Source organism: Melospiza melodia, chromosome 5 (genome assembly GCF_035770615.1).
Source record: "Melospiza melodia melodia isolate bMelMel2 chromosome 5, bMelMel2.pri, whole genome shotgun sequence".
In the NCBI taxonomy this organism is placed as follows: Eukaryota; Metazoa; Chordata; class Aves; order Passeriformes; family Passerellidae; genus Melospiza; species Melospiza melodia.
The window spans coordinates 61,976,380-62,262,117 of record NC_086198.1 but is presented as its reverse complement, the minus strand read 5'-3'; positions in this window follow the sequence as shown (position 1 = coordinate 62,262,117).

Sequence of the window (285,738 nt, the reverse complement as noted above, 5' to 3'; positions counted from 1 at the left end):
CCTTCCTCCATCTGGCTTGAAAGTATATTTGATAAAATATGCAACAAAGCACATGATTTATAAGGGAGAGTCAAATGGATGATTTGGGAATCGATCTCTTGTTGATAGTAAACTTCATATCCACTCGGTGTGACCTTTTTAAAACAAAATGTGGAGCTGAGGCATGAATCTGCCACAACAATTGTAAAGCAAACATACACACTCCCCTTCATATGCCCCCCCCTCCACACACACCTAGGCACACACAGAGATCAGCATAGCAGATCATGAACACCTTGGAAAAGACTGAAATGCTAAATGCCTCTCTTGATGGGCAAAAGAGCTGGTGCAGTAATTCAAATGCCTGGTACAAAAATTCTGTTTAATATTTAGCTCCTATTTAAAACACAGCTTTTCATTTCATTCTATTTACAGAATATTTTCATTTCATTTGTTTCTTTAAAATTACTTAGTTCTCACCTGTTGTATGTCTAGGAATATTTTCTTCCAAAAATAGAAAAAAATAGATGATATCTTTTCAGCAGAAAACATTGGTTGATACAATTTTAAACCATCATGATATGGAAGAATTCTTCTGTCCCTCTCGAAGGTGGAAGAAGCATTTGGATCACAGATCATCTACAATGAAATACTTGACATGTTTAAGATGCTTTCAATCAATTTTGATCGTCAATTGCTTATTTGTTGTAAACAGTAATTTTTCAGTGAAGGGAAAGCGTGTGTGGTATATCTACATGATATGTTCAAAGGCAGTTCCTACTAATGGCCAGGCTGAATTCCAGTAAATAATGTCCCGAATGATATTTTGCCGCCTTCTTTGGCACTTCATGAAATCTTACCCCGATGAAGTGCTGAAACAAAGAGATTTTCTCTTAGAGAGTGTCTCATGTTGTAACCTATCCCATGGATTTTATGCTGTAATTCTTATCTCTTTTAAAATTTACTATCTTCTGTACAGTTTTCATGAAACTTTCTGTTACAGTAGTGAATAGCACAGATAAATGTCATTTTGTACAACTTTGAATTTACCCCAAGAGCTGAGAGAAAACTTGATCCTATACTTCAATCCGAGTTTCTTCTATAGTCCAACTTTGTTTCTCTACCATCAAGCTTCTCCTTTGTTGCTGCTCCAAGCCCCGTCCAAGGTGACCTTGAATACTTTCAGGGATGGGACACCCACAACTTCTCTGGGCAACCTGTTCCAGTGTTCCAGCACTCCCACAGTAAAAAAGGCCTTCCTTTCATCTAATATGTGTAGGAAATCATAAATCTAGGCATAGAAGCTTGGAGTGCAAATTTGAAATTCTTTGGATTTGAAGCACATTTTATATGAATACTGACTTACAGATGACTAAAAGATGTTGATGGGCATTTGAGCTGACAAGTTTTGAAAAAGTGCACGGAAATTAAAATTGAAACCACTAAAATTAAAAACTCCTTGCCATTTTCTTTTTCCTCTCCTATTCAAAATTGCATATGTCAGATATCAGTGCTTCATGCAAACCTCTCAGATGCTCTCAGAGAAAAAGCTTTTCTTTCAGACTAAGTTGCGGTTGACGTAGAACACTAGCAGGAGTGAAAGATTTTCTGGGCATCGGGGCAGCCCGTTCTCCTTGGATTTGTGTGCAGAATGCATTTTATCCAAACTGGAAAATAGATCCCAGCTCTGTTCTATTCATCATTCTTACTTCATCAGGCCAGAAGATTCTGTGAAAAGTAGCCTGTGGACCTTGAAGACAGCGCATGTGAACCAGATGAGAGGTGATAGAGAAGTTGAGGGAGAGAAGAAAGAGCATGAGGCTGAAACCAGAAAGTATTTCTCCACGTGATCATGGAAGATTGCAGGAGCCACTTGGTACTATCAAACCAGCCCAACTTGGCACTGGTGCCACCTTGGGTCTGGGAGCCATGTTGCATATCGTGCATTTTAAGGAGCCAGCTGGCCACACCCAGCCATATGCCCCCAAACACAAACCAAGGCCCTTTTCTCTGGCAAACAAAACTCAGCTGCCCTGCTTCTGGATGGCAGATTGCAGGAACCACTTGGTACTATCAAACCAGCCCAACTTGGCACTGGTGCCACCATGGGTCTGGTCACCATCCTGCCTATTGTAGCTTTTCAGGAGCCAGCCGGTCACTCTCAGCCATAGGCCCCCAAACACAAACCTCGGCCCGTTTCCCTGGCAAACAAAAGTAAGCTGCCCCGCTTCTGGATGGCAGATTGCAGGAGCTACTTAGTACTATCAAATCAGCCCGACTTGGCACAGGTGCCACCTTGGATCTGGGAACCATCCTGTGTATCGTGGATTTTCAGGGGCCAGCCAGCCACTCTCAGCCATATGCCCCCAAACACAAACCACGGACCTTTTCTCTGGCAAACAAAACTCAACTGCCCCTCTTCTGGATGGCAAATTTTAGGACGCACTTTGTACTACGAAAACCGCCCGACGTGGCACTGGTGCCACCTTGTGTCAGGGAACCATCCTGCATATCGAGCTTTTTAAGGAGCCAGCCGGCCACGCCCAGCCATATACCCCCAAAAACAAACCACGGACCATTTCTCATGGAAACAAAAATCCGCTGCCCCGCGTCTGGATGGCAGATTGCAGGAGCCACTTTGCACCATCAAACCAGCCCGACTTGGCACTGGTGCCACCTTGGGTCTGGGAACAATCCTGCGTATCGTACATATTCAGGAACCAGCCGAACACTCCCAGCCACAGGCCCCCAAACACAAACAACGGCCCATTTCCCTGGCAAACAAAAGTCAGCTGCCCCGCTTCTGGATGGCAGATTGCAGGAGCCACTTGGTGTAATCAAACCAGCCCGACTTGGCACTGGTGCCACCTTGGGTCTGGGAACCATCCTGCGTATCGTGGATTCTAAGGAGCCAGCCGGCCACTCCCAGCCACAGGCCCCCAAACAAAATCAACGGCGCTGTTCCCTGGAAAACAAAACACGCCTGCCAACTTTTTGATGGAGTTTGCAGGAGCCACTTGGTACTATCAAACCAGCCCGACTTGGCACTGGTGCCACCTTGGGTCTGGGAAACATCCTGCGTATCGTGGATTCTTAGGAGCCAGCCGGCCACTCCTAGCCACAGGCCCCCAAACAAAAACCTAGGCCTATTTCTCTGGCAAACAAAAGTAAGCTGCCCCGCTTCTGGATGGCAGATTGCAGGAGACACTTGGTACTATCAAACCAGCCCAACTTGGCACTGGTGCCACCTTGGATCTGGGAACCATGCTGTGTATCGTGGATATTCAGGGGCCAGCCGGCCACTCTCAGCCATATGTCCCCAAACAGAAACCTCGGCCCGTTTCTCTGGCAAACAAAACTCAACTGCCCCTCTTCTGGATGGCAAATTGCAGGATGAACTTGATACTAAAACCGCAGGCCGACTTGGTAGTGGTGACACCTTGGACCTGGGAACCATCATGCGTATCGAGCATTTTAAGGAGCCAGCCGGCCACTCCCAGCAATATGCCCCCAAAAACAATCCACGGAATTTTTCTCTGGCAAACAAAAATCAGCTGTCCCGCTTCTGGATGGCAGATTGCAGGAGCCACTTTGCACCATCAAACCAGCCCGACTTGGCACTGGTGCCACCTTGCATCTGGGAACCATGCTGCCTAGCGTGGATTTTCAGGAGCCAGCCGGCCACTCTCAGCCATAGGCCCCCAAACAAAACCCACGGCCCGTTTCCCTGGCAAACAAAATTAAGCTGCCCCGCTTCTGGATGGCAGATTGCAGGACGCACTTGGTAGTATCAAACCAGCCCGACTTGGCACTGGTGCCACCTTGGGTCTGGGAACCATCCTGCGTATCGTGGGTTCAAAGGAGCCAGCTGGCCACTCCCAGCCACAGGCCCCCAAATACAAACAACGGCGCTTTTCCCTGGAAAACAAAACTCGCCTGCCAACTTTTTGATGGCAGATTGCAGGAGCCACTTGGTACTATCAAACCAGCCCAACTTGGCACTGGTGCCACCATGGGTCTGGTCACCATCCTGCCTATTGTAGCTTTCCAGGAGCCAGCCGGTCACTCCCAGCCATAGGTCCCCAGTCACAAACCTCGGCCCGTTTCCCTGGCAAACAAAAGTAAGCTGCCCCGCTTCTGGATGGCAGATTGCAGGAGCCACTTGGTACTATCAAACCAGCCCAACTTGGAACTGGTGCCACCTCTGGTCTGGGAACCATGCTGCGTAACACAGATTCTAAGGCGCCAGTCGGCCACTCCCAGCCACAAGCCCCCAAACACAAACAACGGCGCTATTCTCTGGCAAACAAAACTCCACTGCCCCTCTTCTGGATGGCAAATTGCAGGACGCACTTGGTACTATAAAAACAGCCCGACTTGGCACTGGTGCCACCTTGGGTCTGGGAACCATCCTGCGTATCGATCTTTTTAATGAGACAGCCGGCCACTCCCAGCCATATGCCCCCAAACACAACCCACGGCCCTTTTCTCTGGCAAACAAAACTCAACTGCACCGCTTCTGGATGGCAGATTGCAGGAGCCACTTGGTACTATCAAACCAGCCCGACTTGGCACTGGTGCCACCTTGGGTCTGGGAACCATCCAGCCTATCGTGGATTTTAAGGAGCCAGCCGGCTACTCCCAGCCACAGGCCCCCAACAAAAACCACGGCCCTTTTTTCTGGCAAACAAAACTTAGCTGCCTCACTTCTGGATGGCAGATTGCAGGAGCCACTTGGTGTAATCAAACCAGCCCGACTTGGCACTGGTGCCACCTTGGGTCTGGGAACCATCCTGCGTATCGTGGATTCTAAGGAGCCAGCCGGCCACTCCCAGCCACAGGTCCCCAAACAAAATCAACGGCGCTGTTCCCTGGAAAATAAAACACGTCTGCCAACATTTTGATGGAGTTTGCAGGAGCCACTTGGTACTATCAAACCAGCCCGACTTGGCACTGGTGCCACCTTGGGTCTGGGAAACATCCTGCGTATCGTGGATTCTTAGGAGCCAGCCGGCCACTCCTAGCCACAGGCCCCCAGACAAAAACCTAGGCCTATTTCTCTGGCAAACAAAAGTAAGCTGCCCCGCTTCTGGATGGCAGATTGCAGGAGACACTTGGTACTATCAAACCAGCCCAACTTGGCACTGGTGCCACCTTGGATCTGGGAACCATGCTGTGTATCGTGGATATTCAGGGGCCACCCGGCCACTCTCAGCCATATGTCCCCAAACAGAAACCTCGGCCCGTTTCTCTGGCAAACAAAACTCAACTGCCCCTCTTCTGGATGGCAAATTGCAGGATGAACTTGATACTAAAACCGCAGGCCGACTTGGTAGTGGTGACACCTTGGACCTGGGAACCATCATGCGTATCGAGCATTTTAAGGAGCCAGCCGGCCACTCCCAGCAATATGCCCCCAAAAACAATCCACGGAATTTTTCTCTGGCAAACAAAAATCAGCTGCCCCGCTTCTGGATGGCAGATTGCAGGAGCCACTTTGCACCATCAAACCAGCCCGACTTGGCACTGGTGCCACCTTGCATCTGGGAACCATGCTGCCTAGCGTGGATTTTCAGGAGCCAGCCGGCCACTCTCAGCTATAGGCCCCCATACAAAACCCACGGCCCGTTTCCCTGGCAAACAAAATTAAGCTGCCCCGCTTCTGGATGGCAGATTGCAGGACGCACTTGGTAGTATCAAACCAGCCCGACTTGGCACTGGTGCCACCTTGGGTCTGGGAACCATCCTGCGTATCGTGGGTTCAAAGGAGCCAGCCGGCCACTCCCAGCCACAGGCCCCCAAACACAAACCACAGCCTTTTTCTCTGGCAAACAAAATTCAGCTGCCCCGCTTCTGGATGGCAGATTGCAGGAGCCACTTGGGACTATCACACCAGCACAACATGGCACTGTTGCCACCTTGGATGTGGGAACCATCCTTCCTATCGTGGATTTTCAGGGGCCAGCCGGTCACTCTCAGCCATAGGCCCCAAACACAAACCACGGCCCTTTTCTCTGGAAAACAAAACTCAACTGCCCCTCTTCTGGATGGCAGATTGCAGGAGCCACTGGGTACTATGAAACCAGCCCTACTTGGCACTGGTGCCACCTTGGGTCTGGGAACCATGCTGCGTATCATGGATTTTCAGGAGCCAGCCGGCCACTGCCAGCCACAGGCCCCGAAACACAAACAACAGCCTTTTTCTCTGGCAAACAAAATTCAGCTGCCCCGCTTCTGGATGGCAGATTGCAGGAACCACTTGGTACTAACAAACCAGCCTGACTTGGCACTGGTGCCACCTTGGGTCTGGGAACCATCCTGCGTATCGTGGATACTAAGGAGCCAGCTGGCCACTCCCAGCCACAGGCCCCAAAACACACACAACGGTGCTTTTCCCTGGAAAACAAAACTCGCCTTCCAAACATTTGATGGCAGATTGCAGGAGCCACTTGGTTTTATCAAATCAGCCCAACTTGGCACTGGTGCCACCATGGGTCTGGTCACCATCCTGCCTATCGTAGCTTTTCAGGTGCCAGCCAGCCACCCCCAGCCAGAGGCCCCTAGACAAATATTTCGGCCCGTTTCCCTGGCAAACAAAAGTAAGCTACGCCGCTTCTGGATGGCAGATTGCAGGAGCCACTTTGCACCATCAAACCAGCCCAACTTGGCACTGGTGCCACCTCTGGTCTGGTAACCATCCTGCGTATCGTGGGTTCTAAGGAGCCAGCTGGCCACTCCCAGACACAGGCCCCCAAACACAAACAACGGCGCTTTTCCCTGGAAAACAAAACTCGCCTGCCAACTTTTTGATGGCAGATTGCCGGAGCCACTTGGTACTATCAAACCAGCCCAACTTGGCACTGGTGCCACCATGGGTCTGGTCACCATCCTGCCTATCGTAGCTTTTCAGGAGCCAGCCGCTCACTCCCAGCCATAGGCCCCCAGACACAAACCTCGGCCCGTTTCCCTGGCAAACAAAAGTAAGCTGCCCCGCTTCTGCATGGCAGATTGCAGGAGCTATTTAGTACTATCAAACCAGCCCGACTTGGCACTGGTCCCACCTCTGGTCTGGGAACCATCCCGCCTATCGTGGATTTTTAGGGGCCAGCCGGCCACTATCAGCCATATGCCCCCAAAAACAAACCACGGACCTTTTCTCTGGCAAACAAAACTCAACTGCCCCTCTTCTGGATGGCAAATTTTAGGACGCACTTTTTACTACGAAAACCGCCTGACGTGGCACTGGTGCCACCTTGTGTCAGGGAACCATCCTGTATATCGAGCTTTTTAAGGAGCCAGCCGGCCACGCCCAGCCATATACCACCAAAAACAAACCACGGACCATTTCTCATGGAAACAAAAATCCGCTGCCCCGCGTCTGGATGGCAGATTGCAGGAGCCACTTTGCACCATCAAACCAGCCTGACTTGGCACTGGTGCCACCTTGGGTCTGGGAACAATCCTGCATATCGTGGATTCTAAGGAGCCAGCCGGCCACTCCCAGCCACAGGCCCCCAAACACAAACAACGGCGCTTTACCCTGGAAAACAAAACTCGCCTGCCAGCTTTTTGATGGCAGATTGCAGGAGCCACTTGGTACTATCAAATCATCCCAACTTGGCACTGGTGCCACTATGGGTCTGGGAACCATCCTGCCTATTGTAGCATTTCAGGAGCCAGCCGGTCACTCCCAGCCATAGGCCCCCAGACACAAACCTCGGACCGTTTCCCTGGCAAACAAAATTAAGCTGCCCCGCTTCTGGATGGCAGATTGCAGGAGCCACTTGGTAGTGTCAAACCAGCCCGACTTGGCACTGGTGCCACCTTGGGTCTGGGAACCATCCGGCGTATCGTGGATTCTAAGCAGCCACCCGGCCACTCTGAGCCACAGGCCCCCAAACACAAACAATGGCGCTTTTCCCTGGAAAACAAAAATCGCCTGCCAACATTTTGATGGCAGATTGCAGGAGCCACTTGGTGCTATCAAACCAGCCCAACTTGGCACTGGTGCCACCATGGGTCTGGTCACCATCCTGCCTATCGTAGCTTTTCAGGCGCCAGCCGGTCACTCCCAGCCATAGGCGCCCAGACACAAACCTCGGCCCGTTTCCCTGGAAAACAAAAGTAAGCTGCCCCGATTCTGGATGGCAGATTGCAGGAGCCACTTGGTACTATCAAATCAGCCCAACTTGGCACTGGTGCCACCATGGGTCTGGTAAACATCCTGCCTATCGTAGCATTTCAGGAGCCAGACGGTCACTCCCTGCCATAGGCCCCCAGCCACAAACCTCGGCCCGTTTCCCTGGCAAACAAAAGTAAATTGCCCCGCTTTTGGATGGCAGATTGCAGGATGCATTTGGTACTATCAAACCTGCCCGACTTGGCCCTGGTGCCACCTTGGCTCTGGGAACCATGCTGCCTAACGTAGATTCTACGAGGACAGGCGGCCACTCCCAGCCACAGGCCTCTAAACAAAAACAACGGCGCTTTTCCCTGGAAAACAAAACTCGCCTGCCAAATTTTTGATGGCAGATTGCAGGAGCCACTTGGTACTATCAAACCAGCCCAACTTGGTACTGGTTCCACTTTGGGTCTGGTCACCATCCTGCCTATCGTAGCTTTTCAGGAGCCAGCCGCTCACTCCCAGCCATAGGCCCCCAGACAAATATCTCGGCCCGTTTCCCTGGCAAACAAAAGTAAGCTGCCCCGCTTCTGGATGGCAGATTGCAGGAGCCACATGGTACTATCAAACCAGGCCAACATGGCACTGGTGCCACCTTGGCTCTGGGAACCATCCTGCCTATCGTGGATTTTCAGGGGCCAGTCGGCCACTCTCAGCCATATGCCCCCAAACACATACCACGGCCCTTTGCTCTGGCAAACAAAAGTAAGCTGCCCCTCTTCTGGATGGCAAATTGCAGGACGCACTTGGTACTACGAAAACAGCCCGACTTGGCACTGATGCCACCTTGGGTCAGGGAACAATCCTGCATATCGATCTTTTTAAGGAGCCAGCCGGCCACGTCCAGCCATATAACCCCAAAAAAAAACCACGGAACTTTTCTCCAGCAAACAAAAATCCGCTGCCCCGCGTCTGAATGGCAGATTTCAGGAGCTATTTAGTATTATCAAACCAGCCCGACTTGGCACTGGTGCCACCATGAGTCTGGTAACCATCCTGCCTATCGTAGCTTTTCAGTAGCCAGCCGGTCACTCCCAGCCATAGGCCCCCAGAAAAATACCTCGGCCCGTTTCCCTGGGAAACAAAAGTAAGCTGTCCCGCTTCTGGATGGCAGATTGCAGGAGCCACTTGGTACTATCAAACCAGCAAAACTTGGCACTGGTGCCACCTTGGCTCTGGGAACCATCCTGCGTATCCTGGGTTCAAAGGAGGCAGCCGGCCACTCCCAGCCACAGGCCTCTAAACAAGAACAACGGCGCTTTTCCCTGGAAAACAAAACTCGCCTGACAACTTTTTGATGGCAGATTGCAGGAGCCACTTGGTACTATCAATCCAGCCCAACTTGGCACTGGTGCCACCATGGGTCTGGTCACCATCCTGCCTATCGTAGCTTTTCAGGAGCCAGCCGCTCACTCCCAGCCATAGGCCCCCAGACAAATATCTCGGCCCGTTTCCCTGGCAAACAAAAGTAAGCAGCCCCGCTTCTGGATGGCAGATTGCAGGAGCCACATGGTACTATCAAACCAGGCAAACATGGCACTGGTGCCACCTTGGTTCTGGGAACCATCCTGCCTATCGTGGATTTTCAGGGGCCAGCCGGCCACTCTCAACCATATGCCCCCAAACATATACCACGGCCCTTTTCTCTGGCAAACAAAACTCAACTGCCCCTCTTCTGGATGGCAAATTGCAGGACGCACTTGGTACTACGAAAACAGCCCGACTTGGCACTGATGCCACCTTGGGTCAGGGAACAATCCTGCGTATCGAGCTTTTTAAGGAGCCAGCCGGCCACGTCCAGCCATATACCCCCAAAAAAAAACCACGGAACTTTTCTCCAGCAAACAATAATCCGCTGCCGCGCGTCTGAATGGCAGATTGCAGGAGCTATTTAGTATTATCAAACCAGCCCGACTTGGCACTGGTGCCACCATGAGTCTGGTAACCATCCTGCCTATCGTAGCTTTTCAGTAGCCAGCCAGTCACTCCCAGCCATAGGCCCCCAGACAAATACCTCGGCCCGTTTCCCTGGGAAACAAAAGTAAGCTGTCCCGCTTCTGGATGGCAGTTTGCAGGAGCCACTTGGTACTATCAAACCAGCCCAACTTGGCACTGACGCCACCTTGGCTCTGGGAACCATCCTGCGTATCCTGGGTTCAAAGGAGGCAGCCGGCCACTCCCAGCCACAGGCCTCCAAACACAAACAACGGCGCTTTTCCCTGGAAAACAAAACTGGCCTGCCAACTTTTTGATGGCAGATTGCAGGAGCCACTTGGTACTATCAAACCAGCCCAACTTGGCGCTGGTGCCACCATGGGTCTGGTCACCATCCTGCCTATCGTAGCTTTTCAGGCGCCAGCTGGTCACTCCCAGCCATAGGCCCCCAGTCACAAACCTCGGCCCGTTTCCCTGGCAAACAAAAGTAAGCTACCCCGCTTCTGGATGGCAGATTGCAGGAGCCACTTTGTACCATCAAACCAGCCCGACTTGGCACTGGTGCCACCTCTGGTCTGGGAACCATCCTGCGTATCGTGGATTCTAAGGAGCCAGCTGGCCACTCCCAGCCACAGGCCCCCAAACAAAAACAACGGCGCTTTTCCCTGGAAAACAAAACTCACCTGCCAACTTTTTGATGGCAGATTGCAGGAGCCACTTGGTACTATCAAACCAGCCCAACTTGGCACTGGTGCCACCATGGGTCTGGTCACCATCCTGCCTATCGTAGCTTTTCAGGAGCCAGCCGGTCACTCCCAGCCATAGGCCCCCAGACACAAAGCTCTGCCCGTTTCCCTGGCAAACAAAAGTAAGCTGCCCCGCTTCTGGATGGCAGATTGCAGGAGCCACTTGGTACTATCAAACCAGCCCAACTTGGCACTGGTGCCACCATGGGTCTGGTCACCATCCTGCCTATCGTAGCTTTTCAGGAGCCAGCCGGTCACTCCCAGCCATAGGCCCCCAGACACAAAGCTCTGCCCGTTTCCCTGGCAAACAAAAGTAAGCTGCCCCGCTTCTGGATGGCAGATTGCAGGAGTCACTTTGCACCATCAAACCAGCCCGACTTGGCACTGGTGCCACCTCTGGTCTGGGACCCATCCTGCGTATCGTGGATTCTAAGGAGACAGCTGGCCACTCCCAGCCACAGGCCCCCAAACAAAAACAACGGCGCTTTTCCCTGGAAAACAAAACTCGCTTGCAAACTTTTTGATGGCAGATTGCAGGAGCCACTTGGTACTATCAAACCACCCCAACCTGGCAACAAGTGGTTCCTGCAATCTGACATCCAGAAGCGGGGCAGCTTACTTTTGTTTGCCAGGGAAACGGACCGTTGTTTGTGTTTGGAGGCGTATGGCTGGGAGTGGCCGACTGGCTCCTTAAAATCCACGATACGCAGCATGGTTCCCAGACCAGAGGTGGCACCAGTGCCAAGTCGGGCTGGTTTGATAGTACCAAGTGGCTCCTGCAATCTGCCATCCAGAAGCGGGGCAGCTTACTTTTGTTTGCCTGGGAAACGGGCCGAGGTTTGTGACTGGGGACCTATGGCTGGGAGTGACCGGCTGGCTCCTGAAAAGTTACGATAGGCAGGATGGTGACCAGACCCATGGTGGCACCAGTGCCAAGTTGGGCTGGTTTGATAGTACCAAGTGGCTCCTGTAATCTGCCATCAAATAGTTGGTAGGCGAGTTTTGTTTTCCAGGGAAAAGCGCCGTTGTTTGTGTTAAGGGGCCTGTGGTAGGGAGTGGCCGGCTGGCTAATTAGAATCCATGATACGCAGGATGGTTCCCAGACCAGAGGTGGGACCAGTGCCAAGACGGGCCAGTTTGATGGTGCAAAGTGGCTCCTGCAATCTGCCATCCAGAAGCGGGGTAGCTTACTTTTGTTTGCCAGGGAAACGGGCCGAGCTTTTTGTCTGGGGGCGTATGGCTGGGAGTGACCGGCTGGCTCCTGAAAAGTTACGATAGGCAGGATGGTGACCAGACCCATGGTGGCACCAGTGCCAAGTTGGGCTGATTTGATAAAACCAAGTGGCTCCTGCAATCTGCCATCAAAAAGTTGGCAGGAGAGTTTTGTTTTCCAGGGAAAAGCGCCGTTGTTTGTGTTTGGGGGCCTGTGGCTGGGAGTGGCCGGCTGGCTCCTTAGAATCCACGATACGCAGGATGGTTCCCAGACCCAAGGTGGCACCAGTGCCAAGTTGTCTGGTTTGATAGTACCAAGTCGTTCCTGCAATCTGCCATGCAGAAGCGGGGCAGCTTACTTTTGTTTGCCAGGGATACGGGCCGAGCTTTGTGTCTGGGGGCCTATGGCTGCGAGTGACCGGCTGGCTCCTGAAAAACTACGATAGGCAGGATGGTGACCAGACCCATGGTGGCACCAGTGCCAAGTTGGGCTGGATTGATAGTACCAAGTGGCTCCTGCAATCTGCCATCAAAAATTTGGCAGGCGAGTTTTGATTTCCAGGGAAAAGCGCCGTTGTTTGTGTTTGGGGGCCTGTGGCTGGGAGTGGCCGGCTTGCTAATTGGAATCCACGATACGCAGGATGGTTCCCAGACCTGACGTGGCACCAGTGCCAAGTCGGGCTGGTTTGATGCTGCAAAGTGGCTCCTGCAATCTGCCATGCAGAAGCGGGGTAGCTTACTTTTGTTTGCCAGGGAAAATGGCCGAGGTTTTTGTCTGGGGCCTATGGCTGGGAGTGACCGGCTGGCTCCTGAAAAGCTACGATAGGCAGGATGGTGACCAGACCCATGGTGGCACCAGTGCCAAGTTGGGCTGATTTGATAGTAGCAAGTGGCTCCTGCAATCTGCCATCAAAAAGTTGGCAGGCGAGTTTTGTTTTCCAGGGAAAAGCGCCGTTGTTTGTGTTTGGGGGCCTGTAGCTGGGAGTGACCGGCTGGCTCCTTAGAATCCACGATACGCAGGATGGTTCCCAGACCAGAGGTGGCACCAGTGCCAAGTCGGGCTGGTTTGATAGTACCAAGTGGCTCCTGCAATCTGCAATCCAGAAGCGGGGTAGCTTACTTTTGTATGCCAGGGAAAGGGGCCGAGGTTTTTGTCTGGGGGCCTATAGCTGGGAGTGACCGGCTGGCTCCTGAAAAGCTACGATAGGCAGGATGGTGACCAGACCCATGGTGGCACCACTGCCAAGTTGGGCTGATTTGATAGTACCAAGTGGCTCCTGCAATCTGCCATCAAAATGTTGGCAGGTGAGTTTTGTTTTCCAGGGAAAAGCGCCGTTGATTTTGTTTGGGGGCCTGTGGCTGGGAGTGACCGGCTGGCTCCTTAGAATCCACGATACGCAGGATGGTTCCCAGACCCAAGGTGGCACCAGTGCCAAGTTGGGCTGGTTTGATAGTACCAAGTGGCTCCTGCAATCTGCCATCAAAAAGTTGGCAGGCGAGTTTCGTTTTCCAGGGAAAAGCGCCGTTGTTTGTGTTTGGGGGCCTGTGGGTGGGAGTGGCCGGCTGGCTCCTTAGAATCCACGATACGCAGGATGGTTCCCAGACCAGAGGTGGCACCAGTGCCAAGTCGGGCTGGTTTGATAGTACCAAGTGCGTCCTGCAATCTGCCATGCAGAAGCGGGGCAGCTTACTTTTGTTTGCCAGGGAAACGGGCCGTTGTTTGTGTTGGGGGGCCTGTGGCTGGGAGTTGCCGACTGGCTCCTTAGAATCCACGATACGCGGGATGGTTCCCAGACCAGAGGTGGCACCAGTGCCTAGTCGGGCTGGTTTGATAGTACCAAGTGGCTCCTGCAATCTGCCATCCAGAAGCGGGGCAGCTTACTTTTGTTTTCCAGGGAAAAGCGCCGTTGTTTGTGTTTGGGGGCCTGTGGGTGGGAGTGGCCGGCTGGCTCCTGAAAAGTTACGATAGGCAGGATGGTGACCAGACCCATGGTGGCACCAGTGCCAAGTCGGGCTGGTTTGATAGTACCAAGTGGCTCCTGCAATCTGCCATCAAAAAGTTGGCAGGCGTGTTTTGTTTTCCAGGGAATAGCGCCGTTGTTTGTGTTTGGGGGCCTGTGGCTGGGAGTGGCCGGCTGGCTCCTTAGAATCCACGATACGCAGCATGGTATCCAGACCCAAGGTGGCACCAGTGCCAAGTTGGGCTGGTTTGATAATACCAAGTGGTTCCTGCAAACTCCATCAAAAAGTTGGCAGGCGTGTTTTGTTTTCCAGGGAACAGCGCCGTTGATTTTGTTTGGGGGCCTGTGGCTGGGAGTGGCCGGCTGGCTCCTTAGAATCCACGATATGCAGGATGGTTCCCAGACCCAAGGTGGCACCAGTGCCAAGTCGGGCTGGTTTGATTACACCAAGTGGCTCCTGCAATCTGCCATCCAGAAGTGAGGCAGCTAAGTTTTGTTTGCAAGAAAAAAGGGCCGTGGTTTTTGTTGGGGGCCTGTGGCTGGGAGTAGCCGGCTGGCTCCTTAAAATCCACGATAGTCAGGATGGTTCCCAGACCCAAGGTGGCACCAGTGCCAAGTCGGGCTGGTTTGATAGTACCAAGTGGCTCCTGCAAGCTGCCATCCAGAAGCGGGGAAGCTGAGTTTTGTTTGCCAGAGAAAAAGGCTGTGGTTTTTGTTTGGGGGCCTGTGGCTGGCAGTGGCCGTCTGGCTCCTGAAAATCCACGATACGCAGCATGGTTCCCAGACCCAAGGTGGCACCAGTACAAAGTGGGGCTCGTTTGACAGTGTCAAGTGCCTCCTGCAATCTCCCATCCAGAAGCGGGGCAGCTGAGTTTTTTTTGCCAGGGAAACGGACCTTTGTTTTTGATTGGGGTCTGTGGCCGAGAGTGGTCGGCTGTCTCCTGACAATCCACAATACGCAGGATGGTTCCCAGACCAAAGGTGGCACCAGTGCCAAGTCGGGCTGGTTTGATAGTACCAAGTGCCTCCTGCAATCTGCCATCTCCAGAAGCGGGGCAGCTGAGTTTTGTTTGCCAGAGAAAAGGGCCGTGGGTTGTGTTTGGGGGCATATGGCTGGGAGTGGCCACCTGCTCCTTAAAATGCACGATACGCCGCATGGTAACCAGACGCAAGGTGGCACCAGTGCCCAGTCGGGCTGTTTTTGTAGTACCCAGTGGCTCCTGCAATTTGCCATCCAGAAGCGGGGCAGCTAAATTTTGTTTGCTAGAGAAAAGGGCTGTGGTTTGTGTTTGGGGCCTATGGCCGAGAGTGGTAGGCTGGCCCCTGAAAATCAACGATAGGCAGGATGGTTCCCAGATCCAAGGTGGCACCAGTGCCAAGTAAGGCTGGTTGTATGGTTCAAAGTGACTCCTGCAATCTGCCATCCAGAAGCGGGACAGCTGAGTTTTTTTTTGCCAGAGAAAAGGTCCGTGGTTTCTTTTTGGGGCATACGGCTGGGAATTGCCGGCTGGCTCCTTAAAATGCTCGATACGCAGGATGGTTCCCAGAGCCAAGGTGGCACCACTGCCAAGTCGGGCTCTTTTTGTAGTACCAAGTGCGTCCTGCAATTTGCCATCCAGAAGAGGGGCAGTTGAGTTTTGTTTGCCAGAGAAAAGGGCCGAGGTTTGTGTTTGGAGCATATGGCTGGGAATGACCGGCTGGCCCCTGAAAATCCACGATACGCCGGATGGTTCCCAGATCCAAGGTGGTACCATTACCAAGTCGGGCTGGTTTGATAGTCCCAAGTGGCTCCTGCAATCTGCCATCCAGAAGCGGGGCAGCTGAGTTTTGTTTGCCAGGGAAATGGGCCGTTGTTTGTGTTTGGGGGCCTGTGGCTGGGAGTGTTCGGCTGGTTCCTGAATATGTACGATACGCAGGATTGTTCCCAGATCCAAGGTGGCAGCAGTGCCATGTTGTGCTGGTGTGATAGTCCCAAGTGGCTCCTGCAATCTGCCATCCAGAAGTGGGGCAGCTGAGTTTTGTTTGCCAGAGAAAAGGTCCGTGGTTTGTGTTTGGGGGCATATGGCTGAGAGTGGCCGGCTGGCCCCTGAAAATCCACGATACACAGGATGGTTCCCAGATCCAAGGTGGCACCTGTGCCAAGTCGGGCTGATTTGATAGTACTAAGTAGCTCCTGCAATCTGCCATCCAGAAGCGGGGCAGCTTACTTTTGTTTGCCAGGGAAACGGGCCGAGGTTTCTGTTTGGGGGCCTATGGCTGGGAGTGACCGGCTGGCTCCTGAAAAGCTACAATAGGCAGGATGGTTCCCAGAGCCAAGGTGGCACCAGTGCCAAGTTGGGCTGGTTTGATAGTACCAAGTGGCTCCTGCAATCTGCCATCCAGAAGCAGGGCAGCTGAGTTTTGTTTGCCAGAGAAAAGGGCTTGGTTTGTGTTTGGGGGCATATGGCTGGGTGTGGCCAGCTGGCTCCTTAAAATGCACGATATGCAACATGGCTCCCAGACCCATAGTGGCACCAGTGCCAAGTCGGGCTGGTTTGATAGTACCAAGTGGCTCCTGCAATCTTCATGATCACGTGAGAAATACTTTCTGGTTTCAGCCATATGCTCTTTCTTCTCTCCCTCAACTTCTCTATCACCTCTCATCTGGTTCACATGCGCTGTCTTCAAGGTCCGCAGGCTACTTTTCACAGAATCTTCTGGCCTGATGAAGTAAGAATGATGAATAGAACAGAGCTGGGATCTATTTTCCAGTTTGGATAAAATGCATTCTGCACACAAATCCAAGGAGAACGTGCTGCCCCAATGCCCAGAAAATCTTTCACTCCTGCTAGTGTTCTACGTCAACCGCAACTTAGTCTGAAAGAAAAGCTTTTTCTCTGAGAGCATCTGAGAGGTTTGCATGAAGCCCTGATATCTGACATATGCAATTTTGAATAGGAGAGGAAAAAGAAAATGGCAAGGAGTTTTTAATTTTAGTGGTTTCAATTTTAATTTCCGTGCACTTTTTCAAAACTTGTCAGCTCAAATGCCCATCAACATCTTTTAGTCATCTGTAAGTCAGTATTCATATAAAATGTGCTTCAAATCCAAAGAATTTCAAATTTGCACTCCAAGCTTCTATGCCTAGATTTATGATTTCCTACACATATTAGATGAAAGGAAGGCCTTTTTTACTGTGGGAGTGCTGGAACACTGGAACAGGTTGCCCAGAGAAGTTGTGGGTGTCCCATCCCTGAAAGTATTCAAGGTCACCTTGGACGGGGCTTGGAGCAGCAACAAAGGAGAAGCTTGATGGTAGAGAAACAAAGTTGGACTATAGAAGAAACTCGGATTGAAGTATAGGATCAAGTTTTCTCTCAGCTCTTGGGGTAAATTCAAAGTTGTACAAAATGACATTTATCTGTGCTATTCACTACTGTAACAGAAAGTTTCATGAAAACTGTACAGAAGATAGTAAATTTTAAAAGAGATAAGAATTACAGCATAAAATCCATGGGATAGGTTACAACATGAGACACTCTCTAAGAGAAAATCTCTGTGTTTCAGCACTTCATCGGGGTAAGATTTCATGAAGTGCCAAAGAAGGCGGCAAAATATCATTCGGGACATTATTTACTGGAATTCAGCCTGGCCATTAGTAGGAACTGCCTTTGAACATATCATGTAGATATACCACACACGCTTTCCCTTCACTGAAAAATTACTGTTTACAACAAATAAGCAATTGACGATCAAAATTGATTGAAAGCATCTTAAACATGTCAAGTATTTCATTGTAGATGATCTGTGATCCAAATGCTTCTTCCACCTTCGAGAGGGACAGAAGAATTCTTCCATATCATGATGGTTTAAAATTGTATCAACCAATGTTTTCTGCTGAAAAAGATATCATCTATTTTTTTCTATTTTGGAAGAAAATATTCCTAGACATACAACAGGTGAGAACTAAGTAATTTTAAGAAACAAATGAAATGAAAATATTCTGTAAATAGAATGAAATGAAAAGCTGTGTTTTAAATAGGAGCTAAATATTAAACAGAATTTTTGTACCAGGCATTTGAATTACTGCACCAGCTCTTTTGCCCATCAAGAGAGGCATTTAGCATTTCAGTCTTTTCCAAGGTGTTCATGATCTGCTATGCTGATCTCTGTGTGTGCCTAGGTGTGTGTGGAGGGGGGGGCATATGAAGGGGAGTGTGTCATGTTTGCTTTACAATTGTTGTGGCAGATTCATGCCTCAGCTCCACATTTTGTTTTAAAAAGGTCACACCGAGTGGATATGAAGTTTACTATCAACAAGAGATCGATTCCCAAATCATCCATTTGACTCTCCCTTATAAATCATGTGCTTTGTTGCATATTTTATCAAATATACTTTCAAGCCAGATGGAGGAAGGAGGATGTGGGAATCCCTCCACCATCTTGCAACTTTTATGTAAGTAGGTTTTCAAGAAAATCATCATTTCTCTTTTAAATATGTCTGGAACAGGCATGATGGTAGTGTCAACCTGTTGGAGTTTTTGTTGCTGGAAGAAGTTGTACAAAAGGATTGGTTTTTACATTGACCAGTTACTGAATCAAGCGCAGGAATACATTGGAAATTTAGCTGGGGGTTCCTTTTCCCAGCAGACTACTTCTAGAACGAGCTTGTACACTGAAGCTGACTCTTTTGCTCTCTTTTTGTTTCTTTCCTATTTTCTTGGCTTCTTTGCCACTATCTAGACAATTTTGGAACTTTGTTCCCAACTAAAATGGTTTCAATAGTCTGATTGTGATCATACATTTTTACAAGGAATTTTTAAAATCTTTCCTCGAGTCCAGAAAGTCAAGGACTTAGATCTTTTTCTTCCCTTATCAATATTGCCATGAAATTGATAAATAAAGACCAACTCTTTATTTTTGTTTTTAACCCACGTAGATAATTCCCATCCATTAATCCATTTTGTGGACCAATAGCTGCCATTCTGATGGAAGCTGTCACTTCTTAACAATAGGCATTCTGTGACTATGTTGACTGCACTTTGGGTGAAGATCCTAACTGGTCTTAGATATACATAGGGAGAAATTTGCTCAGCCAGTGTCAGTCTTAAGCATGCGTATCAGAAGATCTTTCTAGAGCTGGGAATTTTCCCATGAAAGGGATTCAGTTAGGGAAGAGACACTTGTGCCAGAGTTTTACATTCTTCTTGAACACTGCTTAAGGAACTTAGATGCCATGTCCATTTGGATCTCTGTCTGCACAGAACTTTGTCATGCCAGCGCTTTGAAATGCATCTTGAAGAGAATTCACTAGCACAGAATGAAAGAGAGTGGAAGGGGTTGGTGGGGCTAACCAGGCCCAACCCCCCTGCCTAAACCAGGATACCTAGAGCCTCTTGCCCAGGATTCTATCTGGGTGTACTTTTAATGTCTTCAAAGATCCAGGCTCCACAATCTTTCTGGGCAGTCTGTGCCGTGGTTCAGTCACCCTGACAGTAAAGAAACATTTACTGATGTTCAAAGGCAATCTCCTGTATTTCAGTGTGTGCCCACTGCCTCTTGTCTTTTCCCTCAGCATCACTGAAAAGACACTGATTCCCTCCCCTTTGCACTATTGCTTCCATATGTATGTGTGATGCCATGTAGAGGTATGTCAAAAACCTCCCTGAAGCCCAGGCAGATAATATTCCCTTCATCTACCAGTCAAGTTGATTCATCAGAGGAGTTTAAAGTGATGTTCAGCATGAAATTCCCCTGAAAAATATTGCTAACTACATTATTTGGTCATCTGTCATGTGCCTGGCAAGGATTTCCAGGAAGAGCTGCTTCATCAACTTCCTGGGATAAAAAAGAGGCTGGCTGGTTTGTACTATGGCGAGTCCTCTTAATTGCCTTTTTTGAAGATGGGTGTCATTTGCTAACATCCACTCTTTAGCCTCTCTTGTCGTCTACATCTTAGCAAAACGCTTTTCCACTATGTCTGGCTAGGAAAAACTGTGCCAGCACAGAAAACATCTCCCATCGTGTTCTAGAAGTTGCACGGATGTCTGCCAAGTGTTGGCAGGAAGAAAAGAAAAGTTGTCCAAAACAGTTTCCAATCGAATGTTCATGTGATTGGAAAAGTCAGGAGAGTGCAAAGGTACTGTTTTCTATCAGTTGGCAAGGTGCGCACACAATCCCAGTGTTGTACGGCTTGCTTCTTCACCTTCCCGAAGCTGCCGCTCTCGCCGGCTGCCGGAGCCCAAGAAGCGGCTTCTTCGCGCAAAGACGATTGTGCCGCTCACAGTGCTCTCCTTAGCGCGGCTTCTGCCGAAAGACGCCCGGCAGCGGCTCTTACCTCCGGAGAGCATCCTACCTTCGTCTTTAGCTCCTCTTCTCATCTACACCTCGGCAAAAAGCTTTTCCACTATGTCTGGCTAGGAAAAACTGTGCCAGCACAGAAAACATCTCCCATCGTGTTCTAGAAGTTGCACGGATGTCTGCCAAGTGTTTGGCAGGAAGAAAAGAAAAGTTGTCCAAAACAGCTTCCAATCGAATGTTCCTGTGATTGGAAAAGTCAGGAGAGTGCAAAGGTACTGTTTTCTATCAGTTGGCAAGGTGCGCACACAATCCCAGTGTTGTACAGCTTGCTTCTTCACCTTCCCGAAGCTGCCGCTCTCGCCGGCTGCCGGAGCCCAAGAAGCGGCTTCTTCGCGCAAAGACGATTGTGCCGCTCACAGGGCTCTCCTTAGCGCGGCTTCTGCCGAAAGACGCCCGGCAGCGGCTCTTACCTCCGGAGAGCATCCTACCTTCGTCTTTAGCTCCTCTTCTCATCTACACCTCGGCAAAACGCTTTTCCACTATGTCTGGCTAGGAAAAACTGTGCCAGCACAGAAAACATCTCCCATCGTGTTCTAGAAGTTGCACGGATGTCTGCCAAGTGTTTGGCAGGAAGAAAAGAAAAGTTGTCCAAAACAGCTTCCAATCGAATGTTCCTGTGATTGGAAAAGTCAGGAGAGTGCAAAGGTACTGTTTTCTATCAGTTGGCAAGGTGCGCACACAATCCCAGTGTTGTACAGCTTGCTTCTTCACCTTCCCGAAGCTGCCGCTCTCGCCGGCTGCCGGAGCCCAAGAAGCGGCTTCTTCGCGCAAAGACGATTGTGCCGCTCACAGGGCTCTCCTTAGCGCGGCTTCTGCCGAAAGACGCCCGGCAGCGGCTCTTACCTCCGGAGAGCATCCTACCTTCGTCTTTCGCGTCTTTTGTAGTCTACATCTTAGCAAAACGCTTTTCCACTATGTCTGGCTAGGAAAAACTGTGCCAGCACAGAAAACATCTCCCATCGTGTTCTAGAAGTTGCACGGATGTCTGCCAAGTGTTTGGCAGGAAGAAAAGAAAAGTTGTCCAAAACAGCTTCCAATCGAATGTTCCTGTGATTGGAAAAGTCAGGAGAGTGCAAAGGTACTGTTTTCTATCAGTTGGCAAGGTGCGCACACAATCCCAGTGTTGTACAGCTTGCTTCTTCACCTTCCCGAAGCTGCCGCTCTCGCCGGCTGCCGGAGCCCAAGAAGCGGCTTCTTCGCGCAAAGACGATTGTGCCGCTCACAGTGCTCTCCTTAGCGCGGCTTCTGCCGAAAGACGCCCGGCAGCGGCTCTTACCTCCGGAGAGCATCCTACCTTCGTCTTTCGCGTCTTTTGTAGTCTACATCTTAGCAAAACGCTTTTCCACTATGTCTGGCTAGGAAAAACTGTGCCAGCACAGAAAACATCTCCCATCGTGTTCTAGAAGTTGCACGGATGTCTGCCAAGTGTTGGCAGGAAGAAAAGAAAAGTTGTCCAAAACAGCTTCCAATCGACTGTTCCTGCGATTGGAAAAGTCAGGAGAGTGCAAAGGTACTGTTTTCTATCAGTTGGCAAGGTGCGCACACAATCCCAGTGTTGTACAGCTTGCTTCTTCACCTTCCCGAAGCTGCCGCTCTCGCCGGCTGCCGGAGCCCAAGAAGCGGCTTCTTCGCGCAAAGACGATTGTGCCGCTCACAGTGCTCTCCTTAGCGCGGCTTCTGCCGAAAGACGCCCGGCAGCGGCTCTTACCTCCGGAGAGCATCCTACCTTCGTCTTTCGCGTCTTTTGTAGTCTACATCTTAGCAAAACGCTTTTCCACTATGTCTGGCTAGGAAAAACTGTGCCAGCACAGAAAACATCTCCCATCGTGTTCTAGAAGTTGCACGGATGTCTGCCAAGTGTTTGGCAGGAAGAAAAGAAAAGTTGTCCAAAACAGCTTCCAATCGAATGTTCCTGTGATTGGAAAAGTCAGGAGAGTGCAAAGGTACTGTTTTCTATCAGTTGGCAAGGTGCGCACACAATCCCAGTGTTGTACAGCTTGCTTCTTCACCTTCCCGAAGCTGCCGCTCTCGCCGGCTGCCGGAGCCCAAGAAGCGGCTTCTTCGCGCAAAGACGATTGTGCCGCTCACAGTGCTCTCCTTAGCGCGGCTTCTGCCGAAAGACGCCCGGCAGCGGCTCTTACCTCCGGAGAGCATCCTACCTTCGTCTTTCGCGTCTTTTGTAGTCTACACCTCGGCAAAACGCTTTTCCACTATGTCTGGCTAGGAAAAACTGTGCCAGCACAGAAAACATCTCCCATCGTGTTCTAGAAGTTGCACGGATGTCTGCCAAGTGTTTGGCAGGAAGAAAAGAAAAGTTGTCCAAAACAGCTTCCAATCGAATGTTCCTGTGATTGGAAAAGTCAGGAGAGTGCAAAGGTACTGTTTTCTATCAGTTGGCAAGGTGCGCACAACAATCCCAGTGTTGTACAGCTTGCTTCTTCACCTTCCCGAAGCTGCCGCTCTCGCCGGCTGCCGGAGCCCAAGAAGCGGCTTCTTCGCGCAAAGACGATTGTGCCGCTCACAGTGCTCTCCTTAGCGCGGCTTCTGCCGAAAGACGCCCGGCAGCGGCTCTTACCTCCGGAGAGCATCCTACCTTCGTCTTTAGCTCCTCTTCTCATCTACACCTCGGCAAAACGCTTTTCCACTATGTCTGGCTAGGAAAAACTGTGCCAGCACAGAAAACATCTCCCATCGTGTTCTAGAAGTTGCACGGATGTCTGCCAAGTGTTTGGCAGGAAGAAAAGAAAAGTTGTCCAAAACAGCTTCCAATCGAATGTTCCTGTGATTGGAAAAGTCAGGAGAGTGCAAAGGTACTGTTTTCTATCAGTTGGCAAGGTGCGCACACAATCCCAGTGTTGTACAGCTTGCTTCTTCACCTTCCCGAAGCTGCCACTCTCAGGAGGTAAGAGCCGCTGCCGGGCGTCTTTCGGCAGAAGCCGCGCTAAGGGGAGTACTGTGAGCGGCACAATCGTCTTTGCGCGAAGAAGCCGCTTCTTGGGCTCCGGCAGCCGGCGAGAGCGGCAGCTTCGGGAAGGTGAAGAAGCAAGCTGTACAACACTGGGATTGTGTGCGCACCTTGCCAACTGATAGAAAACAGTACCTTTGCACTCTCCTGACTTTTCCAATCACAGGAACATTCGATTGGAAGCTGTTTTGGACAACTTTTCTTTTCTTCCTGCCAAACACTTGGCAGACATCCGTGCAACTTCTAGAACACGATGGGAGATGTTTTCTGTGCTGGCACAGTTTTTCCTAGCCAGACATAGTGGAAAAGCTTTTTGCCGAGGTGTAGACTACATAAGACGCGAAAGAAGAAGGTAGGATGCTCTCCGGAGGTAAGAGCCGCTGCCGGGCGTCTTTCGGCAGAAGCCGCGCTAAGGAGAGCCCTGTGAGCGGCACAATCGTCTTTGCGCGAAGAAGCCGCTTCTTGGGCTCCGGCAGCCGGCGAGAGCGGCAGCTTCGGGAAGGTGAAGAAGCAAGCTGTACAACACTGGGATTGTGTGCGCACCTTGCCAACTGATAGAAAACAGTACCTTTGCACTCTCCTGACTTTTCCAATCACAGGAACATTCGATTGGAAGCTGTTTTGGACAACTTTTCTTTTCTTCCTGCCAAACACTTGGCAGACATCCGTGCAACTTCTAGAACACGATGGGAGATGTTTTCTGTGCTGGCACAGTTTTTCCTAGCCAGACATAGTGGAAAAGCTTTTTGCCGAGGTGTAGACTACAAAAGACGCGAAAGACGAAGGTAGGATGCTCTCCGTAGGTAAGAGCCGCTGCCGGGCGTCTTTCGGCAGAAGCCGCGCTAAGGAGAGCACTGTGAGCGGCACAATCGTCTTTGCGCGAAGAAGCCGCTTCTTGGGCTCCGGGAGCCGGCGAGAGCGGCAGCTTCGGGAAGGTGAAGAAGCAAGCTGTACAACATGGGATTGTGTGCGCACCTTGCCAACTGATAGAAAACAGTACCTTTGCACTCTCCTGACTTTTCCAATCACAGGAACATTCGATTGGAAGCTGTTTTGGACAACTTTTCTTTTCTTCCTGCCAAACACTTGGCAGACATCCGTGCAACTTCTAGAACACGATGGGAGATGTTTTCTGTGCTGGCACAGTTTTTCCTAGCCAGACATAGTGGAAAAGCTTTTTGCCGAGGTGTAGACTACAAAAGACGCGAAAGACGAAGGTAGGATGCTCTCCGGAGGTAAGAGCCGCTGCCGGGCGTCTTTCGGCAGAAGCCGCGCTAAGGAGAGCACTGTGAGCGGCACAATCGTCTTTGCGCGAAGAAGCCGCTTCTTGGGCTCCGGCAGCCGGCGAGAGCGGCAGCTTCGGGAAGGTGAAGAAGCAAGCTGTACAACACTGGGATTGTGTGCGCACCTTGCCAACTGATAGAAAACAGTACCTTTGCACTCTCCTGACTTTTCCAATCACAGGAACATTCGATTGGAAGCTGTTTTGGACAACTTTTCTTTTCTTCCTGCCAAACACTTGGCAGACATCCGTGCAACTTCTAGAACACGATGGGAGATGTTTTCTGTGCTGGCACAGTTTTTCCTAGCCAGACATAGTGGAAAAGCTTTTTGCCGAGGTGTAGACTACATAAGACGCGAAAGACGAAGGTAGGATGCTCTCCGGAGGTAAGAGCCGCTGCCGGGCGTCTTTCGGCAGAAGCCGCGCTAAGGAGAGCCCTGTGAGCGGCACAATCGTCTTTGCGCGAAGAAGCCGCTTCTTGGGCTCCGGCAGCCGGCGAGAGCGGCAGCTTCGGGAAGGTGAAGAAGCAAGCTGTACAACACTGGGATTGTGTGCGCACCTTGCCAACTGATAGAAAACAGTACCTTTGCACTCTCCTGACTTTTTCAATCACAGGAACATTCGATTGGAAGCTGTTTTGGACAACTTTTCTTTTCTTCCTGCCAAACACTTGGCAGACATCCGTGCAACTTCTAGAACACGATGGGAGATGTTTTCTGTGCTGGCACAGTTTTTCCTAGCCAGACATAGTGGAAAAGCGTTTTGCCGAGGTGTAGACTACAAAAGACGCGAAAGACGAAGGTAGGATGCTCTCCGGAGGTAAGAGCCGCTGCCGGGCGTCTTTCGGCAGAAGCCGCGCTAAGGAGAGCACTGTGAGCGGCACAATCGTCTTTGCGCGAAGAAGCCGCTTCTTGGGCTCCGGCAGCCGGCGAGAGCGGCAGCTTCGGGAAGGTGAAGAAGCAAGCTGTACAACACTGGGATTGTGTGCGCACCTTGCCAACTGATAGAAAACAGTACCTTTGCACTCTCCTGACTTTTCCAATCACAGGAACATTCGATTGGAAGCTGTTTTGGACAACTTTTCTTTTCTTCCTGCCAAACACTTGGCAGACATCCGTGCAACTTCTAGAACACGATGGGAGATGTTTTCTGTGCTGGCACAGTTTTTCCTAGCCAGACATAGTGGAAAAGCTTTTTGCCGAGGTGTAGACTACATAAGACGCGAAAGACGAAGGTAGGATGCTCTCCGGAGGTAAGAGCCGCTGCCGGGCGTCTTTCGGCAGAAGCCGCGCTAAGGAGAGCACTGTGAGCGGCACAATCGTCTTTGCGCGAAGAAGCCGCTTCTTGGGCTCCGGCAGCCGGCGAGAGCGGCAGCTTCGGGAAGGTGAAGAAGCAAGCTGTACAACACTGGGATTGTGTGCGCACCTTGCCAACTGATAGAAAACAGTACCTTTGCACTCTCCTGACTTTTCCAATCACAGGAACATTCGATTGGAAGCTGTTTTGGACAACTTTTCTTTTCTTCCTGCCAAACACTTGGCAGACATCCGTGCAACTTCTAGAACACGATGGGAGATGTTTTCTGTGCTGGCACAGTTTTTCCTAGCCAGACATAGTGGAAAAGCGTTTTGCTAAGATGTAGACTACAAAAGACGCGAAAGACGAAGGTAGGATGCTCTCCGGAGGTAAGAGCCGCTGCCGGGCGTCTTTCGGCAGAAGCCGCGCTAAGGAGAGCACTGTGAGCGGCACAATCGTCTTTGCGCGAAGAAGCCGCTTCTTGGGCTCCGGCAGCCGGCGAGAGCGGCAGCTTCGGGAAGGTGAAGAAGCAAGCTGTACAACACTGGGATTGTGTGCGCACCTTGCCAACTGATAGAAAACAGTACCTTTGCACTCTCCTGACTTTTCCAATCACATGAACATTCGATTGGAAGCTGTTTTGGACAACTTTTCTTTTCTTCCTGCCAAACACTTGGCAGACATCCGTGCAACTTCTAGAACACGATGGGAGATGTTTTCTGTGCTGGCACAGTTTTTCCTAGCCAGACATAGTGGAAAAGCGTTTTGCCGAGGTGTAGATGAGAAGAGGAGCTAAAGACGAAGGTAGGATGCTCTCCGGAGGTAAGAGCCGCTGCCGGGCGTCTTTCGGCAGAAGCCGCGCTAAGGAGAGCACTGTGAGCGGCACAATCGTCTTTGCGCGAAGAAGCCGCTTCTTGGGCTCCGGCAGCCGGCGAGAGCGGCAGCTTCGGGAAGGTGAAGAAGCAAGCCGTACAACACTGGGATTGTGTGCGCACCTTGCCAACTGATAGAAAACAGTACCTTTGCACTCTCCTGACTTTTCCAATCACATGAACATTCGATTGGAAACTGTTTTGGACAACTTTTCTTTTCTTCCTGCCAAACACTTGGCAGACATCCGTGCAACTTCTAGAACACGATGGGAGATGTTTTCTGTGCTGGCACAGTTTTTCCTAGCCAGACATAGTGGAAAAGCTTTTTGCCGAGGTGTAGATGAGAAGAGGAGCTAAAGAGTGGATGTTAGCAAATGACACCCATCTTCAAAAAAGGCAATTAAGAGGACTCGCCATAGTACAAACCAGCCAGCCTCTTTTTTATCCCCAGGAAGTTGATGAAGCAGCTCTTCCTGGAAATCCTTGCCAGGCACATGACAGATGACCAAATAATGTAGTTAGCATGATTTTTCAGGGGAATTTCATGCTGAACATCACTTTAAACTCCTCTGATGAATCAACTTGACTGGTAGATGAAGGGAATATTATCTGCCTGGGCTTCAGGGAGGTTTTTGACATACCTCTACATGGCATCACACATACATATGGAAGCAATAGTGCAAAGGGGAGGGAATCAGTGTCTTTTCAGTGATGCTGAGGGAAAAGACAAGAGGCAGTGGGCACACACTGAAATACAGGAGATTGCCTTTGAACATCAGTAAATGTTTCTTTACTGTCAGGGTGACTGAACCACGGCACAGACTGCCCAGAAAGATTGTGGAGCCTGGATCTTTGAAGACATTAAAAGTACACCCAGATAGAATCCTGGGCAAGAGGCTCTAGGTATCCTGGTTTAGGCAGGGGGGTTGGGCCTGGTTAGCCCCACCAACCCCTTCCACTCTCTTTCATTCTGTGCTAGTGAATTCTCTTCAAGATGCATTTCAAAGCGCTGGCATGACAAAGTTCTGTGCAGACAGAGATCCAAATGGACATGGCATCTAAGTTCCTTAAGCAGTGTTCAAGAAGAATGTAAAACTCTGGCACAAGTGTCTCTTCCCTAACTGAATCCCTTTCATGGGAAAATTCCCAGCTCTAGAAAGATCTTCTGATACGCATGCTTAAGACTGACACTGGCTGAGCAAATTTCTCCCTATGTATATCTAAGACCAGTTAGGATCTTCACCCAAAGTGCAGTCAACATAGTCACAGAATGCCTATTGTTAAGAAGTGACAGCTTCCATCAGAATGGCAGCTATTGGTCCACAAAATGGATTAATGGATGGGAATTATCTACGTGGGTTAAAAACAAAAATAAAGAGTTGGTCTTTATTTATCAATTTCATGGCAATATTGATAAGGGAAGAAAAAGATCTAAGTCCTTGACTTTCTGGACTCGAGGAAAGATTTTAAAAATTCCTTGTAAAAATGTATGATCACAATCAGACTATTGAAACCATTTTAGTTGGGAACAAAGTTCCAAAATTGTCTAGATAGTGGCAAAGAAGCCAAGAAAATAGGAAAGAAACAAAAAGAGAGCAAAAGAGTCAGCTTCAGTGTACAAGCTCGTTCTAGAAGTAGTCTGCTGGGAAAAGGAACCCCCAGCTAAATTTCCAATGTATTCCTGCGCTTGATTCAGTAACTGGTCAATGTAAAAACCAATCCTTTTGTACAACTTCTTCCAGCAACAACAACTCCAACAGGTTGACACTACCATCATGCCTGTTCCAGACATATTTAAAAGAGAAATGATGATTTTCTTGAAAACCTACTTACATAAAAGTTGCAAGATGGTGGAGGGATTCCCACATCCTCCTTCCTCCATCTGGCTTGAAAGTATATTTGATAAATATGCAACAAAGCACATGATTTATAAGGGAGAGTCAAATGGATGATTTGGGAATCGATCTCTTGTTGATAGTAAACTTCATATCCACTCGGTGTGACCTTTTTAAAACAAAATGTGGAGCTGAGGCATGAATCTGCCACAACAATTGTAAAGCAAACATACACACTCCCCTTCATATGCCCCCCCCTCCACACACACCTAGGCACACACAGAGATCAGCATAGCAGATCATGAACACCTTGGAAAAGACTGAAATGCTAAATGCCTCTCTTGATGGGCAAAAGAGCTGGTGCAGTAATTCAAATGCCTGGTACAAAAATTCTGTTTAATATTTAGCTCCTATTTAAAACACAGCTTTTCATTTCATTCTATTTACAGAATATTTTCATTTCATTTGTTTCTTTAAAATTACTTAGTTCTCACCTGTTGTATGTCTAGGAATATTTTCTTCCAAAAATAGAAAAAAATAGATGATATCTTTTCAGCAGAAAACATTGGTTGATACAATTTTAAACCATCATGATATGGAAGAATTCTTCTGTCCCTCTCGAAGGTGGAAGAAGCATTTGGATCACAGATCATCTACAATGAAATACTTGACATGTTTAAGATGCTTTCAATCAATTTTGATCGTCAATTGCTTATTTGTTGTAAACAGTAATTTTTCAGTGAAGGGAAAGTGTGTGTGGTATATCTACATGATATGTTCAAAGGCAGTTCCTACTAATGGCCAGGCTGAATTCCAGTAAATAATGTCCCGAATGATATTTTGCCGCCTTCTTTGGCACTTCATGAAATCTTACCCCGATGAAGTGCTGAAACAAAGAGATTTTCTCTTAGAGAGTGTCTCATGTTGTAACCTATCCCATGGATTTTATGCTGTAATTCTTATCTCTTTTAAAATTTACTATCTTCTGTACAGTTTTCATGAAACTTTCTGTTACAGTAGTGAATAGCACAGATAAATGTCATTTTGTACAACTTTGAATTTACCCCAAGAGCTGAGAGAAAACTTGAACCTATACTTCAATCCGAGTTTCTTCTATAGTCCAACTTTGTTTCTCTACCATCAAGCTTCTCCTTTGTTGCTGCTCCAAGCCCCGTCCAAGGCGACCTTGAATACTTTCAGGGATGGGACACCCACAACTTCTCTGGGCAACCTGTTCCAGTGTTCCAGCACTCCCACAGTAAAAAAGGCCTTCCTTTCATCTAATATGTGTAGGAAATCATAAATCTAGGCATAGAAGCTTGGAGTGCAAATTTGAAATTCTTTGGATTTGAAGCACATTTTATATGAATACTGACTTACAGATGACTAAAAGATGTTGATGGGCATTTGAGCTGACAAGTTTTGAAAAAGTGCACGGAAATTAAAATTGAAACCACTAAAATTAAAAACTCCTTGCCATTTTCTTTTTCCTCTCCTATTCAAAATTGCATATGTCAGATATCAGTGCTTCATGCAAACCTCTCAGATGCTCTCAGAGAAAAAGCTTTTCTTTCAGACTAAGTTGCGGTTGACGTAGAACACTAGCAGGAGTGAAAGATTTTCTGGGCATTGGGGCAGCCCGTTCTCCTTGGATTTGTGTGCAGAATGCATTTTATCCAAACTGGAAAATAGATCCCAGCTCTGTTCTATTCATCATTCTTACTTCATCAGGCCAGAAGATTCTGTGAAAAGTAGCCTGTGGACCTTGAAGACAGCGCATGTGAACCAGATGAGAGGTGATAGAGAAGTTGAGGGAGAGAAGAAAGAGCATGAGGCTGAAACCAGAAAGTATTTCTCCACGTGATCATGGAAGATTGCAGGAGCCACTTGGTACTATCAAACCAGCCCAACTTGGCACTGGTGCCACCTTGGGTCTGGGAGCCATGTTGCATATCGTGCATTTTAAGGAGCCAGCTGGCCACACCCAGCCATATGCCCCCAAACACAAACCAAGGCCCTTTTCTCTGGCAAACAAAACTCAGCTGCCCTGCTTCTGGATGGCAGATTGCAGGAACCACTTGGTACTATCAAACCAGCCCAACTTGGCACTGGTGCCACCATGGGTCTGGTCACCATCCTGCCTATCGTAGCTTTTCAGGAGCCAGCCGGTCACTCTCAGCCATAGGCCCCCAAACACAAACCTCGGCCCGTTTCCCTGGCAAACAAAAGTAAGCTGCCCCGCTTCTGGATGGCAGATTGCAGGAGCTACTTAGTACTATCAAATCAGCCCGACTTGGCACAGGTGCCACCTTGGATCTGGGAACCATCCTGTGTATCGTGGATTTTCAGGGGCCAGCCAGCCACTCTCAGCCATATGCCCCCAAAAACAAACCACGGCCCTTTTCTCTGGCAAACAAAACTCAACTGCCCCTCTTCTGGATGGCAAATTTTAGGACGCACTTTGTACTACGAAAACCGCCCGACGTGGCACTGGTGCCACCTTGTGTCAGGGAACCATCCTGCATATCGAGCTTTTTAAGGAGCCAGCCGGCCAGGCCCAGCCATATACCCCCAAAAACAAACCACGGACCATTTCTCATGGAAACAAAAATCCGCTGCCCCGCGTCTGGATGGCAGATTGCAGGAGCCACTTGGGACTATCAAACCAGCCCGACTTGGCACTGGTGCCACCTTGGGTCTGGGAACCATCCTGCGTATGGTGGATTCTAAGGAGCCAGCCGGCCACTCCCAGCCACAGGCCCCCAACAAAAACCACGGCCCTTTTTTCTGGCAAACAAAACTTAGCTGCCTCACTTCTGGATGGCAGATTGCAGGAGCCACTTGGTGTAATCAAACCAGCCCGACTTGGCACTGGTGCCACCTTGGGTCTGGGAACCATCCTGCGTATCGTGGATTCTAAGGAGCCAGCCGGCCACTCCCAGCCACAGGCCCCCAAACAAAATCAACGGCGCTGTTCCCTGGAAAACAAAACACGCCTGCCAACTTTTTGATGGAGTTTGCAGGAGCCACTTGGTACTATCAAACCAGCCCGACTTGGCACTGGTGCCACCTTGGGTCTGGGAAACATCCTGCGTATCGTGGATTCTTAGGAGCCAGCCGGCCACTCCTAGCCACAGGCCCCCAAACAAAAACCTAGGCTTATTTCTCTGGCAAACAAAAGTAAGCTGCCCCGCTTCTGGATGGCAGATTGCAGGAGCCACTTGGTAGTATCAAACCAGCCCAACTTGGCACTGGTGCCACCTTGGGTCTGGGAACCATCCAGCCTATCGTGGATTTTAAGGAGCCAGCCGGCTACTCCCAGCCACAGGCCCCCAACAAAAACCACGGCCCTTTTTTCTGGCAAACAAAACTTAGCTGCCTCACTTCTGGATGGCAGATTGTAGGAGCCACTTGGTGTAATCAAACCAGCCCGACTTGGCACTGGTGCCACCTTGGGTCTGGGAACCATCCTGCGTATCGTGGATTCTAAGGAGCCAGCCGGCCACTCCCAGCCACAGGTCCCCAAACAAAATCAACGGCGCTGTTCCCTGGAAAACAAAACACGTCTGCCAACATTTTGATGGAGTTTGCAGGAGCCACTTGGTACTATCAAACCAGCCCGACTTGGCACTGGTGCCACCTTGGGTCTGGGAAACATCCTGCGTATCGTGGATTCTTAGGAGCCAGCCGGCCACTCCTAGCCATAGGCCCCCAGACAAAAACCTAGGCCTATTTCTCTGGCAAACAAAAGTAAGCTGCCCCGCTTCTGGATGGCAGATTGCAGGAGACACTTGGGACTATCAAACCAGCCCAACTTGGCACTGGTGCCACCTCTGATCTGGGAACCATGCTGTGTATCGTGGATATTCAGGGGCCACCCGGCCACTCTCAGCCATATGTCCCCAAACAGAAACCTCGGCCCGTTTCTCTGGCAAACAAAACTCAACTGCCCCTCTTCTGGATGGCAAAATGCAGGATGAACTTGATACTAAAACCGCAGGCCGACTTGGTAGTGGTGACACCTTGGGCCTGGGAACCATCATGCGTATCGAGCATTTTAAGGAGCCAGCCGGCCACTCCAAGCAATATGCCCCCAAAAACAATCCACGGAATTTTTCTCTGGCAAACAAAAATCAGCTGCCCCGCTTCTGGATGGCAGATTGCAGGAGCCACTTTGCACCATCAAACCAGCCCGACTTGGCACTGGTGCCACCTTGCATCTGGGAACCATGCTGCCTAGCGTGGATTTTCAGGAGCCAGCCGGCCACTCTCAGCCATAGGCCCCCATACAAAACCCACGGCCCGTTTCCCTGGCAAACAAAATTAAGCTGCCCCGCTTCTGGATGGCAGATTGCAGGACGCACTTGGTAGTATCAAACCAGCCCAACTTGGCACTGGTGCCACCTTGGGTCTGGGAACCATCCTGCGTATCGTGGGTTCAAAGGAGCGAGCCGGCCACTCCCAGCCACAAGCCCCCAAATACAAACAACGGCGCTTTTCCCTGGAAAACAAAACTCGCCTGCCAACTTTTTGATGGCATATTGCAGGAGCTACTTGGTACTATCAAACCAGCCCAACTTGGCACTGGTGCCACCATGGGTCTGGTCACCATCCTGCCTATTGTAGCTTTCCAGGAGCCAGCCGGTCACTCCCAGCCTTAGGTCCCAAGTCACAAACCTCGGCCCGTTTCCCTGGCAAACAAAAGTAAGCTGCCCCGCTTCTGGATGGCAGATTGCAGGAGCCACTTGGTACTATCAAACCAGCCCAACTTGGCACTGGTGCCACCTCTGGTCTGGGAACCATGCTGCGTAACACAGATTCTAAGGCGCCAGTCGGCCACTCCCAGCCACAAGCCCCCAAACACAAACATCTGCGCTATTCTCTGGCAAACAAAACTCCACTGCCCCTCTCCTGGATGGCAAATTGCAGGACGCACTTGGTACTATAAAAACAGCCCGACTTGGCACTGGTGCCACCTTGGGTCTGGGAACCATCGTGCGTATCGATCTTTTTAATGAGACAGCCGGCCACTCCCAGCCATATGCCCCCAAACACAACCCACGGCCCTTTTCTCTGGCAAACAAAACTCAACTGCACCGCTTCTGGATGGCAGATTGCAGGAGCCACTTGGTACTATCAAACCAGCCCGACTTGGCACTGGTGCCACCTTGGGTCTGGGAACCATCCTGCGTATTGTGGGTTGTCAGGAGCCAGCTGAACACTCTCGGCCACAGACCCCAATCAAAAACAACGGCCCGTTTCACAGGCAAACAAAACTCAGCTGCCCCGCTTCTGGATGGGAGATTGCAGGAGGCACTTGACACTGTGAAACCAGCCCCACTTGGCACTGGTGCCACCTTGGGTCTGGGAACCATGCTGCGTATCATGGATGTTCAAGAGCCAGCCGGCCACTCCCAGCCACAGGCCCCCAAACACAAACCACAGCCTTTTTCTCTGGCAAACAAAATTCAGCTGCCCCGCTTCTGGATGGCAGATTGCAGGAGCCACTTGGGACTATCACACCAGCACAACATGGCACTGCTGCCACCTTGGATCTGGGAACCATCCTTCCTATCGTGGATTTTCAGGGGCCAGCTGGTCACTCTCAGCCATAGGCCCCAAACACAAACCACGGCCCTTTTCTCTGGAAAACAAAACTCAACTGCCCCTCTTCTGGATGGCAGATTGCAGGAGACACTGGGTACTATGAAACCAGCCCTACTTGGCACTGGTGCCACCTTGGGTCTGGGAACCATGCTGCGTATCATGGATTTTCAGGAGCCAGCCGGCCACTCCCAGCCACAGGCCCCGAAACACAAACAACAGCCTTTTTCTCTGGCAAACAAAATTCAGCTGCCCCGCTTCTGGATGGCAGATTGCAGGAACCACTTGGTACTAACAAACCAGCCCGACTTGGCACTGGTGCCACCTTGGGTCTGGGAACCATCCTGCGTATCGTGGATTCTAAGGAGCCAGCTGGCCACTCCCAGCCACAGGCCCCAAAACACACACAACGGCGCTTTTCCCTGGAAAACAAAACTCGCCTGCCAAACATTTGATGGCAGATTGCAGGAGCCACTTGGTACTATCAAACCAGCGCAACTTGGCACTGGTGCCACCATGGGTCTGGTCACCATCCTGCCTATCGTAGCTTTTCAGGTGCCAGCCAGCCACCCCCAGCCAGAGGCCCCTAGACAAATATTTCGGCCCGTTTCCCTGGCAAACAAAAGTAAGCTTCCCCGCTTCTGGATGGCAGATTGCAGGAGCCACTTTGCACCATCAAACCAGCCCAACTTGGCACTGGTGCCACCTCTGGTCTGGGAACCATCCTGCGTATCGTGGGTTCTAAGGAGCCAGCTGGCCACTGCCAGCCACAGGCCCCCAAACACAAACAACGGCGCTTTTCCCTGGAAAACAAAACTCGCCTGCCAACTTTTTGATGGCAGATTGCAGGAGCCATTTGGTACTATCAAAGCAGCCCAACTTGGCACTGGTGCCACCATGGGTCTGGTCACCATCCTGCCTATCGTAGCTTTTCAGGAGCCAGCCGGTCACTCGCAGCCATAGGCCCCCAAACACAAACCTCGGCCCTTTTCCCTGGCAAACAAAAGTAAGCTGCCCCGCTTCTGCATGGCAGATTGCAGGAGCTATTTAGTACTATCAAACCAGCCCGACTTGGCACTGGTGCCACCTCTGGTCTGGGAACCATCCTGCCTATCGTGGATTTTCAGGGCCAGCCGGCCACTCTCAGCCATATGCCCCCAAAACAAACCACGGCCCTTTTCTCTGGCAAACAAAACTCAACTGCCCCTCTTCTGGATGGCAAATTTTAGGACGCACTTTGTACTACGAAAACCGCCCGACGTGGCACTGGTGCCACCTTGTGTCAGGGAAGCATCCTGCATATCGAGCTTTTTAAGGAGCCAGCCGGCCACGCCCAGCCATATACCCCCAAAAACAAACCACGGATCATTTCTCATGGAAACAAAAATCCGCTGCCCCGCGTCTGGATGGCAGATTGCAGGAGCCACTTTGCACCATCAAACCAGCCCGACTTGGCACTGGTGCCACCTTGGGTCTGGGAACAATCCTGCATATCGTGGATTCTAAGGAGCCAGCCGGCCACTCCCAGCCACAGGCCCCCAAACACAAACAACGGCGCTTTTCCCTGGAAAACAAAACTCGCCTGCCAGCTTTTTGATGGCAGATTGCAGGAGCCACTTGGTACTATCAAATCATCCCAACTTGGCACTGGTGCCACTATGGGTCTGGGAACCATCCTGCCTATTGTAGCATTTCAGGAGCCAGCCGGTCACTCTCAGCCATAGGCCCCCAGACAAAAACCTCGGACCGTTTCCCTGGCAAACAAAATTAAGCTGCCCCGATTCTGGATGGCAGATTGCAGGAGCCACTTGGTAGTGTCAAACCAGCCCGACTTGGCACTGGTGCCACCTTGGTTCTGGGAACCATCCTGCGTATCGTGGATTCTAAGCAGCCACCCGGCCACTGTGAGCCACAGGCGCCCAAACACAAACAACGGCGCTGTTCCCTGGAAAACAAAACTCGCCTGCCAACATTTTGATGGCAGATTGCAGGAGCCACTTGGTGCTATCAAACCAGCCCAACTTGGCACTGGTGCCACCATGGGTCTGGTCACCATCCTGCCTATCGTAGCTTTTCAGGAGCCAGCCGGTCACTCCCAGCCATAGACCCCCAGACACAAACCTCGGCCCGTTTCCCTGGAAAACAAAAGTAAGCTGCCCCGATTCTGGATGGCAGATTGCAGGAGCCACTTGGTACTATCAAATCAGCCCAACTTGGCACTGGTGCCACCATGGGTCTGGTAAACATCCTGCCTATCGTAGCTTTTCAGGAGCCAGACGGTCACTCCCTGCCATAGGCCCCCAGACACAAACCTCGGCCCGTTTCCCTGGCAAACAAAAGTAAACTGCCCCGCTTTTGGATGGCAGATTGCAGGATGCATTTGGTACTATCAAACCTGCCCGACTTGGCCCTCGTGCCACCTTGGCTCTGGGAACCATGCTGCGTAACGTAGATTCTACGAGGACAGGCGGCCACTCCCAGCCACAGGCCTCTAAACAAAAACAACGGCGCTTTTCCCTGGAAAACAAAACTCGCCTGCCAACTTTTTGATGGCAGATTGCAGGAGCCACTTGGTACTATCAAACCAGCCCAACTTGGTACTGGTTCCACTTTGGGTCTGGTCACCATCCTGCCTATCGTAGCTTTTCAGGAGCCAGCCGGTCACTCCCAGCCATAGGCCCCCAGACACAAACCTCGGCCCGTTTCCCTGGCAAACAAAAGTAAGCTGCCCCGCTTCTGGATGGCAGATTGCAGGAGCCACATGGTACTATCAAACCAGGCCAACATGGCACTGGTGCCACCTTGGCTCTGGGAACCATCCTGCCTATCGTGGATTTTCAGGGGCCAGCCGGCCACTCTCAGCCATATGCCCCCAAACACATACCACGGCCCTTTGCTCTGGCAAACAAAACTCAACTGCCCCTCTTCTGGATGGCAAATTGCAGGACGCACTTGGTACTACGAAAACAGCCCGACTTGGCAGTGATGCCACCTTGGGTCAGGGAACAATCCTGCGTATCGTTCTTTTTAAGGAGCCAGCCAGCCACGTCCAGCCATATACCCCCAAAAAAAAACCACGGAAGTTTTCTCCAGCAAACAAAAATCCGCTGCCGCGCGTCTGAATGGCAGATTTCAGGAGCTATTTAGTATTATCAAACCAGCCCGACTTGGCACTGGTGCCACCATGAGTCTGGTAACCATCCTGCCTATCGTAGCTTTTCAGTAGCCAGCCGGTCACTCCCAGCCATAGGCCCCCAGACAAATACCTCGGCCCGTTTCCCTGGGAAACAAAAGTAAGCTGTCCCGCTTCTGGATGGCAGATTGCAGGAGCCACTTGGTATTATCAAACCAGCCCAACTTGGCACTGGTGCCACTTTGGCTCTGGGAACCATCCTGCGTATCCTGGGTTCAAAGGAGGCAGCCGGCCACTCCCAGCCACAGGCCTCTAAACAAGAACAACGGCGCTTTTCCCTGGAAAACAAAACTCGCCTGCCAACTTTTTGATGGCAGATTGCAGGAGCCACTTGGTACTATCAAACCAGCCCAACTTGGCACTGGTGCCACCATGGGTCTGGTCACCATCCTGCCTATCGTAGCTTTTCAGGAGCCAGCCGCTCACTCCCAGCCATAGGCCCCCAGACAAATATCTCGGCCCGTTTCCCTGGCAAACAAAAGTAAGCAGCCCCGCTTCAGGATGGCAGATTGCAGGAGCCACATGGTACTATCAAACCAGGCCAACATGGCACTGGTGCCACCTTGGTTCTGGGAACCATCCTGCCTATCGTGGATTTTCAGGGGCCAGCCGGCCACTCTCAACCATATGCCCCCAAAAATACACCACGGCCCTTTTCTCTGGCAAACAAAACTCAACTGCCCCTCTTCTGGATGGCAAATTGCAGGACGCACTTGGTACTACGAAAACAGCCCGACTTGGCACTGATGCCACCTTGGGTCAGGGAACAATCCTGCGTATCGAGCTTTTTAAGGAGCCAGCCGGCCACGTCCAGCCATATACCCCCAAAAAAAAACCACGGAACTTTTCTCCAGCAAACAAAAATCCGCTGCCCCGCGTCTGGATGGCAGATTGCAGGAGCTATTTAGTATTATCAAACCAGCCCGACTTGGCACTGGTGCCACCATGAGTCTGGTAGCCATCCTGCCTATCGTAGCTTTTCAGTAGCCAGCCAGTCACTCCCAGCCATAGGCCCCCAGACAAATACCTCGGCCCGTTTCCCTGGGAAACAAAATTAAGCTGTCCCGCTTCTGGATGGCAGATTGCAGGAGCCACTTGGTACTATCAAACCAGCCCAACTTGGCACTGACGCCACCTTGGCTCTGGGAACCATCCTGCGTATCCTGGGTTCAAAGGAGGCAGCCGGCCACTCCCAGCCACAGGCCTCCAAACACAAACAACGGCGCTTTTCCCTGGAAAACAAAACTGGCCTGCCAACTTTTTGATGGCAGATTGCAGGAGCCACTTGGTACTATCAAACCAGCCCAACTTGGCACTGGTGCCACCATGGGTCTGGTCACCATCCTGCCTATCGTAGCTTTTCAGGCGCCAGCCGGTGCTCCCAGCCATTGGCCCCCAGTCACAAACCTCGGCCCGTTTCCCTGGCAAACAAAAGTAAGTTACCCCGCTTCTGGATGGCAGATTGCAGGAGCCACTTTGCACCATCAAACCAGCCCAACTTGGCACTGGTGCCACCTCTGGTCTGGGAACCATCCTGCGTATCGTGGATTCTAAGGAGCCAGCTGGCCACTCCCAGCCACAGGCCCCCAAACAAAAACAACGGCGCTTTTCCCTGGAAAACAAAACTCACCTGCCAACTTTTTGATGGCAGATTGCAGGAGCCACTTGGTACTATCAAACCAGCCCAACTTGGCACTGGTGCCACCATGGGTCTGGTCACCATCCTGCCTATCGTAGCTTTTCAGGAGCCAGCTGGTCACTCCCAGCCATAGGCCCCCAGACACAAAGCTCTGCCCGTTTCCCTGGCAAACAAAAGTAAGCTACCCCGCTTCTGGATGGCAGATTGCAGGAGTCACTTTGCACCATCAAACCAGCCCGACTTGGCACTGGTGCCACCTCTGGTCTGGGACCCATCCTGCGTATCGTGGATTCTAAGGAGACAGCTGGCCACTCCCAGCCACAGGCCCCCAAACACAAACAACGGCGATTTTCCCTGGAGTACAAAACTCGCTTGCCAACTTTTTGATGGCAGATTGCAGGAGCCACTTGGTACTATCAAACCAGCCCAACTTGGCACTGGTGCCACCATGGGTCTGGTCACCATCCTGCCTATCGTAGCTTTTCAGGAGCCAGCCGCTCACTCCCAGCCATAGGCCCCCAGACACAAACCTCGGCCCGTTTCCCTGGCAAACAAAAGTAAGCTGCCCCGCTTCTGGATGGCAGATTGCAGGAGCCACATGGTACTATCAAACCAGGCCAACATGGCACTGGTGCCACCTTGGCTCTGGGAACCATCCTGCCTATCGTGGATTTTCAGGGGCCAGCCGGCCACTCTCAGCCATATGCCCCCAAACACATACCACGGCCCTTTGCTCTGGCAAACAAAAGTCAACTGCCCCTCTTCTGGATGGCAAATTGCAGGACGCACTTGGTACTACGAAAACAGCCCGACTTGGCAGTGATGCCACCTTGGGTCAGGGAACAATCCTGCGTATCGTTCTTTTTAAGGAGCCAGCCGGCCACGTCCAGCCATATACCCCCAAAAAAAAACCACGGAACTTTTCTCCAGCAAACAAAAATCCGCTGCCGCGCGTCTGAATGGCAGATTTCAGGAGCTATTTAGTATTATCAAACCAGCCCGACTTGGCACTGGTGCCACCATGAGTCTGGTAACCATCCTGCCTATCGTAGCTTTTCAGTAGCCAGCCGGTCACTCCCAGCCATAGGCCCCCAGACAAATACCTCGGCCCGTTTCCCTGGGAAACAAAAGTAAGCTGTCCCGCTTCTGGATGGCAGATTGCAGGAGCCACTTGGTATTATCAAACCAGCCCAACTTGGCACTGGTGCCACTTTGGCTCTGGGAACCATCCTGCGTATCCTGGGTTCAAAGGAGGCAGCCGGCCACTCCCAGCCACAGGCCTCTAAACAAGAACAACGGCGCTTTTCCCTGGAAAACAAAACTCGCCTGCCAACTTTTTGATGGCAGATTGCAGGAGCCACTTGGTACTATCAAACCAGCCCAACTTGGCACTGGTGCCACCATGGGTCTGGTCACCATCCTGCCTATCGTAGCTTTTCAGGAGCCAGCCGCTCACTCCCAGCCATAGGCCCCCAGACAAATATCTCGGCCCGTTTCCCTGGCAAACAAAAGTAAGCAGCCCCGCTTCAGGATGGCAGATTGCAGGAGCCACATGGTACTATCAAACCAGGCCAACATGGCACTGGTGCCACCTTGGTTCTGGGAACCATCCTGCCTATCGTGGATTTTCAGGGGCCAGCCGGCCACTCTCAACCATATGCCCCCAAAAATACACCACGGCCCTTTTCTCTGGCAAACAAAACTCAACTGCCCCTCTTCTGGATGGCAAATTGCAGGACGCACTTGGTACTACGAAAACAGCCCGACTTGGCAGTGATGCCACCTTGGGTCAGGGAACAATCCTGCGTATCGAGCTTTTTAAGGAGCCAGCCGGCCACGTCCAGCCATATACCCCCAAAAAAAAACCACGGAACTTTTCTCCAGCAAACAAAAATCCGCTGCCCCGCTTCTGGATGGCAGATTGCAGGAGCTATTTAGTATTATCAAACCAGCCCGACTTGGCACTGGTGCCACCATGAGTCTGGTAGCCATCCTGCCTATCGTAGCTTTTCAGTAGCCAGCCAGTCACTCCCAGCCATAGGCCCCCAGACAAATACCTCGGCCCGTTTCCCTGGGAAGCAAAAGTAAGCTGTCCCGCTTCTGGATGGCAGATTGCAGGAGCCACTTGGTACTATCAAACCAGCCCAACTTGGCACTGACGCCACCTTGGCTCTGGGAACCATCCTGCGTATCCTGGGTTCAAAGGAGGCAGCCGGCCACTCCCAGCCACAGGCCTCCAAACACAAACAACGGCGCTTTTCCCTGGAAAACAAAACTGGCCTGCCAACTTTTTGATGGCAGATTGCAGGAGCCACTTGGTACTATCAAACCAGCCCAACTTGGCACTGGTGCCACCATGGGTCTGGTCACCATCCTGCCTATCGTAGCTTTTCAGGCGCCAGCCGGTGCTCCCAGCCATTGGCCCCCAGTCACAAACCTCGGCCCGTTTCCCTGGCAAACAAAAGTAAGCTACCCCGCTTCTGGATGGCAGATTGCAGGAGCCACTTTGCACCATCAAACCAGCCCAACTTGGCACTGGTGCCACCTCTGGTCTGGGAACCATCCTGCGTATCGTGGATTCTAAGGAGCCAGCTGGCCACTCCCAGCCACAGGCCCCCAAACAAAAACAACGGCGCTTTTCCCTGGAAAACAAAACTCACCTGCCAACTTTTTGATGGCAGATTGCAGGAGCCACTTGGTACTATCAAACCAGCCCAACTTGGCACTGGTGCCACCATGGGTCTGGTCACCATCCTGCCTATCGTAGCTTTTCAGGAGCCAGCTGGTCACTCCCAGCCATAGGCCCCCAGACACAAAGCTCTGCCCGTTTCCCTGGCAAACAAAAGTAAGCAGCCCCGCTTCTGGATGGCAGATTGCAGGAGTCACTTTGCACCATCAAACCACCACAACTTGGCAACAAGTGGTTCCTGCAATCTGCCATCCAGAAGCGGGGCAGCTTACTTTTCTTTGCCAGGGAAACGGACCGTTGTTTGTGTTTGGAGGCGTATGGCTGGCAGTGGCCGACTGGCTCCTTAAAATCCACGATACGCAGGATGGTTCCCAGACCAGAGGTGGCACCAGTGCCTAGTCGGGCTGGTTTGATAGTACCAAGTGGCTCCTGCAATCTGCCATCCAGAAGCGGGGCAGCTTACTTTTGTTTGCCAGGGAAACGGGCCGAGCTTTGTGTCTCGGGGCCTATGGCAGGGAGCGACCGGCTTGCTCCTGAAAAGCTACGATAGGCAGGATGGTGACCACACCCATGGTGGCACCAGTGCCAAGTTGGGCTGGTTTGATAGTACCAAGTGGCTCCTGCAATCTGCCATCAAAAAGTTGGCAGGCGAGTTTTGTTTTCCAGGGAAAAGCGCCATTGTTTGTGTTTGGGGGCCTGTGGTTGGGAGTGCCCGGCTGGCTCCTTAGAAACCACGATACGCAGCATGGTTACCAGACAGGAGGTGCCACCAGTGCCAAGTTGTGCTGGTTTGATACTACCAAGTGGTTCCTGCAATCTGCCATCCAGAAGCGGGGCAGCTTACTTTTGTTTGCCACGGAAACGGGCCGTTGTTTGTGTTTGGGGGCCTGTGGCTGGGAGTGGCCGACTGGCTCCTTAGAATCCACGATACGCAGGATGGGTCCCAGACCAGAGGTGGCACGAGTGCCAAGTCGGGCTGGTTTGATAGTACCAAGTGGCTCCTGCAATCTGCCATCTAGAAGCGGGGCAGCTTACTTTTGTTTGCCAGGGAAACGGGCCGAGTATTGTGTCTGGGGGCCTATGGCTGCGAGTGACCGGCTGGCTCCTGAAAACTACGATAGGCAGGATGGTGACCAGACCCATGGTGGTACCAGTGCCAAGTTGGGCTGGTTTGATAGTACCAAGTGGCTCCTGTAATCTGCCATCAAATAGTTGGTAGGCGAGTTTTGTTTTCCAGGGAAATGCGCCGTTGTTTTTGTTTGGGGGCCTGTGGTAGGGAGTGGCCGGCTGGCTAATTAGAATCCACGATACGCAGGATGGTTCCCAGACCAGAGGTGGCACCAGTGCCAAGACGGGCTAGTTTGATGGTGCAAAATGGCTCCTGCAATCTGCCATCCAGAAGCGGGGTAGCTTACTTTTGTTTGCCAGGGAAACGGGCCGAGCTTTTTGTCTGGGGGCCTATGGCTGGGAGTGACCGGCTGGCTCCTGAAAAGCTACGATAGGCAGGATGGTGACCAGACCCATGGTGGCACCAGTGCCAAGTTGGGCTGATTTGATAAAACCAAGTGGCTCCTGCAATCTGCCATCAAAAAGTTGGCAGGAGAGTTTTGTTTTCCAGGGAAAAGCGCCATTGTTTGTGTTTGGTGGCCTGTGGCTGGGAGTGGCCGGCTGGCTCCTTAGAATCCACGATACGCAGCATGGTATCCAGACCCAAGGTGGCACCAGTGCCAAGTATTGCTGGTTTGATAGTACCAAGTGGTTCCTGCAATCTGCCATCCAGAAACAGGGCAGCTTACTTTTGTTTGCCAGGGAAACGGGCCGAGCTTTTTGTCGGGGGGCCTCTGGCTGGGAGTGAGCGGTTGGCTCCTGAAAAGCTACGATAGGCAGGATGGTGAGCAGACCCATGGTGGCACAAGTGCCAAGTTGGGCTGGTTTGATAGTACCAAGTGGCTCCTGCAATCTGCCATCAAAATGTTGGCAGGCGCGTTTTGTTTTCCAGGGAAAAGCGCCGTTGTTTGTGTTTGGGTGCCTATGGCTGGGAGTGGCCGGCTGGCTCCTTAGAATCCACGATACGCAGGATGGTTCCCAGACCAGAGGTGGCACCAGTGCCAAGTTGGGCTGGTTTGATAGTACCAAGTGCTTCCTACAATCTGCCATCCAGAAGCGGGGCAGCTTACTTTTGTTTGCCAGGGAAACGGGCCGAGCTTTGTGTCTGGGGGCCTATGGCTGGGAGTGACCGGCTAGGTCCTGAAAATCTAAGATAGGCAGGATGGTGACCAGACCCATGGTGGCACAAGTGCCAAGTTGGGCTGGTTTGATAGTACCAAGTGGCTCCTGCAATCTGCCATCAAAAAGTTGGCAGGCGAGTTTTGTTTTCCAGGGAAAAGCGCCGTTGTTTGTGTTTGGGGGCCAGTGGCTGGGAGTGGCCAGCTGGCTCCTTAGAATCCACGATACGCAGCATGGTTCCCAGACCAGAGATGGCACCAGTTCCAAGTCGGGCTATTTGATGGTGAAAAGTGGTTCCTGCAATCTGCCATCCAGAAGCGGGGCAGCTTACTTTGGTTTGCCAGGGAAAAGGGCAGGGCTTTGTGTCTGGGCGCCTATGGCTGGGAGTGACCGGCTGGCTCCTGAAAAGCTACGATAGGCAGGATGGTGACCAGACCCATGGTGGCACCAGTGCCAAGTTTGGCTGATTTGATTGTACCAAGTGGCTCCTGCAATCTGCCATCAAAAATTTGGCCGGCGAATTTTGTTTTCCAGGGAAAAGCGCTGTGGTTTGTGTTTGGGGGCCTGTGGCAGGGAGTGGCCGGCTGGCTGCTTAGAATCCACGATACGCAGGATGGTTCCCAGACCCAAGGTGGCACCAGTGCCAAGTTGGGCTGGTTTGATAGTACCAAGTGGCTCTGGCAATCTGCCATCAAAAAGTTGGCAGACGAGTTTTGTTTTCCAGGGAAAAGCGCCGTTGTTTTTGTTTGGGGGCCTGTGGCTGGGAGTGGACGGATGGCTAATTAGAATCCACGATACGCAGGATGGTTCCCAGACCAGAGGTGGCACCAGTGCCAAGTCGGGCTGGTTTGATAGTACCAAGTGGTTCCTGCAATCTGCCATCCAGAAGCGGGATAACTTACTTTTGTTTGTCAGGGAAACGGGCCGAGCTTTGTGTCTGGGGGCCTATGGCTGGGAGTGACCGGCTGGCTCCTGAAAAGCTACGATAGGCAGGATGGTGACCAGACCCATGGTGGCACCAGTGCCAAGTTGGTCTGATTTGATAAAACCAAGTGGCTCCTGCAATCTCCCATCAAAAAGTTGGCAGGAGAGTTTTGTTTTCCAGGGAAAAGCGCCGTTGTTTGTGTTTGGGGACCTGTGGCTGGGAGTGGCCGGCTGGCTCCTTAGAATCCACGATACGCAGCATGGTATCCAGACCCAAGGTGGCACCAGTGCCAAGTTTTGCTGGTTTGATAGTACCAAGTGGTTCCTGCAATCTGCCATCCAGAAGCAGGACAGCTTACTTTTGTTTGCCAGGGAAACGGGCCGAGGTTTTTGTCTGGGGGCCTATGGCTGGGAGTGACTGGCTGCCTCCTGAAAAGCTACGATAGGCAGGATGGTGACCAGACCCATGGTGGCACCAGTCCCAAGTTGGGCTGATTTGATAATACCAAGTGGCTCCTGCAATCTGCCGTCAAAATTTGGCAGGCGAGTTTTGTTTTCCAGGGAAAAGCGCCGTTGTTTGTGTTTGGGGGCCTGTGGCTGGGAGTGGCCGGCTGGCTCCTTAGAATCCACGATACGCAGGATGGTTCCCAGACCTGAGGTGGCACCAGGGCCGAGTCGGGCTAGTTTGATGGTGCAAAGTGTCTCCTGCAATATGCCATCCAGAAGCGGGGCAGCTTGGTTTTGTTTCCCAGGGAAACGGGCTGAGCTTTGTGTCTGGGGGCCTATGGCTGGGAGTGACCGGCTAGGTCCTGAAAAGCTACGATAGGCAGGATGGTGACCAGACCCATGGTGGCACCAGTGCCAAGTTGGGCTGATTTGATAGTACCAAGTGGCTCCTGCAATCTGCCATCAAAATTTGGCAGGCGAGTTTTGTTTTCCAGGGAAAAGCGCCGTTGTTTGTGTTTGGGGGCCTGTGGCTGGAGTGGCCGGCTGGCTCCTTAGAATCCACGATACGCAGGATGGTTCCCAGACCTGAGGTGGCACCATTGCCAAGTCGGGCTAGTTTGATGGTGTAAAGTGGCTCCAGCAATCTGCCATCCAGAAGCGGGGTAGGTTACTTTTTTTTGCCAGGGAAACTTGCCGAGGATTTCTCTGGGGCCCTATGGCAGAGAGGGACCGGCTGGCTCCTGAAAAGCTATGATAGGCAGGATGGTGACCAGACCCATGGTGGCACCAGTGCCGAGTTGGGCTGATTTGATAGTACCAAGTGGCTCCTGCAATCTGCCATCAAAATGTTGGCAGGCGGGTTTTGTATTCCAGGGAAAAGCGCCGTTGTTTGTGTTTGGGGGCCTGTGGCTGGGAGTGACCGGCTGGCTCCTTAGAATCCACGATACGCAGGATGGTTCCCAGAGCCAAGGTGGCACCAGTGCCAAGTTGGACTGGTTTGATAGTACCAAGTGGCTCCTGCAATCTGCCATCCAGAAGCGGGGCAGCTTACTTTTGTTTGCCAGGGAAACGGGTCGAGCTTTGTGTCTGGGGGCCTATGGCTGGGAGTGACCAGCTGGCTCCTGAAAAGCTAAGATAGGCAGGATGGTGACCAGACCCATGGTGGCAGCAGTGCCATGTTGGGCTGGTTTGATAGTACCAAGTGGCTCCTGCAATCTGCCATCAAAATTTTGCAGGCGAGTTTTGTTTTCCAGGGAAAAGCGCCGTTGTTTGTGTTTGGGGGCCTGTGGCTTGGAGTGGCCGGCTGGCTCCTTAGAATCCACGATACGCAGCATGGTTCCCAGACCAGAGGTGGCACAAGTGCCAAGTCTGGCTCGTTTGATGGTGCAAAGTGGCTCCTGCAATCTGCCATCCAGAAGCGGGGCAGCTTACTTTTTTTTGCCAGGGAAACGGGCCGAGGTTTTTGTCTGGGGGCCTATGGCTTGGAGTGACCGGCTGGCTCCTGAAAAGCTACGATAGGCAGGATGGTGAGCAGACCCATGGTGGCACCAGTGCCAAGTTGGGCTGGTTTGATAGTACCAAGTGGCTCCTGCAATCTGCCATCAAAATGTTGGCAGGCGAGTTTTGTTTTCCAGGGAAAAGCGCCGTTGTTTGTGTTTGGGGGCCTGTGGCTGGGAGTGGCCGCCTGGCTGCTTAGAATCCACGATACGCAGGATGGTTCCCAGACCAGAGGTGGCACCAGTGCCAAGTCGGGCTGGTTTGATAATACCTAGTGGATCCTGCAATCTGCCATCCAGAAGCGGGACAGCTTACATTTGTTTGCCAGGGAAACGGGCCGAGCTTTGTGTCTGGGCGCCTATGGCTTGGAGTGACCGGCTAGGTCCTGAAAAGCTACGATAGGCAGGATGGTGACCAGACCCATGGTGGCACCAGTGCCAAGTTGGGCTGATTTGATAGTACCAAGTGGCTCCTGCAATCTGCCATCAAAAAGTTGGCAGGCGAGTTTTGTTTTCCAGGGAAAAGCGCAGTTGTTTCTGTTTGGGGGCCTATGGCTGGGAGTGGCCGGCTGGCTCCTTAGAATCCACGATACGCGGCATGGTTCCCAGACCAGAGGTGGCACCAGTGCCAAGTTGGGCTGGTTTGATGGTGCAAAGTGGCTCCTGCAATCTGCCATCCAGAAGCGGGGCAGCTTACTTTTGTTTCCCAGGGAAACGGGCCGAGCTTTGTGTCTGGGCGCCTATGGCTGGGAGTGACCTGCTAGGTCCTGAAAAGCTACGATAGGCAGGATGGTGACCAGACCCATGGTGGCACCAGTGCCAAGTTGGGCTGGTTTGATAGTACCAAGTGGCTCCTGCCATCCGCTATCAAAAAGCTGGCAGGCGAGTTTTGTTTTCCAGGGAAAAGCGCCGTTGTTTGTGTTTGGGTGCCTGTGGCAGGGAGTGGCCGGCTGGCTGCTTAGAATCCACGATACGCAGGATGGTTCCCAGACCCAAGGTGGCACCAGTGCCAAGTTGGGCTGGTTTGATAGTACCAAGTGGTTCCTGCAATCTGCCATCCAGAAGCGGGGTAGCTTACTTTTGTTTGCCAGGGAAACGGGCCGAGTATTGTGTCTGGGGGCCTATGGCTGCGAGTGACCGGCTGGCTCCTGAAAACTACGATAGGCAGGATGGTGACCAGACCCATGGTGGCACCAGTGCCAAGTTGGGCTGATTTGATAGTACCAAGTGGCTCCTGCAATCTGCCATCAAAAATTTGGCAGGCGAGTTTTGTTTTCCAGGGAAAAGCGCCGTTGATTGTGTCTGGGGGCCTGTGGCTGGAGTGGCCGGCTGGCTCCTTACAATGAACGATACGCAGGATGGTTCCCAGACCTGAGGTGGCACCAGTGCCAAGTCGGGCTAGTTTGATGGTGCAAAGTGGCTCCTGCAATCTGCCATCCAGAAGCGGGGTAGCTTACTTTTGTTTGCCAGGGAAACGGGCCGAGGTTTGTGTCTGGGCGCCTATGGCTTGGAGTGACCGGCTAGGTCCTGAAAAGCTACGATAGGCAGGATGGTGACCAGACCCATGGTGGCACCAGTGACAAGTTGGGCTGATTTGATAGTACCAAGTGGCTCCTGCAATCTGCCATCAAAAAGTTGGCAGGCGAGTTTTGTTTTCCAGGGAAAAGCGCCGTTGTTTGTGTTTGGGGGCCTGTGGCTGGGAGTGGCCGGCTGGCTCCTTAGAATCCACGATACGCGGCATGGTTCCCAGACCAGAGGTGGCACCAGTGCCAAGTTGGGCTGGTTTGATAGTACCAAGTGCGTCCTGCAATCTGCCATCCAGAAGCGGGGCAGCTTACTCTTGTTTGCCAGGGAAACGGGCCGAGGTTTGTGTCTCAGGGCCTATGGCTGGGAGTGACCGGCTGGCTCCTGAAAAGCTACGATAGGCAGGATGGTGACCAGACCCATGGTGGCACCAGTGCCAAGTTGGGCTGGTTTGATAGTACCAAGTGGCTCCTGCAATCTGCCATCAAAATGTTGGCAGGCGAGTTTGTTATCCAGGGAAAGCGCCGTTGTTTGTGTTTGGGGGCCTGTGGCTGGGAGTGGCCGGCTGGCTCCTTAGAATCCACGATACGCAGGATGGTTCCCAGACCAGAGGTGGCACCAGTGCCAAGTCGGGCTGGTTTGATGGTGAAAAGTGGCTCCTGCAATCTGCCATCCAGAAGCGGGATAACTTACTTTTGTTTGCCAGGGAAACGGGCCGAGGTTTTTGTCTGGGGGCCTATGGCTGGGAGTGTTTGGCTGGCTCCTGAAAAGCTACGATAGGCAGGATGGTGACCAGACCCATGGTGGCACCAGTGCCAAGTTGGGCTGGTTTGATAGTACCAAGTGGCTCCTGCACTCTGCCATCAAAAAGTTGGCAGGCGAGTTTTGTTTTCCAGGGAAAAGCGCCGTTGTTTGTGTTTGGGGGCCTGTGGGTGGGAGTGGCCGGCTGTCTCCTTAGAATCCACGATACTCAGGATGGTTCCCAGACCAGAGGTGGCACCAGTGCCAAGTCGGGCTGGTTTGATGGTGCAAAGTGGTTCCTGCAATCTGCCATCCAGAAGCGGGGTAGCTTACTTTTGTTTGCCAGGGAAACGGGCCGAGGTTTGTGACTGGGGGCCTACGGCTGGGAGTGACCGGCTGGCTCCTGAAAAGCTACGATAGGCAGGATGGTTACCAGACTCATGGTGGCACCAGTGCCAAGTCGGGCTGGTTTGATGATACTAAATAGCTCCTGCAATCTGCCATCCAGACGCGGGGCAGCGGATTTTTGTTTGCTGGAGAAAAGTTCCGTGGTTTTTTTTTGGGGGTATATGGCTGGACGTGGCCGGCTGGCTCCTTAAAAAGCTCGATACGCAGGATTGTTCCCTGACCCAAGGTGGCATCAGTGCCAAGTCGGGCTGTTTTCGTAGTACCAAGTGCGTCCTGCAATTTGCCATCCAGAAGAGGGGCAGTTGAGTTCTGTTTGCCAGAGAAAAGGGCCGTGGTATATGTTTGGGGGCATATGGTTGAGAGTGGCCGGCTGGCCCCTGAAAATCCACGATAGGCAGGATGGTTCACAGAACCAAGGTGGCACAAGTGCCATGTTGGGCTGGTTTGATAGTACCAAGTGGCTCCTGCAATCTGCCATCAAAAAGTTGTCAGGCGAGTTTTGTTTTCCAGGGAAAAGCGCCGTTGTTTTTGTTTAGAGGCCTGTGGCTGGGAGTGGCCGGCTGCCTCCTTTGAACCCAGGATACGTAGGATGGTTCCCAGAGCCAAGGTGGCACCAGTGCAAAATTGGGCTGGTTTGATAGTACCAAGTGGCTCCTGCAATCTGCCATCGAAAAGTTGTCAGGCGAGTTTTGTTTTCCAGGGAAAAGCGCCGTTGCTTTTGTTTAGAGGCCTGTGGCAGGGAGTGGCCGCCTGTCCTCGTAGAATCTACGTTACGCAGCATGGTTCCCAGAGCCAAGGTGGCACCAGGGCCAAGTCGGGCTGGTTTGATAGTACCAAGTGCATCCTGCAATCAGCCATCCAAAAGCGGGACAGCTTACTTTTGTTTGCCAGGGAAACGGGCCGAGGTTTGTGTCTGGGGGCCTATGGCTGGGAGTGACCGGCTGGCTCCTGAAAAGCTACGATAGGCAGGATGTTTACCAGACCCATGGTGGCACCAGTGCCAAGTTTGGCTGATTTCATAGTACCAAGTGGCTCCTGCAATCTGCCATCCAGAATCGGGGCAGCTTACTTTTGTTTTCCAGGGAAACGGGCCGAGGTTTGTGTCTGGGGGCCTATGGCTGGGAGTGACCGGCTGGCTCCTGAAAAGCTACGATAGGCAGGATGGTGACCAGACCCATGGTGGCACCAGTGCCAAGTTGGGCTGGTTTGATAGTACCAAGTGGCTCCTGCAATCTGCCATCAAAATGTTGGCAGGCGAGTTTTGTTTTCCAGGGAAAAGCGCCGTTGTTTGTGTTTGGGGGCCTGTGGCTCAGAGTGGCCGGGTGGCTGCTTAGAATCCACGATACGCAGGATGGTTCCCAGACCCAAGGTGGCACCAGTGCCAAGTCGCGCTGGTTTGACACTACCAAGTGCGTCCTGCACTCTGCCATCCAGAATCGGGGCAGCTTAATTTTGTTTGCCAGGGAAACGGTCCGAGGTTTGTGTCTGGGGGCCTATGGCTGGGAGTGACCGGCTGGCTCCTGAAAAGCTACGATAGGCAGGATGGTTCCCAGATCCAAGATGGCACCAGTGCCAAGTCGGGGTGGTTTGATGGTGCAAAGTGGCTCCTGCAATCTGCCATCCTGACACGGGGCAGCTTACTTTTGTTTGCCAGGGAAACGGGCCGAGGTTTGTGTCTGGGGGCCTATGGCTGGGAGTGACAGCCTGGTTCCTGAAAAGCTACGATAGGCAGAATGGTGACCAGACCCATGGTGGCACCAGTGCCAAGTTGGGCTGGTTTGATAGTACCAAGTGGCTCCTGCAATCTGCCATCAAAAAGTTGTCAGGCGAGTTTTGTTTTCCAGGGAAAAGCGCCGTTGTTTGTGTTTGGGTGTCTGTGGGTGGGAGTGGCCGGCTGGCTCCTTAGAACACACGATACGCAGGATGGTTCCCAGACCAGAGGTGGCACCAGTGCCACGTCGGGCTGGTTTGATGGTGAAAAGTGGCTCCTGCAATCTGCCATCCTGAAGCGGGGTAGCTTACATTTGTGTACCAGGGAAACGGGCCGAGGTTTATGACTAGGGGCCTAGGGCTAGGAGTGACCGGCTGGCTCCTGAAAAGCAACAATAGGCAGGATGGTTCCCAGACCCAAGGTGGCACCAGTGCCAAGTTGGGCTGGTTTGATGGTACCAACTGGCTCCTGCAATCTGCCATCTAAAAGATGTCAGGCGAGTTTTGTTTTCCAGGGAAAAGCGCCGTTGATTTTGTTTGGAGGCCGGTGGCTGGCAGTGGCTGCCTGTCGTCTTAGAATCCGGGTTACGCAGCATGGTTCCCAGAGCCAAGGTGGCACCAGTGTCAAGTTGGGCTGGTTTGATAGTACCAAGTGGCTCCTGCAATCTGCCATCCAGAAGCGGGGCAGCTTACTTTTGTTTGCCAGGGAAACGGGCCGAGGTATTTGTCTGGGGACCTATGGCTGGGAGTGACCGGCTGGCTCCTGAAAAGCTACGATAGGCAGGATGGTGACCAGACCCATGGTGGCACCAGTGCCAAGTTGGGCTGGTTTGATAGTACCAAGTGGCTCCTGCAATCTGCCATCAAAAAGTTGGCAGGCCAGTTTTGTTTTCCAGGGAAAAGCGCCATTGTTTGTGTTTGGGGGACTGTGGCTGGGAGTGGCCGGCTGGCTCCTTAGAACACACGATACGCAGGATGGTTCCCAGACCCAAGGTGGCACCAGTGCCAAGTCGGGCTGGTTTGATAACACCAAGTGGCTCCTGCAATCTGCCATCCAGAAGCAGGGCAGCTTACTTTTGTTTTCCAGGGAAACGGACCGAGGTTTTTTTCTGGGGGCCTATGGCTGGGAGTGAAGGGCTGGCTCCTGAAAAGCTACGATAAGCAGGATGGTGACCAGACCCATGGTGGCACCAGTGCCAAGTTGGGCTGGTTTGATAGTACCAAGTGGCTCCTGCACTCTGCCATCAAAATGTTGGCAGGCGAGTTTTGTTTTCCAGGGAAAAGCGCCGTTGTTTGTGTTTGGAGGCCTGTGGCTGGGAGTGGCCGGCTGGCTCCTTAGAATCCACGATACGCGGCATGGTTCCCAGACCAGAGGTGGCACCAGTGCCAAGTCGGGCTGGTTTGATGGTGCAAAGTGGCTCCTGCAATCTGCCATCCAGAAGTGCGGTAGCTTACTTTTGTGTGCCAGGGAAACAGGCCGAGGTTTGTGTCTGGGGGCCTATGGCTGGGAGTGACCGGCTGGCTCCTGAAAAGCTACGATAGGCAGGATGGTGACCAGACCCATGGTGGCACCAGTGCCAAGTTGGGCTGGTTTGATAGTACCAAGTGGCTCCTGCAATCTGCCATCAAAAAGTTGGCAGGCGAGTTTTGTTTTCCAGGGAAAAGCGCCGTTGTGTGTGTTTTGGGGCCTGTGGCTGGGAGTGGCCAGCTGGCTCCTTAGAATCCACGATACGCAGGATGGTTCCCAGACCCAAGGTGGCACCAGTGCCAAGTCGGGCTGGTTTGTTAGTACCAAGTGGTTCCTGCAATCTGCCATCCAGAAGCGGGGCAGCTGAATTTTGTTTGCCAGAGAAAAAGGCTGTTGTTTGTGTTTCGGGGCCTGTGGCTGGCAGTGGACGGCTGGCTCCTGAAAATCCATGATACGCAGCATGGTTCCCAGACCCAAGGTGGCACCAGTGCCAAGTAGGGCTGGTTTCATAGTACCCAGTGTCTCCTGCAATCTGCCATCCAGAAGAGGGGCAGTTGAGTTTTGTTTTCCAGAGAAAAGGGCCGTGGTTTGTGTTTGGGGCCTATGGCTGAGAGTGACCGGCTGACCCCTGAAAATCCACTCTACGCCGGATGGTTCCCAGATCCAAGGTGGCACCAGTGCCATGTTGTGCTGGTGTGATAGTCCCAAGTGGCTCCTGCAATCTGCCATCCAGAAGTGGGGCAGCTGAATTTTGTTTGCCAGAGAAAAAGGCTGTGGTTTTTGTTTGGGGGCCTATGGCTGGGAGTGGCCGGCTGGCTCCTGAAAATCCATGATACGCAGCATGGTTCCCAGACCCAAGGTGGCACCAGTGCCAAGTGGGGCTGGTTTCACAGTGTCAAGTGCCTCCTGCAATCTCCCATCCAGAAGCGGGGCAGCTGAGTTTTGTTTGCCTGTGAAACGGGCCATTGTTTTTGATTGGGGTCTGTGGCCGAGAGTGTTCAGCTGGCTCCTGACAATCCACAATACGCAGGATGGTTCCCAGACCCAAGGTGGCACCAGTGCCAAGTCGTGCTGGTTTGATAGTACCAAGTGGCTCCTGCAATCTGCCATCCAGAAGCGGTGCAGCTGAGTTTTGATTGCCAGAGGACAGGGCCGTGGGTTGTGTTCGGGGGCATATGGCTGGGAGTGGCCGGCTGTCTCATTAAAAAGATCGATACGCACGATGGTTCCCAGACCCAAGGTGGCACCAGTGCCAAGTCGGGCTGTTTTTATAGTACCAAGTGCGTCCTGCAATTTGCCATCCAGAAGAGGGGCAGTTGAGTTTTGTTTGCCAGAGAAAAGCGCCGTTGTTTGTGTTTGGGGGCTTGTGGCTGGGAGTGGCCGACTGGCGCCTTAGAATCTGCGATACGCAGCATGGTTCCCAGACCCAAGGTGGCACCAGTTCCAAGTTGGGCTGGTTTGATAGTACCAAGTGGCTCCTGCAATCTGCCATCCAGAAGCGGGGTAGCTTACTTTTGTTTGCCAGGGAAACGGGCCGAGGTTTGTGACTGGGGGCCTATGGCTGGGAGTGACCGGCTGGCTCCTGAAAAGCTACGATAGGCAGGATGGTGACCAGACCCATGGTGGCACCAGTGCCAAGTTGGGCTGGTTTGATAGTACCAAGTGGCTCCTGCAATCTGCCATCAAAAAGTTGGCAGGCGAGTTTTGTTTTCCAGGGAAAAGCGCCGTTGTTTGTGTCTGGGGGCCTGCGGCTGGAGTGACCGGCTGGCTCCTTAGAATCCACGATACGCAGGATGGTTCCCAGACCAGAGGTGGCACCAGTGCCAAGTTGGGCTGGTTTTATAGTACCAAGTGGTTCCTGCAATCTGCCATCCAGAAGCGGGGCAGCTTACTTTTGTGTGCCAGGGAAACGGGCCGAGCTTTGTGTCTGGGCGCCTATGGCTGGGAGTGACCGGCTGGCTCCTGAAAAGCTACGATAGGCAGGATGGTGACCACATCCATTGTGGCACCAGTGACAAGTTGGGCTGCTTTGATAGTACCAAGTGGCTCCTGCAATCCGCCATCAAAAAGTTGGCAGGCGAGTTTTGTTTTCCAGGGAAAAGCGCCGTTGTTTGTGTTTGGGCGCCTGTGGCTGGGAGTGGCCGGCTGGCTCCTTAGAATCCACGATACGCGGCATGGTTCCCAGACCAGAGGTGGCACCAGTGACAAGTCGGGCTGGTTTGATAGTACCAAGGGCGTCCTGCAATCTGCCATCCAGAAGCGGGGCAGCTTACTTTTGTTTGCCAGGGAAACGGGCCGAGGTTTGTGTCTGGGGGCCTATGGCTGGGAGTGACCGGCTGGCTCCTGAAAAGCTACGATAGGCAGGATGGTGAGCAGACCCATGGTGGCACCAGTGCCAAGTTGGGCTGGTTTGATAGTACCAAGTGGCTCCTGCAATCTGCCCTCAAAAATTTGGCAGGCGAGTTATGTTTTCCAGGGAAAAGCGCCGTTGTTTGTGTTTGGGGGCCTGTGGGTGGGAGTGGCCGGCTGGCTCCTTAGAATCCACGATACGCAGGATGGTTCCCAGACCTGACGTGGCACCAGTGCCAAGTCGGGCTGGTTTTATAGTACCAAGTGGTTCCTGCAATCTGCCATCCAGAAGCGGGGCAGCTTACTTTTTTTTGCCAGGGTAACGGGCCGAGGTTTTTGTCTGGGCGCCTATGGCTGGGAGTGACCTGCTAGGTCCTGAAAAGCTACGATAGGCAGGATGGTGACCATATCCATGGTGGCACCAGTGCCAAGTTGGGCTGGTTTGATAGTACCAAGTGGCTCCTGCAATCCGCCATCAAAAAGTTGGCAGGCGAGTTTTGTTTTCCAGGGAAAAGCGCCGTTGTTTGTGTTTGGGTGCCTGTGGCAGGGAGTGGCCGGCGGGCTCCTCAGAATCCACGATACGCAGGATGGTTCCCAGACCCAAGGTGGCACCAGTGCCAAGTTGGGCTGGTTTGATACTACCAAGTGCGTCCTGCAATCTGCCATCCAGAAGCGGGGTAGCTTACTTTTTTTTGCCCGGGAAACGGGCCGAGGTTTTTTTCTCGGGGCCTATGGCTGGGGGTGACCTGCTGGCTCCTGAAAAGCTACGATAGGCAGGATGGTGACCAGACCCATGGTGGCACCAGTGCCAAGTTGGGCTGGTTTGATAGTACCAAGTGGCTCCTGCAATCTGCCATCAAAATGTTGGCAGGCGAGTTTTGTTTTCCAGGGAAAAGCGCCGTTGTTTGTGTTTGGGGGCCTGTGGCTGGGAGTGGCCGGCTGGCTAATTAGAATCCACGATACGCAGGATGGTTCCCAGACCCAAGGTGGCACCAGTGCCAAGTCGGGCTGGTTTGATACTACCAAGTGCGTCCTGCAATCTGCCATCCAGAAGCGGGACAGCTTACTTTTGTTTGCCAGGGAAACGGGCCGAGGTTTGTGTCTGGGGGCCTATGGCTGGGAGTGACCGGCTGGCTCCTGAAAAGCTACGATAGGCAGGATGGTGACCAGACCCATGGTGGCACCAGTGCCAAGTTGCGCTGGTTTGATAGTACCAAGTGGCTCCTGCAATCTGCCATCAAAAAGTTGGCAGGCGAGTTTGTTATCTAGGGAAAAGCGCCGTTGTTTGTGTTTGGGGGCCTGTGGCTGGGAGTGGCCGGCTGGCTCCTTAGAATCCACGATACGCAGGATGGTTCCCAGACCCATGGTGGCACCAGTGCCAAGTTGGGCTGGTTCGATAGTACCAAGTGGCTCCTGCAATCTGCCATGAAAAAGTTGGCAGGCGAGTTTTGTTTTCCAGGGAAAAGCGCCATTGTTTGTGTTTGGGGGCCTGTGGGTGGGAGTGGCCGGCTGGCTCCTTAGAATCCACGATACGCAGGATGGTTCCCAGACCTGAGGTGGCACCAGTGCCAAGTCGGGCTAGTTTGATGCTGCAAAGTGGCTCCTGCAATCTGCCATCCAGAAGCGGGGTAGCTTACTTTTGTTTGCCAGGGAAACGGGCCGAGCTTTGTGTCTGGGGGCCTATGGCTGGGAGTGACCGGCTGGCTCCTGAAAAGCTACGATAGGCAGGATGGTGACCAGACCCATGGTGGCACCAGTGCCAAGTTAGGCTGGTTTGATGGTGAAAAGTGGCTCCTGCAATCTGCCATCCTGAAGCGGGGTAGCTTACATTTGTGTACCAGGGAAACGGGCCGAGGTTTATGACTGGGGGCCTAGGGCTAGGAGTGACCGGCTGGCTCCTGAAAAGCAACAATAGGCAGGATGGTTCCCAGACCCAAGGTGGCACCAGTGCCAAGTTGGGCTGGTTTGATGGTACCAACTGGCTCCTGCAATCTGCCATCTAAAAGATGTCAGGCGAGTTTTTTTTTCCAGGGAAAAGCGCCGTTGATTTTGTTTGGAGGCCGGTGGCTGGCAGTGGCTGCCTGTCGTCTTAGAATCCGGGTTACGCAGCATGGTTCCCAGAGCCAAGGTGGCACCAGTGTCAAGTTGGGCTGGTTTGATAGTACCAAGTGGCTCCTGCAATCTGCCATCCAGAAGCGGGGCAGCTTACTTTTGTTTGCCAGGGAAACGGGCCGAGGTATTTGTCTGGGGACCTATGGCTGGGAGTGACCGGCTGGCTCCTGAAAAGCTACGATAGGCAGGATGGTGACCAGACCCATGGTGGCACCAGTGCCAAGTTGGGCTGGTTTGATAGTACCAAGTGGCTCCTGCAATCTGCCATCAAAAAGTTGGCAGGCCAGTTTTGTTTTCCAGGGAAAAGCGCCATTGTTTGTGTTTGGGGGACTGTGGCTGGGAGTGGCCGGCTGGCTCCTTAGAACACACGATACGCAGGATGGTTCCCAGACCCAAGGTGGCACCAGTGCCAAGTCGGGCTGGTTTGATAACACCAAGTGGCTCCTGCAATCTGCCATCCAGAAGCAGGGCAGCTTACTTTTGTTTTCCAGGGAAACGGACCGAGGTTTTTTTCTGGGGGCCTATGGCTGGGAGTGAAGGGCTGGCTCCTGAAAAGCTACGATAGGCAGGATGGTGACCAGACCCATGGTGGCACCAGTGCCAAGTTGGGCTGGTTTGATAGTACCAAGTGGCTCCTGCACTCTGCCATCAAAATGTTGGCAGGCGAGTTTTGTTTTCCAGGGAAAAGCGCCGTTGTTTGTGTTTGGAGGCCTGTGGCTGGGAGTGGCCGGCTGGCTCCTTAGAATCCACGATACGCGGCATGGTTCCCAGACCAGAGGTGGCACCAGTGCCAAGTCGGGCTGGTTTGATGGTGCAAAGTGGCTCCTGCAATCTGCCATCCAGAAGTGCGGTAGCTTACTTTTGTGTGCCAGGGAAACAGGCCGAGGTTTGTGTCTGGGGGCCTATGGCTGGGAGTGACCGGCTGGCTCCTGAAAAGCTACGATAGGCAGGATGGTGACCAGACCCATGGTGGCACCAGTGCCAAGTTGGGCTGGTTTGATAGTACCAAGTGGCTCCTGCAATCTGCCATCAAAAATTTGGCAGGCGAGTTTTGTTTTCCAGGGAAAAGCGCCGTTGTGTGTGTTTTGGGGCCTGTGGCTGGGAGTGGCCAGCTGGCTCCTTAGAATCCACGATACGCAGGATGGTTCCCAGACCCAAGGTGGCACCAGTGCCAAGTCGGGCTGGTTTGTTAGTACCAAGTGGTTCCTGCAATCTGCCATCCAGAAGCGGGGCAGCTGAATTTTGTTTGCCAGAGAAAAAGGCTGTTGTTTGTGTTTCGGGGCCTGTGGCTGGCAGTGGCCGGCTGGCTCCTGAAAATCCATGATACGCAGCATGGATCCCAGACCCAAGGTGGCACCAGTGTCAAGTAGGGCTGGTTTCATAGTACCCAGTGTCTCCTGCAATCTGCCATCCAGAAGAGGGGCAGTTGAGTTTTGTTTTCCAGAGAAAAGGGCCGTGGTTTGTGTTTGGGGCCTATGGCTGAGAGTGACCGGCTGACCCCTGAAAATCCACTATACGCCGGATGGTTCCCAGATCCAAGGTGGCACCAGTGCCATGTTGTGCTGGTGTGATAGTCCCAAGTGGCTCCTGCAATCTGCCATCCAGAAGTGGGGCAGCTGAATTTTGTTTGCCAGAGAAAAAGGCTGTGGTTTTTGTTTGGGGGCCTATGGCTGGGAGTGGCCGGCTGGCTCCTGAAAATCCATGATACGCAGCATGGTTCCCAGACCCAAGGTGGCACCAGTGCCAAGTGGGGCTGGTTTCACAGTGTCAAGTGCCTCCTGCAATCTCCCATCCAGAAGCGGGGCAGCTGAGTTTTGTTTGCCTGTGAAACGGGCCGTTGTTTTTGATTGGGGTCTGTGGCCGAGAGTGTTCAGCTGGCTCCTGACAATCCACAATACGCAGGATGGTTCCCAGACCCAAGGTGGCACCAGTGCCAAGTCGTGCTGGTTTGATAGTACCAAGTGGCTCCTGCAATCTGCCATCCAGAAGCGGTGCAGCTGAGTTTTGATTGCCAGAGGACAGGGCCGTGGGTTGTGTTCGGGGGCATATGGCTGGGAGTGGCCGGCTGTCTCATTAAAAAGATCGATACGCACGATGGTTCCCAGACCCAAGGTGGCACCAGTGCCAAGTCGGGCTGTTTTTATAGTACCAAGTGCGTCCTGCAATTTGCCATCCAGAAGAGGGGCAGTTGAGTTTTGTTTGCCAGAGAAAAGCGCCGTTGTTTGTGTTTGGGGGCTTGTGGCTGGGAGTGGCCGACTGGCGCCTTAGAATCTGCGATACGCAGCATGGTTCCCAGACCCAAGGTGGCACCAGTTCCAAGTTGGGCTGGTTTGATAGTACCAAGTGGCTCCTGCAATCTGCCATCCAGAAGCGGGGTAGCTTACTTTTGTTTGCCAGGGAAACGGGCCGAGGTTTGTGACTGGGGGCCTATGGCTGGGAGTGACCGGCTGGCTCCTGAAAAGCTACGATAGGCAGGATGGTGACCACACCCATGGTGGCACCAGTGCCAAGTTGGGCTGGTTTGATAGTACCAAGTGGCTCCTGCAATCTGCCATCAAAAAGTTGGCAGGCGAGTTTTGTTTTCCAGGGAAAAGCGCCGTTGTTTGTGTCTGGGGGCCTGCGGCTGGAGTGACCGGCTGGCTCCTTAGAATCCACGATACGCAGGATGGTTCCCAGACCAGAGGTGGCACCAGTGCCAAGTCGGGCTGGTTTTATAGTACCAAGTGGTTCCTGCAATCTGCCATCCAGAAGCGGGGCAGCTTACTTTTGTTTCCCAGGGAAACGGGCCGAGCTTTGTGTCTGGGCGCCTATGGCTGGGAGTGACCGGCGAGGTCCTGAAAAGCTACGATAGGCAGGATGGTGACGACATCCATTGTGGCACCAGTGACAAGTTGGGCTGCTTTGATAGTACCAAGTGGCTCCTGCAATCCGCCATCAAAAAGTTGGCAGGCGAGTTTTGTTTTCCAGGGAAAAGCGCCGTTGTTTGTGTTTGGGCGCCTGTGGCTGGGAGTGGCCGGCTGGCTCCTTAGAATCCACGATACGCGGCATGGTTCCCAGACCAGAGGTGGCACCAGTGACAAGTCGGGCTGGTTTGATAGTACCAAGGGCGTCCTGCAATCTGCCATCCAGAAGCGGGGCAGCTTACTTTTGTTTGCCAGGGAAACGGGCCGAGCTTTGTGTCTGGGGGCCTATGGCTGGGAGTGACCGGCTGGCTCCTGAAAAGCTACGATAGGCAGGATGGTGACCAGACCCATGGTGGCACCAGTGCCAAGTTGGGCTGGTTTGATAGTACCAAGTGGCTCCTGCAATCTGCCCTCAAAAATTTGGCAGGCGAGTTTTGTTTTCCAGGGAAAAGCGCCGTTGTTTGTGTTTGGGGGCCTGTGGGTGGGAGTGGCCGGCTGGCTCCTTAGAATCCACGATACGCAGGATGGTTCCCAGACCTGACGTGGCACCAGTGCCAAGTCGGGCTGGTTTTATAGTACCAAGTGGTTCCTGCAATCTGCCATCCAGAAGCGGGGCAGCTTACTTTTGTTTGCCAGGGTAACGGGCCGAGGTTTTTGTCTGGGCGCCTATGGCTGGGAGTGACCTGCTAGGTCCTGAAAAGCTACGATAGGCAGGATGGTGACCATATCCATGGTGGCACCAGTGCCAAGTTGGGCTGGTTTGATAGTACCAAGTGGCTCCTGCAATCCGCCATCAAAAAGTTGGCAGGCGAGTTTTGTTTTCCAGGGAAAAGCGCCGTTGTTTGTGTTTGGGTGCCTGTGGCAGGGAGTGGCCGGTGGGCTCCTCAGAATCCACGATACGCAGGATGGTTCCCAGACCCAAGGTGGCACCAGTGCCAAGTTGGGCTGGTTTGATAGTACCAAGTGCGTCCTGCAATCTGCCATCCAGAAGCGGGGTAGCTTACTTTTTTTTGCCAGGGAAACGGGCCGAGGTTTTTTTCTCGGGGCCTATGGCTGGGGGTGACCTGCTGGCTCCTGAAAAACTACGATAGGCAGGATGGTGACCAGACCCATGGTGGCACCAGTGCCAAGTTGGGCTGGTTTGATAGTACCAAGTGGCTCCTGCAATCTGCCATCAAAATGTTGGCAGGCGAGTTTTGTTTTCCAGGGAAAAGCGCCGTTGTTTGTGTTTGGGGGCCTGTGGCTGGGAGTGGCCGGCTGGCTAATTAGAATCCACGATACGCAGGATGGTTCCCAGACCAGAGGTGGCACCAGTGCCAAGTCGGGCTGGTTTGATACTACCAAGTGCGTCCTGCAATCTGCCATCCAGAAGCGGGACAGCTTACTTTTGTTTGCCAGGGAAACGGGCCGAGGTTTGTGTCTGGGGGCCTATGGCTGGGAGTGACCGGCTGGCTCCTGAAAAGCTACGATAGGCAGGATGGTGACCAGACCCATGGTGGCACCAGTGCCAAGTTGCGCTGGTTTGATAGTACCAAGTGGCTCCTGCAATCTGCCATCAAAATGTTGGCAGGCGAGTTTGTTATCTAGGGAAAAGCGCCGTTGTTTGTGTTTGGGGGCCTGTGGCTGGGAGTGGCCGGCTGGCTCCTTAGAATCCACGATACGCAGGATGGTTCCCAGACCCATGGTGGCACCAGTGCCTAGTTGGGCTGGTTCGATAGTACCAAGTGGCTCCTGCAATCTGCCATGAAAAAGTTGGCAGGCGAGTTTCGTTTTCCAGGGAAAAGCGCCATTGTTTGTGTTTGGGGGCCTGTGGGTGGGGGTGGCCGGCTGGCTCCTTAGAATCCACGATACGCAGGATGGTTCCCAGACCTGAGGTGGCACCAGTGCCAAGTCGGGCTAGTTTGATGATGCAAAGTGGCTCCTGCAATCTGCCATCCAGAAGCGGGGTAGCTTACTTTTGTTTGCCAGGGAAACGGGCCGAGCTTTGTGTCTGGGGGCCTATGGCTGGGAGTGACCGGCTGGCTCCTGAAAAGCTACGATAGGCAGGATGGTGACCAGACCCATGGTGGCACCAGTGCCAAGTTGGGCTGGTTTGATGGTGAAAAGTGGCTCCTGCAATCTGCCATCCTGAAGCGGGGTAGCTTACATTTGTGTACCAGGGAAACGGGCTGAGGTTTATGACTGGGGGCCTAGGGCTAGGAGTGACCGGCTGGCTCCTGAAAAGCAACAATAGGCAGGATGGTTCCCAGACCCAAGGTGGCACCAGTGCCAAGTTGGGCTGGTTTGATGGTACCAACTGGCTCCTGCAATCTGCCATCTAAAAGATGTCAGGCGAGTTTTGTTTTCCAGGGAAAAGCGCCGTTGATTTTGTTTGGAGGCCGGTGGCTGGCAGTGGCTGCCTGTCGTCTTAGAATCCGGGTTACGCAGCATGGTTCCCAGAGCCAAGGTGGCACCAGTGTCAAGTTGGGCTGGTTTGATAGTACCAAGTGGCTCCTGCAATCTGCCATCCAGAAGCGGGGCAGCTTACTTTTGTTTGCCAGGGAAACGGGCCGAGGTATTTGTCTGGGGACCTATGGCTGGGAGTGACCGGCTGGCTCCTGAAAAGCTACGATAGGCAGGATGGTGACCAGACCCATGGTGGCACCAGTGCCAAGTTGGGCTGGTTTGATAGTACCAAGTGGCTCCTGCAATCTGCCATCAAAAAGTTGGCAGGCCAGTTTTGTTTTCCAGGGAAAAGCGCCATTGTTTGTGTTTGGGGGACTGTGGCTGGGAGTGGCCGGCTGGCTCCTTAGAACACACGATACGCAGGATGGTTCCCAGACCCAAGGTGGCACCAGTGCCAAGTCGGGCTGGTTTGATAACACCAAGTGGCTCCTGCAATCTGCCATCCAGAAGCAGGGCAGCTTACTTTTGTTTTCCAGGGAAACGGACCGAGGTTTTTTTCTGGGGGCCTATGGCTGGGAGTGAGCGGCTGGCTCCTGAAAAGCTACGATAGGCAGGATGGTGACCAGACCCATGGTGGCACCAGTGCCAAGTTGGGCTGGTTTGATAGTACCAAGTGGCTCCTGCACTCTGCCATCAAAATGTTGGCAGTCGAGTTTTGTTTTCCAGGGAAAAGCGCCGTTGTTTGTGTTTGGAGGCCTGTGGCTGGGAGTGGCCAGCTGGCTCCTTAGAATCCACGATACGCGGCATGGTTCCCAGACCAGAGGTGGCACCAGTGCCAAGTCGGGCTGGTTTGATGGTGCAAAGTGGCTCCTGCAATCTGCCATCCAGAAGTGCGGTAGCTTACTTTTGTGTGCCAGGGAAACAGGCCGAGGTTTGTGTCTGGGGGCCTATGGCTGGGAGTGACCGGCTGGCTCCTGAAAAGCTACGATAGGCAGGATGGTGACCAGACCCAAGGTGGCACCAGTGCCAAGTCGGGCTGGTTTGACACTACCAAGTGGCTCCTGCAATCTGCCATCCAGAATCGGGGCAGCTTAATTTTGTTTGCCAGGGAAACCGTCCGAGGTTTTTGTCTGGGGGCCTATGGCTGAGAGTGACCGGCTGGCTCCTGAAATGCTACAATAGGCAGGATGGTTCCCAGACCCATAGTGGCACCAGTGCCAAGTTGGGATGATTTGATAGTACCAAGTGGCTCCTGCAATCTGCCATCAAAAAGCTGGCAGGCGAGTTTTGTTTTCCAGGGAAAAGCGCCGTTGTTTGTGTTTGGGGGCCTGTGGCTGGGAGTGGCCGGCTGGCTCCTTAGAATCCACGATATGCAGGATTGTTCCCAGACCCAAGGTGGCACCAGTGCCAAGTCGGGCTGGTTTGATGGTGCAAAGTGGCTCCTGCAATCTGCCATCCAGACGCGGGGCAGCGGATTTTTGTTTCCATGAGAAATGATCCGTGGTTTGTTTTTGGGGGTATATGGCTGGGCGTGGCCGGCTGGCTCCTTAAAAAGCTCGATATGCAGGATGCTTCCCTGACACAAGGTGGCACCAGTGCCACGTCGGGCGGTTTTCGTAGTACAAAGTGCGTCCTAAAATTTGCCATCCAGAAGAGGGGCAGTTGAGTTTTGTTTGCCAGAGAAAAGGGCCGTGGTTTGTTTTTGGGGGCATATGGCTGAGAGTGGCCGGCTGGCCCCTGAAAATCCACGATAGGCAGGATGGTTCCCAGACCAGAGGTGTCACCAGTGCCAAGTCGGGCTGGTTTGATAGTACTAAATAGCTCCTGCAATCTGCCATGCAGAAGCGGGGCAGCTTACTTTTGTTTGCCAGGGAAAACGGCCGAGGTTTGTGTTTGGGGGCCTATGGCTGCGAGTGACCGGCTGGCTCCTGAAAAGCTACGATAGGCAGGATGGTGACCAGACCCATGGTGGCACCAGTGCCAAGTTGGGCTGCTTTGATAGTACCAAGTGGCTCCGGCAATCTGCCATCAAAAAGTTGGCAGGCGAGTTTTGTTTTCCAGGGAAAAGCGCCGTTGTTTGTGTTTGGGGGCCTGTGGCTGGGAGTGGCCGGCTGGCTCCTTAGAACCCACGATACGCAGGATGGTTCCCAGACCAGAGGTGGCACCAGTGCCAAGTTGGGCTGGTTTGATGGTGCAAAGTGGCTCCTGCAATCTGCCATCCAGAAGCGGGGAAGCTTACTTTTGTTTCCCAGGGAAACGGGCCGAAATATTTGTCTAGGGGCCTCTGGCTGGGGGTGGCTGGCTGGCACCTGAAAAGCTACGATAGGCAGGATGGTGACCAGACCCATTGTGGCACCAGTGCCAAGTTGCGCTGGTTTGATAGTACCAAGTGGCTCCTGCAATCTGCCATCAAATGTTTGGCAGGCGAGTTTTGTTTTCCAGGGAAAAGCGCCGTTGTGTGTGTTTTGGGGCCTGTGGCTGGGAGTGGCCAGCTGGCTCCTTAGAATCCACGATACGCAGGATGGTTCCCAGACCCAAGGTGGCACCAGTGCCAAGTCGGGCTGGTTTGTTAGTACCAAGTGGTTCCTGCAATCTGCCATCCAGAAGCGGGGCAGCTGAATTTTGTTTGCCAGAGAAAAAGGCTGTTGTTTGTGTTTCGGGGCCTGTGGCTGGGAGTGGCCGGCTGGCTCCTGAAAATCCATGATACGCAGCATGGTTCCCAGACCCAAGGTGGCACCAGTGCCAAGTAGGGCTGGTTTCATAGTACCCAGTGTCTCCTGCAATCTGCCATCCAGAAGAGGGGCAGTTGAGTTTTGTTTTCCAGAGAAAAGGGCCGTGGTTTGTGTTTGGGGCCTATGGCTGAGAGTGACCAGCTGGCCCCTGAAAATCCACGATAGGAAGGATGGTTCCCAGATCCAAGGTGGCAGCAGTGCCATGTTGTGCTGGTGTGATAGTCCCAAGTGGCTCCTGCAATCTGCCATCCAGAAGCGGGGCAGCTGAATTTTGTTTGCCAGAGAAAAAGGCTGTGGTTTGTGTTTGGGGGCCTGTGGCTGGGAGTGGCCGGCTGGCTCTTGAACATCCATGATACGCAGCATGGTTCCCAGACCCAAGGTGGCACCAGTGCCAAGTGGGGCTGGTTTCACAGTGTCAAGTGCCTCCTGCAATCTCCCATCCAGAAGCGGGGCAGCTGAGTTTTGTTTGCCTGTGAAACGGGCCGTTGTTTTTGATTGGGGTCTGTGGCCGAGAGTGTTCGGCTGGCTCCTGACAACCCACAATACGCAGGATGGTTCCCAGACCCAAGGTGGCACCAGTGCCAAGTCGGGCTGGTTTGATAGTACCAAGTGGCTCCTGCAATCTGCCATCCAGAAGCGGTGCAGTTGAGTTTTGTTTGCCAGAGAAAAGGGCCGTGGGTTGTGTTTGGGGGCATATGGCTGGGAGTGGCCGGCTGTCTCATTAAAAAGATCGATACGCACGATGGTTCCCAGACCCAAGGTGGCACCAGTGCCAAGTCGGGCTGTTTTTATAGTACCAAGTGCGTCCTGCAATTTGCCATCCAGGAGAGGGGCAGTGGAGTTTTGTTTGCCAGAGAATAGCGCAGATGTTTGTGTTTGGGGGCTTGTGGCTGGGAGTGGCCGACTGGCGCCTTAGAATCTGTGTTACGCAGCATGGTTCCCAGACCAGAGGTGGCACCAGTGCCAAGTTGGGCTGGTTTGATAGTACCAAGTGGCTCCTGCAATCTGCCATCCAGAAGCGGGGCAGCTTACTTTTGTTTGCCAGGGAAACGGGCCGAGGTTTGTGACTTGGGACCTAAGGCTGGGAGTGACCGGCTGGCTCCTGGAAAGCTACAATAGGCAGGATGGTGACCAGACCCATGGTGGCACCAGTGCCAAGTTGGGCTGGTTTGATAGTACCAAGTAGCTCCTGCAATATGCCATCAAAAAGTTGGCAGGCGAGTTTTGTTTTCCAGGGAAAAGCGCCGTTGTTTGTATTTGGGGGCTTGTGGCTGGGAGTGGCCGGCTCGCTCCTTTGAACCCACGATACGCAGGATGGTTCCCAGACCCAAGGTGGCACCAGTGCCAAGTTGGGCTGGTTTGATACTACCAAGTGCGTCCTGCAATCTGCCATCCAGAAGCGGGGCAGCTTAATTTTGTTTGCCAGGGAAACGGGCCGTGGGTTTTGTATGGGGGCCTATGGCTGAGAGTGGCCGGCTGGCTCCTGAAAATCCACGCTAGGCAGCATGGTTCCCAGATGCAAGGTGGCACCAGTGCCAAGTCGGGCTGGTTTGATGGTGCAAAGTGGCTCCTGCAATCTGCCATCCAGAAGCGGGGCAGCTGATTTTTGTTTGCCAGAGAAAAATTCCGTGGATTGTTTTTGGGGGCATATTGCTTGGAGTGGCCGGCTGGCTCCTTAAAATGCTCGATACGCATGATGGTTCCCAGGCCCAAGGTGTCACCACTACCAAGTCGGCCTGCGGTTTTAGTATCAAGTTCATCCTGCAATTTGCCATCCAGAAGAGGGGCAGTTGAGTTTTGTTTGCCAGAGAAACGGGCCGAGGTTTCTGTTTGGGGACATATGGCTGAGAGTGGCCGGGTGGCCCCTGAATATCCACGATACACAGCATGGTTCCCAGATCAGAGGTGGCACCAGTGCCAAGTCGGGCTGGTTTGATAGTCCCAAGTGTCTCCTGCAATCTGCCATCCAGAAGCGGGGCAGCTTACTTTTGTTTGCCAGAGAAATAGGCCTAGGTTTTTGTCTGGGGGCCTATGGCTAGGAGTGGCCGGCTGGCTCCTAAGAATCCACGATACGCAGGATGTTTCCCAGACCCAAGGTGGCACCAGTGCCAAGTCGGGCTGGTTTGATAGTACCAAGTGCCTCCTGCAAACTCCATCAAAATGTTGGCAGACGTGTTTTGTTTTCCAGGGAACAGCGCCGTTGATTTTGTTTGGGGACCTGTGGCTGGGAGTGGCCGGCTGGCTCCTTAGAATCCACGATACGCAGGATGGTTCCCAGACCCAAGGTGGCACCAGTGCCAAGTCGGGCTGGTTTGATTTCACCAAGTGGCTCCTACAATCTGCCATCCAGAAGTGAGGCAGCTAAGTTTTGTTTGCCAGAAAAAAGGGCCGTGGTTTTTGTTGGGGGCCTGTGGCTGGGAGTAGCCGGCTGGCTCCTTAAAATCCACGATAGGCTGGATGGTTCCCAGACCCAAGGTGGCACCAGTGCCAAGTTGGTCTGGTTTGATAGTACCAAGTGGCTCCTGCAATCTGCCATCCAGAAGCGGGGCAGCTTACTTTTGTTTGCCAGAGAAATAAGCCTAGGTTTTTGTTTGGGGGCCTGTGGCTAGGAGTGGCCGGCTGGCTCCTAAGAATCCACGATACGCAGGATGTTTCCCAGACCCAAGGTGGCACCAGTGCCAAGTCGGGCTGGTTTGATAGTACCAAGTGGCTCCTGCAAACTCCATCAAAAAGTTGGCAGGCGTGTTTTGTTTTCCAGGGAACAGCGCCGTTGATTTTGTTTGGGGGCCTGTGGCTGGGAGTGGCCGGCTGGCTCCTTAGAATCCACGATACGCAGGATGGTTCCCAGACCCAAGGTGGCACCAGTGCCAAGTCGGGCTGGTTTGATTACACCAAGTGGCTCCTGCAATCTGCCATCCAGAAGTGAGGCAGCTAAGTTTTGTTTGCCAGAAAAAAGGGCCGTGGTTTTTGTTGGGGGCCTGTGGCTGGGAGTGGCCGGCTGGCTCCTTAGAATCCACCATACGCAGGATGGTTCCCAGACCCAAGGTGGCACCAGTGCCAAGTCGGGCTGGTTTGATAGTCCCAAGTGGCTCCTGCAATCTGCCATCCAGACGCGGGGCAGCGGATTTTTGTTTCCATGAGAAATGGTCCGTGGTTTGTTTTTGGGGGTATATGGCTGGGCCTGGCCGGCTGGCTCCTTAAAAAGCTCGATATGCAGGATGGTTCCCTGACACAAGGTGGCACCAGTGCCACGTCGGGCGGTTTTGGTAGTACAAAGTGCGTCCTAAAATTTGCCATCCAGAAGAGGGGCAGTTGAGTTTTGTTTGCCAGAGAAAAGGTCCGTGGTTTGTTTTTGGGGGCATATGGCTGAGAGTGGCTGGCTGGCCCCTGAAAATCCACGATACACAGGATGGTTCCCAGATCCAAGGTGGCACCTGTGCCAAGTCGGGCTGATTTGATAGTACTAAGTAGCTCCTGCAATCTGCCATCCAGAAGCGGGGCAGCTTACTTTTGTTTGCCAGGGAAACGGGCCGAGGTTTGTGTTTGGGGGCCTATGGCTGAGAGTGACCGGCTGGCTCCTGAAAAGCTACGATAGGCAGGATGGTGACCAGACCCATGGTGGCACCAGTGCCAAGTTGGGCTGGTTTGATAGTACCAAGTGGCTCCTGCAATCTGCCATCCAGAAGCAGGGCAGCTGAGTTTTGTTTGCCAGAGAAAAGGGCCTTGGTTTGTGTTTGGGGGCATATGGCTGGGTGTGGCCAGCTGGCTCCTTAAAATGCACGATATGCAACATGGCTCCCAGACCCAAGGTGGCACCAGTGCCAAGTTGGGCTGGTTTGATAGTACCAAGTGGCTCCTGCAATCTTCCATGATCACGTGGAGAAATACTTTCTGGTTTCAGCCTCATGCTCTTTCTTCTCTCCCTCAACTTCTCTATCACCTCTCATCTGGTTCACATGCGCTGTCTTCAAGGTCCACAGGCTACTTTTCACAGAATCTTCTGGCCTGATGAAGTAAGAATGATGAATAGAACAGAGCTGGGATCTATTTTCCAGTTTGGATAAAATGCATTCTGCACACAAATCCAAGGAGAACGGGCTGCCCCGATGCCCAGAAAATCTTTCACTCCTGCTAGTGTTCTACGTCAACCGCAACTTAGTCTGAAAGAAAAGCTTTTTCTCTGAGAGCATCTGAGAGGTTTGCATGAAGCACTGATATCTGACATATGCAATTTTGAATAGGAGAGGAAAAAGAAAATGGCAAGGAGTTTTTAATTTTAGTGGTTTCAATTTTAATTTCCGTGCACTTTTTCAAAACTTGTCAGCTCAAATGCCCATCAACATCTTTTAGTCATCTGTAAGTCAGTATTCATATAAAATGTGCTTCAAATCCAAAGAATTTCAAATTTGCACTCCAAGCTTCTATGCCTAGATTTATGATTTCCTACACATATTAGATGAAAGGAAGGCCTTTTTTACTGTGGGAGTGCTGGAACACTGGAACAGGTTGCCCAGAGAAGTTGTGGGTGTCCCATCCCTGAAAGTATTCAAGGTCGCCTTGGACGGGGCTTGGAGCAGCAACAAAGGAGAAGCTTGATGGTAGAGAAACAAAGTTGGACTATAGAAGAAACTCGGATTGAAGTATAGGATCAAGTTTTCTCTCAGCTCTTGGGGTAAATTCAAAGTTGTACAAAATGACATTTATCTGTGCTATTCACTACTGTAACAGAAAGTTTCATGAAAACTGTACAGAAGATAGTAAATTTTAAAAGAGATAAGAATTACAGCATAAAATCCATGGGATAGGTTACAACATGAGACACTCTCTAAGAGAAAATCTCTTTGTTTCAGCACTTCATCGGGGTAAGATTTCATGAAGTGCCAAAGAAGGCGGCAAAATATCATTCGGGACATTATTTACTGGAATTCAGCCTGGCCATTAGTAGGAACTGCCTTTGAACATATCATGTAGATATACCACACACGCTTTCCCTTCACTGAAAAATTACTGTTTACAACAAATAAGCAATTGACGATCAAAATTGATTGAAAGCATCTTAAACATGTCAAGTATTTCATTGTAGATGATCTGTGATCCAAATGCTTCTTCCACCTTCGAGAGGGACAGAAGAATTCTTCCATATCATGATGGTTTAAAATTGTATCAACCAATGTTTTCTGCTGAAAAGATATCATCTATTTTTTTCTATTTTTGGAAGAAAATATTCCTAGACATACAACAGGTGAGAACTAAGTAATTTTAAAGAAACAAATGAAATGAAAATATTCTGTAAATAGAATGAAATGAAAAGCTGTGTTTTAAATAGGAGCTAAATATTAAACAGAATTTTTGTACCAGGCATTTGAATTACTGCACCAGCTCTTTTGCCCATCAAGAGAGGCATTTAGCATTTCAGTCTTTTCCAAGGTGTTCATGATCTGCTATGCTGATCTCTGTGTGTGCCTAGGTGTGTGTGGAGGGGGGGGCATATGAAGGGGAGTGTGTATGTTTGCTTTACAATTGTTGTGGCAGATTCATGCCTCAGCTCCACATTTTGTTTTAAAAAGGTCACACCGAGTGGATATGAAGTTTACTATCAACAAGAGATCGATTCCCAAATCATCCATTTGACTCTCCCTTATAAATCATGTGCTTTGTTGCATATTTTATCAAATATACTTTCAAGCCAGATGGAGGAAGGAGGATGTGGGAATCCCTCCACCATCTTGCAACTTTTATGTAAGTAGGTTTTCAAGAAAATCATCATTTCTCTTTTAAATATGTCTGGAACAGGCATGATGGTAGTGTCAACCTGTTGGAGTTTTTGTTGCTGGAAGAAGTTGTACAAAAGGATTGGTTTTTACATTGACCAGTTACTGAATCAAGCGCAGGAATACATTGGAAATTTAGCTGGGGGTTCCTTTTCCCAGCAGACTACTTCTAGAACGAGCTTGTACACTGAAGCTGACTCTTTTGCTCTCTTTTTGTTTCTTTCCTATTTTCTTGGCTTCTTTGCCACTATCTAGACAATTTTGGAACTTTGTTCCCAACTAAAATGGTTTCAATAGTCTGATTGTGATCATACATTTTTACAAGGAATTTTTAAAATCTTTCCTCGAGTCCAGAAAGTCAAGGACTTAGATCTTTTTCTTCCCTTATCAATATTGCCATGAAATTGATAAATAAAGACCAACTCTTTATTTTTGTTTTTAACCCACGTAGATAATTCCCATCCATTAATCCATTTTGTGGACCAATAGCTGCCATTCTGATGGAAGCTGTCACTTCTTAACAATAGGCATTCTGTGACTATGTTGACTGCACTTTGGGTGAAGATCCTAACTGGTCTTAGATATACATAGGGAGAAATTTGCTCAGCCAGTGTCAGTCTTAAGCATGCGTATCAGAAGATCTTTCTAGAGCTGGGAATTTTCCCATGAAAGGGATTCAGTTAGGGAAGAGACACTTGTGCCAGAGTTTTACATTCTTCTTGAACACTGCTTAAGGAACTTAGATGCCATGTCCATTTGGATCTCTGTCTGCACAGAACTTTGTCATGCCAGCGCTTTGAAATGCATCTTGAAGAGAATTCACTAGCACAGAATGAAAGAGAGTGGAAGGGGTTGGTGGGGCTAACCAGGCCCAACCCCCCTGCCTAAACCAGGATACCTAGAGCCTCTTGCCCAGGATTCTATCTGGGTGTACTTTTAATGTCTTCAAAGATCCAGGCTCCACAATCTTTCTGGGCAGTCTGTGCCGTGGTTCAGTCACCCTGACAGTAAAGAAACATTTACTGATGTTCAAAGGCAATCTCCTGTATTTCAGTGTGTGCCCACTGCCTCTTGTCTTTTCCCTCAGCATCACTGAAAAGACACTGATTCCCTCCCCTTTGCACTATTGCTTCCATATGTATGTGTGATGCCATGTAGAGGTATGTCAAAAACCTCCCTGAAGCCCAGGCAGATAATATTCCCTTCATCTACCAGTCAAGTTGATTCATCAGAGGAGTTTAAAGTGATGTTCAGCATGAAATTCCCCTGAAAAATATTGCTAACTACATTATTTGGTCATCTGTCATGTGCCTGGCAAGGATTTCCAGGAAGAGCTGCTTCATCAACTTCCTGGGGATAAAAAAGAGGCTGGCTGGTTTGTACTATGGCGAGTCCTCTTAATTGCCTTTTTTGAAGATGGGTGTCATTTGCTAACATCCACTCTTTAGCTCCTCTTCTCATCTACACCTCGGCAAAAAGCTTTTCCACTATGTCTGGCTAGGAAAAACTGTGCCAGCACAGAAAACATCTCCCATCGTGTTCTAGAAGTTGCACGGATGTCTGCCAAGTGTTTGGCAGGAAGAAAAGAAAAGTTGTCCAAAACAGCTTCCAATCGAATGTTCCTGTGATTGAAAAAGTCAGGAGAGTGCAAAGGTACTGTTTTCTATCAGTTGGCAAGGTGCGCACACAATCCCAGTGTTGTACAGCTTGCTTCTTCACCTTCCCGAAGCTGCCGCTCTCGCCGGCTGCTGGAGCCAAAGAAGCGGCTTCTTCGCGCAAAGACGATTGTGCCGCTCACAGTGCTCTCCTTAGCGCGGCTTCTGCCGAAAGACGCCCGGCAGCGGCTCTTACCTCCGGAGAGCATCCTACCTTCGTCTTTAGCTCCTCTTCTCATCTACACCTCGGCAAAACGCTTTTCCACTATGTCTGGCTAGGAAAAACTGTGCCAGCACAGAAAACATCTCCCATCGTGTTCTAGAAGTTGCACGGATGTCTGCCAAGTGTTTGGCAGGAAGAAAAGAAAAGTTGTCCAAAACAGCTTCCAATCGAATGTTCATGTGATTGGAAAAGTCAGGAGAGTGCAAAGGTACTGTTTTCTATCAGTTGGCAAGGTGCGCACACAATCCCAGGGTTGTACAGCTTGCTTCTTCACCTTCCCGAAGCTGCCGCTCTCGCCGGCTGCCGGAGCCCAAGAAGCGGCTTCTTCGCGCAAAGACGATTGTGCCGCTCACAGTACTCCCCTTAGCGCGGCTTCTGCCGAAAGACGCCCGGCAGCGGCTCTTACCTCCTGAGAGTGGCAGCTTCGGGAAGGTGAAGAAGCAAGCTGTACAACACTGGGATTGTGTGCGCACCTTGCCAACTGATAGAAAACAGTACCTTTGCACTCTCCTGACTTTTCCAATCACAGGAACATTCGATTGGAAGCTGTTTTGGACAACTTTTCTTTTCTTCCTGCCAAACACTTGGCAGACATCCGTGCAACTTCTAGAACACGATGGGAGATGTTTTCTGTGCTGGCACAGTTTTTCCTAGCCAGACATAGTGGAAAAGCGTTTTGCTAAGATGTAGACTACAAAAGACGCGAAAGACGAAGGTAGGATGCTCTCCGGAGGTAAGAGCCGCTGCCGGGCGTCTTTCGGCAGAAGCCGCGCTAAGGAGAGCACTGTGAGCGGCACAATCGTCTTTGCGCGAAGAAGCCGCTTCTTGGGCTCCGGCAGCCGGCGAGAGCGGCAGCTTCGGGAAGGTGAAGAAGCAAGCTGTACAACACTGGGATTGTGTGCGCACCTTGCCAACTGATAGAAAACAGTACCTTTGCACTCTCCTGACTTTTCCAATCACAGGAACATTCGATTGGAAGCTGTTTTGGACAACTTTTCTTTTCTTCCTGCCAAACACTTGGCAGACATCCGTGCAACTTCTAGAACACGATGGGAGATGTTTTCTGTGCTGGCACAGTTTTTCCTAGCCAGACATAGTGGAAAAGCGTTTTGCTAAGATGTAGACTACAAAAGACGCGAAAGACCAAGGTAGGATGCTCTCCGGAGGTAAGAGCCGCTGCCGGGCGTCTTTCGGCAGAAGCCGCGCTAAGGAGAGCACTGTGAGCGGCACAATCGTCTTTGCGCGAAGAAGCCGCTTCTTGGGCTCCGGCAGCCGGCGAGAGCGGCAGCTTCGGGAAGGTGAAGAAGCAAGCTGTACAACACTGGGATTGTGTGCGCACCTTGCCAACTGATAGAAAACAGTACCTTTGCACTCTCCTGACTTTTCCAATCACAGGAACATTCGATTGGAAGCTGTTTTGGACAACTTTTCTTTTCTTCCTGCCAAACACTTGGCAGACATCCGTGCAACTTCTAGAACACGATGGGAGATGTTTTCTGTGCTGGCACAGTTTTTCCTAGCCAGACATAGTGGAAAAGCTTTTTGCCGAGGTGTAGATGAGAAGAGGAGCTAAAGACGAAGGTAGGATGCTCTCCGGAGGTAAGAGCCGCTGCCGGGCGTCTTTCGGCAGAAGCCGCGCTAAGGAGAGCCCTGTGAGCGGCACAATCGTCTTTGCGCGAAGAAGCCGCTTCTTGGGCTCCGGCAGCCGGCGAGAGCGGCAGCTTCGGGAAGGTGAAGAAGCAAGCTGTACAACACTGGGATTGTGTGCGCACCTTGCCAACTGATAGAAAACAGTACCTTTGCACTCTCCTGACTTTTCCAATCACAGGAACATTCGATTGGAAGCTGTTTTGGACAACTTTTCTTTTCTTCCTGCCAAACACTTGGCAGACATCCGTGCAACTTCTAGAACACGATGGGAGATGTTTTCTGTGCTGGCACAGTTTTTCCTAGCCAGACATAGTGGAAAAGCGTTTTGCCGAGGTGTAGATGAGAAGAGGAGCTAAAGACGAAGGTAGGATGCTCTCCGGAGGTAAGAGCCGCTGCCGGGCGTCTTTCGGCAGAAGCCGCGCTAAGGAGAGCACTGTGAGCGGCACAATCGTCTTTGCGCGAAGAAGCCGCTTCTTGGGCTCCGGCAGCCGGCGAGAGCGGCAGCTTCGGGAAGGTGAAGAAGCAAGCTGTACAACACTGGGATTGTGTGCGCACCTTGCCAACTGATAGAAAACAGTACCTTTGCACTCTCCTGACTTTTCCAATCACAGGAACATTCGATTGGAAGCTGTTTTGGACAACTTTTCTTTTCTTCCTGCCAAACACTTGGCAGACATCCGTGCAACTTCTAGAACACGATGGGAGATGTTTTCTGTGCTGGCACAGTTTTTCCTAGCCAGACATAGTGGAAAAGCGTTTTGCTAAGATGTAGACTACATAAGACGCGAAAGACGAAGGTAGGATGCTCTCCGGAGGTAAGAGCCGCTGCCGGGCGTCTTTCGGCAGAAGCCGCGCTAAGGAGAGCACTGTGAGCGGCACAATCGTCTTTGCGCGAAGAAGCCGCTTCTTGGGCTCCGGCAGCCGGCGAGAGCGGCAGCTTCGGGAAGGTGAAGAAGCAAGCTGTACAACACTGGGATTGTGTGCGCACCTTGCCAACTGATAGAAAACAGTACCTTTGCACTCTCCTGACTTTTCCAATCGCAGGAACAGTCGATTGGAAGCTGTTTTGGACAACTTTTCTTTTCTTCCTGCCAAACACTTGGCAGACATCCGTGCAACTTCTAGAACACGATGGGAGATGTTTTCTGTGCTGGCACAGTTTTTCCTAGCCAGACATAGTGGAAAAGCGTTTTGCTAAGATGTAGACTACAAAAGACGCGAAAGACGAAGGTAGGATGCTCTCCGGAGGTAAGAGCCGCTGCCGGGCGTCTTTCGGCAGAAGCCGCGCTAAGGAGAGCACTGTGAGCGGCACAACCGTCTTTGCGCGAAGAAGCCGCTTCTTGGGCTCCGGCAGCCGGCGAGAGCGGCAGCTTCGGGAAGGTGAAGAAGCAAGCTGTACAACACTGGGATTGTGTGCGCACCTTGCCAACTGATAGAAAACAGTACCTTTGCACTCTCCTGACTTTTCCAATCACAGGAACATTCGATTGGAAGCTGTTTTGGACAACTTTTCTTTTCTTCCTGCCAAACACTTGGCAGACATCCGTGCAACTTCTAGAACACGATGGGAGATGTTTTCTGTGCTGGCACAGTTTTTCCTAGCCAGACATAGTGGAAAAGCGTTTTGCCGAGGTGTAGATGAGAAGAGGAGCTAAAGACGAAGGTAGGATGCTCTCCGGAGGTAAGAGCCGCTGCCGGGCGTCTTTCGGCAGAAGCCGCGCTAAGGAGAGCACTGTGAGCGGCACAATCGTCTTTGCGCGAAGAAGCCGCTTCTTGGGCTCCGGCAGCCGGCGAGAGCGGCAGCTTCGGGAAGGTGAAGAAGCAAGCTGTACAACACTGGGATTGTGTGCGCACCTTGCCAACTGATAGAAAACAGTACCTTTGCACTCTCCTGACTTTTCCAATCACAGGAACATTCGATTGGAAGCTGTTTTGGACAACTTTTCTTTTCTTCCTGCCAAACACTTGGCAGACATCCGTGCAACTTCTAGAACACGATGGGAGATGTTTTCTGTGCTGGCACAGTTTTTCCTAGCCAGACATAGTGGAAAAGCGTTTTGCTAAGATGTAGACTACAAAAGACGCGAAAGACGAAGGTAGGATGCTCTCCGGAGGTAAGAGCCGCTGCCGGGCGTCTTTCGGCAGAAGCCGCGCTAAGGAGAGCACTGTGAGCGGCACAATCGTCTTTGCGCGAAGAAGCCGCTTCTTGGGCTCCGGCAGCCGGCGAGAGCGGCAGCTTCGGGAAGGTGAAGAAGCAAGCTGTACAACACTGGGATTGTGTGCGCACCTTGCCAACTGATAGAAAACAGTACCTTTGCACTCTCCTGACTTTTCCAATCACAGGAACATTCGATTGGAAGCTGTTTTGGACAACTTTTCTTTTCTTCCTGCCAAACACTTGGCAGACATCCGTGCAACTTCTAGAACACGATGGGAGATGTTTTCTGTGCTGGCACAGTTTTTCCTAGCCAGACATAGTGGAAAAGCTTTTTGCCGAGGTGTAGATGAGAAGAGGAGCTAAAGACGAAGGTAGGATGCTCTCCGGAGGTAAGAGCCGCTGCCGGGCGTCTTTCGGCAGAAGCCGCACTAAGGAGAGCACTGTGAGCGGCACAATCGTCTTTGCGCGAAGAAGCCGCTTCTTGGGCTCCGGCAGCCGGCGAGAGCGGCAGCTTCGGGAAGGTGAAGAAGCAAGCCGTACAACACTGGGATTGTGTGCGCACCTTGCCAACTGATAGAAAACAGTACCTTTGCACTCTCCTGACTTTTCCAATCACAGGAACATTCGATTGGAAGCTGTTTTGGACAACTTTTCTTTTCTTCCTGCCAAACACTTGGCAGACATCCGTGCAACTTCTAGAACACGATGGGAGATGTTTTCTGTGCTGGCACAGTTTTTCCTAGCCAGACATAGTGGAAAAGCGTTTTGCCGAGGTGTAGATGAGAAGAGGAGCTAAAGACGAAGGTAGGATGCTCTCCGGAGGTAAGAGCCGCTGCCGGGCGTCTTTCGGCAGAAGCCGCGCTAAGGAGAGCACTGTGAGCGGCACAATCGTCTTTGCGCGAAGAAGCCGCTTCTTGGGCTCCGGCAGCCGGCGAGAGCGGCAGCTTCGGGAAGGTGAAGAAGCAAGCTGTACAACACTGGGATTGTGTGCGCACCTTGCCAACTGATAGAAAACAGTACCTTTGCACTCTCCTGACTTTTCCAATCACAGGAACATTCGATTGGAAGCTGTTTTGGACAACTTTTCTTTTCTTCCTGCCAAACACTTGGCAGACATCCGTGCAACTTCTAGAACACGATGGGAGATGTTTTCTGTGCTGGCACAGTTTTTCCTAGCCAGACATAGTGGAAAAGCGTTTTGCTAAGATGTAGACTACATAAGACGCGAAAGACGAAGGTAGGATGCTCTCCGGAGGTAAGAGCCGCTGCCGGGCGTCTTTCGGCAGAAGCCGCGCTAAGGAGAGCACTGTGAGCGGCACAATCGTCTTTGCGCGAAGAAGCCGCTTCTTGGGCTCCGGCAGCCGGCGAGAGCGGCAGCTTCGGGAAGGTGAAGAAGCAAGCTGTACAACACTGGGATTGTGTGCGCACCTTGCCAACTGATAGAAAACAGTACCTTTGCACTCTCCTGACTTTTCCAATCGCAGGAACAGTCGATTGGAAGCTGTTTTGGACAACTTTTCTTTTCTTCCTGCCAAACACTTGGCAGACATCCGTGCAACTTCTAGAACACGATGGGAGATGTTTTCTGTGCTGGCACAGTTTTTCCTAGCCAGACATAGTGGAAAAGCGTTTTGCTAAGATGTAGACTACAAAAGACGCGAAAGACGAAGGTAGGATGCTCTCCGGAGGTAAGAGCCGCTGCCGGGCGTCTTTCGGCAGAAGCCGCGCTAAGGAGAGCACTGTGAGCGGCACAACCGTCTTTGCGCGAAGAAGCCGCTTCTTGGGCTCCGGCAGCCGGCGAGAGCGGCAGCTTCGGGAAGGTGAAGAAGCAAGCTGTACAACACTGGGATTGTGTGCGCACCTTGCCAACTGATAGAAAACAGTACCTTTGCACTCTCCTGACTTTTCCAATCACAGGAACATTCGATTGGAAGCTGTTTTGGACAACTTTTCTTTTCTTCCTGCCAAACACTTGGCAGACATCCGTGCAACTTCTAGAACACGATGGGAGATGTTTTCTGTGCTGGCACAGTTTTTCCTAGCCAGACATAGTGGAAAAGCGTTTTGCTAAGATGTAGACTACAAAAGACGCGAAAGACGAAGGTAGGATGCTCTCCGGAGGTAAGAGCCGCTGCCGGGCGTCTTTCGGCAGAAGCCGCGCTAAGGAGAGCACTGTGAGCGGCACAATCGTCTTTGCGCGAAGAAGCCGCTTCTTGGGCTCCGGCAGCCGGCGAGAGCGGCAGCTTCGGGAAGGTGAAGAAGCAAGCTGTACAACACTGGGATTGTGTGCGCACCTTGCCAACTGATAGAAAACAGTACCTTTGCACTCTCCTGACTTTTCCAATCACAGGAACATTCGATTGGAAGCTGTTTTGGACAACTTTTCTTTTCTTCCTGCCAAACACTTGGCAGACATCCGTGCAACTTCTAGAACACGATGGGAGATGTTTTCTGTGCTGGCACAGTTTTTCCTAGCCAGACATAGTGGAAAAGCGTTTTGCTAAGATGTAGACTACAAAAGACGCGAAAGACCAAGGTAGGATGCTCTCCGGAGGTAAGAGCCGCTGCCGGGCGTCTTTCGGCAGAAGCCGCGCTAAGGAGAGCACTGTGAGCGGCACAATCGTCTTTGCGCGAAGAAGCCGCTTCTTGGGCTCCGGCAGCCGGCGAGAGCGGCAGCTTCGGGAAGGTGAAGAAGCAAGCTGTACAACACTGGGATTGTGTGCGCACCTTGCCAACTGATAGAAAACAGTACCTTTGCACTCTCCTGACTTTTCCAATCACAGGAACATTCGATTGGAAGCTGTTTTGGACAACTTTTCTTTTCTTCCTGCCAAACACTTGGCAGACATCCGTGCAACTTCTAGAACACGATGGGAGATGTTTTCTGTGCTGGCACAGTTTTTCCTAGCCAGACATAGTGGAAAAGCTTTTTGCCGAGGTGTAGATGAGAAGAGGAGCTAAAGACGAAGGTAGGATGCTCTCCGGAGGTAAGAGCCGCTGCCGGGCGTCTTTCGGCAGAAGCCGCGCTAAGGAGAGCCCTGTGAGCGGCACAATCGTCTTTGCGCGAAGAAGCCGCTTCTTGGGCTCCGGCAGCCGGCGAGAGCGGCAGCTTCGGGAAGGTGAAGAAGCAAGCTGTACAACACTGGGATTGTGTGCGCACCTTGCCAACTGATAGAAAACAGTACCTTTGCACTCTCCTGACTTTTCCAATCACAGGAACATTCGATTGGAAGCTGTTTTGGACAACTTTTCTTTTCTTCCTGCCAAACACTTGGCAGACATCCGTGCAACTTCTAGAACACGATGGGAGATGTTTTCTGTGCTGGCACAGTTTTTCCTAGCCAGACATAGTGGAAAAGCGTTTTGCCGAGGTGTAGATGAGAAGAGGAGCTAAAGACGAAGGTAGGATGCTCTCCGGAGGTAAGAGCCGCTGCCGGGCGTCTTTCGGCAGAAGCCGCGCTAAGGAGAGCACTGTGAGCGGCACAATCGTCTTTGCGCGAAGAAGCCGCTTCTTGGGCTCCGGCAGCCGGCGAGAGCGGCAGCTTCGGGAAGGTGAAGAAGCAAGCTGTACAACACTGGGATTGTGTGCGCACCTTGCCAACTGATAGAAAACAGTACCTTTGCACTCTCCTGACTTTTCCAATCACAGGAACATTCGATTGGAAGCTGTTTTGGACAACTTTTCTTTTCTTCCTGCCAAACACTTGGCAGACATCCGTGCAACTTCTAGAACACGATGGGAGATGTTTTCTGTGCTGGCACAGTTTTTCCTAGCCAGACATAGTGGAAAAGCGTTTTGCTAAGATGTAGACTACATAAGACGCGAAAGACGAAGGTAGGATGCTCTCCGGAGGTAAGAGCCGCTGCCGGGCGTCTTTCGGCAGAAGCCGCGCTAAGGAGAGCACTGTGAGCGGCACAATCGTCTTTGCGCGAAGAAGCCGCTTCTTGGGCTCCGGCAGCCGGCGAGAGCGGCAGCTTCGGGAAGGTGAAGAAGCAAGCTGTACAACACTGGGATTGTGTGCGCACCTTGCCAACTGATAGAAAACAGTACCTTTGCACTCTCCTGACTTTTCCAATCGCAGGAACAGTCGATTGGAAGCTGTTTTGGACAACTTTTCTTTTCTTCCTGCCAAACACTTGGCAGACATCCGTGCAACTTCTAGAACACGATGGGAGATGTTTTCTGTGCTGGCACAGTTTTTCCTAGCCAGACATAGTGGAAAAGCGTTTTGCTAAGATGTAGACTACAAAAGACGCGAAAGACGAAGGTAGGATGCTCTCCGGAGGTAAGAGCCGCTGCCGGGCGTCTTTCGGCAGAAGCCGCGCTAAGGAGAGCACTGTGAGCGGCACAACCGTCTTTGCGCGAAGAAGCCGCTTCTTGGGCTCCGGCAGCCGGCGAGAGCGGCAGCTTCGGGAAGGTGAAGAAGCAAGCTGTACAACACTGGGATTGTGTGCGCACCTTGCCAACTGATAGAAAACAGTACCTTTGCACTCTCCTGACTTTTCCAATCACAGGAACATTCGATTGGAAGCTGTTTTGGACAACTTTTCTTTTCTTCCTGCCAAACACTTGGCAGACATCCGTGCAACTTCTAGAACACGATGGGAGATGTTTTCTGTGCTGGCACAGTTTTTCCTAGCCAGACATAGTGGAAAAGCGTTTTGCCGAGGTGTAGATGAGAAGAGGAGCTAAAGACGAAGGTAGGATGCTCTCCGGAGGTAAGAGCCGCTGCCGGGCGTCTTTCGGCAGAAGCCGCGCTAAGGAGAGCACTGTGAGCGGCACAATCGTCTTTGCGCGAAGAAGCCGCTTCTTGGGCTCCGGCAGCCGGCGAGAGCGGCAGCTTCGGGAAGGTGAAGAAGCAAGCTGTACAACACTGGGATTGTGTGCGCACCTTGCCAACTGATAGAAAACAGTACCTTTGCACTCTCCTGACTTTTCCAATCACAGGAACATTCGATTGGAAGCTGTTTTGGACAACTTTTCTTTTCTTCCTGCCAAACACTTGGCAGACATCCGTGCAACTTCTAGAACACGATGGGAGATGTTTTCTGTGCTGGCACAGTTTTTCCTAGCCAGACATAGTGGAAAAGCGTTTTGCTAAGATGTAGACTACAAAAGACGCGAAAGACGAAGGTAGGATGCTCTCCGGAGGTAAGAGCCGCTGCCGGGCGTCTTTCGGCAGAAGCCGCGCTAAGGAGAGCACTGTGAGCGGCACAATCGTCTTTGCGCGAAGAAGCCGCTTCTTGGGCTCCGGCAGCCGGCGAGAGCGGCAGCTTCGGGAAGGTGAAGAAGCAAGCTGTACAACACTGGGATTGTGTGCGCACCTTGCCAACTGATAGAAAACAGTACCTTTGCACTCTCCTGACTTTTCCAATCACAGGAACATTCGATTGGAAGCTGTTTTGGACAACTTTTCTTTTCTTCCTGCCAAACACTTGGCAGACATCCGTGCAACTTCTAGAACACGATGGGAGATGTTTTCTGTGCTGGCACAGTTTTTCCTAGCCAGACATAGTGGAAAAGCTTTTTGCCGAGGTGTAGATGAGAAGAGGAGCTAAAGACGAAGGTAGGATGCTCTCCGGAGGTAAGAGCCGCTGCCGGGCGTCTTTCGGCAGAAGCCGCACTAAGGAGAGCACTGTGAGCGGCACAATCGTCTTTGCGCGAAGAAGCCGCTTCTTGGGCTCCGGCAGCCGGCGAGAGCGGCAGCTTCGGGAAGGTGAAGAAGCAAGCCGTACAACACTGGGATTGTGTGCGCACCTTGCCAACTGATAGAAAACAGTACCTTTGCACTCTCCTGACTTTTCCAATCACAGGAACATTCGATTGGAAGCTGTTTTGGACAACTTTTCTTTTCTTCCTGCCAAACACTTGGCAGACATCCGTGCAACTTCTAGAACACGATGGGAGATGTTTTCTGTGCTGGCACAGTTTTTCCTAGCCAGACATAGTGGAAAAGCGTTTTGCCGAGGTGTAGATGAGAAGAGGAGCTAAAGACGAAGGTAGGATGCTCTCCGGAGGTAAGAGCCGCTGCCGGGCGTCTTTCGGCAGAAGCCGCGCTAAGGAGAGCACTGTGAGCGGCACAATCGTCTTTGCGCGAAGAAGCCGCTTCTTGGGCTCCGGCAGCCGGCGAGAGCGGCAGCTTCGGGAAGGTGAAGAAGCAAGCTGTACAACACTGGGATTGTGTGCGCACCTTGCCAACTGATAGAAAACAGTACCTTTGCACTCTCCTGACTTTTCCAATCACAGGAACATTCGATTGGAAGCTGTTTTGGACAACTTTTCTTTTCTTCCTGCCAAACACTTGGCAGACATCCGTGCAACTTCTAGAACACGATGGGAGATGTTTTCTGTGCTGGCACAGTTTTTCCTAGCCAGACATAGTGGAAAAGCGTTTTGCTAAGATGTAGACTACATAAGACGCGAAAGACGAAGGTAGGATGCTCTCCGGAGGTAAGAGCCGCTGCCGGGCGTCTTTCGGCAGAAGCCGCGCTAAGGAGAGCACTGTGAGCGGCACAATCGTCTTTGCGCGAAGAAGCCGCTTCTTGGGCTCCGGCAGCCGGCGAGAGCGGCAGCTTCGGGAAGGTGAAGAAGCAAGCTGTACAACACTGGGATTGTGTGCGCACCTTGCCAACTGATAGAAAACAGTACCTTTGCACTCTCCTGACTTTTCCAATCGCAGGAACAGTCGATTGGAAGCTGTTTTGGACAACTTTTCTTTTCTTCCTGCCAAACACTTGGCAGACATCCGTGCAACTTCTAGAACACGATGGGAGATGTTTTCTGTGCTGGCACAGTTTTTCCTAGCCAGACATAGTGGAAAAGCGTTTTGCTAAGATGTAGACTACAAAAGACGCGAAAGACGAAGGTAGGATGCTCTCCGGAGGTAAGAGCCGCTGCCGGGCGTCTTTCGGCAGAAGCCGCGCTAAGGAGAGCACTGTGAGCGGCACAATCGTCTTTGCGCGAAGAAGCCGCTTCTTGGGCTCCGGCAGCCGGCGAGAGCGGCAGCTTCGGGAAGGTGAAGAAGCAAGCTGTACAACACTGGGATTGTGTGCGCACCTTGCCAACTGATAGAAAACAGTACCTTTGCACTCTCCTGACTTTTCCAATCACAGGAACATTCGATTGGAAGCTGTTTTGGACAACTTTTCTTTTCTTCCTGCCAAACACTTGGCAGACATCCGTGCAACTTCTAGAACACGATGGGAGATGTTTTCTGTGCTGGCACAGTTTTTCCTAGCCAGACATAGTGGAAAAGCGTTTTGCCGAGGTGTAGATGAGAAGAGGAGCTAAAGACGAAGGTAGGATGCTCTCCGGAGGTAAGAGCCGCTGCCGGGCGTCTTTCGGCAGAAGCCGCGCTAAGGAGAGCACTGTGAGCGGCACAATCGTCTTTGCGCGAAGAAGCCGCTTCTTGGGCTCCGGCAGCCGGCGAGAGCGGCAGCTTCGGGAAGGTGAAGAAGCAAGCTGTACAACACTGGGATTGTGTGCGCACCTTGCCAACTGATAGAAAACAGTACCTTTGCACTCTCCTGACTTTTCCAATCACAGGAACATTCGATTGGAAGCTGTTTTGGACAACTTTTCTTTTCTTCCTGCCAAACACTTGGCAGACATCCGTGCAACTTCTAGAACACGATGGGAGATGTTTTCTGTGCTGGCACAGTTTTTCCTAGCCAGACATAGTGGAAAAGCGTTTTGCTAAGATGTAGACTACAAAAGACGCGAAAGACGAAGGTAGGATGCTCTCCGGAGGTAAGAGCCGCTGCCGGGCGTCTTTCGGCAGAAGCCGCGCTAAGGAGAGCACTGTGAGCGGCACAATCGTCTTTGCGCGAAGAAGCCGCTTCTTGGGCTCCGGCAGCCGGCGAGAGCGGCAGCTTCGGGAAGGTGAAGAAGCAAGCTGTACAACACTGGGATTGTGTGCGCACCTTGCCAACTGATAGAAAACAGTACCTTTGCACTCTCCTGACTTTTCCAATCACAGGAACATTCGATTGGAAGCTGTTTTGGACAACTTTTCTTTTCTTCCTGCCAAACACTTGGCAGACATCCGTGCAACTTCTAGAACACGATGGGAGATGTTTTCTGTGCTGGCACAGTTTTTCCTAGCCAGACATAGTGGAAAAGCTTTTTGCCGAGGTGTAGATGAGAAGAGGAGCTAAAGACGAAGGTAGGATGCTCTCCGGAGGTAAGAGCCGCTGCCGGGCGTCTTTCGGCAGAAGCCGCGCTAAGGAGAGCACTGTGAGCGGCACAATCGTCTTTGCGCGAAGAAGCCGCTTCTTGGGCTCCGGCAGCCGGCGAGAGCGGCAGCTTCGGGAAGGTGAAGAAGCAAGCCGTACAACACTGGGATTGTGTGCGCACCTTGCCAACTGATAGAAAACAGTACCTTTGCACTCTCCTGACTTTTCCAATCACATGAACATTCGATTGGAAACTGTTTTGGACAACTTTTCTTTTCTTCCTGCCAAACACTTGGCAGACATCCGTGCAACTTCTAGAACACGATGGGAGATGTTTTCTGTGCTGGCACAATTTTTCCTAGCCAGACATAGTGGAAAAGCGTTTTGCTAAGATGTAGACGACAAGAGAGGCTAAAGAGTGGATGTTAGCAAATGACACCCATCTTCAAAAAAGGCAATTAAGAGGACTCGCCATAGTACAAACCAGCCAGCCTCTTTTTTATCCCCAGGAAGTTGATGAAGCAGCTCTTCCTGGAAATCCTTGCCAGGCACATGACAGATGACCAAATAATGTAGTTAGCAATATTTTTCAGGGGAATTTCATGCTGAACATCACTTTAAACTCCTCTGATGAATCAACTTGACTGGTAGATGAAGGGAATATTATCTGCCTGGGCTTCAGGGAGGTTTTTGACATACCTCTACATGGCATCACACATACATATGGAAGCAATAGTGCAAAGGGGAGGGAATCAGTGTCTTTTCAGTGATGCTGAGGGAAAAGACAAGAGGCAGTGGGCACACACTGAAATACAGGAGATTGCCTTTGAACATCAGTAAATGTTTCTTTACTGTCAGGGTGACTGAACCACGGCACAGACTGCCCAGAAAGATTGTGGAGCCTGGATCTTTGAAGACATTAAAAGTACACCCAGATAGAATCCTGGGCAAGAGGCTCTAGGTATCCTGGTTTAGGCAGGGGGGTTGGGCCTGGTTAGCCCCACCAACCCCTTCCACTCTCTTTCATTCTGTGCTAGTGAATTCTCTTCAAGATGCATTTCAAAGCGCTGGCATGACAAAGTTCTGTGCAGACAGAGATCCAAATGGACATGGCATCTAAGTTCCTTAAGCAGTGTTCAAGAAGAATGTAAAACTCTGGCACAAGTGTCTCTTCCCTAACTGAATCCCTTTCATGGGAAAATTCCCAGCTCTAGAAAGATCTTCTGATACGCATGCTTAAGACTGACACTGGCTGAGCAAATTTCTCCCTATGTATATCTAAGACCAGTTAGGATCTTCACCCAAAGTGCAGTCAACATAGTCACAGAATGCCTATTGTTAAGAAGTGACAGCTTCCATCAGAATGGCAGCTATTGGTCCACAAAATGGATTAATGGATGGGAATTATCTACGTGGGTTAAAAACAAAAATAAAGAGTTGGTCTTTATTTATCAATTTCATGGCAATATTGATAAGGGAAGAAAAAGATCTAAGTCCTTGACTTTCTGGACTCGAGGAAAGATTTTAAAAATTCCTTGTAAAAATGTATGATCACAATCAGACTATTGAAACCATTTTAGTTGGGAACAAAGTTCCAAAATTGTCTAGATAGTGGCAAAGAAGCCAAGAAAATAGGAAAGAAACAAAAAGAGAGCAAAAGAGTCAGCTTCAGTGTACAAGCTCGTTCTAGAAGTAGTCTGCTGGGAAAAGGAACCCCCAGCTAAATTTCCAATGTATTCCTGCGCTTGATTCAGTAACTGGTCAATGTAAAAACCAATCCTTTTGTACAACTTCTTCCAGCAACAAAAACTCCAACAGGTTGACACTACCATCATGCCTGTTCCAGACATATTTAAAAGAGAAATGATGATTTTCTTGAAAACCTACTTACATAAAAGTTGCAAGATGGTGGAGGGATTCCCACATCCTCCTTCCTCCATCTGGCTTGAAAGTATATTTGATAAAATATGCAACAAAGCACATGATTTATAAGGGAGAGTCAAATGGATGATTTGGGAATCGATCTCTTGTTGATAGTAAACTTCATATCCACTCGGTGTGACCTTTTTAAAACAAAATGTGGAGCTGAGGCATGAATCTGCCACAACAATTGTAAAGCAAACATACACACTCCCCTTCATATGCCCCCCCCTCCACACACACCTAGGCACACACAGAGATCAGCATAGCAGATCATGAACACCTTGGAAAAGACTGAAATGCTAAATGCCTCTCTTGATGGGCAAAAGAGCTGGTGCAGTAATTCAAATGCCTGGTACAAAAATTCTGTTTAATATTTAACTCCTATTTAAAACACAGCTTTTCATTTCATTCTATTTACAGAATATTTTCATTTCATTTGTTTCTTTAAAATTACTTAGTTCTCACCTGTTGTATGTCTAGGAATATTTTCTTCCAAAAATAGAAAAAAATAGATGATATCTTTTCAGCAGAAAACATTGGTTGATACAATTTTAAACCATCATGATATGGAAGAATTCTTCTGTCCCTCTCGAAGGTGGAAGAAGCATTTGGATCACAGATCATCTACAATGAAATACTTGACATGTTTAAGATGCTTTCAATCAATTTTGATCGTCAATTGCTTATTTGTTGTAAACAGTAATTTTTCAGTGAAGGGAAAGCGTGTGTGGTATATCTACATGATATGTTCAAAGGCAGTTCCTACTAATGGCCAGGCTGAATTCCAGTAAATAATGTCCCGAATGATATTTTGCCGCCTTCTTTGGCACTTCATGAAATCTTACCCCGATGAAGTGCTGAAACACAGAGATTTTCTCTTAGAGAGTGTCTCATGTTGTAACCTATCCCATGGATTTTATGCTGTAATTCTTATCTCTTTTAAAATTTACTATCTTCTGTACAGTTTTCATGAAACTTTCTGTTACAGTAGTGAATAGCACAGATAAATGTCATTTTGTACAACTTTGAATTTACCCCAAGAGCTGAGAGAAAACTTGATCCTATACTTCAATCCGAGTTTCTTCTATAGTCCAACTTTGTTTCTCTACCATCAAGCTTCTCCTTTGTTGCTGCTCCAAGCCCCGTCCAAGGTGACCTTGAATACTTTCAGGGATGGGACACCCACAACTTCTCTGGGCAACCTGTTCCAGTGTTCCAGCACTCCCACAGTAAAAAAGGCCTTCCTTTCATCTAATATGTGTAGGAAATCATAAATCTAGGCATAGAAGCTTGGAGTGCAAATTTGAAATTCTTTGGATTTGAAGCACATTTTATATGAATACTGACTTACAGATGACTAAAAGATGTTGATGGGCATTTGAGCTGACAAGTTTTGAAAAAGTGCACGGAAATTAAAATTGAAACCACTAAAATTAAAAACTCCTTGCCATTTTCTTTTTCCTCTCCTATTCAAAATTGCATATGTCAGATATCAGGGCTTCATGCAAACCTCTCAGATGCTCTCAGAGAAAAAGCTTTTCTTTCAGACTAAGTTGCGGTTGACGTAGAACACTAGCAGGAGTGAAAGATTTTCTGGGCATTGGGGCAGCACGTTCTCCTTGGATTTGTGTGCAGAATGCATTTTATCCAAACTGGAAAATAGATCCCAGCTCTGTTCTATTCATCATTCTTACTTCATCAGGCCAGAAGATTCTGTGAAAAGTAGCCTGCGGACCTTGAAGACAGCGCATGTGAACCAGATGAGAGGTGATAGAGAAGTTGAGGGAGAGAAGAAAGAGCATATGGCTGAAACCAGAAAGTATTTCTCCACGTGATCATGGAAGATTGCAGGAGCCACTTGGTACTATCAAACCAGCCCGACTTGGCACTGGTGCCACTATGGGTCTGGGAGCCATGTTGCATATCGTGCATTTTAAGGAGCACGCTGGCCACACCCAGCCATATGCCCCCAAACACAAACCAAGCCCTTTTCTCTGGCAAACAAAACTCAGCTGCCCTGCTTCTGGATGGCAGATTGCAGGAGCCACTTGGTACTATCAAACCAGCCCAACTTGGCACTGGTGCCACCTTGGCTCTGGGAACCATCCTGCCTATTGTAGCTTTTCAGGAGCCAGCCGGTCACTCCCAGCCATAGGCCCCCAAACAGAAACCTCGGCCCGTTTCCCTGGCAAACAAAAGTAAGCTGCCCCGCTTCTGGATGGCAGATTGCAGGAGCTACTTAGTACTATCAAATCAGCCCGACTTGGCACAGGTGCCACCTTGGATCTGGGAACCATCCTGTGTATCGTGGATTTTCAGGGGCCAGCCGGCCACTCTCAGCCATATGCCCCCAAACACAAACCACGGAACTTTTCTCTGGCAAACAAAACTCAGCTGCCCCACTTCTGGATGGCAGATTGCAGGAGCCACTTGGGACTATCACACCAGCACAACATGGCACTGCTGCCACCTTGGATCTGGGAACAATCCTGCGTATCGTACATATTCAGGAACCAGCCGAACACTCCCAGCCACAGGCCCCCAAACACAAACAACGGCCCATTTCCCTGGCAAACAAAACTCAGCTGCCCCGCTTCTGGATGGCAGATTGCAGGAGCCACTTGGGACTATCAAACCAGCCCGACTTGGTAATGGTACCACCTTGGATCTGGGAACCATCCGGCGTATCGTGGATTTTCAGGGGCCAGCCGGTCATTCCCAGCCATATGCTCCCAAACACAAACCTCGGCCCTTTTCTCTGGCAAACAAAACTCAACTGCCCCTCTTCTGGATGGCAAATTGCAGGACGCACTTGGTACTACAAAAAGAGCCCGACTTGGCAGTGGTGCCACCTTGGCTCTGGGAACCATCCTGCGTATCGAGCATTTTAAGGAGCCAGCCGGCAATTCCCAGCCGTATGCCCCAAAAAGAAACCACGGACCTTTTCTCTGGCAAAAAAAACTCAGCTGTCCCGCTTCTGGATGGCAGATTGCAGGAGTCACTTTGAACCATACAACCAGCCTTACTTGGCACTGGTGCCACCTTGGATCTGGGAACCATCCTGCCTATCGTTGATTTTCAGGGGCCAGCCTACCACTCTCGGCCATAGGCCCCCAAACACAAACCACAGCCCTTTTCTCTAGCAAACAAAATTTAGCTGCCCCGCTTCTGGATGGCAAATTGCAGGAGCCACTGGGTACTACAAAAACAGCCCGACTGGGCACTGGTGCCACCTTGCGTCTGGTTACCATGCGGCGTATCGTGCATTTTAAGGAGCCAGGTGGCCACTCCCAGCCATATGCCCCCAAACACAACCCACGGCCCTTTTCTCTGGCAAACAAAACTCAGCTGCCCCGCTTCTGGATGGCAGATTGCAGGAGGCACTTGGTACTATCAAACCAGCCCGACTTGGCACTGGTGCCACCTTTGGTCTGGGAACCATCCTGCGTATTGTGGATTGTCAGGAGACAGCCGACCACTCTCGGCCACAGACCCCAATCAAAAACAAAGGTCCGTTTCCCTGGCAAAAAAAACTCAGCTGCCCCGCTTCTGGATGGGAGATTGCAGGAGGCACTTGACACTGTCAAACGAGCCCCACTTTGTACTGGTGCCACCTTGGGTCTGGGAACCATGCTGCGTATCGTGGATTTTCAGGAGCCAGACGGCCACTGCCAGCCACAGGCCCCCAAACAAAAACCACAGCCTTTTTCTCTGGCAAACAAAACTCAGCTTCCCCGCTTCTGGATGGCAGCTTGCAGGAGCCACTTGGTACTATCAAACCAGCCCGACTTGGCACTGGTGCCACCTTGGGTCTGGGAACCATCCTGCCTATCGTGGATTTTAAGGAGCCAGCCGGCTACTCCCAGCCACAGGCCCCCAACAAAAACCACGGCCCTTTTTTCTCGCAAACAAAACTTAGCTGCCTCACTTCTGGATGGCAGATTGCAGGAGCCACTTGGTGTAATCAAACCAGCCCGACTTGGCACTGGTGCCACCTTGGGTCTGGGAACCATCCTGCGTATCGTGGATTCTAAGGAGCCAGCCGGCCACTCCCAGCCACAGGCCCCCAAACAAAATCAACGGCGCTGTTCCCTGGAAAACAAAACACGCCTGCCAACTTTTTGATGGAGTTTGCAGGAACCACTTGGTATTATCAAACCAGCCCAACTTGGCACTGGTGCCACCTTGGGTCTGGATACCATGCTGCGTATCGTGGATTCTAAGGAGCCAGCCGGCCACTCCCAGCCACAGGCCCCCAAACACAAACAACGGCGCTATTCCCTGGAAAACAAAACACGCCTGCCAACTTTTTGATGGCAGATTGCAGGAGCCACTTGGTACTATCAAACCAGCCCGACTTGGCACTGGTGCCACCATGGGTCTGGTCACCATCCTGCCTATCGTAACTTTTCAGGAGCCAGCCGGCCACTCCCACCCACAGGCCCCCAAACACAAACAACGGCGCTTTTCCCTGGAAAACAAAAGTAAGCTGCCCCGCTTCTGGATGGCAGATTGCAGGAGCCACTTGGTACTATCAAACCAGCCCGACTAGGCACTGGTGCCACCTCTGGTCTGGGAACCATCCCGCGTATCGTGGATTCTAAGGAGCCAGTCGGCAACTCCCAGCCACAGGCCCCCCAACACAAACAACGGCCCGTTTCCCTGGCAAACAAAAGTAAGCTGCCCCGCTTCTGCATGGCAGATTGCAGGACGCACTTGGTACTATCAAACCAGCCCGACTTGGCACTGGTGCCACCTCTGGTCTGGGAACCATCCTGCGTATCGTGGATTCTAAGGAGCCAGCCGGCCACTCCCACCCACAGGCCCCCAAACACAAACAACGGCGCTTTTCCCTGGAAAACGAAACTCGCCTGCCAACTTTTTGATGGCAGATTGCAGGAGCCACTTGGTACTATCAAACCAGCCCAACTTGGCACTGGTGCCACCTTGGGTCTGGGAACCATCCTGCGTATCGTGGATTCTAAGGAGCCAGCCGGTCACTCCCAGCCACAGGCCCCCAAACAAAATCAACGGCGCTTTTCCCTGGAAAACAAAACTCACCTGCCAACATTTTGATGGCAGATTGCAGGAGCCACTTGGTACTATCAAATCAGCCCAACTTGGCAGTGGTGCCACCATGGGTCTGGTCACCATCCTGCCTATCGTAGCTTTTCAGGAGCCAGCCGGTCACTCCCAGCTATAGGCCCCCAGACAAAAACCTCGGCCCCTTTCCCTGGCATACAAAAGTAAGCTACCCCGCTTCTGGATTGCAGATTGCAGGACGCACTTGGTAGTATCAAACCAGCCCGACTTGGCACTGGTGCCACCTCTGGTCTGGGAACCATCCTGCGTATCGTGGATTCTAAGGAGCCAGCCGGTCACTCCCAGCTACAGGCCCCCAAACACAAACAACGGCGCTTTTCCCTGGAAAACAAAACTCGCCTGCCAAATTTTGATGGCAGATTGCAGGAGCCACTTGCTACTATCAAATCAGCCCAACTTGGCACTGGTGCCACCATGGGTCTGGTCACCATCCTGCCTATCGTAGCTTTTCAGGAGCCAGCCGGTCACTCCCAGCCATAGGCCCCAGACAAAAACCTCGGCCATTTTCCCTGGCAAACAAAAGTAAGCTACCCCGCTTCTGCATGGCAGATTGCAGGAGCCACTTTGCAGCATCAAACTAGCCCGACTTGGCACTGGTGCCACGTCAGGTCTGGGAACCATCCTGCGTATCGTGGATTCCAATTAGCAAGCCGGCCACTCCCAGCCACAGGCCCCCAAACACAAACAACGGCGCTTTTCCCTGGAAATCAAAACTCGCCTGCCAACTTTTTGATGGCAGATTGCAGGAGCCACTTGGTACTATCAATCCAGCCCAACTTGGCACTGGTGCCACCATGGGTCTGGTCACCATCCTGCCTATCGTAGTTTTTCAGGAGCCAGCCGGTCACTCGCAGCCATAGGCCCCCAGACACAAAGCTCGGCCCGTTTCCCTGGCAAACAAAAGTAAGCTGCCCCGCTTCTGCATGGCAGATTGCAGGAACGACTTGGTACTATCAAACCAGACAACTTGGCACTGGTGCCACCTTGGGTCTGGGAACCATCCTGCGTATCGTGGATTCTAAGGAGCCAGCTGGCCACTCCCAGCCACAGGCCCCCAAACACAAACAACGGCGCTTTTCCCTGGAAAACAAAACTCTCCTGCCAACTTTTTGATGGCAGATTGCAGGAGCCACTTGGTTTTATCAAATCAGCCCAACTTGGCACTGGTGCCACCATGGGTCTGGTCACCATCCTGCCTATCGTAGCTTTTCAGGAGCCAGCCGGTCACTCCCAGCCATACGCCCCCAGACAAAAAGCTCGGCCCGTTTCCCTGGCAAACAAAAGTAAGCTACCCCGCTTCTGGATGGCAGATTGCAGGAGCCACTTTGCACCATCAAACTGGCCCGTCTTGGCACTGGTCCCACCTCTGGTCTGGGAACCATCCTGCGTATCATGGATTCTAATTAGCCAGCCGGCCACTCCCTACCACAGGCCCCTTAACACAAACAACGGCGCTTTTCCCTGGAAAACAAAACTCGCCTACCAACTATTTGATGGCAGATTACAGGAGCCACTTGGTACTATCAAACCAGCCCAACTTGGCACTGGTGCCACCATGGGTCTGGTCACCATCCTGCCTATCGTAACTTTTCAGGAGCCAGCCGGTCACTCCCAGCCATAGGTCCCCAGTCACAAACCTCGGCCCGTTTCCCTGGCAAACAAAAGTAAGCTGCCCCGCTTCTGGATGGCAGATTGCAGGAGCCACTTGGTACTATCAAACCAGCCCGACTTGGCACTGGTGCCACCTCTGGTCTGGGAACCATGCTGCGTATCGTGGATTTTAAGGAGCCAGTCGGCCACTCCCAGCCATACGCCTCCAAACACAAACAACGGTCCGTTTCCCTGGCAAACAAAAGTAAGCTGCCCCGCTTCTGGATGTCAGATTGCAGGAACCACTTGTTGCCAGGTTGGGGTGGTTTGATAGTACCAAGTGGCTCCTGCAATCTGCCATCAAAAAGTTTGCAAGCGAGTTTTGTTTTCCAGGGAAAAGCGCCGTTGTTTTTGTTTGGGGGCCTGTGGCTGGGAGTGGCCAGCTGTCTCCTTAGAATCCACGATACGCAGGATGGGTCCCAGACCAGAGGTGGCACCAGTGCCAAGTCGGGCTGGTTTGATGGTGCAAAGTGACTCCTGCAATCTGCCATCCAGAAGCGGGGCAGCTTACTTTTGTTTGCCAGGGAAACGGGCAGAGCTTTGTGTCTGGGGGCCTATGGCTGGGAGTGACCGGCTGGCTCCTGAAAAGCTACGATAGGCAGGATGGTGACCAGACCCATGGTGGCACCAGTGCCAAGTTGGGCTGGTTTGATAGTACCAAGTGGCTCCTGCAATCTGCCATCCAGAAGCGGGGCAGCTTACTTTTGTTTGCCAGGGAAACGGGCCGAGCTTTGTGTCTGGGGGCCTATGGCTGGGAGTGACCGGCTGGCTCCTGAAAAGCTACGATAGGCAGGATGGTGACCAGACCCATGGTGGCACCAGTGCCAAGTGTGGCTGGTTTGATAGTACCAAGTGGCTCCTGCAATCTGCCATCAAAAAGTTGGCAGGTGAGTTTTGTTTTCCAGGGAAAAGCGCCGTTGTTTGTGTTTGGGGGCCTGTGGCTGGGAGTGGCCAGCTGGCTCCTTAGAATCCACGATACGCAGGATGGTTCCCAGACCAGAGGTGGCACCAGTGCCAAGTCGGGCTGGTTTGATGGTACAAAGTGGCTCCTGCAATCTGCCATCCAGAAGCGGGGTAGCTTACTTTTGTTTGCCAGGGAAACGGGCCGAGGTTTGTGACTGGGGGCCTATGGCTGGGAGTGACCAGCTGGCGCCTGAAAAGCTACGATAGGCAGGATGGTGACCAGACCCATGGTGGCACCAGCGCCAAGTTGGGCTGGTTTGATAGTACCAAGTGGCTCCTGCAATCTGCCATCAAAAAGTTGGCAGGCCAGTTTTGTTTTCCAGGGAAAAGCGCCGTTGTTTGTGTTTGGAGGCCTGTGGCTGGGAGTGGCCGGCTGCCTCCTTTGAACCCAGGATACGCAGGATGGTTCCCAGAGCCAAGGTGGCGTCAGTGCCAAGTTGGGCTGGTTTGATAGTACCAAGTGGCTCCTGCAAACTGCCATCCAGAAGCGGGACAGCTTACTTTTGTTTCCCAGGGAAACGGGCCGAGGTATTTGTCTGGGGGCCTATGGCTGGGAGTGACTGGCTGGCTACTGAAAAGCTACGATAGGCAGGATGGTTACCAGACTCATGGTGGCACCAGTGCCAAGTCGGGCTGGTTTGATAATACTAAATAGCTCCTGAAATCTGCCATTCAGACGCGCGGCAGCGGATTATTGTTTGCCGGAGAAAAGTTCCGTGGTTTTTTTTTGGGGGTATATGGCTGGACGTGGCCGGCTGGCTCCTTAAAAAGCTCGATACGCAGGATTGTTCCCTGACCCAAGGTGGCATCAGTGCCAAGTCGGGCTGTTTTCGTAGTACCAAGTGCGTCCTGCAATTTGCCATCCAGAAGAGGGGCAGTTGAGTTTTGTTTGCCAGAGAAAAGGGCCGTGGTATATGTTTGGGGGCATATGGTTGAGAGTGGCCGGCTGGCCCCTGAAAATCCACGATAGGCAGGATGGTTCCCAGAACCAAGGTGGCACCAGTGCCATGTTGGCCTGGTTTGATAGTACCATGTGGCTCCTGCAATCTGCCATCCAGAAGCGGGGCTGCTTACTTTTGTTTGCCAGGGAAACGGGCCGAGATATTTGTCTGGGGGCCTATGGCTGGGAGTGAGCGGCTGGCTCCTGAAAAGCTACGATAGGCAGGATGGTGACCAGACCCATGGTGGCACCAGTGCCAAGTTGGGCTGGTTTGATAGTACCAAGTGGCTCCTGCAATCTGCCATCAAAAAGTTGTCAGGCGAGTTTTGTTTTCCAGGGAAAAGCGCCGTTGTTCTTGTTTAGAGGCCTGTGGCTGGGAGTGGCCGGCTGGCTCCTTTGAACCCACGATACGCAGGATGGTTCCCAGACCCAAGGTGGCACCAGTGCCAAGTCGGGCTGGTTTGATACTACCAAGTGCGTCCTGCAATCTGCCATCCAGAAGCGGGGCAGCTTAATTTTGTTTGCCAGGGAAACGGGCCGTGGGTTTTGTATGGGGGCCTATAGCTGAGAGTGGCCGGCTGGCTCCTGAAAATCCACGCTAGGCAGCATGGTTCCCAGATGCAAGGTGGCACCAGTGCCAAGTCGGGCTGGTTTGATGGTGCAAAGTGGCTCCTGCAATCTGCCATCCAGAAGCGGGGCAGCTGATTTTTGTTTGCCAGAGAAAAATTCCGTGGATTGTTTTTGGGGGCATATTGCTGGGAGTGGCCGGCTGGCTCCTTAAAATGCTCGATACGCATGATGGTTCCCAGGTCCAAGGTGTCACCACTACCAAGTCGGCCTGCGGTTTTAGTATCAAGTTCATCCTGCAATTTGCCATCCAGAAGAGGGGCAGTTGAGTTTTGTTTGCCAGAGAAACGGGCCGAGGTTTCTGTTTGGGGACATATGGCTGAGAGTGGCCGGGTGGCCCCTGAATATCCACGATACACAGCATGGTTCCCAGATCCAAGGTGGCACCAGTGCCAAGTTGGGCTGGTTTGATAGTACCAAGTGTCTCCTGCAATCTGCCATCCAGAAGCGGGGCAGCTTACTTTTGTTTGCCAGAGAAATAGGCCTAGGTTTTGTCTGGGGGCCTGTGGCTAGGAGTGGCCGGCTGGCTCCTAAGAATCCACGATACGCAGGATGTTTCCCAGACCCAAGGTGGCACCAGTGCCAAGTCGGGCTGGTTTGATAGTACCAAGTGGCTCCTGCAAACTCCATCAAAATGTTGGCAGACGTGTTTTATTTTCCAGGGAACAGCGCCGTTGATTTTGTTTGGGGACCTGTGGCTGGGAGTGGCCGGCTGGCTCCTTAGAATCCACGATACGCAGGATGGTTCCCAGACCCAAGGTGGCACCAGTGCCAAGTCGGGCTGGTTTGATTACACCAAGTGGCTCCTGCAATCTGCCATCCAGAAGTGAGGCAGCTAAGTTTTGTTTGCCAGAAAAAAGGGCCGTGGTTTTTGTTGGGGGCCTGTGGCTGGGAGTAGCCGGCTGGCTCCTTAAAATCCACGATAGGCTGGATGGTTCCCAGACCCAAGGTGGCACCAGTGCCAAGTCGGGCTGGTTTGATAGTACCAAGTGGCTCCTGCAATCTGCCATCCAGAAGCGGTGCAGTTGAGTTTTGTTTGCCAGAGAAAAGGGCGTGGGTTGTGTTTGGGGGCATATGGCTGGGAGTGGCCGGCTGTCTCATTAAAAAGATCGATACGCAGGATGGTTCCCAGACCCAAGGTGGCACCAGTGCCAAGTCGGGCTGTTTTTATAGTACCAAGTGCGTCCTGCAATTTGCCATCCAGAAGAGGGGCAGTGGAGTTTTGTTTGCCAGAGAATAGCGCCGTTGTTTGTGTTTGGGGGCTTGTGGCTGGGAGTGGCCGACTGGCGCCTTAGAATCTGTGTTACGCAGCATGGTTCCCAGACCAGAGGTGGCACCAGTTCCAAGTTGGGCTGGTTTGATAGTACCAAGTGGCTCCTGCAATCTGCCATCCAGAAGCGGGGCAGCTTACTTTTGTTTGCCAGGGAAACGGGCCGAGGTTGTGACTGGGGACCTATGGCTGGGAGTGACCGGCTGGCTCCTGGAAAGCTACAATAGGCAGGATGGTGACCAGACCCATGGTGGCACCAGTGCCAAGTTGGGCTGGTTTGATAGTACCAAGTGGCTCCTGCAATCTGCCATCAAAAAGTTGGCAGGCGAGTTTTGTTTTCCAGGGAAAAAGCGCCGTTGTTTGTATTTGGGGGCCTGTGGCTGGGAGTGGCCAGCTGGCTCCTTTGAACCCACGATACGCAGGATGGTTCCCAGACCCAAGGTGGCACCAGTGCCAAGTCGGGCTGGTTTGATACTACCAAGTGCGTCCTGCAATCTGCCATCCAGAAGCGGGGCAGCTTAATTTTGTTTGCCAGGGAAACGGGCCGTGGGTTTTGTTTGGGGGCCTATGGCTGAGAGTGGCCGGCTGGCTCCTGAAAATCCACGCTAGGCAGCATGGTTCCCAGATGCAAGGTGGCACCAGTGCCAAGTCGGGCTGGTTTGATGGTGCAAAGTGGCTCCTGCAATCTGCCATCCAGAAGCGGGACAGCTGATTTTTGTTTGCCAGAGAAAAATTCCGTGGATTGTTTTTGGGGGCATATTGCTGGGAGTGGCCGGCTGGCTCCTTAAAATGCTCGATACGCATGATGGTTCCCAGGTCCAAGGTGTCACCACTACCAAGTCGGCCTGCGGTTTTAGTATCAAGTTCATCCTGCAATTTGCCATCCAGAAGAGGGGCAGTTGAGTTTTGTTTGCCAGAGAAACGGGCCGAGGTTTCTGTTTGGGGACATATGGCTGAGAGTGGCCGGGTGGCCCCTGAATATCCACGATACACAGCATGGTTCCCAGATCCAAGGTGGCACCAGTGCCAAGTTGGGCTGGTTTGATAGTACCAAGTGTCTCCTGCAATCTGCCATCCAGAAGCGGGGCAGCTTACTTTTGTTTGCCAGAGAAATAGGCCTAGGTTTTTGTTTGGGGGCCTGTGGCTAGGAGTGGCCGGCTGGCTCCTAAGAATCCACGATACGCAGGATGTTTCCCAGACCCAAGGTGGCACCAGTGCCAAGTCGGGCTGGTTTGATAGTACCAAGTGGCTCCTGCAAACTCCATCAAAAAGTTGGCAGGCGTGTTTTGTTTTCCAGGGAACAGCGCCGTTGATTTTGTTTGGGGGCCTGTGGCTGGGAGTGGCCGGCTGGCTCCTTAGAATCCACGATACGCAGGATGGTTCCCAGACCCAAGGTGGCACCAGTGCCAAGTCGGGCTGGTTTGATTACACCAAGTGGCTCCTGCAATCTGCCATCCAGAAGCGGGGCAGCTGACTTTTGTTTGCCAGGGAAATGGGCCGTTGTTTGTGTTTGGGGGCCTGTGGCTGGGAGTGTTCGGCTGGTTCCTGAATATGTACGATACGCAGGATTGTTCCCAGACCCAAGGTGGCACCAGTGCCAAGTCGGGCTGGTTTGATGGTGCAAAGTGGCTCCTGCAATCTGCCATCCAGACGCGGGGCAGCGGATTTTTGTTTCCATGAGAAATGGTCCGTGGTTTGTTTTTGGGGGTATATGGCTGGGTCTGGGCGTGGCCGGCTGGCTCCTTAAAAAGCTCGATATGCAGGATGGTTCCCTGACACAAGGTGGCACCAGTGCCACGTCGGGCGGTTTTCGTAGTACAAAGTGCGTCCTAAAATTTGCCATCCAGAAGAGGGGCAGTTGAGTTTTGTTTGCCAGAGAAAAGGTCCGTGGTTTGTTTTTGGGGGCATATGGTTGAGAGTGGCTGGCTGGCCCCTGAAAATCCACGATACACAGGATGGTTCCCAGATCCAAGGTGGCACCTGTGCCAAGTCGGGCTGATTTGATAGTACTAAGTAGCTCCTGCAATCTGCCATCCAGAAGCGGGGCAGCTTACTTTTGTTTGCCAGGGAACGGGCCGAGGTTTGTGTTTGGGGGCCTATGGCTGAGAGTGACCGGCTGGCTCCTGAAAAGCTACAATAGGCAGGATGGTGACCAGACCCATGGTGGCACCAGTGCCAAGTTGGGCTGGTTTGATAGTACCAAGTGGTTCCTGCAATCTGCCATCCAGAAGCAGGGCAGCTGAGTTTTGTTTGCCAGAGAAAAGGGCCTTGGTTTGTGTTTGGGGGCATATGGCTGGGTGTGGCCAGCTGGCTCCTTAAAATGCACGATATGCAACATGGCTCCCAGACCCAAGGTGGCACCAGTGCCAAGTTGGGCTGGTTTGATAGTACCAAGTGGCTCCTGCAATCTTCCATGATCACGTGGAGAAATACTTTCTGGTTTCAGCCTCATGCTCTTTCTTCTCTCCCTCAACTTCTCTATCACCTCTCATCTGGTTCACATGCGCTGTCTTCAAGGTCCACAGGCTACTTTTCACAGAATCTTCTGGCCTGATGAAGTAAGAATGATGAATAGAACAGAGCTGGGATCTATTTTCCAGTTTGGATAAAATGCATTCTGCACACAAATCCAAGGAGAACGGGCTGCCCCGATGCCCAGAAAATCTTTCACTCCTGCTAGTGTTCTACGTCAACCGCAACTTAGTCTGAAGAAAAGCTTTTTCTCTGAGAGCATCTGAGAGGTTTGCATGAAGCACTGATATCTGACATATGCAATTTTGAATAGGAGAGGAAAAGAAAATGGCAAGGAGTTTTTAATTTTAGTGGTTTCAATTTTAATTTCCGTGCACTTTTTCAAAACTTGTCAGCTCAAATGCCCATCAACATCTTTTAGTCATCTGTAAGTCAGTATTCATATAAAATGTGCTTCAAATCCAAAGAATTTCAAATTTGCACTCCAAGCTTCTATGCCTAGATTTATGATTTCCTACACATATTAGATGAAAGGAAGGCCTTTTTTACTGTGGGAGTGCTGGAACACTGGAACAGGTTGCCCAGAGAAGTTGTGGGTGTCCCATCCCTGAAAGTATTCAAGGTCACCTTGGACGGGGCTTGGAGCAGCAACAAAGGAGAAGCTTGATGGTAGAGAAACAAAGTTGGACTATAGAAGAAACTCGGATTGAAGTATAGGATCAAGTTTTCTCTCAGCTCTTGGGGTAAATTCAAGTTGTACAAAATGACATTTATCTGTGCTATTCACTACTGTAACAGAAAGTTTCATGAAAACTGTACAGAAGATAGTAAATTTTAAAAGAGATAAGAATTACAGCATAAAATCCATGGGATAGGTTACAACATGAGACACTCTCTAAGAGAAAATCTCTTTGTTTCAGCACTTCATCGGGGTAAGATTTCATGAAGTGCCAAAGAAGGCGGCAAAATATCATTCGGGACATTATTTACTGGAATTCAGCCTGGCCATTAGTAGGAACTGCCTTTGAACATATCATGTAGATATACCACACACACTTTCCCTTCACTGAAAAATTACTGTTTACAACAAATAAGCAATTGACGATCAAAATTGATTGAAAGCATCTTAAACATGTCAAGTATTTCATTGTAGATGATCTGTGATCCAAATGCTTCTTCCACCTTCGAGAGGGACAGAAGAATTCTTCCATATCATGATGGTTTAAAATTGTATCAACCAATGTTTTCTGCTGAAAAGATATCATCTATTTTTTTCTATTTTTGGAAGAAAATATTCCTAGACATACAACAGGTGAGAACTAAGTAATTTTAAAGAAACAAATGAAATGAAAATATTCTGTAAATAGAATGAAATGAAAAGCTGTGTTTTAAATAGGAGCTAAATATTAAACAGAATTTTTGTACCAGGCATTTGAATTACTGCACCAGCTCTTTTGCCCATCAAGAGAGGCATTTAGCATTTCAGTCTTTTCCAAGGTGTTCATGATCTGCTATGCTGATCTCTGTGTGTGCCTAGGTGTGTGTGGAGGGGGGGCATATGAAGGGGAGTGTGTATGTTTGCTTTACAATTGTTGTGGCAGATTCATGCCTCAGCTCCACATTTTGTTTTAAAAGGTCACACCGAGTGGATATGAAGTTTACTATCAACAAGAGATCGATTCCCAAATCATCCATTTGACTCTCCCTTATAAATCATGTGCTTTGTTGCATATTTTATCAAATATACTTTCAAGCCAGATGGAGGAAGGAGGATGTGGGAATCCCTCCACCATCTTGCAACTTTTATGTAAGTAGGTTTTCAAGAAAATCATCATTTCTCTTTTAAATATGTCTGGAACAGGCATGATGGTAGTGTCAACCTGTTGGAGTTTTTGTTGCTGGAAGAAGTTGTACAAAAGGATTGGTTTTTACATTGACCAGTTACTGAATCAAGCGCAGGAATACATTGGAAATTTAGCTGGGGGTTCCTTTTCCCAGCAGACTACTTCTAGAACGAGCTTGTACACTGAAGCTGACTCTTTTGCTCTCTTTTTGTTTCTTTCCTATTTTCTTGGCTTCTTTGCCACTATCTAGACAATTTTGGAACTTTGTTCCCAACTAAAATGGTTTCAATAGTCTGATTGTGATCATACATTTTTACAAGGAATTTTTAAAATCTTTCCTCGAGTCCAGAAAGTCAAGGACTTAGATCTTTTTCTTCCCTTATCAATATTGCCATGAAATTGATAAATAAAGACCAACTCTTTATTTTTGTTTTTAACCCACGTAGATAATTCCCATCCATTAATCCATTTTGTGGACCAATAGCTGCCATTCTGATGGAAGCTGTCACTTCTTAACAATAGGCATTCTGTGACTATGTTGACTGCACTTTGGGTGAAGATCCTAACTGGTCTTAGATATACATAGGGAGAAATTTGCTCAGCCAGTGTCAGTCTTAAGCATGCGTATCAGAAGATCTTTCTAGAGCTGGGAATTTTCCCATGAAAGGGATTCAGTTAGGGAAGAGACACTTGTGCCAGAGTTTTACATTCTTCTTGAACACTGCTTAAGGAACTTAGATGCCATGTCCATTTGGATCTCTGTCTGCACAGAACTTTGTCATGCCAGCGCTTTGAAATGCATCTTGAAGAGAATTCACTAGCACAGAATGAAAGAGAGTGGAAGGGGTTGGTGGGGCTAACCAGGCCCAACCCCCCTGCCTAAACCAGGATACCTAGAGCCTCTTGCCCAGGATTCTATCTGGGTGTACTTTTAATGTCTTCAAAGATCCAGGCTCCACAATCTTTCTGGGCAGTCTGTGCCGTGGTTCAGTCACCCTGACAGTAAAGAAACATTTACTGATGTTCAAAGGCAATCTCCTGTATTTCAGTGTGTGCCCACTGCCTCTTGTCTTTTCCCTCAGCATCACTGAAAAGACACTGATTCCCTCCCCTTTGCACTATTGCTTCCATATGTATGTGTGATGCCATGTAGAGGTATGTCAAAAACCTCCCTGAAGCCCAGGCAGATAATATTCCCTTCATCTACCAGTCAAGTTGATTCATCAGAGGAGTTTAAAGTGATGTTCAGCATGAAATTCCCCTGAAAAATCATGCTAACTACATTATTTGGTCATCTGTCATGTGCCTGGCAAGGATTTCCAGGAAGAGCTGCTTCATCAACTTCCCGGGGATAAAAAAGAGGCTGGCTGGTTTGTACTATGGCGAGTCCTCTTAATTGCCTTTTTTGAAGATGGGTGTCATTTGCTAACATCCACTCTTTAGCTCCTCTTCTCATCTACACCTCGGCAAAAAGCTTTTCCACTATGTCTGGCTAGGAAAAACTGTGCCAGCACAGAAAACATCTCCCATCGTGTTCTAGAAGTTGCACGGATGTCTGCCAAGTGTTTGGCAGGAAGAAAAGAAAAGTTGTCCAAAACAGCTTCCAATCGAATGTTCCTGTGATTGGAAAAGTCAGGAGAGTGCAAAGGTACTGTTTTCTATCAGTTGGCAAGGTGCGCACACAATCCCAGTGTTGTACAGCTTGCTTCTTCACCTTCCCGAAGCTGCCGCTCTCGCCGGCTGCCGGAGCCCAAGAAGCGGCTTCTTCGCGCAAAGACGATTGTGCCGCTCACAGTGCTCTCCTTAGCGCGGCTTCTGCCGAAAGACGCCCGGCAGCGGCTCTTACCTCCGGAGAGCATCCTACCTTCGTCTTTAGCTCCTCTTCTCATCTACACCTCGGCAAAACGCTTTTCCACTATGTCTGGCTAGGAAAAACTGTGCCAGCACAGAAAACATCTCCCATCGTGTTCTAGAAGTTGCACGGATGTCTGCCAAGTGTTTGGCAGGAAGAAAAGAAAAGTTGTCCAAAACAGCTTCCAATCGAATGTTCATGTGATTGGAAAAGTCAGGAGAGTGCAAAGGTACTGTTTTCTATCAGTTGGCAAGGTGCGCACACAATCCCAGTGTTGTACAGCTTGCTTCTTCACCTTCCCGAAGCTGCCGCTCTCGCCGGCTGCCGGAGCCCAAGAAGCGGCTTCTTCGCGCAAAGACGATTGTGCCGCTCACAGGGCTCTCCTTAGCGCGGCTTCTGCCGAAAGACGCCCGGCAGCGGCTCTTACCTCCGGAGAGCATCCTACCTTCGTCTTTAGCTCCTCTTCTCATCTACACCTCGGCAAAACGCTTTTCCACTATGTCTGGCTAGGAAAAACTGTGCCAGCACAGAAAACATCTCCTATCGTGTTCTAGAAGTTGCACGGATGTCTGCCAAGTGTTTGGCAGGAAGAAAAGAAAAGTTGTCCAAAACAGCTTCCAATCGAATGTTCATGTGATTGGAAAAGTCAGGAGAGTGCAAAGGTACTGTTTTCTATCAGTTGGCAAGGTGCGCACACAATCCCAGTGTTGTACAGCTTGCTTCTTCACCTTCCCGAAGCTGCCGCTCTCGCCGGCTGCCGGAGCCCAAGAAGCGGCTTCTTCGCGCAAAGACGATTGTGCCGCTCACAGGGCTCTCCTTAGCGCGGCTTCTGCCGAAAGACGCCCGGCAGCGGCTCTTACCTCCGGAGAGCATCCTACCTTCGTCTTTAGCTCCTCTTCTCATCTACACCTCGGCAAAACGCTTTTCCACTATGTCTGGCTAGGAAAAACTGTGCCAGCACAGAAAACATCTCCCATCGTGTTCTAGAAGTTGCACGGATGTCTGCCAAGTGTTTGGCAGGAAGAAAAGAAAAGTTGTCCAAAACAGCTTCCAATCGAATGTTCCTGTGATTGGAAAAGTCAGGAGAGTGCAAAGGTACTGTTTTCTATCAGTTGGCAAGGTGCGCACACAATCCCAGTGTTGTACAGCTTGCTTCTTCACCTTCCCGAAGCTGCCGCTCTCGCCGGCTCCCGGAATCGAAGAAGCGGCTTCTTCGCGCAAAGACGATTGTGCCGCTCACAGGGCTCTCCTTAGCGCGGCTTCTGCCGAAAGACGCCCGGCAGCGGCTCTTACCTCCGGAGAGCATCCTACCTTCGTCTTTCGCGTCTTTTGTAGTCTACATCTTAGCAAAACGCTTTTCCACTATGTCTGGCTAGGAAAAACTGTGCCAGCACAGAAAACATCTCCCATCGTGTTCTAGAAGTTGCACGGATGTCTGCCAAGTGTTTGGCAGGAAGAAAAGAAAAGTTGTCCAAAACAGCTTCCAATCGAATGTTCCTGTGATTGGAAAAGTCAGGAGAGTGCAAAGGTACTGTTTTCTATCAGTTGGCAAGATGCGCACACAATCCCAGTGTTGTACAGCTTGCTTCTTCACCTTCCCGAAGCTGCCGCTCTCGCCGGCTCCCGGAACCGAAGAAGCGGCTTCTTCGCGCAAAGACGATTGTGCCGCTCACAGGGCTCTCCTTAGCGCGGCTTCTGCCGAAAGACGCCCGGCAGCGGCTCTTACCTCCGGAGAGCATCCTACCTTCGTCTTTCGCGTCTTTTGTAGTCTACATCTTAGCAAAACGCTTTTCCACTATGTCTGGCTAGGAAAAACTGTGCCAGCACAGAAAACATCTCCCATCGTGTTCTAGAAGTTGCACGGATGTCTGCCAAGTGTTTGGCAGGAAGAAAAGAAAAGTTGTCCAAAACAGCTTCCAATCGAATGTTCCTGTGATTGGAAAAGTCAGTAGAGTGCAAAGGTACTGTTTTCTATCAGTTGGCAAGGTGCGCACACAATCCCAGTGTTGTACAGCTTGCTTCTTCACCTTCCCGAAGCTGCCGCTCTCGCCGGCTGCCGGAGCCCAAGAAGCGGCTTCTTCGCGCAAAGACGATTGTGCCGCTCACAGGGCTCTCCTTAGCGCGGCTTCTGCCGAAAGACGCCCGGCAGCGGCTCTTACCTCCGGAGAGCATCCTACCTTCGTCTTTCGCGTCTTTTGTAGTCTACATCTTAGCAAAACGCTTTTCCACTATGTCTGGCTAGGAAAAACTGTGCCAGCACAGAAAACATCTCCCATCGTGTTCTAGAAGTTGCACGGATGTCTGCCAAGTGTTTGGCAGGAAGAAAAGAAAAGTTGTCCAAAACAGCTTCCAATCGAATGTTCCTGTGATTGGAAAAGTCAGGAGAGTGCAAAGGTACTGTTTTCTATCAGTTGGCAAGGTGCGCACACAATCCCAGTGTTGTACAGCTTGCTTCTTCACCTTCCCGAAGCTGCCGCTCTCGCCGGCTGCCGGAGCCCAAGAAGCGGCTTCTTCGCGCAAAGACGATTGTGCCGCTCACAGTGCTCTCCTTAGCGCGGCTTCTGCCGAAAGACGCCCGGCAGCGGCTCTTACCTCCGGAGAGCATCCTACCTTCGTCTTTCGCGTCTTTTGTAGTCTACATCTTAGCAAAACGCTTTTCCACTATGTCTGGCTAGGAAAAACTGTGCCAGCACAGAAAACATCTCCCATCGTGTTCTAGAAGTTGCACGGATGTCTGCCAAGTGTTTGGCAGGAAGAAAAGAAAAGTTGTCCAAAACAGCTTCCAATCGAATGTTCCTGTGATTGGAAAAGTCAGGAGAGTGCAAAGGTACTGTTTTCTATCAGTTGGCAAGGTGCGCACACAATCCCAGTGTTGTACAGCTTGCTTCTTCACCTTCCCGAAGCTGCCGCTCTCGCCGGCTGCCGGAGCCCAAGAAGCGGCTTCTTCGCGCAAAGACGATTGTGCCGCTCACAGTGCTCTCCTTAGCGCGGCTTCTGCCGAAAGACGCCCGGCAGCGGCTCTTACCTCCGGAGAGCATCCTACCTTCGTCTTTCGCGTCTTTTGTAGTCTACATCTTAGCAAAACGCTTTTCCACTATGTCTGGCTAGGAAAAACTGTGCCAGCACAGAAAACATCTCCCATCGTGTTCTAGAAGTTGCACGGATGTCTGCCAAGTGTTTGGCAGGAAGAAAAGAAAAGTTGTCCAAAACAGCTTCCAATCGAATGTTCCTGTGATTGGAAAAGTCAGGAGAGTGCAAAGGTACTGTTTTCTATCAGTTGGCAAGGTGCGCACACAATCCCAGTGTTGTACAGCTTGCTTCTTCACCTTCCCGAAGCTGCCGCTCTCGCCGGCTGCCGGAGCCCAAGAAGCGGCTTCTTCGCGCAAAGACGATTGTGCCGCTCACAGTGCTCTCCTTAGCGCGGCTTCTGCCGAAAGACGACCGGCAGCGGCTCTTACCTCCCGAGAGTGGCAGCTTCGGGAAGGTGAAGAAGCAAGCTGTACAACACTGGGATTGTGTGCGCACCTTGCCAACTGATAGAAAACAGTACCTTTGCACTCTCCTGACTTTTCCAATCACAGGAACATTCGATTGGAAGCTGTTTTGGACAACTTTTCTTTTCTTCCTGCCAAACACTTGGCAGACATCCGTGCAACTTCTAGAACACGATGGGAGATGTTTTCTGTGCTGGCACAGTTTTTCCTAGCCAGACATAGTGGAAAAGCGTTTTGCTAAGATGTAGACTACATAAGACGCGAAAGACGAAGGTAGGATGCTCTCCGGAGGTAAGAGCCGCTGCCGGGCGTCTTTCGGCAGAAGCCGCGCTAAGGAGAGCCCTGTGAGCGGCACAATCGTCTTTGCGCGAAGAAGCCGCTTCTTGGGCTCCGGCAGCCGGCGAGAGCGGCAGCTTCGGGAAGGTGAAGAAGCAAGCTGTACAACACTGGGATTGTGTGCGCACCTTGCCAACTGATAGAAAACAGTACCTTTGCACTCTCCTGACTTTTCCAATCACAGGAACATTCGATTGGAAGCTGTTTTGGACAACTTTTCTTTTCTTCCTGCCAAACACTTGGCAGACATCCGTGCAACTTCTAGAACACGATGGGAGATGTTTTCTGTGCTGGCACAGTTTTTCCTAGCCAGACATAGTGGAAAAGCGTTTTGCTAAGATGTAGACTACAAAAGACGCGAAAGACGAAGGTAGGATGGTCTCCGGAGGTAAGAGCCGCTGCCGGGCGTCTTTCGGCAGAAGCCGCGCTAAGGAGAGCACTGTGAGCGGCACAATCGTCTTTGCGCGAAGAAGCCGCTTCTTGGGCTCCGGCAGCCGGCGAGAGCGGCAGCTTCGGGAAGGTGAAGAAGCAAGCTGTACAACACTGGGATTGTGTGCGCACCTTGCCAACTGATAGAAAACAGTACCTTTGCACTCTCCTGACTTTTCCAATCACAGGAACATTCGATTGGAAGCTGTTTTGGACAACTTTTCTTTTCTTCCTGCCAAACACTTGGCAGACATCCGTGCAACTTCTAGAACACGATGGGAGATGTTTTCTGTGCTGGCACAGTTTTTCCTAGCCAGACATAGTGGAAAAGCTTTTTGCCGAGGTGTAGATGAGAAGAGGAGCTAAAGACGAAGGTAGGATGCTCTCCGGAGGTAAGAGCCGCTGCCGGGCGTCTTTCGGCAGAAGCCGCGCTAAGGAGAGCCCTGTGAGCGGCACAATCGTCTTTGCGCGAAGAAGCCGCTTCTTGGGCTCCGGCAGCCGGCGAGAGCGGCAGCTTCGGGAAGGTGAAGAAGCAAGCTGTACAACACTGGGATTGTGTGCGCACCTTGCCAACTGATAGAAAACAGTACCTTTGCACTCTCCTGACTTTTCCAATCACAGGAACATTCGATTGGAAGCTGTTTTGGACAACTTTTCTTTTCTTCCTGCCAAACACTTGGCAGACATCCGTGCAACTTCTAGAACACGATGGGAGATGTTTTCTGTGCTGGCACAGTTTTTCCTAGCCAGACATAGTGGAAAAGCGTTTTGCTAAGATGTAGACTACAAAAGACGCGAAAGACGAAGGTAGGATGCTCTCCGGAGGTAAGAGCCGCTGCCGGGCGTCTTTCGGCAGAAGCCGCGCTAAGGAGAGCCCTGTGAGCGGCACAATCGTCTTTGCGCGAAGAAGCCGCTTCTTCGGCTCCGGCAGCCGGCGAGAGCGGCAGCTTCGGGAAGGTGAAGAAGCAAGCTGTACAACACTGGGATTGTGTGCGCACCTTGCCAACTGATAGAAAACAGTACCTTTGCACTCTCCTGACTTTTCCAATCACAGGAACATTCGATTGGAAGCTGTTTTGGACAACTTTTCTTTTCTTCCTGCCAAACACTTGGCAGACATCCGTGCAACTTCTAGAACACGATGGGAGATGTTTTCTGTGCTGGCACAGTTTTTCCTAGCCAGACATAGTGGAAAAGCGTTTTGCTAAGATGTAGACTACAAAAGACGCGAAAGACGAAGGTAGGATGCTCTCCGGAGGTAAGAGCCGCTGCCGGGCGTCTTTCGGCAGAAGCCGCGCTAAGGAGAGCCCTGTGAGCGGCACAATCGTCTTTGCGCGAAGAAGCCGCTTCTTGGGCTCCGGCAGCCGGCGAGAGCGGCAGCTTCGGGAAGGTGAAGAAGCAAGCTGTACAACACTGGGATTGTGTGCGCACCTTGCCAACTGATAGAAAACAGTACCTTTGCACTCTCCTGACTTTTCCAATCACAGGAACATTCGATTGGAAGCTGTTTTGGACAACTTTTCTTTTCTTCCTGCCAAACACTTGGCAGACATCCGTGCAACTTCTAGAACACGATGGGAGATGTTTTCTGTGCTGGCACAGTTTTTCCTAGCCAGACATAGTGGAAAAGCGTTTTGCTAAGATGTAGACTACAAAAGACGCGAAAGACGAAGGTAGGATGGTCTCCGGAGGTAAGAGCCGCTGCCGGGCGTCTTTCGGCAGAAGCCGCGCTAAGGAGAGCACTGTGAGCGGCACAATCGTCTTTGCGCGAAGAAGCCGCTTCTTGGGCTCCGGCAGCCGGCGAGAGCGGCAGCTTCGGGAAGGTGAAGAAGCAAGCTGTACAACACTGGGATTGTGTGCGCACCTTGCCAACTGATAGAAAACAGTACCTTTGCACTCTCCTGACTTTTCCAATCACAGGAACATTCGATTGGAAGCTGTTTTGGACAACTTTTCTTTTCTTCCTGCCAAACACTTGGCAGACATCCGTGCAACTTCTAGAACACGATGGGAGATGTTTTCTGTGCTGGCACAGTTTTTCCTAGCCAGACATAATGGAAAAGCGTTTTGCTAAGATGTAGACTACAAAAGACGCGAAAGACGAAGGTAGGATGCTCTCCGGAGGTAAGAGCCGCTGCCGGGCGTCTTTCGACAGAAGCCGCGCTAAGGAGAGCCCTGTGAGCGGCACAATCGTCTTTGCGCGAAGAAGCCGCTTCTTGGGCTCCGGCAGCCGGCGAGAGCGGCAGCTTCGGGAAGGTGAAGAAGCAAGCTGTACAACACTGGGATTGTGTGCGCACCTTGCCAACTGATAGAAAACAGTACCTTTGCACTCTCCTGACTTTTCCAATCACAGGAACATTCGATTGGAAGCTGTTTTGGACAACTTTTCTTTTCTTCCTGCCAAACACTTGGCAGACATCCGTGCAACTTCTAGAACACGATGGGAGATGTTTTCTGTGCTGGCACAGTTTTTCCTAGCCAGACATAGTGGAAAAGCGTTTTGCTAAGATGTAGACTACAAAAGACGCGAAAGACGAAGGTAGGATGCTCTCCGGAGGTAAGAGCCGCTGCCGGGCGTCTTTCGGCAGAAGCCGCGCTAAGGAGAGCACTGTGAGCGGCACAATCGTCTTTGCGCGAAGAAGCCGCTTCTTGGGCTCCGGCAGCCGGCGAGAGCGGCAGCTTCGGGAAGGTGAAGAAGCAAGCTGTACAACACTGGGATTGTGTGCGCACCTTGCCAACTGATAGAAAACAGTACCTTTGCACTCTCCTGACTTTTCCAATCACAGGAACATTCGATTGGAAGCTGTTTTGGACAACTTTTCTTTTCTTCCTGCCAAACACTTGGCAGACATCCGTGCAACTTCTAGAACACGATGGGAGATGTTTTCTGTGCTGGCACAGTTTTTCCTAGCCAGACATAGTGGAAAAGCGTTTTGCTAAGATGTAGACTACAAAAGACGCGAAAGACGAAGGTAGGATGCTCTCCGGAGGTAAGAGCCGCTGCCGGGCGTCTTTCGGCAGAAGCCGCGCTAAGGAGAGCCCTGTGAGCGGCACAATCGTCTTTGCGCGAAGAAGCCGCTTCTTGGGCTCCGGCAGCCGGCGAGAGCGGCAGCTTCGGGAAGGTGAAGAAGCAAGCTGTACAACACTGGGATTGTGTGCGCACCTTGCCAACTGATAGAAAACAGTACCTTTGCACTCTCCTGACTTTTCCAATCACAGGAACATTCGATTGGAAGCTGTTTTGGACAACTTTTCTTTTCTTCCTGCCAAACACTTGGCAGACATCCGTGCAACTTCTAGAACACGATGGGAGATGTTTTCTGTGCTGGCACAGTTTTTCCTAGCCAGACATAGTGGAAAAGCGTTTTGCTAAGATGTAGACTACAAAAGACGCGAAAGACGAAGGTAGGATGGTCTCCGGAGGTAAGAGCCGCTGCCGGGCGTCTTTCGACAGAAGCCGCGCTAAGGAGAGCACTGTGAGCGGCACAATCGTCTTTGCGCGAAGAAGCCGCTTCTTGGGCTCCGGCAGCCGGCGAGAGCGGCAGCTTCGGGAAGGTGAAGAAGCAAGCTGTACAACACTGGGATTGTGTGCGCACCTTGCCAACTGATAGAAAACAGTACCTTTGCACTCTCCTGACTTTTCCAATCACAGGAACATTCGATTGGAAGCTGTTTTGGACAACTTTTCTTTTCTTCCTGCCAAACACTTGGCAGACATCCGTGCAACTTCTAGAACACGATGGGAGATGTTTTCTGTGCTGGCACAGTTTTTCCTAGCCAGACATAGTGGAAAAGCGTTTTGCTAAGATGTAGACTACAAAAGACGCGAAAGACGAAGGTAGGATGCTCTCCGGAGGTAAGAGCCGCTGCCGGGCGTCTTTCGGCAGAAGCCGCGCTAAGGAGAGCCCTGTGAGCGGCACAATCGTCTTTGCGCGAAGAAGCCGCTTCTTGGGCTCCGGCAGCCGGCGAGAGCGGCAGCTTCGGGAAGGTGAAGAAGCAAGCTGTACAACACTGGGATTGTGTGCGCACCTTGCCAACTGATAGAAAACAGTACCTTTGCACTCTCCTGACTTTTCCAATCACAGGAACATTCGATTGGAAGCTGTTTTGGACAACTTTTCTTTTCTTCCTGCCAAACACTTGGCAGACATCCGTGCAACTTCTAGAACACGATGGGAGATGTTTTCTGTGCTGGCACAGTTTTTCCTAGCCAGACATAGTGGAAAAGCGTTTTGCTAAGATGTAGACTACAAAAGACGCGAAAGACGAAGGTAGGATGCTCTCCGGAGGTAAGAGCCGCTGCCGGGCGTCTTTCGACAGAAGCCGCGCTAAGGAGAGCACTGTGAGCGGCACAATCGTCTTTGCGCGAAGAAGCCGCTTCTTGGGCTCCGGCAGCCGGCGAGAGCGGCAGCTTCGGGAAGGTGAAGAAGCAAGCTGTACAACACTGGGATTGTGTGCGCACCTTGCCAACTGATAGAAAACAGTACCTTTGCACTCTCCTGACTTTTCCAATCACAGGAACATTCGATTGGAAGCTGTTTTGGACAACTTTTCTTTTCTTCCTGCCAAACACTTGGCAGACATCCGTGCAACTTCTAGAACACGATGGGAGATGTTTTCTGTGCTGGCACAGTTTTTCCTAGCCAGACATAGTGGAAAAGCGTTTTGCTAAGATGTAGACTACAAAAGACGCGAAAGACGAAGGTAGGATGCTCTCCGGAGGTAAGAGCCGCTGCCGGGCGTCTTTCGGCAGAAGCCGCGCTAAGGAGAGCCCTGTGAGCGGCACAATCGTCTTTGCGCGAAGAAGCCGCTTCTTGGGCTCCGGCAGCCGGCGAGAGCGGCAGCTTCGGGAAGGTGAAGAAGCAAGCTGTACAACACTGGGATTGTGTGCGCACCTTGCCAACTGATAGAAAACAGTACCTTTGCACTCTCCTGACTTTTCCAATCACAGGAACATTCGATTGGAAGCTGTTTTGGACAACTTTTCTTTTCTTCCTGCCAAACACTTGGCAGACATCCGTGCAACTTCTAGAACACGATGGGAGATGTTTTCTGTGCTGGCACAGTTTTTCCTAGCCAGACATAGTGGAAAAGCGTTTTGCTAAGATGTAGACTACAAAAGACGCGAAAGACGAAGGTAGGATGCTCTCCGGAGGTAAGAGCCGCTGCCGGGCGTCTTTCGGCAGAAGCCGCGCTAAGGAGAGCCCTGTGAGCGGCACAATCGTCTTTGCGCGAAGAAGCCGCTTCTTGGGCTCCGGCAGCCGGCGAGAGCGGCAGCTTCGGGAAGGTGAAGAAGCAAGCTGTACAACACTGGGATTGTGTGCGCACCTTGCCAACTGATAGAAAACAGTACCTTTGCACTCTACTGACTTTTCCAATCACAGGAACATTCGATTGGAAGCTGTTTTGGACAACTTTTCTTTTCTTCCTGCCAAACACTTGGCAGACATCCGTGCAACTTCTAGAACACGATGGGAGATGTTTTCTGTGCTGGCACAGTTTTTCCTAGCCAGACATAGTGGAAAAGCGTTTTGCTAAGATGTAGACTACAAAAGACGCGAAAGACGAAGGTAGGATGCTCTCCGGAGGTAAGAGCCGCTGCCGGGCGTCTTTCGGCAGAAGCCGCGCTAAGGAGAGCACTGTGAGCGGCACAATCGTCTTTGCGCGAAGAAGCCGCTTCTTGGGCTCCGGCAGCCGGCGAGAGCGGCAGCTTCGGGAAGGTGAAGAAGCAAGCTGTACAACACTGGGATTGTGTGCGCACCTTGCCAACTGATAGAAAACAGTACCTTTGCACTCTCCTGACTTTTCCAATCACAGGAACATTCGATTGGAAGCTGTTTTGGACAACTTTTCTTTTCTTCCTGCCAAACACTTGGCAGACATCCGTGCAACTTCTAGAACACGATGGGAGATGTTTTCTGTGCTGGCACAGTTTTTCCTAGCCAGACATAGTGGAAAAGCGTTTTGCTAAGATGTAGACTACAAAAGACGCGAAAGACGAAGGTAGGATGCTCTCCGGAGGTAAGAGCCGCTGCCGGGCGTCTTTCGGCAGAAGCCGCGCTAAGGAGAGCCCTGTGAGCGGCACAATCGTCTTTGCGCGAAGAAGCCGCTTCTTGGGCTCCGGCAGCCGGCGAGAGCGGCAGCTTCGGGAAGGTGAAGAAGCAAGCTGTACAACACTGGGATTGTGTGCGCACCTTGCCAACTGATAGAAAACAGTACCTTTGCACTCTCCTGACTTTTCCAATCACAGGAACATTCGATTGGAAGCTGTTTTGGACAACTTTTCTTTTCTTCCTGCCAAACACTTGGCAGACATCCGTGCAACTTCTAGAACACGATGGGAGATGTTTTCTGTGCTGGCACAGTTTTTCCTAGCCAGACATAGTGGAAAAGCGTTTTGCCGAGGTGTAGATGAGAAGAGGAGCTAAAGACGAAGGTAGGATGCTCTCCGGAGGTAAGAGCCGCTGCCGGGCGTCTTTCGGCAGAAGCCGCGCTAAGGAGAGCCCTGTGAGCGGCACAATCGTCTTTGCGCGAAGAAGCCGCTTCTTGGGCTCCGGCAGCCGGCGAGAGCGGCAGCTTCGGGAAGGTGAAGAAGCAAGCTGTACAACACTGGGATTGTGTGCGCACCTTGCCAACTGATAGAAAACAGTACCTTTGCACTCTCCTGACTTTTCCAATCACATGAACATTCGATTGGAAGCTGTTTTGGACAACTTTTCTTTTCTTCCTGCCAAACACTTGGCAGACATCCGTGCAACTTCTAGAACACGATGGGAGATGTTTTCTGTGCTGGCACAGTTTTTCCTAGCCAGACATAGTGGAAAAGCGTTTTGCCGAGGTGTAGATGAGAAGAGGAGCTAAAGACGAAGGTAGGATGCTCTCCGGAGGTAAGAGCCGCTGCCGGGCGTCTTTCGGCAGAAGCCGCGCTAAGGAGAGCACTGTGAGCGGCACAATCGTCTTTGCGCGAAGAAGCCGCTTCTTGGGCTCCGGCAGCCGGCGAGAGCGGCAGCTTCGGGAAGGTGAAGAAGCAAGCTGTGCAACACTGGGATTGTGTGCGCACCTTGCCAACTGATAGAAAACAGTACCTTTGCACTCTCCTGACTTTTCCAATCACAGGAACATTCGATTGGAAGCTGTTTTGGACAACTTTTCTTTTCTTCCTGCCAAACACTTGGCAGACATCCGTGCAACTTCTAGAACACGATGGGAGATGTTTTCTGTGCTGGCACAGTTTTTCCTAGCCAGACATAGTGGAAAAGCTTTTTGCCGAGGTGTAGATGAGAAGAGGAGCTAAAGAGTGGATGTTAGCAAATGACACCCATCTTCAAAAAAGGCAATTAAGAGGGCTCGCCATAGTACAAACCAGCCAGCCTCTTTTTTATCCCCAGGAAGTTGATGAAGCAGCTCTTCCTGGAAATCCTTGCCAGGCACATGACAGATGACCAAATAATGTAGTTAGCATGATTTTTCAGGGGAATTTCATGCTGAACATCACTTTAAACTCCTCTGATGAATCAACTTGACTGGTAGATGAAGGGAATATTATCTGCCTGGGCTTCAGGGAGGTTTTTGACATACCTCTACATGGCATCACACATACATATGGAAGCAATAGTGCAAAGGGGAGGGAATCAGTGTCTTTTCAGTGATGCTGAGGGAAAAGACAAGAGGCAGTGGGCACACACTGAAATACAGGAGATTGCCTTTGAACATCAGTAAATGTTTCTTTACTGTCAGGGTGACTGAACCACGGCACAGACTGCCCAGAAAGATTGTGGAGCCTGGATCTTTGAAGACATTAAAAGTACACCCAGATAGAATCCTGGGCAAGAGGCTCTAGGTATCCTGGTTTAGGCAGGGGGGTTGGGCCTGGTTAGCCCCACCAACCCCTTCCACTCTCTTTCATTCTGTGCTAGTGAATTCTCTTCAAGATGCATTTCAAAGCGCTGGCATGACAAAGTTCTGTGCAGACAGAGATCCAAATGGACATGGCATCTAAGTTCCTTAAGCAGTGTTCAAGAAGAATGTAAAACTCTGGCACAAGTGTCTCTTCCCTAACTGAATCCCTTTCATGGGAAAATTCCCAGCTCTAGAAAGATCTTCTGATACGCATGCTTAAGACTGACACTGGCTGAGCAAATTTCTCCCTATGTATATCTAAGACCAGTTAGGATCTTCACCCAAAGTGCAGTCAACATAGTCACAGAATGCCTATTGTTAAGAAGTGACAGCTTCCATCAGAATGGCAGCTATTGGTCCACAAAATGGATTAATGGATGGGAATTATCTACGTGGGTTAAAAACAAAAATAAAGAGTTGGTCTTTATTTATCAATTTCATGGCAATATTGATAAGGGAAGAAAAAGATCTAAGTCCTTGACTTTCTGGACTCGAGGAAAGATTTTAAAAATTCCTTGTAAAAATGTATGATCACAATCAGACTATTGAAACCATTTTAGTTGGGAACAAAGTTCCAAAATTGTCTAGATAGTGGCAAAGAAGCCAAGAAAATAGGAAAGAAACAAAAAGAGAGCAAAAGAGTCAGCTTCAGTGTACAAGCTCGTTCTAGAAGTAGTCTGCTGGGAAAAGGAACCCCCAGCTAAATTTCCAATGTATTCCTGCGCTTGATTCAGTAACTGGTCAATGTAAAAACCAATCCTTTTGTACAACTTCTTCCAGCAACAAAAACTCCAACAGGTTGACACTACCATCATGCCTGTTCCAGACATATTTAAAAGAGAAATGATGATTTTCTTGAAAACCTACTTACATAAAAGTTGCAAGATGGTGGAGGGATTCCCACATCCTCCTTCCTCCATCTGGCTTGAAAGTATATTTGATAAAATATGCAACAAAGCACATGATTTATAAGGGAGAGTCAAATGGATGATTTGGGAATCGATCTCTTGTTGATAGTAAACTTCATATCCACTCGGTGTGACCTTTTTAAAACAAAATGTGGAGCTGAGGCATGAATCTGCCACAACAATTGTAAAGCAAACATACACACTCCCCTTCATATGCCCCCCCCTCCACACACACCTAGGCACACACAGAGATCAGCATAGCAGATCATGAACACCTTGGAAAAGACTGAAATGCTAAATGCCTCTCTTGATGGGCAAAAGAGCTGGTGCAGTAATTCAAATGCCTGGTACAAAAATTCTGTTTAATATTTAGCTCCTATTTAAAACACAGCTTTTCATTTCATTCTATTTACAGAATATTTTCATTTCATTTGTTTCTTTAAAATTACTTAGTTCTCACCTGTTGTATGTCTAGGAATATTTTCTTCCAAAAATAGAAAAAAATAGATGATATCTTTTCAGCAGAAAACATTGGTTGATACAATTTTAAACCATCATGATATGGAAGAATTCTTCTGTCCCTCTCGAAGGTGGAAGAAGCATTTGGATCACAGATCATCTACAATGAAATACTTGACATGTTTAAGATGCTTTCAATCAATTTTGATCGTCAATTGCTTATTTGTTGTAAACAGTAATTTTTCAGTGAAGGGAAAGCGTGTGTGGTATATCTACATGATATGTTCAAAGGCAGTTCCTACTAATGGCCAGGCTGAATTCCAGTAAATAATGTCCCGAATGATATTTTGCCGCCTTCTTTGGCACTTCATGAAATCTTACCCCGATGAAGTGCTGAAACAAAGAGATTTTCTCTTAGAGAGTGTCTCATGTTGTAACCTATCCCATGGATTTTATGCTGTAATTCTTATCTCTTTTAAAATTTACTATCTTCTGTACAGTTTTCATGAAACTTTCTGTTACAGTAGTGAATAGCACAGATAAATGTCATTTTGTACAACTTTGAATTTACCCCAAGAGCTGAGAGAAAACTTGATCCTATACTTCAATCCGAGTTTCTTCTATAGTCCAACTTTGTTTCTCTACCATCAAGCTTCTCCTTTGTTGCTGCTCCAAGCCCCGTCCAAGGTGACCTTGAATACTTTCAGGGATGGGACACCCACAACTTCTCTGGGCAACCTGTTCCAGTGTTCCAGCACTCCCACAGTAAAAAAGGCCTTCCTTTCATCTAATATGTGTAGGAAATCATAAATCTAGGCATAGAAGCTTGGAGTGCAAATTTGAAATTCTTTGGATTTGAAGCACATTTTATATGAATACTGACTTACAGATGACTAAAAGATGTTGATGGGCATTTGAGCTGACAAGTTTTGAAAAAGTGCACGGAAATTAAAATTGAAACCACTAAAATTAAAAACTCCTTGCCATTTTCTTTTTCCTCTCCTATTCAAAATTGCATATGTCAGATATCAGTGCTTCATGCAATCCTCTCAGATGCTCTCAGAGAAAAAGCTTTTCTTTCAGACTAAGTTGCGGTTGACGTAGAACACTAGCAGGAGTGAAAGATTTTCTGGGCATCGGGGCAGCCCGTTCTCCTTGGATTTGTGTGCAGAATGCATTTTATCCAAACTGGAAAATAGATCCCAGCTCTGTTCTATTCATCATTCTTACTTCATCAGGCCAGAAGATTCTGTGAAAAGTAGCCTGTGGACCTTGAAGACAGCGCATGTGAACCAGATGAGAGGTGATAGAGAAGTTGAGGGAGAGAAGAAAGAGCATGAGGCTGAAACCAGAAAGTATTTCTCCACGTGATCATGGAAGATTGCAGGAGCCACTTGGTACTATCAAACCAGCCCAACTTGGCACTGGTGCCACCTTGGGTCTGGGAGCCATGTTGCATATCGTGCATTTTAAGGAGCCAGCTGGCCACACCCAGCCATATGCCCCCAAACACAAACCAAGGCCCTTTTCTCTGGCAAACAAAACTCAGCTGCCCTGCTTCTGGATGGCAGATTGCAGGAACCACTTGGTACTATCAAACCAGCCCAACTTGGCACTGGTGCCACCATGGGTCTGGTCACCATCCTGCCTATTGTAGCTTTTCAGGAGCCAGCCGGCCACTCTCAATCATATGCCCCCAAACACAAACCTCGGCCCGTTTCCCTGGCAAACAAAAGTAAGCTGCCCCGCTTCTGGATGGCAGATTGCAGGAGCTACTTAGTACTATCAAATCAGCCCGACTTGGCACAGGTGCCACCTTGGATCTGGGAACCATCCTGTGTATCGTGGATTTTCAGGGGCCAGCCAGCCACTCTCAGCCATATGCCCCCAAAAACAAACCACGGACCTTTTCTCTGGCAAACAAAACTCAACTGCCCCTCTTCTGGATGGCAAATTTTAGGACGCACTTTGTACTACGAAAACCGCCCGACGTGGCACTGGTGCCACCTTGTGTCAGGGAACCATCCTGCATATCGAGCTTTTTAAGGAGCCAGCCGGCCACGCCCAGCCATATACCCCCAAAAACAAACCACGGACCATTTCTCATGGAAACAAAAATCCGCTGCCCCGCGTCTGGATGGCAGATTGCAGGAGCCACTTTGCACCATCAAACCAGCCCGACTTGGCACTGGTGCCACCTTGGGTCTGGGAACAATCCTGCGTATCGTACATATTCAGGAACCAGCCGAACACTCCCAGCCACAGGCCCCCAAACACAAACAACGGCCCATTTCCCTGGCAAACAAAAGTCAGCTGCCCCGCTTCTGGATGGCAGATTGCAGGAGCCACTTGGTGTAATCAAACCAGCCCGACTTGGCACTGGTGCCACCTTGGGTCTGGGAACCATCCTGCGTATCGTGGATTCTAAGGAGCCAGCCAGCCACTCCCAGCCACAGGCCCCCAAACAAAATCAACGGCGCTGTTCCCTGGAAAACAAAACACGCCTGCCAACTTTTTGATGGAGTTTGCAGGAGCCACTTGGTACTATCAAACCAGCCCGACTTGGCACTGGTGCCACCTTGGGTCTGGGAAACATCCTGCGTATCGTGGATTCTTAGGAGCCAGCCGGCCACTCCTAGCCACAGGCCCCCAAACAAAAACCTAGGCCTATTTCTCTGGCAAACAATAGTAAGCTGCCCCGCTTCTGGATGGCAGATTGCAGGAGCTACTTAGTACTATCAAATCAGCCCGACTTGGCACAGGTGCCACCTTGGATCTGGGAACCATCCTGTGTATCGTGGATTTTCAGGGGCCAGCCGGCCACTCACAGCCATATGCCCCCAAACACAAACCACGGACCTTTTCTCTGGCAAACAAAAATCAGCTGCCCCACTTCTGGATGGCAGATTGCAGGAGCCACTTGGGACTATCACACCAGCACAACATGGCACTGCTGCCACCTTGGATCTGGGAACAATCCTGCGTATCGTACATATTCAGGAACCAGCCGAACACTCCCAGCCACAGGCCCCCAAACACAAACAACGGCCCATTTCCCTGGCAAACAAAACTCAGCTGCCCCGCTTCTGGATGGCAGTTTGCAGGAGCCACTTGGGACTATCAAACCAGCCCGACTTGGTAATGGTACCACCTTGGATCTGGGAACCATCCGGCGTATCGTGGATTTTCAGGGGCCAGCCGGTCATTCCCAGCCATATGCTCCCAAACACAAACCTCGGCCCTTTTCTCTGGCAAACAAAACTCAACTGCCCCTCTTCTGGATGGCAAATTGCAGGACGCACTTGGTACTACAAAAAGAGCCCGACTTGGCAGTGGTGCCACCTTGGCTCTGGGAACCATCCTGCGTATCGAGCATTTTAAGGAGCCAGCCGGCAATTCCCAGCCGTATGCCCCAAAAAGAAACCACGGACCTTTTCTCTGGCAAAAAAAACTCAGCTGTCCCGCTTCTGGATGGCAGATTGCAGGAGTCACTTTGAACCATACAACCAGCCTTACTTGGCACTGGTGCCACCTTGGATCTGGGAACCATCCTGCCTATTGTTGATTTTCAGGGGCCAGCCTACCACTCTCGGCCATAGGCCCCCAAACACAAACCACAGCCCTTTTCTCTAGCAAACAAAATTTAGCTTCCCCGCTTCTGGATGGCAAATTGCAGGAGCCACTGGGTACTACAAAAACAGCCCGACTTGGCACTGGTGCCACCTTGCGTCTGGTTACCATGCGGCGTATCGTGCATTTTAAGGAGCCAGGTGGCCACTCCCAGCCATATGCCCCCAAACACAACCCATGGCCCTTTTCTCTGGCAAACAAAACTCAGCTGCCCCGCTTCTGGATGGCAGATTGCAGGAGGCACTTGGTACTATCAAACCAGCCCGACTTGGCACTGGTGCCACCTTTGGTCTGGGAACCATCCTGTGTATTGTGGATTGTCAGGAGACAGCCGACCACTCTCGGCCACAGACCCCAATCAAAAACAAAGGTCCGTTTCCCTGGCAAAAAAAACTCAGCTGCCCCGCTTCTGGATGGGAGATTGCAGGAGGCACTTGACACTGTCAAACGAGCCCCACTTTGTACTGGTGCCACCTTGGGTCTGGGAACCATGCTGCGTATCGTGGATTTTCAGGAGCCAGCCGGCCACTGCCAGCCACAGGCCCCCAAACAAAAACCACAGCCTTTTTCTCTGGCAAACAAAACTCAGCTGCCCCGCTTCTGGATGGCAGATTGCAGGAGCCACTTGGTACTATCAAACCAGCCCGACTTGGCACTGGTGCCACCTTGGGTCTGGGAACCATCCTGCCTATCGTGGATTTTAAGGAGCAAGCCAGCTACTCCCAGCCACAGGCCCCCAACAAAAACCACGGCCCTTTTTTCTCGCAAACAAAACTTAGCTGCCTCACTTCTGAATGGCAGATTGCAGGAGCCACTTGGTGTAATCAAACCAGCCCGACTTGGCACTGGTGCCACCTTGGGTCTGGGAACCATCCTGCCTATCGTGGATTTTAAGGAGCAAGCCAGCTACTCCCAGCCACAGGCCCCCAACAAAAACCACGGCCCTTTTTTCTCGCAAACAAAACTTAGCTGCCTCACTTCTGGATGGCAGATTGCAGGAGCCACTTGGTGTAATCAAACCAGCCCGACTTGGCACTGGTGCCACCTTGGGTCTGGGAACCATCCTGCGTATCGTGGATTCTAAGGAGCCAGCCGGCCACTCCCAGCCACAGGCCCCCAAACAAAATCAACGGCGCTGTTCCCTGGAAAACAAAACACGCCTGCCAACTTTTTGATGGAGTTTGCAGGAACCACTTGGTATTATCAAACTAGCCCAACTTGGCACTGGTGCCACCTTGGGTCTGAATACCATGCTGCGTATCGTGGATTCTAAGGAGCCAGCCGGCCACTCCCAGCCACAGGCCCCCAAACACAAACAACGGCGCTTTTCCCTGGAAAACAAAACTCGCCTGCCAACTTTTTCATGGCAGATTGCAGGAGCCACTTGGTACTATCAAACCAGCCCGACTTGGCACTGGTGCCACCATGGGTCTGGTCACCATCCTGCCTATCGTAACTTTTCAGGAGCCAGACGGTCACTCCCAGCCATAGGCCCTGAGACACAAACCTCGGCCCGTTTCCCTGGCAAACAAAAGTAAGCTGCCCCGCTTCTGGATGGCAGATTGCAGGAGCCACTTGGTACTATCAAACCAGCCCAACTTGGCACTGGTGCCACCTCTGGTCTGGGAACCATCCTGCGTATCGTGGATCCTAAGGAGCCATCCGGCCACTCCCACCCACAGGCCCCCAAACACAAACAACGGCGCTTTTCCCTGGAAAAAAAAGTAAGCTGCCCCGCTTCTGGATGGCGGATTGCAGGAGCCACTTGGTACTATCAAACCAGCCCGACTAGGCACTGGTGCCACCTCTGGTCTGGGAACCATCCCGCGTATCGTGGATTCTAAGGAGCCAGTCGGCAACTCCCAGCCACAGGCCCCCAAACACAAACAACGGCCCGTTTCCCTGGCAAACAAAAGTAAGCTGCCCCGCTTCTGGATGGCAGATTGCAGAAGCCACTTGGTACTATCAAACTAGCCCAACTTGGCACTGGTGCCACCTCTGGTCTGGGAACCATCCTGCGTATCATGGGTTCTAAGGAGCCAGTCGGCAACTCCCAGCCACAGGCCCCCAAACACAAACCTCGGCCCGTTTCCCTGGCAAACAAAAGTAAGCTGCCCCGCTTCTGGATGGCAGATTGCAGGACGCACTTGGTAATATCAGACCAGCCCGACTTGGCACTGGTGCCACCTTGGGTCTGGGAACCATGCTGCGTATCATGGATTTTCAGGAGCCAGCCGTCCACTGCCAGCCACAGGCCCCGAAACACAAACAACAGCCTTTTTCTCTGGCAAACAAAATTCAGCTGCCCCGCTTCTGGATGGCAGATTGCAGGAACCACTTGGTACTAACAAACCAGCCCGACTTGGCACTGGTGCCACCTTGGGTCTGGGAACCATCCTGCGTATCGTGGATTCTAAGGAGCCAGCTGGCCACTCCCAGCCACAGGCCCCAAAACACACACAACGGCGCTTTTCCCTGGAAAACAAAACTCGCCTGCCAACTTTTTGATGGCAGATTGCAGGAGCCACTTGGTACTATCAAACCAGCCCAACTTGGCACTGGTGCCACCATGGGTCTGGTCACCATCCTGCCTATCGTAGCTTTTCAGGAGCCAGCCGGTCACTCCCAGCCATAGGCCGCCAGACACAAACCTCGGCCTGTTTCCCTGGCACACAAAAGTAAGCTACCGCACTTCTGGATGGCAGATTGCAGGAGCCACTTTGCACCATCAAACCAGCCCGACTTGGCACTGGTGCCACCTCTGGTCTGGGAACCATGCTGCGTATCGTGGATTCTAAGGAGCCAGCCGGCCACTCCCAGCCACAGGCCCCCAAACACAAACAACGGCGCTTTTCCCTGGAAAACAAAACTCGCCTGCCAACATTTTGATGGCCGAGTGCAGGAGCCACTTGGTACTATCAAACCAGCCCAACTATGCACTGGTGCCACCATGGGTCTGGTCACCATCCTGCCTATCGTAGCTTTTCAGGAGCCAGCCGGTCACTCCCAGCCATAGGCCCCCAGAAAAAAACCTCGGTCCGTTTCCCTGGAAAACAAAAGTAAGCTGCCCTGCTTCTGGATGGCAGATTGCAGGAGCCACTTGGTGTTATCAAACCAGCCCGACTTGACACTGGTGCCACCTTGGGTCTGGGAACCATCCTGCGTATCTTGTGTTCTAAGGAGCCAGCCGGCCACTCCCAGCCACAGTCCCCCAAACACAAACAACGGCGCTTTTCCCTGGAAAACAAAACTGGCCTGCCAAATTTTTGATGGCAGATTGCAGGAGCCACTTGGTACTATCAAACCAGCCCAACTTGGCACTGGTGCCACCATGGGTCTGGTCACCATCCTGCCTATCGTAGCTTTTCAGGAGCCAGCCGGCCACTCCCAGCCATAGGTCCCCAGACAAATACCTCGGCCCGTTTCCCTGGCAAACAAAAGTCAGCTGCCCCGCTTCTGGATGGCAGATTGCAGGAGCCACTTGGTACTATCAAACCAGCCCAACTTGACACTGGTGCCACCTTGGCTCTGGGAACCATGCTGCGTAACCCGGATTCTAAGACGACAGGCAGCCACTGCCAGCCACCGCCCTCCAAACAAAATCAACGGCGCTTTTCCCTGGAAAACAAAACTCGCCTGACAACTTTTAGATGGCAGATTGCAGGAGCCAGTTGGTACCATCAAACCAGCCCAACTTGGCACTGGTGCCACCTTGGGTCTGGGAACCATCCTGCCTATCGTGGATTTTAAGGAGCCAGCCGGCTACTCCCAGCCACAGGCCCCCAACAAACACCACGGCCCTTTTTTCTCGCAAACAAAACTTAGCTGCCTCACTTCTGGATGGCAGATTGCAGGAGCCACTTGGTGTAATCAAACCAGCCCGACTTGGCACTGGTGTCACCTTGGGTCTGGGAACCATCCTGCGTATCGTGGATTCTAAGGAGCCAGCCGGCTACTCCCAGCCACAGGCCCCCAACAAAAACCACGGCCGTTTTTTCTCGCAAACAAAACTTAGCTGCCTCACTTCTGGATGGCAGATTGCAGGAGCCACTTGGTGCAATCAAACCAGCCCGACTTGGCACTGGTGCCACCTTGGGTCTGGGAACCATCCTGCGTATCGTGGATTCTAAGGAGCCAGCCGGCCACTCCCAGCCACAGGCCCCCAAACAAAATCAACGGCGCTGTTCCCTGGAAAACAAAACACGCCTGCCAACTTTTTGATGGAGTTTGCAGGAACCACTTGGCATTATCAAACCAGCCCAACTTGGCACTGGTGCCACCTTGGGTCTGGATACCATGCTGCGTATCGTGGATTCTAAGGAGCCAGCCGGCCACTCCCAGCCACAGGCCCCCAAACACAAACAACGGCGCTTTTCCCTGGAAAACAAAACTCGCCTGCCAACTTTTTCATGGCAGATTGCAGGAGCCACTTGGTACTATCAAACCAGCCCGACTTGGCACTGGTGCCACCATGGGTCTGGTCACCATCCTGCCTATCGTAACTTTTCAGGAGCCAGCCGGTCACTCCCAGCCATAGGCCCTGAGACACAAACCTCGGCCCGTTTCCCTGGCAAACAAAAGTAAGCTGCCCCGCTTCTGGATGGCAGATTGCAGGAGCCACTTGGTACTATCAAACCAGCCCAACTTGGCACTGGTGCCACCTCTGGTCTGGGAACCATCCCGCGTATCGTGGATTCTAAGGAGCCAGTCGGCAACTCCCAGCCACAGGCCCCCAAACAAAAACAACGGCCCGTTTCCCTGGCAAACAAAAGTAAGCTGCCCCGCTTCTGGATGGCAGATTGCAGAAGCCACTTGGTACTATCAAACCAGCCCAACTTGGCACTGGTGCCACCATGGGTCTGCTCCCCATCCTGCCTATCGTAGCTTTTCAGGAGCCAGCCGGTCACTCCCAGCCATAGGCCCCCAGACACAAACCTCGGCCCGTTTCCCTGGCAAACAAAAGTAAGCTGCCCCGCTTCTGGATGGCAGATTGCAGGACGCACTTGGTACTATCAAACCAGCCCGACTTGTCACTGGTGCCACCTCTGGTCTGGGAACCATGCCGCGTATCGTGGATTCTAAGGAGCCAGCCGGCCACTCCCAGCCACAGGCCCCCAAACACAAACAACGGCGCTTTTCCCTGGAAAACAAAACTCGCCTGCCAACTTTTTGATGGCGGATTGCAGGAGCCACTTGGTACTATCAAAGCAGCCCAACTTGTCACTGGTGCCACAATGGATGTGGTCACCATCCTGCCTATCGTAGCTTTTCAGGACCTCGCCGGTCACTCCCAGCCATAGGCGCCCAGACACAAAGCTCGGCCCGTTTCCCTGGCACACAAAAGTAAGCTGCCCCGCTTCTGGATGGCAGATTGCAGGAACCACTTGGTACTATAAAACCAGCCCGACTTGGCGCTGGTGCCACCTCTGGTCTGGGAACCATCCTGCGTATCGTGGATTCTAAGGAGCCAGCCGGTCACTCCAGCCACAGGCCCCCAGACACAATCAACGGCGCTTTTCCCTGGAAAACAAAACTCGCCTGCCAACTTTTTGATGGCAGATTGCAGGAGCCACTTGGTACTATCAAACCAGCCCAACTTGACACTGGTGCCACCATGGGTCTGGTCACCATCCTGCCTATCGTAGCTTTCCAGGAGCCAGCCGGTCACTCCCAGCCATAGGCCCCCAGTCACAAACCTCGGCCCGTTTCCCTGGCAAACAAAACTAAGCTACCCCGCTTCTGGATGGCAGATTGCAGGAGCCACTTGGTACTATCAAACCAGCCCAACTTGGAACTGGTGCCACCTTGGGTCTGGGAACCATGCTGCGTATCGCAGATTCTAAGGCGCCAGTCGGCCACTCCCAGCCACAAGCCCCCAAACACAAACAACGGCGCTTTTCTCTGGCAAACAAAACTCAACTGCCCCTCTTCTGGATGGCAAATTGCAGGACGCACTTGGTACTATAAAAACAGCCCGACTTGGCACTGGTGCCACCTTGGGTCTGGGAACCATCGTGCGTATCGATCTTTTTAATGAGTCAGCCGGCCACTCCCAGCCATATGCCCCCGAACACAACCCACGGCCCTTTCCTCTGGCAAACAAAACTCAGCTGCACCGCTTCTGGATGGCAGATTGCAGGAGCCACTTGGTACTATCAAACCAGCACGACTTGGCACTGGTGCCACCTTGGGTCTGGGAACCATCCTGCGTATTGTGGATTGTCAGGAGCCAGCTGAACACTCTCGGCCACAGACCCCAATCAAAAACAACGGCCCGTTTCACAGGCAAACAAAACTCAGCTGCCCCGCTTCTGGATGGGAGATTGCAGGAGGCACTTGACACTGTGGAACCAGCCCCACTTGGCACTGGTGCCACCTTGGGTCTGGGAACCATGCTGCGTATCATGGATTTTCAGGAGCCAGCCGGCCACTCCCAGCCATAGGCCCCCAAACAAAAACCACAGCCTTTTTCTCTGGCAAACAAAATTCAGCTGCCCCACTTCTGGATGGCAGATTGCAGGAGCCACTTGGGACTATCACACCAGCACAACATGGCACTGGTGCCACCTTGGATCTGGGAACCATCCGGCGTATAGTGGATTTTCAGGGGTCAGCCGGTCACTCTCAGCCATAGGCCCCAAACACAAACCACGGCCCTTTTCTCTGGAAAACAAAACTCAACTGCCCCTCTTCTGGATGGCAGATTGCAGGAGCCACTGGGTACTATGAAACCAGCCCTACTTGGCACTGGTGCCACCTTGGGTCTGGGAACCATGCTGCGTATCATGGATTTTCAGGAGCCAGCCGTCCACTGCCAGCCACAGGCCCCGAAACACAAACAACAGCCTTTTTCTCTGGCAAACAAAATTCAGCTGCCCCGCTTCTGGATGGCAGATTGCAGGAACCACTTGGTACTAACAAACCAGCCCGACTTGGCACTGGTGCCACCTTGGGTCTGGGAACCATCCTGCGTATCGTGGATTCTAAGGAGCCAGCTGGCCACTCCCAGCCACAGGCCCCAAAACACACACAACGGCGCTTTTCCCTGGAAAACAAAACTCGCCTGCCAACTTTTTGATGGCAGATTGCAGAAGCCACTTGGTACTATCAAACCAGCCCAACTTGGCACTGGTGCCACCATGGGTCTGGTCACCATCCTGCCTATCGTAGCTTTTCAGGAGCCAGCCGGTCACTCCCAGCCATAGGCCGCCAGACACAAACCTCGGCCTGTTTCCCTGGCACACAAAAGTAAGCTACCGCACTTCTGGATGGCAGATTGCAGGAGCCACTTTGCACCATCAAACCAGCCCGACTTGGCACTGGTGCCACCTCTGGTCTGGGAACCATGCTGCGTATCGTGGATTCTAAGGAGCCAGCCGGCCACTCCCAGCCACAGGCCCCCAAACACAAACAACGGCGCTTTTCCCTGGAAAACAAAACTCGCCTGCCAACATTTTGATGGCCGAGTGCAGGAGCCACTTGGTACTATCAAACCAGCCCAACTATGCACTGGTGCCACCATGGGTCTGGTCACCATCCTGCCTATCGTAGCTTTTCAGGAGCCAGCCGGTCACTCCCAGCCATAGGCCCCCAGAAAAAAACCTCGGTCCGTTTCCCTGGAAAACAAAAGTAAGCTGCCCTGCTTCTGGATGGCAGATTGCAGGAGCCACTTGGTGTTATCAAACCAGCCCGACTTGGCACTGGTGCCACCTTGGGTCTGGGAACCATCCTGCGTATCTTGTGTTCTAAGGAGCCAGCCGGCCACTCCCAGCCACAGTCCCCCAAACACAAACAACGGCGCTTTTCCCTGGAAAACAAAACTGGCCTGCCAAATTTTTGATGGCAGATTGCAGGAGCCACTTGGTACTATCAAACCAGCCCAACTTGGCACTGGTGCCACCATGGGTCTGGTCACCATCCTGCCTATCGTAGCTTTTCAGGAGCCAGCCGGCCACTCCCAGCCATAGGTCCCCAGACAAATACCTCGGCCCGTTTCCCTGGCAAACAAAAGTCAGCTGCCCCGCTTCTGGATGGCAGATTGCAGGAGCCACTTGGTACTATCAAACCAGCCCAACTTGACACTGGTGCCACCTTGGCTCTGGGAACCATGCTGCGTAACCCGGATTCTAAGACGACAGGCAGCCACTGCCAGCCACCGCCCTCCAAACAAAATCAACGGCGCTTTTCCCTGGAAAACAAAACTCGCCTGACAACTTTTAGATGGCAGATTGCAGGAGCCAGTTGGTACCATCAAACCAGCCCAACTTGGCACTGGTGCCACCTTGGGTCTGGGAACCATCCTGCCTATCGTGGATTTTAAGGAGCCAGCCGGCTACTCCCAGCCACAGGCCCCCAACAAACACCACGGCCCTTTTTTCTCGCAAACAAAACTTAGCTGCCTCACTTCTGGATGGCAGATTGCAGGAGCCACTTGGTGTAATCAAACCAGCCCGACTTGGCACTGGTGTCACCTTGGGTCTGGGAACCATCCTGCGTATCGTGGATTCTAAGGAGCCAGCCGGCTACTCCCAGCCACAGGCCCCCAACAAAAACCACGGCCGTTTTTTCTCGCAAACAAAACTTAGCTGCCTCACTTCTGGATGGCAGATTGCAGGAGCCACTTGGTGCAATCAAACCAGCCCGACTTGGCACTGGTGCCACCTTGGGTCTGGGAACCATCCTGCGTATCGTGGATTCTAAGGAGCCAGCCGGCCACTCCCAGCCACAGGCCCCCAAACAAAATCAACGGCGCTGTTCCCTGGAAAACAAAACACGCCTGCCAACTTTTTGATGGAGTTTGCAGGAACCACTTGGCATTATCAAACCAGCCCAACTTGGCACTGGTGCCACCTTGGGTCTGGATACCATGCTGCGTATCGTGGATTCTAAGGAGCCAGCCGGCCACTCCCAGCCACAGGCCCCCAAACACAAACAACGGCGCTTTTCCCTGGAAAACAAAACTCGCCTGCCAACTTTTTCATGGCAGATTGCAGGAGCCACTTGGTACTATCAAACCAGCCCGACTTGGCACTGGTGCCACCATGGGTCTGGTCACCATCCTGCCTATCGTAACTTTTCAGGAGCCAGCCGGTCACTCCCAGCCATAGGCCCTGAGACACAAACCTCGGCCCGTTTCCCTGGCAAACAAAAGTAAGCTGCCCCGCTTCTGGATGGCAGATTGCAGGAGCCACTTGGTACTATCAAACCAGCCCAACTTGGCACTGGTGCCACCTCTGGTCTGGGAACCATCCCGCGTATCGTGGATTCTAAGGAGCCAGTCGGCAACTCCCAGCCACAGGCCCCCAAACAAAAACAACGGCCCGTTTCCCTGGCAAACAAAAGTAAGCTGCCCCGCTTCTGGATGGCAGATTGCAGAAGCCACTTGGTACTATCAAACCAGCCCAACTTGGCACTGGTGCCACCATGGGTCTGCTCCCCATCCTGCCTATCGTAGCTTTTCAGGAGCCAGCCGGTCACTCCCAGCCATAGGCCCCCAGACACAAACCTCGGCCCGTTTCCCTGGCAAACAAAAGTAAGCTGCCCCGCTTCTGGATGGCAGATTGCAGGACGCACTTGGTACTATCAAACCAGCCCGACTTGTCACTGGTGCCACCTCTGGTCTGGGAACCATGCCGCGTATCGTGGATTCTAAGGAGCCAGCCGGCCACTCCCAGCCACAGGCCCCCAAACACAAACAACGGCGCTTTTCCCTGGAAAACAAAACTCGCCTGCCAACTTTTTGATGGCGGATTGCAGGAGCCACTTGGTACTATCAAAGCAGCCCAACTTGTCACTGGTGCCACAATGGATGTGGTCACCATCCTGCCTATCGTAGCTTTTCAGGACCTCGCCGGTCACTCCCAGCCATAGGCGCCCAGACACAAAGCTCGGCCCGTTTCCCTGGCACACAAAAGTAAGCTGCCCCGCTTCTGGATGGCAGATTGCAGGAACCACTTGGTACTATAAAACCAGCCCGACTTGGCGCTGGTGCCACCTCTGGTCTGGGAACCATCCTGCGTATCGTGGATTCTAAGGAGCCAGCCGGTCACTCCAGCCACAGGCCCCCAGACACAAACAACGGCGCTTTTCCCTGGAAAACAAAACTCGCCTGCCAACTTTTTGATGGCAGATTGCAGGAGCCACTTGGTACTATCAAACCAGCCCAACTTGACACTGGTGCCACCATGGGTCTGGTCACCATCCTGCCTATCGTAGCTTTCCAGGAGCCAGCCGGCCACTCCCAGCCATAGGCCCCCAGTCACAAACCTCGGCCCGTTTCCCTGGCAAACAAAACTAAGCTACCCCGCTTCTGGATGGCAGATTGCAGGAGCCACTTGGTACTATCAAACCAGCCCAACTTGGAACTGGTGCCACCTTGGGTCTGGGAACCATGCTGCGTATCGCAGATTCTAAGGCGCCAGTCGGCCACTCCCAGCCACAAGCCCCCAAACACAAACAACGGCGCTTTTCTCTGGCAAACAAAACTCAACTGCCCCTCTTCTGGATGGCAAATTGCAGGACGCACTTGGTACTATAAAAACAGCCCGACTTGGCACTGGTGCCACCTTGGGTCTGGGAACCATCGTGCGTATCGATCTTTTTAATGAGACAGCCGGCCACTCCCAGCCATATGCCCCCGAACACAACCCACGGCCCTTTCCTCTGGCAAACAAAACTCAGCTGCACCGCTTCTGGATGGCAGATTGCAGGAGCCACTTGGTACTATCAAACCAGCACGACTTGGCACTGGTGCCACCTTGGGTCTGGGAACCATCCTGCGTATTGTGGATTGTCAGGAGCCAGCTGAACACTCTCGGCCACAGACCCCAATCAAAAACAACGGCCCGTTTCACAGGCAAACAAAACTCAGCTGCCCCGCTTCTGGATGGGAGATTGCAGGAGGCACTTGACACTGTGAAACCAGCCCCACTTGGCACTGGTGCCACCTTGGGTCTGGGAACCATGCTGCGTATCATGGATTTTAAGGAGCCAGCCGGCCACTCGCAGCCATAGGCCCCCAAACAAAAACCACAGCCTTTTTCTCTGGCAAACAAAATTCAGCTGCCCCACTTCTGGATGGCAGATTGCAGGAGCCACTTGGGACTATCACACCAGCACAACATGGCACTGGTGCCACCTTGGATCTGGGAACCATCCGGCGTATAGTGGATTTTCAGGGGTCAGCCGGTCACTCTCAGCCATAGGCCCCAAACACAAACCACGGCCCTTTTCTCTGGAAAACAAAACTCAACTGCCCCTCTTCTGGATGGCAGATTGCAGGAGCCACTGGGTACTATGAAACCAGCCCTACTTGGCACTGGTGCCACCTTGGGTCTGGGAACCATGCTGCGTATCATGGATTTTCAGGAGCCAGCCGTCCACTGCCAGCCACAGGCCCCGAAACACAAACAACAGCCTTTTTCTCTGGCAAACAAAATTCAGCTGCCCCGCTTCTGGATGGCAGATTGCAGGAACCACTTGGTACTAACAAACCAGCCCGACTTGGCACTGGTGCCACCTTGGGTCTGGGAACCATCCTGCGTATCGTGGATTCTAAGGAGCCAGCTGGCCACTCCCAGCCACAGGCCCCAAAACACACACAACGGCGCTTTTCCCTGGAAAACAAAACTCGCCTGCCAACTTTTTGATGGCAGATTGCAGGAGCCACTTGGTACTATCAAACCAGCCCAACTTGGCACTGGTGCCACCATGGGTCTGGTCACCATCCTGCCTATCGTAGCTTTTCAGGAGCCAGAAGGTCACTCCCAGCCATAGGCCGCCAGACACAAACCTCGGTCCGTTTCCCTGGAAAACAAAAGTAAGCTGCCCTGCTTCTGGATGGCAGATTGCAGGAGCCACTTGGTGTTATCAAACCAGGCCAACATGGCACTGGTGCCACCTTGGGTCTGGGAACCATCCTGCGTATCGTGTGTTCTAAGGAGCCAGCCGGCCACTCCCAGCCACAGTCCCCCAAACACAAACAACGGCGCTTTTCCCTGGAAAACAAAACTGGCCTGCCAACTTTTTGATGGCAGATTGCAGGAGCCACTTGGTACTATCAAAGCAGCCCAACTTGGCACTGGTGCCACCATGGGTCTGGTCACCATCCTGCCTATCGTAGCTTTTCAGGAGCCAGCCGGTCACTCCCAGCCATAGGCCCCCAGACAAATACCTCGGCCCGTTTCCCTGGCAAACAAAAGTAAGCTGCCCCGCTTCTGGATGGCAGATTGCAGGAGCCACATGGTACTATCAAACCAGGCCAACATGGCACTGGTGCCACCTTGGCTCTGGGAACCATCCTGCCTATCTTGGATTTTCAGGGGCCATCCGGCCACTCTCAGCCATATGCCCCCAAACACATACCACGGCCCTTTTCTCTGGCAAACAAAACTCAACTGCCCCTCTTCTGGATGGCAAATTGCAGGACCCACTTGGTACTACGAAAACAGCCCGACTTGGCACTGATGCCACCTTGGGTCAGGGAACAATCCTGCGTATCGATCTTTTTAAGGAGCCAGCCGGCCCCGCCCCGCCATATACCCCCAAAAATCAACCACGGAACTTTTCTCCAGCAAACAAAAATCCGCTGCCCCGCGTCTGAATGGCAGATTTCAGGAGCTATTTAGTATTATAAACCAGCCCGACTTGGCACTGGTGCTACCATGAGTCTGGTAACCATCCTGCCTATCGTAGCTTTTCAGTAGCCAGCCGGTCACTCCCAGCCATAGGCCCCCAGACAAATACCTCGGCCCGTTTCCCTGGGAAACAAATGTAAGCTGCCCCGCTTCTGGATGGCAGATTGCAGGAGCCACTTGGTACTATCAAACCAGCCCAACTTGGCACTGGTGCCACCTTGGCTCTGGGAACCATCCTACGTATCCTGGGTTCAAAGGAGGCAGCCGGCCACTCTCACCCACAGGCCCCCAAACACAAACAACGGCGCTTTTCCCTGGAAAACAAAACTCGCCTGCCAACTTTTTGATGGCAGATTGCAGGAGCCACTTGGTACTATCAAACCAGCCCAACTTGGCACTGGTGCCACCATGGGTCTGGTCACCATCCTGCCTATCGTAGCTTTTCAGGAGCCAGGCGGTCACTCCCAGCCATAGGCCCCCAGACAAAAACCTCGGCCCGTTTCCCTGGCAAACAAAAGTAAGTTATCCCGCTTCTGGATGGCAGATTGCAGGAGCCACTTTTCACCATCAAACCAGCCCGACTTGGCACTGGTGCCACCTCTGGTCTGGGAACCATCCTGCGTATCGTGGATTCTAAGGAGCCAGCCGGCCACTCCCACCCACAGGCCCCCAGACACAAACAACGGCGCTTTTCCCTGGAAAACAAAACTCGCCTGCCAACTTTTTGATGGCAGATTGCAGGAGCCACTTGGTACTATCAAACCAGCCCAACTTGGCCCTGGTGCCACCATGGGTCTGGTCACCATCCTGCCTATCGTAGCTTTTCAGGAGCCAGCCGGTCACTCCCAGCCATAGGCCCTGAGACACAAACCTCGGAACGTTTCCCTGGCAAACAAAAGTAAGCTGCCCCGCTTCTGGATGGCAGATTGCAGGACGCACTTGGTACTATCAAACCAGCCCAACTTGGCACTGGTGCCACCTCTGGTCTGGGAACCATGCCGCGTATCGTGGATTCTAAGGAGCCAGCCGGCCACTCCCAGCCACAGGCCCCCAAACACAATCAACGGCGCTTTTCCCTGGAAAAGAAAACTCGCCTGCCATCTTTTTGATGGCAGATTGCAGGAGCCACTTGGTACTATCAAACCAGCCCAACTTGACACTGGTGCCACCATCGGTCTGGTCACCATCCTGCCTATCGTAGCTTTTCGGGACCTAGCCGGTCACTCCAAGCCATAGGCGCCCAGACACAAAGCTCGGCCCGTTTCCCTGGCAAACAAAAGTAAGCTACCCCGCTTCTGGATGGCAGATTGCAGGAGCCACTTTGCACCATCAAACTAGCCCGACTTGGCACTGGTGCCACCTCAGGTCTGGGAACCATCCTGCGTATCGTTCATTGTAAGGAGCCAGCCGGCCACTCCAGCCACAGGCCCCCAGACACAAACAACGGCGCTTTTCCCTGGAAAACAAAACTCGCCTGCCAACTTTTTGATGGCAGATTGCAGGAGCCACTTGGTACTATCAAATCAGCCCAACTTGGCACTGGTGCCACCATGGGTCTGGTCACCATTCTGCCTATCGTAGTTTTCAGGAGCCAGCCGGTCACTCGCAGCCATAGGCCCCCAGACATAATACTCGGCCCGTTTCCCTGGCAAACAAAAGTAAGCTGCCCCGCTTCTGGATGGCAGATTGCAGGAACCACTTGGTACTATCAAACCAGCCAAACTTGGCACTGGTGCCACCTTGGGTCTGGGAACCATCCTGCGTATCGTGGATTCTAAGCAGCCAGCCGGCCACTCCCTGCCACAGGCACCCAAACACAAACAACGGCGCTTTTCCCTGGAAAACAAAACTCGCCCTCCCACTTTTTGATGGCGGATTGCAGGAGCCACTTGGTACTATCAAACCAGGCCAACATGGCACTGGTGCCACCATGGGTCTGGTAACCATCCTGCCTATCGTAGCTTTTCAGGACCTAGCAGGTCACTCCCAGCAATAGGCGCCCAGACACAAAGCTCGGCCCGTTTCCCTGGCAAACAAAAGTAAGCTGCCCTGATTCTGGATGGCAGATTGCCGGAGCCACTTGGTACTATCAAACCTGCCCGACTTGGCACTGGTGCCACCTCTGGTCTGGGAACCATGCTGCGTATCGTGGATTCTAAGGAGCCAGCCGGCCACTCCCAGCCACAGGCCCCCAAACACAAACAACGGCGCTTTTCCCTGGAAAACAAAACTCGCCTGCCAACATTTTGATGGCAGATTGCAGGAGCCACTTGCTACTATCAAATCAGCCCAACTTGGCACTGGTGCCACCATGGGTCTGGTCACCATCCTGCCTATTGTAGCTTTTCAGGAGCCAGCCGGTCCCTCTCTGCCATAGGGCCCCAGAGAAATCCTCGGCCAGTTTCCCTGGCAAAAAAAAGTAACCTACCCCGCTTCTGGATGGCAGATTGCAGGAGCCACTTTACACCATCAAACTAGCCCGACTTGGCACTGGTGCCACCTCAGGTCTGGGAACCATCCTGCGTATCGTGGATTCTAAGGAGCCAGCCGGCCACTCCAGCCACAGGCCCCCAGACACAATCAACGGCGCTTTTCCCTGGAAAACAAAACTCGCCTGCCGACTTTTTGATGGCAGATTGCAGGAGCCACTTGGTACTATCAAATCAGCCCAACTTGGCACTGGTGCCACCATGGGTCTGGTCACCATCCTGCCTATCGTAGCTTTTCAGGACCTAGCCGGTCACTCCAAGCCATAGGCCCCCAGACACAAAGCTCGGCCCGTTTCCCTGGCAAACTAAAGCAAGCTGCCCCGCTTCTGGATGGCATATTGCAGGAGCCACTTTGCACCATCAAACTAGCCCGACTCGGCACTGGTGCCACCTCAGGTCTGGGAACCATGCTGCGTATCGTGGATTCTAATTAGCCATCCGGCCACTCCCACCCACAGGCCCCCAAACAAAAACAACGGCGCTTTTCCCTGGAAAACAAAACTCGCCTGCCAAATTTTGATGGCAGATTGCAGGAGCCACTTGGTACTATCAAACCAGCCCAACTTGACACTGGTGCCACCATGGGTCTGGTCACCATCCTGCCTATCGTAGCTTTTCAGGAGCCAGCCGGTCAATCCCAGCCATAGGCCCCCAGACACAAACCTCGGCCCGTTTCCCTGGCAAACAAAAGTAAGCTACCCCGCTTCTGGATGGCAGATTGCAGGAACCACTTGGTACTATCAAACCAGCACAACTTGGCACTGGTGCCACCTTGGGTCTGGGAACCATCCTGCGTATCGTGGATTCTAATTAGCCATCCGTCCACTCCCAGACACAGGCCCCCAAACAAAAACAACAGCGCTTTTCCCTGGAAAACAAAACTCGCCTGCCAACATTTTGATGGCAGATTGCCGGAGCCACTTGGTACTATCAAACCAGCCCAACTTGACACTGGTGCCACCATGGGTCTGGTCACCATCCTGCCTATCGTAGCATTTCAGGAGCCAGCCGGTCACTCCCAGCCATAGGCCCCCAGACAAAAACCTTGGCCCGTTTCCCTGGCAAACAAAAGTAAGTTATCCCGCTACTGGATGGCAGATTGCAGGAGCCACTTTTCACCATCAAACCAGCCCAACTTGGCACTGGTGCCACCTCAGGTCTGGGAACCATGCTGCGTATCATGGATTCTAAGCGGCCAGCCGGCCACTCCCAGCCACAGGCCCCCAAACACAAACAACGGCGCTTTTCCCTGGAAAACAAAACTCGCCTGCCAACTTTTGGTGGCAGATTGCAGGAGCCACTTGGTACTATCAAACCAGCCCAACTTGGCCCTGGTGCCACCATGGGTCTGGTCACCATCCTGCCTATCGTAGCTTTTAAGGAGCCAGCTTGTCACTCCCAGCCATAGGCCCCCAGACACAAAGCTCGGCCCGTTTCCCTGACAAACAAAAGTAAGCTGTCCCGCTTCTGGATGGCAGATTCCAGGAGCCACTTGGTACTATCAAATCAGCCCAACTTGGCACTGGTGCCACCTCTGGTCTGGGAACCATCCTGCGTATCGTGGATTCTAATTAGCCATCCGTCCACTCCCAGCCACAGGCCCCCAAACGCAAACAACGGCGCTTTACCCTGGAAAACAAAACTCGTCTGCCAACTTTTTGATGGCAGATTGCCGGAGCCACTTGGTACTATCAAACCAGCCTAACTTGGCACTCTTGCCACCTTGGGTCTGGGAACCATGCTGCGTATCGTGGATTATAAGGAGCCAGCCGGCCACTCCCTGCCACAGGCCCCCAAACAGAAACAACGGCGCTTTTTCCTGGAAAACATAATTCGCCGGCCAACTATTTGATGGCAGATTGCAGGAGCCACTTGGTACTATCAAATCAGCCCAACTTGGCACTGGTGCCACCTCAGGTCTGGGAACCATCCTGCCTATCGTAGCTTTTCAGGAGCCAGCCGGTCACTCCCAGCCATAGGCGCCCAGACACAAAGCTCGGCCCGTTTCCCTGGCAAACCAAAGTAAGCTGCCCCGCTTCTTGATGGCAGATTGCAGGAACAAGTTTTCACCATCAAAGTAGCTCGACTTGGCACTGGTGCCACCTCTGGTCTGGGAACCATGCTGCGTATCGTGGATTCTAAGGAGCCACCCGGCCACTCCCAGCCACAGGCCCCCAAACACAAACAACGGCGCTTTTCCCTGGAAAACAAAACTCGCCTGCCAAATTTGATGGCAGATTGCAGGAGCCACTTGCTACTATCAAATCAGCCCAACTTGGCACTGGTGCCACCATGGGTCTGGTCACCATCCTGCCTATCGTAGCTTTTCAGGAGCCAGCCGGTCACTCCCAGCCATAGGCGCCCAGACAAAAACCTCGGCCCGTTTCCCTGGCAAACAAAAGTAAGCTGCCCCGCTTCTGCATGGCAGATTGCAGGAACCTCTTGGTATTATAAAACCAGCCCGACTTGGCACTGGTGCCACCTCTGGTCTGGGAACCATGCTGCGTATCGGGGATTCTAAGGAGCCAGCCGGCCACTCCCACCCAAAGGCCCCCAAACACAAACAACGGCGCTTTTCCCTGGAAAACAAAACTCGCCTGCCAACTTTTTGATGGCAGATTGCAGGAGCCACTTGGTACTATCAAACCAGCTCAACTTGGCACTGGTGCCACCATGGGTCTGGTCACCATTCTGCCTATCTTAGCTTTTCAGGACCTAGCCGGTCACTCCCAGCCATAGGCCCGCAGACACAAAGCTCGGCCCGTTTCCCTGGCAAACAAAAGTAAGCTGCCCTGCTTCTGGATGGCAGATTGCAGGAACCACTTGGTACTATCAAACCAGCCCAATTTTGCACTGGTGCCACCTTGGCTCTGGGAACCATCCTACGTATCCTGGGTTCAAAGGAGGCAGCCGGCCACTCCCAGCCACAGGCCTCTAAACACAAACAACGGCGCTTTTCCCTGGAAAACAAAACTCGCCTGACAACTTTTTGATGGCAGATTGCAGGAGCCACTTGGTACTATCAAACCTGCCCAACTTGGCACTGGTGCCACCATGGGTCTGGTCACCATCCTGCCTATCGTAGCTTTTCAGGAGCCAGCCGGTCACTCCCAGCCATAGACCCCCAGACACAAACCTCGGCCCGTTTCCCTGGAAAACAAAAGTAAGCTGCCCCGATTCTGGATGGCAGATTGCAGGAGCCACTTGGTACTATCAAATCAGCCCAACTTGGCACTGGTGCCACCATGGGTCTGGTAAACATCCTGCCTATCGTAGCTTTTCAGGAGCCAGACGGTCACTCCCTGCCATAGGCCCCCAGACACAAACCTCGGCCCGTTTCCCTGGCAAACAAAAGTAAACTGCCCCGCTTTTGGATGGCAGATTGCAGGATGCATTTGGTACTATCAAACCTGCCCGACTTGGCCCTCGTGCCACCTTGGCTCTGGGAACCATGCTGCGTAACGTAGATTCTACGAGGACAGGCGGCCACTCCCAGCCACAGGCCCCCAAATACAAACAACGGCGCTTTTCCCTGGAAAACAAAACTCGCCTGCCAACTTTTTGATGGCAGATTGCAGGAGCCACTTGGTACTATCAAACCAGCCCAACTTGGTACTGGTTCCACTTTGGGTCTGGTCACCATCCTGCCTATCGTAGCTTTTCAGGAGCCAGCCGGTCACTCCCAGCCATAGGTCCCCAGTCACAAACCTCGGCCCGTTTCCCTGGCAAACAAAAGTAAGCTGCCCCGCTTCTGGATGGCAGATTGCAGGAGCCACTTGGTACTATCAAACCAGCCCGACTTGGCACTGGTGCCACCTCTGGTCTGGGACCCATCCTGCGTATCGTGGATTCTAAGGAGCCAGTCGGCCACTCCCAGCCACAGGCCCCCAAACACAAACAACGGCCCGTTTCCGTGGCAAACAAAAGTAAGCTGCCCCGCTTCTGGATGGCAGATTGCAGGAACCACTTGGTAGTATCAAACCAGCACAACTTGGCACTGGTGGCACCTCTTGTCTGGTAACCATGCTGCGTATCGTGGTTTCTAAGGAGCCAGCCGGGCACTCCCAACCACAGGCCCCCAAACAAAAAACAATGGCGCTTTTCCCTGGAAAACAAAACTCGCCTGCCAACTTTTTGATGGCAGATTGCAGGAGCCACTTGGTACTATCAAACCAGCCCAACTTGGCACTGGTGCCACCATGGGTCTGGTCACCATCCTGCCTATCGTAGCTTTTCAGGAGGCAACCGGTCACTCCCTGCCATAGGCCCCGAGACACAAAGCTCGGCCCGTTTCCCTGGCAAACAAAAGTAAGCACCCCCGCTTCTGGATGGCAGATTGCAGGAGCCACTTGGTACTATCAAACCAGCCCGACTAGGCACTGGTGCCACCTTGGGTCTGGGAACCATCCTGCGTATCGTGGATTTTAAGGAGCCAGTCGGCCACTCCCAGCCATACGCCTCCAAACACAAACAACGGTCCGTTTCCCTGGCAAAGAAAAGTAAGCTGCCCCGCTTCTGGATGGCAGATTGCAGGAACCACTTGTTGCCAAGTTGGGGTGGTTTGATAGTACCAAGTGGCTCCTGCAATCTGCCATCAAAAACTTGGCAAGCGAGTTTTGTTCTCCAGGGAAAATCGCCGTTGTTTGTGTTTGGGGGCCTGTGGCTGGGAGTGGCCAGCTGTCTCCTTAGAATCCACGATACGCAGGATGGGTCCCAGACCAGAGGTGGCACCAGTGCCAAGTCGGGCTGGTTTGATGGTGCAAAGTGACTCCTGCAATCTGCCATCCAGAAGCGGGGCTGCTTACTTTTGTTTGCCAGGGAAACGGGCAGAGCTTTGTGTCTGGGGGCCTATGGCTGGGAGTGACCGGCTGGCTCCTGAAAAGCTACGATAGGCAGGATGGTGACCAGACCCATGGTGGCACCAGTGCCAAGTTGGGCTGGTTTGATAGTACCAAGTGGCTCCTGCAATCTGCCATCAAAAAGTTGGCAGGTGAGTTTTGTTTTCCAGGGAAAAGCGCCGTTGTTTTTGTTTGGGGGCCTGTGGCTGGGAGTGGCCAGCTGGCTCCTTAGAATCCACGATACGCAGGATGGTTCCCAGACCAGAGGTGGCACCAGTGCCAAGTCGGGCTGGTTTGATGGTGCAAAGTGGCTCCTGCAATCTGCCATCCAGAAGCGGGTTAGCTTACTTTTGTTTGCCAGGGAAACGGGCCGAGGTTTGTGACTGGGGGCCAATGGCTGGGAGCACCGGCTGGCGCCTGAAAAGCTACGATAGGCCGGATGGTGACCAGACCCATGGTGGCACCAGTGCCAAGTTGGGCTGGTTTGATAGTACCAAGTGGCTCCTGCAATCTGCCATCAAAAAGTTGGCAGGCCAGTTTTGTTTTCCAGGGAAAAGCGCCGTTGTTTGTGTTTGGAGGCCTGTGGCTGGGAGTGGCCGGCTGCCTCCTTTGAACCCAGGATACGCAGGATGGTTCCCAGAGCCAAGGTGGCGCCAGTGCCAAGTTGGGCTGGTTTGATAGTACCAAGTGGCTCCTGCAATCTGCCATCCAGAAGCGGGACAGCTTACTTTTGTTTCCCAGGGAAACGGGCCGAGGTATTTGTCTGGGGGCCTATGGCTGGGAGTGACTGGCTGGCTACTGAAAAGCTACGATAGGCAGGATGGTTACCAGACTCATGGTGGCACCAGTGCCAAGTCGGGCTGGTTTGATAATACTAAATAGCTCCTGCAATCTGCCATCCAGACGCGGGGCAGCGGATTTTTGTTTGCTGGAGAAAAGTTCCGTGGTTATTTTTTGGGTGTATATGGCTGGACGTGGCCGGCTGGCTCCTTAAAAAGCTCGATACGCAGGATTGTTCCCTGACCCAAGGTGGCATCAGTGCCAAGTCGGGCTGTTTTCGTAGTACCAAGTGCGTCCTGCAATTTGCCATCCAGAAGAGGGGCAGTTGAGTTTTGTTTGCCAGAGAAAAGGGCCGTGGTATATGTTTGGGGGCATATGGTTGAGAGTGGCCGGCTGGCCCCTGAAAATCCACGATAGGCAGGATGGTTCCCAGAACCAAGGTGGCACCAGTGCCATGTTGGCCTGGTTTGATAGTACCATGTGGCTCCTGCAATCTGCCATCCAGAAGCGGGGCTGCTTACTTTTGTTTGCCAGGGAAACGGGCCGAGATATTTGTCTGGGGGCCTATGGCTGGGAGTGAGCGGCTGGCTCCTGAAAAGCTACGATAGGCAGGATGGTGACCAGACCCATGGTGGCACCAGTGCCAAGTTGGGCTGGTTTGATAGTACCAAGTGGCTCCTGCAATCTGCCATCAAAAAGTTGGCAGGCGAGTTTTGTTTTCCAGGGAAAAGCGCCGTTGTTCTTGTTTAGAGGCCTGTGGCTGGGAGTGGCCGGCTGCCTCCTTTGAACCCAGGATACGCAGGATGGTTCCCAGAGCCAAAGTGGCACCAGTGCCAAGTTGGGCTGGTTTGATAATACCAAGTGGCTCCTGCAATCTGCCATCCAGAAGCGGGACAGCTTACTTTTGTTTCCCAGGGAAACGGGCTGAGGTATTTGTCTGGGGGCCTATGGCTGGGAGTGACCGGCTGGCTACTGAAAAGCTACGATAGGCAGGATGGTTACCAGACTCATGGTGGCACCAGTGCCAAGTCGGGCTGGTTTGATAATACTAAATAGCTCCTGAAATCTGCCATTCAGACGCGGGGCAGCGGATTTTTGTTTGCTGGAGAAAAGTTCCGTGGTTTTTTTTTGGGGGTATATGGCTGGACGTGGCCGGCTGGCTCCTTAAAAAGATCGATACGCAGGATTGTTCCCTGACCCAAGGTGGCATCAGTGCCAAGTCGGGCTGTTTTCGTAGTACCAAGTGCGTCCTGCAATTTGCCATCCAGAATAGGGGCAGTTGAGTTTTGTTTGCCAGAGCAAAGGGCCGTGGTATGTGTTTGGGGGCATATGGCTGAGAGTGGCCGGCTGGCCCCTGAAAATCCACGATAGGCAGGATGGTTCCCAGAGCCAAGGTGGCACCAGTGCCATGTTGGCCTGGTTTGATAGTACCATGTGGCTCCTGCAATCTGCCATCCAGAAGCGGGGCAGCTTACTTTTGTTTGCCAGGGAAACGGGCCGAGATATTTGTCTGGGGGCCTATGGCTGGGAGTGACCGGCTGGCTCCTGAAATGCTACGATAGGCAGGATGGTGACCAGACCCATGGTGGCACCAGTGTAAGGTTGGGCTGGTTTGATAGTACCAAGTGGCTCCGGCAATCTGCCATCAAAATGTTGGCAGGCGAGTTTTGATTTCCAGGGAAAAGCGCCGTTGTTTCTGTTTGGGGGCCTGTGGCTGGGAGTGGACGGATGGCTAATTAGAATCCACGATACGCAGGATGGTTCCCAGACCCAAGCTGGCACCAGTGCCAAGTTGGGCTGGTTTGATAGTACCAAGTGCGTCCTGCAATCTGCCATCCAGAAGCGGGGTAGCTTACTTTTGTTTCCCAGGGAAACGGGCCGAGGTTTGTGTCTGGGGGCCTATGGCTGGGATTGACCGGCTGGCTCCTGAAAAGCTACGATAGGCAGGATGGTGACCAGACCCATGGTGGCACCAGTGTCAAGTTGGGCTGGTTTGATAGTACCAAGTGGCTCCTGCAATCTGCCATCAAAATTTGGCAGGCGAGTTTTGTTTTCCAGGGAAAAGCGCCGTTGTTTTTGTTTGGGGGCCTGTGGGTAGGAGTGGCCGGATGGCTAATTAGAATCCACGATACGCAGCATGGTTCCCAGACCTGAGGTGGCACCAGTGCCGAGTCGGGCTAGTTTGATGGTGCAATGTGGCTCCTGCAATATGCCATCCAGAAGCGGGGCAGCTTGCTTTTGTTTGCCAGGGAAACGGGCCGAGCTTTGTGTCTGGGGGCCTATGGCTGGGAGTGACCGGCTGGCTCCTGAAAAGCTACGATAGGCAGGATGGTGACCAGACCCATGGTGGCACCAGTGCCAAGTTGGGCTGATTTGATAGTACCAAGTGGCTCCTGCAATCTGCCATCAAAAAGTCGGCAGGCGAGTTTTGTTTTCCAGGGAAAAGCGCCGTTGATTTTGTTTGGGGGCCTGTGGCTGGAGTGGCCGGCTGGCTCCTTAGAATCCACGATACGCAGGATGGTTCCCAGACCTGAGGTGGCACCAGTGCCAAGTCGGGCTAGTTTGATGGTGTAAAGTGGCTCCTGCAATCTGCCATCCAGAAGCGGGGTAGGTTACTTTTTTTTGCCACGGAAACTGGCCGAGGATTTCTCTGGGGCCCTATGGCAGAGAGGGACCGGCTGGCTCCTGAAAAGCTATGATTGGCAGGATGGTGACCAGACCCATGGTGGCACCAGTGCCGAGTTGGGCTGATTTGATAGTACCAAGTGGCTCCTGCAATCTGCCATCAAAATGTTGGCAGGCGGGTTTTGTATTCCAGGGAAAATCGCCGTTGTTTGTGTTTGGGGGCCTGTGGCTGGGAGTGACCGGCTGGCTCCTTAGAATCCACGATACGCAGGATGGTTCCCAGACCCAAGGTGGCACCAGTGCCAAGTTGGGCTGGTTTGATAGTACCAAGTGGCTCCTGCAATCTGCCATCCAGAAGCGGGGCAGCTTATATTTGTTTGCCAGGGAAACGGGTCGAGCTTTGTGTCTGGGGGCCTATGGCTGGGAGTGACCGGCTAGGACCTGAAAAGCTAAGATAGGCAGGATGGTGACCAGACCCATGGTGGCAGCAGTGCCAAGTTGGGCTGGTTTGATAGTACCAAGTGGCTCCTGCAATCTGCCATCAAAATTTGGCAGGCGAGTTTTGTTTTCCAGGGAAAAGCGCCGTTGTTTGTGTTTGGGGGCCTGTGGCTTGGAGTAGCCGGCTGGCTCCTTAGAATCCACGATACGCAGGATGGTTCCCAGACCAGAGGTGGCACAAGTGCCAAGTCTGGCTAGTTTGATGGTGCAAAGTGGCTCCTGCAATCTGCCATCCAGAAGCGGGGCAGCTTACTTTTCTTTGCCAGGGAAACGTGCCGAGGTTTTTGTCTGGGGGCCTATGGCTTGGAGTGACCGGCTGGCTCCTGAAAAGCTACGATAGGCAGGATGGTGAGCAGACCCATGGTGGCACCAGTGCCAAGTTGGGCTGGTTTGATAGTACCAAGTGGCTCCTGCAATCTGCCATCAAAATGTTGGCAGGCGAGTTTTGTTTTCCAGGGAAAAGCGCCGTTGTTTGTGTTTGGGGGCCTGTGGCTGGGAGTGGCCGGCTGGCTGCTTAGAATCCACGATACGCAGGATGGTTCCCAGACCAGAGGTGGCACCAGTGCCAAGTCGGGCTGGTTTGATAATACCTAGTGGATCCTTCAATCTGCCATCCAGAAGCGGGACAGCTTACATTTGTTTGCCAGGGAAACGGGCCGAGGTTTGTGTCTGGGCGCCTATGGCTTGGAGTGACCGGCTAGGTCCTGAAAAGCTACGATAGGCAGGATGGTGACCAGACCCATGGTGGCACCAGTGCCAAGTTGGGCTGATTTGATAGTACCAAGTGGCTCCTGCAATCTGCCATCAAAAAGTTGGCAGGCGAGTTTTGTTTTCCAGGGAAAAGCGCCGTTGTTTGTGTTTGGGGGCCTGTGGCTGGGAGTGGCCGGCTGGCTCCTTAGAATCCACGATACGCGGCATGGTTCCCAGACCAGAGGTGGCACCAGTGCCAAGTTGGGCTGGTTTGATGGTGCAAAGTGGCTCCTGCAATCTGCCATCCAGAAGCGGGGCAGCTTACTTTTGTTTGCCAGGGAAACGGGCCGAGATATTTGTCTGGGGGCCTATGGCTGGGAGTGACCGGCTGGCTCCTGAAAAGCTACGATAGGCAGGATGGTGACCAGACCCATGGTGGCACCAGTGCCAAGTTGGGCTGGTTTGATAGTACCAAGTGGCTCCTGCAATCTGCCATCAAAAAGTTGTCAGGCGAGTTTTGTTTTCCAGGGAAAAGCGCCGTTGTTTTTGTTTAGAGGCCTGTGGCTGGGAGTGGCCGCCTGTCCTCGTAGAATCTACGTTATGCAGCATGGTTCCCAGAGCCAAGGTGGCACGAGGGCCAAGTCGGGCAGGTTTGATAGTACCAAATGCATCCTGCAATCTGCCATCCAAAAGCGGGGCAGTTTACTTTTGTTTGCCAGGGAAACGGGCCGAGGTTTGTGTCTGGGGGCCTATGGCTGGGAGTGACCGGCTGGCTCCTGAAAAGCTACGATAGGCAGGAGGTTTACCAGACCCATGGTGGCACCAGTGCCAAGTCGGGCTGATTTGATAGTACCAAGTGGCTCCTGCAATCTGCCATCCAGAATCGGAGCAGCTTACTTTGGTTTTCCAGGGAAACGGGCCGAGGTTTGTGTCTGGGGGTCTATGGCTGGGAGTGAGCGGCTGGCTCCTGAAAAGCTACGATAGGCAGGATGGTGACCAGACCCATGGTGGCACCAGTGCCAAGTTGGGCTGGTTTGATAGTACCAAGTGGCTCCTGCAATCTGCCATCAAAAAGTTGGCAGGCGAGTTTTGTTTTCCAGGGAAAAGCGCCGTTGTTTTTGTTTAGAGGCCTGTGGCTGGGAGTGGCCGGCTGCCTCCTTTGAACCCAGGATACGTAGGATGGTTCCCAGAGCCAAGGTGGCACCAGTGCAAAATTGGGCTGGTTTGATAGTACCAAGTGGTTCCTGCAATCTGCCATCCAGAAGCAGGGCAGCTTACTTTTGTTTGCCAGGGAAACGGGCCGAGCTTTGTGTCTGCGGGCCTATGGCTGGGAGTGACCGGCTAGGTCCTGAAAAGCTACGATAGGCAGGATGGTGACCAGACCCATGGTGGCACCAGTGCCAAGTTGGGCTGATTTGATAGTACCAAGTGGCTCCTGCAATCTGCCATCAAAAAGTTGGCAGGCGAGTTTTGTTTTCCAGGGAAAAGCGCCGTTGTTTGTGTTTGGGGGCCTTTGGGTGGGAGTGGCCGGCTGGCTCCTTAGAATCCCCGATACGCAGCATGGTTCCCAGACCAGAGGTGGCACCAGTGCCAAGTCGGGCTGGTTTTATAATACCAAGCGCGTCCTGCAATCTGCCATGCAGAAGCGGGGCAGCTTACTTTTGTTTGCCAGGGAAACGGGCCGAGGTTTTTGTCTGGGGGCCTATGGCTGGGAGTGACCGGCTGGCTCCTGAAAAGCTACGATAGGCAGGATGGTGACCAGACCCATGGTGGCACCAGTGCCAAGTTGGGCTGATTTGATAGTAGCAAGTGGCTCCTGCAATCTGCCATCAAAAAGTTGGCAGGCGAGTTTTGTTTTCCAGGGAAAAGCGCCGTTGTTTGTGTTTGGGGGCCTGTGGCTGGGAGTGGCCGGCTGGCTCCTTAGAATCCACGATACGCAGCATGGTTCCCAGACCAGAGGTGGCACCAGTTCCAAGTCGGGCTACTTTGATGGTGAAAAGTGGTTCCTGCAATCTGCCATCAAGAAGCGGGGCAGCTTACTTTGGTTTGCCAGGGAAACGGGCCGAGGTTTTTGTCTGGGCGCCTATGGCTGGGAGTGACCGGCTGGCTCCTGAAAAGCTACGATAGGCAGGATGGTTCCCAGACCTGAGGTGCAACCAGTGCCAAGTTGGGCTGATTTGATAGTACCAAGTGGCTCCTGCAATCTGCCATCAAATAGTTGGCCGGCGAATTATGTTTTCCAGGGAAAAGCGCCGTTGTTTCTGTTTGGGGGCCTGTGGCAGGGAGTGGCCGGCTGGCTCCTTATAATCCACGATACGCAGCATGGTTCCCAGACCCAAGGTGGCAACAGTGCCAAGTTGGGCTGGTTTGATAGTACCAAGTGGCTCCGGCAATCTGCCATCAAAAAGTTGGCAGACGAGTTTTGTTTTCCAGGGTAAAGCGCCGTTGTTTGCGTTTGGGGGCCTGTGGCTGGGAGTGGACGGATGGCTAATTAGAATCCACGATATGCAGGATGGTTCCCAGACCAGAGGTGGCACCAGTGCCAAATTGGGCTGATTTGATAGTACCAAGTGGCTCCTGGAATCTGCCATCCAGAAGCGGGACAGCTTACTTTTGTTTGTCAGGGAAACGGGCCGAGCTTTGTGTCTGGGGGCCTATGGCTGGGAGTGACCGGCTGGCTCCTGAAAAGCTACGATAGGCAGGATGGTGACCAGACCCATGGTGGCACCAGTGCCAAGTTGGGCTGGTTTGATAGTACCAAGTGGCTCCTGCAATCTGCCATCAAAAAGTTGGCAGGCGAGTTTTGTTTTCCAGGGAAAAGCGCCGTTGTTTTTGTTTGGGGGCCTGTGGCTGGGAGTGGCCGGCTGGCTCCTTAGAATCCACGATACGCAGCATGGTTCCCAGACCTGAGGTGGCACCAGTGCCAAGTCGGGCTGGTTTGATGGTGAAAAGTGGCTCCTGCAATCTGCCATCCAGTAGCGGGATAACTTACTTTTGTTTGCCAGGGAAACGGGCCAAGGTTTTTGTCTGGGGGCCTATGGCTGGGAGTGACCGGCTGGCTCCTGAAATGCTACGATAGGCAGGATGGTGACCAGACCCATGGTGGCACCAGTGTAAGGTTGGGCTGGTTTGATAGTACCAAGTGGCTCCGGCAATCTGCCATCAAAATGTTGGCAGGCGAGTTTTGATTTCCAGGGAAAAGCGCCGTTGTTTCTGTTTGGGGGCCTGTGGCTGGGAGTGGACGGATGGCTAATTAGAATCCACGATACGCAGGATGGTTCCCAGACCCAAGGTGGCACCAGTGCCAAGTTGGGCTGGTTTGATAGTACCAAGTGCGTCCTGCAATCTGCCATCCAGAAGCGGGGTAGCTTACTTTTGTTTGCCAGGGAAACGGGCCGAGGTTTGTGTCTGGGGGCCTATGGCTGGGATTGACCGGCTGGCTCCTGAAAAGCTACGATAGGCAGGATGGTGACCAGACCCATGGTGGCACCAGTGTCAAGTTGGGCTGGTTTGATAGTACCAAGTGGCTCCTGCAATCTTCCATCAAAATTTGGCAGGCGAGTTTTGTTTTCCAGGGAAAAGCGCCGTTGTTTTTGTTTGGGGGCCTGTGGGTAGGAGTGGCCGGATGGCTAATTAGAATCCACGATACGCAGCATGGTTCCCAGACCTGAGGTGGCACCAGTGCCGAGTCGGGCTAGTTTGATGGTGCAATGTGGCTCCTGCAATATGCCATCCAGAAGCGGGGCAGCTTGCTTTTGTTTGCCAGGGAAACGGGCCGAGCTTTGTGTCTGGGGGCCTATGGCTGGGAGTGACCGGCTGGCTCCTGAAAAGCTACGATAGGCAGGATGGTGACCAGACCCATGGTGGCACCAGTGCCAAGTTGGGCTGATTTGATAGTACCAAGTGGCTCCTGCAATCTGCCATCAAAAAGTCGGCAGGCGAGTTTTGTTTTCCAGGGAAAAGCGCCGTTGATTGTGTCTGGGGGCCTGTGGCTGGAGTGGCCGGCTGGCTCCTTAGAATCCACGATACGCAGGATGGTTCCCAGACCTGAGGTGGCACCAGTGCCAAGTCGGGCTAGTTTGATGGTGTAAAGTGGCTCCTGCAATCTGCCATCCAGAAGCGGGGTAGGTTACTTTTTTTTGCCAGGGAAACTGGCCGAGGATTTCTCTGGGGCCCTATGGCAGAGAGGGACCGGCTGGCTCCTGAAAAGCTATGATTGGCAGGATGGTGACCAGACCCATGGTGGCACCAGTGCCGAGTTGGGCTGATTTGATAGTACCAAGTGGCTCCTGCAATCTGCCATCAAAATGTTGGCAGGCGGGTTTTGTATTCCAGGGAAAAGCGCCGTTGTTTGTGTTTGGGGGCCTGTGGCTGGGAGTGACCGGCTGGCTCCTTAGAATCCACGATACGCAGGATGGTTCCCAGACCCAAGGTGGCACCAGTGCCAAGTTGGGCTGGTTTGATAGTACCAAGTGGCTCCTGCAATCTGCCATCCAGAAGCGGGGCAGCTTATATTTGTTTGCCAGGGAAACGGGTCGAGCTTTGTGTCTGGGGGCCTATGGCTGGGAGTGACCGGCTAGGACCTGAAAAGCTAAGATAGGCAGGATGGTGACCAGACCCATGGTGGCAGCAGTGCCAAGTTGGGCTGGTTTGATAGTACCAAGTGGCTCCTGCAATCTGCCATCAAAATTTGGCAGGCGAGTTTTGTTTTCCAGGGAAAAGCGCCGTTGTTTGTGTTTGGGGGCCTGTGGCTTGGAGTAGCCGGCTGGCTCCTTAGAATCCACGATACGCAGGATGGTTCCCAGACCAGAGGTGGCACAAGTGCCAAGTCTGGCTAGTTTGATGGTGCAAAGTGGCTCCTGCAATCTGCCATCCAGAAGCGGGGCAGCTTACTTTTCTTTGCCAGGGAAACGTGCCGAGGTTTTTGTCTGGGGGCCTATGGCTTGGAGTGACCGGCTGGCTCCTGAAAAGCTACGATAGGCAGGATGGTGAGCAGACCCATGGTGGCACCAGTGCCAAGTTGGGCTGGTTTGATAGTACCAAGTGGCTCCTGCAATCTGCCATCAAAAAGTTGGCAGGCGAGTTTTGTTTTCCAGAGAAAAGCGCCGTTGTTTGTGTTTGGGGGCCTGTGGCTGGGAGTGGCCGCCTGGCTGCTTAGAATCCACGATACGCAGGATGGTTCCCAGACCAGAGGTGGCACCAGTGCCAAGTCGGGCTGGTTTGATAATACCTAGTGGATCCTTCAATCTGCCATCCAGAAGCGGGACAGCTTACATTTGTTTGCCAGGGAAACGGGCCGAGGTTTGTGTCTGGGCGCCTATGGCTTGGAGTGACCGGCTAGGTCCTGAAAAGCTACGATAGGCAGGATGGTGACCAGACCCATGGTGGCACCAGTGCCAAGTTGGGCTGATTTGATAGTACCAAGTGGCTCCTGCAATCTGCCATCAAAAAGTTGGCAGGCGAGTTTTGTTTTCCAGGGAAAAGCGCCGTTGTTTGTGTTTGGGGGCCTGTGGCTGGGAGTGGCCGGCTGGCTCCTTAGAATCCACGATACGCGGCATGGTTCCCAGACCAGAGGTGGCACCAGTGCCAAGTTGGGCTGGTTTGATGGTGCAAAGTGGCTCCTGCAATCTGCCATCCAGAAGCGGGGCAGCTTACTTTTGTTTCCCAGGGAAACGGGCCGAGGTTTTTCTCTGGGGGCCTATGGCTGGGAGTGACCGGCTGGCGCCTGAACAGCTACGATAGGCAGGATGGTGACCAGACCCATGGTGGCACCAGTGCCAAGTTGGGCTGATTTGATAGTAGCAAGTGGCTCCTGCAATCTGCCATCAAAATGTAGGCAGGCGAGTTTTGTTTTCCAGGGAAAAGCGCCGTTGTTTGTGTTTGGGGGCCTGTGGCTGGGAGTGGCCGGCTGGCTCCTTAGAATCCACGATACGCAGCATGGTTCCCAGACCAGAGGTGGCACCAGTGCCAAGTCGGGCTGGTTTGATAGTACCAAGTGGCTCCGGCAATCTGCCATCCAGAAGCGGGGCAGCTTACTTTTGTTTGCCAGGGAAACGGGCCGAGCTTTGTGTCTGGGCGCCTATGGCTGGGAGTGACCTGCTAGGTCCTGAAAAGCTACGATAGGCAGGATGGTGACCAGACCCATGGTGGCACCAGTGCCAAGTTGGGCTGGTTTGATAGTACCAAGTGGCTCCTGCAATCCGCCATCAAAAAGTGGGAGGGCGAGTTTTGTTTTCCAGGGAAAAGCGCCGTTGTTTGTGTTTGGGTGCCTGTGGCAGGGAGTGGCCGGCTGGCTGCTTAGAATCCACGATACGCAGGATGGTTCCCAGACCCAAGGTGGCACCAGTGCCAAGTTGGGCTGGTTTGATAGTACCAAGTGGTTCCTGCAATCTGCCATCCAGAAGCGGGGTAGCTTACTTTTTTTTGCCAGGGAAACGGGCCGAGTATTGTGTCTGGGGGCCTATGGCTGCGAGTGACCGGCTGGCTCCTGAAAACTACGATAGGCAGGATGGTGACCAGACCCATGGTGGCACCAGTGCCAAGTTGGGCTGATTTGATAGTAGCTTTTGGCTCCTGCAATCTGCCATCAAAATGTTGGCAGGCGAGTTTTGTTTTCCAGGGAAAAGCGCCGTTGATTGTGTCTGGGGTCCTGTGGCTGGAGTGGCCGGCTGGCTCCTTACAATGAACGATACGCAGGATGGTTCCCAGACCTGAGGTGGCACCAGTGCCAAGTCGGGCTAGTTTGATGGTGCAAAGTGGTTCCTGCAATCTGCCATCCAGAAGCGGGGTAGCTTACTTTTGTTTGCCAGGGAAACGGGCCGAGCTTTGTGTCTGGGCGCCTATGGCTTGGAGTGACCGGCTAGGTCCTGAAAAGGTACGATAGGCAGGATGGTGACCAGACCCATGGTGGCACCAGTGCCAAGTTGGGCTGATTTGATAGTACCAAGTGGCTCCTGCAATCTGCCATCAAAAAGTTGGCAGGCGAGTTTTGTTTTCCAGGGAAAAGCGCCGTTGTTTGTGTTTGGGGGCCTGTGGCTGGGAGTGGCCGGCTGGCTCCTTAGAATCCACGATACGCGGCATGGTTCCCAGACCAGAGGTGGCACCAGTGCCAAGTTGGGCTGGTTTGATAGTACCAAGTGCGTCCTGCAATCTGCCATCCAGAAGCGGGGCAGCTTACTTTTGTTTGCCAGGGAAACGGGCCGAGGTTTTTGTCTGGGGGCCTATGGCTGGGAGTGACCGGCTGGCTCCTGAAAAGCTACGATAGGCAGGATGGTGACCAGACCCATGGTGGCACCAGTGCCAAGTTGGGCTGGTTTGATAGTACCAAGTGGCTCCTGCAATCTGCCATCAAAAAGTTGGCAGGCGAGTTTGTTATCCAGGGAAAATCGCCGTTGTTTGTGTTTGGGGGCCTGTGGCTGGGAGTGGCCAGCTGGCTCCTTAGAATCCACGATACGCAGGATGGTTCCCAGACCAGAGGTGGCACCAGTGCCAAGTCGGGCTGGTTTGATGGTGCAAAGTGGCTCCTGCAATCTGCCATCCAGAAGCGGGGCAGCTTACTTTTGTTTGCCAGGGAAACGGGCCGAGGTTTGTGACTGGGGGCCAATGGCTGGGAGCACCGGCTGGCGCCTGAAAAGCTACGATAGGCAGGATGGTGACCAGACCCATGGTGGCACCAGTGCCAAGTTGGGCTGGTTTGATAGTACCAAGTGGCTCCTGCAATCTGCCATCAAAATGTTGGCAGGCGAGTTTTGTTTTCCAGGGAAAAGCGCCGTTGTTTGTGTTTGGGGGCCTGTGGCTGGGAGTGGCCGGCTGGCTCCTTAGAATCCACGATACGCGGCATGGTTCCCAGACCAGAGGTGGCACCAGTGCCAAGTTGGGCTGGTTTGATAGTACCAAGTGCGTCCTGCAATCTGCCATCCAGAAGTGGGGCAGCTTACTTTTGTTTGCCAGGGAAACGGGCCGAGGTTTTTGTCTGGGGGCCTATGGCTGGGAGTGAGCGGCTGGCTCCTGAAAAGCTACGATAGGCAGGATGGTGACCAGACCCATGGTGGCACCAGTGCCAAGTCGGGCTGGTTTGATAGTACCAAGTGGCTCCTGCAATCTGCCATCAAAAAGTTGGCAGGCGAGTTTGTTATCCAGGGAAAATCGCCGTTGTTTGTGTTTGGGGGCCTGTGGCTGGGAGTGGCCGGCTGGCTCCTTAGAATCCACGATACGCAGGATGGTTCCCAGACCAGAGGTGGCACCAGTGCCAAATCGGGCTGGTTTGATGGTGCAAAGTGGCTCCTGCAATCTGCCATCCAGAAGCGGGGTAGCTTACTTTTGTTTGCCAGGGAAACGGGCCGAGGTTTGTGACTGGGGGCCAATGGCTGGGAGCACCGGCTGGCGCCTGAAAAGCTACGATAGGCAGGATGGTGACCAGACCCATGGTGGCACCAGTGCCAAGTTGGGCTGGTTTGATAGTACCAAGTGGCTCCTGCAATCTGCCATCAAAATGTTGGCAGGCCAGTTTTGTTTTCCAGGGAAAAGCGCCGTTGTTTGTGTTTGGAGGCCTGTGGCTGGGAGTGGCCGGCTGCCTCCTTTGAACCCAGGATACGCAGGATGGTTCCCAGAGCCAAGGTGGCGCCAGTGCCAAGTTGGGCTGGTTTGATAGTACCAAGTGGCTCCTGCAATCTGCCATCCAGAAGCGGGACAGCTTACTTTTGTTTCCCAGGGAAACGGGCCGAGGTATTTGTCTGGGGGCCTATGGCTGGGAGTGACTGGCTGGCTACTGAAAAGCTACGATAGGCAGGATGGTTACCAGACTCATGGTGGCACCAGTGCCAAGTCGGGCTGGTTTGATAATACTAAATAGCTCCTGCAATCTGCCATCCAGACGCGGGGCAGCGGATTTTTGTTTGCTGGAGAAAAGTTCCGTGGTTTTTTTTTGGGGGTATATGGCTGGACGTGGCCGGCTGGCTCCTTAAAAAGCTCGATACGCAGGATTGTTCCCTGACCCAAGGTGGCATCAGTGCCAAGTCGGGCTGTTTTCGTAGTACCAAGTGCGTCCTGCAATTTGCCATCCAGAAGAGGGGCAGTTGAGTTTTGTTTGCCAGAGCAAAGGGCCGTGGTATATGTTTGGGGGCATATGGTTGAGAGTGGCCGGCTGGCCCCTGAAAATCCACGATAGGCAGGATGGTTCCCAGAACCAAGGTGGCACCAGTGCCATGTTGGCCTGGTTTGATAGTACCATGTGGCTCCTGCAATCTGCCATCCAGAAGCGGGGCTGCTTACTTTTGTTTGCCAGGGAAACGGGCCGAGATATTTGTCTGGGGGCCTATGGCTGGGAGTGACCGGCTGGCTCCTGAAAAGCTACGATAGGCAGGATGGTGACCAGACCCATGGTGGCACCAGTGCCAAGTTGGGCTGGTTTGATAGTACCAAGTGGCTCCTGCAATCTGCCATCAAAAAGTTGTCAGGCGAGTTTTGTTTTCCAGGGAAAAGCGCCGTTGTTCTTGTTTAGAGGCCTGTGGCTGGGAGTGGCCGGCTGCCTCCTTTGAACCCAGGATACGCAGGATGGTTCCCAGAGCCAAAGTGGCACCAGTGCCAAGTTGGGCTGGTTTGATAATACCAAGTGGCTCCTGCAATCTGCCATCCAGAAGCGGGACAGCTTACTTTTGTTTCCCAGGGAAACGGGCTGAGGTATTTGTCTGGGGGCCTATGGCTGGGAGTGACCGGCTGGCTACTGAAAAGCTACGATAGGCAGGATGGTTACCAGACTCATGGTGGCACCAGTGCCAAGTCGGGCTGGTTTGATAATATTAAATAGCTCCTGAAATCTGCCATTCAGACGCGGGGCAGCGGATTTTTGTTTGCTGGAGAAAAGTTACGTGGTTTTTTTTTGGGGGTATATGGCTGGACGTGGCCGGCTGGCTCCTTAAAAAGATCGATACGCAGGATTGTTCCCTGACCCAAGGTGGCATCAGTGCCAAGTCGGGCTGTTTTCGTAGTACCAAGTGCGTCCTGCAATTTGCCATCCAGAAGAGGGGCAGTTGAGTTTTGTTTGCCAGAGCAAAGGGCCGTGGTATGTGTTTGGGGGCATATGGCTGAGAGTGGCCGGCTGGCCCCTGAAAATCCACGATAGGCAGGATGGTTCCCAGAGCCAAGGTGGCACCAGTGCCATGTTGGCCTGGTTTGATAGTACCATGTGGCTCCTGCAATCTGCCATCCAGAAGCGGGGCAGCTTACTTTTGTTTGCCAGGGAAACGGGCCGAGATATTTGTCTGGGGGCCTATGGCTGGGAGTGACCGGCTGGCTCCTGAAAAGCTACGATAGGCAGGATGGTGACCAGACCCAAAGTGGAACCAGTACCAAGTTGGGCTGGTTTGATAGTACCAAGTGGCTCCTGCAATCTGCCATCAAAAAGTTGGCAGGCGAGTTTTGTTTTCCAGGGAAAAGCGCCGTTGTTTTTGTTTAGAGGCCTGTGGCTGGGAGTGGCCGCCTGTCCTCGTAGAATCTACGTTACGCAGCATGGTTCCCAGAGCCAAGGTGGCACGAGGGCCAAGTCGGGCAGGTTTGATAGTACCAAATGCATCCTGCAATCTGCCATCCAAAAGCGGGGCAGTTTACTTTTGTTTGCCAGGGAAACGGGCCGAGGTTTGTGTCTGGGGGCCTATGGCAGGGAGTGACCGTCTGGCTCCTGAAAAGCTACGATAGGCAGGAGGTTTACCAGACCCATGGTGGCACCAGTGCCAAGTTGGGCTGGTTTGATAGTACCAAGTGGTTCCTGCAATCTGCCATCCAGAAGCGGGGTAGCTTACATTTTTTTGCCAGGGAAACGGGCCGAGTATTGTGTCTGGGGGCCTATGGCTGCGAGTGACCGGCTGGCTCCTGAAAACTACGATAGGCAGGATGGTGACCAGACCCATGGTGGCACCAGTGCCAAGTTGGGCTGATTTGATAGTACCAAGTGGCTCCTGCAATCTGCCATCAAAAACTTGGCAGGCGAGTTTTGTTTTCCAGGGAAAAGCGCCGTTGATTGTGTCTGGGGGCCTGTGGCTGGAGTGGCCGGCTGGCTCCTTACAATGAACGATACGCAGCATGGTTCCCAGACCTGAGGTGGCACCAGTGCCAAGTCGGGCTAGTTTGATGGTGCAAAGTGGCTCCTGCAATCTGCCATCCAGAAGCGGGGTAGCTTACTTTTGTTTGCCAGGGAAACGGGCCGAGCTTTGTGTCTGGGCGCCTATGGCTTGGAGTGACCGGCTAGGTCCTGAAAAGCTACGATAGGCAGGATGGTGACCAGACCCATGGTGGCACCAGTGCCAAGTTGGGCTGATTTGATAGTACCAAGTGGCTCCTGCAATCTGCCATCAAAAAGTTGGCAGGCGAGTTTTGTTTTCCAGGGAAAAGCGCCGTTGTTTGTGTTTGGGGGCCTGTGGCTGGGAGTGGCCGGCTGGCTCCTTAGAATCCACGATACGCGGCATGGTTCCCAGACCAGAGGTGGCACCAGTGCCAAGTTGGGCTGGTTTGATAGTACCAAGTGCGTCCTGCAATCTGCCATCCAGAAGCGGGGCAGCTTACTTTTGTTTGCCAGGGAAACGGGCCGAGGTTTTTGTCTGGGGGCCTATGGCTGGGAGTGACCGGCTGGCTCCTGAAAAGCTACGATAGGCAGGATGGTGACCAGACCCATGGTGGCACCAGTGCCAAGTTGGGCTGGTTTGATAGTACCAAGTGGCTCCTGCAATCTGCCATCAAAAAGTTGGCAGGCGAGTTTGTTATCCAGGGAAAAGCGCCGTTGTTTGTGTTTGGGGGCCTGTGGCTGGGAGTGGCCGGCTGGCTCCTTAGAATCCACGATACGCAGGATGGTTCCCAGACCAGAGGTGGCACCAGTGCCAAGTCGGGCTGGTTTGATGGTGCAAAGTGGCTCCTGCAATCTGCCATCCAGAAGCGGGGTAGCTTACTTTTGTTTGCCAGGGAAACGGGCCGAGGTTTGTGACTGGGGGCCAATGGCTGGGAGCACCGGCTGGCGCCTGAAAAGCTACGATAGGCAGGATGGTGACCAGACCCATGGTGGCACCAGTGCCAAGTTGGGCTGGTTTGATAGTACCAAGTGGCTCCTGCAATCTGCCATCAAAAAGTTGGCAGGCCAGTTTTGTTTTCCAGGGAAAAGCGCCGTTGTTTTTGTTTGGAGGCCTGTGGCTGGGAGTGGCCGGCTGCCTCCTTTGAACCCAGGATACGCAGGATGGTTCCCAGAGCCAAGGTGGCGCCAGTGCCAAGTTGGGCTGGTTTGATAGTACCAAGTGGCTCCTGCAATCTGCCATCCAGAAGCGGGACAGCTTACTTTTGTTTCCCAGGGAAACGGGCCGAGGTATTTGTCTGGGGGCCTATGGCTGGGAGTGACTGGCTGGCTACTGAAAAGCTACGATAGGCAGGATGGTTACCAGACTCATGGTGGCACCAGTGCCAAGTCGGGCTGGTTTGATAATACTAAATAGCTCCTGCAATCTGCCATCCAGACGCGGGGCAGCGGATTTTTGTTTGCTGGAGAAAAGTTCCGTGGTTTTTTTTTGGGGGTATATGGCTGGACGTGGCCGGCTGGCTCCTTAAAAAGCTCGATACGCAGGATTGTTCCCTGACCCAAGGTGGCATCAGTGCCAAGTCGGGCTGTTTTCGTAGTAGCAAGTGCGTCCTGCAATTTGCCATCCAGAAGAGGGGCAGTTGAGTTTTGTTTGCCAGAGCAAAGGGCCGTGGTATATGTTTGGGGGCATATGGTTGAGAGTGGCCGGCTGGCCCCTGAAAATCCACGATAGGCAGGATGGTTCCCAGAACCAAGGTGGCACCAGTGCCATGTTGGCCTGGTTTGATAGTACCATGTGGCTCCTGCAATCTGCCATCCAGAAGCGGGGCAGCTTACTTTTGTTTGCCAGGGAAACGGGCCGAGATATTTGTCTGGGGGCCTATGGCTGGGAGTGACCGGCTGGCTCCTGAAAAGCTACGATAGGCAGGATGGTGACCAGACCCATGGTGGCACCAGTGCCAAGTTGGGCTGGTTTGATAGTACCAAGTGGCTCCTGCAATCTGCCATCAAAAAGTTGGCAGGCGAGTTTTGTTTTCCAGGGAAAAGCGCCATTGTTCTTGTTTAGAGGCCTGTGGCTGGGAGTGGCCGGCTGCCTCCTTTGAACCCAGGATACGCAGGATGGTTCCCAGAGCCAAAGTGGCACCAGTGCCAAGTTGGGCTGGTTTGATAATACCAAGTGGCTCCTGCAATCTGCCATCCAGAAGCGGGACAGCTTACTTTTGTTTCCCAGGGAAACGGGCTGAGGTATTTGTCTGGGGGCCTATGGCTGGGAGTGACCGGCTGGCTACTGAAAAGCTACGATAGGCAGGATGGTTACCAGACTCATGGTGGCACCAGTGCCAAGTCGGGCTGGTTTGATAATACTAAATAGCTCCTGAAATCTGCCATTCAGACGCGGGGCAGCGGATTTTTGTTTGCTGGAGAAAAGTTCCGTGGTTTTTTTTTGGGGGTATATGGCTGGACGTGGCCGGCTGGCTCCTTAAAAAGCTCGATACGCAGGATTGTTCCCTGACCCAAGGTGGCATCAGTGCCAAGTCGGGCTGTTTTCGTAGTACCAAGTGCGTCCTGCAATTTGCCATCCAGAAGAGGGGCAGTTGAGTTTTGTTTGCCAGAGCAAAGGGCCGTGGTATGTGTTTGGGGGCATAAGGCTGAGAGTGGCCGGCTGGCCCCTGAAAATCCACGATAGGCAGGATGGTTCCCAGAGCCAAGGTGGCACCAGTGCCATGTTGGCCTGGTTTGATAGTACCATGTGGCTCCTGCAATCTGCCATCCAGAAGCGGGGCAGCTTACTTTTGTTTGCCAGGGAAACGGGCCGAGATATTTGTCTGGGGGCCTATGGCTGGGAGTGACCGGCTGGCTCCTGAAAAGCTACGATAGGCAGGATGGTGACCAGACCCAAAGTGGAACCAGTACCAAGTTGGGCTGGTTTGATAGTACCAAGTGGCTCCTGCAATCTGCCATCAAAAAGTTGGCAGGCGAGTTTTGTTTTCCAGGGAAAAGCGCCGTTGTTTTTGTTTAGAGGCCTGTGGCTGGGAGTGGCCGCCTGTCCTCGTAGAATCTACGTTACGCAGCATGGTTCCCAGAGCCAAGGTGGCACGAGGGCCAAGTCGGGCAGGTTTGATAGTACCAAATGCATCCTGCAATCTGCCATCCAAAAGCGGGGCAGTTTACTTTTGTTTGCCAGGGAAACGGGCCGAGGTTTGTGTCTGGGGGCCTATGGCAGGGAGTGACCGTCTGGCTCCTGAAAAGCTACGATAGGCAGGAGGTTTACCAGACCCATGGTGGCACCAGTGCCAAGTTGGGCTGGTTTGATAGTACCAAGTGGTTCCTGCAATCTGCCATCCAGAAGCGGGGTAGCTTACTTTTTTTTGCCAGGGAAACGGGCCGAGTATTGTGTCTGGGGGCCTATGGCTGCGAGTGACCGGCTGGCTCCTGAAAACTACGATAGGCAGGATGGTGACCAGACCCATGGTGGCACCAGTGCCAAGTTGGGCTGATTTGATAGTACCAAGTGGCTCCTGCAATCTGCCATCAAAAACTTGGCAGGCGAGTTTTGTTTTCCAGGGAAAAGCGCCGTTGATTGTGTCTGGGGGCCTGTGGCTGGAGTGGCCGGCTGGCTCCTTACAATGAACGATACGCAGCATGGTTCCCAGACCTGAGGTGGCACCAGTGCCAAGTCGGGCTAGTTTGATGGTGCAAAGTGGCTCCTGCAATCTGCCATCCAGAAGCGGGGTAGCTTACTTTTGTTTGCCAGGGAAACGGGCCGAGCTTTGTGTCTGGGCGCCTATGGCTTGGAGTGACCGGCTAGGTCCTGAAAAGCTACGATAGGCAGGATGGTGACCAGACCCATGGTGGCACCAGTGCCAAGTTGGGCTGATTTGATAGTACCAAGTGGCTCCTGCAATCTGCCATCAAAAAGTTGGCAGGCGAGTTTTGTTTTCCAGGGAAAAGCGCCGTTGTTTGTGTTTGGGGGCCTGTGGCTGGGAGTGGCCGGCTGGCTCCTTAGAATCCACGATACGCGGCATGGTTCCCAGACCAGAGGTGGCACCAGTGCCAAGTTGGGCTGGTTTGATAGTACCAAGTGCGTCCTGCAATCTGCCATCCAGAAGCGGGGCAGCTTACTTTTGTTTGCCAGGGAAACGGGCCGAGGTTTTTGTCTGGGGGCCTATGGCTGGGAGTGACCGGCTGGCTCCTGAAAAGCTACGATAGGCAGGATGGTGACCAGACCCATGGTGGCACCAGTGCCAAGTTGGGCTGGTTTGATAGTACCAAGTGGCTCCTGCAATCTGCCATCAAAAAGTTGGCAGGCGAGTTTGTTATCCAGGGAAAATCGCCGTTGTTTGTGTTTGGGGGCCTGTGGCTGGGAGTGGCCGGCTGGCTCCTTAGAATCCACGATACGCAGGATGGTTCCCAGACCAGAGGTGGCACCAGTGCCAAGTCGGGCTGGTTTGATGGTGCAAAGTGGCTCCTGCAATCTGCCATCCAGAAGCGAGGTAGCTTACTTTTGTTTGCCAGGGAAACGGGCCGAGGTTTGTGACTGGGGGCCAATGGCTGGGAGCACCGGCTGGCGCCTGAAAAGCTACGATAGGCAGGATGGTGACCAGACCCATGGTGGCACCAGTGCCAAGTTGGGCTGGTTTGATAGTACCAAGTGGCTCCTGCAATCTGCCATCAAAATGTTGGCAGGCCAGTTTTGTTTTCCAGGGAAAAGCGCCGTTGTTTGTGTTTGGAGGCCTGTGGCTGGGAGTGGCCGGCTGCCTCCTTTGAACCCAGGATACGCAGGATGGTTCCCAGAGCCAAGGTGGCGCCAGTGCCAAGTTGGGCTGGTTTGATAGTACCAAGTGGCTCCTGCAATCTGCCATCCAGAAGCGGGACAGCTTACTTTTGTTTCCCAGGGAAACGGGCCGAGGTATTTGTCTGGGGGCCTATGGCTGGGAGTGACTGGCTGGCTACTGAAAAGCTACGATAGGCAGGATGGTTACCAGACTCATGGTGGCACCAGTGCCACGTCGGGCTGGTTTGATAATACTAAATAGCTCCTGCAATCTGCCATCCAGACGCGGGGCAGCGGATTTTTGTTTGCTGGAGAAAAGTTCCGTGGTTTTTTTTTGGGGGTATATGGCTGGACGTGGCCGGCTGGCTCCTTAAAAAGATCGATACGCAGGATTGTTCCCTGACCCAAGGTGGCATCAGTGCCAAGTCGGGCTGTTTTCGTAGTACCAAGTGCGTCCTGCAATTTGCCATCCAGAAGAGGGGCAGTTGAGTTTTGTTTGCCAGAGCAAAGGGCCGTGGTATATGTTTGGGGGCATATGGTTGAGAGTGGCCGGCTGGCCCCTGAAAATCCACGATAGGCAGGATGGTTCCCAGAACCAAGGTGGCACCAGTGCCATGTTGGCCTGGTTTGATAGTACCATGTGGCTCCTGCAATCTGCCATCCAGAAGCGGGGCTGCTTACTTTTGTTTGCCAGGGAAACGGGCCGAGATATTTGTCTGGGGGCCTATGGCTGGGAGTGACCGGCTGGCTCCTGAAAAGCTACGATAGGCAGGATGGTGACCAGACCCATGGTGGCACCAGTGCCAAGTTGGGCTGGTTTGATAGTACCAAGTGGCTCCTGCAATCTGCCATCAAAAAGTTGTCAGGCGAGTTTTGTTTTCCAGGGAAAAGCGCCGTTGTTCTTGTTTAGAGGCCTGTGGCTGGGAGTGGCCGGCTGCCTCCTTTGAACCCAGGATACGCAGGATGGTTCCCAGAGCCAAAGTGGCACCAGTGCCAAGTTGGGCTGGTTTGATAATACCAAGTGGCTCCTGCAATCTGCCATCCAGAAGCGGGACAGCTTACTTTTGTTTCCCAGGGAAACGGGCTGAGGTATTTGTCTGGGGGCCTATGGCTGGGAGTGACCGGCTGGCTACTGAAAAGCTACGATAGGCAGGATGGTTACCAGACTCATGGTGGCACCAGTGCCAAGTCGGGCTGGTTTGATAATACTAAATAGCTCCTGAAATCTGCCATTCAGACGCGGGGCAGCGGATTTTTGTTTGCTGGAGAAAAGTTCCGTGGTTTTTTTTTGGGGGTATATGGCTGGACGTGGCCGGCTGGCTCCTTAAAAAGATCGATACGCAGGATTGTTCCCTGACCCAAGGTGGCATCAGTGCCAAGTCGGGCTGTTTTCGTAGTAGCAAGTGCGTCCTGCAATTTGCCATCCAGAAGAGGGGCAGTTGAGTTTTGTTTGCCAGAGCAAAGGGCCGTGGTATGTGTTTGGGGGCATATGGCTGAGAGTGGCCGGCTGGCCCCTGAAAATCCACGATAGGCAGGATGGTTCCCAGAGCCAAGGTGGCACCAGTGCCATGTTGGCCTGGTTTGATAGTACCATGTGGCTCCTGCAATCTGCCATCCAGAAGCGGGGCAGCTTACTTTTGTTTGCCAGGGAAACGGGCCGAGATATTTGTCTGGGGGCCTATGGCTGGGAGTGACCGGCTGGCTCCTGAAAAGCTACGATAGGCAGGATGGTGACCAGACCCAAAGTGGAACCAGTACCAAGTTGGGCTGGTTTGATAGTACCAAGTGGCTCCTGCAATCTGCCATCAAAATGTTGGCAGGCGAGTTTTGTTTTCCAGGGAAAAGCGCCGTTGTTTTTGTTTAGAGGCCTGTGGCTGGGAGTGGCCGCCTGTCCTCGTAGAATCTACGTTACGCAGCATGGTTCCCAGAGCCAAGGTGGCACGAGGGCCAAGTCGGGCAGGTTTGATAGTACCAAATGCATCCTGCAATCTGCCATCCAAAAGCGGGGCAGTTTACTTTTGTTTGCCAGGGAAACGGGCCGAGGTTTGTGTCTGGGGGCCTATGGCAGGGAGTGACCGTCTGGCTCCTGAAAAGCTACGATAGGCAGGAGGTTTACCAGACCCATGGTGGCACCAGTGCCAAGTTGGGCTGGTTTGATAGTACCAAGTGGTTCCTGCAATCTGCCATCCAGAAGCGGGGTAGCTTACATTTTTTTGCCAGGGAAACGGGCCGAGTATTGTGTCTGGGGGCCTATGGCTGCGAGTGACCGGCTGGCTCCTGAAAACTACGATAGGCAGGATGGTGACCAGACCCATGGTGGCACCAGTGCCAAGTTGGGCTGATTTGATAGTACCAAGTGGCTCCTGCAATCTGCCATCAAAAACTTGGCAGGCGAGTTTTGTTTTCCAGGGAAAAGCGCCGTTGATTGTGTCTGGGGGCCTGTGGCTGGAGTGGCCGGCTGGCTCCTTACAATGAACGATACGCAGCATGGTTCCCAGACCTGAGGTGGCACCAGTGCCAAGTCGGGCTAGTTTGATGGTGCAAAGTGGCTCCTGCAATCTGCCATCCAGAAGCGGGGTAGCTTACTTTTGTTTGCCAGGGAAACGGGCCGAGCTTTGTGTCTGGGCGCCTATGGCTTGGAGTGACCGGCTAGGTCCTGAAAAGCTACGATAGGCAGGATGGTGACCAGACCCATGGTGGCACCAGTGCCAAGTTGGGCTGATTTGATAGTACCAAGTGGCTCCTGCAATCTGCCATCAAAAAGTTGGCAGGCGAGTTTTGTTTTCCAGGGAAAAGCGCCGTTGTTTGTGTTTGGGGGCCTGTGGCTGGGAGTGGCCGGCTGGCTCCTTAGAATCCACGATACGCGGCATGGTTCCCAGACCAGAGGTGGCACCAGTGCCAAGTTGGGCTGGTTTGATAGTACCAAGTGCGTCCTGCAATCTGCCATCCAGAAGCGGGGCAGCTTACTTTTGTTTGCCAGGGAAACGGGCCGAGGTTTTTGTCTGGGGGCCTATGGCTGGGAGTGACCGGCTGGCTCCTGAAAAGCTACGATAGGCAGGATGGTGACCAGACCCATGGTGGCACCAGTGCCAAGTTGGGCTGGTTTGATAGTACCAAGTGGCTCCTGCAATCTGCCATCAAAAAGTTGGCAGGCGAGTTTGTTATCCAGGGAAAAGCGCCGTTGTTTGTGTTTGGGGGCCTGTGGCTGGGAGTGGCGGGCTGGCTCCTTAGAATCCACGATACGCAGGATGGTTCCCAGACCAGAGGTGGCACCAGTGCCAAGTCGGGCTGGTTTGATGGTGCAAAGTGGCTCCTGCAATCTGCCATCCAGAAGCGGGGTAGCTTACTTTTGTTTGCCAGGGAAACGGGCCGAGGTTTGTGACTGGGGGCCAATGGCTGGGAGCACCGGCTGGCGCCTGAAAAGCTACGATAGGCAGGATGGTGACCAGACCCATGGTGGCACCAGTGCCAAGTTGGGCTGGTTTGATAGTACCAAGTGGCTCCTGCAATCTGCCATCAAAAAGTTGGCAGGCCAGTTTTGTTTTCCAGGGAAAAGCGCCGTTGTTTGTGTTTGGAGGCCTGTGGCTGGGAGTGGCCGGCTGCCTCCTTTGAACCCAGGATACGCAGGATGGTTCCCAGAGCCAAGGTGGCGCCAGTGCCAAGTTGGGCTGGTTTGATAGTACCAAGTGGCTCCTGCAATCTGCCATCCAGAAGCGGGACAGCTTACTTTTGTTTCCCAGGGAAACGGGCCGAGGTATTTGTCTGGGGGCCTATGGCTGGGAGTGACTGGCTGGCTACTGAAAAGCTACGATAGGCAGGATGGTTACCAGACTCATGGTGGCACCAGTGCCAAGTCGGGCTGGTTTGATAATACTAAATAGCTCCTGCAATCTGCCATCCAGACGCGGGGCAGCGGATTTTTGTTTGCTGGAGAAAAGTTCCGTGGTTTTTTTTTGGGGGTATATGGCTGGACGTGGCCGGCTGGCTCCTTAAAAAGATCGATACGCAGGATTGTTCCCTGACCCAAGGTGGCATCAGTGCCAAGTCGGGCTGTTTTCGTAGTACCAAGTGCGTCCTGCAATTTGCCATCCAGAAGAGGGGCAGTTGAGTTTTGTTTGCCAGAGAAAAGGGCCGTGGTATATGTTTGGGGGCATATGGTTGAGAGTGGCCGGCTGGCCCCTGAAAATCCACGATAGGCAGGATGGTTCCCAGAACCAAGGTGGCACCAGTGCCATGTTGGCCTGGTTTGATAGTACCATGTGGCTCCTGCAATCTGCCATCCAGAAGCGGGGCTGCTTACTTTTGTTTGCCAGGGAAACGGGCCGAGATATTTGTCTGGGGGCCTATGGCTGGGAGTGAGCGGCTGGCTCCTGAAAAGCTACGATAGGCAGGATGGTGACCAGACCCATGGTGGCACCAGTGCCAAGTTGGGCTGGTTTGATAGTACCAAGTGGCTCCTGCAATCTGCCATCAAAAAGTTGGCAGGCGAGTTTTGTTTTCCAGGGAAAAGCGCCGTTGTTCTTGTTTAGAGGCCTGTGGCTGGGAGTGGCCGGCTGCCTCCTTTGAACCCAGGATACGCAGGATGGTTCCCAGAGCCAAAGTGGCACCAGTGCCAAGTTGGGCTGGTTTGATAATACCAAGTGGCTCCTGCAATCTGCCATCCAGAAGCGGGACAGCTTACTTTTGTTTCCCAGGGAAACGGGCTGAGGTATTTGTCTGGGGGCCTATGGCTGGGAGTGACCGGCTGGCTACTGAAAAGCTACGATAGGCAGGATGGTTACCAGACTCATGGTGGCACCAGTGCCAAGTCGGGCTGGTTTGATAATACTAAATAGCTCCTGAAATCTGCCATTCAGACGCGGGGCAGCGGATTTTTGTTTGCTGGAGAAAAGTTCCGTGGTTTTTTTTTGGGGGTATATGGCTGGACGTGGCCGGCTGGCTCCTTAAAAAGATCGATACGCAGGATTGTTCCCTGACCCAAGGTGGCATCAGTGCCAAGTCGGGCTGTTTTCGTAGTACCAAGTGCGTCCTGCAATTTGCCATCCAGAAGAGGGGCAGTTGAGTTTTGTTTGCCAGAGCAAAGGGCCGTGGTATGTGTTTGGGGGCATAAGGCTGAGAGTGGCCGGCTGGCCCCTGAAAATCCACGATAGGCAGGATGGTTCCCAGAGCCAAGGTGGCACCAGTGCCATGTTGGCCTGGTTTGATAGTACCATGTGGCTCCTGCAATCTGCCATCCAGAAGCGGGGCAGCTTACTTTTGTTTGCCAGGGAAACGGGCCGAGATATTTGTCTGGGGGCCTATGGCTGGGAGTGACCGGCTGGCTCCTGAAAAGCTACGATAGGCAGGATGGTGACCAGACCCAAAGTGGAACCAGTACCAAGTTGGGCTGGTTTGATAGTACCAAGTGGCTCCTGCAATCTGCCATCAAAAAGTTGGCAGGCGAGTTTTGTTTTCCAGGGAAAAGCGCCGTTGTTTTGGTTTAGAGGCCTGTGGCTGGGAGTGGCCGCCTGTCCTCGTAGAGTCTACGTTACGCAGCATGGTTCCCAGAGCCAAGGTGGCACGAGGGCCAAGTCGGGCAGGTTTGATAGTACCAAATGCATCCTGCAATCTGCCATCCAAAAGCGGGGCAGTTTACTTTTGTTTGCCAGGGAAACGGGCCGAGGTTTGTGTCTGGGGGCCTATGGCAGGGAGTGACCGTCTGGCTCCTGAAAAGCTACGATAGGCAGGAGGTTTACCAGACCCATGGTGGCACCAGTGCCAAGTTGGGCTGGTTTGATAGTACCAAGTGGTTCCTGCAATCTGCCATCCAGAAGCGGGGTAGCTTACTTTTTTTTGCCAGGGAAACGGGCCGAGTATTGTGTCTGGGGGCCTATGGCTGCGAGTGACCGGCTGGCTCCTGAAAACTACGATAGGCAGGATGGTGACCAGACCCATGGTGGCACCAGTGCCAAGTTGGGCTGATTTGATAGTACCAAGTGGCTCCTGCAATCTGCCATCAAAAACTTGGCAGGCGAGTTTTGTTTTCCAGGGAAAAGCGCCGTTGATTGTGTCTGGGGGCCTGTGGCTGGAGTGGCCGGCTGGCTCCTTACAATGAACGATACGCAGCATGGTTCCCAGACCTGAGGTGGCACCAGTGCCAAGTCGGGCTAGTTTGATGGTGCAAAGTGGCTCCTGCAATCTGCCATCCAGAAGCGGGGTAGCTTACTTTTGTTTGCCAGGGAAACGGGCCGAGCTTTGTGTCTGGGCGCCTATGGCTTGGAGTGACCGGCTAGGTCCTGAAAAGCTACGATAGGCAGGATGGTGACCAGACCCATGGTGGCACCAGTGCCAAGTTGGGCTGATTTGATAGTACCAAGTGGCTCCTGCAATCTGCCATCAAAAAGTTGGCAGGCGAGTTTTGTTTTCCAGGGAAAAGCGCAGTTGTTTGTGTTTGGGGGCCTGTGGCTGGGAGTGGCCGGCTGGCTCCTTAGAATCCACGATACGCGGCATGGTTCCCAGACCAGAGGTGGCACCAGTGCCAAGTTGGGCTGGTTTGATAGTACCAAGTGCGTCCTGCAATCTGCCATCCAGAAGCGGGGTAGCTTACTTTTGTTTGCCAGGGAAACGGGCCGAGGTTTTTGTCTGGGGGCCTATGGCTGGGAGTGACCGGCTGGCTCCTGAAAAGCTACGATAGGCAGGATGGTGACCAGACCCATGGTGGCACCAGTGCCAAGTTGGGCTGGTTTGATAGTACCAAGTGGCTCCTGCAATCTGCCATCAAAAAGTTGGCAGGCGAGTTTGTTATCCAGGGAAAAGCTCCGTTGTTTGTGTTTGGGGGCCTGTGGCTGGGAGTGGCCGGCTGGCTCCTTAGAATCCACGATACGCAGGATGGTTCCCAGACCAGAGGTGGCACCAGTGCCAAGTCGGGCTGGTTTGATGGTGCAAAGTGGCTCCTGCAATCTGCCATCCAGAAGCGGGGTAGCTTACTTTTGTTTGCCAGGGAAACGGGCCGAGGTTTGTGACTGGGGGCCAATGGCTGGAAGCACCGGCTGGCGCCTGAAAAGCTACGATAGGCAGGATGGTGACCAGACCCATGGTGGCACCAGTGCCAAGTTGGGCTGGTTTGATAGTACCAAGTGGCTCCTGCAATCTGCCATCAAAAAGTTGGCAGGCCAGTTTTGTTTTCCAGGGAAAAGCGCCGTTGTTTGTGTTTGGAGGCCTGTGGCTGGGAGTGGCCGGCTGCCTCCTTTGAACCCAGGATACGCAGGATGGTTCCCAGAGCCAAGGTGGCGCCAGTGCCAAGTTGGGCTGGTTTGATAGTACCAAGTGGCTCCTGCAATCTGCCATCCAGAAGCGGGACAGCTTACTTTTGTTTCCCAGGGAAACGGGCCGAGGTATTTGTCTGGGGGCCTATGGCTGAGAGTGACTGGCTGGCTGCTGAAAAGCTACGATAGGCAGGATGTTTACCAGACTCATGGTGGCACCAGTGCCAAGTCGGGCTGGTTTGATAATACTAAATAGCTCCTGCAATCTGCCATCCAGACGCGGGGCAGCGGATTTTTGTTTGCTGGAGTAAAGTTCCGTGGTTTTTTTTTGGGGGTATATGGCTGGACGTGGCCGGCTGGCTCCTTAAAAAGCTCGATACGCAGGATTGTTCCCTGACCCAAGGTGGCATCAGTGCCAAGTCGGGCTGTTTTCGTAGTACCAAGTGCGTCCTGCAATTTGCCATCCAGAAGAGGGGCAGTTGAGTTTTGTTTGCCAGAGAAAACGGCCGTGGTATATGTTTGGGGGCATATGGTTGAGAGTGGCCGGCTGGCCCCTGAAAATCCACGATAGGCAGGATGGTTCCCAGAACCAAGGTGGCACCAGTGCCATGTTGGCCTGGTTTGATAGTACCATGTGGCTCCTGCAATCTGCCATCCAGAAGCGGGGCTGCTTACTTTTGTTTGCCAGGGAAACAGGCCGAGATATTTGTCTGGGGGCCTCTGGCTGGGAGTGAGCGGCTGGCTCCTGAAAAGCTACGATAGGCAGGATGGTGACCAGACCCATGGTGGCACCAGTGCCAAGTTGGGCTGGTTTGATAGTACCAAGTGGCTCCTGCAATCTGCCATCAAAAAGTTGGCAGGCGAGTTTTGTTTTCCAGGGAAAAGCGCCGTTGTTCTTGTTTAGAGGCCTGTGGCTGGGAGTGGCCGGCTGCCTCCTTTGAACCCAGGATACGCAGGATGGTTCCCAGAGCCAAAGTGGCACCAGTGCCAAGTTGGGCTGGTTTGATAATACCAAGTGGCTCCTGCAATCTGCCATCCAGAAGCGGGACAGCTTACTTTTGTTTCCCAGGGAAACGGGCTGAGGTATTTGTCTGGGGGCCTATGGCTGGGAGTGACCGGCTGGCTACTGAAAAGCTACGATAGGCAGGATGGTTACCAGACTCATGGTGGCACCAGAGCCAAGTCGGGCTGGTTTGATAATACTAAATAGCTCCTGAAATCTGCCATTCAGACGCGGGGCAGCGGATTTTTGTTTGCTGGAGAAAAGTTCCGTGGTTTTTTTTTGGGGGTATATGGCTGGACGTGGCCGGCTGGCTCCTTAAAAAGATCGATACGCAGGATTGTTCCCTGACCCAAGGTGGCATCAGTGCCAAGTCGGGCTGTTTTCGTAGTAGCAAGTGCGTCCTGCAATTTGCCATCCAGAAGAGGGGCAGTTGAGTTTTGTTTGCCAGAGCAAAGGGCCGTGGTATGTGTTTGGGGGCATATGGCTGAGAGTGGCCGGCTGGCCCCTGAAAATCCACGATAGGCAGGATGGTTCCCAGAGCCAAGGTGGCACCAGTGCCATGTTGGCCTGGTTTGATAGTACCATGTGGCTCCTGCAATCTGCCATCCAGAAGCGGGGCAGCTTACTTTTGTTTGCCAGGGAAACGGGCCGAGATATTTGTCTGGGGGCCTAAGGCTGGGAGTGACCGGCTGGCTCCTGAAAAGCTACGATAGGCAGGATGGTGACCAGACCCAAAGTGGAACCAGTACCAAGTTGGGCTGGTTTGATAGTACCAAGTGGCTCCTGCAATCTGCCATCAAAAAGTTGGCAGGCGAGTTTTGTTTTCCAGGGAAAAGCGCCGTTGTTTTTGTTTAGAGGCCTGTGGCTGGGAGTGGCCACCTGTCCTCGTAGAATCTACGTTACGCAGCATGGTTCCCAGAGCCAAGGTGGCACGAGGGCCAAGTCGGGCAGGTTTGATAGTACCAAATGCATCCTGCAATCTGCCATCCAAAAGCGGGGCAGTTTACTTTTGTTTGCCAGGGAAACGGGCCGAGGTTTGTGTCTGGGGGCCTATGGCTGGGAGTGACCGGCTGGCTCCTGAAAAGCTACGATAGGCAGGAGGTTTACCAGACCCATGGTGGCACCAGTGCCAAGTTGGGCTGATTTGATAGTACCAAGTGGCTCCTGCAATCTGCCATCCAGAATCGGAGCAGCTTACTTTTGTTTGCCAGGGAAACGGGCCGAGGTTTGTGTCTGGGGGTCTATGGCTGGGAGTGACCGGCTGGCTCCTGAAAAGCTACGATAGGCAGGATGGTGACCAGACCCATGGTGGCACCAGTGCCAAGTTGGGCTGGTTTGATAGTACCAAGTGGCTCCTGCAATCTGCCATCAAAAAGTTGGCAGGCGAGTTTTGTTTTCCAGGGAAAAGCGCCGTTGTTTTTGTTTAGAGGCCTGTGGCTGGGAGTGGCCGGCTGCCTCCTTTGAACCCAGGATACGTAGGATGGTTCCCAGAGCCAAGGTGGCACCAGTGCAAAATTGGGCTGGTTTGATAGTACCAAGTGGTTCCTGCAATCTGCCATCCAGAAGCAGGGCAGCTTACTTTTGTTTGCCAGGGAAACGGGCCGAGCTTTGTGTCTGCGGGCCTATGGCTGGGAGTGACCGGCTAGGTCCTGAAAAGCTAAGATAGGCAGGATGGTGACCAGACCCATGGTGGCACCAGTGCCAAGTTGAGCTGGTTTGATAGTACCAAGTGGCTCCTGCAATCTGCCATCAAAAAGTTGGCAGGCGAGTTTTGTTTTCCAGGGAAAAGCGCCGTTGTTTGTGTTTGGGGGCCTTTGGGTGGGAGTGGCCGGCTGGCTCCTTAGAATCCCCGATACGCAGCATGGTTCCCAGACCAGAGGTGGCACCAGTGCCAAGTCGGGCTGGTTTTATAATACCAAGTGGTTCCTGCAATCTGCCATGCAGAAGCGGGGCAGCTTACTTTTGTTTGCCAGGGAAACGGGCCGAGGTTTTTGTCTGGGGGCCTATGGCTGGGAGTGACCGGCTGGCTCCTGAAAAGCTACGATAGGCAGGATGGTGACCAGACCCATGGTGGCACCAGTGCCAAGTTGGGCTGATTTGATAGTAGCAAGTGGCTCCTGCAATCTGCCATCAAAAAGTTGGCAGGCGAGTTTTGTTTTCCAGGGAAAAGCGCCGTTGTTTGTGTTTGGGGGCCTGTGGCTGGGAGTGGCCGGCTGGCTCCTTAGAATCCACGATACGCAGCATGGTTCCCAGACCAGAGGTGGCACCAGTTCCAAGTCGGGCTACTTTGATGGTGAAAAGTGGTTCCTGCAATCTGCCATCAAGAAGCGGGGCAGCTTACTTTGGTTTGCCAGGGAAACGGGCCGAGGTTTTTGTCTGGGCGCCTATGGCTGGGAGTGACCGGCTGGCTCCTGAAAAGCTACGATAGGCAGGATGGTTCCCAGACCTGAGGTGCAACCAGTGCCAAGTTGGGCTGATTTGATAGTACCAAGTGGCTCCTGCAATCTGCCATCAAATAGTTGGCCGGCGAATTATGTTTTCCAGGGAAAAGCGCCGTTGTTTCTGTTTGGGGGCCTGTGGCAGGGAGTGGCCGGCTGGCTCCTTATAATCCACGATACGCAGCATGGTTCCCAGACCCAAGGTGGCAACAGTGCCAAGGTGGGCTGGTTTGATAGTACCAAGTGGCTCCGGCAATCTGCCATCAAAAAGTTGGCAGACGAGTTTTGTTTTCCAGGGTAAAGCGCCGTTGTTTGCGTTTGGGGGCCTGTGGCTGGGAGTGGACGGATGGCTAATTAGAATCCACGATATGCAGGATGGTTCCCAGACCAGAGGTGGCACCAGTGCCAAATTGGGCTGATTTGATAGTACCAAGTGGCTCCTGGAATCTGCCATCCAGAAGCGGGACAGCTTACTTTTGTTTGTCAGGGAAACGGGCCGAGCTTTGTGTCTGGGGGCCTATGGCTGGGAGTGACCGTCTGGCTCCTGAAAAGCTACGATAGGCAGGATGGTGACCAGACCCATGGTGGCACCAGTGTCAAGTTGGGCTGGTTTGATAGTACCAAGTGGCTCCTGCAATCTGCCATCAAAAAGTTGGCAGGCGAGTTTTGTTTTCCAGGGAAAAGCGCCGTTGTTTGTGTTTGGGGGCCTGTGGCTGGGAGTGGCCGGCTGGCTCCTTAGAATCCACGATACGCAGCATGGTTCCCAGACCAGAGGTGGCACCAGTGCCAAGTTGGGCTGGTTTTATAGTACCAAGTGCGTCCTGCAATCTGCCATCCAGAAGCGGGACAGCTTACATTTGTTTGCCAGGGAAACGGGCCGAGCTTTGTGTCTGGGCGCCTATGGCTTGGAGTGACCGGCTAGGTCCTGAAAAGCTACGATAGGCAGGATGGTGACCAGACCCATGGTGGCACCAGTGCCAAGTTGGGCTGATTTGATAGTACCAAGTGGCTCCTGCAATCTGCCATCAAAAAGTTGGCAGGCGAGTTTTGTTTTCCAGGGAAAAGCGCCGTTGTTTGTGTTTGGGGGCCTGTGGCTGGGAGTGGCCGGCTGACTGCTTAGAATCCACGATACGCAGGATGGTTCCCAGACCCAAGGTGGCACCAGTGCCAAGTTGGGCTGGTTTGATAATACTAAATAGCTCCTGCAATCTGCCATCCAGAAGCGGGGCAGCGGATTTTTGTTTGCTGGAGAAAAGTTCCGTGGTTTTTTTTTGGGGGTATATGGCTGGACGTGGCCGGCTGGCTCCTTAAAAAGCTCGATACGCAGGATTGTTCCCTGACCCAAGGTGGCATCAGTGCCAAGTCGGGCTGTTTTCGTAGTACCAAGTGCGTCCTGCAATTTGCCATCCAGAAGAGGGGCAGTTGAGTTTTGTTTGCCAGAGAAAAGGGCCGTGGTATATGTTAGGGGGCATATGGTTGAGAGTGGCCGGCTGGCCCCTGAAAATCCACGATAGGCAGGATGGTTCCCAGAACCAAGGTGGCACCAGTGCCATGTTGGCCTGGTTTGATAGTACCATGTGGCTCCTGCAATCTGCCATCCAGAAGCGGGGCTGCTTACTTTTGTTTGCCAGGGAAACGGGCCGAGATATTTGTCTGGGGGCCTATGGCTGGGAGTGAGCGGCTGGCTCCTGAAAAGCTACGATAGGCAGGATGGTGACCAGACCCATGGTGGCACCAGTGCCAAGTTGGGCTGGTTTGATAGTACCAAGTGGCTCCTGCAATCTGCCATCAAAAAGTTGGCAGGCGAGTTTTGTTTTCCAGGGAAAAGCGCCGTTGTTCTTGTTTAGAGGCCTGTGGCTGGGAGTGGCCGCCTGTCCTCGTAGAATCTACGTTACGCAGCATGGTTCCCAGAGCCAAGGTGGCACGAGGGCCAAGTCGGGCAGGTTTGATAGTACCAAATGCATCCTGCAATCTGCCATCCAAAAGCGGGGCAGTTTACTTTTGTTTTCCAGGGAAACGGGCCGAGGTTTGTGTCTGGGGGCCTATGGCAGGGAGTGACCGTCTGGCTCCTGAAAAGCTACGATAGGCAGGAGGTTTACCAGACCCATGGTGGCACCAGTGCCAAGTTGGGCTGATTTGATAGTACCAAGTGGCTCCTGCAATCTGCCATCCAGAATCGGAGCAGCTTACTTTTGTTTTCCAGGGAAACGGGCCGAGGTTTGTGTCTGGGGGTCTATGGCTGGGAGTGACCGGCTGGCTCCTGAAAAGCTACGATAGGCAGGATGGTGACCAGACCCATGGTGGCACCAGTGCCAAGTTGGGCTGGTTTGATAGTACCAAGTGGCTCCTGCAATCTGCCATCAAAAAGTTGTCAGGCGAGTTTTGTTTTCCAGGGAAAAGCGCCGTTGTTTTTGTTTGGAGGCCTGTGGCTGGGAGTGGCCGGCTGCCTCCTTTGAACCCAGGATACGTAGGATGGTTCCCAGAGCCAAGGTGGCACCAGTGCAAAATTGGGCTGGTTTGATAGTACCAAGTGGTTCCTGCAATCTGCCATCCAGAAGCAGGGCAGCTTACTTTTGTTTGCCAGGGAAACGGGCCGAGCTTTGTGTCTGCGGGCCTATGGCTGGGAGTGACCGGCTAGGTCCTGAAAAGCTACGATAGGCAGGATGGTGACCAGACCCATGGTGGCACCAGTGCCAAGTTGAGCTGGTTTGATAGTACCAAGTGGCTCCTGCAATCTGCCATCAAAAAGTTGGCAGGCGAGTTTTGTTTTCCAGGGAAAAGCGCCGTTGTTTGTGTTTGGGGGCCTTTGGGTGGGAGTGGCCGGCTGGCTCCTTAGAATCCCCGATACGCAGCATGGTTCCCAGACCAGAGGTGGCACCAGTGCCAAGTCGGGCTGGTTTTATAATACCAAGTGGTTCCTGCAATCTGCCATGCAGAATCAGGGCAGCTTACTTTTGTTTGCCAGGGAAACGGGCCGAGGTTTTTGTCTGGGGGCCTATGGCTGGGAGTGACTGGCTGGCTCCTGAAAAGCTACGATAGGCAGGATGGTGACCAGACCCATGGTGGCACCAGTGCCAAGTTGGGCTGAATTGATAGTAGCAAGTGGCTCCTGCAATCTGCCATCAAAAAGTTGGCAGGCGAGTTTTGTTTTCCAGGGAAAAGCGCCGTTGTTTGCGTTTGGGGGCCTGTGGCTGGGAGTGGCCGGCTGGCTCCTTAGAATCCACGATACGCAGCATGGTTCCCAGACCAGAGGTGGCACCAGTTCCAAGTCGGGCTACTTTGATGGTGAAAAGTGGTTCCTGCAATCTGCCATCAAGAAGCGGGGCAGCTTACTTTGGTTTGCCAGGGAAACGGGCCGAGCTTTGTGTCTGGGCGCCTATGGCTGGGAGTGACCGGCGAGGTCCTGAAAAGCTACGATAGGCAGGATGGTTCCCAGACCTGAGGTGCAACCAGTGCCAAGTTGGGCTGATTTGATAGTACCAAGTGGCTCCTGCAATCTGCCATCAAATAGTTGGCCGGCGAATTATGTTTTCCAGGGAAAAGCGCCGTTGTTTCTGTTTGGGGGCCTGTGGCAGGGAGTGGCCGGCTGGCTCCTTATAATCCACGATACGCAGCATGGTTCCCAGACCCAAGGTGGCAACAGTGCCAAGTTGGGCTGGTTTGATAGTACCAAGTGGCTCCGGCAATCTGCCATCAAAAAGTTGGCAGACGAGTTTTGTTTTCCAGGGTAAAGCGCCGGTTTGCGTTTGGGGGCCTGTGGCTGGGAGTGGACGGATGGCTAATTAGAATCCACGATATGCAGGATGGTTCCCAGACCAGAGGTGGCACCAGTGCCAAATTGGGCTGATTTGATAGTACCAAGTGGCTCCTGGAATCTGCCATCCAGAAGCGGGACAGCTTACTTTTGTTTGTCAGGGAAACGGGCCGAGCTTTGTGTCTGGGGGCCTATGGCTGGGAGTGACCGGCTGGCTCCTGAAAAGCTACGATAGGCAGGATGGTGACCAGACCCATGGTGGCACCAGTGTCAATTTGGGCTGGTTTGATAGTACCAAGTGGCTCCTGCAATCTGCCATCAAAAAGTTGGCAGGCGAGTTTTGTTTTCCAGGGAAAAGCGCCGTTGTTTTTGTTTGGGGGCCTGTGGCTGGGAGTGGCCGGCTGGCTCCTTAGAATCCACGATACGCAGCATGGTTCCCAGACCAGAGGTGGCACCAGTGCCAAGTTGGGCTGGTTTTACAGTACCAAGTGCGTCCTGAAATCTGCCATCCAGAAGCGGGGCAGCTTACTTTTTTTTGCCAGGGAAACGGGCCGAGGTTTTTGTCTGGGGGCCTATGGCTGGGAGTGACCGGCTGGCTCCTGAAAAGCTACGATAGGCAGGATGGTGACCAGACCCATGGTGGCACCAGTGCCAAGTTGGGCTGGTTTGATAGTACCAAGTGGCTCCTGCAATCTGCCATCAAAATGTTGGCAGGCGAGTTTGTTATCCAGGGAAATGCGCCGTTGTTTGTGTTTGGGGGCCTGTGGCTGGGAGTGGCCGGCTGGCTCCTTAGAATCCACGATACGCAGCATGGTTCCCAGACCTGAGGTGGCACCAGTGCCAAGTCGGGCTGGTTTGATGGTGAAAAGTGGCTCCTGCAATCTGCCATGCAGTAGCGGGATAACTTACTTTTGTTTGCCAGGGAAACGGGCCAAGGTTTTTGTCTGGGGGCCTATGGCTGGGAGTGACCGGCTGGCTCCTGAAATGCTACGATAGGCAGGATGGTGACCAGACCCATGGTGGCACCAGTGTAAGGTTGGGCTGGTTTGATAGTACCAAGTGGCTCTGGCAATCTGCCATCAAAATGTTGGCAGGCGAGTTTTGATTTCCAGGGAAAAGCGCCGTTGTTTCTGTTTGGGGGCCTGTGGCTGGGAGTGGACGGATGGCTAATTAGAATCCACGATACGCAGGATGGTTCCCAGACCCAAGGTGGCACCAGTGCCAAGTTGGGCTGGTTTGATAGTACCAAGTGCGTCCTGCAATCTGCCATCCAGAAGCGGGGTAGCTTACTTTTGTTTGCCAGGGAAACGGGCCGAGCTTTGTGTCTGGGGGCCTATGGCTGGGATTGACCGGCTGGCTCCTGAAAAGCTACGATAGGCAGGATGGTGACCAGACCCATGGTGGAACCAGTGTCAAGTTGGGCTGGTTTGATAGTACCAAGTGGCTCCTGCAATCTGCCATCAAAATTTGGCAGGCGAGTTTTGTTTTCCAGGGAAAAGCGCCGTTGTTTTTGTTTGGGGGCCTGTGGGTAGGAGTGGCCGGATGGCTAATTAGAATCCACGATACGCAGCATGGTTCCCAGACCTGAGGTGGCACCAGTGCCGAGTCGGGCTAGTTTGATGGTGCAATGTCGCTCCTGCAATATGCCATCCAGAAGCGGGGCAGCTTGCTTTTGTTTGCCAGGGAAACGGGCCGAGCTTTGTGTCTGGGGGCCTATGGCTGGGAGTGACCGGCTGGCTCCTGAAAAGCTACGATAGGCAGGATGGTGACCAGACCCATGGTGGCACCAGTGCCAAGTTGGGCTGATTTGATAGTACCAAGTGGCTCCTGCAATCTGCCATGAAAAAGTCGGCAGGCGAGTTTTGTTTTCCAGGGAAAAGCGCCGTTGATTGTGTCTGGGGGCCTGTGGCTGGAGTGGCCGGCTGGCTCCTTAGAATCCACGATACGCAGGATGGTTCCCAGACCTGAGGTGGCACCAGTGCCAAGTCGGGCTAGTTTGATGGTGTAAAGTGGCTCCTGCAATCTGCCATCCAGAAGCGGGGTAGGTTACTTTTTTTTGCCAGGGAAACTGGCCGAGGATTTCTCTGGGGCCCTATGGCAGAGAGGGACCGGCTGGCTCCTGAAAAGCTATGATTGGCAGGATGGTGACCAGACCCATGGTGGCACCAGTGCCGAGTTGGGCTGATTTGATAGTACCAAGTGGCTCCTGCAATCTGCCATCAAAATGTTGGCAGGCGGGTTTTGTATTCCAGGGAAAAGCGCCGTTGTTTGTGTTTGGGGGCCTGTGGCTGGGAGTGACCGGCTGGCTCCTTAGAATCCACGATACGCAGGATGGTTCCCAGACCCAAGGTGGCACCAGTGCCAAGTTGGGCTGGTTTGATAGTACCAAGTGGCTCCTGCAATTTGCCATCCAGAAGCGGGGCTGCTTATATTTGTTTGCCAGGGAAACGGGTCGAGCTTTGTGTCTGGGGGCCTATGGCTGGGAGTGACCGGCTAGGACCTGAAAAGCTAAGATAGGCAGGATGGTGACCAGACCCATGGTGGCACCAGTGCCAAGTTGGGCTGGTTTGATAGTACCAAGTGGCTCCTGCAATCTGCCATCAAAATTTGGCAGGCGAGTTTTGTTTTCCAGGGAAAAGCGCCGTTGTTTGTGTTTGGGGGCCTGTGGCTTGGAGTAGCCGGCTGGCTCCTTAGAATCCACGATACGCAGGATGGTTCCCAGACCAGAGGTGGCACAAGTGCCAAGTCTGGGTAGTTTGATGGTGCAAAGTGGCTCCTGCAATCTGCCATCCAGAAGCGGGGCAGCTTACTTTTCTTTGCCAGGGAAACGTGCCGAGGTTTTTGTCTGGGGGCCTATGGCTTGGAGTGACCGGCTGGCTCCTGAAAAGCTACGATAGGCAGGATGGTGAGCAGACCCATGGTGGCACCAGTGCCAAGTTGGGCTGGTTTGATAGTACCAAGTGGCTCCTGCAATCTGCCATCAAAATGTTGGCAGGCGAGTTTTGTTTTCCAGGGAAAAGCGCCGTTGTTTGTGTTTGGGGGCCTGTGGCTGGGAGTGGCCGGCTGGCTGCTTAGAATCCACGATACGCAGGATGGTTCCCAGACCAGAGGTGGCACCAGTGCCAAGTCGGGCTGGTTTGATAATACCTAGTGGATCCTGCAATCTGCCATCCAGAAGCGGGACAGCTTACATTTGTTTGCCAGGGAAACGGGCCGAGGTTTGTGTCTGGGCGCCTATGGCTTGGAGTGACCGGCTAGGTCCTGAAAAGCTACGATAGGCAGGATGGTGACCAGACCCATGGTGGCACCAGTGCCAAGTTGGGCTGATTTGATAGTACCAAGTGGCTCCTGCAATCTGCCATCAAAAATTGGGAGGGCGAGTTTTGTTTTCCAGGGAAAAGCGCCGTTGTTTGTGTTTGGGGGCCTGTGGCTGGGAGTGGCCGGCTGGCTCCTTAGAATCCACGATACGCGGCATGGTTCCCAGACCAGAGGTGGCACCAGTGCCAAGTTGGGCTGGTTTGATGGTGCAAAGTGGCTCCTGCAATCTGCCATCCAGAAGCGGGGCAGCTTACTTTTGTTTCCCAGGGAAACGGACCGAGGTTTTTCTCTGGGGGCCTATGGCTGGGAGTGACCGGCTGGCGCCTGAACAGCTACGATAGGCAGGATGGTGACCAGACCCATGGTGGCACCAGTGCCAAGTTGGGCTGATTTGATAGTAGCAAGTGGCTCCTGCAATCTGCCATCAAAAAGTTGTCAGGCGAGTTTTGTTTTCCAGGGAAAAGCGCCGTTGTTTGTGTTTGGGGGCCTGTGGCTGGGAGTGGCCGGCTGGCTCCTTAGAATCCACGATACGCAGCATGGTTCCCAGACCAGAGGTGGCACCAGTGCCAAGTCGGGCTGGTTTGATAGTACCAAGTGGCTCCGGCAATCTGCCATCCAGAAGCGGGGCAGCTTACTTTTGTTTGCCAGGGAAACGGGCCGAGCTTTGTGTCTGGGCGCCTATGGCTGGGAGTGACCTGCTAGGTCCTGAAAAGCTACGATAGGCAGGATGGTGACCAGACCCATGGTGGCACCAGTGCCAAGTTGGGCTGGTTTGATAGTACCAAGTGGCTCCTGCAATCCGCCATCAAAATATGGGAGGGCGAGTTTTGTTTTCCAGGGAAAAGCGCCGTTGTTTGTGTTTGGGTGCCTGTGGCAGGGAGTGGCCGGCTGGCTGCTTAGAATCCACGATACGCAGGATGGTTCCCAGACCCAAGGTGGCACCAGTGCCAAGTTGGGCTGGTTTGATAGTACCAAGTGGTTCCTGCAATCTGCCATCCAGAAGCGGGGTAGCTTACTTTTTTTTGCCAGGGAAACGGGCCGAGTATTGTGTCTGGGGGCCTATGGCTGCGAGTGACCGGCTGGCTCCTGAAAACTACGATAGGCAGGATGGTGACCAGACCCATGGTGGCACCAGTGCCAAGTTGGGCTGATTTGATAGTAGCAAGTGGCTCCTGCAATCTGCCATCAAAATGTTGGCAGGCGAGTTTTGTTTTCCAGGGAAAAGCGCCGTTGATTGTGTCTGGGGGCCTGTGGCTGGAGTGGCCGGCTGGCTCCTTACAATGAACGATACGCAGGATGGTTCCCAGACCTGAGGTGGCACCAGTGCCAAGTCGGGCTAGTTTGATGGTGCAAAGTGGTTCCTGCAGTCTGCCATCCAGAAGCGGGGTAGCTTACTTTTGTTTGCCAGGGAAACGGGCCGAGCTTTGTGTCTGGGCGCCTATGGCTTGGAGTGACCGGCTAGGTCCTGAAAAGCTACGATAGGCAGGATGGTGACCAGACCCATGGTGGCACCAGTGCCAAGTTGGGCTGATTTGATAGTACCAAGTGGCTCCTGCAATCTGCCATCAAAAAGTTGGCAGGCGAGTTTTGTTTTCCAGGGAAAAGCGCCGTTGTTTGTGTTTGGGGGCCTGTGGCTGGGAGTGGCCGGCTGGCTCCTTAGAATCCACGATACGCGGCATGGTTCCCAGACCAGAGGTGGCACCAGTGCCAAGTTGGGCTGGTTTGATAGTACCAAGTGCGTCCTGCAATCTGCCATCCAGAAGCGGGGCAGCTTACTTTTGTTTGCCAGGGAAACGGGCCGAGGTTTTTGTCTGGGGGCCTATGGCTGGGAGTGACCGGCTGGCTCCTGAAAAGCTACGATAGGCAGGATGGTGACCAGACCCATGGTGGCACCAGTGCCAAGTTGGGCTGGTTTGATAGTACCAAGTGGCTCCTGCAATCTGCCATCAAAAAGTTGGCAGGCGAGTTTGTTATCCAGGGAAAATCGCCGTTGTTTGTGTTTGGGGGCCTGTGGCTGGGAGTGGCCGGCTGGCTCCTTAGAATCCACGATACGCAGGATGGTTCCCAGACCAGAGGTGGCACCAGTGCCAAGTCGGGCTGGTTTGATGGTGCAAAGTGGCTCCTGCAATCTGCCATCCAGAAGCGGGGTAGCTTACTTTTGTTTGCCAGGGAAACGGGCCGAGGTTTGTGACTGGGGGCCAATGGCTGGGAGCACCGGCTGGCGCCTGAAAAGCTACGATAGGCAGGATGGTGACCAGACCCATGGTGGCACCAGTGCCAAGTTGGGCTGGTTTGATAGTACCAAGTGGCTCCTGCAATCTGCCATCAAAATGTTGGCAGGCCAGTTTTGTTTTCCAGGGAAAAGCGCCGTTGTTTGTGTTTGGAGGCCTGTGGCTGGGAGTGGCCGGCTGCCTCCTTTGAACCCAGGATACGCAGGATGGTTCCCAGAGCCAAGGTGGCGCCAGTGCCAAGTTGGGCTGGTTTGATAGTACCAAGTGGCTCCTGCAATCTGCCATCCAGAAGCGGGACAGCTTACTTTTGTTTCCCAGGGAAACGGGCCGAGGTATTTGTCTGGGGGCCTATGGCTGGGAGTGACTGGCTGGCTACTGAAAAGCTACGATAGGCAGGATGGTTACCAGACTCATGGTGGCACCAGTGCCAAGTCGGGCTGGTTTGATAATACTAAATAGCTCCTGCAATCTGCCATCCAGACGCGGGGCAGCGGATTTTTGTTTGCTGGAGAAAAGTTCCGTGGTTTTTTTTTGGGGGTATATGGCTGGACGTGGCCGGCTGGCTCCTTAAAAAGCTCGATACGCAGGATTGTTCCCTGACCCAAGGTGGCATCAGTGCCAAGTCGGGCTGTTTTCGTAGTACCAAGTGCGTCCTGCAATTTGCCATCCAGAATAGGGGCAGTTGAGTTTTGTTTGCCAGAGCAAAGGGCCGTGGTATATGTTTGGGGGCATATGGTTGAGAGTGGCCGGCTGGCCCCTGAAAATCCACGATAGGCAGGATGGTTCCCAGAACCAAGGTGGCACCAGTGCCATGTTGGCCTGGTTTGATAGTACCATGTGGCTCCTGCAATCTGCCATCCAGAAGCGGGGCTGCTTACTTTTGTTTGCCAGGGAAACGGGCCGAGATATTTGTCTGGGGGCCTATGGCTGGGAGTGAGCGGCTGGCTCCTGAAAAGCTACGATAGGCAGGATGGTGACCAGACCCATGGTGGCACCAGTGCCAAGTTGGGCTGGTTTGATAGTACCAAGTGGCTCCTGCAATCTGCCATCAAAAAGTTGTCAGGCGAGTTTTGTTTTCCAGGGAAAAGCGCCGTTGTTCTTGTTTAGAGGCCTGTGGCTGGGAGTGGCCGGCTGCCTCCTTTGAACCCAGGATACGCAGGATGGTTCCCAGAGCCAAAGTGGCACCAGTGCCAAGTTGGGCTGGTTTGATAATACCAAGTGGCTCCTGCAATCTGCCATCCAGAAGCGGGACAGCTTACTTTTGTTTCCCAGGGAAACGGGCTGAGGTATTTGTCTGGGGGCCTATGGCTGGGAGTGACCGGCTGGCTACTGAAAAGCTACGATAGGCAGGATGGTTACCAGACTCATGGTGGCACCAGTGCCAAGTCGGGCTGGTTTGATAATACTAAATAGCTCCTGAAATCTGCCATTCAGACGCGGGGCAGCGGATTTTTGTTTGCTGGAGAAAAGTTCCGTGGTTTTTTTTTGGGGGTATATGGCTGGACGTGGCCGGCTGGCTCCTTAAAAAGATCGATACGCAGGATTGTTCCCTGACCCAAGGTGGCATCAGTGCCAAGTCGGGCTGTTTTCGTAGTACCAAGTGCGTCCTGCAATTTGCCATCCAGAAGAGGGGCAGCTGAGTTTTGTTTGCCAGAGCAAAGGGCCGTGGTATGTGTTTGGGGGCATATGGCTGAGAGTGGCCGGCTGGCCCCTGAAAATCCACGATAGGCAGGATGGTTCCCAGAGCCAAGGTGGCACCAGTGCCATGTTGGCCTGGTTTGATAGTACCATGTGGCTCCTGCAATCTGCCATCCAGAAGCGGGGCAGCTTACTTTTGTTTGCCAGGGAAACGGGCCGAGATATTTGTCTGGGGGCCTATGGCTGGGAGTGAGCGGCTGGCTCCTGAAAAGCTACGATAGGCAGGATGGTGACCAGACCCAAAGTGGAACCAGTACCAAGTTGGGCTGGTTTGATAGTACCAAGTGGCTCCTGCAATCTGCCATCAAAAAGTTGGCAGGCGAGTTTTGTTTTCCAGGGAAAAGCGCCGTTGTTTTTGTTTAGAGGCCTGTGGCTGGGAGTGGCCGCCTGTCCTCGTAGAATCTACGTTACGCAGCATGGTTCCCAGAGCCAAGGTGGCACGAGGGGCAAGTCGGGCAGGTTTGATAGTACCAAATGCATCCTGCAATCTGCCATCCAAAAGCGGGGCAGTTTACTTTTGTTTGCCAGGGAAACGGGCCGAGGTTTGTGTCTGGGGGCCTATGGCAGGGAGTGACCGTCTGGCTCCTGAAAAGCTACGATAGGCAGGAGGTTTACCAGACCCATGGTGGCACCAGTGCCAAATTGGGCTGGTTTGATAGTACCAAGTGGTTCCTGCAATCTGCCATCCAGAAGCGGGGTAGCTTACTTTTTTTTGCCAGGGAAACGGGCCGAGTATTGTGTCTGGGGGCCTATGGCTGCGAGTGACCGGCTGGCTCCTGAAAACTACGATAGGCAGGATGGTGACCAGACCCATGGTGGCACCAGTGCCAAGTTGGGCTGATTTGATAGTACCAAGTGGCTCCTGCAATCTGCCATCAAAAACTTGGCAGGCGAGTTTTGTTTTCCAGGGAAAAGCGCCGTTGATTGTGTCTGGGGGCCTGTGGCTGGAGTGGCCGGCTGGCTCCTTACAATGAACGATACGCAGCATGGTTCCCAGACCTGAGGTGGCACCAGTGCCAAGTCGGGCTAGTTTGATGGTGCAAAGTGGCTCCTGCAATATGCCATCCAGAAGCGGGGTAGCTTACTTTTGTTTGCCAGGGAAACGGGCCGAGTATTGTGTCTCGGCGCCTATGGCTTGGAGTGACCGGCTAGGTCCTGAAAAGCTACGATAGGCAGGATGGTGACCAGACCCATGGTGGCACCAGTGCCAAGTTGGGCTGATTTGATAGTACCAAGTGGCTCCTGCAATCTGCCATCAAAAAGTTGGCAGGCCAGTTTTGTTTTCCAGGGAAAAGCGCCGTTGTTTGTGTTTGGCGGCCTGTGGCTGGGAGTGGCCGGCTGGCTCCTTAGAATCCACGATACGCGGCATGGTTCCCAGACCAGAGGTGGCACCAGTGCCAAGTTGGGCTGGTTTGATAGTACCAAGTGCGTCCTGCAATCTGCCATCCAGAAGCGGGGCAGCTTACTTTTGTTTGCCAGGGAAACGGGCCGAGGTTTTTGTCTGGGGGCCTATGGCTGGGAGTGACCGGCTGGCTCCTGAAAAGCTACGATAGGCAGGATGGTGACCAGACCCATGGTGGCACCAGTGCCAAGTTGGGCTGGTTTGATAGTACCAAGTGGCTCCTGCAATCTGCCATCAAAAAGTTGGCAGGCGAGTTTGTTATCCAGGGAAAAGCGCCGTTGTTTGTGTTTGGGGGCCTGTGGCTGGGAGTGGCCGGCTGGCTCCTTAGAATCCACGATACGCGGCATGGTTCCCAGACCAGAGGTGGCACCAGTGCCAAGTCGGGCTGGTTTGATGGTGCAAAGTGGCTCCTGCAATCTGCCATCCAGAAGCGGGACAGCTTACTTTTGTTTCCCAGGGAAACGGGCCGAGGTATTTGTCTGGGGGCCTATGGCTGAGAGTGACTGGCTGGCTGCTGAAAAGCTACGATAGGCAGGATGTTTACCAGACTCATGGTGGCACCAGTGCCAAGTCGGGCTGGTTTGATAATACTAAATAGCTCCTGCAATCTGCCATCCAGACGCGGGGCAGCGGATTTTTGTTTGCTGGAGTAAAGTTCCGTGGTTTTTTTTTGGGGGTATATGGCTGGACGTGGCCGGCTGGCTCCTTAAAAAGCTCGATACGCAGGATTGTTCCCTGACCCAAGGTGGCATCAGTGCCAAGTCGGGCTGTTTTCGTAGTACCAAGTGCGTCCTGCAATTTGCCATCCAGAAGAGGGGCAGTTGAGTTTTGTTTGCCAGAGAAAAGGGCCGTGGTATATGTTTGGGGGCATATGGTTGAGAGTGGCCGGCTGGCCCCTGAAAATCCACGATAGGCAGGATGGTTCCCAGAACCAAGGTGGCACCAGTGCCATGTTGGCCTGGTTTGATAGTACCATGTGGCTCCTGCAATCTGCCATCCAGAAGCGGGGCAGCTTACTTTTGTTTGCCAGGGAAACAGGCCGAGATATTTGTCTGGGGGCCTATGGCTGGGAGTGAGCGGCTGGCTCCTGAAAAGCTACGATAGGCAGGATGGTGACCAGACCCATGGTGGCACCAGTGCCAAGTTGGGCTGGTTTGATAGTACCAAGTGGCTCCTGCAATCTGCCATCAAAAAGTTGTCAGGCGAGTTTTGTTTTCCAGGGAAAAGCGCCGTTGTTTTTGTTTAGAGGCCTGTGGCTGGGAGTGGCCGGCTGCCTCCTTTGAACCCAGGATACGTAGGATGGTTCCCAGAGCCAAGGTGGCACCAGTGCAAAATTGGGCTGGTTTGATAGTACCAAGTGGTTCCTGCAATCTGCCATCCAGAAGCAGGGCAGCTTACTTTTGTTTGCCAGGGAAACGGGCCGAGCTTTGTGTCTGCGGGCCTATGGCTGGGAGTGACCGGCTAGGTCCTGAAAAGCTAAGATAGGCAGGATGGTGACCAGACCCATGGTGGCACCAGTGCCAAGTTGAGCTGGTTTGATAGTACCAAGTGGCTCCTGCAATCTGCCATCAAAAAGTTGGCAGGCGAGTTTTGTTTTCCAGGGAAAAGCGCCGTTGTTTGTGTTTGGGGGCCTTTGGGTGGGAGTGGCCGGCTGGCTCCTTAGAATCCCCGATACGCAGCATGGTTCCCAGACCAGAGGTGGCACCAGTTCCAAGTCGGGCTACTTTGATGGTGAAAAGTGGTTCCTGCAATCTGCCATCAAGAAGCGGGGCAGCTTACTTTGGTTTGCCAGGGAAACGGGCCGAGGTTTTTGTCTGGGCGCCTATGGCTGGGAGTGACCGGCTGGCTCCTGAAAAGCTACGATAGGCAGGATGGTTCCCAGACCTGAGGTGCAACCAGTGCCAAGTTGGGCTGATTTGATAGTACCAAGTGGCTCCTGCAATCTGCCATCAAATAGTTGGCCGGCGAATTATGTTTTCCAGGGAAAAGCGCCGTTGTTTCTGTTTGGGGGCCTGTGGCAGGGAGTGGCCGGCTGGCTCCTTATAATCCACGATACGCAGCATGGTTCCCAGACCCAAGGTGGCAACAGTGCCAAGGTGGGCTGGTTTGATAGTACCAAGTGGCTCCGGCAATCTGCCATCAAAAAGTTGGCAGACGAGTTTTGTTTTCCCGGGTAAAGCGCCGTTGTTTGCGTTTGGGGGCCTGTGGCTGGGAGTGGACGGATGGCTAATTAGAATCCACGATATGCAGGATGGTTCCCAGACCAGAGGTGGCACCAGTGCCAAATTGGGCTGATTTGATAGTACCAAGTGGCTCCTGGAATCTGCCATCCAGAAGCGGGACAGCTTACTTTTGTTTGTCAGGGAAACGGGCCGAGCTTTGTGTCTGGGGGCCTATGGCTGGGAGTGACCGGCTGGCTCCTGAAAAGCTACGATAGGCAGGATGGTGACCAGACCCATGGTGGCACCAGTGTCAAGTTGGGCTGGTTTGATAGTACCAAGTGGCTCCTGCAATCTGCCATCAAAAAGTTGGCAGGCGAGTTTTGTTTTCCAGGGAAAAGCGCCGTTGTTTGTGTTTGGGGGCCTGTGGCTGGGAGTGGCCGGCTGGCTCCTTAGAATCCACGATACGCAGCATGGTTCCCAGACCAGAGGTGGCACCAGTGCCAAGTTGGGCTGGTTTTATAGTACCAAGTGCGTCCTGCAATCTGCCATCCAGAAGCGGGGCAGCTTACTTTTGTTTGCCAGGGAAACGGGCCGAGGTTTTTGTCTGGGGGCCTATGGCTGGGAGTGACCGGCTGGCTCCTGAAATGCTACGATAGGCAGGATGGTGACCAGACCCATGGTGGCAGCAGTGTCAAGTTGGGTTGGTTTGATAGTACCAAGTGGCTCCGGCAATCTGCCATCAAAATGTTGGCAGGCGAGTTTTGATTTCCAGGGAAAAGCGCCGTTGCTTCTGTTTGGGGGCCTGTGGCTGGGAGTGGACGGATGGCTAATTAGAATCCACGATACGCAGGATGGTTCCCAGACCCAAGGTGGCACCAGTGCCAAGTTGGGCTGGTTTGATAGTACCAAGTGCGTCCTGCAATCTGCCATCCAGAAGCGGGGTAGCTTACTTTTGTTTGCCAGGGAAACGGGCCGAGGTTTGTGTCTGGGGGCCTATGGCTGGGATTGACCGGCTGGCTCCTGAAAAGCTACGATAGGCAGGATGGTGACCAGACCCATGGTGGCACCAGTGTCAAGTTGGGCTGGTTTGATAGTACCAAGTGGCTCCTGCAATCTGCCATCAAAATTTGGCAGGCGAGTTTTGTTTTCCAGGGAAAAGCGCCGTTGTTTTTGTTTGGGGGCCTGTGGCTGGGAGTGGCCGGATGGCTAATTAGAATCCACGATACGCAGCATGGTTCCCAGACCTGAGGTTGCACCAGTGCCGAGTCGGGCTAGTTTGATGGTGCAAAGTGGCTCCTGCAATATGCCATCCAGAAGCGGGGCAGCTTGCTTTTGTTTGCCAGGGAAACGGGCCGAGCTTTGTGTCTGGGGGCCTATGGCTGGGATTGACCGGCTGGCTCCTGAAAAGCTACGATAGGCAGGATGGTGACCAGACCCATGGTGGCACCAGTACCAAGTTGGGCTGATTTGATAGTACCAAGTGGCTCCTGCAATCTGCCATCAAAAAGTCGGCAGGCGAGTTTTGTTTTCCAGGGAAAAGCGCCTTTGATGGTGTCTGGGGGCCTGTGGCTGGAGTGGCCGGCTGGCTCCTTAGAATCCACGATACGCAGGATGGTTCCCAGACCAGAGGTGGCACCAGTGCCAAGTTGGGCTGGTTTGATAATACCTAGTGGATCCTGCAATCTGCCATCCAGAAGCGGGACAGCTTACATTTGTTTGCCAGGGAAACGGGCCGAGCTTTGTGTCAGGGCGCCTATGGCTTGGAGTGACCGGCTAGGTCCTGAAAAGCTACGATAGGCAGGATGGTGACCAGACCCATGGTGGCACCAGTGCCAAGTTGGGCTGATTTGATAGTACCAAGTGGCTCCTGCAATCTGCCATCAAAATGTTGGCAGGCGAGTTTTGTTTTCCAGGGAAAAGCGCCGTTGTTTGTGTTTGGGGGCCTGTGGCTGGGAGTGGCCGGCTGGCTCCTTAGAATCCACGATACGCGGCATGGTTCCCAGACCAGAGGTGGCACCAGTGCCAAGTTGGGCTGGTTTGATGGTGCAAAGTGGCTCCTGCAATCTGCCATCCAGAAGCGGGGCAGCTTACTTTTGTTTCCCAGGGTAACGGGCGAGGTTTTTCTCTGGGGGCCTATGGCTGGGAGTGACCGGCTGGCGCCTGAACAGCTACGATAGGCAGGATGGTGACCAGACCCATGGTGGCACCAGTGCCAAGTTGGCCTGATTTGATAGTAGCAAGTGGCTCCTGCAATCTGCCATCAAAATGTTGGCAGGCGAGTTTTGTTTTCCAGGGAAAAGCGCCGTTGTTTGTGTTTGGGGGCCTGTGGCTGGGAGTGGCCGGCTGGCTCCTTAGAATCCACGATACGCAGCATGGTTCCCAGACCAGAGGTGGCACCAGTGCCAAGTCGGGCTGGTTTGATAGTACTAAGTGGCTCCGGCAATCTGCCATCCAGAAGCGGGGCAGCTTACTTTTGTTTGCCAGGGAAACGGGCCGAGCTTTGTGTCTGGGGGCCTATGGCTGGGAGTGACCTGCTAGGTCCTGAAAAGCTACGATAGGCAGGATGGTGACCAGACCCATGGTGGCACCAGTGCCAAGTTGGGCTGGTTTGATAGTACCAAGTGGCTCCTGCAATCCGCCATCAAAAAGTGGGAGGGCGAGTTTTGTTTTCCAGGGAAAAGCGCCGTTGTTTGTGTTTGGGTGCCTGTGGCAGGGAGTGGCCGGCTGGCTGCTTAGAATCCACGATACGCAGGATGGTTCCCAGACCCAAGGTGGCACCAGTGCCAAGTTGGGCTGGTTTGATAGTACCAAGTGGTTCCTGCAATCTGCCATCCAGAAGCGGGGTAGCTTACTTTTGTTTGCCAGGGAAACGGGCCGAGTATTGTGTCTGGGGGCATATGGCTGCGAGTGACCGGCTGGCTCCTGAAAACTACGATAGGCAGGATGGTGACCAGACCCATGGTGGCACCAGTGCCAAGTTGGGCTGATTTGATAGTACCAAGTGGCTCCTGCAATCTGCCATCAAAAAGTTGGCAGGCGAGTTTTGTTTTCCAGGGAAAAGCGCCGTTGATTGTGTCTGGGGGCCTGTGGCTGGAGTGGCCGGCTGGCTCCTTACAATGAACGATACGCAGGATGGTTCCCAGACCTGAGGTGGCACCAGTGCCAAGTCGGGCTAGTTTGATGGTGCAAAGTGGCTCCTGCAATCTGCCATCCAGAAGCGGGGTAGCTTACTTTTGTTTGCCAGGGAAACGGGCCGAGCTTTGTGTCTGGGCGCCTATGGCTTGGAGTGACCGGCTAGGTCCTGAAAAGCTACGATAGGCAGGATGGTGACCAGACCCATGGTGGCACCAGTGCCAAGTTGGGCTGATTTGATAGTACCAAGTGGCTCCTGCAATCTGCCATCAAAAAGTTGGCAGGCGAGTTTTGTTTTCCAGGGAAAAGCGCCGTTGTTTGTGTTTGGGGGCCTGTGGCTGGGAGTGGCCGGCTGGCTCCTTAGAATCCACGATACGCGGCATGGTTCCCAGACCAGAGGTGGCACCAGTGCCAAGTTGGGCTGGTTTGATAGTACCAAGTGCGTCCTGCAATCTGCCATCCAGAAGCGGGACAGCTTACTTTTGTTTGCCAGGGAAACGGGCCGAGGTTTGTGTCTCAGGGCCTATGGCTGGGAGTGACCGGCTGGCTCCTGAAAAGCTACGATAGGCAGGATGGTGACCAGACCCATGGTGGCACCAGTGCCAAGTTGGGCTGGTTTGATAGTACCAAGTGGCTCCTGCAATCTGCCATCAAAAAGTTGGCAGGCGAGTTTGTTATCCAGGGAAAAGCGCCATTGTTTGTGTTTGGGGGCCTGTGGCTGGGAGTGGCCGGCTGGCTCCTTAGAATCCACGATACGCAGGATGGTTCCCAGACCAGAGGTGGCACCAGTGCCAAGTCGGGCTGGTTTGATGTTGAAAAGTGGCTCCTGCAATCTGCCATCCAGAAGCGGGATAACTTACTTTTGTTTGCCAGGGAAACGGGCCGAGGTATTTGTCAGGGGGCCTATGGCTGGGAGTGACCGGCTGGCTCCTGAAAAGCTACGATAGGCAGGATGGTGACCAGACCCATGGTGGCACCAGTGCCAAGTTGGGCTGGTTTGATAGTACCAAGTGGCTCCTGCAATCTGCCATCAAAAAGTTGTCAGGCCAGTTTTGTTTTCCAGGGAAAAGCGCCGTTGTTTTTGTTTAGAGGCCTGTGGCTGGGAGTGGCCGGCTGCCTCCTTTGAACCCAGGATACGTAGGATGGTTCCCAGAGCCAAGGTGGCACCAGTGCAAAATTGGGCCGGTTTGATAGTACCAAGTGGCTCCGGCAATCTGCCATCCAGAAGCGGGGCAGCTTACTTTTGTTTGCCAGGGAAACGGGCCGAGGTATTTGTCTGGGGGCCTATGGCTGGGAGTGACCGGCTGGCTACTGAAAAGCTACGATAGGCAGGATGGTTACCAGACTCATGGTAGCACCAGTGCCAAGTCGGGCTGGTTTATAATACTAAATAGCTCCTGAAATCTGCCATTCAGACGCGGGGCAGCGGATTTTTGTTTGCTGGAGAAAAGTTCCGTGGTTGTTTTTTGGGGGTATATGGCTGGGCGGGGCCGGCTGGCTCCTTAAAAAGATCGATACGCAGGATTGTTCCCTGACCCAAGGTGGCATCAGTGCCAAGTCGGGCTGTTTTCGTAGTACCAAGTGCGTCCTGCAATTTGCCATCCAGAAGAGGGGCAGTTGAGTTTTGTTTGCCAGAGAAAAGGGCCGTGGTATGTGTTTGGGGGCATATGGCTGAGAGTGGCCGGCTGGCCCCTGAAAATCCAAGATAGGCAGGATGGTTCCCAGAGCCAAGGTGGCACCAGTGCCATGTTGGCCTGGTTTGATAGTACCATGTGGCTCCTGCAATCTGCCATCCAGAAGCGGGGCAGCTTACTTTTGTTTGCCAGGGAAACGGGCCGAGGTATTTGTCTGGGGGCCTATGGCTGGGAGTGACCGGCTGGCTCCTGAAAAGCTACGATAGGCAGGATGGTGACCAGACCCATGGTGGCACCAGTGCCAAGTTGGGCTGGTTTGATAGTACCAAGTGGCTCCTGCAATCTGCCATCAAAAAGTTGGCAGGCGAGTTTTGTTTTCCAGGGAAAAGCGCCGTTGCTTTTGTTTAGAGGCCTGTGGCAGGGAGTGGCCGCCTGTCCTCGTAGAATCTACGTTACGCAGCATGGTTCCCAGAGCCAAGGTGGCACCAGGGCCAAGTCGGGCTGGTTTGATAGTACCAAGTGCATCCTGCAATCAGCCATCCAAAAGCGGGGCAGCTTACTTTTGTTTGCCAGGGAAACGGGCCGAGGTTTTTGTCTGGGGGCCTATGGCAGGGAGTGACCGGCTGGCTCCTGAAAAGCTACGATAGGCAGGATGTTTACCAGACCCATGGTGGCACCAGTGCCAAGTTGGGCTGATTTCATAGTACCAAGTGGCTCCTGCAATCTGCCATCCAGAATCGGGGCAGCTTACTTTTGTTTTCCAGGGAAACGGGCCGAGGTTTGTGTCTGGGGGCCTATGGCTGGGAGTGACCGGCTGGCTCCTGAAAAGCTACGATAGGCAGGATGGTGACCAGACCCATGGTGGCAGCAGTGCCAAGTTGGGCTGGTTTGATAGTACCAAGTGGCTCCTGCAATCTGCCATCAAAATGTTGGCAGGCGAGTTTTGTTTTCCAGGGAAAAGCGCCGTTGTTTTTGTTTGGGGGCCTGTGGCTGGGAGTGGCCGGCTGGCTCCTTAGAATCCACGATACGCAGGATGGTTCCCAGACCCAAGGTGGCACCAGTGCCAAGTCGGGCTGGTTTGACACGACCAAGTGGCTCCTGCACTCTGCCATCCAGAATCGGGGCAGCTTAATTTTGTTTGCCAGGGAAACGGTCCGAGGATTGTGTCTGGGGGCCTATGGCTGGGAGTGACCGGCTGGCTCCTGAAAAGCTACGATAGGCAGGATGGTTCCCAGATCCAAGATGGCACCAGTGCCAAGTCGGGGTGGTTTGATGGTGCAAAGTGGCTCCTGCAATCTGCCATCCTGACGCGGGGCAGCGGATTTTTGTTTCCAAGAGAAATGGTCCGTGGTTTGTTTTTGGGGCTATATGGCTGGGCGTGGCCTGCTGGCTCCTTAAAAAGCTACGATAGGCAGGATGGTTCCCTGACCCAAGGTGGCACCAGTGCCAAGTCGGGCGGTTTTCGTAGTACAAAGTGCGTCCTAAAATTTGCCATCCAGAAGAGGGTCAGTTGAGGTTGTTTACCAGAGAAAAGGGCCGTGGTTTGTTTTTGGGGGCATATGGCTGATAGTGGCCGTCTGGCCACTGAAAATCCACGATAGGCAGGATGGTTCCCAGACCAGAGGTGGCACCAGTGCCAAGTCGGGCTGGTTTGATAGTACTAAATAGCACCTGCAATCTGCCATGCAGAAGCGGGGCAGCTTACTTTTGTTTGCCAGGGAAACGGGCCGAGGTTTGTGTCTGGGGGCCTATGGCTGGGAGTGACCGCCTGGCTCCTGAAAAGCTACGATAGGCAGGATGGTGACCAGACCCATGGTGGCACCAGTGCCAAATTGGGCTGGTTTGATAGTACCAAGTGGCTCCTGCAATCTGCCATCAAAAAGTTGGCAGGAGAGTTTTGTTTTCCAGGGAAAAGCGCCGTTGTTTGTGTTTGGGGGTCTGTGGGTGGGAGTGGCCGGCTGGCTCCTTAGAACACACGATACGCAGGATGGTTCCCAGACCCAAGGTGGCACCAGTGCCACGTCGGGCTGGTTTGATGGTGAAAAGTGGCTCCTGCAATCTGCCATCCTGAAGCGGGGTAGCTTACATTTGTGTACCAGGGAAACGGGCCGAGGTTTATGACTGGGGGCCTAGGGCTAGGAGTGACCGGCTGGCTCCTGAAAAGCAACAATAGGCAGGATGGTTCCCAGACCCAAGGTGGCACCAGTGCCAAGTTGGGCTGGTTTGATGGTACCAACTGGCCCCTGCAATCTGCCATCTAAAAGTTTTCAGGCGAGTTTTGTTTTCCAGGGAAAAGCGCCGTTGATTTTGTTTGGAGGCCGGTGGCTGGCAGTGGCTGCCTGTCGTCTTAGAATCCGGGTTACGCAGCATGGTTCCCAGAGCCAAGGTGGCACCAGTGTCAAGTTGGGCTGGTTTGATAGTACCAAGTGGCTCCGGCAATCTGCCATCCAGAAGCGGGGCAGCTTACTTTTGTTTGCCAGGGAAACGGGCCGAGGTATTTGTCTGGGGACCTATGGCTGGGAGTGACCGGCTGGCTCCTGAAAAGCTACGATAGGCAGGATGGTGACCAGACCCATGGTGGCACCAGTGCCAAGTTGGGCTGGTTTGATAGTACCAAGTGGCTCCTGCAATCTGCCATCAAAAAGTTGGCAGGCGAGTTTTGTTTTCCAGGGAAAAGCGCCGTTGTTTTTGTTTGGGGGACTGTGGCTGGGAGTGGCCGGCTGGCTCCCTAGAACACACGATACGCAGGATGGTTCCCAGACCAGAGGTGGCACCAGTGCCAAGTCGGGCTGGTTTGATAACACCAAGTGGCTCCTGCAATCTGCCATCCAGAAGCAGGGCAGCTTACTTTTGTTTTCCAGGGAAACGGACCGAGGTTTTTGTCTGGGGGCCTATGGCTGGGAGTGACCGGCTGGCTCCTGAAAAGCTACGATAGGCAGGATGGTGACCAGACCCATGGTGGCACCAGTGCCAAGTTGGGCTGGTTTGATAGTACCAAGTGGCTCCTGCAAGCTGCCATCAAAATGTTGGCAGGCGAGTTTTGTTTTCCAGGGAAAAGCGCCGTTGTTTGTGTTTGGGGGCCTGTGGCTGGGAGTGGCCACCTGGCTCCTTAAAATGCACGATACGCAGCATGGTTCCCAGACCAGAGGTGGCACCAGTGCCAAGTCGGGCTGGTTTGATGGTGCAAAGTGGCTCCTGCAATCTGCCATCCAGAAGTGCGGTAGCTTTCTTTTGTGTGCCAGGGAAACAGGCCGAGGTTTGTGTCTGGGGGCCTATGGCTGGGAGTGACCGGCTGGCTCCTGAAAAGCTACGATAGGCAGGATGGTGACCAGACCCATGGTGGCACCAGTGCCAAGTTGGGCTGGTTTGATAGTACCAAGTGGCTCCTGCAATCTGCCATCAAAAAGTTGGCAGGCGAGTTTTGTTTTCCAGGGAAAAGCGCCGTTGTGTGTGTTTTTGGGCCTGTGGCTGGGAGTGGCCAGCTGGCTCCTTAGAATCCACGATACGCAGGATGGTTCCCAGACCCAAGGTGGCACCAGTGCCAAGTCGGGCTGGTTTGTTAGTACCAAGTGGTTCCTGCAATCTGCCATCCAGAAGCGGGGCAGCTGAATTTTGTTTGCCAGAGAAAAAGGCTGTTGTTTGTGTTTCGGGGCCTGTGGCTGGCAGTGGACGGCTGGCTCCTGAAAATCCATGATACGCAGCATGGTTCCCAGACCCAAGGTGGCACCAGTGCCAAGTAGGGCTGGTTTCATAGTACCAAGTGGCTCCTGCAATCTGCCATCCAGAAGAGGGGCAGTTGAGTTTTGTTTTCCAGAGAAAAGGGCCGTGGTTTGTGTTTGGGGCCTATGGCTGAGAGTGACCGGCTGACCCCTGAAAATCCACTATACGCCGGATGGTTCCCAGATCCAAGGTGGCACCAGTGCCATGTTGTGCTGGTGTGATAGTCCCAAGTGGCTCCTGCAATCTGCCATCCAGAAGCGGGACAGCTTACTTTTGTTTGCCAGGGAAACGGGCCGAGGTTTGTGTCTCAGGGCCTATGGCTGGGAGTGACCGGCTGGCTCCTGAAAAGCTACGATAGGCAGGATGGTGACCAGACCCATGGTGGCACCAGTGCCAAGTTGGGCTGATTTGATAGTACCAAGTGGCTCCTGCAATCTGCCATCAAAAAGTTGGCAGGCGAGTTTTGTTTTCCAGGGAAAAGCGCCGTTGTTTGTGTTTGGGGGCCTGTGGCTGGGAGTGGCCGGTTGGCTCCTTAGAATCCACGATACGCAGGATGGTTCCCAGACCAGAGGTGGCACCAGTGCCAAGTCCGGCTGGTCTGATAGTACCAAGTGCGTCCTGCAATCTGCCATCCAGAAGCGGGGCAGCTTAATTTTGTTTGCCAGGGAAACGGGCCGAGGTTTGTGTTTGGGGGCCTGGGGCTGGGAGTTGCCGACTGGCTCCTTAGAACCCATGATACGCAGGATGGTTCCCAGACCAGAGGTGGCACCAGTGCCAAGTTGGGCTAGTTTGATAGTACCAAGTGGCTTCTGCAATCTGCCATCCAGAAGCGGGGCAGCTTACTTTTGTTTGCCAGGGAAACGGGCCGTTGTTTGTGTTTGGGGGCCTGTGGCTGGGAGTTGCCGACTGGCTCCTTAGAATCCACGATACGCGGGATGGTTCACAGACCAGAGGTGGCACCAGTGCCTAGTCGGGCTGGTTTGATAGTACCAAGTGGCTCCTGCAATCTGCCATCCAGAAGCGGGGCAGCTTACTTTTGTTTTCCAGGGAAAAGCGCCGTTGTTTGTGTTTGGGGGCCTGTGGGTGGGAGTGGCCGGATGGCTCCTTAGAATCCACGATACGCAGGATGGTTCCCAGACCAGAGGTGGCACCAGTGCCAAGTCGGGCTGGTTTGATAGTACCAAGTGGCTCCTGCAATCTGCCATCCAGAAGCGGGGCAGCTTACTTTTGTTTGCCAGGGAAACGGGCCGAGCTTTGTGTCTCAGGGCCTATGGCTGGGAGTGACCGGCTGGCTCCTGAAAAGTTACAATAGGCAGGATGGTGACCAGACCCATGGTGGCACCAGTGCCAAGTCGGGCTGGTTTGATAGTACCAAGTGGCTCCTGCAATCTGCCATGAAAAAGTTGGCAGGCGAGTTTTGTTTTCCAGGGAAAAGCGCCGTTGTTTGTGTTTGGGGGCCTGTGGCTGGGAGTGGCCGGCTGGCTCCTTAGAATCCACGATACGCAGCATGGTATCCAGACCCAAGGTGGCACCAGTGCCAAGTTGGGCTGGTTTGATAATACCAAGTGGTTCCTGCAAACTCCATCAAAAAGTTGGCAGGCGTGTTTTGTTTTCCAGGGAACAGCGCCGTTGATTTTGTTTGGGGGCCTGTGGCTGGGAGTGACCGGCTGGCTCCTTAGAATCCACGATACGCAGGATGGTTCCCAGACCCAAGGTGGCACCAGTGCCAAGTCGGGCTCGTTTGATTACACCAAGTGGCTCCTGCAATCTGCCATCCAGAAGTGAGGCAGCTAAGTTTTGTTTGCGAGAAAAAAGGGCCGTGGTTTTTGTTGGGGGCCTGTGGCTGGGAGTAGCTGGCTTGCTCCTTAAAATCCACGATAGGCAGGATGGTTCCCAGACCCAAGGTGGCACCAGTGCCAAGTCGGGCTGGTTTGATAGTACCAAGTGGCTCCTGCAATCTGCCATCCAGAAGCGGGGCAGCTGAGTTTTGTTTGCCAGAGAAAAAGGCTGTGGTTTTTGTTTGGGGGCCTGTGGCTGGCAGTGGCCGGCTGGCTCCTGAAAATCCACGATACGCAGCATGGTTCCCAGACCCAAGGTGGCACCAGTACAAAGTGGGGCTCGTTTGACAGTGTCAAGTGCCTCCTGCAATCTCCCATCCAGAAGCGGGGCAGCTGAGTTTTTTTTGCCAGGGAAACGGACCTTTGTTTTTGATTGGGGTCTGTGGCCGAGAGTGGTCGGCTGTCTCCTGACAATCCACAATACGCAGGATGGTTCCCAGACCCAAGGTGGCACCAGTGCCAAGTCGGGCTGGTTTGATAGTACCAAGTGCCTCCTGCAATCTGCCATCCAGAAGCGGGGCAGCTGAGTTTTGTTTGCCAGAGAAAAGGGCCATGGGTTGTGTTTGGGGGCATATGGCTGGGAGTGGCCACCTGGCTCCTTAAAATGCACGATGCGCCGCATGGTAACCAGACGCAAGGTGGCACCAGTGCCAAGTCGGGCTGTTTTTGTAGTACCCAGTGGCTCCTGCAATTTGCCATCCAGAAGCGGGGCAGCTAAATTTTGTTTGCTAGAGAAAAGGGCTGTGGTTTGTGTTTGGGGGCCTATGGCCGAGAGTGGTAGGCTGGCCCCTGAAAATCAACGATAGGCAGGATGGTTCCCAGATCCAAGGTGGCACCAGTGCCAAGTAAGGCTGGTTGTATGGTTCAAAGTGACTCCTGCAATCTGCCATCCAGAAGCGGGACAGCTGAGTTTTTTTTGCCAGAGAAAAGGTCCGTGGTTTCTTTTTGGGGCATACGGCTGGGAATTGCCGGCTGGCTCCTTAAAATGCTCGATACGCAGGATGGTTCCCAGAGCCAAGGTGGCACCACTGCCAAGTCGGGCTCTTTTTGTAGTACCAAGTGCGTCCTGCAATTTGCCATCCAGAAGCGGGGCAGCTGAGTTTTGTTTGCCAGAGAAAAGGGCCGAGGTTTGTGTTTGGGAGCATATGGCTGGGAATGACCGGCTGGCCCCTGAAAATCCACGATACGCCGGATGGTTCCCAGATCCAAGGTGGTACCATTACCAAGTCGGGCTGGTTTGATAGTCCGAAGTGGCTCCTGCAAACTGCCATCCAGAAGCGGGGCAGCTGAGTTTTGTTTGCCAGGGAAATGGGCCGTTGTTTGTGTTTGGGGGCCTGTGGCTGGGAGTGTTCGGCTGGTTCCTGAATATGTACGATACGCAGGATTGTTCCCAGATCCAAGGTGGCAGCAGTGCCATGTTGTGCTGCTGTGATAGTCCCAAGTGGCTCCTGCAATCTGCCATCCAGAAGTGGGGCAGCTGATTTTTGTTTGCCAGAGAAAAGGTCCGTGGTTTGTGTTTGGGGGCATATGGCTGAGAGTGGCCGGCTGGCCCCTGAAAATCCACGATACACAGGATGGTTCCCAGATCCAAGGTGGCACCTGTGCCAAGTCGGGCTGATTTGATAGTACTAAGTAGCTCCTGCAATCTGTCATCCAGAAGCGGGGCAGCTTACTTTTGTTTGCCAGGGAAACGGGCCGAGGTTTCTGTTTGGGGGCCTATGGCTGGGAGTGACCGGCTGGCTCCTGAAAAGCTACAATAGGCAGGATGGTTCCCAGAGCCAAGGTGGCACCAGTGCCAAGTTGGGCTGGTTTGATAGTACCAAGTGGCTCCTGCAATCTGCCATCCAGAAGCAGGGCAGCTGAGTTTTGTTTGCCAGAGAAAAGGGCTTGGTTTGTGTTTGGGGGCATATGGCTGGGTGTGGCCAGCTGGCTCCTTAAAATGCACGATATGCAACATGGCTCCCAGACCCATAGTGGCACCAGTGCCAAGTCGGGCTGGTTTGATAGTTCCAAGTGGCTCCTGCAATCTTCCATGATCACGTGGAGAAATACTTTCTGGTTTCAGCCATATGCTCTTTCTTCTCTCCCTCAACTTCTCTATCACCTCTCATCTGGTTCACATGCGCTGTCTTCAAGGTCCACAGGCTACTTTTCACAGAATCTTCTGGCCTGATGAAGTAAGAATGATGAATAGAACAGAGCTGGGATCTATTTTCCAGTTTGGATAAAATGCATTCTGCACACAAATCCAAGGAGAACGGGCTGCCTCAATGCCCAGAAAATCTTTCACTCCTGCTAGTGTTCTACGTCAACCGCAACTTAGTCTGAAAGAAAAGCTTTTTCTCTGAGAGCATCTGAGAGGTTTGCATGAAGCACTGATATCTGACATATGCAATTTTGAATAGGAGAGGAAAAAGAAAATGGCAAGGAGTTTTTAATTTTAGTGGTTTCAATTTTAATTTCCGTGCACTTTTTCAAAACTTGTCAGCTCAAATGCCCATCAACATCTTTTAGTCATCTGTAAGTCAGTATTCATATAAAATGTGCTTCAAATCCAAAGAATTTCAAATTTGCACTCCAAGCTTCTATGCCTAGATTTATGATTTCCTACACATATTAGATGAAAGGAAGGCCTTTTTTACTGTGGGAGTGCTGGAACACTGGAACAGGTTGCCCAGAGAAGTTGTGGGTGTCCCATCCCTGAAAGTATTCAAGGTCACCTTGGACGGGGCTTGGAGCAGCAACAAAGGAGAAGCTTGATGGTAGAGAAACAAAGTTGGACTATAGAAGAAACTCGGATTGAAGTATAGGATCAAGTTTTCTCTCAGCTCTTGGGGTAAATTCAAGGTTGTACAAAATGACATTTATCTGTGCTATTCACTACTGTAACAGAAAGTTTCATGAAAACTGTACAGAAGATAGTAAATTTTAAAAGAGATAAGAATTACAGCATAAAATCCATGGGATAGGTTACAACATGAGACACTCTCTAAGAGAAAATCTCTGTGTTTCAGCACTTCATCGGGGTAAGATTTCATGAAGTGCCAAAGAAGGCGGCAAAATATCATTCGGGACATTATTTACTGGAATTCAGCCTGGCCATTAGTAGGAACTGCCTTTGAACATATCATGTAGATATACCACACACGCTTTCCCTTCACTGAAAAATTACTGTTTACAACAAATAAGCAATTGACGATCAAAATTGATTGAAAGCATCTTAAACATGTCAAGTATTTCATTGTAGATGATCTGTGATCCAAATGCTTCTTCCACCTTCGAGAGGGACAGAAGAATTCTTCCATATCATGATGGTTTAAAATTGTATCAACCAATGTTTTCTGCTGAAAAGATATCATCTATTTTTTTCTATTTTTGGAAGAAAATATTCCTAGACATACAACAGGTGAGAACTAAGTAATTTTAAAGAAACAAATGAAATGAAAATATTCTGTAAATAGAATGAAATGAAAAGCTGTGTTTTAAATAGGAGCTAAATATTAAACAGAATTTTTGTACCAGGCATTTGAATTACTGCACCAGCTCTTTTGCCCATCAAGAGAGGCATTTAGCATTTCAGTCTTTTCCAAGGTGTTCATGATCTGCTATGCTGATCTCTGTGTGTGCCTAGGTGTGTGTGGAGGGGGGGGCATATGAAGGGGAGTGTGTATGTTTGCTTTACAATTGTTGTGGCAGATTCATGCCTCAGCTCCACATTTTGTTTTAAAAAGGTCACACCGAGTGGATATGAAGTTTACTATCAACAAGAGATCGATTCCCAAATCATCCATTTGACTCTCCCTTATAAATCATGTGCTTTGTTGCATATTTTATCAAATATACTTTCAAGCCAGATGGAGGAAGGAGGATGTGGGAATCCCTCCACCATCTTGCAACTTTTATGTAAGTAGGTTTTCAAGAAAATCATCATTTCTCTTTTAAATATGTCTGGAACAGGCATGATGGTAGTGTCAACCTGTTGGAGTTTTTGTTGCTGGAAGAAGTTGTACAAAAGGATTGGTTTTTACATTGACCAGTTACTGAATCAAGCGCAGGAATACATTGGAAATTTAGCTGGGGGTTCCTTTTCCCAGCAGACTACTTCTAGAACGAGCTTGTACACTGAAGCTGACTCTTTTGCTCTCTTTTTGTTTCTTTCCTATTTTCTTGGCTTCTTTGCCACTATCTAGACAATTTTGGAACTTTGTTCCCAACTAAAATGGTTTCAATAGTCTGATTGTGATCATACATTTTTACAAGGAATTTTTAAAATCTTTCCTCGAGTCCAGAAAGTCAAGGACTTAGATCTTTTTCTTCCCTTATCAATATTGCCATGAAATTGATAAATAAAGACCAACTCTTTATTTTTGTTTTTAACCCACGTAGATAATTCCCATCCATTAATCCATTTTGTGGACCAATAGCTGCCATTCTGATGGAAGCTGTCACTTCTTAACAATAGGCATTCTGTGACTATGTTGACTGCACTTTGGGTGAAGATCCTAACTGGTCTTAGATATACATAGGGAGAAATTTGCTCAGCCAGTGTCAGTCTTAAGCATGCGTATCAGAAGATCTTTCTAGAGCTGGGAATTTTCCCATGAAAGGGATTCAGTTAGGGAAGAGACACTTGTGCCAGAGTTTTACATTCTTCTTGAACACTGCTTAAGGAACTTAGATGCCATGTCCATTTGGATCTCTGTCTGCACAGAACTTTGTCATGCCAGCGCTTTGAAATGCATCTTGAAGAGAATTCACTAGCACAGAATGAAAGAGAGTGGAAGGGGTTGGTGGGGCTAACCAGGCCCAACCCCCCTGCCTAAACCAGGATACCTAGAGCCTCTTGCCCAGGATTCTATCTGGGTGTACTTTTAATGTCTTCAAAGATCCAGGCTCCACAATCTTTCTGGGCAGTCTGTGCCGTGGTTCAGTCACCCTGACAGTAAAGAAACATTTACTGATGTTCAAAGGCAATCTCCTGTATTTCAGTGTGTGCCCACTGCCTCTTGTCTTTTCCCTCAGCATCACTGAAAAGACACTGATTCCCTCCCCTTTGCACTATTGCTTCCATATGTATGTGTGATGCCATGTAGAGGTATGTCAAAAACCTCCCTGAAGCCCAGGCAGATAATATTCCCTTCATCTACCAGTCAAGTTGATTCATCAGAGGAGTTTAAAGTGATGTTCAGCATGAAATTCCCCTGAAAAATCATGCTAACTACATTATTTGGTCATCTGTCATGTGCCTGGCAAGGATTTCCAGGAAGAGCTGCTTCATCAACTTCCTGGGGATAAAAAAGAGGCTGGCTGGTTTGTACTATGGCGAGTCCTCTTAATTGCCTTTTTTGAAGATGGGTGTCATTTGCTAACATCCACTCTTTAGCCTCTCTTGTCGTCTACATCTTAGCAAAACGCTTTTCCACTATGTCTGGCTAGGAAAAACTGTGCCAGCACAGAAAACATCTCCCATCGTGTTCTAGAAGTTGCACGGATGTCTGCCAAGTGTTTGGCAGGAAGAAAAGAAAAGTTGTCCAAAACAGCTTCCAATCGAATGTTCATGTGATTGGAAAAGTCAGGAGAGTGCAAAGGTACTGTTTTCTATCAGTTGGCAAGGTGCGCACACAATCCCAGTGTTGTACAGCTTGCTTCTTCACCTTCCCGAAGCTGCCGCTCTCGCCGGCTGCCGGAGCCCAAGAAGCGGCTTCTTCGCGCAAAGACGATTGTGCCGCTCACAGTGCTCTCCTTAGCGCGGCTTCTGTCGAAAGACGCCCGGCAGCGGCTCTTACCTCCGGAGAGCATCCTACCTTCGTCTTTAGCTCCTCTTCTCATCTACACCTCGGCAAAAAGCTTTTCCACTATGTCTGGCTAGGAAAAACTGTGCCAGCACAGAAAACATCTCCCATCGTGTTCTAGAAGTTGCACGGATGTCTGCCAAGTGTTTGGCAGGAAGAAAAGAAAAGTTGTCCAAAACAGCTTCCAATCGAATGTTCCTGTGATTGGAAAAGTCAGGAGAGTGCAAAGGTACTGTTTTCTATCAGTTGGCAAGGTGCGCACACAATCCCAGTGTTGTACAGCTTGCTTCTTCACCTTCCCGAAGCTGCCGCTCTCGCCGGCTGCCGGAGCCCAAGAAGCGGCTTCTTCGCGCAAAGACGATTGTGCCGCTCACAGTGCTCTCCTTAGCGCGGCTTCTGCCGAAAGACGCCCGGCAGCGGCTCTTACCTCCGGAGAGCATCCTACCTTCGTCTTTAGCTCCTCTTCTCATCTACACCTCGGCAAAACGCTTTTCCACTATGTCTGGCTAGGAAAAACTGTGCCAGCACAGAAAACATCTCCCATCGTGTTCTAGAAGTTGCACGGATGTCTGCCAAGTGTTTGGCAGGAAGAAAAGAAAAGTTGTCCAAAACAGCTTCCAATCGAATGTTCCTGTGATTGGAAAAGTCAGGAGAGTGCAAAGGTACTGTTTTCTATCAGTTGGCAAGGTGCGCACACAATCCCAGTGTTGTACAGCTTGCTTCTTCACCTTCCCGAAGCTGCCGCTCGCGCCGGCTGCCGGAGCCCAAGAAGCGGCTTCTTCGCGCAAAGACGATTGTGCCGCTCACAGTGCTCTCCTTAGCGCGGCTTCTGCCGAAAGACGCCCGGCAGCGGCTCTTACCTCCGGAGAGCATCCTACCTTCGTCTTTCGCGTCTTTTGTAGTCTACATCTTAGCAAAACACTTTTCCACTATGTCTGGCTAGGAAAAACTGTGCCAGCACAGAAAACATCTCCCATCGTGTTCTAGAAGTTGCACGGATGTCTGCCAAGTGTTTGGCAGGAAGAAAAGAAAAGTTGTCCAAAACAGCTTCCAATCGAATGTTCCTGTGATTGGAAAAGTCAGGAGAGTGCAAAGGTACTGTTTTCTATCAGTTGGCAAGGTGCGCACACAATCCCAGTGTTGTACAGCTTGCTTCTTCACCTTCCCGAAGCTGCCGCTCTCGCCGGCTGCCGGAGCCCAAGAAGCGGCTTCTTCGCGCAAAGACGATTGTGCCGCTCACAGGGCTCTCCTTAGCGCGGCTTCTGCCGAAAGACGCCCGGCAGCGGCTCTTACCTCCGGAGAGCATCCTACCTTCGTCTTTAGCTCCTCTTCTCATCTACACCTCGGCAAAAAGCTTTTCCACTATGTCTGGCTAGGAAAAACTGTGCCAGCACAGAAAACATCTCCCATCGTGTTCTAGAAGTTGCACGGATGTCTGCCAAGTGTTTGGCAGGAAGAAAAGAAAAGTTGTCCAAAACAGCTTCCAATCGAATGTTCCTGTGATTGGAAAAGTCAGGAGAGTGCAAAGGTACTGTTTTCTATCAGTTGGCAAGGTGCGCACACAATCCCAGTGTTGTACAGCTTGCTTCTTCACCTTCCCGAAGCTGCCGCTCTCGCCGGCTGCCGGAGCCCAAGAAGCGGCTTCTTCGCGCAAAGACGATTGTGCCGCTCACAGGGCTCTCCTTAGCGCGGCTTCTGCCGAAAGACGCCCGGCAGCGGCTCTTACCTCCGGAGAGCATCCTACCTTCGTCTTTAGCTCCTCTTCTCATCTACACCTCGGCAAAAAGCTTTTCCACTATGTCTGGCTAGGAAAAACTGTGCCAGCACAGAAAACATCTCCCATCGTGTTCTAGAAGTTGCACGGATGTCTGCCAAGTGTTTGGCAGGAAGAAAAGAAAAGTTGTCCAAAACAGCTTCCAATCGAATGTTCCTGTGATTGGAAAAGTCAGGAGAGTGCAAAGGTACTGTTTTCTATCAGTTGGCAAGGTGCGCACACAATCCCAGTGTTGTACAGCTTGCTTCTTCACCTTCCCGAAGCTGCCGCTCTCGCCGGCTGCCGGAGCCCAAGAAGCGGCTTCTTCGCGCAAAGACGATTGTGCCACTCACAGGGCTCTCCTTAGCGCGGCTTCTGCCGAAAGACGCCCGGCAGCGGCTCTTACCTCCGGAGAGCATCCTACCTTCGTCTTTCGCGTCTTATGTAGTCTACATCTTAGCAAAACGCTTTTCCACTATGTCTGGCTAGGAAAAACTGTGCCAGCACAGAAAACATCTCCCATCGTGTTCTAGAAGTTGCACGGATGTCTGCCAAGTGTTTGGCAGGAAGAAAAGAAAAGTTGTCCAAAACAGCTTCCAATCGAATGTTCCTGTGATTGGAAAAGTCAGGAGAGTGCAAAGGTACTGTTTTCTATCAGTTGGCAAGGTGCGCACACAATCCCAGTGTTGTACAGCTTGCTTCTTCACCTTCCCGAAGCTGCCGCTCGCGCCGGCTGCCGGAGCCCAAGAAGCGGCTTCTTCGCGCAAAGACGATTGTGCCGCTCACAGGGCTCTCCTTAGCGCGGCTTCTGCCGAAAGACGCCCGGCAGCGGCTCTTACCTCCGGAGAGCATCCTACCTTCGTCTTTCGCGTCTTTTGTAGTCTACATCTTAGCAAAACGCTTTTCCACTATGTCTGGCTAGGAAAAACTGTGCCAGCACAGAAAACATCTCCCATCGTGTTCTAGAAGTTGCACGGATGTCTGCCAAGTGTTTGGCAGGAAGAAAAGTTGTCCAAAACAGCTTCCAATCGAATGTTCCTGTGATTGGAAAAGTCAGGAGAGTGCAAAGGTACTGTTTTCTATCAGTTGGCAAGGTGCGCACACAATCCCAGTGTTGTACAGCTTGCTTCTTCACCTTCCCGAAGCTGCCGCTCTCGCCGGCTCCCGGAACCGAAGAAGCGGCTTCTTCGCGCAAAGACGATTGTGCCGCTCACAGTGCTCTCCTTAGCGCGGCTTCTGCCGAAAGACGCCCGGCAGCGGCTCTTACCTCCGGAGAGCATCCTACCTTCGTCTTTCGCGTCTTTTGTAGTCTACATCTTAGCAAAACACTTTTCCACTATGTCTGGCTAGGAAAAACTGTGCCAGCACAGAAAACATCTCCCATCGTGTTCTAGAAGTTGCACGGATGTCTGCCAAGTGTTTGGCAGGAAGAAAAGAAAAGTTGTCCAAAACGCTTCCAATCGAATGTTCCTGTGATTGGAAAATTCAGGAGAGTGCAAAGGTACTGTTTTCTATCAGTTGGCAAGGTGCGCACACAATCCCAGTGTTGTACAGCTTGCTTCTTCACCTTCCCGAAGCTGCCGCTCTCGCCGGCTGCCGGAGCCCAAGAAGCGGCTTCTTCGCGCAAAGACGATTGTGCCGCTCACAGTGCTCTCCTTAGTGCGGCTTCTGCCGAAAGACGCCCGGCAGCGGCTCTTACCTCCTGAGAGTGGCAGCTTCGGGAAGGTGAAGAAGCAAGATGTACAACACTGGGATTGTGTGCGCACCTTGCCAACTGATAGAAAACAGTACCTTTGCACTCCTGACTTTTCCAATCACATGAACATTCGATTGGAAGCTGTTTTGGACAACTTTTCTTTTCTTCCTGCCAAACACTTGGCAGACATCCGTGCAACTTCTAGAACACGATGGGAGATGTTTTCTGTGCTGGCACGGTTTTTCCTAGCCAGACATAGTGGAAAAGCGTTTTGCTAAGATGTAGACTACATAAGACGCGAAAGACGAAGGTAGGATGCTCTCCGGAGGTAAGAGCCGCTGCCGGGCGTCTTTCGGCAGAAGCCGCGCTAAGGAGAGCCCTGTGAGCGGCACAATCGTCTTTGCGCGAAGAAGCCGCTTCTTGGGCTCCGGCAGCCGGCGAGAGCGGCAGCTTCGGGAAGGTGAAGAAGCAAGCTGTACAACACTGGGATTGTGTGCGCACCTTGCCAACTGATAGAAAACAGTACCTTTGCACTCTCCTGACTTTTTCAATCACAGGAACATTCGATTGGAAGCTGTTTTGGACAACTTTTCTTTTCTTCCTGCCAAACACTTGGCAGACATCCGTGCAACTTCTAGAACACGATGGGAGATGTTTTCTGTGCTGGCACAGTTTTTCCTAGCCAGACATAGTGGAAAAGCTTTTTGCCGAGGTGTAGATGAGAAGAGGAGCTAAAGTGTGGTTGTTAGCAAATGACACCCATCTTCAAAAAAGGCAATTAAGAGGACTCGCCATAGTACAAACCAGCCAGCCTCTTTTTTATCCCCAGGAAGTTGATGAAGCAGCTCTTCCTGGAAATCCTTGCCAGGCACATGACAGATGACCAAATAATGTAGTTAGCATGATTTTTCAGGGGAATTTCATGCTGAACATCACTTTAAACTCCTCTGATGAATCAACTTGACTGGTAGATGAAGGGAATATTATCTGCCTGGGCTTCAGGGAGGTTTTTGACATACCTCTACATGGCATCACACATACATATGGAAGCAATAGTGCAAAGGGGAGGGAATCAGTGTCTTTTCAGTGATGCTGAGGGAAAAGACAAGAGGCAGTGGGCACACACTGAAATACAGGAGATTGCCTTTGAACATCAGTAAATGTTTCTTTACTGTCAGGGTGACTGAACCACGGCACAGACTGCCCAGAAAGATTGTGGAGCCTGGATCTTTGAAGACATTAAAAGTACACCCAGATAGAATCCTGGGCAAGAGGCTCTAGGTATCCTGGTTTAGGCAGGGGGGTTGGGCCTGGTTAGCCCCACCAACCCCTTCCACTCTCTTTCATTCTGTGCTAGTGAATTCTCTTCAAGATGCATTTCAAAGCGCTGGCATGACAAAGTTCTGTGCAGACAGAGATCCAAATGGACATGGCATCTAAGTTCCTTAAGCAGTGTTCAAGAAGAATGTAAAACTCTGGCACAAGTGTCTCTTCCCTAACTGAATCCCTTTCATGGGAAAATTCCCAGCTCTAGAAAGATCTTCTGATACGCATGCTTAAGACTGACACTGGCTGAGCAAATTTCTCCCTATGTATATCTAAGACCAGTTAGGATCTTCACCCAAAGTGCAGTCAACATAGTCACAGAATGCCTATTGTTAAGAAGTGACAGCTTCCATCAGAATGGCAGCTATTGGTCCACAAAATGGATTAATGGATGGGAATTATCTACGTGGGTTAAAAACAAAAATAAAGAGTTGGTCTTTATTTATCAATTTCATGGCAATATTGATAAGGGAAGAAAAAGATCTAAGTCCTTGACTTTCTGGACTCGAGGAAAGATTTTAAAAATTCCTTGTAAAAATGTATGATCACAATCAGACTATTGAAACCATTTTAGTTGGGAACAAAGTTCCAAAATTGTCTAGATAGTGGCAAAGAAGCCAAGAAAATAGGAAAGAAACAAAAAGAGAGCAAAAGAGTCAGCTTCAGTGTACAAGCTCGTTCTAGAAGTAGTCTGCTGGGAAAAGGAACCCCCAGCTAAATTTCCAATGTATTCCTGCGCTTGATTCAGTAACTGGTCAATGTAAAAACCAATCCTTTTGTACAACTTCTTCCAGCAACAAAAACTCCAACAGGTTGACACTACCATCATGCCTGTTCCAGACATATTTAAAAGAGAAATGATGATTTTCTTGAAAACCTACTTACATAAAAGTTGCAAGATGGTGGAGGGATTCCCACATCCTCCTTCCTCCATCTGGCTTGAAAGTATATTTGATAAAATATGCAACAAAGCACATGATTTATAAGGGAGAGTCAAATGGATGATTTGGGAATCGATCTCTTGTTGATAGTAAACTTCATATCCACTCGGTGTGACCTTTTTAAAACAAAATGTGGAGCTGAGGCATGAATCTGCCACAACAATTGTAAAGCAAACATACACACTCCCCTTCATATGCCCCCCCCTCCACACACACCTAGGCACACACAGAGATCAGCATAGCAGATCATGAACACCTTGGAAAAGACTGAAATGCTAAATGCCTCTCTTGATGGGCAAAAGAGCTGGTGCAGTAATTCAAATGCCTGGTACAAAAATTCTGTTTAATATTTAGCTCCTATTTAAAACACAGCTTTTCATTTCATTCTATTTACAGAATATTTTCATTTCATTTGTTTCTTTAAAATTACTTAGTTCTCACTTGTTGTATGTCTAGGAATATTTTCTTCCAAAAATAGAAAAAAATAGATGATATCTTTTCAGCAGAAAACATTGGTTGATACAATTTTAAACCATCATGATATGGAAGAATTCTTCTGTCCCTCTCGAAGGTGGAAGAAGCATTTGGATCACAGATCATCTACAATGAAATACTTGACATGTTTAAGATGCTTTCAATCAATTTTGATCGTCAATTGCTTATTTGTTGTAAACAGTAATTTTTCAGTGAAGGGAAAGCGTGTGTGGTATATCTACATGATATGTTCAAAGGCAGTTCCTACTAATGGCCAGGCTGAATTCCAGTAAATAATGTCCCGAATGATATTTTGCCGCCTTCTTTGGCACTTCATGAAATCTTACCCCGATGAAGTGCTGAAACACAGAGATTTTCTCTTAGAGAGTGTCTCATGTTGTAACCTATCCCATGGATTTTATGCTGTAATTCTTATCTCTTTTAAAATTTACTATCTTCTGTACAGTTTTCATGAAACTTTCTGTTACAGTAGTGAATAGCACAGATAAATGTCATTTTGTACAACTTTGAATTTACCCCAAGAGCTGAGAGAAAACTTGATCCTATACTTCAATCCGAGTTTCTTCTATAGTCCAACTTTGTTTCTCTACCATCAAGCTTCTCCTTTGTTGCTGCTCCAAGCCCCGTCCAAGGTGACCTTGAATACTTTCAGGGATGGGACACCCACAACTTCTCTGGGCAACCTGTTCCAGTGTTCCAGCACTCCCACAGTAAAAAAGGCCTTCCTTTCATCTAATATGTGTAGGAAATCATAAATCTAGGCATAGAAGCTTGGAGTGCAAATTTGAAATTCTTTGGATTTGAAGCACATTTTATATGAATACTGACTTACAGATGACTAAAAGATGTTGATGGGCATTTGAGCTGACAAGTTTTGAAAAAGTGCACGGAAATTAAAATTGAAACCACTAAAATTAAAAACTCCTTGCCATTTTCTTTTTCCTCTCCTATTCAAAATTGCATATGTCAGATATCAGTGCTTCATGCAAACCTCTCAGATGCTCTCAGAGAAAAAGCTTTTCTTTCAGACTAAGTTGCGGTTGACGTAGAACACTAGCAGGAGTGAAAGATTTTCTGGGCATTGGGGCAGCACGTTCTCCTTGGATTTGTGTGCAGAATGCATTTTATCCAAACTGGAAAATAGATCCCAGCTCTGTTCTATTCATCATTCTTACTTCATCAGGCCAGAAGATTCTGTGAAAAGTAGCCTGTGGACCTTGAAGACAGCGCATGTGAACCAGATGAGAGGTGATAGAGAAGTTGAGGGAGAGAAGAAAGAGCATATGGCTGAAACCAGAAAGTATTTCTCCACGTGATCATGGAAGATTGCAGGAGCCACTTGGTACTATCAAACCAGCCCGACTTGGCACTGGTGCCACTATGGGTCTGGGAGCCATGTTGCATATCGTGCATTTTAAGGAGCCAGCTGGCCACACCCAGCCATATGCCCCCAAACACAAACCAAGCCCTTTTCTCTGGCAAACAAAACTCAGCTGCCCTGCTTCTGGATGGCAGATTGCAGGAGCCACTTGGTACTATCAAACCAGCCCAACTTGGCACTGGTGCCACCTTGGCTCTGGGAACCATGCTGCCTATTGTAGCTTTTCAGGAGCCAGCCGGTCACTCCCAGCCATAGGCCCCCAAACAGAAACCTCGGCCCGTTTCCCTGGCAAACAAAAGTAAGCTGCCCCGCTTCTGGATGGCAGATTGCAGGAGCTACTTAGTACTATCAAATCAGCCCGACTTGGCACAGGTGCCACCTTGGATCTGGGAACCATCCTGTGTATCGTGGATTTTCAGGGGCCAGCCGGCCACTCTCAGCCATATGCCCCCAAACACAAACCACGGACCTTTTCTCTGGCAAACAAAACTCAGCTGCCCCACTTCTGGATGGCAGATTGCAGGAGCCACTTGGGACTATCACAGCAGCACAACATGGCACTGCTGCCACCTTGGATCTGGGAACAATCCTGCGTATCGTACATATTCAGGAACCAGCCGAACACTCCCAGCCACAGGCCCCCAAACACAAACAACGGCCCATTTCCCTGGCAAACAAAACTCAGCTGCCCCGCTTCTGGATGGCAGTTTGCAGGAGCCACTTGGGACTATCAAACCAGCCCGACTTGGTAATGGTACCACCTTGGATCTGGGAACCATCCGGCGTATCGTGGATTTTCAGGGGCCAGCCGGTCATTCCCAGCCATATGCTCCCAAACACAAACCTCGGCCCTTTTCTCTGGCAAACAAAACTCAACTGCCCCTCTTCTGGATGGCAAATTGCAGGACGCACTTGGTACTACAAAAAGAGCCCGACTTGGCAGTGGTGCCACCTTGGCTCTGGGAACCATCCTGCGTATCGAGCATTTTAAGGAGCCAGCCGGCAATTCCCAGCCGTATGCCCCAAAAAGAAACCACGGACCTTTTCTCTGGCAAAAAAAACTCAGCTGTCCCGCTTCTGGATGGCAGATTGCAGGAGTCACTTTGAACCATACAACCAGCCTTACTTGGCACTGGTGCCACCTTGGATCTGGGAACCATCCTGCCTATCGTTGATTTTCAGGGGCCAGCCTACCACTCTCGGCCATAGGCCCCCAAACACAAACCACAGCCCTTTTCTCTAGCAAACAAAATTTAGCTGCCCCGCTTCTGGATGGCAAATTGCAGGAGCCACTGGGTACTACAAAAACAGCCCGACTTGGCACTGGTGCCACCTTGCGTCTGGTTACCATGCGGCGTATCGTGCATTTTAAGGAGCCAGGTGGCCACTCCCAGCCATATGCCCCCAAACACAACCCACGGCCCTTTTCTCTGGCAAACAAAACTCAGCTGCCCCGCTTCTGGATGGCAGATTGCAGGAGGCACTTGGTACTATCAAACCAGCCCGACTTGGCACTGGTGCCACCTTTGGTCTGGGAACCATCCTGTGTATTGTGGATTGTCAGGAGACAGCCGACCACTCTCGGCCACAGACCCCAATCAAAAACAAAGGTCCGTTTCCCTGGCAAAAAAAACTCAGCTGCCTCACTTCTGGATGGCAGATTGCAGGAGCCACTTGGTGTAATCAAACCAGCCCGACTTGGCACTGGTGCCACTTGGGTCTGGGAACCATCCTGCGTATCGTGGATTCTAAGGAGCCAGCCGGCCACTCCCAGCCACAGGCCCCCCAACAAAATCAACGGCGCTGTTCCCTGGAAAACAAAACACGCCTGCCAAATTTTGATGGAGTTTGCAGGAACCACTTGGTATTATCAAACCAGCCCAACTTGGCACTGGTGCCACCTTGGGTCTGGATACCATGCTGCGTATCGTGGATTATAACGAGCCAGCCGGCCACTCCCAGCCACAGGCCCCCAAACACAAACAACGGCGCTTTTCCCTGGAAAACAAAACTCGCCTGCCAACATTTTCATGGCAGATTGCAGGAGCCACTTGGTACTATCAAACCAGCCCGACTTGGCACTGGTGCCACCATGGGTCTGGTCATCATCCTGCCTATCGTAACTTTTCAGGAGCCAGCCGGTCACTCCCAGCCATAGGCCCCCAGACAAATATCTCGGCCCGTTTCCCTGGCAAACAAAAGTAAGCTGCCCCGCTTCTGGATGGCAGATTGCAGGAGCCACTTGGTACTATCAAACCAGCCCGACTTGGCACTGGTGCCACCTTGGGTCTGGATACCATGCTGCGTATCGTGGATTCTAAGGAGCCAGCCGGCCACTCCCACCCACAGGCCCCCAAACACAAACAACGGCGCTTTTCCCTGGAAAACAAAACTCGCCTGCCAACTTTTTGATGGCAGATTGCAGGAGCAACTTGGTACTATCAAACCAGCCAAACTTGGCACTGGTGTCACCATGGGTCTGGTCACCATCCTGCCTATGGTAGCTTTTCAGGAGCCAGCCGGTCACCCTCAGCCATAGGCCCCGAGACAAAAACCTCGGCCCGTTTCCCTGGCAAAAAAAAGTAAGCTACCCCGCTTCTGGATGGCAGATTGCAGGACGCACTTGGTACTATCAAACCAGCCCAACTTGGCACTGGTGCCACCTTGGGTCTGGGAACCATCCTGCTTATCGTGGATTCTAAGGAGCCAGCCGGTCACTCCCAGCCACAGGCCCCCAAACAAAATCAACGGCGCTTTTCCCTGGAAAACAAAACTCGCCTGCCAACATTTTGATGGCAGATTGCAGGAGCAACTTGGTACTATCAAATCAGCCCAACATGGCACTGGTGCCACCATGGGTCTGGTCACCATCCTGCCTATCGTAGCTTTTCAGGAGCCAGCCGGTCACTCCCAGCTATAGGCCCCCAGACATAAACCTCGGCCCCTTTCCCTGGCATACAAAAGTAAGCTACCCCGCTTCTGGATGGCAGATTGCAGGAGCCACTTGGTACTATCAAACCAGCCCGACATGGCACTGGTGCCACCTCTGGTCTGGGAACCATCCTGCGTATCGTGGATTCTAAGGAACCAGCCGGTCACTCCCAGCCACAGGCCCCCAAACACAAACAACGGCGCTTTTCCCTGGAAAAAAAAACTCGCCTGCCAACATTTTGATGGCAGATTGCAGGAGCCACTTGCTACTATCAAATCAGCCCAACTTGGCACTGGTGCCACCATGGGTCTGGTCACCATCCTGCCTATCGTAGCTTTTCAGGAGCCAGCCGGTCACTCCCAGCCATAGGCCCCAGACAAAAACCTCGGCCATTTTCCCTGGCAAACAAAAGTATGCTTCCCCGCTTCTGCATGGCAGATTGCAGGAGCCACTTTGCAGCATCAAACTAGCCCGACTTGGCACTGGTGCCACGTCAGGTCTGGGAACCATCCTGCGTATCGTGGATTCCAATTAGCAAGCCGGCCACTCGCAGCCACAGGCCCCCAAACACAAACAACGGCGCTTTTCCCTGGAAAACAAAACTCGCCTGCCAAATTTTTGATGGCAGATTGCAGGAGCCACTTGGTTTTATCAAATCAGCCCAACTTGGCACTGGTGCCACCATGGGTCTGGTCACCATCCTGCCTATCGTAGCTTTTCAGGAGCCAGCCGGTCACTCCCAGCCATACGCCCCCAGACAAAAAGCTCGGCCCGTTTCCCTGGCAAACAAAAGTAAGCTACCCCGCTTCTGGATGGCAGATTGCAGGAGCCACTTTGCACCATCAAACTAGCCCGTCTTGGCACTGGTCCCACCTTGGGTCTGGGAACCATCCTGCGTATCGTGGATTCTAATTAGCCAGCCGGCCACTCCCTACCACAGGCCCCCAAACACAAACAACGGCGCTTTTCCCTGGAAAACAAAACTCGCCTACCAACTATTTGATGGCAGATTACAGGAGCCACTTGGTACTATCAAACCAGCCCAACTTGGCACTGGTGCCACCATGGGTCTGGTCACCATCCTGCCTATCGTAACTTTTCAGGAGCCAGCCGCTCACTCCAAGCCATAGGTCCCCAGTCACAAACCTCGGCCCGTTTCCCTGGCAAACAAAAGTAAGCTGCCCCGCTTCTGGATGGCAGATTGCAGGAGTCACTTGGTACTATCAAACCAGCCCGACTTGGCACTGGTGCCACCTCTGGTCTGGGAACCATGCTGCGTATCGTGGATTTTAAGGAGCCAGTCGGCCACTCCCAGCCATACGCCTCCAAACACAAACAACGGTCCCTTTCCCTGGCAAAAAAAAGTAAGCTGCCCCGCTTCTGGATGTCAGATTGCAGGAACCACTTGTTGCCAAGTTGGGGTGGTTTGATAGTACCAAGTGGCTCCTGCAATCTGCCATCAAAAAGTTTGTAAGCGAGTTTTGTTTTCCAGGGAAAAGCGCCGTTGTTTGTTTTTGGGGGCCTGTGGCTGGGAGTGGCCAGCTGTCTCCTTAGAATCCACGATACGCAGGATTGGTCCCAGACCAGAGGTGGCACCAGTGCCAAGTCGGGCTGGTTTGATGGTGCAAAGTGACTCCTGCAATCTGCCATCCAGAAGCGGGGCAGCTTACTTTTGTTTACCAGGGAAACGGGCAGAGCTTTGTGTCTGGGGGCCTATGGCTGGGAGTGACCGGCTGGCTCCTGAAAAGCTACGATAGGCAGGATGGTGACCAGACCCATGGTGGCACCAGTGCCAAGTTGGGCTGGTTTGATAGTACCAAGTGGCTCCTGCAATCTGCCATCAAAAAGTTGGCAGGTGAGTTTTGTTTTCCAGGGAAAAGCACCGTTGTTTGTGTTTGGGGGCCTGTGGCTGGGAGTGGCCAGCTGGCTCCTTAGAATCCACGATAGGCAGGATGGTTCCCAGACCAGAGGTGGCACCAGTGCCAAGTCGGGCTGGTTTGATGGTACAAAGTGGCTCCTGCAATCTGCCATCCAGAAGCGGGGTAGCTTACTTTTGTTTGCCAGGGAAACGGGCCGAGGTTTTTCTCTGGGGGCCTATGGGTGGGAGTGACCGGCTGGCGCCTGAAAAGCTACGATAGGCAGGATGGTGACCAGACCCATGGTGGCACCAGTGCCAAGTTGGGCTGGTTTGATAGTACCAAGTGGCTCCTGCAATCTGCCATCAAAAAGTTGGCAGGCCAGTTTTGTTTTCCAGGGAAAAGCGCCGTTGTTTGTGTTTGGAGGCCTGTGGCTGGGAGTGGCCGGCTGTCTCCTTTGAACCCAGGATACGCAGGATGGTTCCCAGAGCCAAGGTGGCGTCAGTGCCAAGTTGGGCTGGTTTGATAGTACCAAGTGGCTCCTGCAATCTGCCATCCAGAAGCGGGACAGCTTAATTTTGTTTCCCAGGGAAACGGGCCGAGGTATTTGTCTGGGGGCCTATGGCTGGGAGTGACTAGCTGGCTACTGAAAAGCTACGATAGGCAGGATGTTTACCAGACTCATGGTGGTACCAGAGCCAAGTCGGGCTGGTTTGATAATACTAAATAGCTCCTGCAATCTGCCATCCAGACGCGGGGCAGCGGATTTTTGTTTGCTGGACAAAAGTTCCGTGGTTTGTTTTTGGGGTTATATGGCTGGACGTGGCCGGCTGGCTCCTTAAAAAGCTCGATATGCAGGATTGTTCCCTGACCCAAGGTGGCATCAGTGCCAAGTCGGGCTGTTTTCGTAGTACCAAGTGCGTCCTGCAATTTGCCATCCAGAATAGGGGCAGTTGAGTTTTGTTTGCCAGAGCAAAGGGCCGTGGTATGTGTTTGGGGGCATATGGCTGAGAGTGGCCGGCTGGCCCCTGAAAATCCACGATAGGCAGGATGGTTCCCAGAGCCAAGGTGGCACCAGTGCCATGTTGGCCTGGTTTGATAGTACCATGTGGCTCCTGCAATCTGCCATCCAGAAGCGGGGCAGCTTACTTTTGTTTGCCAGGGAAACGGGCCGAGATATTTGTCTGGGGGCCTATGGCTGGGAGTGACCGGCTGGCTCCTGAAAAGCTACGATAGGCAGGATGGTGACCAGACCCAAAGTGGAACCAGTACCAAGTTGGGCTGGTTTGATAGTACCAAGTGGCTCCTGCAATCTGCCATCAAAAATTTGGCAGGCGAGTTTTGTTTTCCAGGGAAAAGCGCCGTTGTTTTTGTTTAGAGTCCTGTGGCTGGGAGTGGCCGCCTGTCCTCGTAGAATCTACGTTACGCAGCATGGTTCCCAGAGCCAAGGTGGCACCAGGGCCAAGTCGGGCAGGTTTGATAGTACCAAATGCATCCTGCAATCTGCCATCCAAAAGCGGGGCAATTTACTTTTGTTTGCCAGGGAAACGGGCCGAGGTTTGTGTCTGGGGGCCTATGGCAGGGAGTGACCGTCTGGCTCCTGAAAAGCTACGATAGGCAGGATGTTTACCAGACCCATGGTGGCACCAGTGCCAAGTTGGGCTGATTTGATAGTACCAAGTGGCTCCTGCAATCTGCCATCCAGAATCGGGGCAGCTTACTTTTGTTTTCCAGGGAAACGGGCCGAGGTTTGTGTCTGGGGGTCTATGGCTGGGAGTGACCGGCTGGCTCCTGAAAAGCTACGATAGGCAGGATGGTGACCAGACCCATGGTGGCACCAGTGCCAAGTTGGGCTGGTTTGATAGCACCAAGTGGCTCCTGCAATCTGCCATCAAAATGTTGGCAGGCGATTTTTGTTTTCCAGGGAAAAGCGCCGTTGTTTGTGTTTGGGCGCCTGTGGCTGGGAGTGGCCGGGTGGCTGCTTAGAATCCACGATACGCCGGATGGTTCCCAGACCCAAGGTGGCACCAGTGCCAAGTCGGGCTGGTTTGACACTACCAAGTGGCTCCTGCAATCTGCCATCCAGAATCGGGGCAGCTTAATTTTGTTTGCCAGGGAAACGGTCCGAGGTTTGTGTCTGGGGGCCTATGGCTGGGAGTGACCGGCTGGCTCCTGAAATGCTACAATAGGCAGGATGGTTCCCAGACCCATAGTGGCACCAGTGCCAAGTTGGGATGATTTGATAGTACCAAGTGGCTCCTGCAATCTGCCATCAAAAAGCTGGCAGGCGAGTTTTGTTTTCCTGGGAAAAGCGCCGTTGTTTGTGTTTGGGGGCCTGTGGCTGGGAGTGGCCGGCTGGCTCCTTAGAATCCACGATATGCAGGATTGTTCCCAGACCCAAGGTGGCACCAGTGCCAAGTCGGGCTGGTTTGATGGTGCAAAGTGGCTCCTGCAATCTGCCATCCAGACGCGGGGCAGCGGATTTTTGTTTCCATGAGAAATGGTCCGTGGTTTTTTTTTGGGGGTATATGGCTGGACGTGGCCGGCTGGCTCCTTAAAAAGCTCGATACGCAGGATTGTTCCCTGACACAAGGTGGAACCAGTTCCACGTCGGGCGGTTTTCGTAGTACAAAGTGCGTCCTAAAATTTGCCATCCAGAAGAGGGGCAGTTGAGTTTTGTTTGCCAGAGAAAAGGTCCGTGGTTTGTTTTTGGGGGCATATGGCTGATAGTGGCCGGCTGGCCCCTGAAAATCCACGATAGGCAGGATGGTTCCCAGACCAGAGGTGTCACCAGTGCCAAGTCGGGCTGGTTTGATAGTACTAAATAGCTCCTGCAATCTGCCATGCAGAAGTGGGGCAGCTTACTTTTGGTTGCCAGGGAAACGGGCCGAGGTTTGTGTCTGGGGGCCTATGGCTGGGAGTGACCGGCTGGCTCCTGAAAAGCTACGATAGGCAGGATGGTGACCAGACCCATGGTGGCACCAGTGCCAAGTTGGGCTGGTTTGATAGTACCAAGTGGCTCCGGCAATCTGCCATCAAAAAGTTGGCAGGCGAGTTTTGTTTTCCAGGGAAAAGCGCCGTTGTTTGTGTTTGGGGGCCTGTGGCTGGGAGTGGCCAGCTGGCTCCTTAGAACCCACGATACGCAGGATGGTTCCCAGACCAGAGGTGGCACCAGTGCCAAGTTGGGCTGGTTTGATGGTGCAAAGTGGCTCCTGCAATCTGCCATCCAGAAGCGGGGTAGCTTACTTTTGTTTGCCAGGGAAACGGGCCGAAATATTTGTCTAGGGGCCTCTGGCTGGGGGTGGCTGGCTGGCACCTGAAAAGCTACGATAGGCAGGATGGTGACCAGACCCATGGTGGCACCAGTGCCAAGTTGGGCTGATTTGATAAAACCAAGTGGCTCCTGCAATCTGCCATCAAATGTTTGGAAGGCGAGTTTTGTTTTCCAGGGAAAAGCACCGTTGTGTGTGTTTTGGGGCCTGTGGCTGGGAGTGGCCAGCTGGCTCCTTAGAATCCACGATACGCAGGATGGTTCCCAGACCCAAGGTGGCACCAGTGCCAAGTCAGGCTGGTTTGTTAGTACCAAGTGGTTCCTGCAATCTGCCATCCAGAAGCGGGGCAGCTGAATTTTGTTTGCCAGAGAAAAAGGCTGTTGTTTGTTTTTCGGGGCCTGTGGCTGGCAGTGGCCGGCTGGCTCCTTAAAATCCATGATACGCAGCATGGTTCCCAGACCCAAGGTGGCACCAGTGCCAAGTAGGGCTGGTTTCATAGTACCCAGTGGCTCCTGCAATCTCCCATCAGGAAGAGGGGCAGTTGAGTTTTGTTTTCCAGAGAAAAGGGCCGTGGTTTGTGTTTGGGGCCTATGGCTGAGAGTGACCGGCTGGCCCCTGAAAATCCACGATAGGAAGGATGGTTCCCAGATCCAAGGTGGCAGCAGTGCCATGTTGTGCTGGTGTGATAGTCCCAAGTGGCTCCTGCAATCTGCCATCCAGAAGCGGGGCAGCTGAATTTTGTTTGCCAGAGAAAAAGGCTGTGGTTTGTGTTTGGGGGCCTGTGGCTGGGAGTGGCCGGCTGGCTCCTGAAAATCCATGATACGCAGCATGGTTCCCAGACCCAAGGTGGCACCAGTGCCAAGTGGGGCTGGTTTCACAGTGTCAAGTGCCTCCTGCAATCTCCCATCCAGAAGCGGGGCAGCTGAGTTTTGTTTGCCTGTGAAACGGGCCGTTGTTTTTGATTGGGGTCTGTGGCCTAGAGTGTTCGGCTGGCTCCTGACAACCCACAATACGCAGGATGGTTCCCAGACCCAAGGTGGCACCAGTGCCAAGTCGGGCTGGTTTGATAGTACCAAGTGGCTCCTGCAATCTGCCATCCAGAAGCGGTGCAGTTGAGTTTTGTTTGCCAGAGAAAAGGGCCGTGGGTTGTGTTTGGGGGCATATGGCTGGGAGTGGCCGGCTGTCTCATTAAAAAGATCGATACGCAGGATGGTTCCCAGAACCAAGGTGGCACCAGTGCCAAGTAGGGCTGTTTTTATAGTACCAAGTGCGTCCTGCAATTTGCCATCCAGAAGAGGGGCAGTTGAGTTTTGTTTGCCAGAGAATAGCGCCGTTGTTTGTGTTTGGGGGCTTGTGGCTGGGAGTGGCCGACTGGCGCCTTAGAATCTGTGTTACGCAGCATGGTATCCAGACCCAAAGTGGCACCAGTGCCAAGTTGGGCTGGTTTGATAGTACCAAGTGGCTCCTGCAATCTGCCATCCAGAAGCGGGGCAGCTTACTTTTGTTTGCCAGGGAAACGGGCCGAGCTTTGTGACTTGGGACCTATGGCTGGGAGTGACCGGCTGGCTCCTGGAAAGCTACAATAGGCAGGATGGTGACCAGACCCATGGTGGCACCAGTGCCAAGTTGGGCTGGTTTGATAGTACCAAGTGGCTCCTGCAATCTGCCATCAAAAAGTTGGCAGGCGAGTTTTGTTTTCCAGGGAAAAGCGCCGTTGTTTGCATTTGGGGGCCTATGGCTGGGAGTGGCCGGCTGGCTCCTTTGAACCCACGATACGCAGGATGGTTCCCAGACCAGAGGTGGCACCAGTGCCAAGTTGGGCTGGTTTGATACTACCAAGTGGCTCCTGCAATCTGCCATCCAGAAGCGGGGCAGCTTAATTTTGTTTGCCAGGGAAACGGGCCGTGGGTTTTGTATGGGGGCCTATAGCTGAGAGTGGCCGGCTGGCTCCTGAAAATCCACGCTAGGCAGCATGGTTCCCAGATGCAAGGTGGCACCAGTGCCAAGTCGGGCTGGTTTGATGGTGCAAAGTGGCTCCTGCAATCTGCCATCCAGAAGCGGGGCAGCTGATTTTTGTTTGCCAGAGAAAAATTCCGTGGATTGTTTTTGGGGGCATATTGCTGGGAGTGGCCGGCTGGCTCCTTAAAATGCTCGATACGCATGATGGTTCCCAGGTCCAAGGTGTCACCAGTACCAAGTCGGCCTGCGGTTTTAGTATCAAGTTCATCCTGCAATTTGCCATCCAGAAGAGGGGCAGTTGAGTTTTGTTTGCCAGAGAAACGGGCCGAGGTTTCTGTTTGGGGACATATGGCTGAGAGTGGCCAGGTGGCCCCTGAATATCCACGATACACAGCATGGTTCCAAGATCCAAGGTGGCACCAGTGCCAAGTTGGGCTGGTTTGATAGTACCAAGTGTCTCCTGCAATCTGCCATCCAGAAGCGGGGCAGCTTACTTTTGTTTGCCAGAGAAATAGGCCTAGGTTTTTGTTTGGGGGCCTGTGGCTAGGAGTGGCCGGCTGGCTCCTAAGAATCCACGATACGCAGGATGTTTCCCAGACCCAAGGTGGCACCAGTGCCAAGTCGGGCTGGTTTGATAGTACCAAGTGGCTCCTGCAAACTCCATCAAAATGTTGGCAGACGTGTTTTGTTTTCCAGGGAACAGCGCCGTTGATTTTGTTTGGGGACCTGTGGCTGGGAGTGGCCGGCTGGCTCCTTAGAATCCACGATACGCAGGATGGTTCCCAGACCCAAGGTGGCACCAGTGCCAAGTCGGGCTGGTTTGATTACACCAAGTGGCTCCTGCAATCTGCCATCCAGAAGTGAGGCAGCTAAGTTTTGTTTGCGAGAAAAATGGGCCGTGGTTTTTGTTGGGGGCCTGTGGCTGGGAGTAGCCGGCTGGCTCCTTAAAATCCACGATAGGCTGGATGGTTCCCAGACCCAAGGTGGCACCAGTGCCAAGTCGGGCTGGTTTGATAGTACCAAGTGGCTCCTGCAATCTGCCATCCAGAAGCGGTGCAGTTGAGTTTTGTTTGCCAGAGAAAAGGGCCGTGGGTTGTGTTTGGGGGCATATGGCTGGGAGTGGCCGGCTGTCTCATTAAAAAGATCGATACGCAGGATGGTTCCCAGAACCAAGGTGGCACCAGTGCCAAGTCGGGCTGTTTTTATAGTACCAAGTGCGTCCTGCAATTTGCCATCCAGAAGAGGGGCAGTGGAGTTTTGTTTGCCAGAGAATAGCGCCGTTGTTTGTGTTTGGGGGCTTGTGGCTGGGAGTGGCCGACTGGCGCCTTAGAATCTGTGTTACGCAGCATGGTTCCCAGACCAGAGGTGGCACCAGTGCCAAGTTGGGCTGGTTTGATAGTACCAAGTGGCTCCTGCAATCTGCCATCCAGAAGCGGGGCAGCTTACTTTTGTTTGCCAGGTAAACGGGCCGAGGTTTGTGACTGGGGACCTATGGCTGGGAGTGACCGGCTGGCTCCTGGAAAGCTACAATAGGCAGGATGGTGACCAGACCCATGGTGGCACCAGTGCCAAGTTGGGCTGGTTTGATAGTACCAAGTGGCTCCTGCAATCTGCCATCCAGAAGCGGGACAGCTTAATTTTGTTTCCCAGGGAAACGGGCCGAGGTATTTGTCTGGGGGCCTATGGCTGGGAGTGACTAGCTGGCTACTGAAAAGCTACGATAGGCAGGATGTTTACCAGACTCATGGTGGTACCAGAGCCAAGTCGGGCTGGTTTGATAATACTAAATAGCTCCTGCAATCTGCCATCCAGACGCGGGGCAGCGGATTTTTGTTTGCTGGACAAAAGTTCCGTGGTTTGTTTTTGGGGTTATATGGCTGGACGTGGCCGGCTGGCTCCTTAAAAAGCTCGATATGCAGGATTGTTCCCTGACCCAAGGTGGCATCAGTGCCAAGTCGGGCTGTTTTCGTAGTACCAAGTGCGTCCTGCAATTTGCCATCCAGAATAGGGGCAGTGGAGTTTTGTTTGCCAGAGCAAAGGGCCGTGGTATGTGTTTGGGGGCATATGGCTGAGAGTGGCCGGCTGGCCCCTGAAAATCCACGATAGGCAGGATGGTTCCCAGAGCCAAGGTGGCACCAGTGCCATGTTGGCCTGGTTTGATAGTACCATGTGGCTCCTGCAATCTGCCATCCAGAAGCGGGGCAGCTTACTTTTGTTTGCCAGGGAAACGGGCCGAGATATTTGTCTGGGGGCCTATGGCTGGGAGTGACCGGCTGGCTCCTGAAAAGCTACGATAGGCAGGATGGTGACCAGACCCAAAGTGGAACCAGTACCAAGTTGGGCTGGTTTGATAGTACCAAGTGGCTCCTGCAATCTGCCATCAAAAATTTGGCAGGCGAGTTTTGTTTTCCAGGGAAAAGCGCCGTTGTTTTTGTTTAGAGTCCTGTGGCTGGGAGTGGCCGCCTGTCCTCGTAGAATCTACGTTACGCAGCATGGTTCCCAGAGCCAAGGTGGCACCAGGGCCAAGTCGGGCAGGTTTGATAGTACCAAATGCATCCTGCAATCTGCCATCCAAAAGCGGGGCAATTTACTTTTGTTTGCCAGGGAAACGGGCCGAGGTTTGTGTCTGGGGGCCTATGGCAGGGAGTGACCGTCTGGCTCCTGAAAAGCTACGATAGGCAGGATGTTTACCAGACCCATGGTGGCACCAGTGCCAAGTTGGGCTGATTTGATAGTACCAAGTGGCTCCTGCAATCTGCCATCCAGAACCGGGGCAGCTTACTTTTGTTTTCCAGGGAAACGGGCCGAGGTTTGTGTCTGGGGGTCTATGGCTGGGAGTGACCGGCTGGCTCCTGAAAAGCTACGATAGGCAGGATGGTGACCAGACCCATGGTGGCACCAGTGCCAAGTTGGGCTGGTTTGATAGCACCAAGTGGCTCCTGCAATCTGCCATCAAAATGTTGGCAGGCGATTTTTGTTTTCCAGGGAAAAGCGCCGTTGTTTGTGTTTGGGCGCCTGTGGCTGGGAGTGGCCGGGTGGCTGCTTAGAATCCACGATACGCCGGATGGTTCCCAGACCCAAGGTGGCACCAGTGCCAAGTCGGGCTGGTTTGACACTACCAAGTGGCTCCTGCAATCTGCCATCCAGAATCGGGGCAGCTTAATTTTGTTTGCCAGGGAAACGGTCCGAGGTTTGTGTCTGGGGGCCTATGGCTGGGAGTGACCGGCTGGCTCCTGAAATGCTACAATAGGCAGGATGGTTCCCAGACCCATAGTGGCACCAGTGCCAAGTTGGGATGATTTGATAGTACCAAGTGGCTCCTGCAATCTGCCATCAAAAAGCTGGCAGGCGAGTTTTGTTTTCCTGGGAAAAGCGCCGTTGTTTGTGTTTGGGGGCCTGTGGCTGGGAGTGGCCGGCTGGCTCCTTAGAATCCACGATATGCAGGATTGTTCCCAGACCCAAGGTGGCACCAGTGCCAAGTCGGGCTGGTTTGATGGTGCAAAGTGGCTCCTGCAATCTGCCATCCAGACGCGGGGCAGCGGATTTTTGTTTCCATGAGAAATGGTCCGTGGTTTGTTTTTGGGGGTATATGGCTGGACGTGGCCGGCTGGCTCCTTAAAAAGCTCGATACGCAGGATTGTTCCCTGACACAAGGTGGAACCAGTGCCACGTCGGGCGGTTTTCGTAGTACAAAGTGCGTCCTAAAATTTGCCATCCAGAAGAGGGGCAGTTGAGTTTTGTTTGCCAGAGAAAAGGTCCGTGGTTTGTTTTTGGGGGCATATGGCTGATAGTGGCCGGCTGGCCCCTGAAAATCCACGATAGGCAGGATGGTTCCCAGACCAGAGGTGTCACCAGTGCCAAGTCGGGCTGGTTTGATAGTACTAAATAGCTCCTGCAATCTGCCATGCAGAAGTGGGGCAGCTTACTTTTGGTTGCCAGGGAAACGGGCCGAGGTTTGTGTCTGGGGGCCTATGGCTGGGAGTGACCGGCTGGCTCCTGAAAAGCTACGATAGGCAGGATGGTGACCAGACCCATGGTGGCACCAGTGCCAAGTTGGGCTGGTTTGATAGTACCAAGTGGCTCCGGCAATCTGCCATCAAAAAGTTGGCAGGCGAGTTTTGTTTTCCAGGGAAAAGCGCCGTTGTTTGTGTTTGGGGGCCTGTGGCTGGGAGTGGCCAGCTGGCTCCTTAGAACCCACGATACGCAGGATGGTTCCCAGACCAGAGGTGGCACCAGTGCCAAGTTGGGCTGGTTTGATGGTGCAAAGTGGCTCCTGCAATCTGCCATCCAGAAGCGGGGTAGCTTACTTTTGTTTGCCAGGGAAACGGGCCGAAATATTTGTCTAGGGGCCTCTGGCTGGGGGTGGCTGGCTGGCACCTGAAAAGCTACGATAGGCAGGATGGTGACCAGACCCATGGTGGCACCAGTGCCAAGTTGGGCTGATTTGATAAAACCAAGTGGCTCCTGCAATCTGCCATCAAATGTTTGGAAGGCGAGTTTTGTTTTCCAGGGAAAAGCACCGTTGTGTGTGTTTTGGGGCCTGTGGCTGGGAGTGGCCAGCTGGCTCCTTAGAATCCACGATACGCAGGATGGTTCCCAGACCCAAGGTGGCACCAGTGCCAAGTCAGGCTGGTTTGTTAGTACCAAGTGGTTCCTGCAATCTGCCATCCAGAAGCGGGGCAGCTGAATTTTGTTTGCCAGAGAAAAAGGCTGTTGTTTGTGTTTCGGGGCCTGTGGCTGGCAGTGGCCGGCTGGCTCCTTAAAATCCATGATACGCAGCATGGTTCCCAGACCCAAGGTGGCACCAGTGCCAAGTAGGGCTGGTTTCATAGTACCCAGTGGCTCCTGCAATCTCCCATCAGGAAGAGGGGCAGTTGAGTTTTGTTTTCCAGAGAAAAGGGCCGTGGTTTGTGTTTGGGGCCTATGGCTGAGAGTGACCGGCTGGCCCCTGAAAATCCACGATAGGAAGGATGGTTCCCAGATCCAAGGTGGCAGCAGTGCCATGTTGTGCTGGTGTGATAGTCCCAAGTGGCTCCTGCAATCTGCCATCCAGAAGCGGGGCAGCTGAATTTTGTTTGCCAGAGAAAAAGGCTGTGGTTTGTGTTTGGGGGCCTGTGGCTGGGAGTGGCCGGCTGGCTCCTGAAAATCCATAATACGCAGCATGGTTCCCAGACCCAAGGTGGCACCAGTGCCAAGTGGGGCTGGTTTCACAGTGTCAAGTGCCTCCTGCAATCTCCCATCCAGAAGCGGGGCAGCTGAGTTTTGTTTGCCTGTGAAACGGGCCGTTGTTTTTGATTGGGGTCTGTGGCCTAGAGTGTTCGGCTGGCTCCTGACAACCCACAATACGCAGGATGGTTCCCAGACCCAAGGTGGCACCAGTGCCAAGTCGGGCTGGTTTGATAGTACCAAGTGGCTCCTGCAATCTGCCATCCAGAAGCGGTGCAGTTGAGTTTTGTTTGCCAGAGAAAAGGGCCGTGGGTTGTGTTTGGGGGCATATGGCTGGGAGTGGCCGGCTGTCTCATTAAAAAGATCGATACGCAGGATGGTTCCCAGAACCAAGGTGGCACCAGTGCCAAGTAGGGCTGTTTTTATAGTACCAAGTGCGTCCTGCAATTTGCCATCCAGAAGAGGGGCAGTTGAGTTTTGTTTGCCAGAGAATAGCGCCGTTGTTTGTGTTTGGGGGCTTGTGGCTGGGAGTGGCCGACTGGCGCCTTAGAATCTGTGTTACGCAGCATGGTATCCAGACCCAAAGTGGCACCAGTGCCAAGTTGGGCTGGTTTGATAGTACCAAGTGGCTCCTGCAATCTGCCATCCAGAAGCGGGGCAGCTTAATTTTGTTTGCCAGGGAAACGGGCCGAGCTTTGTGACTTGGGACCTATGGCTGGGAGTGACCGGCTGGCTCCTGGAAAGCTACAATAGGCAGGATGGTGACCAGACCCATGGTGGCACCAGTGCCAAGTTGGGCTGGTTTGATAGTACCAAGTGGCTCCTGCAATCTGCCATCAAAAAGTTGGCAGGCGAGTTTTGTTTTCCAGGGAAAAGCGCCGTTGTTTGCATTTGGGGGCCTATGGCTGGGAGTGGCCGGCTGGCTCCTTTGAACCCACGATACGCAGGATGGTTCCCAGACCAGAGGTGGCACCAGTGCCAAGTTGGGCTGGTTTGATACTACCAAGTGGCTCCTGCAATCTGCCATCCAGAAGCGGGGCAGCTTAATTTTGTTTGCCAGGGAAACGGGCCGTGGGTTTTGTATGGGGGCCTATAGCTGAGAGTGGCCGGCTGGCTCCTGAAAATCCACGCTAGGCAGCATGGTTCCCAGATGCAAGGTGGCACCAGTGCCAAGTCGGGCTGGTTTGATGGTGCAAAGTGGCTCCTGCAATCTGCCATCCAGAAGCGGGGCAGCTGATTTTTGTTTGCCAGAGAAAAATTCCGTGGATTGTTTTTGGGGGCATATTGCTGGGAGTGGCCGGCTGGCTCCTTAAAATGCTCGATACGCATGATGGTTCCCAGGTCCAAGGTGTCACCAGTACCAAGTCGGCCTGCGGTTTTAGTATCAAGTTCATCCTGCAATTTGCCATCCAGAAGAGGGGCAGTTGAGTTTTGTTTGCCAGAGAAACGGGCCGAGGTTTCTGTTTGGGGACATATGGCTGAGAGTGGCCAGGTGGCCCCTGAATATCCACGATACACAGCATGGTTCCAAGATCCAAGGTGGCACCAGTGCCAAGTTGGGCTGGTTTGATAGTACCAAGTGTCTCCTGCAATCTGCCATCCAGAAGCGGGGCAGCTTACTTTTGTTTGCCAGAGAAATAGGCCTAGGTTTTTGTTTGGGGGCCTGTGGCTAGGAGTGGCCGGCTGGCTCCTAAGAATCCACGATACGCAGGATGTTTCCCAGACCCAAGGTGGCACCAGTGCCAAGTCGGGCTGGTTTGATAGTACCAAGTGGCTCCTGCAAACTCCATCAAAATGTTGGCAGACGTGTTTTGTTTTCCAGGGAACAGCGCCGTTGATTTTGTTTGGGGACCTGTGGCTGGGAGTGGCCGGCTGGCTCCTTAGAATCCACGATACGCAGGATGGTTCCCAGACCCAAGGTGGCACCAGTGCCAAGTCGGGCTGGTTTGATTACACCAAGTGGCTCCTGCAATCTGCCATCCAGAAGTGAGGCAGCTAAGTTTTGTTTGCGAGAAAAATGGGCCGTGGTTTTTGTTGGGGGCCTGTGGCTGGGAGTAGCCGGCTGGCTCCTTAAAATCCACGATAGGCTGGATGGTTCCCAGACCCAAGGTGGCACCAGTGCCAAGTCGGGCTGGTTTGATAGTACCAAGTGGCTCCTGCAATCTGCCATCCAGAAGCGGTGCAGTTGAGTTTTGTTTGCCAGAGAAAAGGGCCGTGGGTTGTGTTTGGGGGCATATGGCTGGGAGTGGCCGGCTGTCTCATTAAAAAGATCGATACGCAGGATGGTTCCCAGAACCAAGGTGGCACCAGTGCCAAGTCGGGCTGTTTTTATAGTACCAAGTGCGTCCTGCAATTTGCCATCCAGAAGAGGGGCAGTGGAGTTTTGTTTGCCAGAGAATAGCGCCGTTGTTTGTGTTTGGGGGCTTGTGGCTGGGAGTGGCCGACTGGCGCCTTAGAATCTGTGTTACGCAGCATGGTTCCCAGACCAGAGGTGGCACCAGTGCCAAGTTGGGCTGGTTTGATAGTACCAAGTGGCTCCTGCAATCTGCCATCCAGAAGCGGGGCAGCTTACTTTTGTTTGCCAGGTAAACGGGCCGAGGTTTGTGACTGGGGACCTATGGCTGGGAGTGACCGGCTGGCTCCTGGAAAGCTACAATAGGCAGGATGGTGACCAGACCCATGGTGGCACCAGTGCCAAGTTGGGCTGGTTTGATAGTACCAAGTGGCTCCTGCAATCTGCCATCCAGAAGCGGGACAGCTTAATTTTGTTTCCCAGGGAAACGGGCCGAGGTATTTGTCTGGGGGCCTATGGCTGGGAGTGACTAGCTGGCTACTGAAAAGCTACGATAGGCAGGATGTTTACCAGACTCATGGTGGTACCAGAGCCAAGTCGGGCTGGTTTGATAATACTAAATAGCTCCTGCAATCTGCCATCCAGACGCGGGGCAGCGGATTTTTGTTTGCTGGACAAAAGTTCCGTGGTTTGTTTTTGGGGTTATATGGCTGGACGTGGCCGGCTGGCTCCTTAAAAAGCTCGATATGCAGGATTGTTCCCTGACCCAAGGTGGCATCAGTGCCAAGTCGGGCTGTTTTCGTAGTACCAAGTGCGTCCTGCAATTTGCCATCCAGAATAGGGGCAGTGGAGTTTTGTTTGCCAGAGCAAAGGGCCGTGGTATGTGTTTGGGGGCATATGGCTGAGAGTGGCCGGCTGGCCCCTGAAAATCCACGATAGGCAGGATGGTTCCCAGAGCCAAGGTGGCACCAGTGCCATGTTGGCCTGGTTTGATAGTACCATGTGGCTCCTGCAATCTGCCATCCAGAAGCGGGGCAGCTTACTTTTGTTTGCCAGGGAAACGGGCCGAGATATTTGTCTGGGGGCCTATGGCTGGGAGTGACCGGCTGGCTCCTGAAAAGCTACGATAGGCAGGATGGTGACCAGACCCAAAGTGGAACCAGTACCAAGTTGGGCTGGTTTGATAGTACCAAGTGGCTCCTGCAATCTGCCATCAAAAATTTGGCAGGCGAGTTTTGTTTTCCAGGCAAAAGCGCCGTTGTTTTTGTTTAGAGTCCTGTGGCTGGGAGTGGCCGCCTGTCCTCGTAGAATCTACGTTACGCAGCATGGTTCCCAGAGCCAAGGTGGCACCAGGGCCAAGTCGGGCAGGTTTGATAGTACCAAATGCATCCTGCAATCTGCCATCCAAAAGCGGGGCAATTTACTTTTGTTTGCCAGGGAAACGGGCCGAGGTTTGTGTCTGGGGGCCTATGGCAGGGAGTGACCGTCTGGCTCCTGAAAAGCTACGATAGGCAGGATGTTTACCAGACCCATGGTGGCACCAGTGCCAAGTTGGGCTGATTTGATAGTACCAAGTGGCTCCTGCAATCTGCCATCCAGAATCGGGGCAGCTTACTTTTGTTTTCCAGGGAAACGGGCGGAGGTTTGTGTCTGGGGGTCTATGGCTGGGAGTGACCGGCTGGCTCCTGAAAAGCTACGATAGGCAGGATGGTGACCAGACCCATGGTGGCACCAGTGCCAAGTTGGGCTGGTTTGATAGCACCAAGTGGCTCCTGCAATCTGCCATCAAAATGTTGGCAGGCGATTTTTGTTTTCCAGGGAAAAGCGCCGTTGTTTGTGTTTGGGCGCCTGTGGCTGGGAGTGGCCGGGTGGCTGCTTAGAATCCACGATACGCCGGATGGTTCCCAGACCCAAGGTGGCACCAGTGCCAAGTCGGGCTGGTTTGACACTACCAAGTGGCTCCTGCAATCTGCCATCCAGAATCGGGGCAGCTTAATTTTGTTTGCCAGGGAAACGGTCCGAGGTTTGTGTCTGGGGGCCTATGGCTGGGAGTGACCGGCTGGCTCCTGAAATGCTACAATAGGCAGGATGGTTCCCAGACCCATAGTGGCACCAGTGCCAAGTTGGGATGATTTGATAGTACCAAGTGGCTCCTGCAATCTGCCATCAAAAAGCTGGCAGGCGAGTTTTGTTTTCCTGGGAAAAGCGCCGTTGTTTGTGTTTGGGGGCCTGTGGCTGGGAGTGGCCGGCTGGCTCCTTAGAATCCACGATATGCAGGATTGTTCCCAGACCCAAGGTGGCACCAGTGCCAAGTCGGGCTGGTTTGATGGTGCAAAGTGGCTCCTGCAATCTGCCATCCAGACGCGGGGCAGCGGATTTTTGTTTCCATGAGAAATGGTCCGTGGTTTTTTTTTGGGGGTATATGGCTGGACGTGGCCGGCTGGCTCCTTAAAAAGCTCGATACGCAGGATTGTTCCCTGACACAAGGTGGAACCAGTGCCACGTCGGGCGGTTTTCGTAGTACAAAGTGCGTCCTAAAATTTGCCATCCAGAAGAGGGGCAGTTGAGTTTTGTTTGCCAGAGAAAAGGTCCGTGGTTTGTTTTTGGGGGCATATGGCTGATAGTGGCCGGCTGGCCCCTGAAAATCCACGATAGGCAGGATGGTTCCCAGACCAGAGGTGTCACCAGTGCCAAGTCGGGCTGGTTTGATAGTACTAAATAGCTCCTGCAATCTGCCATGCAGAAGTGGGGCAGCTTACTTTTGGTTGCCAGGGAAACGGGCCGAGGTTTGTGTCTGGGGGCCTATGGCTGGGAGTGACCGGCTGGCTCCTGAAAAGCTACGATAGGCAGGATGGTGACCAGACCCATGGTGGCACCAGTGCCAAGTTGGGCTGGTTTGATAGTACCAAGTGGCTCCGGCAATCTGCCATCAAAAAGTTGGCAGGCGAGTTTTGTTTTCCAGGGAAAAGCGCCGTTGTTTGTGTTTGGGGGCCTGTGGCTGGGAGTGGCCAGCTGGCTCCTTAGAACCCACGATACGCAGGATGGTTCCCAGACCAGAGGTGGCACCAGTGCCAAGTTGGGCTGGTTTGATGGTGCAAAGTGGCTCCTGCAATCTGCCATCCAGAAGCGGGGTAGCTTACTTTTGTTTGCCAGGGAAACGGGCCGAAATATTTGTCTAGGGGCCTCTGGCTGGGGGTGGCTGGCTGGCACCTGAAAAGCTACGATAGGCAGGATGGTGACCAGACCCATGGTGGCACCAGTGCCAAGTTGGGCTGATTTGATAAAACCAAGTGGCTCCTGCAATCTGCCATCAAATGTTTGGAAGGCGAGTTTTGTTTTCCAGGGAAAAGCACCGTTGTGTGTGTTTTGGGGCCTGTGGCTGGGAGTGGCCAGCTGGCTCCTTAGAATCCACGATACGCAGGATGGTTCCCAGACCCAAGGTGGCACCAGTGCCAAGTCAGGCTGGTTTGTTAGTACCAAGTGGTTCCTGCAATCTGCCATCCAGAAGCGGGGCAGCTGAATTTTGTTTGCCAGAGAAAAAGGCTGTTGTTTGTGTTTCGGGGCCTGTGGCTGGCAGTGGCCGGCTGGCTCCTTAAAATCCATGATACGCAGCATGGTTCCCAGACCCAAGGTGGCACCAGTGCCAAGTAGGGCTGGTTTCATAGTACCCAGTGGCTCCTGCAATCTCCCATCAGGAAGAGGGGCAGTTGAGTTTTGTTTTCCAGAGAAAAGGGCCGTGGTTTGTGTTTGGGGCCTATGGCTGAGAGTGACCGGCTGGCCCCTGAAAATCCACGATAGGAAGGATGGTTCCCAGATCCAAGGTGGCAGCAGTGCCATGTTGTGCTGGTGTGATAGTCCCAAGTGGCTCCTGCAATCTGCCATCCAGAAGCGGGGCAGCTGAATTTTGTTTGCCAGAGAAAAAGGCTGTGGTTTGTGTTTGGGGGCCTGTGGCTGGGAGTGGCCGGCTGGCTCCTGAAAATCCATGATACGCAGCATGGTTCCCAGACCCAAGGTGGCACCAGTGCCAAGTGGGGCTGGTTTCACAGTGTCAAGTGCCTCCTGCAATCTCCCATCCAGAAGCGGGGCAGCTGAGTTTTGTTTGCCTGTGAAACGGGCCGTTGTTTTTGATTGGGGTCTGTGGCCTAGAGTGTTCGGCTGGCTCCTGACAACCCACAATACGCAGGATGGTTCCCAGACCCAAGGTGGCACCAGTGCCAAGTCGGGCTGGTTTGATAGTACCAAGTGGCTCCTGCAATCTGCCATCCAGAAGCGGTGCAGTTGAGTTTTGTTTGCCAGAGAAAAGGGCCGTGGGTTGTGTTTGGGGGCATATGGCTGGGAGTGGCCGGCTGTCTCATTAAAAAGATCGATACGCAGGATGGTTCCCAGAACCAAGGTGGCACCAGTGCCAAGTAGGGCTGTTTTTATAGTACCAAGTGCGTCCTGCAATTTGCCATCCAGAAGAGGGGCAGTTGAGTTTTGTTTGCCAGAGAATAGCGCCGTTGTTTGTGTTTGGGGGCTTGTGGCTGGGAGTGGCCGACTGGCGCCTTAGAATCTGTGTTACGCAGCATGGTATCCAGACCCAAAGTGGCACCAGTGCCAAGTTGGGCTGGTTTGATAGTACCAAGTGGCTCCTGCAATCTGCCATCCAGAAGCGGGGCAGCTTAATTTTGTTTGCCAGGGAAACGGGCCGAGCTTTGTGACTTGGGACCTATGGCTGGGAGTGACCGGCTGGCTCCTGGAAAGCTACAATAGGCAGGATGGTGACCAGACCCATGGTGGCACCAGTGCCAAGTTGGGCTGGTTTGATAGTACCAAGTGGCTCCTGCAATCTGCCATCAAAAAGTTGGCAGGCGAGTTTTGTTTTCCAGGGAAAAGCGCCGTTGTTTGCATTTGGGGGCCTATGGCTGGGAGTGGCCGGCTGGCTCCTTTGAACCCACGATACGCAGGATGGTTCCCAGACCAGAGGTGGCACCAGTGCCAAGTTGGGCTGGTTTGATACTACCAAGTGGCTCCTGCAATCTGCCATCCAGAAGCGGGGCAGCTTAATTTTGTTTGCCAGGGAAACGGGCCGTGGGTTTTGTATGGGGGCCTATAGCTGAGAGTGGCCGGCTGGCTCCTGAAAATCCACGCTAGGCAGCATGGTTCCCAGATGCAAGGTGGCACCAGTGCCAAGTCGGGCTGGTTTGATGGTGCAAAGTGGCTCCTGCAATCTGCCATCCAGAAGCGGGGCAGCTGATTTTTGTTTGCCAGAGAAAAATTCCGTGGATTGTTTTTGGGGGCATATTGCTGGGAGTGGCCGGCTGGCTCCTTAAAATGCTCGATACGCATGATGGTTCCCAGGTCCAAGGTGTCACCAGTACCAAGTCGGCCTGCGGTTTTAGTATCAAGTTCATCCTGCAATTTGCCATCCAGAAGAGGGGCAGTTGAGTTTTGTTTGCCAGAGAAACGGGCCGAGGTTTCTGTTTGGGGACATATGGCTGAGAGTGGCCAGGTGGCCCCTGAATATCCACGATACACAGCATGGTTCCAAGATCCAAGGTGGCACCAGTGCCAAGTTGGGCTGGTTTGATAGTACCAAGTGTCTCCTGCAATCTGCCATCCAGAAGCGGGGCAGCTTACTTTTGTTTGCCAGAGAAATAGGCCTAGGTTTTTGTTTGGGGGCCTGTGGCTAGGAGTGGCCGGCTGGCTCCTAAGAATCCACGATACGCAGGATGTTTCCCAGACCCAAGGTGGCACCAGTGCCAAGTCGGGCTGGTTTGATAGTACCAAGTGGCTCCTGCAAACTCCATCAAAATGTTGGCAGACGTGTTTTGTTTTCCAGGGAACAGCGCCGTTGATTTTGTTTGGGGACCTGTGGCTGGGAGTGGCCGGCTGGCTCCTTAGAATCCACGATACGCAGGATGGTTCCCAGACCCAAGGTGGCACCAGTGCCAAGTCGGGCTGGTTTGATTACACCAAGTGGCTCCTGCAATCTGCCATCCAGAAGTGAGGCAGCTAAGTTTTGTTTGCGAGAAAAATGGGCCGTGGTTTTTGTTGGGGGCCTGTGGCTGGGAGTAGCCGGCTGGCTCCTTAAAATCCACGATAGGCTGGATGGTTCCCAGACCCAAGGTGGCACCAGTGCCAAGTCGGGCTGGTTTGATAGTACCAAGTGGCTCCTGCAATCTGCCATCCAGAAGCGGTGCAGTTGAGTTTTGTTTGCCAGAGAAAAGGGCCGTGGGTTGTGTTTGGGGGCATATGGCTGGGAGTGGCCGGCTGTCTCATTAAAAAGATCGATACGCAGGATGGTTCCCAGAACCAAGGTGGCACCAGTGCCAAGTCGGGCTGTTTTTATAGTACCAAGTGCGTCCTGCAATTTGCCATCCAGAAGAGGGGCAGTGGAGTTTTGTTTGCCAGAGAATAGCGCCGTTGTTTGTGTTTGGGGGCTTGTGGCTGGGAGTGGCCGACTGGCGCCTTAGAATCTGTGTTACGCAGCATGGTTCCCAGACCAGAGGTGGCACCAGTGCCAAGTTGGGCTGGTTTGATAGTACCAAGTGGCTCCTGCAATCTGCCATCCAGAAGCGGGGCAGCTTACTTTTGTTTGCCAGGTAAACGGGCCGAGGTTTGTGACTGGGGACCTATGGCTGGGAGTGACCGGCTGGCTCCTGGAAAGCTACAATAGGCAGGATGGTGACCAGACCCATGGTGGCACCAGTGCCAAGTTGGGCTGGTTTGATAGTACCAAGTGGCTCCTGCAATCTGCCATCAAAAAGTTGGCAGGCGAGTTTTGTTTTCCAGGGAAAAGCGCCGTTGTTTGTATTTGGGGGCCTATGGCTGGGAGTGGCCAGCTGGCTCCTTTGAACCCACGATACGCAGGATGGTTCCCAGACCCAAGGTGGCACCAGTGCCAAGTCGGGCTGGTTTGATACTACCAAGTGCGTCCTGCAATCTGCCATCCAGAAGCGGGGCAGCTTAATTTTGTTTGCCAGGGAAACGGGCCGTGGGTTTTGTATGGGGGCCTATAGCTGAGAGTGGCCGGCTGGCTCCTGAAAATCCACGCTAGGCAGCATGGTTCCCAGATGCAAGGTGGCACCAGTGCCAAGTCGGGCTGGTTTGATGGTGCAAAGTGGCTCCTGCAATCTGCCATCCAGAAGCGGGGCAGCTGATTTTTGTTTGCCAGAGAAAAATTCCGTGGATTGTTTTTGGGGGCATATTGCTGGGAGTGGCCGGCTGGCTCCTTAAAATGCTCGATACGCATGATGGTTCCCAGGTCCAAGGTGTCACCACTACCAAGTCGGCCTGCGGTTTTAGTATCAAGTTCATCCTGCAATTTGCCATCCAGAAGAGGGGCAGTTGAGTTTTGTTTGCCAGAGAAACGGGCCGAGGTTTCTGTTTGGGGACATATGGCTGAGAGTGGCCGGGTGGCCCCTGAATATCCACGATACACAGCATGGTTCCCAGATCCAAGGTGGCACCAGTGCCAAGTTGGGCTGGTTTGATAGTACCAAGTGTCTCCTGCAATCTGCCATCCAGAAGCGGGGCAGCTTACTTTTGTTTGCCAGAGAAATAGGCCTAGGTTTTTGTCTGGGGGCCTGTGGCTAGGAGTGGCCGGCTGGCTCCTAAGAATCCACGATACGCAGGATGTTTCCCAGACCCAAGGTGGCACCAGTGCCAAGTCGGGCTGGTTTGATAGTACCAAGTGGCTCCTGCAAACTCCATCAAAATGTTGGCAGACGTGTTTTGTTTTCCAGGGAACAGCGCCGTTGATTATGTTTGGGGACCTGTGGCTGGGAGTGGCCGGCTGGCTCCTTAGAATCCACGATACGCAGGATGGTTCCCAGACCCAAGGTGGCACCAGTGCCAAGTCGGGCTGGTTTGATTACACCAAGTGGCTCCTGCAATCTGCCATCCAGAAGTGAGGCAGCTAAGTTTTGTTTGCCAGAAAAAAGGGCCGTGGTTTTTGTTGGGGGCCTGTGGCTGGGAGTAGCCGGCTGGCTCCTTAAAATCCACGATAGGCTGGATGGTTCCCAGACCCAAGGTGGCACCAGTGCCAAGTCGGGCTGGTTTGATAGTACCAAGTGGCTCCTGCAATCTGCCATCCAGAAGCGGTGCAGTTGAGTTTTGTTTGCCAGAGAAAAGGGCCGTGGGTTGTGTTTGGGGGCATATGGCTGGGAGTGGCCGGCTGTCTCATTAAAAAGATCGATACGCAGGATGGTTCCCAGAACCAAGGTGGCACCAGTGCCAAGTCGGGCTGTTTTTATAGTACCAAGTGCGTCCTGCAATTTGCCATCCAGAAGAGGGGCAGTGGAGTTTTGTTTGCCAGAGAATAGCGCCGTTGTTTGTGTTTGGGGGCTTGTGGCTGGGAGTGGCCGACTGGCGCCTTAGAATCTGTGTTACGCAGCATGGTTCCCAGACCAGAGGTGGCACCAGTGCCAAGTTGGGCTGGTTTGATAGTACCAAGTGGCTCCTGCAATCTGCCATCCAGAAGCGGGGCAGCTTACTTTTGTTTGCCAGGTAAACGGGCCGAGGTTTGTGACTGGGGACCTATGGCTGGGAGTGACCGGCTGGCTCCTGGAAAGCTACAATAGGCAGGATGGTGACCAGACCCATGGTGGCACCAGTGCCAAGTTGGGCTGGTTTGATAGTACCAAGTGGCTCCTGCAATCTGCCATCAAAAAGTTGGCAGGCGAGTTTTGTTTTCCAGGGAAAAGCGCCGTTGTTTGTATTTGGGGGCCTGTGGCTGGGAGTGGCCAGCTGGCTCCTTTGAACCCACGATACGCAGGATGGTTCCCAGACCCAAGGTGGCACCAGTGCCAAGTCGGGCTGGTTTGATACTACCAAGTGCGTCCTGCAATCTGCCATCCAGAAGCGGGGCAGCTTAATTTTGTTTGCCAGGGAAACGGGCCGTGGGTTTTGTTTGGGGGCCTATGGCTGAGAGTGGCCGGCTGTCTCCTGAAAATCCACGCTAGGCAGCATGGTTCCCAGATGCAAGGTGGCACCAGTGCCAAGTCGGGCTGGTTTGATGGTGCAAAGTGGCTCCTGCAATCTGCCATCCAGAAGCGGGGCAGCTGATTTTTGTTTGCCAGAGAAAAATTCCGTGGATTGTTTTTGGGGGCATATTGCTGGGAGTGGCCGGCTGGCTCCTTAAAATGCTCGATAGGCATGATGGTTCCCAGGTCCAAGGTGTCACCACTACCAAGTCGGCCTGCGGTTTTAGTATCAAGTTCATCCTGCAATTTGCCATCCAGAAGAGGGGCAGTTGAGTTTTGTTTGCCAGAGAAACGGGCCGAGGTTTCTGTTTGGGGACATATGGCTGAGAGTGGCCGGGTGGCCCCTGAATATCCACGATACACAGCATGGTTCCCAGATCCAAGGTGGCACCAGTGCCAAGTTGGGCTGGTTTGATAGTACCAAGTGTCTCCTGCAATCTGCCATCCAGAAGCGGGGCAGCTTACTTTTGTTTGCCAGAGAAATAGGCCTAGGTTTTTGTTTGGGGGCCTGTGGCTAGGAGTGGCCGGCTGGCTCCTAAGAATCCACGATACGCAGGATGTTTCCCAGACCCAAGGTGGCACCAGTGCCAAGTCGGGCTGGTTTGATAGTACCAAGTGGCTCCTGCAAACTCCATCAAAAAGTTGGCAGGCGTGTTTTGTTTTCCAGGGAACAGCGCCGTTGATTTTGTTTGGGGGCCTGTGGCTGGGAGTGGCCGGCTGGCTCCTTAGAATCCACGATACGCAGGATGGTTCCCAGACCCAAGGTGGCACCAGTGCCAAGTCGGGCTGGTTTGATTACACCAAGTGGCTCCTTCAATCTGCCATCCAGAAGTGAGGCAGCTAAGTTTTGTTTGCCAGAAAAAAGGGCCGTGGTTTTTGTTGGGGGCCTGTGGCTGGGAGTGGCCGGCTGGCTCCTTAGAATCCACCATACGCAGGATGGTTCCCAGACCCAAGGTGGCACCAGTGCCAAGTCGGGCTGGTTTGATAGTCCCAAGTGACTCCTGCAAACTGCCATCCAGAAGCGGGGCAGCTGACTTTTGTTTGCCAGGGAAATGGGCCGTTGTTTGTGTTTGGGGGCCTGTGGCTGGGAGTGTTCGGCTGGTTCCTGAATATGTACGATACGCAGGATTGTTCCCAGACCCAAGGTGGCACCAGTGCCAAGTCGGGCTGGTTTGATGGTGCAAAGTGGCTCCTGCAATCTGCCATCCAGACGCGGGGCAGCGGATTTTTGTTTCCATGAGAAATGGTCCGTGGTTTGTTTTTGGGGGTATATGGCTGGGCCTGGCCGGCTGGCTCCTTAAAAAGCTCGATATGCAGGATGGTTCCCTGACACAAGGTGGCACCAGTGCCACGTCGGGCGGTTTTCGTAGTACAAAGTGCGTCCTAAAATTTGCCATCCAGAAGAGGGGCAGTTGAGTTTTGTTTGCCAGAGAAAAGGTCCGTGGTTTGTTTTTGGGGGCATATGGCTGAGAGTGGCTGGCTGGCCCCTGAAAATCCACGATACACAGGATGGTTCCCAGATCAGAGGTGGCACCTGTGCCAAGTCGGGCTGATTTGATAGTACTAAGTAGCTCCTGCAATCTGCCATCCAGAAGCGGGGCAGCTTACTTTTGTTTGCCAGGGAAACGGGCCGAGGTTTGTGTTTGGGGGCCTATGGCTGAGAGTGACCGGCTGGCTCCTGAAAAGCTACAATAGGCAGGATGGTGACCAGACCCATGGTGGCACCAGTGCCAAGTTGGGCTGGTTTGATAGTACCAAGTGGTTCCTGCAATCTGCCATCCAGAAGCAGGGCAGCTGAGTTTTGTTTGCCAGAGAAAAGGGCCTTGGTTTGTGTTTGGGGGCATATGGCTGGGTGTGGCCAGCTGGCTCCTTAAAATGCACGATATGCAACATGGCTCCCAGACCCAAGGTGGCACCAGTGCCAAGTTGGGCTGGTTTGATAGTACCAAGTGGCTCCTGCAATCTTCCATGATCACGTGGAGAAATACTTTCTGGTTTCAGCCTCATGCTCTTTCTTCTCTCCCTCAACTTCTCTATCACCTCTCATCTGGTTCACATGCGCTGTCTTCAAGGTCCACAGGCTACTTTTCACAGAATCTTCTGGCCTGATGAAGTAAGAATGATGAATAGAACAGAGCTGGGATCTATTTTCCAGTTTGGATAAAATGCATTCTGCACACAAATCCAAGGAGAACGGGCTGCCCCGATGCCCAGAAAATCTTTCACTCCTGCTAGTGTTCTACGTCAACCGCAACTTAGTCTGAAAGAAAAGCTTTTTCTCTGAGAGCATCTGAGAGGATTGCATGAAGCACTGATATCTGACATATGCAATTTTGAATAGGAGAGGAAAAAGAAAATGGCAAGGAGTTTTTAATTTTAGTGGTTTCAATTTTAATTTCCGTGCACTTTTTCAAAACTTGTCAGCTCAAATGCCCATCAACATCTTTTAGTCATCTGTAAGTCAGTATTCATATAAAATGTGCTTCAAATCCAAAGAATTTCAAATTTGCACTCCAAGCTTCTATGCCTAGATTTATGATTTCCTACACATATTAGATGAAAGGAAGGCCTTTTTTACTGTGGGAGTGCTGGAACACTGGAACAGGTTGCCCAGAGAAGTTGTGGGTGTCCCATCCCTGAAAGTATTCAAGGTCACCTTGGACGGGGCTTGGAGCAGCAACAAAGGAGAAGCTTGATGGTAGAGAAACAAAGTTGGACTATAGAAGAAACTCGGATTGAAGTATAGGATCAAGTTTTCTCTCAGCTCTTGGGGTAAATTCAAAGTTGTACAAAATGACATTTATCTGTGCTATTCACTACTGTAACAGAAAGTTTCATGAAAACTGTACAGAAGATAGTAAATTTTAAAAGAGATAAGAATTACAGCATAAAATCCATGGGATAGGTTACAACATGAGACACTCTCTAAGAGAAAATCTCTTTGTTTCAGCACTTCATCGGGGTAAGATTTCATGAAGTGCCAAAGAAGGCGGCAAAATATCATTCGGGACATTATTTACTGGAATTCAGCCTGGCCATTAGTAGGAACTGCCTTTGAACATATCATGTAGATATACCACACACACTTTCCCTTCACTGAAAAATTACTGTTTACAACAAATAAGCAATTGACGATCAAAATTGATTGAAAGCATCTTAAACATGTCAAGTATTTCATTGTAGATGATCTGTGATCCAAATGCTTCTTCCACCTTCGAGAGGGACAGAAGAATTCTTCCATATCATGATGGTTTAAAATTGTATCAACCAATGTTTTCTGCTGAAAAGATATCATCTATTTTTTTCTATTTTTGGAAGAAAATATTCCTAGACATACAACAGGTGAGAACTAAGTAATTTTAAAGAAACAAATGAAATGAAAATATTCTGTAAATAGAATGAAATGAAAAGCTGTGTTTTAAATAGGAGCTAAATATTAAACAGAATTTTTGTACCAGGCATTTGAATTACTGCACCAGCTCTTTTGCCCATCAAGAGAGGCATTTAGCATTTCAGTCTTTTCCAAGGTGTTCATGATCTGCTATGCTGATCTCTGTGTGTGCCTAGGTGTGTGTGGAGGGGGGGGCATATGAAGGGGAGTGTGTATGTTTGCTTTACAATTGTTGTGGCAGATTCATGCCTCAGCTCCACATTTTGTTTTAAAAAGGTCACACCGAGTGGATATGAAGTTTACTATCAACAAGAGATCGATTCCCAAATCATCCATTTGACTCTCCCTTATAAATCATGTGCTTTGTTGCATATTTTATCAAATATACTTTCAAGCCAGATGGAGGAAGGAGGATGTGGGAATCCCTCCACCATCTTGCAACTTTTATGTAAGTAGGTTTTCAAGAAAATCATCATTTCTCTTTTAAATATGTCTGGAACAGGCATGATGGTAGTGTCAACCTGTTGGAGTTTTTGTTGCTGGAAGAAGTTGTACAAAAGGATTGGTTTTTACATTGACCAGTTACTGAATCAAGCGCAGGAATACATTGGAAATTTAGCTGGGGGTTCCTTTTCCCAGCAGACTACTTCTAGAACGAGCTTGTACACTGAAGCTGACTCTTTTGCTCTCTTTTTGTTTCTTTCCTATTTTCTTGGCTTCTTTGCCACTATCTAGACAATTTTGGAACTTTGTTCCCAACTAAAATGGTTTCAATAGTCTGATTGTGATCATACATTTTTACAAGGAATTTTTAAAATCTTTCCTCGAGTCCAGAAAGTCAAGGACTTAGATCTTTTTCTTCCCTTATCAATATTGCCATGAAATTGATAAATAAAGACCAACTCTTTATTTTTGTTTTTAACCCACGTAGATAATTCCCATCCATTAATCCATTTTGTGGACCAATAGCTGCCATTCTGATGGAAGCTGTCACTTCTTAACAATAGGCATTCTGTGACTATGTTGACTGCACTTTGGGTGAAGATCCTAACTGGTCTTAGATATACATAGGGAGAAATTTGCTCAGCCAGTGTCAGTCTTAAGCATGCGTATCAGAAGATCTTTCTAGAGCTGGGAATTTTCCCATGAAAGGGATTCAGTTAGGGAAGAGACACTTGTGCCAGAGTTTTACATTCTTCTTGAACACTGCTTAAGGAACTTAGATGCCATGTCCATTTGGATCTCTGTCTGCACAGAACTTTGTCATGCCAGCGCTTTGAAATGCATCTTGAAGAGAATTCACTAGCACAGAATGAAAGAGAGTGGAAGGGGTTGGTGGGGCTAACCAGGCCCAACCCCCCTGCCTAAACCAGGATACCTAGAGCCTCTTGCCCAGGATTCTATCTGGGTGTACTTTTAATGTCTTCAAAGATCCAGGCTCCACAATCTTTCTGGGCAGTCTGTGCCGTGGTTCAGTCACCCTGACAGTAAAGAAACATTTACTGATGTTCAAAGGCAATCTCCTGTATTTCAGTGTGTGCCCACTGCCTCTTGTCTTTTCCCTCAGCATCACTGAAAAGACACTGATTCCCTCCCCTTTGCACTATTGCTTCCATATGTATGTGTGATGCCATGTAGAGGTATGTCAAAAACCTCCCTGAAGCCCAGGCAGATAATATTCCCTTCATCTACCAGTCAAGTTGATTCATCAGAGGAGTTTAAAGTGATGTTCAGCATGAAATTCCCCTGAAAAATCATGCTAACTACATTATTTGGTCATCTGTCATGTGCCTGGCAAGGATTTCCAGGAAGAGCTGCTTCATCAACTTCCTGGGGATAAAAAAGAGGCTGGCTGGTTTGTACTATGGCGAGTCCTCTTAATTGCCTTTTTTGAAGATGGGTGTCATTTGCTAACATCCACTCTTTAGCTCCTCTTCTCATCTACACCTCGGCAAAAAGCTTTTCCACTATGTCTGGCTAGGAAAAACTGTGCCAGCACAGAAAACATCTCCCATCGTGTTCTAGAAGTTGCACGGATGTCTGCCAAGTGTTTGGCAGGAAGAAAAGAAAAGTTGTCCAAAACAGCTTCCAATCGAATGTTCCTGTGATTGGAAAAGTCAGGAGAGTGCAAAGGTACTGTTTTCTATCAGTTGGCAAGGTGCGCACACAATCCCAGTGTTGTACAGCTTGCTTCTTCACCTTCCCGAAGCTGCCGCTCTCGCCGGCTGCCGGAGCCCAAGAAGCGGCTTCTTCGCGCAAAGACGATTGTGCCGCTCACCGGGCTCTCCTTAGCGCGGCTTCTGCCGAAAGACGCCCGGCAGCGGCTCTTACCTCCGGAGAGCATCCTACCTTCGTCTTTCGCGTCTTTTGTAGTCTACATCTTAGCAAAACGCTTTTCCACTATGTCTGGCTAGGAAAAACTGTGCCAGCACAGAAAACATCTCCCATCGTGTTCTAGAAGTTGCACGGATGTCTGCCAAGTGTTTGGCAGGAAGAAAAGAAAAGTTGTCCAAAACAGCTTCCAATCGAATGTTCCTGTGATTGGAAAAGTCAGGAGAGTGCAAAGGTACTGTTTTCTATCAGTTGGCAAGGTGCGCACACAATCCCAGTGTTGTACAGCTTGCTTCTTCACCTTCCCGAAGCTGCCGCTCTCGCCGGCTGCCGGAGCCCAAGAAGCGGCTTCTTCGCGCAAAGACGATTGTGCCGCTCACAGTGCTCTCCTTAGCGCGGCTTCTGCCGAAAGACGCCCGGCAGCGGCTCTTACCTCCGGAGAGCATCCTACCTTCGTCTTTCGCGTCTTTTGTAGTCTACACCTCGGCAAAACGCTTTTCCACTATGTCTGGCTAGGAAAAACTGTGCCAGCACAGAAAACATCTCCCATCGTGTTCTAGAAGTTGCACGGATGTCTGCCAAGTGTTTGGCAGGAAGAAAAGAAAAGTTGTCCAAAACAGCTTCCAATCGAATGTTCCTGTGATTGGAAAAGTCAGGAGAGTGCAAAGGTACTGTTTTCTATGAGTTGGCAAGGTGCGCACACAATCCCAGTGTTGTACAGCTTGCTTCTTCACCTTCCCGAAGCTGCCACTCTCAGGAGGTAAGAGCCGCTGCCGGGCGTCTTTCGGCAGAAGCCGCGCTAAGGAGAGCACTGTGAACGGCACAATCGTCTTTGCGCGAAGAAGCCGCTTCTTGGGCTCCGGCAGCCGGCGAGAGCGGCAGCTTCGGGAAGGTGAAGAAGCAAGCTGTACAACACTGGGATTGTGTGCGCACCTTGCCAACTGATAGAAAACAGTACCTTTGCACTCTCCTGACTTTTCCAATCACAGGAACATTCGATTGGAAGCTGTTTTGGACAACTTTTCTTTTCTTCCTGCCAAACACTTGGCAGACATCCGTGCAACTTCTAGAACATGATGGGAGATGTTTTCTGTGCTGGCACAGTTTTTCCTAGCCAGACATAGTGGAAAAGCGTTTTGCTAAGATGTAGACTACAAAAGACGCGAAAGACGAAGGTAGGATGCTCTCCGGAGGTAAGAGCCGCTGCCGGGCGTCTTTCGGCAGAAGCCGCGCTAAGGAGAGCCCTGTGAGCGGCACAATCGTCTTTGCGCGAAGAAGCCGCTTCTTGGGCTCCGGCAGCCGGCGAGAGCGGCAGCTTCGGGAAGGTGAAGAAGCAAGCTGTACAACACTGGGATTGTGTGCGCACCTTGCCAACTGATAGAAAACAGTACCTTTGCACTCTCCTGACTTTTCCAATCACAGGAACATTCGATTGGAAGCTGTTTTGGACAACTTTTCTTTTCTTCCTGCCAAACACTTGGCAGACATCCGTGCAACTTCTAGAACACGATGGGAGATGTTTTCTGTGCTGGCACAGTTTTTCCTAGCCAGACATAGTGGAAAAGCGTTTTGCTAAGATGTAGACTACAAAAGACGCGAAAGACGAAGGTAGGATGCTCTCCGGAGGTAAGAGCCGCTGCCGGGCGTCTTTCGGCAGAAGCCGCGCTAAGGAGAGCACTGTGAGCGGCACAATCGTCTTTGCGCGAAGAAGCCGCTTCTTGGGCTCCGGCAGCCGGCGAGAGCGGCAGCTTCGGGAAGGTGAAGAAGCAAGCTGTACAACACTGGGATTGTGTGCGCACCTTGCCAACTGATAGAAAACAGTACCTTTGCACTCTCCTGACTTTTCCAATCACATGAACATTCGATTGGAAGCTGTTTTGGACAACTTTTCTTTTCTTCCTGCCAAACACTTGGCAGACATCCGTGCAACTTCTAGAACACGATGGGAGATGTTTTCTGTGCTGGCACAGTTTTTCCTAGCCAGACATAGTGGAAAAGCGTTTTGCTAAGATGTAGACTACAAAAGACGCGAAAGACGAAGGTAGGATGCTCTCCGGAGGTAAGAGCCGCTGCCGGGCGTCTTTCGGCAGAAGCCGCGCTAAGGAGAGCACTGTGAGCGGCACAATCGTCTTTGCGCGAAGAAGCCGCTTCTTGGGCTCCGGCAGCCGGCGAGAGCGGCAGCTTCGGGAAGGTGAAGAAGCAAGCTGTACAACACTGGGATTGTGTGCGCACCTTGCCAACTGATAGAAAACAGTACCTTTGCACTCTCCTGACTTTTCCAATCACAGGAACATTCGATTGGAAGCTGTTTTGGACAACTTTTCTTTTCTTCCTGCCAAACACTTGGCAGACATCCGTGCAACTTCTAGAACACGATGGGAGATGTTTTCTGTGCTGGCACAGTTTTTCCTAGCCAGACATAGTGGAAAAGCGTTTTGCTAAGATGTAGACTACAAAAGACGCGAAAGACGAAGGTAGGATGCTCTCCGGAGGTAAGAGCCGCTGCCGGGCGTCTTTCGGCAGAAGCCGCGCTAAGGAGAGCCCTGTGAGCGGCACAATCGTCTTTGCGCGAAGAAGCCGCTTCTTCGGTTCCGGGAGCCGGCGAGAGCGGCAGCTTCGGGAAGGTGAAGAAGCAAGCTGTACAACACTGGGATTGTGTGCGCACCTTGCCAACTGATAGAAAACAGTACCTTTGCACTCTCCTGACTTTTCCAATCACAGGAACATTCGATTGGAAGCTGTTTTGGACAACTTTTCTTTTCTTCCTGCCAAACACTTGGCAGACATCCGTGCAACTTCTAGAACACGATGGGAGATGTTTTCTGTGCTGGCACAGTTTTTCCTAGCCAGACATAGTGGCAAAGCGTTTTGCCGAGGTGTAGATGAGAAGAGGAGCTAAAGACGAAGGTAGGATGCTCTCCGGAGGTAAGAGCCGCTGCCGGGCGTCTTTCGGCAGAAGCCGCGCTAAGGAGAGCCCTGTGAGCGGCACAATCGTCTTTGCGCGAAGAAGCCGCTTCTTGGGCTCCGGCAGCCGGCGAGAGCGGCAGCTTCGGGAAGGTGAAGAAGCAAGCTGTACAACACTGGGATTGTGTGCGCACCTTGCCAACTGATAGAAAACAGTACCTTTGCACTCTCCTGACTTTTCCAATCACAGGAACATTCGATTGGAAGCTGTTTTGGACAACTTTTCTTTTCTTCCTGCCAAACACTTGGCAGACATCCGTGCAACTTCTAGAACACGATGGGAGATGTTTTCTGTGCTGGCACAGTTTTTCCTAGCCAGACATAGTGGAAAAGCGTTTTGCTAAGATGTAGACTACAAAAGACGCGAAAGACGAAGGTAGGATGCTCTCCGGAGGTAAGAGCCGCTGCCGGGCGTCTTTCGGCAGAAGCCGCGCTAAGGAGAGCACTGTGAACGGCACAATCGTCTTTGCGCGAAGAAGCCGATTCTTCGGTTCCGGGAGCCGGCGAGAGCGGCAGCTTCGGGAAGGTGAAGAAGCAAGCTGTACAACACTGGGATTGTGTGCGCACCTTGCCAACTGATAGAAAACAGTACCTTTGCACTCTCCTGACTTTTCCAATCACAGGAACATTCGATTGGAAGCTGTTTTGGACAACTTTTCTTTTCTTCCTGCCAAACACTTGGCAGACATCCGTGCAACTTCTAGAACACGATGGGAGATGTTTTCTGTGCTGGCACAGTTTTTCCTAGCCAGACATAGTGGAAAAGCGTTTTGCCGAGGTGTAGATGAGAAGAGGAGCTAAAGACGAAGGTAGGATGCTCTCCGGAGGTAAGAGCCGCTGCCGGGCGTCTTTCGGCAGAAGCCGCGCTAAGGAGAGCCCTGTGAGCGGCACAATCGTCTTTGCGCGAAGAAGCCGCTTCTTGGGCTCCGGCAGCCGGCGAGAGCGGCAGCTTCGGGAAGGTGAAGAAGCAAGCTGTACAACACTGGGATTGTGTGCGCACCTTGCCAACTGATAGAAAACAGTACCTTTGCACTCTCCTGACTTTTCCAATCACAGGAACATTCGATTGGAAGCTGTTTTGGACAACTTTTCTTTTCTTCCTGCCAAACACTTGGCAGACATCCGTGCAACTTCTAGAACACGATGGGAGATGTTTTCTGTGCTGGCACAGTTTTTCCTAGCCAGACATAGTGGAAAAGCGTTTTGCTAAGATGTAGACTACAAAAGACGCGAAAGACGAAGGTAGGATGCTCTCCGGAGGTAAGAGCCGCTGCCGGGCGTCTTTCGGCAGAAGCCGCGCTAAGGAGAGCCCTGTGAGCGGCACAATCGTCTTTGCGCGAAGAAGCCGCTTCTTGGGCTCCGGCAGCCGGCGAGAGCGGCAGCTTCGGGAAGGTGAAGAAGCAAGCTGTACAACACTGGGATTGTGTGCGCACCTTGCCAACTGATAGAAAACAGTACCTTTGCACTCTCCTGACTTTTCCAATCACAGGAACATTCGATTGGAAGCTGTTTTGGACAACTTTTCTTTTCTTCCTGCCAAACACTTGGCAGACATCCGTGCAACTTCTAGAACACGATGGGAGATGTTTTCTGTGCTGGCACAGTTTTTCCTAGCCAGACATAGTGGAAAAGCGTTTTGCTAAGATGTAGACTACAAAAGACGCGAAAGACGAAGGTAGGATGCTCTCCGGAGGTAAGAGCCGCTGCCGGGCGTCTTTCGGCAGAAGCCGCGCTAAGGAGAGCACTGTGAGCGGCACAATCGTCTTTGCGCGAAGAAGCCGCTTCTTGGGCTCCGGCAGCCGGCGAGAGCGGCAGCTTCGGGAAGGTGAAGAAGCAAGCTGTACAACACTGGGATTGTGTGCGCACCTTGCCAACTGATAGAAAACAGTACCTTTGCACTCTCCTGACTTTTCCAATCACAGGAACATTCGATTGGAAGCTGTTTTGGACAACTTTTCTTTTCTTCCTGCCAAACACTTGGCAGACATCCGTGCAACTTCTAGAACACGATGGGAGATGTTTTCTGTGCTGGCACAGTTTTTCCTAGCCAGACATAGTGGAAAAGCGTTTTGCTAAGATGTAGACTACAAAAGACGCGAAAGACGAAGGTAGGATGCTCTCCGGAGGTAAGAGCCGCTGCCGGGCGTCTTTCGGCAGAAGCCGCGCTAAGGAGAGCACTGTGAGCGGCACAATCGTCTTTGCGCGAAGAAGCCGCTTCTTGGGCTCCGGCAGCCGGCGAGAGCGGCAGCTTCGGGAAGGTGAAGAAGCAAGCTGTACAACACTGGGATTGTGTGCGCACCTTGCCAACTGATAGAAAACAGTACCTTTGCACTCTCCTGACTTTTCCAATCACAGGAACATTCGATTGGAAGCTGTTTTGGACAACTTTTCTTTTCTTCCTGCCAAACACTTGGCAGACATCCGTGCAACTTCTAGAACACGATGGGAGATGTTTTCTGTGCTGGCACAGTTTTTCCTAGCCAGACATAGTGGAAAAGCGTTTTGCTAAGATGTAGACTACAAAAGACGCGAAAGACGAAGGTAGGATGCTCTCCGGAGGTAAGAGCCGCTGCCGGGCGTCTTTCGGCAGAAGCCGCGCTAAGGAGAGCCCTGTGAGCGGCACAATCGTCTTTGCGCGAAGAAGCCGCTTCTTGGGCTCCGGCAGCCGGCGAGAGCGGCAGCTTCGGGAAGGTGAAGAAGCAAGCTGTACAACACTGGGATTGTGTGCGCACCTTGCCAACTGATAGAAAACAGTACCTTTGCACTCTCCTGACTTTTCCAATCACAGGAACATTCGATTGGAAGCTGTTTTGGACAACTTTTCTTTTCTTCCTGCCAAACACTTGGCAGACATCCGTGCAACTTCTAGAACACGATGGGAGATGTTTTCTGTGCTGGCACAGTTTTTCCTAGCCAGACATAGTGGAAAAGCGTTTTGCCGAGGTGTAGATGAGAAGAGGAGCTAAAGACGAAGGTAGGATGCTCTCCGGAGGTAAGAGCCGCTGCCGGGCGTCTTTCGGCAGAAGCCGCGCTAAGGAGAGCACTGTGAGCGGCACAATCGTCTTTGCGCGAAGAAGCCGCTTCTTGGGCTCCGGCAGCCGGCGAGAGCGGCAGCTTCGGGAAGGTGAAGAAGCAAGCTGTACAACACTGGGATTGTGTGCGCACCTTGCCAACTGATAGAAAACAGTACCTTTGCACTCTCCTGACTTTTCCAATCACAGGAACATTCGATTGGAAGCTGTTTTGGACAACTTTTCTTTTCTTCCTGCCAAACACTTGGCAGACATCCGTGCAACTTCTAGAACACGATGGGAGATGTTTTCTGTGCTGGCACAGTTTTTCCTAGCCAGACATAGTGGAAAAGCTTTTTGCCGAGGTGTAGATGAGAAGAGGAGCTAAAGAGTGGATGTTAGCAAATGACACCCATCTTCAAAAAAGGCAATTAAGAGGACTCGCCATAGTACAAACCAGCCAGCCTCTTTTTTATCCCCAGGAAGTTGATGAAGCAGCTCTTCCTGGAAATCCTTGCCAGGCACATGACAGATGACCAAATAATGTAGTTAGCATGATTTTTCAGGGGAATTTCATGCTGAACATCACTTTAAACTCCTCTGATGAATCAACTTGACTGGTAGATGAAGGGAATATTATCTGCCTGGGCTTCAGGGAGGTTTTTGACATACCTCTACATGGCATCACACATACATATGGAAGCAATAGTGCAAAGGGGAGGGAATCAGTGTCTTTTCAGTGATGCTGAGGGAAAAGACAAGAGGCAGTGGGCACACACTGAAATACAGGAGATTGCCTTTGAACATCAGTAAATGTTTCTTTACTGTCAGGGTGACTGAACCACGGCACAGACTGCCCAGAAAGATTGTGGAGCCTGGATCTTTGAAGACATTAAAAGTACACCCAGATAGAATCCTGGGCAAGAGGCTCTAGGTATCCTGGTTTAGGCAGGGGGGTTGGGCCTGGTTAGCCCCACCAACCCCTTCCACTCTCTTTCATTCTGTGCTAGTGAATTCTCTTCAAGATGCATTTCAAAGCGCTGGCATGACAAAGTTCTGTGCAGACAGAGATCCAAATGGACATGGCATCTAAGTTCCTTAAGCAGTGTTCAAGAAGAATGTAAAACTCTGGCACAAGTGTCTCTTCCCTAACTGAATCCCTTTCATGGGAAAATTCCCAGCTCTAGAAAGATCTTCTGATACGCATGCTTAAGACTGACACTGGCTGAGCAAATTTCTCCCTATGTATATCTAAGACCAGTTAGGATCTTCACCCAAAGTGCAGTCAACATAGTCACAGAATGCCTATTGTTAAGAAGTGACAGCTTCCATCAGAATGGCAGCTATTGGTCCACAAAATGGATTAATGGATGGGAATTATCTACGTGGGTTAAAAACAAAAATAAAGAGTTGGTCTTTATTTATCAATTTCATGGCAATATTGATAAGGGAAGAAAAAGATCTAAGTCCTTGACTTTCTGGACTCGAGGAAAGATTTTAAAAATTCCTTGTAAAAATGTATGATCACAATCAGACTATTGAAACCATTTTAGTTGGGAACAAAGTTCCAAAATTGTCTAGATAGTGGCAAAGAAGCCAAGAAAATAGGAAAGAAACAAAAAGAGAGCAAAAGAGTCAGCTTCAGTGTACAAGCTCGTTCTAGAAGTAGTCTGCTGGGAAAAGGAACCCCCAGCTAAATTTCCAATGTATTCCTGCGCTTGATTCAGTAACTGGTCAATGTAAAAACCAATCCTTTTGTACAACTTCTTCCAGCAACAAAAACTCCAACAGGTTGACACTACCATCATGCCTGTTCCAGACATATTTAAAAGAGAAATGATGATTTTCTTGAAAACCTACTTACATAAAAGTTGCAAGATGGTGGAGGGATTCCCACATCCTCCTTCCTCCATCTGGCTTGAAAGTATATTTGATAAAATATGCAACAAAGCACATGATTTATAAGGGAGAGTCAAATGGATGATTTGGGAATCGATCTCTTGTTGATAGTAAACTTCATATCCACTCGGTGTGACCTTTTTAAAACAAAATGTGGAGCTGAGGCATGAATCTGCCACAACAATTGTAAAGCAAACATACACACTCCCCTTCATATGCCCCCCCCTCCACACACACCTAGGCACACACAGAGATCAGCATAGCAGATCATGAACACCTTGGAAAAGACTGAAATGCTAAATGCCTCTCTTGATGGGCAAAAGAGCTGGTGCAGTAATTCAAATGCCTGGTACAAAAATTCTGTTTAATATTTAGCTCCTATTTAAAACACAGCTTTTCATTTCATTCTATTTACAGAATATTTTCATTTCATTTGTTTCTTTAAAATTACTTAGTTCTCACCTGTTGTATGTCTAGGAATATTTTCTTCCAAAAATAGAAAAAAATAGATGATATCTTTTCAGCAGAAAACATTGGTTGATACAATTTTAAACCATCATGATATGGAAGAATTCTTCTGTCCCTCTCGAAGGTGGAAGAAGCATTTGGATCACAGATCATCTACAATGAAATACTTGACATGTTTAAGATGCTTTCAATCAATTTTGATCGTCAATTGCTTATTTGTTGTAAACAGTAATTTTTCAGTGAAGGGAAAGCGTGTGTGGTATATCTACATGATATGTTCAAAGGCAGTTCCTACTAATGGCCAGGCTGAATTCCAGTAAATAATGTCCCGAATGATATTTTGCCGCCTTCTTTGGCACTTCATGAAATCTTACCCCGATGAAGTGCTGAAACACAGAGATTTTCTCTTAGAGAGTGTCTCATGTTGTAACCTATCCCATGGATTTTATGCTGTAATTCTTATCTCTTTTAAAATTTACTATCTTCTGTACAGTTTTCATGAAACTTTCTGTTACAGTAGTGAATAGCACAGATAAATGTCATTTTGTACAACCTTGAATTTACCCCAAGAGCTGAGAGAAAACTTGATCCTATACTTCAATCCGAGTTTCTTCTATAGTCCAACTTTGTTTCTCTACCATCAAGCTTCTCCTTTGTTGCTGCTCCAAGCCCCGTCCAAGGTGACCTTGAATACTTTCAGGGATGGGACACCCACAACTTCTCTGGGCAACCTGTTCCAGTGTTCCAGCACTCCCACAGTAAAAAAGGCCTTCCTTTCATCTAATATGTGTAGGAAATCATAAATCTAGGCATAGAAGCTTGGAGTGCAAATTTGAAATTCTTTGGATTTGAAGCACATTTTATATGAATACTGACTTACAGATGACTAAAAGATGTTGATGGGCATTTGAGCTGACAAGTTTTGAAAAAGTGCACGGAAATTAAAATTGAAACCACTAAAATTAAAAACTCCTTGCCATTTTCTTTTTCCTCTCCTATTCAAAATTGCATATGTCAGATATCAGTGCTTCATGCAAACCTCTCAGATGCTCTCAGAGAAAAAGCTTTTCTTTCAGACTAAGTTGCGGTTGACGTAGAACACTAGCAGGAGTGAAAGATTTTCTGGGCATTGGGGCACCACGTTCTCCTTGGATTTGTGTGCAGAATGCATTTTATCCAAACTGGAAAATAGATCCCAGCTCTGTTCTATTCATCATTCTTACTTCATCAGGCCAGAAGATTCTGTGAAAAGTAGCCTGTGGACCTTGAAGACAGCGCATGTGAACCAGATGAGAGGTGATAGAGAAGTTGAGGGAGAGAAGAAAGAGCATGAGGCTGAAACCAGAAAGTATTTCTCCACGTGATCATGGAAGATTGCAGGAGCCACTTGGTACTATCAAACCAGCCCGACTTGGCACTGGTGCCACTATGGGTCTGGGAGCCATGTTGCATATCGTGCATTTTAAGGAGCCAGCTGGCCACACCCAGCCATATGCCCCCAAACACAAACCAAGCCCTTTTCTCTGGCAAACAAAACTCAGCTGCCCTGCTTCTGGATGGCAGATTGCAGGAGCCACTTGGTACTATCAAACCAGCCCAACTTGGCACTGGTGCCACCTTGGCTCTGGGAACCATCCTGCCTATCGTAGCTTTTCAGGAGCCAGCCGGTCACTCCCAGCCATAGGCCCCCAAACAGAAACCTCGGCCCGTTTCCCTGGCAAACAAAAGTAAGCTGCCCCGCTTCTGGATGGCAGATTGCAGGAGCTACTTAGTACTATCAAATCAGCCCGACTTGGCACAGGTGCCACCTTGGATCTGGGAACCATCCTGTGTATCGTGGATTTTCAGGGCCCAGCCGGCCACTCTCAGCCATATGCCCCCAAACACAAACCACGGACCTTTTCTCTGGCAAACAAAATTCAGCTGCCCCACTTCTGGATGGCAGATTGCAGGAGCCACTTGGGACTATCAAACCAGCACAACATGGCACTGCTGCCACCTTGAATCTGGGAACAATACTGCGTATCGTACATATTCAGGAACCAGCCGAACACTCCCAGCCACAGGCCCCCAAACACAAACAACGGCCCATTTCCCTGGCAAACAAAACTCAGCTGCCCCGCTTCTGGATGGCAGTTTGCAGGAGCCACTTGGGACTATCAAACCAGCCCGACTTGGTAATGGTACCACCTTGGATCTGGGAACCATCCGGCGTATCGTGGATTTTCAGGGGCCAGCCGGTCATTCCCAGCCATATGCTCCCAAACACAAACCTCGGCCCTTTTCTCTGGCAAACAAAACTCAACTGCCCCTCTTCTGGATGGCAAATTGCAGGACGCACTTGGTACTACAAAAAGAGCCCGACTTGGCAGTGGTGCCACCTTGGCTCTGGGAACCATCCTGCGTATCGAGCATTTTAAGGAGCCAGCCGGCAATTCCCAGCCGCATGCCCCAAAAAGAAACCACGGACCTTTTCTCTGGCAAAAAAAACTCAGCTGTCCCGCTTCTGGATGGCAGATTGCAGGAGTCACTTTGAACCATACAACCAGCCTTACTTGGCACTGGTGCCACCTTGGATCTGGGAACCATCCTGCCTATCGTTGATTTTCAGGGGCCAGCCTACCACTCTCGGCCATAGGCCCCCAAACACAAACCACAGCCCTTTTCTCTAGCAAACAAAATTTAGCTGCCCCGCTTCTGGATGGCAAATTGCAGGAGCCACTGGGTACTACAAAAACAGCCCGACTTGGCACTGGTGCCACCTTGCGTCTGGTTACCATGCGGCGTATCGTGCATTTTAAGGAGCCAGGTGGCCACTCCCAGCCATATGCCCCCAAACACAACCCACGGCCCTTTTCTCTGGCAAACAAAACTCAGCTGCCCCGCTTCTGGATGGCAGATTACAGGAGGCACTTGGTACTATCAAACCAGCCCGACTTGGCACTGGTGCCACCTTGGGTCTGGGAACCATCCTGCGTATTCTGGATTGTCAGGAGCCAGCTGAACACTCTCGGCCACAGACCCCAATCAAAAACAAAGGTCCGTTTCCCTGGCAAAAAAAACTCAGCTGCCCCGCTTCTGGATGGGAGATTGCAGGAGGCACTTGACACTGTCAAACGAGCCCCACTTTGTACTGGTGCCACCTTGGGTCTGGGAACCATGCTGCGTATCGTGGATTTTCAGGAGCCAGCCGGCCACTGCCAGCCACAGGCCCCCAAACAAAAACCACAGCCTTTTTCTCTGGCAAACAAAACTCAGCTGCCCCGCTTCTGGATGGCAGATTGCAGGTGCCACTTGGTACTATCAAACCAGCCCGACTGGCACTGGTGCCACCTTGGGTCTGGGAACCATCCTGCCTATCGTGGATTTTAAGGAGCCAGCCGGCTACTCCCAGCCACAGGCCCCCAACAAAAACCACGGCCCTTTTTTCTCGCAAACAAAACTTAGCTGCCTCACTTCTGGATGGCAGATTGCAGGAGCCACTTGGTGTAATCAAACCAGCCCGACTTGGCACTGGTGCCACCTTGGGTCTGGGAACCATCCTGCGTATCGTGGATTCTAAGGAGCCAGCCGGCCACTCCCAGCCACAGGCCCCCAAACAAAATCAACGGCGCTGTTCCCTGGAAAACAAAACACGCCTGCCAACTTTTTGATGGAGTTTGCAGGAACAACTTGGTATTATCAAACCAGCCCAACTTGGCACTGGTGCCACCTTGGGTCTGGATACCATGCTGCGTATCGTGGATTCTAAGGAGCCAGCCGGCCACTCCCAGCCACAGGCCCCCAAACACAAACAACGGCGCTTTTCCCTGGAAAACAAAACTCGCCTGCCAACTTTTTCATGGCAGATTGCAGGAGCCACTTGGTACTATCAAACCAGCCCGACTTGGCACTGGTGCCACCATGGGTCTGGTCACCATCCTGCCTATCGTAACTTTTCAGGAGCCAGCCGGTCACTCCCAGCCATAGGCCCCCAGACACAAACCTCGGCCCGTTTCCCTGGCAAACAAAAGTAAGCTGCCCCGATTCTGGATGGCAGATTGCAGGAGCCACTTGGTACTATCAAACCAGCCCGACTTGGCACTGGTGCCACCTCTGGTCTGGGAACCATGCTGCGTATCGTGGATTCTAAGGAGCCATCCGGCCACTCCCACCCACAGGCCCCCAAACACAAACAATGGCGCTTTTCCCTGGAAAACAAAAGTAAGCTGCCCCGCTTCTGGATGGCAGATTGCAGGAGCCACTTGGTACTATCAAATCAGCCCGACTAGGCACTGGTGCCACCTCTGGTCTGGGAACCATCCCGCGTATCGTGGATTCTAAGGAGCCAGTCGGCAACTCCCAGCCACAGGCCCCCAAACACAAACAACAGCCCGTTTCCCTGGCAAACAAAAGTAAGCTGCCCCGCTTCTGGATGGCAGATTGCAGAAGCCACTTGGTACTATCAAACTAGCCCAACTTGGCACTGGTGCCACCTCTGGTCTGGGAACCATCCTGCGTATCATGGGTTCTAAGGAGCCAGTCGGCAACTCCCAGCCACAGGCCCCCAAACAAAAACCTCGGCCCGTTACCCTGGCAAACAAAATTAAGCTGCCCCGCTTCTGGATGGCAGATTGCAGGACGCACTTGGTACTATCAGACCAGCCCGACTTGGCACTGGTGCCACCTCTGGTCTGGGAACCATCCTGCGTATCGTGGATTCTAAGCAGCCAGCCGGCCACTCCCAGCCACAGGTCCCCAAACACAAACAACGGCGCTTTTCCCTGGAAAACAAAACTCGCCTGCCAACTTTTTGATGGCAGATTGCAGGAGCCACTTGGTACTATCAAACCAGCCCAACTTGGCACTGGTGTCACCATGGGTCTGGTCACCATCCTGCCTATGGTAGCTTTTCAGGAGCCAGCCGGTCACCCTCAGCCATAGGCCCCGAGACAAAAACCTCGGCCCGTTTCCCTGGCAAAAAAAAGTAAGCTACCCCGCTTCTGGATGGCAGATTGCAGGACGCACTTGGTACTATGAAACCAGCCCAACTTGGCACTGGTGCCACCTTGGGTCTGGGAACCATCCTGCGTATCGTGGATTCTAAGGAGCCAGCCGGTCACTCCCAGCCACAGGCCCCCAAACACAAACAACGGCGCTTTTCCCTGGAAAACAAAACTCGCCTGCCAACATTTTGATGGCAGATTGCAGGAGCCACTTGCTACTATCAAATCAGCCCAACTTGGCACTGGTGCCACCATGGGTCTGGTCACCATCCTGCCTATCGTAGCTTTTCAGGAGCCAGCCGGTCACTCCCAGCCATAGGCCCCCAGAGAAAAACCTCGGCCATTTTCCCTGGCAAACAAAAGTAAGCTACCCCGCTTCTGCATGGCAGATTGCAGGAGCCACTTTGCAGCATCAAACTAGCCCGACTTGGCACTGGTGCCACCTTGGGTCTGGGAAACATCCTGCGTATCGTGGATTCCAATTAGCAAGCCGGCCACTCCCAGCCACAGGCCCCCAAACACAAACAACGGCGCTTTTCCCTGGAAATCAAAACTCGCCTGCCAAATTTTTGATGGCAGATTGCAGGAGCCACTTGGTACTATCAAACCAGCCCAACTTGGCACTGGTGCCACCATGGGTCTGGTCACCATCCTGCCTATCGTAGCTTTTCAGGAGCCAGCCAAACACTCCCAGCCATAGGCCCCCAGACAAAAACCTCGGCCCGTTTCCCTGGCAAACAAAAGTAAGCTGCCCCGCTTCTGGATGGCAGATTGCAGGAACCACTTGGTACTATCAAACCAGCCCAACTTGGCACTGGTGCCACCTTGGGTCTGGGAACCATCCTGCGTATCGTGGATTCTAAGGAGCCAGCCGGCCACTCCCAGCCACAGGCCCCCAAATACAACAACAGCGCTTTTCCCTGGAAAACAAAACTCGCCTGCCAACATTTTGATGGCAGATTGCAGGAGGCACTTGGTACTATCAAATCAGCCCAACATGGCACTGGTGCCACCATGGGTCTGGGAACCATCCTGCCTATCGTAGCTGTTCAGGCGCCAGCCGGTCACTCCCAGCCATAGGCCCCCAGAGAAAAACCTCGGCCCTTTTCCCTGGAAAACAAAAGTAAGCTGCCCCGCTTCTGGATGGCAGATTGCAGGAGCCACTTTGCACCATCAAACTGGCCCGACTTGTCACTGGTGCCACCTCAGGTCTGGGAACCATGCTGCGTATCGTGGATTCCAATTAGCAAGCCGGCCATTCCCAGCCACAGGCCCCCAAACACAAACAACGGCGCTTTTCCCTGGAAAACAAAACTCGCCTGCCAACTTTTTGATGGCAGATTGCAGGAGCCACTTGGTACTATCAAACCAGCCCAACTTGGCACTGGTGCCACCATGGGTCTGGTCACCATCCTGCCTATCGTAGCTTTTCAGGAGCCAGCCGGTCACTCCCAGCCATAGGCCCCCAGACACAAAGCTCGGCCCGTTTCCCTGGCAAACAAAAGTAAGCTGCCCCGCATCTGGACGGCAGATTGCAGGAATCACTTGGTACTATCAAACCAGCCCAACTTGGCAGTGGTTCCACCTTGGGTCTGGGAACCATCCTGCGTATCGTGGATTCAAAGGAGCCACCTGGTCACTCCCAGCCACAGGCCCCCAAACACAATCAACGGCGCTTTTCCCTGGAAAACAAAACTCGTCTGCCAACATTTTGATGGCAGATTGCAGGAGCCACTTGCTACTATCAAATCAGCCCAACTTGGCACTTGTGCCACCATGGGTCTGGTCACCATCCTTCCTATCGTAGCTTTTCAGGAGCCAGCCGGTCCCTCCCTGCCATAGGCCCCCAGAGAAAAACCTCGGCCCGTTTCCCTGGCAAACAAAAGTAAGCTGCCCTGCTTCTGGATGGCAGATTGCAGGAGCCACTTTGCACCATCAAACTAGCCCGACTTGGCACTGGTGCCACCTCAGGTCTGGGAACCATGCTGCGTATCGTGGAGTCTAAGGAACCAGACGGCCACTGCCAGCCACCGGCCTCCAAACAAAATCAACGGCGCTTTTCCCTGGAAAACAAAACTCGCCTGCCAATATTTTGATGGCAGATTGCAGGAGCCACTTGGTACTATCAAACCAGCCCAACTTGGCACTGGTGCCACCATGGGTCTGGTCACCATCCTGCCTATCGTAGCTTTTCAGGAGCCAGCCGGTCACTCCAAGCCATAGGCCCCCAGACACAAAGCTCGGCCCGTTTCCCTGGCAAACAAAAGTAAGCTACCCCGCTTCTGGATGGCAGATTGCAGGAGCCACTTTGCAGCATCAAACTAGCCCGACTTGCCACTGGTGCCACCTCAGGTCTGGGAACCATCCTGCGTATCGTGGATTCTAAGGAGCCAGCCGGCCACTCCCACCCACAGGCCCCCAAACACAAACAATGGCGCTTTACCCTGGAAAACAAAACTCGCCTGCCAACTTTTTCATGGCAGATTGCAGGAGCCACTTGGTAGTATCGAACCAGCCCAACTTGGCACTGGTGCCACCATGGGTCTGGGAACCATCCTGCGTATCGTGGATTCTAAGGAGCCAGCCGGCCACTCCCAGCCACAGGCCCCCAAACACAAACAACGGCGCTTTTCCCTAGATAACAAACTCGCCTGCCAACTTTTTGATGGCAGATTGCAGGAGCCACTTGGTACTATCAAACCAGCCCAACTTGGCACTGGTGCCACCATGGGTCTGGTCACCATCCTGCCTATCGTAGCTTTTCAGGAGCCAGCCGGTCACTCCCAGCCATAGGCCCCCAGACACAAACCTCGGCCCGTTTCCCTGGCAAACAAAAGTAAGCTGTCCCGCTTCTGGATGGCAGATTGCAGGACGCACTTGGTAGTATCAAACCAGCCCGACTTGGCACTGGTGCCACCTCTGGTCTGGGAACCATCCTGCGTATCGTGGATTCTAATTAGCCAGCCGGCCACTCCCAGCCACAGGCCCCCAAACACAAACAACGGCGCTTTTCCCTGGAAAACAAAACTCGCCTGCCAACATTTTGATGGCAGATTGCAGGAGCCACTTGGTACTATCAAATAAGCCCAACTTGGCACTGGTGCCACCATGGGTCTGGTCACCATCCTGCCTATCGTAGCTTTTCAGGAGCCAGCAGGTCACCCCCAGCCATAGGCCCCGAGAAAAAAACCTCGGCCCGTTTCCCTGGCAAAAAAAAGTAAGCTACCCCGCTTCTGGATGGCAGATTGCAGGACGCACTTGGTAGTATCAAACCAGCCCAACTTGGCACTGGTGCCACCTTGGGTCTGGGAACCATCCTGCGTATCGTGGATTCTGAGGAACCCGCCGGCCACTCCCTGCCACAGGCACCCAAACACAAACAACGGCACATTTACCTGGAAAACAAAACTCGCCTGCCAACTTTTTGATGGCGGATTGCAGGAGCCACTTGGTACTATCAAACCAGCCCAACTTGGCACTGGTGCCACCATGGATATGGTCACCATCCTGCCTATCGTAGCTTTTCAGGACCTAGCAGGTCACTCCCAGCCATAGGCGCCCAGACAAAAACCTCGGCCCGTTACCCTGGCAAACAAAAGTAAGCTGCCCCGCTTCTGGATGGCAGATTGCAGGAACCACTTGGTACTATAAAACCAGCCCGACTTGGCACTGGTGCCACGTCAGGTCTGGGAACCATCCTGCGTATCGTGGATTCTAAGGAGCCAGCCGGCCACTCCCACCCACAGGCCCCCAAACACAAACAACGACGCTATTCCCTGGAAAACAAAACTCGCCTGCCAACTTTTTGAGGGCAGATTGCAGGAGCCACTTGGTACTATCAAACCAGCCCAACTTGGCACTGGTGCCACCATGGGTCTGGTCACCATCCTGCCTATCGTAGCTTTTCAGGAGCCAGCCGGTCACTCCCAGCCATAGGCCCCCAGACACAAACCTCGGACCGTTTCCCTGGCAAACAAAAGTAAGCTGCCCCGCTTCTGGATGGCAGATTGCAGGACGCCCTTGGTACTATCAAACCAGCCCGACTTGTCACTGGTGCCACCTCTGGTCTGGGAACCATGCCGCGTATCGTGGATTCTAAGGAGCCAGCCGGCCACTCCCAGCCACAGGCGCCCAAACACAAACAACGGCGCTTTTCCCTGGAAAACAAAACTCGCCTGCCAACATTTTGATGGCGGATTGCAGGAGCCACTTGGTACTATCAAACCAGCCCAACTTGTCACTGGTGCCACAATGGATGTGGTCACCATCCTGCCTATCGTAGCTTTTCAGGACCTCGCCGGTCACTCCCAGCCATAGGCGCCCAGACACAAAGCTCGGCCCGTTTCCCTGGCACACAAAAGTAAGCTGCCCCGCTTCTGGATGGCAGATTGCAGGAACCACTTGGTACTATAAAACCAGCCCAACTTGGCACTGGTGCCACCTCTGGTCTGGGAACCATCCTGCGTATCGTGGATTCTAAGGAGCCAGCCGGTCACTCCAGCCACAGGCCCCCAGACACAAACAACGGCGCTTTTCCCTGGAAAACAAAACTCGCCTGCCAACATTTTGATGGCAGATTGCAGGAGCCACTTGGTACTATCAAACCAGCCCAACTTGGCACTGGTGCCACCATGGGTCTGGTCACCATCCTGCCTATCGTAGCTTTTCAGGAGCCAGCCGGTCACTCCCAGCCATAGGCCCCCAGTCACAAACCTCGGCCCGTTTCCCTGGCAAACAAAAGTAAGCTGCCCCGCTTCTGGATGGCAGATTGCAGGAGCCACTTGGTACTATCAAACCAGCCCAACTTGGAACTGGTGCCACCTTGGGTCTGGGAACCATGCTGCGTATCGCAGATTCTAAGGCGCCAGTCGGCCACTCCCAGCCACAAGCCCCCAAACACAAACAACGGCGCTTTTCTCTGGCAAACAAAACTCAACTGCCCCTCTTCTGGATGGCAAATTGCAGGACGCACTTGGTACTATAAAAACAGCCCGACTTGGCACTGGTGCCACCTTGGGTCTGGGAACCATCGTGCGTATCGATCTTTTTAATGAGACAGCCGGCCACTCCCAGCCATATGCCCCCGAACACAACCCACGGCCCTGTCCTCTGGCAATCAAAACTCAGCTGCACCGCTTCTGGATGGCAGATTGCAGGAGCCACTTGGTACTATCAAACCAGCACGACTTGGCACTGGTGCCACCTTGGGTCTGGGAACCATCCTGCGTATTGTGGATTGTCAGGAGCCAGCTGAACACTCTCGGCCACAGACCCCAATCAAAAACAACGGCCCGTTTCACAGGCAAACAAAACTCAGCTGCCCCGCTTCTGGATGGGAGATTGCAGGAGGCACTTGACACTGTGAAACCAGCCCCACTTGGCACTGGTGCCACCTTGGGTCTGGGAACCATGCTGCGTATCATGGATTTTCAGGAGCCAGCCGGCCACTCCCAGCCATAGGCCCCCAAACAAAAACCACAGCCTTTTTCTCTGGCAAACAAAATTCAGCTGCCCCACTTCTGGATGGCAGATTGCAGGAGCCACTTGGGACTATCACACCAGCACAACATGGCACTGGTGCCACCTTGGATCTGGGAACCATCCGGCGTATAGTGGATTTTCAGGGGTCAGCCGGTCACTCTCAGCCATAGGCCCCAAACACAAACCACGGCCCTTTTCTCTGGAAAACAAAACTCAACTGCCCCTCTTCTGGATGGCAGATTGCAGGAGCCACTGGGTACTATGAAACCAGCCCTACTTGGCACTGGTGCCACCTTGGGTCTGGGAACCATGCTGCGTATCATGGATTTTCAGGAGCCAGCCGTCCACTGCCAGCCACAGGCCCCGAAACACAAACAACAGCCTTTTTCTCTGGCAAAAAAAATTCAGCTGCCCCGCTTCTGGATGGCAGATTGCAGGAACCACTTGGTACTAACAAACCAGCCCGACTTGGCACTGGTGCCACCTTGGGTCTGGGAACCATCCTGCGTATCGTGGATTCTAAGGAGCCAGCTGGCCACTCCCAGCCACAGGCCCCAAAACACACACAACGGCGCTTTTCCCTGGAAAACAAAACTCGCCTGCCAACTTTTTGATGGCAGATTGCAGGAGCCACTTGGTACTATCACATCAGCCCAACTTGGCACTGGTGCCACCATGGGTCTGGTCACCATCCTGCCTATCGTAGCTTTTCAGGAGCCAGCCGGTCCCTCCCAGCCATAGGCCCCCAGACACAAACCTCGGCCTGTTTCCCTGGCACACAAAAGTAAGCTACCGCACTTCTGGATGGCAGATTGCAGGAGCCACTTTGCACCATCAAACCAGCCCGACTTGGCACTGGTGCCACCTCTGGTCTGGGAACCATGCCGCGTATCGTGGATTCTAAGGAGCCAGCCGGCCACTCCCAGCCACAGGCCTCCAAACACAAACAACGGCGCTTTTCCCTGGGAAACAAAACTCGCCTGCCAACATTTTGATGGCAGATTGCAGGAGCCACTTGGTACTATCAAACCAGCCCAACTTGACACTGGTGCCACCATGGGTCTGGTCACCATCCTGCCTATCGTAGCATTTCAGGAGCCAGCCGGTGACTCCCAGCCATAGGCCCCCAGACAAAAACCTTGGCCCGTTTCCCTGGCAAACAAAAGTAAGTTATCCCGCTACTGGATGGCAGATTGCAGGAGCCACTTTTCACCATCAAACCAGCCCGACTTGGCACTGGTGCCACCTTGGGTCTGGGAACCATCCTGCGTATCGTGTGTTCTAAGGAGCCAGCCGGCCACTCCCAGCCACAGTGCCCCAAACACAAACAATGGCGCTTTTCCCTGGAAAACAAAACTGGCCTGCCAACTTTTTGATGGCAGATTGCAGGAGCCTCTTGGTACTATCAAACCAGCCCAACTTGGCACTGGTGCCACCATGGGTCTGGTCACCATCCTGCCTATCGTAGCTTTTCAGGAGCCAGCCGGTCACTCCCAGCCATAGGTCCCCAGACAAATACCTCGGCCCGTTTCCCTGGCAAACAAAAGTCAGCTGCCCCGCTTCTGGATGGCAGATTGCAGGAGCCACTTGGTACTATCAAACCAGCCCAACTTGACACTGGTGCCACCTTGGCTCTGGGAACCATGCTGCGTAACCCGGATTCTAAGACGACAGGCAGCCACTGCCAGCCACCGGCCTCCAAACAAAATCAACGGCGCTTTTCCCTGGAAAACAAAACTCGCCTGACATCTTTTAGATGGCAGATTGCAGGAGCCAGTTGGTACCATCAAACCAGCCCAACTTGGCACTGGTGCCACCTTGGGTCTGGGAACCATCCTGCCTATTGTTGCTTTTCAGGAGCCAGCCGGTCACTCCTAGCCCTAGGCCCCCAGTCATAAACCTCGGCCCGTTTCCCTGGTACACAAAAGTAAGCTACCCCGCTTCTGGATGGCAGATTGCAGGAGCCACTTTTCACCATCAAACCAGCCCGACGTGGCACTGGTGCCACCATGGGTCTGGTCACCATCCTGCCTATCGTAGCTTTTCAGGAGCCAGGCGGTCACTCCCAGCCATAGGCCCCCAGACACAAACCTCGGCCCGTTTCCCTGGCAAACAAAAGTAAGCTGCCCCGCTTCTGCATGGCAGATTGCAGGACGCACTTGGTAGTATCAAACCAGCCCGACTTGGCACTGGTGCCACCTCTGGTCTGGGAACCATCCTGCGTATCGTGGATTCTAATTAGCCAGCCGGTCACTCCAGCCACAGGCCCCCAGACACAAACAACGGCGCTTTTCCCTGGAAAACAAAACTCGCCTGCCAACTTTTTGATGGCAGATTGCAGGAGCCACTTGGTACTATCAAACCAGCCCAACTTGGCACTGGTGCCACCATGGGTCTGGTCACCATCCTGCCTATCGTAGCTTTCCAGGAGCCAGCCGGTCACTCCCAGCCATAGGCCCCCAGTCACAAACCTCGGCCCGTTTCCCTGGCAAACAAAAGTAAGCTACCCCGCTTCTGGATGGCAGATTGCAGGAGCCACTTGGTACTATCAAACCAGCCCAACTTGGAACTGGTGCCACCTTGGGTCTGGGAACCATCCTGCGTATCGCAGATTCTAAGGCGCCAGTCGGCCACTCCCAGCCACAAGCCCCCAAACACAAACAACGGCGCTTTTCTCTGGCAAACAAAACTCAACTGCCCCTCTTCTGGATGGCAAATTGCAGGACGCACTTGGTACTATAAAAACAGCCCGACTTGGCACTGGTGCCACCTTGGGTCTGGGAACCATCGTGCGTATCGATCTTTTTAATGAGACAGCCGGCCACTCCCAGCCATATGCCCCCGAACACAACCCACGGCCCTGTCCTCTGGCAATCAAAACTCAGCTGCACCGCTTCTGGATGGCAGATTGCAGGAGCCACTTGGTACTATCAAACCAGCACGACTTGGCACTGGTGCCACCTTGGGTCTGGGAACCATCCTGCGTATTGTGGATTGTCAGGAGCCAGCTGAACACTCTCGGCCACAGACCCCAATCAAAAACAACGGCCCGTTTCACAGGCAAACAAAACTCAGCTGCCCCGCTTCTGGATGGGAGATTGCAGGAGGCACTTGACACTGTGAAACCAGCCCCACTTGGCACTGGTGCCACCTTGGGTCTGGGAACCATGCTGCGTATCATGGATTTTCAGGAGCCAGCCGGCCACTCCCAGCCATAGGCCCCCAAACAAAAACCACAGCCTTTTTCTCTGGCAAACAAAATTCAGCTGCCCCACTTCTGGATGGCAGATTGCAGGAGCCACTTGGGACTATCACACCAGCACAACATGGCACTGGTGCCACCTTGGATCTGGGAACCATCCGGCGTATAGCGGATTTTCAGGGGTCAGCCGGTCACTCTCAGCCATAGGCCCCAAACACAAACCACGGCCCTTTTCTCTGGAAAACAAAACTCAACTGCCCCTCTTCTGGATGGCAGATTGCAGGAGCCACTGGGTACTATGAAACCAGCCCTACTTGGCACTGGTGCCACCTTGGGTCTGGGAACCATGCTGCGTATCATGGATTTTCAGGAGCCAGCCGTCCACTGCCAGCCACAGGCCCCGAAACACAAACAACAGCCTTTTTCTCTGGCAAACAAAATTCAGCTGCCCCGCTTCTGGATGGCAGATTGCAGGAACCACTTGGTACTAACAAACCAGCCCGACATGGCACTGGTGCCACCTTGGGTCTGGGAACCATCCTGCGTATCGTGGATTCTAAGGAGCCAGCCGGTCACTCCCAGCCATAGGCCCCCAGACACAAACCTCGGCCTGTTTCCCTGGCACACAAAAGTAAGCTACCGCACTTCTGGATGGCAGATTGCAGGAGCCACTTTGCACCATCAAACCAGCCCGACTTGGCACTGGTGCCACCTCTGGTCTGGGAACCATGCTGCGTATCGTGGATTCTAAGGAGCCAGCCGGCCACTCCCAGCCACAGGCCTCCAAACACAAACAACGGCGCTTTTCCCTGGAAAACAAAACTCGCCTGCCAACATTTTGATGGCAGAGTGCAGGAGCCACTTGGTACTATCAAACCAGCCCAACTTGGCACTGGTGCCACCATGGGTCTGGTCACCATCCTGCCTATCGTAGCTTTTCAGGAGCCAGCCCTTCACTCCCAGCCATAGGCCCCCAGAAAAAAACCTCGGTCCGTTTCCCTGGAAAACAAAAGTAAGCTGCCCTGCTTCTGGATGGCAGATTGCAGGAGCCACTTGGTGTTATCAAACCAGCCCGACTTGGCACTGGTGCCACCTTGGGTCTGGGAACCATCCTGCGTATCGTGTGTTCTAAGGAGCCAGCCGGCCACTCCCAGTCACAGTCCCCCAAACAAAAACAATGGCGCTTTTCCCTGGAAAACAAAACTGGCCTGCCAACATTTTGATGGCAGATTGCAGGAGCCACTTGGTACTATCAAACCAGCCCAACTTGGCACTGGTGCCACCATGGGTCTGGTCACCATCCTGCCTATCGTAGCTTTTCAGGAGCCAGCCGGTCACTCCCAGCCATAGGTCCCCAGACAAATACCTCGGCCCGTTTCCCTGGCAAACAAAAGTAAGCTGCCCCGCTTCTGGATGGCAGATTGCAGGAGCCACTTGGTACTATCAAACCAGCCCAACTTGACACTGGTGCCACCTTGGCTCTGGGAATCATGCTGCGTAACCCGGATTCTAAGACGACAGGCAGCCACTGCCAGCCACCGGCCTCCAAACAAAATCAACGGCGCTTTTCCCTGGAAAACAAAACTCGCCTGACATCTTTTAGATGGCAGATTGCAGGAGCCAGTTGGTACCATCAAACCAGCCCAACTTGGCACTGGTGCCACCTTGGGTCTGGGAACCATCCTGCCTATTGTTGCTTTTCAGGAGCCAGCCGGTCACTCCTAGCCCTAGGCCCCCAGTCATAAACCTCGGCCCGTTTCCCTGGTACACAAAAGTAAGCTACCCCGCTTCTGGATGGCAGATTGCAGGAGCCACTTTTCACCATCAAACCAGCCCGACGTGGCACTGGTGCCACCTTGGGTCTGGGAACCATCCTGCGTATCGTGTGTTCTAAGGAGCCAGCCGGCCACTCCCACCCACAGACCCCCAAACACAAACAACGGCGCTTTTCCCTGGAAAACAAAACTCGCCTGCCAACTTTTTGATGGCAGATTGCAGGAGCCACTTGGTACTATCAAACCAGCCCAACTTGGCACTGGTGCCACCATGGGTCTGGTCACCATCCTGCCTATCGTAGCTTTTCAGGAGCCAGGCTGTCACTCCCAGCCATAGGCCCCCAGACACAAACCTCGGCCCGTTTCCCTGGCAAACAAAAGTAAGCTGCCCCGCTTCTGCATGGCAGATTGCAGGTGCTATTTAGTACTATCAAACCAGCCCGACATGGCACTGGTGCCACCTCTGGTCTGGGAACCATCCTGCCTATCGTGGATTTTCAGGGGCCAGACGGCCACTATCAGCCATATGCCCCCAAAAACAACCACGGCCCTTTTCTCTGGTAAACAAAACTCAACTGACCCTCTTCTGGATGGCAAATTTTAGGACGCACTTTGTACTACGAAAACCGCCCGACTTGGCACTGGTGCCACCTTGGGTCAGGGAACCATCCTGCCTATCGTAGCTTTTTAAGGAGCCAGCAGGCCACGCCCAGCCATATAGCCCCAAAAACAAACCACAGACCATTTCTCTTGGAAACAAAAATCCGCTGCCCCGCGTCAGGATGGCAGATTGCAGGAGCCACTTTGCACCATCAAACCACCCCGACTTGGCACTGGTGCCATCTTGGATCAGGGAACCATCCTGACTATCGTAGCTTTTCAGGAGCCAGCCGGTCACTCCCAGCCATAGGCCCCCAGACACAAACCTCGGACCGTTTACCTGGCAAACAAAATTAAGCTGCCCCGATTCTGGATGGCAGAGTGCAGGACGCACTTGGTAGTGTCAAACCAGCCCGACTTGGCACTGGTGCCACCTTGGGTCTGGGAACCATCCTGCGTATCGTGGATTCTAAGCAGCCACCCGGCCACTCTGAGCCACAGGCCCCCAAACACAAACAACGGCGCTTTTCCCTGGAAAACAAAACTCGCCTGCCAACATTTTGATGGCAGATTGCAGGAGCCACTTGGTACTATCAAACCAGCCCAACTTGGCACTGGTGCCACCATGGGTCTGGTCACCATCCTGCCTATCGTAGCTTTTCAGGAGCCAGCCGGTCACTCCCAGCCATAGGCCCCCAGACACAAACCTCGGCCCGTTTCCCTGGAAAACAAAAGTAAGCTGCCCCGATTCTGGATGGCAGATTGCAGGAGCCACTTGGTACTATGAAATCAGCCAAACTTGGCACTGGTGCCACCATGGGTCTGGTAAACATCCTGCCTATCGTAGCTTTTCAGGAGCCAGCCGGTCACTCCCAGCCATAGGCCCCCAGACACAAAGCTCGACCCGTTTCCCTGGCAAACAAAAGTAAGCTGCCCCGCTTTTGGATGGCTGATTGCAGGATGCACTTGGTACTATCAAACCAGCCCGACTTGGCCCTGGTGCCACCTTGGCTCTGGGAACCATGCTGCGTAACGTAGATTCTACGAGGACAGGCGGCCACTCCCTGCCACAGGCCTCTAAACAAAAGCAACGGCGCTTTTCCCTGGAAAACAAAACTCGCCTGACAACTTTTTGATGGCAGATTGCAGGAGCCACTTGGTACTATCAAACCAGCCCAATTTTGCACTGGTGCCACCTTGGCTCTGGGAACCATCCTACGTATCCTGGGTTCAAAGGAGGCAGCCGGCCACTCCCAGCCACAGGCCTCTAAACAAAAACAACGGCGCTTTTCCCTGGAAAACAAAACTCGCCTGACAACTTTTTGATGGCAGATTGCAGGAGCCACTTGCTACTATCAAATCAGCCCAACTTGGCACTGGTGCCACCATGGGTCTGGTCACCATCCTGCCTATCGTAGCTTTTCAGGAGCCAGCCGGTCACTCCCAGCCATAGGCCCCCAGAGAAAAACCTCGGCCATTTTCCCTGGCAAACAAAAGTAAGCTACCCCGCTTCTGCATGGCAGATTTCAGGAGCCACTTTGCAGCATCAAACTAGCCCGACTTGGCACTGGTGCCACCTTGGGTCTGGGAAACATCCTGCGTATCGTGGATTCCAATTAGCAAGCCGGCCACTCCCAGCCACAGGCCCCCAAACACAAACAACGGCGCTTTTCCCTGGAAATCAAAACTCGCCTGCCAAATTTTTGATGGCAGATTGCAGGAGCCACTTGGTACTATCAAACCAGCCCAACTTGGCACTGGTGCCACCATGGGTCTGGTCACCATCCTGCCTATCGTAGCTTTTCAGGAGCCAGCCAAACACTCCCAGCCATAGGCCCCCAGACAAAAACCTCGGCCCGTTTCCCTGGCAAACAAAAGTAAGCTGCCCCGCTTCTGGATGGCAGATTGCAGGAACCACTTGGTACTATCAAACCAGCCCAACTTGGCACTGGTGCCACCTTGGGTCTGGGAACCATCCTGCGTATCGTGGATTCTAAGGAGCCAGCCGGCCACTCCCAGCCACAGGCCCCCAAATACAACAACAGCGCTTTTCCCTGGAAAACAAAACTCGCCTGCCAACATTTTGATGGCAGATTGCAGGAGGCACTTGGTACTATCAAATCAGCCCAACATGGCACTGGTGCCACCATGGGTCTGGGAACCATCCTGCCTATCGTAGCTGTTCAGGCGCCAGCCGGTCACTCCCAGCCATAGGCCCCCAGAGAAAAACCTCGGCCCTTTTCCCTGGAAAACAAAAGTAAGCTGCCCCGCTTCTGGATGGCAGATTGCAGGAGCCACTTTGCACCATCAAACTGGCCCGACTTGTCACTGGTGCCACCTCAGGTCTGGGAACCATGCTGCGTATCGTGGATTCCAATTAGCAAGCCGGCCATTCCCAGCCACAGGCCCCCAAACACAAACAACGGCGCTTTTCCCTGGAAAACAAAACTCGCCTGCCAACTTTTTGATGGCAGATTGCAGGAGCCACTTGGTACTATCAAACCAGCCCAACTTGGCACTGGTGCCACCATGGGTCTGGTCACCATCCTGCCTATCGTAGCTTTTCAGGAGCCAGCCGGTCACTCCCAGCCATAGGCCCCCAGACACAAAGCTCGGCCCGTTTCCCTGGCAAACAAAAGTAAGCTGCCCCGCATCTGGACGGCAGATTGCAGGAATCACTTGGTACTATCAAACCAGCCCAACTTGGCAGTGGTTCCACCTTGGGTCTGGGAACCATCCTGCGTATCGTGGATTCAAAGGAGCCACCTGGTCACTCCCAGCCACAGGCCCCCAAACACAATCAACGGCGCTTTTCCCTGGAAAACAAAACTCGTCTGCCAACATTTTGATGGCAGATTGCAGGAGCCACTTGCTACTATCAAATCAGCCCAACTTGGCACTTGTGCCACCATGGGTCTGGTCACCATCCTTCCTATCGTAGCTTTTCAGGAGCCAGCCGGTCCCTCCCTGCCATAGGCCCCCAGAGAAAAACCTCGGCCCGTTTCCCTGGCAAACAAAAGTAAGCTGCCCTGCTTCTGGATGGCAGATTGCAGGAGCCACTTTGCACCATCAAACTAGCCCGACTTGGCACTGGTGCCACCTCAGGTCTGGGAACCATGCTGCGTATCGTGGAGTCTAAGGAACCAGACGGCCACTGCCAGCCACCGGCCTCCAAACAAAATCAACGGCGCTTTTCCCTGGAAAACAAAACTCGCCTGCCAATATTTTGATGGCAGATTGCAGGAGCCACTTGGTACTATCAAACCAGCCCAACTTGGCACTGGTGCCACCATGGGTCTGGTCACCATCCTGCCTATCGTAGCTTTTCAGGAGCCAGCCGGTCACTCCAAGCCATAGGCCCCCAGACACAAAGCTCGGCCCGTTTCCCTGGCAAACAAAAGTAAGCTACCCCGCTTCTGGATGGCAGATTGCAGGAGCCACTTTGCAGCATCAAACTAGCCCGACTTGCCACTGGTGCCACCTCAGGTCTGGGAACCATCCTGCGTATCGTGGATTCTAAGGAGCCAGCCGGCCACTCCCACCCACAGGCCCCCAAACACAAACAATGGCGCTTTACCCTGGAAAACAAAACTCGCCTGCCAACTTTTTCATGGCAGATTGCAGGAGCCACTTGGTAGTATCGAACCAGCCCAACTTGGCACTGGTGCCACCATGGGTCTGGGAACCATCCTGCGTATCGTGGATTCTAAGGAGCCAGCCGGCCACTCCCAGCCACAGGCCCCCAAACACAAACAACGGCGCTTTTCCCTAGATAACAAACTCGCCTGCCAACTTTTTGATGGCAGATTGCAGGAGCCACTTGGTACTATCAAACCAGCCCAACTTGGCACTGGTGCCACCATGGGTCTGGTCACCATCCTGCCTATCGTAGCTTTTCAGGAGCCAGCCGGTCACTCCCAGCCATAGGCCCCCAGACACAAACCTCGGCCCGTTTCCCTGGCAAACAAAAGTAAGCTGTCCCGCTTCTGGATGGCAGATTGCAGGACGCACTTGGTAGTATCAAACCAGCCCGACTTGGCACTGGTGCCACCTCTGGTCTGGGAACCATCCTGCGTATCGTGGATTCTAATTAGCCAGCCGGCCACTCCCAGCCACAGGCCCCCAAACACAAACAACGGCGCTTTTCCCTGGAAAACAAAACTCGCCTGCCAACATTTTGATGGCAGATTGCAGGAGCCACTTGGTACTATCAAATAAGCCCAACTTGGCACTGGTGCCACCATGGGTCTGGTCACCATCCTGCCTATCGTAGCTTTTCAGGAGCCAGCAGGTCACCCCCAGCCATAGGCCCCGAGAAAAAAACCTCGGCCCGTTTCCCTGGCAAACAAAAGTAAGCTACCCCGCTTCTGGATGGCAGATTGCAGGACGCACTTGGTAGTATCAAACCAGCCCAACTTGGCACTGGTGCCACCTTGGGTCTGGGAACCATCCTGCGTATCGTGGATTCTGAGGAACCCGCCGGCCACTCCCTGCCACAGGCACCCAAACACAAACAACGGCACTTTTACCTGGAAAACAAAACTCGCCTGCCAACTTTTTGATGGCGGATTGCAGGAGCCACTTGGTACTATCAAACCAGCCCAACTTGGCACTGGTGCCACCATGGATATGGTCACCATCCTGCCTATCGTAGCTTTTCAGGACCTAGCAGGTCACTCCCAGCCATAGGCGCCCAGACAAAAACCTCGGCCCGTTACCCTGGCAAACAAAAGTAAGCTGCCCCGCTTCTGGATGGCAGATTGCAGGAACCACTTGGTACTATAAAACCAGCCCGACTTGGCACTGGTGCCACGTCAGGTCTGGGAACCATCCTGCGTATCGTGGATTCTAAGGAGCCAGCCGGCCACTCCCACCCACAGGCCCCCAAACACAAACAACGACGCTATTCCCTGGAAAACAAAACTCGCCTGCCAACTTTTTGAGGGCAGATTGCAGGAGCCACTTGGTACTATCAAACCAGCCCAACTTGGCACTGGTGCCACCTCTGGTCTGGGAACCATCCTGCGTATCGTGGATTCTAAGGAGCCAGCCGGTCACTCCAGCCACAGGCCCCCAGACACAAACAACGGCGCTTTTCCCTGGAAAACAAAACTCGCCTGCCAACATTTTGATGGCAGATTGCAGGAGCCACTTGGTACTATCAAACCAGCCCAACTTGGCACTGGTGCCACCTTGGGTCTGGGAACCATCCTGCGTATTGTGGATTGTCAGGAGCCAGCTGAACACTCTCGGCCACAGACCCCAATCAAAAACAACGGCCCGTTTCACAGGCAAACAAAACTCAGCTGCCCCGCTTCTGGATGGGAGATTGCAGGAGGCACTTGACACTGTGAAACCAGCCCCACTTGGCACTGGTGCCACCTTGGGTCTGGGAACCATGCTGCGTATCATGGATTTTCAGGAGCCAGCCGGCCACTCCCAGCCATAGGCCCCCAAACAAAAACCACAGCCTTTTTCTCTGGCAAACAAAATTCAGCTGCCCCACTTCTGGATGGCAGATTGCAGGAGCCACTTGGGACTATCACACCAGCACAACATGGCACTGGTGCCACCTTGGATCTGGGAACCATCCGGCGTATAGTGGATTTTCAGGGGTCAGCCGGTCACTCTCAGCCATAGGCCCCAAACACAAACCACGGCCCTTTTCTCTGGAAAACAAAACTCAACTGCCCCTCTTCTGGATGGCAGATTGCAGGAGCCACTGGGTACTATGAAACCAGCCCTACTTGGCACTGGTGCCACCTTGGGTCTGGGAACCATGCTGCGTATCATGGATTTTCAGGAGCCAGCCGTCCACTGCCAGCCACAGGCCCCGAAACACAAACAACAGCCTTTTTCTCTGGCAAAAAAAATTCAGCTGCCCCGCTTCTGGATGGCAGATTGCAGGAACCACTTGGTACTAACAAACCAGCCCGACTTGGCACTGGTGCCACCTTGGGTCTGGGAACCATCCTGCGTATCGTGGATTCTAAGGAGCCAGCTGGCCACTCCCAGCCACAGGCCCCAAAACACACACAACGGCGCTTTTCCCTGGAAAACAAAACTCGCCTGCCAACTTTTTGATGGCAGATTGCAGGAGCCACTTGGTACTATCACATCAGCCCAACTTGGCACTGGTGCCACCATGGGTCTGTTCACCATCCTGCCTATCGTAGCTTTTCAGGAGCCAGCCGGTCCCTCCCAGCCATAGGCCCCCAGACACAAACCTCGGCCTGTTTCCCTGGCACACAAAAGTAAGCTACCGCACTTCTGGATGGCAGATTGCAGGAGCCACTTTGCACCATCAAACCAGCCCGACTTGGCACTGGTGCCACCTCTGGTCTGGGAACCATGCCGCGTATCGTGGATTCTAAGGAGCCAGCCGGCCACTCCCAGCCACAGGCCTCCAAACACAAACAACGGCGCTTTTCCCTGGGAAACAAAACTCGCCTGCCAACATTTTGATGGCAGATTGCAGGAGCCACTTGGTACTATCAAACCAGCCCAACTTGACACTGGTGCCACCATGGGTCTGGTCACCATCCTGCCTATCGTAGCATTTCAGGAGCCAGCCGGTGACTCCCAGCCATAGGCCCCCAGACAAAAACCTTGGCCCGTTTCCCTGGCAAACAAAAGTAAGTTATCCCGCTACTGGATGGCAGATTGCAGGAGCCACTTTTCACCATCAAACCAGCCCGACTTGGCACTGGTGCCACCTTGGGTCTGGGAACCATCCTGCGTATCGTGTGTTCTAAGGAGCCAGCCGGCCACTCCCAGCCACAGTGCCCCAAACACAAACAATGGCGCTTTTCCCTGGAAAACAAAACTGGCCTGCCAACTTTTTGATGGCAGATTGCAGGAGCCTCTTGGTACTATCAAACCAGCCCAACTTGGCACTGGTGCCACCATGGGTCTGGTCACCATCCTGCCTATCGTAGCTTTTCAGGAGCCAGCCGGTCACTCCCAGCCATAGGTCCCCAGACAAATACCTCGGCCCGTTTCCCTGGCAAACAAAAGTAAGCTGCCCCGCTTCTGGATGGCAGATTGCAGGAGCCACTTGGTACTATCAAACCAGCCCAACTTGACACTGGTGCCACCTTGGCTCTGGGAACCATGCTGCGTAACCCGGATTCTAAGACGACAGGCAGCCACTGCCAGCCACCGGCCTCCAAACAAAATCAACGGCGCTTTTCCCTGGAAAACAAAACTCGCCTGACATCTTTTAGATGGCAGATTGCAGGAGCCAGTTGGTACCATCAAACCAGCCCAACTTGGCACTGGTGCCACCATGGGTCTGGGAACCATCCTGCCTATTGTTGCTTTTCAGGAGCCAGCCGGTCACTCCTAGCCCTAGGCCCCCAGTCATAAACCTCGGCCCGTTTCCCTGGTACACAAAAGTAAGCTACCCCGCTTCTGGATGGCAGATTGCAGGAGCCACTTTTCACCATCAAACCAGCCCGACGTGGCACTGGTGCCACCATGGGTCTGGTCACCATCCTGCCTATCGTAGCTTTTCAGGAGCCAGGCGGTCACTCCCAGCCATAGGCCCCCAGACACAAACCTCGGCCCGTTTCCCTGGCAAACAAAAGTAAGCTGCCCCGCTTCTGCATGGCAGATTGCAGGACGCACTTGGTAGTATCAAACCAGCCCGACTTGGCACTGGTGCCACCTCTGGTCTGGGAACCATCCTGCGTATCGTGGATTCTAATTAGCCAGCCGGTCACTCCAGCCACAGGCCCCCAGACACAAACAACGGCGCTTTTCCCTGGAAAACAAAACTCGCCTGCCAACTTTTTGATGGCAGATTGCAGGAGCCACTTGGTACTATCAAACCAGCCCAACTTGGCACTGGTGCCACCATGGGTCTGGTCACCATCCTGCCTATCGTAGCTTTCCAGGAGCCAGCCGGTCACTCCCAGCCATAGGCCCCCAGTCACAAACCTCGGCCCGTTTCCCTGGCAAACAAAAGTAAGCTACCCCGCTTCTGGATGGCAGATTGCAGGAGCCACTTGGTACTATCAAACCAGCCCAACTTGGAACTGGTGCCACCTTGGGTCTGGGAACCATGCTGCGTATCGCAGATTCTAAGGCGCCAGTCGGCCACTCCCAGCCACAAGCCCCCAAACACAAACAACGGCGCTTTTCTCTGGCAAACAAAACTCAACTGCCCCTCTTCTGGATGGCAAATTGCAGGACGCACTTGGTACTATAAAAACAGCCCGACTTGGCACTGGTGCCACCTTGGGTCTGGGAACCATCGTGCGTATCGATCTTTTTAATGAGACAGCCGGCCACTCCCAGCCATATGCCCCCGAACACAACCCACGGCCCTGTCCTCTGGCAATCAAAACTCAGCTGCACCGCTTCTGGATGGCAGATTGCAGGAGCCACTTGGTACTATCAAACCAGCACGACTTGGCACTGGTGCCACCTTGGGTCTGGGAACCATCCTGCGTATTGTGGATTGTCAGGAGCCAGCTGAACACTCTCGGCCACAGACCCCAATCAAAAACAACGGCCCGTTTCACAGGCAAACAAAACTCAGCTGCCCCGCTTCTGGATGGGAGATTGCAGGAGGCACTTGACACTGTGAAACCAGCCCCACTTGGCACTGGTGCCACCTTGGGTCTGGGAACCATGCTGCGTATCATGGATTTTCAGGAGCCAGCCGGCCACTCCCAGCCATAGGCCCCCAAACAAAAACCACAGCCTTTTTCTCTGGCAAACAAAATTCAGCTGCCCCACTTCTGGATGGCAGATTGCAGGAGCCACTTGGGACTATCACACCAGCACAACATGGCACTGGTGCCACCTTGGATCTGGGAACCATCCGGCGTATAGCGGATTTTCAGGGGTCAGCCGGTCACTCTCAGCCATAGGCCCCAAACACAAACCACGGCCCTTTTCTCTGGAAAACAAAACTCAACTGCCCCTCTTCTGGATGGCAGATTGCAGGAGACACTGGGTACTATGAAACCAGCCCTACTTGGCACTGGTGCCACCTTGGGTCTGGGAACCATGCTGCGTATCATGGATTTTCAGGAGCCAGCCGTCCACTGCCAGCCACAGGCCCCGAAACACAAACAACAGCCTTTTTCTCTGGCAAACAAAATTCAGCTGCCCCGCTTCTGGATGGCAGATTGCAGGAACCACTTGGTACTAACAAACCAGCCCGACTTGGCACTGGTGCCACCTTGGGTCTGGGAACCATCCTGCGTATCGTGGATTCTAAGGAGCCAGCTGGCCACTCCCAGCCACAGGCCCCAAAACACACACAACGGCGCTTTTCCCTGGAAAACAAAACTCGCCTGCCAACTTTTTGATGGCAGATTGCAGGAGCCACTTGGTACTATCAAACCAGCCCAACTTGGCACTGGTGCCACCATGGGTCTGGTCACCATCCTGCCTATCGTAGCTTTTCAGGAGCCAGCCGGTCACTCCCAGCCATAGGCCCCCAGACACAAACCTCGGCCTGTTTCCCTGGCACACAAAAGTAAGCTACCGCACTTCTGGATGGCAGATTGCAGGAGCCACTTTGCACCATCAAACCAGCCCGACTTGGCACTGGTGCCACCTCTGGTCTGGGAACCATGCTGCGTATCGTGGATTCTAAGGAGCCAGCCGGCCACTCCCAGCCACAGGCCTCCAAACACAAACAACGGCGCTTTTCCCTGGAAAACAAAACTCGCCTGCCAACATTTTGATGGCAGAGTGCAGGAGCCACTTGGTACTATCAAACCAGCCCAACTTGGCACTGGTGCCACCATGGGTCTGGTCACCATCCTGCCTATCGTAGCTTTTCAGGAGCCAGCCCTTCACTCCCAGCCATAGGCCCCCAGAAAAAAACCTCGGTCCGTTTCCCTGGAAAACAAAAGTAAGCTGCCCTGCTTCTGGATGGCAGATTGCAGGAGCCACTTGGTGTTATCAAACCAGCCCGACTTGGCACTGGTGCCACCTTGGGTCTGGGAACCATCCTGCGTATCGTGTGTTCTAAGGAGCCAGCCGGCCACTCCCAGTCACAGTCCCCCAAACAAAAACAATGGCGCTTTTCCCTGGAAAACAAAACTGGCCTGCCAACATTTTGATGGCAGATTGCAGGAGCCACTTGGTACTATCAAACCAGCCCAACTTGGCACTGGTGCCACCATGGGTCTGGTCACCATCCTGCCTATCGTAGCTTTTCAGGAGCCAGCCGGTCACTCCCAGCCATAGGTCCCCAGACAAATACCTCGGCCCGTTTCCCTGGCAAACAAAAGTAAGCTGCCCCGCTTCTGGATGGCAGATTGCAGGAGCCACTTGGTACTATCAAACCAGCCCAACTTGACACTGGTGCCACCTTGGCTCTGGGAATCATGCTGCGTAACCCGGATTCTAAGACGACAGGCAGCCACTGCCAGCCACCGGCCTCCAAACAAAATCAACGGCGCTTTTCCCTGGAAAACAAAACTCGCCTGACATCTTTTAGATGGCAGATTGCAGGAGCCAGTTGGTACCATCAAACCAGCCCAACTTGGCACTGGTGCCACCTTGGGTCTGGGAACCATCCTGCCTATTGTTGCTTTTCAGGAGCCAGCCGGTCACTCCTAGCCCTAGGCCCCCAGTCATAAACCTCGGCCCGTTTCCCTGGTACACAAAAGTAAGCTACCCCGCTTCTGGATGGCAGATTGCAGGAGCCACTTTTCACCATCAAACCAGCCCGACGTGGCACTGGTGCCACCTTGGGTCTGGGAACCATCCTGCGTATCGTGTGTTCTAAGGAGCCAGCCGGCCACTCCCACCCACAGACCCCCAAACACAAACAACGGCGCTTTTCCCTGGAAAACAAAACTCGCCTGCCAACTTTTTGATGGCAGATTGCAGGAGCCACTTGGTACTATCAAACCAGCCCAACTTGGCACTGGTGCCACCATGGGTCTGGTCACCATCCTGCCTATCGTAGCTTTTCAGGAGCCAGGCTGTCACTCCCAGCCATAGGCCCCCAGACACAAACCTCGGCCCGTTTCCCTGGCAAACAAAAGTAAGCTGCCCCGCTTCTGCATGGCAGATTGCAGGTGCTATTTAGTACTATCAAACCAGCCCGACATGGCACTGGTGCCACCTCTGGTCTGGGAACCATCCTGCCTATCGTGGATTTTCAGGGGCCAGACGGCCACTATCAGCCATATGCCCCCAAAAACAACCACGGCCCTTTTCTCTGGTAAACAAAACTCAACTGACCCTCTTCTGGATGGCAAATTTTAGGACGCACTTTGTACTACGAAAACCGCCCGACTTGGCACTGGTGCCACCTTGGGTCAGGGAACCATCCTGCCTATCGTAGCTTTTTAAGGAGCCAGCAGGCCACGCCCAGCCATATAGCCCCAAAAACAAACCACAGACCATTTCTCTTGGAAACAAAAATCCGCTGCCCCGCGTCAGGATGGCAGATTGCAGGAGCCACTTTGCACCATCAAACCACCCCGACTTGGCACTGGTGCCATCTTGGATCTGGGAACCATCCTGACTATCGTAGCTTTTCAGGAGCCAGCCGGTCACTCCCAGCCATAGGCCCCCAGACACAAACCTCGGACCGTTTACCTGGCAAACAAAATTAAGCTGCCCCGATTCTGGATGGCAGAGTGCAGGACGCACTTGGTAGTGTCAAACCAGCCCGACTTGGCACTGGTGCCACCTTGGGTCTGGGAACCATCCTGCGTATCGTGGATTCTAAGCAGCCACCCGGCCACTCTGAGCCACAGGCCCCCAAACACAAACAACGGCGCTTTTCCCTGGAAAACAAAACTCGCCTGCCAACATTTTGATGGCAGATTGCAGGAGCCACTTGGTACTATCAAACCAGCCCAACTTGGCACTGGTGCCACCATGGGTCTGGTCACCATCCTGCCTATCGTAGCTTTTCAGGAGCCAGCCGGTCACTCCCAGCCATAGGCCCCCAGACACAAACCTCGGCCCGTTTCCCTGGAAAACAAAAGTAAGCTGCCCCGATTCTGGATGGCAGATTGCAGGAGCCACTTGGTACTATGAAATCAGCCAAACTTGGCACTGGTGCCACCATGGGTCTGGTAAACATCCTGCCTATCGTAGCTTTTCAGGAGCCAGCCGGTCACTCCCAGCCATAGGCCCCCAGACACAAAGCTCGACCCGTTTCCCTGGCAAACAAAAGTAAGCTGCCCCGCTTTTGGATGGCTGATTGCAGGATGCACTTGGTACTATCAAACCAGCCCGACTTGGCCCTGGTGCCACCTTGGCTCTGGGAACCATGCTGCGTAACGTAGATTCTACGAGGACAGGCGGCCACTCCCTGCCACAGGCCTCTAAACAAAAGCAACGGCGCTTTTCCCTGGAAAACAAAACTCGCCTGACAACTTTTTGATGGCAGATTGCAGGAGCCACTTGGTACTATCAAACCAGCCCAATTTTGCACTGGTGCCACCTTGGCTCTGGGAACCATCCTACGTATCCTGGGTTCAAAGGAGGCAGCCGGCCACTCCCAGCCACAGGCCTCTAAACAAAAACAACGGCGCTTTTCCCTGGAAAACAAAACTCGCCTGACAACTTTTTGATGGCAGATTGCAGGAGCCACTTGGTACTATCAAACCAGCCCAACTTGGCACTGGTGCCACCATGGATCTGGTCACCATCCTGCCTATCGTAGCTTTTCAGGAGCCAGCCGGTCACTCCCAGCCATAGGCCCCTTGACAAATACCTCGGCCCGTTTCCCTGGCAAACAAAAGTAAGCTGCCCCGCTTCTGGATGGCAGATTGCAGGAGCCACATGGTACTATCAAACCAGGCCAACATGGCACTTGTGCCACCTTGGTTCTGTGAACCATCCTGCCTATCGTGGATTTTCAGGGGCCAGCCGGCCACTCTCAACCATATGCCCCCAAACATATACCACGGCCCTTTTCTCTGGCAAACAGAACTCAACTGCCCCTCTTCTGGATGGCAAATTGCAGGACGCACTTGGTACTACGAAAACAGCCCGACTTGGCACTGATGCCACCTTGGGTCAGGGAACAATCCTGCGTATCGAGCTTTTTAAGGAGCCAGCCGGCCACGTCCAGCCATATACCCCCAAAAAAAACCACGGAACTTTTCTCCAGCAAACAAAAATCCGCTGCCCCGCGTCTGGATGGCAGATTGCAGGAGCTATTTAGTATCATCAAACCAGCCCGACTTGGCACTGGTGCCACCTTGGGTCTGGGAACAATCCTGCCTATCGTAGCTTTTCAGGAGCCAGCCGGTCACTCCCAGCCATAGGCCCCCAGTCACAAACCTCGGCCCGTTTCCCTGGCAAACAAAAGTAAGCTACCCCGCTTCTGGATGGCAGATTGCAGGAGCCACTTTGCACCATCAAACCAGCCCGACTTGGCACTGGTGCCACCTCTGGTCTGGGAACCATCCTGCGTATCGTGGATTCTAAGGAGACAGCCGGCCACTCCCACCCACAGGCCCCCAAACACAAACAACGGCGCTTTTCCCTGGAAAACAAAACTCGCCTGCCAACATTTTGATGGCAGATTGCAGGAGCCACTTGGTACTATCAAACCAGCCCAACTTGGCACTGGTGCCACCATGGGTCTGGTCACCATCCTGCCTATCGTAGCTTTTCAGGAGCCAGCCAAACACTCCCAGCCATAGGCCCCCAGACAAAAACCTCGGCCCGTTTCCCTGGCAAACAAAAGTAAGTTATCCCGCTTCTGGATGGCAGATTGCAGGAACCACTAGGTACTATCAAACCAGCCCAACTTGGCACTGGTGCCACCTTGGGTCTGGGAACCATCCTGCGTATCGTGGATTCTAAGCAGCCAGCCGTCCACTCCCTGCCACAGGCACCCAAACACAAACAACGGCGCTTTTCCCTGGAAAACAAAACTCTCCTGCCAGCTTTTTGATGGCGGATTGCAGGAGCCACTTGGTACTATCAAACCAGCCCAACTTGGCACTGGTGCCACCATGGGTCTGGTCACCATCCTGCCTATCGTAGCTTTTCAGGACCTAGCAGGTCACTCCCAGCCATAGGCGCCCAGACACAAAGCTCGGCCCGTTTCCCTGGCAAACAAAAGTAAGCTGCCCCGCTTCTGGATGGCAGATTGCCGGAGCCACTTGGTACTATCAAACCAGCCCGACTTGGCACTGGTGCCACCTCTGGTCTGGGAACCATGCTGCGTATCGTGGATTCTAATTAGCCATCCGTCCACTCCCAGCCACAGGCCCCCAAACACAAACAACGGCGCTTTTCCCTGGAAAACAAAACTCGCCTGCCAACATTTTGATGGCAGATTGCAGGAGCCACTTGCTACTATCAAATCAGCCCAACTTGGCACTGGTGCCACCATGGGTCTGGTCACCATCCTGCCTATCGTAGCTTTTCAGGCGCCAGCCGGTCACTCCCAGCCATAGGCCCCCAGAGAAAAACCTCGGCCCGTTTCCCTGGGAAACAAAAGTAAGCTGCCCCGCTTCTGGATGGCAGATTGCAGGAGCCACTTTGCACCATCAAACCAGCCCAACTTGGCACTGGTGCCACCTCTGGTCTGGGAACCATGCCGCGTATCGTGGATTCTAAGGAGCCAGCCGGCCACTCCCAGCCACAGGCCCCCAAACACAAACAACGGCGCTTTTCCCTGGAAAACAAAACTCGCCTGCCAACTTTTTGATGGCAGATTGCAGGAGCCACTTGGTACTATCAAACCAGCCCAACTTGGCACTGGTGCCACCATGGGTCTGGTCACCATCCTGCCTATCGTAGCTTTTCAGGACCTAGCCGGTCACTCCAAGCCATAGGCGCCCAGACACAAAGCTCGGCCCGTTTCCCTGGCAAACAAATGTAAGCTGTCCCGCTTCTGGATGGCAGATTGCAGGATCCACTAGGTATTATCAAACCAGCCCGACTTGGCACTGGTGCCACCTCTGGTCTGGGAACCATCCTGCGTATCGTGGATTCTAAGCAGCCAGGCGGCCACTCCCAGCCACAGGCCCCCAAACACAAACAACGGCGCTTTTCCCTGGAAAACAAAACTCGCCTGCCAACATTTTGATGGCAGATTGCAGGAGCCACTTGGTACTATCAAACCAGCCCAACTTGGCACTGGTGCCACCATGGGTCTGCTCACCATCCTGCCTATCTTAGCTTTTCAGGAGCCAGCCGGTCACTCCAAGCCATAGGCCCCCAGACAAAAACCTCGGCCCGTTTCCCTGGCAAAGAAAAGTAAGCTGCCCCGCTTCTGGATGGCAGATTGCAGGAGCCACTTTGCACCATCAAACTAGCCAGACTTGGCACTTGTGCCACCTCTGGTCTGGGAACCATCCTGCGTATCGTGGATTCTAAGGAGCCAGCCGGCCACTCCAAGCCACAGGCCCCCAAACACAAACAACAGCGCTTTTCCCTGGAAAACAAAACTCGCCTGCAAAATTTTGATGGCAGATTGCAGGAGCCACTTGGTACTATCAAACCAGCCCAACATGGCACTGCTGCCACCATGGGTCTGGTCACCATCCTGCCTATCTTAGCTTTTCAGGAGCCAGCCGGTCACTCCCAGCCATAGGCCCCCAGACACAAAGCTCGACCCGTTTCCCTGGCAAACAAAAGTAAGCTGCCCCGCTTCTGGATGGCAGATTGCAGGAGCCACTTGGTACTATCAAACAAGTCCAACTTGGCACTGGTGCCACCTTGGCTCTGGGAACCATCCTGCGTGTCGTGGATTCTAAGGAGCCAGCCGGTCACTCCCAGCCACAGGCCCCCAAACACAAACAACGGCGCTTTTCCCTGGAATACAAAACCCGCCTGCCAACATTTTGATGGCAGATTGCAGGAGCCACTTGGTACTATCAAATCAGCCCAACTCGGCACTGGTGGCACCATGGGTCTGGTCACCATCCTGCCTATCATAGCTTTTCAGGAGCCAGCCGGTCCCTCTCTGCCATAGGGCCCCAGAGAAATCCTCGGCCCGTTTCCCTGGCAAAAAAAAGTAACCTACCCCGCTTCTGGATGGCAGATTGCAGGAGCCACTTTACACCATCAAACTAGCCCGACTTGGCACTGGTGCCACCTCAGGTCTGGGAACCATCCTGCGTATCGTGGATTCTAAGGAGCCAGCCGTCCACTCCAGCCACAGGCCCCCAAACACAAACAACGGCGCTTTTCCCTGGAAAACAAAACTCGCCTGCCAAATTTTGATGGCAGATTGCAGGAGCCACTTGGTACTATCAAATCAGCCCAACTTGGCACTGGTGCCACCATGGGTCTGGTCACCATCCTGCCTATCGTAGCTTTTCAGGACCTAGCCGGTCACTCCCAGCCATAGGCCCCCAGACACAAATCTCGGCCCGTTTCCCTGGCAAACAAAAGCAAGCTGCCCCGCTTCTGGATGGCATATTGCAGGAGCCACTTTGCACCATCAAACTAGCCCGACTCGGCCCTGGTGCCACCTCAGGTCTGGGAACCATGCTGCGTATCGTGGATTCAAATTAGCCATCCGGCGACTCCCACCCACAGGCCCCCAAACAAAAACAACGGCGCTTTTCCCTGGAAAACAAAACTCGCCTGCCAAATTTTGATGGCAGATTGCAGGAGCCACTTGGTACTATCAAACCAGCCCAACTTGACACTGGTGCCACCATGGGTCTGGTCACCATCCTGCCTATCGTAGCTTTTCAGGAGCCAGCCGGTCACTCCCAGCCATAGGCCCCCAGACACAAACCTCGGCCCGTTACCCTGGCAAACAAAAGTAAGCTACCCCGCTTCTGGATGGCAGATTGCAGGACGCACTTGGTACTATCAAACCAGCCCAACTTGGCACTGGTGCCACCTCAGGTCTGGGAACCATCCTGCGTATCGTGGATTCTAATTAGCCATCCGTCCACTCCCAGCCACAGGCCCCCAAACAAAAACAACGGCGCTTTTCCCTGGAAAACAAAACTCGCCTGCCAACTTTTTGATGGCAGATTGCAGGAGCCACTTGGTACTATCAAACCAGCCCAACTTGACACTGGTGCCACCATGGGTCTGGTCACCATCCTGCCTATCGTAGCATTTCAGGAGCCAGCCGGTGACTCCCAGCCATAGGCCCCCAGACAAAAACCTTGGCCCGTTTCCCTGGCAAACAAAAGTAAGTTATCCCGCTACTGGATGGCAGATTGCAGGAGCCACTTTTCACCATCAAACCAGCCCGACTTGGCACTGGTGCCACCTCTGGTCTGGGAACCATGCTGTGTATCGTGGATTCTAAGGAGCCAGCCGGCCACTCCCAGCCACAGGCCCCCAAACAAAAACAACGGCGCTTTTCCCTGGAAAACCAAACTCGCCTGCCAACTTTTTGATGGCAGATTGCAGGAGCCACTTGGTACTATCAAACCAGCCCAAATTGACACTGGTGCCACCATGGGTCTGGTCACCATCCTGCCTATCGTAGCTTTTCAGGAGCCAGCCGGTCACTCCCAGCCATAGGCCCCCAGACACAAAGCTCGGCCCGTTTCCCTGACAAACAAAAGTAAGCTGTCCCGCTTCTGGATGGCAGATTCCAGGAGCCACTTGGTACTATCAAATCAGCCAAACTTGGCACTGGTGCCACCTCTGGTCTGGGAACCATCCTGCGTATCGTGGATTCTAATTAGCCATCCGTCCACTCCCAGCCACAGGCCCCCAAACGCAAACAACGGCGCTTTACCCTGGAAAACAAAACTCGTCTGCCAACTTTTTGATGGCAGATTGCCGGAGCCACTTGGTACTATCAAACCAGCCCAACTTGGCACTGTTGCCACCTTGGGTCTGGGAACCATGCTGCGTATCGTGGATTATAAGGAGCCAGCCGTCCACTCCCTGCCACAGGCCCCCAAACAGAAACAACGGCGCTTTTCCCTGGAAAACATAATTCCCCGGCCAACTATTTGATGGCAGATTGCAGGAGCCACTTGGTACTATCACATCAGCCCAACTTGGCACTGGTGCCACCTCAGGTCTGGGAACCATCCTGCCTATCGTAGCTTTTCAGGAGCCAGCCGGTCACTCCCAGCCATAGGCGCCCAGACACAAAGCTCGGCCCGTTTCCCTGGCAAACCAAAGTAAGCTGCCCCGCTTCTTGATGGCAGATTGCAGGAACCACTTTTCACCATCAAAGTAGCTCGACTTGGAACTGGTGCCACCTCTGGTCTGGGAACCATCCTGCGTATCGTGGATTCTAAGGAGCCAGCAGGTCACTCCCAGCCACAGGCCCCCAAACACAAACCACAGCGCTTTTCCCTGGAAAACAAAACTCGCCTGCCAACTTTTTGATGGCAGATTGCAGGAGCCACTTGCTACTATCAAATCAGCCCAACTTGGCACTGGTGCCACCATGGGTCTGGTCACCATCCTGCCTATCGTAGCTTTTCAGGAGCCAGCCGGTCACTCCCAGCCATTGGCCCCCAGACAAAAACCTCGGCCCGTTTCCCTGGCAAACAAAAGTAAGCTGCCCCGCTTCTGCATGGCAGATTGCAGGAACCACTTGGTATTATAAAAACAGCCCGACTTGGCACTGGTGCCACCTCTGGTCTGGGAACCATGCTGCGTATCGGGGATTCTAAGGAGCCAGCCGGCCACTCCCACCCAAAGGCCCCCAAACACAAACCACAGCGCTTTTCCCTGGAAAACTAAACCCGCCTGCCGACATTTTGATGGCAGATTGCAGGAGCCACTTGCTACTATCAAATCAGCCCAACTTGGCACTGGTGCCACCATGGGTCTGGTAAACATCCTGCCTATCGTAGCTTTTCAGGAGCCAGCCGGTCACTCCCTGCCATAGGCCCCCAGACACAAACCTCGGCCCGTTTCCCTGGCAAACAAAAGTAAGCTGCCCCGCTTCTGGATGGCAGATTGTAGGACGCACTTGGTACTATCAAACCAGCCCGACTTGGCACTGGTGCCACCTCTGGTCTGGGAACCATGGTGAGTATCGTGGATTCTAAGGAGCCAGCCGGCCACTCCCAGCCACAGGCCCCCAAACACAAACAACGGCGCTTTTCCCTGGAAAACAAAACTCGCCTGCCAACATTTTGACGGCAGATTGCAGGAGCCACTTGGTACTATCAAATCAGCCCAACTTGGGACTGGTGCCACCATGGGTCTGGTCACCATCCTGCCTATCGTAGCTTTTCAGGAGGCAGCCAGTCATACCCAGCCATAGGCCCCCAGACAAAAACCTCGGCCCGTTTCCCTGGCAAACAAAAGTAAGCTGCCCTGCTTCTGGATGGCAGATTGCAGGAACCACTTGGTACTATGAAACC